Here is a 288,358-nt window from a genome sequence, read left to right on the forward strand (position 1 = left end):
GAAGTCTGAAACTACCTTAGGCAGGAAAGATGGCAAGGGTCTAATAATTACTTGGTTCTCTTGAATCGTAGTATAGGGAGGAAAGGCCGAAAAGGCTTGTATCTCTGAGACCCTTCTCACAGAGGTGACAGCTAGAAGAAAGGCTGTTTTTATGGAGAGAATGTCAAACGGGAGATCAGACAGAGGCTCAAAAGGTTCTTGGGAAAGAGCTGTCAATACCCTATTTAGGTCCCATGGAGGGGATAGGGGTCTTAGGGAAGGATGGAGTCTGGCAGCTGCTGACAGGAAGAACTTGATCCAAGGATGGACCGCTAGTTTGTAGTAAAAAAAAAATAGGTCAATGCTGCTACTTGAACTCTTAAGGTAGATGCCTTGTGTCCCTTATCTAAACCTGCCTGCAGGAAGTCAAGGATCTTTGGGATTTCGGGAGGAATGAAAGGATCTGGACTGGATCCTAAAAAGGAGGAAAAGATTTTCCAGACCCTGTTATACATCCTAGCTGTTGTTACCTTCCTGCTACCTAACAAGGTTGAGACTACTCTATCGGAAAGGCCTCTCCCTAACCAGATTTCCCTGTCAATTTCCAAGCTGCCAGCTGGAGAATCTCTGGATTGGGGTGAAGGACAGGACCCTGGGAGAGAAGATGCTCCCTTGGAGGAATAATCCAAGGAGGACCCGTTGTCAGTCTTATCAGGGTTGAATACCAGCTCCTCTTCGGCCATCTTGGAGCTATTAGTATGATGGAGGCTCCTTCCCTCTGTACTTTCTTCAGGACTTGAGGAATCAGAGCAAATGGAGGGAAGGCGTACCTGAACTCCTGATTCCAGTCCTGTGCCAGACCATCTATTGCTGTAGGATTTTCTGAATAGTTGAGGGAGAAGAATCTTTCCACCTTTTTGTTTTTCCGTGACGCAAACAGATCTATTGTAGGAAGTCCAAATTTTATTACAATCTGAGAAAAGGTTTCTGCGTTCAGACTCCATTCCCCTTGACTGAGCTTGTTTCGGCTTAGGTAATCTGCCAGGAGATTCTCTTTCCCTTTTAGAAAAAGATTCCTCCTTTCTGCTAGTTGAAAAATTTCGTGGCAGAGGGAGAGAAGGGACGCCACTCGCGTCCCCCCCTGGTGGTTTATATAAGCCACTGTTGTTGAGTTGTCTGAATAAAAGACCACCTTCCTGTGCGAGATCTCTGGAATCGCTACTTTTAGGGCCCTTTCCACTGCTTTAAGTTCTTTGAAGTTTGAAGTGGAATTCCTTGTTTTTAAATCCCACCTTCCCTGCCAGCATCTTCCTTCTGAATGTGCGCCCCATCCCCAGGGACTGGCATCCGTTGTTATCGAAATTGGGTTTGGAAAGGACCAGGGTCTTCCTTCTGAAAGCTTTCTTTGGGATGTCCACCACAGAAGGGATGACCTTGCTCTGGAGGATAGATGGAACTTTTTCTCCAGTGTTTGCGGGAGTCCATCCCAGGCCTGTAGGATGTCTGCCTGTAGTAGTCTTGTATGAATTTGGGCGAAGGGCACCGCCGGAATTGTAGCCGTCAAGTGCCCCAAAACCATCATTGCTTGCCTGAAAGAACAGTGGAACGAAACAGAGCCCAGACATGTTCTATGGTCGATGACACCTTTGTTTGTGGAAGGATTGTTTTCTGGGATTTGGAATCCAGACTCATTCCTAGAAAAGTGCAAACTTGAGATGGAGTTAAATAAGATTTTTCCTGATTTATCTTCCACCCGAGGTCGTTTAACAGTGAGCACACCAGGGTCAGATCTTTCTGTAATGCCTCTTTTGCGTGAGAGATGAATAAGAAGTCGTCCAGATATGGTATTAAAACTATTTTGGACAGTCTGAGAAAGGCCACCATCTCTGCCACCACCTTCGTGGAAATTCTCGGGGCCTGAGAGACACCGAAGGGGAGCGCCTTGTACTGTAGATTCAGTAGATGACCTTGTACATGGACTGCAGTTCTTAAAATTTTTTGTGAGGATGCATGAATTTGTATATGATAGTACACATCTTCTAGGTCTATGCTGGCCATCCAGCAGTCCTTGAATAACAGATCCACAGTCATTTTTAATGTTTCCATACAAAAAAATTTGTATTTTAGAAACTTGTTTAGTTTTTTTTAAGTTCAATATCATGCGGAAGGAACCATTGGGTTTTTTGACTAAAAATAGAGGGGAGTAAAACCCTCTACCTTCCTCCCCCTTTGGTACTTGGCATACTACTCCTTTGTTTATCAGTAGTTAGACTTCTGATTCTAGGGCCTTGGACTTTTGCAAATCCCTGGGGAGAGGGGTCAGAACGAAAAAATCTTGAGGATAGGAGAGGAACTCCAAACGGAATCCCTTCCCTATCCCCCCCAGAACCCACTTGTTCTGAGTAATCCTTAACCAAGCCGGAAGAAAGGATGACAGTCTTCGCCCAACCTGGAGTCTGGCATCATTGCTTCTCTTTAGGTCTACTATCTTGGGTCCTAAAAATAAATCCTCCTGATTTCCTCTGAAATCTGTCTTTTTCTTTTTTGTCGTATGGCCTTCCTCTTTGTCTCCTAAATCCATGCTGGGGTTTACGAAAAAAGGAATTCTTTTGAGGAATGAGAAACCCTTTTTTCTTGTCTGACACCTTTTCTAGGATGTCGTCCAGACAGGATCCAAAAAGTCTGTTGCCTTCACATGGAAGGGAGCAGAGTCTAGCTTTTGAGCCGTGATCCCCTTTCCAAGATTTGAGCCATATTGCCCTTCTAGCTGCGTTAGTCATAGCAGAGGACTTTGCAAACCGGATGACGTCTGTAGATGCGTCTGTTAAAAAATCTGCAGCCTTAAAAAAAGTGATAGTGAAGCTAGGATCTCTTCTCTGGATTTATTTTCTTTAAGGTGAATTTCCATTTGGTCTAACAAAAGACGGTGAGACCTAGATACCCAAGTGGCTGCGATAGCCGGTCTAAGGCATGTGGCTGCCCTCTCCCAAGCCCGTTTTAAATAGATATCAGCTTTCTTATTTAACGGATCAGTCATGCAACCCAGGTCGTCAAAAGGAAGAGCCGCTTTTTTAGCGACCGGGGAATCCACGGTCGGAGCCTTATCCCACACTGTGGACAACGATTCGTCATATGGGTATTTCCTCTTAACACAATTGGGGATGAAGAATTTCCTGTCAGGGTTCTTCCATTCTTTTCTAATTAAGGCCTGTAAATTGTAGTGAATTGTAAATACTCGGTGCTTCTTTGGGCCTAGGGCTTGAAAGGCTTGGTCCGCAACTGACTTAGATTGTTTAATATCCTCCAGTTGCATGGTAGATCTTACTGTCTTTAGTAATGGCTGCGTATCCTCAGTAGGAAAAAAGGATCTCCCAGAATATTGCCCTTCTGAAGAATCAGAGTTGCTGGAAAATAATTGCCCTGATTCTTTATCTTCATTGCCGGAAGAGTCATTATCTGAACTGTCATACTCCGGGGATTTATCCGGGGATCTGGGACGACTCTTACTGAACGCTTTAAGAGAGGCTTTGACTTCTGACCTAATTAGCGACTTCATACACCTGGTTAAACTCTGGGACTCTTCCGCCACTAGCTTATCAATACATGCTGGACATAACGGTTTAAGATATGAAGCTGCTAGGGCCGTTTTACATCCTGCACACTCTTTGTGCTTGGTCTTGCTAATAGATTTTTTGGACGGCTTTGAGATCTACAAAGAATAAGAACAACAACCCCCATTAGTAAGGAAAAGATTACTCTCACCAACAGATGTTGGTGACATAACACAATTTATATGTAGACCACCGGGAACAGGTGATGGCAATCAGATACAAGACACACCTCCTGATGACATCCTCCACAAATAAAGTACATAACAATTACAACATGCCAAAAGACATAAAGAAATAAGATAAAATCTACAGATTACAATAATAAAAAGAAGTTAAAATATTAGTAATGTAGAATAGTGTCATGACGCCGGTTCAATCCTGATGGTATCCGTGAACCTAATTTGAAAATCCAGAAGCACTCACGATTGAGCAGCTTTTTCTTGTGGTCACCGCCTCTGCTTGGTCTATTAACCCTTTCTACTCCTTGTACTGACATGCTATCTGTGTTGCCATTGTGAACCGCAGCAAAATGCAGACTTGCGGCAGAAACATTTTTTATTTTAGCATGGGGTACATCTGAAATATGACGGCAAATTCGAACTTTCAAACAGTTTGATGTACACCCCACGTATTGTAAATTGCACAAGGAACATGTTATACAATATACCACATATGTGGTGTTGCAATTAATGTATTGCTGGACAGTGTGAGTCGTATGATTACTTGTGGACAAAATATGCGAGCCCATCTTCATATATGAACAGCATGTACATTTTTTATGCCCACATTTAAAATTGCCTATGTGTCTCAGCCAGGTGGGCTGGGACCCAGGTTTATCTTGGTATAGAGAGGGGCTCACCATATTTGCCAAAGTGACAGCACGTCGGGCAACACATTTAACACCACTTTTCACAACATCACCCCAGACTTGGTCATATTTAAGAAGATGAAAATGTTTTTTGACAATATTGCATATTTGTAAGCTGTAATTTGTAGAGAAAATAACTTGCTTCTTTTTATGACCAAGCTTGGGCATTTTACATAGTAACATAGTAACATAGTAAATAAGGCCGAAAAAAGACATTTGTCCATCCAGTTCGGCCTGTCATCCTACAAGTTGATCCAGAGGAAGGCAAAAAAACCCTGTGAGGTAGAAGCCAATTTTCCTCACTTTAGGGGAATAAAAAATTCCTTCCCGACTCCAATCAGGCATCAGAATAACTCCCTGGATCAACGACCCCTCTCTAGTAGCTATAGCCTGTAATATTATTACACTCCAGAAATACATCCAGGCCCCTCTTGAATTCCTTTATTGTACTCACCATCACCACCTCCTCGGGCAGAGAGTTCCATAGTCTCACTGCTCTTACCGTAAAGAACCCTTTTCTATGTTTGTGTACAAACCTTCTTTCCTCCAAACGCAGAGGATGTCCCCTCGTCACAGTCACAGTCCTGGGGATAAATAGATGATGGGATAGATCTCTGTACTGCCCCCTGATATATTTATACATAGTAATTAGATCTCCCCTCAGTCGTCTTTTTTCTAACGTGAATAACCCTAATTTTGATAATCTTTCAGGGTACTGTAGTTGCCCCATTCCAGTTATTACTTTAGTTGCCCTCCTCTGGACCCTCTCCAGCTCTGCTATGTCTGCCTTGTTTACAGGAGCCCAGAACTGTACACAGTACTCCATGTGTGGTCTGACCAGTGATTTGTAAAGTAGTAGGAATATGTTCTCATCACGGGCATCTATGCCCCTTTTGATGCAACCCATTATCTTATTGGCCTTGGCAGCCGGTGCCTGACACTGTTTTTTGCAGCTTAGTTTGCTGTTTATTAAAATTCCTAGATCCTTTTCCATGTCAGTGTTACCGAGTGTTTTACCATTTAGTATGTATGGGTGACTTGCATTATTCCTTCCCATGTGCATAACTTTACATTTCTCAGTGTTAAACCTCATCTGCCACTTATCTGCCCAAGCCTCCAATCTATCCAGATCCCTCTGTAGTAGTATACTGTCCTCTTCAGTGTTAATTACTTTACACAGTTTAGTGTCATCTGCGAAAATTGATATTTTACTATGCAAGCCTTCTACAAGATCATTAATAAATATATTGAAGAGAATAGGGCCCAATACTGACCCCTGAGGTACTCCACTAGTGACAGTGACCCAATCTGAGTATGTACCGTTAATAACCACCCTCTGTTTTCTATCATTAAGCCAGTTACTTACCCACTTACAGACGTTTTCTCCGAGTCCGAGCATTCTCATTTTATATACTAACCTTTTATGAGGTACAGTGTCAAATGCTTTGGAGAAGTCCAGATACACGACATCCATTGATTCGCCGCTGTCAAGTCTAGTACTTACCTCCTCATAGAAACTGATTAAATTAGTTTGACATGACCGATCCCTCACGAAGCCATGCTGATATGGCGTTATTTGCTTATTTCCCATAAGATGCTCTAACATAGCATCTCTCAGAAAACCTTCAAACAGTTTACCCACAACAGATGTTAAACTTACCGGCCTATAGTTTCCAGGCTCTGTTTTTGGACCCTTTTTGAATATTGGCACCACATTTGCCATGCGCCAATCCTGTGGGACATTCCCTGTCAGTACAGAGTCCGCAAATATCAGAAATAAGGGTCTGGCTATGACATTACTTAATTCCCTTAATTCCCTTAGGATACGGGGATGCATTTTGTTAGGGAAAATTAAGTTGTCCCGAGACATAGTGGAAACCATATTCTTTGATCGGTTTAAAAGTCTGCTGGGATAATTCCTAGCAAGGAGACGAGTGGTGACAGTATTCATTTCTTCAGTACAAGTTTCACTGGAGGAGCAGTTGCGCAAGGCACGGATGTATTCACCCCTAGGGATGTTATGGACAGTGTGTGCAGGATGACAGGATCCTGCGTGCAGGATGGTATTTCCTGCGGTTTCCTTTCTATACGTGCGACTCTGCACACGGCCATCCCCCACCAAACACAAATCCAAAAATGATATTAGGGTCTTATGAGAATTTAGAGAAAAACTTAAATTGCAGTTGTTAGCATTGAGAAAGGAACCGAATGATGGTACGGCCGCCACATCGCCCGACCAAACAAAGAGCAGGTCATCGATGTAGCGACCGTACCACCGGACGGATCCACTCCATGGGTTGGAATCAGAAAATAAAAATGAGAAACGAGCCCCCATAGAGACTCCTCTGCATTGGAGAAAAAACCTCCCATTAAACATGAAATAATTATGCTGCATAAGAAATAATACAACTTTGCAGAGGAAATCTCTAAAAGGTAAAGAAAAATTGGAATAGAGACTCAAAAACCAACCCAGAGAGATGATGGCGAGATCCTGGGGGATGGCCATGTACAGAGAGGCAACATCAGCTGAAATCCAAGAAAAATCAGAGGACCACTGAAAGGAATGAAAGGCCTGTAAGACTGAAGCAGTGTCCTTCAGAAAACCAGGAATACACTGTACCAATGGCTGCAGCATACAGTCGTGGCCAAAAGTTTTAAGAATTAGATAAATATTGGAAATTGGAAAAGTTGCTGCTTAAGTTTTTATAATAGCAATTTGCATATACTCCAGAATGTTATGAAGAGTGATCAGATGAATTGCATAGTCCTTCTTTGCCATGAAAATTAACTTAATCCCAAAAAACCTTTCCACTACATTTCATTGCTGTCATTAAAGGACCTGCTGAGATCATTTCAGTAATCGTCTTGTTAACTCAGGTGAGAATGTTGACAAGCACAAGGCTGGAGATCCTTATGTCAGGCTGATTAGGTTAAAATGGCAGACTTGACATGTTAAAAGGAGGGTGATGCTTGAAATCATTGTTCTTCCATTGTTAACCATGGTGACCTGCAAAGAAACGCGTGCAGCCATCATTGCGTTGCATAAAAATGGCTTCACAGGCAAGGATATTGTGGCTACTAAGATTGCACCTCAATCAACAATTTATAGGATCATCAAGAACTTCAAGGAAAGAGGTTCAATTCTTGTTAAGAAGGCTTCAGGGCGTCCAAGAAAGTCCAGCAAGCGCCAGGATCGTCTCCTAACAAGGATTCGGCTGCGGGATCGGAGTGCCACCAGTGCAGAGCTTGCTCAGGAATGGCAGCAGGCAGGTGTGAGCGCATCTGCACGCACAGTGAGGCGAAGACTTTTGGAAGATGGCCTGGTGTCAAGAAGGCCAGCAAAGAAGCCACCTCTCTCCAAAAAAAACATCAGGGACAGATTGATCTTCTGCAGAAAGTATGGTGAATGGACTGCTGAGGACTGGGGTAAAGTCATATTCTCCGATGAAGCCTCTTTCCAATTGTTTTGGGCATCTGGAAAAAGGCTTGTCCGGAGAAGAAAAGGTGAGCGCTACCATCAGTCCTGTGTCATGCCAACAGTAAAGCATCCTGAGACCATTCATGTGTGGGGTTGCTTCTCATCCAAGGGAGTGGGCTCACTCACAATTTTGCCCCAAAACACAGCCATGAATAAAGAATGGTACCAAAACACCCTCCAACAGCAACTTCTTCCAACAATCCAACAACAATTTGGTGAAGAACAATGCATTTTCCAGCACGATGGAGCACCGTGCCATAAGGCAAAAGTGATAACTAAGTGGCTCGGGGACCAAAACGTTGACATTTTGGGTCCATGGCCTGGAAACTCCCCAGATCTTAATCCCATTGAGAACTTGTGGTCAATCCTCAAGAGGCGGGTGGACAAACAAAAACCCACTAATTCTGACAAACTCCAAGAAGTGATTATGAAAGAATGGGTTGCTATCAGTCAGGAATTGGCCCAGAAGTTGATTGAGAGCATGCCCAGTCGGATTGCAGAGGTCCTGAAAAAGAAGGGCCAACACTGCAAATACTGACTCTTTGCATAAATGTCATGTAATTGTCGATAAAAGCCTTTGAAACGTATGAAGTGCGTGTAATTATATTTCACTACATCACAGAAACAACTGAAACAAAGACCTAAAAGCAGTTTAGCAGCAAACTTTGTGAAAACTAATATTTGTGTCATTCTCAAAACTTTTGGCCACGACTGTACTGTCCACCCAGGATGATACATTCTCTGAAAAAGACCCGATACCCGAGACTATAGGGCGCATAGGGGGGGGAGGGGGAACCCTCTTTATGTATCATGGGGAGGGAATGGAAAATGGGGACCACTGGATAAGAGACAAAAATATAGTCAAATTGTTTTCGGTCCAAGTATCCACTATCCAGTCCCTCCTCCAATATGCTCCTCAAAAGGGTTTGGAAAGGAGCGGTGGGATCCTGTTGCAACCTAGTATAGGTAGCGGAATCAGAGAGCATAAGCTCATTTTGTGCGGCATACACGGGTCTGTCCAAGATAACCACCGCTCCCCCCTTGTCAGCCTTTCTCACAATTATATCAGACAAACTCTTCAGTTCTTTTAACGCTCTGCGTTCACTTGTCGTGAGATTATTTTTACTGTCATTTACATCCCGCACACACTGTCCAGAACATCCCTAGGGGTGAATACATCCGTGCCTTGCGCAACTGCTCCTCCAGTGAAACTTGTACTGAAGAAATGAATACTGTCACCACTCGTCTCCTAGCCAGGAATTATCCCAGCAGACTTTTAAACCGATCAAAGAATATGGTTTCCACTATGTCTCGGGACAACTTAATTTTCCCTAACAAAATGCCCAAGCTTGGTCATAAAGAGAAGCAAGTTATTTTCTCTAAAAGTTCCAGCTTACAAATATGCAATATTGTCAAAAAACATTTTCATCTTCTCAAATATGACCAAGTCTGGGGTGATGTTGTGAAAATTGGTGTTAAATGTGTTGCCCGACGTGCTGTCACTTTGGCAAATATGGTGAGCCCCTCTCTATACCAAGATAAACCTGGGTTCCAGCCTACCTGGCTGAGACACATAGGCAATTTTAAATGTGGGCAAAAAAAAATGTACATGCTGTTCATATATGAAGATGGGCTCGCATATTTTGTCCACAAGTAATCATACGACTCACACTGTCCAGCAATACATTAATTGCAACACCACATATGTGGTATATTGTATAACATGTTCCTTGTGCAATTTACAATACGTGGGGTGTACATCAAACTGTTTGAAAGTTCAAATTTGCCGTCATATTTCAGATGTACCCCATGCTAAAATAAAAAATGTTTCTGCCGCAAGTCTGCATTTTGCTGCGGTTCACAATGGCAACACAGATAGCATGTCAGTACAAGGAGTAGAAAGGGTTAATAGACCAAGCAGAGGCGGTGACCACAAGAAAAAGCTGCTCAATCGTGAGTGCTTCTGGATTTTCAAATTAGGTTCACGGATACCATCAGGATTGAACCGGCGTCATGACACTATTCTACATTACTAATATTTTAACTTCTTTTTATTATTGTAATCTGTAGATTTTATCTTATTTCTTTATGTCTTTTGGAATGTTGTAATTGTTATGTACTCTATTTGTGGAGGATGTCATCAGGAGGTGTGTCTTGTACCTGATTGCGATCACCTGTTGTCACCGCCAGACATCTGTGAAGCTCTGACAGACGTTCTTTAGAACCTCCTGCTTGAGGTTCTTTTGTTTTGCTTTCGTTTTGTCATCTCGTTTCCCTCTCTCAGCTGTTATCTAGTTGCACTGATTGCATCCCTTTAAATCCCCTCCCATACTGCATCACTTTGCGGTTTATACAATTTCCTGGAGGGTGTGCATGCTGGATGCTACAACTGATGCTTCTACAGATAAGTCTGTTCATTTATCTTTGTTTTCCTGTTTGCTTGATCCGAGGGGACCCTGACTCCCTCCGTATTAAGTGTAGGGAGCCGGTGGTCGTGTCCCCTCACTATTATAGGGTGTTCAGGTGTCATACAGTCGAGGAACGAGGGTATGCAGATTTCTACCATTGAGATTTTTGCATAGGCTGAGCAGTTAGGGAGAGAGCTAGCATTGTTACAGGGTTTACCCGTTGGTTCCTTCGTTTTGGATCAAGTCAGTCAGATCTTCATTTGTGTCTTCTAGTTTTCTGTTACACCATCCGTTACACCTGTTCCCGGTGGTCTACTATTTAGTCTCGATCTTACCTCCTACTGATGCACATCATGACTAAGGATCCGCATCTATAGTGATCTGAAACCGGTCGATTTTCTGCATTGCTGTATGTTGGTTTTTATCTGCACGGAATTAAATAAAGCCTCAAGTATTTTCAGTGAAGCTGGACCGTCTTTCTTTCTAATTTTGGGATCCGTTGTGCACCTAAGGTTCAGGGCGAGGTCCGGGCTCCTGGCTTCCTGTCGATGAGCACGACATTCTCCAGTGTTGCTCCACAATATATGTGAACGGTAACCGGGAGAGAAGTGGAAACTTGCCCTTTTACTGGGCAGTGTGGTCGATGGGAAAGTCTGAGATGTCTGACTAGCGCCTTGGTGAATCCAATTCTGTAGCTCCTATTAGTGTACTTATCCTACACCCAGTCAGGTGTATAGGTGATAGAGTTTCAGGGGTCCCTATGTTTGGGCCTGGAGGGTTTAAGCCCCCAGTGATTGCCTAGAAGTCAACCAAGGGCTCAAGAGTGTCCTGTGTTTCTCATGAGTCCTAGTGCCCCAACTAGCTAGTTCTTCTAGCCTATGTAAGCAATCGACCTTGGATACCCAGTGAGAGAATGTTGGAGGCTCTGTGCTAAGCCATCGTTGAGGGATGAGCAGACGAGCTGCTTGTATTAGGTGTGTTGCAAGGTTGCCTTTTGAGGGTGATAGGGCCTTTGTGGGCAGCCATAGAAGCACCAACTCCGGTGATAGTGGTATACTAGTACCCAAAGTCAAGTCGATGGACCTTGAGATTTGGTCCCAGTATGGTCTCATTTTGGGGCAGGTCCAAAATATGTGCAGCAGAGTCCCTCTACCTTCCTTGCACCTCCAACATTTGTCATTGTCACTAAGACCACTGAGAAATAAGTTCTTTGTGCGATACCACTGTGTGAGAACTTTATATGAATGTTCCTGAACTTTCACGCAGCGGGAGAACCCATGTGAGTGGGAATGAATGTGTAGTACATCTGTTTCAGAAAATGTTGTGTTCAAATCCGCGGCCCATGTCTGTATATATTGTGGGGTTGCTCCAGATTGAGGGGTGTTCAGGGCTAGGTACAGTAGAGAGATTAGTTTGCGTTGGGGCGTGGTGGGAGTTAGTAACCTCTTAAACCATGTTGGTGCCGTGCCAGGGTTACCTTTAGACAGAAGTGTCTTGCCCACAGATCCTAGTTCTATAAGGTCTAGAAGATTAGATTCATCCCAAACCTAAGAGGGTGCTGGTTTGGAAGCTCACCTCTAGTACCTTTTAAGAAAATCTGCTATCACGTATTCCCTGAACCGGCTCCAGATCTGAGGTGTTCGTTCTACTTTGGGTCTAGCTGCGAATGGGGCTAAGTCTGCAGGCATCTTAGCTGATGGAGTAGGAAGTAAATCATGTTCCTTATTGAGGTGTTTAATGACTGAGCTAGTGCCTTTAAGCAGCACTTGTGTGTGTAGTGATGTGGAGGTCAAGTCCCACAAAGCCGCCCTTTGACCCTGGGAAAGTTGTAATATTTCTAGTTCGTTGCCCATGGTGCGGTGAATGGGGACGTGCAGTTGTAGCCATCTCTTCAGGTGGATGGCATGGTAGTATGTGTGAATATCAGGTAGGGCAAAACCCCCTTGGTTGCGTCTCAGTATTAACCCATTGTGAGCCAATCTAGCGCCTTTTACTCCCCAAAGATATGTGGAGAATAGTCTCCTGAGGCAAGAAAGGTATGAGTTGGGGAGAAAAATGGGTAACATTTGCATAACATAGAGGATTTTAGGGAGTGTAAAAGCTTTCAGCAGGTTTTTCCTTCCCATCCATGTAGTGTAGGGAATGCGCAGTGATTGAAGTTGTTGCTGAATCTCCGTAAGTAGTGGCGTGTAGCTAAGTTGGAACAACCTGTTTGGGTCAGGGGGGATTTTGATTCCTAGGTAAGTGATGGACTCAGATTGCCAGTGGAAGGGAGTAGAAGCTTTAAGGGCCGCTATAATTTGTTGGGGAGCTGTTATGTTCATTGCTTCTGACTTCGAGTAGTTCATCTTGTAGTTTGACACTTTACCGTACCGCTCGAATAGGGACAGGAGATGCGGGAAGGCCTCGACAGGGTTGGACACCATTATCAGTAAATCGTCTGCATATGCTACGTTGGTGTATTCAATGGAGTCATTGTTGGCTCTAACTCCCCGTATAGCGGGGTGGTCTCCGATAGCCTGGAGAAGAGTCTCCATCACCAGGATGTAGAGAGCTGGAGACAGGGGGCAGCCCTGACGTGTCCCGTTGCGTATGGGGAAGGATGGCGACAAGGTGCCATTAACTCTTATTCTCGGGTTACTATACAGCGTCATGACTGCGTCCTGAAACCGCTCTGGGATGCCAAACCTGTGCAGAGTTTTTGTCATTAAGTCCCAGTTCACCCGGTCGAAGGCCTTTTCCGCATCAACACTGAGGATAGTAAGGGGAAGGTGGTGTTTTATTGACCATTGCATAGCTGTAATTATCCTACAGGAGTAGTGGTTCCCCTCTATACCAGGCACAAAACCTGCTTGGTCTGGGTGGATGATTTTTGGTAGCAGGAGGCTTAAGCGTGTGGCTAAAAATTTTGCACAGATTTTTATGTCCACGTTTAACAGTGATATAGGCCTGTAGCTACCGCAGAGTATGGGGTCTTTCCCAGGCTTGGGGAGAATGGTTACAGTGGCCGCTAGCGACTGTTTGTGTAATCGTGAGCCGGTAAGAAGTGCATTGCACCAGGATGTTAGGTGGGGGACCAGGGAAGTGGCACATTTTTTATAGTATCCTACTGGGAAGCCGCCAGACTTTTGCCCAATGGCATTGAAGTCAGTATTTTTTTTATTTCATTTTTTGTGACTGGGGCCAGAAGGGTCTCCCCTTCTTGTGATGTCATTTGGGGGAGATTGAGATGTTCCAGGAACTGGACTATTGCTGTGTCTGACTGGGGGTTTATGGAGGCGTTGTGATCCGCCAGTCCATATAGCTGCTTATAGAATTTTTGAAATTCATTGGCAATGTCTGGCGTCTTATATAATGTGACCCCTTGTTCCGACTTTATTCTGGGGATGTACATGGAGTCCTTCCGCTGCTTAATGAGAGAGGACATAAGCTTTGTACTTTTATCTCCATGTGAGTAAAATCGGAACTGGGAGTATTGGTAGGCCTTCGCATGGCAAATATTAAGGTGGTCCTTAAGTTGAGTTCTAAGTTTGCATAAATCCGTCTGGGCACTTAGTGCTTTGGAGCGTTTATAGATGGACTCTTTCTCTGCAATTTGTTTAAGGAGAGAGTGCAATGTTTTTTGCCGGTCCCTTTTAACTTTGCAGCCAAGTGCAATAAGTTCTCCCCTCATTACTGTTTTGTGTGTCTCCCACAATGTTGTGTGTGGCATCCCAGGTGTAGCGTTTTCAGAGAAGAACCATGCTAGCTTTTGCTCTAGAGATTTCACATCCGCGGGTCTGTCGATTAGCGTTTCATTTAGCCGCCATTGTTTATATTGTGTGGGTAAGCTGGAAAGTGTATTACTGTTGAAGTCGGGGCATGGTCCGAGACCGGGATAGGATCTATGCTGGAGCTTTCTACCATATCTATGGAGTTGTTGGAGATGAATATATAGTCTAGTCTCTTGTATGAGTTGTGGGGGGTGGAAAAGAAGGTATAGTCACGTCCGTCCGGGTATGTTAGACGGCAGGTATCAAGTAGGTTTACTTCAGAGAGGTAGGTATTTGTACATCCTATTGCTGATTGTGTTAGCTGTGAGGTGCCGTCCGATGTGTCTACATGTGGGTTCAGTGTGACATTCAGATCTCCGCCTAGCAGCCAAACACCTTCTGCAAACATTCTAAGCTTCTGCAAGGTGCTTTTGATCCAATGTTTCTGGCCCCTATTTGGGCTATACAGACTGGCCAGAGTGACCTTTTGTGTGCCTATAACTCCCTTCACAAATATGAACCGTCCATCTGGGTCGGTCTGCGTGGTTAACAACTTAAAGGGGATATATTTGGAGATTGCTATTCCCACCCCTCTTTTGGCCTTGTCAAAGGCGCTAATAAACCAGTGCTGGAAGTAGGATTTCTGAATGTTAGGAACGTTGGACGCCCTTAAGTGTAGCTCCTGGAGGAAGCAAATTCCTGTATGGGATTTCTTAAGGAGGCAAATAACCTTTGGTATTGAAGCCCCTCACATTGAAAGAGGTGCACTTAATTTGGGACATCTGGCATGACGTTTAGGGTACACAATGCATAGGAGCACTCAGGCAAAATCATCGACCAGGGAGGTGAGCAGTAAACAAAAATAACATCCAACTTAACAGAAGGTAAGATAACTGTGAGCATGAGGGGGTGAGTCCCATGCCGGGAGCGCCAAGGCAGTTCAATTAGATGTGGCGGAGCAGGCATGGAAGGCCACCTATGTTGGCGCGCGCACCAGGTCTGCGCTATTGTAATCCTGGTGGGGATTGGGGGGTCGGTGTGCGTCTGGTTCATCGATGTAGTAAACCAGCACGCCCCGTATACCTGGCGCAATAATAACAATGGTGGGAGCCCATCTAGGAATAGGGTCCTATGGGGTCTGCTTGAGTATACAGAAGGGGGAGCAAACTACATTTAGCAGATTGCTAATACTTGCATGTACGGCAGAAGTGAGGTGATCGGGTAAGTCCTCTAGGGGGTTTCTGCTATCGAACGGTGCCTCTGACTGGGCCACTCGGCTGTAGCTCCAAAGTTGTTCAGACAATTAGGTGAGTTAAGTGTCTCGAGGCCTGTGCATATTCCTCTTCTTCGACATTGCCTTTGTCCACCCCTGGGCCTCTGGAAGGTCCGGTAGTGGGACACTAACGTCAGCAGATGGTAGCCACGGGGGGATGTCCAGTGGGGTGGTTTGGAGAAGCTCCCACGCCGCTTGTAGGTACGATTGCAGGTGGATGACGCATCTTTGTCCCCCAACTGCAAAAGTTAAGCCAAATGGGAAGTCATTTGTAGGGGGTTTTGATGTGGCGTAGATAATCCGTAAGAGGCTGCAAGGCCTTCCGCTTGTTCAGCGTGGAGGAAGCCAGGTCCTGATATATAGAGATTTTGGCTCCTTCAAAAACGATCTCCCTCTGGTTTCTTGCGGCCTGCATCAGCACCGCTGTATCCACATACTTTAGCAGACTACAAACAACATAAGGCCTCGTGGGACACGCTCTCAGTAAGGCCCCGTATGCGAAGATTTTTCTGCCTGCTGCGATTCTCCTGATCCTCTATTAGCGCGTAGGCGTTGTCAAGAGAGTTCACATAGGCAGCGGTATTTGCGCTAGTGACTTGAACGTAGTTGAGGATGACCTCTTGGGTATTTTCTAGCGTTTCCACGCAGTGCCCAATGTGTTTGACATCTGCCTTGATTTCTTTAAGGTCATGGAGGACCGGAGACGGTGCTGCTGTCAATGCTTGCTGCAGGAACTGCCTGGAGATCGGTGCAGGACTGGGCTGCGAAAGCTCGCCTACAGGGTCTGCGGTGGAGCCGTCCGCTTCCTCCGAGTCTTGTGTCCTGTCCTCATGTTCAGGCGGCGCCATCTTGGAGGCGGTAGGAGCGATAGTGGAGGACTTCTTGTTAAGGAATTTCTCCATGTCAGAGACACAGCGATCCGGTCTGATGGGGTCAGGCTTGTCTTTAGGCGTGTATCTGCCGATTTTGCCCATTCTGGGCCAAGTTAGACTTCTATTTTAGCCAGTTTGCAGGGTTGCACGGAGAAAAGCTCTCCTACATGCGCCTGACTCGGTCGGCAGTCAGGCTCCGCCCCCCATAGCAGTTAAATTCTTGTACGTAGGAGCAGTATTATAGCAGGTATATTCTTGTAGATAGGAGCAGTATTATAGTAGTTATATTCTTGTACATAGGAGCAGTATTATAGCAGGTATATTCTTGTACATAGGAGCAGTATTATAGTAGTTATATTCATGTACATAGAATGCAGTATTATAGTAGTTATATTCTTGTACACAGGAGCAGTATTATAGTAGCTATATTCTTGTACATAAGAGCAGTATTATAGTAGTTATATTCTTGTACATAGGAGCAGTATTATAGTAGTTATATTATTGTACATAGGAGCAGTATTATAGTAGTTATATTCTTGTACATAGGAGGCAGTATTATAGTAGTTATATTCTTGTACATAGGAGCAGTATTATAGTAGTTATTTTCTTGTACATAGGAGGCAGTATTATAGTAGTTATATTCTTGTACATAGAATGCAGTATTATAGTAGTTATATTCTTGTACATAGGAGGCAGTATTATAGTAGTTATATTCTTGTACATAGGAGCAGTATTATAGTAGTTATATTCTTGTACATAGGAGCAGTATTATAGTAGTTATATTCTTGTACATAGGAGCAGTATTATAGTAGTTATATTCTTATACATAGGAGCAGTATTATAACAGGTATATTCTTGTAGATAGGAGCAGTATTATAGTAGTTATATTTTTGTACATAAGAGCAGTATTGTAGTAGTTATATTTTTGTACATATGAGGCAGTATTATAGTAGTTATATTTTTGTACATAGGAGCAGTATTATAGTAGTTATATTCCTGTACATAGGAGCAGTATTATAGTAGTTATATTCTTGTACATAGGAGCAGTATTATAGTAGTTATATTCTTGTACATAGGAGCAGTATTATAGTAGTTATATTCTTGTACATAGGAGCAGTATTATAGTAGTTATATTCTTGTATATAGGAGCAGTATTATAGTAGTTATATTCTTGTATATAGGAGCAGTAATATAGTAGTTATATTCTTGTACATATGAGCAGTATTATAGTAGTTATATTCTTGTACATAGGAGCAGTATTATAGTAGTTATATTCTTGTATATAGGAGCAGTATTATAGTAGTTATATTCTTGTATATAGGAGCAGTATTATAGTAGTTATATTCTTGTATATAGGAGCAGTATTATAGTAGTTATATTCTTGTATATAGGAGCAGTATGTATATGATTGTACATATAAGGGTAGAATTATGGTAATTACATATTCCATGGGAAACATTGTAGCATTATAGCAGTAAGCGTGTTGACTACAAGTGGGCAGTACTAAAGCCCAGGAAAGCCAGATATCTGTTATAAAAAGAAGTTTAGTTATTTCATTATATCTCCAAAATAAGGTTAACTTTTATTTTAATAAAATACCCTTACAAAGTTAGAAAGTCATGAATCCTATTATCTTCTGCCAATTATGGTAAAATATTAAAATAAAGGAAACTGTGTTTGAATTTTGAAATCTGTCCTTAGAAATTCATGGAGTCTGAAATGTGTCGGGTATCTTTCTCCACTGGATTCTGTATAATAAAGCAATATTTGTAATAAGTTCCTGTGTTGACAGAAAGGTGCTTAATAATTCATATATTCACAATCCGAGGCAGAATGACAAAGATTATGTCATTAACAAAGCAAGTGAGAGAATATTTCCCATATATAATGAGTGGTGTGGTTTATGACTGGAGCCTGCCAGGGTTCTCACTCATATGGACGAGCGGATTATTCTTGCCGGTTTTATTATTTATAAACTTTTCTTTTTGTGTGTTTTCTGTATCAGTCTAAGTTATTGTTCAACTCAAAAGTCTCCCAAAATGACAAGAGAAAGGGTTCTAGAAGATTCAGTGTACTCGAAAATAATGCACTGGTACAATTTACATAAAGTCCACACGGTGCATGATTTAATTTTTTCTTCTCCAGTCACATCCAAAGCTAAATTCAAAATGAGGCTACTTTTTCTGATACCGAAACCAGTCAATCCCTCATCAATGCTTACCCTCTATGCCCCAGTAGGTTCAGTGCCATCTTCTTGAATTCATAACTGCATCTAACTTAAAGACAAAGCAAATAATAAAGAGAAATTCCATTTCTGTGCATGGTTGCCATTTTTTAAGGTAAAGGGGCTCTAAACTAGGGATGCCCAACCTGCGGCCCTCCAGCTGTTGCAAAACTACAACTCCCAGCATGCCCGGACAGCCTACAGCTAGGGGCAGGGGTGCATCTAGACGAAAACTAAAACGGCGGCCCCCACCCCAATTTCTTAACCTAACCCCTTTGCCACAATGAAAGCGCTCATTGCCCATGGCCCTTCCGCTGCCCCCCTCTTGCTGCCTGAGGCGATCGCCTCACCTGGCCTCATTGGTGGTGCACCCCAGGCTATCAGCCCACAGCAGGGCATAGTGGGAGTTGTAGTTTTACAACTGCTAGACATTGTCAACCACATGCATTATCAACACACTAAACATGTATTTGAATGCACACTATTGCTAGCAAAAACATAGATGTAGCAGGTTTGAGTCTGTCATTTGTATCACAAGCTCTTCTCCATAGGACTGCAAGCAAGTCTACTGTATAATCTGACAGTATAACGGAGCTCAGAAGAAAGCATTTAAATTCAGCTCTGCTACATCTGTACTAGTGTTGATAAATGGGCAACAATCTGTGACAACGAGCTCCCATTCATTCATTACGCTGGGAGCTCATCGCTTAAGGGTGAAGTTGTGTAACCATTTCTGTTTGCAAAGCAGTTAATAAGGCATTCGACATTGGCAAGAAATCCATGTGTAATGAGGTTCAAGGATGGAAAACATTTGAGAGAATTGACTCATGACTGTCTGGAGGGCAGATGGAGAACGATGGTGGAGTAGTCTGTGAAGTGCCTTCAGGTGACATATGGAACCAGCATTTCCACCTTAAATCAAAACATCCCCAGTAAATATTAGTCCTTGAATTGTCCCTTTCATTATAAATCCTATTTGACCAAGTGAGATGGCTTCTCAGGGAAGCCTGGTGACAACCAATATGGCGTCCACTACAGCTCACCTTTTACAGGCTCAGGAACGGCAGACATGACTACTTCGAAAATGAAACTTCCACTGCCACCTCAACAGCAATATTTGGGCAGGAGTCATATCATATACAGTATATATCCCCATGGGGAGTCACCTCGCTTTCACGTGCTCCTGAATCACAGACATGTCTAGTTCTGCAATCACTCGGCCCAATGCAAAACTTCTACCAGGACAGGTACCTGTGGATAGATACTTGGCTTGGCCATGTTCCTTTGTCATGTCCCAAGGTGTGTTAAAAATTCTGACTTACACCCTGTACAGAATTATTAGGCAAATGAGTATTTTGACCACATCATCCTCTTTATGCATGTTGTCTTACTCCAAGCTGTATAGGCTCGAAAGCCTACTACCAATTACGCATATTAGGTGATGTGCATCTCTGTAATGAGAAGGGGTGTGGTCTAATGACATCAACACCCTATATTAGGTGTGCATAATTATTAGGCAACTTCCTTTCCTTTGGCAAAATGGGTCAAAAGAAGGACTTGACAGGCTCAGAAAAGTCAAAAATAGTGAGATATCTTGCAGAGGGATGCAGCACTCTTAAAATTGCAAATCTTCTGAAGCGTGATCATCGAACAATCAAGCGTTTCATTCAAAATAGTCAACAGGGTCGCAAGAAGCGGGTGGAAAAACCAAGGCGCAAAATAACTGCCCATGAACTGAGAAAAGTCAAGCGTGCAGCTGCCAAGATGCCACTTGCCACCAGTTTGGCCATATTTCAGAGCTGCAACATCACTGGAGTGCCCAAAAGCACAAGGTGTGCAATACTCAGAGACATGGCCAAGGTAAGAAAGGCTGAAAGACGACCACCACTGAACAAGACACACAAGCTGAAACGTCAAGACTGGGCCAAGAAATATCTCAAGACTGATTTTTCTAAGGTTTTATGGACTGATGAAATGAGAGTGAGTCTTGATGGGCCAGATGGATGGGCCCGTGGCTGGATTGGTAAAGGGTAGAGAGCTCCAGTCCGACTCAGACGCCAGCAAGGTGGAGGTGGAGTACTGGTTTGGGCTGGTATCATCAATGATGAGCTTGTGGGGCTTTTTCGGGTTGAGGATGGAGTCAAGCTCAACTCCCAGTCCTACTGCCAGTTTCTGGAAGACACCTTCTTCAAGCAGTGGTACAGGAAGAAGTCTGCATCCTTCAAGAAAAACATGATTTTCATGCAGGACAATGCTCCATCACACGCGTCCAAGTACTCCACAGCGTGGCTGGCAAGAAAGGGTATAAAAGAAGAAAATCTAATGACATGGCCTCCTTGCTCACCTGATCTGAACCCCATTGAGAACCTGTGGTCCATCATCAAATGTGAGATTTAAAAGGAGGGAAAACAGTACACCTCTCTGAACAGTGTCTGGGAGGCTGTGGTTGCTGCTGCACACAATGTTGATAGTGAACAGATCAAACCACTGACAGAATCCATGGATGGCAGGCTTTTGAGTGTCCTTGCAAAGAAAGGTGGCTATATTGGTCACTGATTTGTATTTGTTTTGTTTTTGAATGTCAGAAATGTCTATTTGTGAATGTTGAGATGTTATATTGGTTTCACTGGTAAAAATAAATAATTTAAATGGGTATATATTTGTTTTTTGTTAAGTTGCCTAATAATTATGCACAGTAATGGTCACCTGCACACACAGATATCCCCCTAAAATAGCTAAAACTAAAAACAAACTAAAAACTACTTCCAAAAATATTCAGCTTTGATATTAATGAGTTTTTTGGGTTCATTGAGAACATGGTTGTTGTTCAATAATAAAATTAATCCTCAAAAATACAACTTGCCTAATAATTCTGCACTCCCTGTAGAATCATAGGGAGGCGCTTCCATAAGGTGGCGCTATAGAGATGGGTCTCATTCCTTGGGAGATACTTTAATTTTTCCATTGAGTATTGCCTATAGGTCTCCGTTCATAGCTGGTCTCTTTAGGAGACCTAACAATCTGCCTAAGCTACCAGGACCCTTAAAAAGGGTTATCAGGGAAGTGAACGGGATCAACACTGCAGTAACCAGCTCCGTCCACGATGAAGATGTATAGTTCCTGCACTGGAGCAATGGGTGCCATGAATGGAACATCTGCCGATCTGATACTGATGATCTATCCTGAGTGTAGACCATCATTATAAAAGTCCTGGAGAACCCCTATAATCATAACGTACCATTTATAATACTGGTAGAGGGGCTGCTAAACTACATCATTAGGTAGCATGCCGCCAAATCATTGCATACCTCTCAATATAGTACACCTGGATTGTATGGAGTCTGCACAATACTGACATGTAAAGGTGTCTTGGTAAAAATCAAGTACAATACGTGCTGGAACTGGGTCCTATTATCCCCCAACTCTGAGGACACTGTCCGTGGTACTGAACCAAGGGCATGCAAATATTGAGGCATTCTTCATAACATAACGCCCATTTCGCTATTTACTTTAATGAGTTTACAGACTATCTGCTAATACTGGCACTAGACAGTTTACACCGAGACTGCATGAATTACATTCTCTTTACCCGGAGCGGAGCTTTTTACCTTGTTACTTGTTGGTGAGTAAAACAAGAGGAAGTGGTACATGTGGTGAAAAAAGGAAAAGTGACCTGCCTCAAAAATGTGGTAGACCCATTTTATACTACCTCTAATGTACAATAATGGACCTACTATAATATGATCCTCTATGTACAAGAATATAATTAACCAAAAGTTTCACTAAAATGTTATCTTGACTGGTAACCTGTTTTTTTTTTCCTTTCCTGTTCTTTCCTTTCCTTCCCTTTTCCCCCTCCCTCCCTCCTTCCCTACTCTTTCCATGTTTGTCTTATTTTATTTGTTCCTGTATCAATGACTTTGTTTCTTTTGATATGGATATATGCATATTATTTTTCAAAAATGTAAAGAAATGTTTTCATTTATTCATTTGGAGTGATGTAACTCCACAGTATATATTTTTGAAATACCTTTAAAATTAAAAAGTTTACATATAATACTGCTCCTATGTACAAGAATATAACTACTATAATACTGCTCCTATGTACAAGAATATAACTACTATAATACTGCTCCTATGTAAAAGAATATAACTACTATAATACTGCATCCTATGTACAAGAATATAACTACTATAATACTGCCTCCTATGTACAAGTATATAACTACTATAATACTGCTCTATGTACAAGAATATAACTACTATAATACTGCCTCCTATGTACAAGAATATAACTACTATAATACTGCTCCTATATACAAGAATATAACTACTATAATACTGCTCCTATGTACAAGAATATAATTACTATAATACTGCTCCTATGTACAAGAATATAACTACTATAATACTGCTCCTATGTACAAGAATATAACTACTATAATACTGCTCCTATGTACAAGAATATAACTACTATAATACTGCTCCTATGTACAAGAATATAACTACTATAATACTGCTCCTATGTACAAGAATATAACTACTATAATACTGCTCCTATGTACAAGAATATAACTACTATAATACTGCTCCTATGTACAAGAATATAACTACTATAATACTGCCTCCTATATACAAGAATATAACTACTATAATACTGCTCCTATGTACAAGAATATAACTACTATAATACTGCTCCAATGTACAAGAATATAACTACTATAACACTGCCTCCTATGTACAAGAATATAACTACTATAATACTGATCCTATATACAAGAATATAACTACTATATTGTATACTACCAGGTGCTATAAATTGAGCCACTTATACTCTTCAGAGCCTGCTCTTGCTGAGGCTTGCTCTACTAAGTGGCTTCTTATTAAGTGGAGTTAAAAAATAAGGAGTTCTAGAGCTGTGTGTGGTTTTGTGGGAGTGATTGCAGGTGGCTGAGTGTTTAAGAAAAGGAGTTTGGAAACTAAGGTTGGATATAATTTCCTTGTGTGTTGTTGGCTTAATCTTACGTGGTCCTTCAACTACAGCAGACAGAGTCTAAATCTAAATCATTTATACTGTTTTACTTTTTTACTGTTGTAATCCCCATTTAGTATGTGTTGCACAATTTACAACGCAGTCCAGTGCACATCTTGCATGATGTATGCAGTCCTGGAACAGCCGTTCGAGGGTGTATATCTTTGTTCTAGATGTGAGCAAATTACCCGTTTGGAATCGCAGATCGAGTCTCTTAATGGGCAAGTTGCAACACTGAGAGGCATTGATAATTTGCAAAAGAGTTTGCTTCTCACCGAGCAAGCACTCTTTGGGGTAGATGAGGGGGAGGGTGACAGAGAGGAGGCTGAGGAAAGTGAGGTAGCTAGCTGGGTAAAAGTTAGAAAGCGGGGTAGAGGGAAGAGTGCCAGGGAGGCTAGCCCTGATCTGACACACCCCAACAAGTTTGCACGTTTGGCAGATGAGGGGGATGTCAGTTCGGGGACGGCACTGCTGCAGCCAGACACTTCCTCTGCCAGTCAGGGGAATGTCAGCTCCAGTAAGCAGGGAACCAGGAGAGCAGGGCAGGCCAGACAGGTGCTGGTAGTGGGAGACTCCATTATTAGGGGAACAGATAGGGAAATCTGTCACAAAGACCGTGATCGCCGAACAGTGTGCTGTCTTCCTGGCGCTAGAGTTCGACACATCGCGGATCGGGTTGACAGATTACTGGGAGGGGCTGGAGACGATCCAGCGGTCATGGTCCATATCGGAACCAATGACAAAGTTAGAGGTAGGTGGAGAGTCCTTAAAAACGATTTCAGGGATTTAGGTCAAAAGCTGAGGGCAAGGACCTCTAAGGTAGTATTTTCCGAAATACTGCCTGTACCACGAGCCACACAAGAAAGGCAATGGGAGATTAGGGAGATTAACAAGTGGCTCAAGAACTGGTGTAGGATGGAGGGGTTTGGGTTCCTGGAGAACTGGGCCGATTTTTCTATCGGCAACAGGCTCTATCGTAGGGACGGGCTGCACCTCAATGGGGAAGGGGCAGCTGTGCTGGGGAGAAAGATGGCTAGAAGGTTGGAGGAGTGTTTAAACTAGGGACTGGGGGGGAGGGTAATTACGTTATAGGAGGGGAAGATAGTGCAGATAGAGACCGGGGGCAAGGTAATAAGAATGGGGGAGGAATGGAAGGAGGGACTATAACAATTCAGAAGGAAAGGTGTAGGGTAAAAAATATACATAAACCTCTCAAATGTATGTATACTAATGCCAGAAGCCTGACTAATAAAACTGGTGAACTGGAATTAGTGATGTGTGAGGAGGACTATGACATAGTGGGAATAACTGAGACATGGCTGGATGATAGCTATGACTGGGCAGTTAATGTACAAGGTTACAGTCTGTTTAGAAAGGATCGTCAAAACCGGAGAGGGGGAGGGGTCTGCCTTTATATAAAGTCCTGTCTAAAGCCCACAGTCCGAGAAGATATAAGTGAGGGACATGAACATGTGGAGTCACTATGGGTAGAGATACATGGAGCTAAAAACAACAATAAATTACTAATAGGAGTTTACTATAAACCACCTAATATACCAGAGTCCACAGAAAATCTACTACTAAACGAGATAGACGAGGCGGCAAATCATAATGAGGTGGTTATTATGGGGGACTTCAACTACCCAGATATAGACTGGGAAACTGAAACTTGTATATCTCATAAGGGAAACAGGTTCGTGGCTATAACCAAAGACAATTACCTCTCCCAACTGGTTCAGGACCCGACTAGAGGGACGGCCATACTGGACTTAGTATTAACCAATAGACCTGACAGAACAACAGACGTGCAGGTCGTGGGACACCTGGGAAATAGTGACCATAAAGTAATAACCTTCCAATTATCATTCAAAAGAGCGTTTCTACAGGGAGGAACAAAAATACCAAACTTCAAAAAAGCTAAATTTAGCCAACTAAGAGAGGCCATAGGGCAAACTAACTGGGACAAAGTCCTCACAAATACAGACACAAAATGGGATATCTTTAAAAACATCCTAAAAACTCATTGTCAGAGGTACATACCGTATGGTAATAAAAGGTTAAGGAACAAAAAGAAACCAATGTGAATAAATAGAACTGTAAAGAAAGCAATAAATGACAAAAAGAAAGCATATAAAACACTAAAACAGGAGGGTTGCACGGAAGCACTGAAAAACTATAAGGAAAAAAATAGAACATGTAAAAAACAAATAAAAGCGGCCAAACTAGAGACCGAGAGATTAATTGCCAAAGAGAGTAAAACCAACCCTAAAATGTTCTTCAATTATATAAATGTTAAAAAGTATAAAGCTGAAGGTGTTGGCCCTTTAAAGAGTAATGCGGGGGGAGTCGCAGAGAGCGACGAGGAGAAAGCAAAGCTGTTAAATATTTTTTTCTCCAATGTATTCACTGAGGAAAATAAATTGTCAGATGACATGCAGAATGCAAAAATAAATTCCCCATTAAAAGTGTCCTGTCTGACCCAGGAAGAAGTACATCAGCGGCTTAAAAAGATTAAAATAGACAAATCGCCAGGACCGGATGGCATACACCCCCGTATCCTAAAGGAATTAAGTAATGTCATAGCCAGACCCTTATTTCTGATATTTGCAGACTCTATACTGACAGGGAATGTCCCACAGGATTGGCGCGTGGCATATGTGGTGCCAATATTCAAAAAGGGGCCAAAAACAGAGCCTGGAAACTATAGGCCGGTAAGTTTAACATCTGTTGTGGGTAAACTGTTTGAAGGTTTTCTGAGAGATGCTATATTAGAGCATCTCAACGGAAATAAGCAAATAACGCCATATCAGCATGGCTTCGTGAGGGATCGGTCATGTCAAACTAATTTAATCAGTTTCTATGAGGAGGTAAGTTCTAGACTTGACAGCGGCGAATCAATGGATGTCGTATATCTGGACTTCTCCAAAGCATTTGACACTGTACCGCATAAAAGGTTAGTATATAAAATGAGAATGCTCGGACTGGGAGAAAACATCTGTATGTGGGTAAGTAACTGGCTGAGTGATAGAAAACAGAGGGTGGTTATTAACGGTACACATTCCGATTGGGTCACTGTCACTAGTGGGGTACCTCAGGGGTCAGTATTGGGCCCTATTCTCTTCAATATATTTATTAATGATCTTGTAGAAGGCTTGCATAGTAAAGTATCAATTTTCGCAGATGACACTAAACTGTGTAAAGTAATTTACACTGAAGAGGACAGTATACTACTACAGAGGGATCTGGATAGATTGGAGGCTTGGGCAGATAAGTGGCAGATGAGGTTTAACACTGATAAATGTAAGGTTATGCACATGGGAAGGAAAAATGCAAGTCACCCGTACATACTAAATGGTAAAACACTGGGTAACACTGACATGGAAAAGGATCTAGGAATTTTAATAAACAGCAAACTAAACAGCAAAAACCAGTGTCAGGCAGCTGCTGCCAAGGCCAACAAGATAATGGGTTGCATCAAAAGGGGCATAGATTCCCGTGATATGAACATAGTCCTACCACTTTACAAATCGCTAGTCAGACCACACATGGAGTACTGTGTACAGTTCTGGGCTCCTGTAAACAAGGCAGACATAGCAGAGCTAGAGAGGGTTCAGAGGAGGGCAACTAAAGTAATAACTGGAATGGGGCAACTACAGTACCCTGAAAGATTATCAAAATTAGGGTTATTCACTTTAGAAAAAAGACGACTGAGGGGAGATCTAATTAATATGTATAAATATATCAGGGGTCAGTACAGAGATCTATCCCATCAGCTATTTATCCCCAGGACTGTGACTGTGACGAGGGGACATCCTCTGCGTCTGGAGGAAAGAAGGTTTGTACACAAACATAGAAAAGGGTTCTTTACGGTAAGAGCAGTGAGACTATGGAACTCTCTGCCTGAGGAGGTGGTGATGGTGAGTACAATAAAGGAATTCAAGAGGGGCCTGGATGTGTTTCTAGAGCGTAATAATATTACAGGCTATAGCTACTAGAGAGGGGTCGTTGATCCAGGGAGTTATTCTGATTGGAGTCGGGAAGAAATTTTTTATTCCCCTAAAGTGGAGAAAATTGGCTTCTACCTCACAGGGTTTTTTGCCTTCCTCTGGATCAACTTGCAGGATAACAGGCCGAACTGGATGGACAAATGTCTTTTTTCGGCCTTATGTACTATGTTACTATGTTACTATGTTACTATAATACTGCACCTATGTACAGGAATATAACTACTATAATACTGCTCCTATGTACAAGAATATAACTACTATAATACTGCCTCCTATGTACAAGAATATAACTACTATGGCATTATATGTCGTGGGCCCTGTCGAGGTTTGGTTTCCCAGACTCGTTCATATCCGCGATCTTCACTTTGTACTCAGCCCCGTCTGCCAAACTCAAAATAAACGGTACGCTTTCTCCCTCCTTTTCCATCTCTAACGGGACGAGGCAGGGTTGCCCCCTCTCTCCATCTTTATTTGTCTTAGTTATGGAGACTTTGCTCTGTAAGATCCGGCAGGATCCTGCTGTTAGTAGCCTTAGCATCAATTCTCAGACCCACTTGACAGCCGCATTTGCTGATGACCTATTAATAATGACGTCTAATCCCGAAACTTCTTTCCCTAGGCTCTTGTTCCTTTTTGAGGAATTTGGTTTTGTTTCAAACTTCAAAATCAACTATAGTAAGTCCATGGCCCTCAATGTCACCTGCCCTGACTCGGTGAAAGAGACCCTTCAGAAAATTACCCCCTTTCAATGGGCTACAAAAGATATAGTATTTTTAGGAGTACATGTCCCGGCTCAAGCAAAGGATTTGTTTGCTCTTAATTATGCCCCCTTACTCTCATCGGTTAGGAAACACTTACAATCTATCAAACTCCCATTTATCTCCTGGTGTGGAAGGAGGAGCTACCTCAAGACATTTATAGCCCCTAAATTTTTGTACCTACTACAAGTTTTGCCTATTTGGCTGCCGCACTCATTTTTTGTCGACACTCAGCGAGTTTTCTCACTCTTTTTGTGGGGCAACAAACCTGCCAGAATTGCTTATTCTGTGCTGACCAGAGAGAAAAGGTTTTGCGGCTTTGGTCTGCCTGACATGCTCTCCTACTATGCGGCTTATCAACTATTCCGAGGTCTGTCTCTTCTTAATAACTCCTATGATGCGCCATATGTGCGTCTAGAGCGCTCTCTGCTTACCACTAAAATGAGACGGATACTCTGGGGTCTATCCCCTTGTTCACCTGGTAGCTCCTCCTTCTTGCCCCTATGGAAGAGCCTATTGGTAGATTGGGCCAGGCAATACAAAGCCAAAGTGCTTACATTTCCTATCCCAGGCACACCACTCTCCTCCTTACAGTTCCACGTTCACCCGGAAGCTAAGACGCCTTCAGGCATCTGGCCTCTCCTGGCTGAGACTCCCATTAGTGAGATCCAGACTCCAGATGGGAACCTAGATTGGACTCCAGTCTTGAATGACCTCAAAATTAAAAATGCCCACTTTCTTCAGGTGTTCGCCCTGCAGAAAGATATTAAATTAATTAAACTTCCACCTTCAACTACCACTAGCTCCCCTTCTTGGTTAGAAAAACGGATTTCAGACACATGTAAGATTCCTAAACCGCTGTCTACCATATATAAAGAATTGCTCTCATCCTCCCCTCCTGAGCTACACTTCCTTAATTCTTGGGAAAGGGAGCTCTCTATTCGGCTCTTAGATCCGGAAAGGGCTTTTATCCTCTCACACTCCCATGGCTTTACTCGCTGTATTAGAATACAAGAGAATTCATATAAGCTACTTACCAGATGGTACAAATCCCCGGAATTTCTACACAAGCTCAACGCAGACATCTCAAGTGAGTGTTGGAGGTGTGGGAAGGATATAGGTTCCCTATCACACATTTGGTGGTATTGTGAGAGGATCAAAGCGTTCTGGTTAAGCATAGAAGCATTGATCAATGAGGTTTGTGCTACGCAGGTCAAACTAGATCCCAAACTGATCTTACTTTGGTGCCCCAATGACTCGCTGTCCCCCTGAAGATCTGATCTTCCCACTATGCTCATCACGGCGGCGAGATTGCTGATACCGCTGCTTTGGAAGAATGCTGATCCTCCTACTTTAATGATGTGGAGAGACAAGGTGGATCAGATTTATAGATTTGAAGAGCTGGCCCATTGGGAATCCTTCACCCGCCTTCGATTTCTTAAAATCTGATCACCATGGAAAAACTTTAGAAAGTTTACTTGACGGAGTTAGATATCTCTTGATTCCCCCCAACCACCCCCCCCCCCTTACCATTCCTTTCCTTTCCCGTTGTTCCTTACTGTTATTATTTTGCCATTAATGGTTTTATTTTAGACACCATGTACAGCTTTGATTTGCTTTATTTGTCACTTCACTTCCATGAAATGCTTGTCATACTGCAGTATGATGGTATGTGATTGTATGGTGTACTTTATTCTTTTAATAAAAAGAAATTTGGTTAAGAATATAACTACTATAATACTGCTCCTATGTACAAGAATATAACTACTATAATACTGCCACTATGTGCAAGAATATATCTACTATAATACTGCTCCTATGTGCAAGAATATATCTACTACAATATTGCTCCTATGTGCAAGAATATAACTACTATAATACTGCCTCCTATGTACAAGAATATAACTACTATAATACTGCTCCTATGTACAAGAATATAACTACTATAATACTGCTCCTATGTACAAGAATATAACTACTATACTACTGCTCCTATGTACAAGAATATAACTACTATAATACTGCTCCTATGTACAAGAATATAACTACTATAATACTGCTCCTATGTACAAGAATATAACTACTATAATACTGCTCATATGTACAAGAATATAACTACTATAATACTGCTCATATGTACAATAATATAACTACTATAATACTGCTTCTATGTACAAGAATATGACTACTATAATACTGCCTCCTATGTACAAGAATATAACTACTATAATACTGCTCCTATGTACAAGAATATAACTACTATAATACTGCTCCTATGTACAAGAATATAACTACTATAATACTGCTCCTATGTACAAGAATATAACTACTATAATACTGCTCCTATGTACAAGAATATAACTACTATAATACTGCCTCCTATGTACAAGAATATAACTGCTATAATACTGCTCCTATGTACAAGAATATAACTACTATAATACTGCCTCCTATGTTCAAGAATATAACTACTATAATACTGCTTCTGTGTACAAGAATATAACTACTATAATACTGCTCCTATGTACAAGAATATAACTACTATAATACTGCATTCCATGTACAGGAATATAACTACTATAATACTGCCCCCTATGTGCAAGAATATAACTACTATAATACTGCTCCTATGTACAAGAATATAACTACTATAATACTGCTCCTATGTACAAGAATATAACTACTATAATACTGCTCCTATGTGCAAGAATATAACTACTATAATACTGCTCCTATGTGCAAGAATATAACTACTATAATACTGCTCCTATGTACAAGAATATAACTACTATAATACTGCCTCCTATGTACAAGAATATAACTACTATAATACTGCTTCCTATGTGCAAGAATATAACTACTATAATACTGCTTCTATGTGCAAGAATATAACTACTATAATACTGCTCCTATGTACAAGAATATAACTACTATAATACTGCTCCTATGTACAAGAATATAACTACTATAATACTGCTCCTATGTACAAGAATATAACTACTATAATACTGCTCCTATGTGCAAGAATATAACTACTATAATACTGCTCCTATGTACAAGAATATAACTACTATAATACTGCTCCTATGTACAAGAATATAACTACTATAATACTGCTCCTATGTACAAGAATATAACTACTATAATACTGCCTCCTATGTACAAGAATATAACTACTATAATACTGCTCCTATATACAAGAATATAACTACTATAATACTGCTCCTATGTACAGGAATATAACTACTATAATACTGCATCCTATGTACAGGAATATAACTACTATAATACTGCTCCTATGTACAAGAATATAATTACTATAATACTGCCTCCTATGTACAAGAATATAACTACTATAATACTGCTCCTATATACAAGAATATAACTACTATAATACTGCTCCTATGTACAGGAATATAACTACTATAATACTGCTCCTATGTACAAGAATATAACTACTATAGTACTGCTCCTATGTACAAGAATATAACTACTATAGGGGGGCGGAGCCTAGCCACGCTGCTGAATGGCCGCACGAGCTTGAGCTCCTCCAGCAGACCGGCTCATTTGCCCTAATTAAGCTTATAAATCCGACTTATTATGGGGAAACCTGGCAAAGACAAGGCTAGAGGAAGCACAGAGACGACCCCGAGACATACCAAGCAACCGGAGATGGAGAAATATCTCCGGAAAACGCCGAGGCTTGTGACACAGAAAGGCCCAAATATGGCGGAATCCACTGCTCATGACTCTGATATAGGAGACCTCTCCGATGCATGCAGCGGCTCTGATATCTCAGACAGGAGACCCAGAGATCCTCCTATGTCAGAGAAAACCCTCCGGCGTGTACTGGAATCAGCCCTCTCTCCTATTAAACAGGATTTATCAGATATAAAGGATGACCTGAGGCATCTGGGTCAGAGAGTGGTAGCGTTAGAGGCAGCACAAGATTCAATCATTGCCTATGAAGGTAAAACATCGGAAGTTCTGGCGGCACATAAGACCTTGCTGAATGAGGCCTTCTTAAAGCTTGAAGACCAGGAGAATCGTAGCCGTAGGCGCAACATCCATATCCGCGGCTTACCTGAATCGATTGCGGCTGAGGCCTTACCGACAGTGGTGCGCAAAATTTTCTCCATGTTGCTGGATCCTGATAGAGCGGCAGGAATTGTGGTGGAACGGATACACAGGGCGCTGCGCCCCAGGCCTAAGCCACAGGAACCTCCACGCGATGTCATCTGTGGCCTGTTAAGTTACGTGGACACTGCGGCCCTCCTGAAGAAACAGAGAGAGATGGAGGTACTTGAATATGAAGGCACACCATTCCAGATGTACCAAGATTTGGCGCCATCTACTTTGGCGAAGCGGCGCTTGCTGAAGCCACTTCTGGATGTCCTGAGGAAAACCTCTACGCCATTTCGGTGGCTATACCCCTTTGGGCTCGCTGTCTCCAGAAACGGTAAATTGCTTACCATAAGATCTCCTGCAGATCTCGCTTCGGTCTGGAACTCACTAGATGTCCCTCCTGTGGATATCCCTTCATGGTTGCCGGCCGACCAAGATGGCCCCCTACCTGTTCCACCACGTGTTTCGGCCTGGCAGAAGGCCTCATCAGGCAGATCGGAGCGCCCGGGAAAAGGCAAGATGGAGAGGGCCCCCACCTGATTTATGGGACGTATGTTATTCTCAGCTAAGTTTATAAGCTCCTGATAGTATTATCCAATATAGGTTGGAGATTTCTGTTTTTCAACCTTCAGTATACAGTTTTGATAGAGGAAGACCTGACCTCGATCCCTGTTCGTTTGGGGCCTGTTTGATCTTTACATGCTCATTACTGAAATATGAAGTAGATACAGAAGTGTAATGCTTCTTTATCCTGTGCTGGACGTTATCTCTGAACTGAGAACTTTGTTCCCCACCTGGAGGGTAATGACCGGTTGGTTACTGGAGCTGGTTGTACTTTTTGTTGTTGGTCTTTTTTGTCAAAGACCATAAGGTGCTTTACTTGCCCCCTCACCAATCCAACCTGTCTTGGATGGTGATAGGTGAAGCATCCAATATTCTTTAGATGATTATTAAGTATGAACTGGGTTGTTACCAGTCTAGAATGTTGTTTCTTCTTTATTTTGTATTTTTTGTGTTTTCCTCCCTGCCTTTCCCACTCTGGTCATGTATACTATATGCTATGTAGCTCTCCCATGGGTTTTTCATGCTATTTCTTCCTTGAATATACACTGAAATGTCATCAATTGTAGTCGCCTCACTAAACGCGCACGGGCTGAACGAGCCATGTAAAAGGTCTCAAACACTATCTCTCCTCCTGAAAGATAAGGTCTCTGTGGCCTTTTTGCAAGAGACCCACTTCAGAACGGGCAAAATTCCTAAACTTCCTCCTAAGAAATTTGTCCAGTGGTTTCATAGTACTCATGACTCCACCAGTAGAGGGGTTAGTATAGCTGTGCATAAATGCCTCCCCTTTAAGCACTCAGCTATCTCAGCAGACCCTGAGCGCAGGTACGTTTTTGTAAGGGGTTTACTGGGCGAGTCTCCAGTGATCTTTGCTAACTTGTACGCTCCCAATAAAGGCCAAGTACCATGGCTCGTTCAGACCCTTGCTGCGTTATCCTCCTTCTCAGAGGGCTTACTAGTTTTGGGGGGCGACTTCAATGTTGCTCTGGAGCCAGCGGTGGACACCTCGGCGGGTAAACCTTCTGTATCTTACAGGCTCTTGAAAAGATTAAAAATTTCCCTGAGGAAACTTAAAGTATTAGATGTCTGGCGGGCCCTGAACCCCAATGGCCGAGATTACACTTTTTACTCACATGCTAAACTATCTTTCCACAGATTGGATTATATTTTCCTGTCTGGTTCGCATATACGTAATGTCTCTGGAGCCCGGATAGGTAATATAACATTATCCGACCATGCCCCTGTCATTGTTAACTTTTCCCTGTCTGGACCACAGAGAAAGGAGCGCTTGTGGCGTCTCAATGATACCCTGATTCTAGACCCTAGACATGCAGATAAACTTAAGGCCTCAATATCTGAATTTTTTGCGCTTGATGATACCCCAGAGTCGCCTCCTTCTCCTTCTATACTATGGGAATCCCATAAGGTGGTTCTAAGGGGGGAACTTATAGCTTTAGGAGCTTTTGTGAAAAAACAAAGAACACTAGCACTAGACGCCTTACTGGCGACCATAACCCGTCTAGAATCTTCCCACAAGGAATCTCGGGCTATAAGCACCCTAGCAGAACTAACTGAAGCCAGAACAAAACTAAAAAATTTATTGAATGTCACCTCAGCAAAGTTGGTCCTTCGTTCCCGATTCAAGGCCTATGCTCATGGGGATAGAGGAAACAGACTGATGTCGGCAATTGCCAAGAAGCAGTTTTCTGACTCCTTTGTTTCCTCTATTAAAGACTCCAAGGGCAAAATACATAAGTCTACCCCAGATGTCGCTAAGGCATTTTGCGCCTTCTATGAGACCTTATATAATTTGCCACCCCCAAATGGGACTACCCCTGGAGATTTATCCGAGGCCACTGATAAATTCTTGCAGTCTCTAGACCTTCCCTCTGTATCCCCATCAAAAACTTCCCTCCTGACTAAGCCTATTTCCGATTCAGAGGTTCGCAAGGTACTTATGTCTATCCCATCAGGTAAAAGCCCCGGTCCTGATGGATTTTCCATTGCATACTATAAATCCTTTCAGGATGTGTTAATCCCACGTTTCAGGAACTTGTGCAACTACCTTCTGACAGGGGGTTCTCTCGCTCCTCATTCCTTATTGGCGCACATTACGGTCCTCCATAAGGAAAACAAAGATCCAACATGCTGCAGTAACTATAGGCCAATATCTTTACTTAATAATGATGTGAAGTGGTGGGCGAAGATTCTGGCTACCAGGCTTCAGGATGTCCTCCCTGACATTGTACATGAGGAACAAGTAGGTTTTGTCCATGGCAGACAGGGGTCGGAGAACACGGTGCGGCTTCTACATCTTGTGAATTGGGCCAAGAGATCCTCTAAGCCTTTAGTCCTGGTGAGCACGGATGCGGAAAAAGCCTTCGACAGGGTCAGCTGGCTCTTTATGTCGCGGACCCTGTCGAAGTTTGGCCTCCCAGACCAGTTTATTAGTGCTGTCAACACCCTTTACTCGGCCCCCTCTGCCATGGTCAAAGTCAATGGAGCATTGTCCCCACCATTTCGCATCACCAACGGAACAAGACAGGGGTGCCCCCTCTACCCGACACAATTTGTGCTGGTCATGGAAACCCTTTTGTGTAAAATTAGATCGGACCCTGTTATCAGAGGCCTTCAGGTTGGCCCACAAACCCATGTTACTGCAGCATTCGCGGATGACCTTTTAGTCATGACCTCCAACCCTGCAGAAGCCTTGCCCAAGTTGTTGAATACTTTTGAGGACTTTGGATTTGTATCCAACTTCAAAATAAATTATGGGAAATCTATGGCACTTAATATCTCTTGCCCCCAATCTGTAGTCAATAGTCTAAAACGCTCCACCCCATTTACCTGGGCCTCCAGAGACATTACGTTTTTGGGAACGCATGTTTCAGCCAATATTCAGGACCTAGCCTCCCTTAACTTTGTTCCACTCCTGCAAGAGGTTCGCACTCACTTACAGAATCTGAAACTCCCTTTTGTTTCATGGATAGGGAGAAAAAACTTTCTGAAAACTTTCATTCTCCCCAAATTTCTTTACTTGCTGCAAGCCATTCCTATATGGTTGCCAAACTCTTACTTTTCAGAGGTCCGCCGAGTGTTCACACGCTTTCTCTGGAATGGCAAGTCACCACGCATTGCATATTCTGTTCTCACAAGAGATAAGAAATTTGGAGGCTTTGGGATGCCTGATGTAAAATCATATTACACTGCTGTCCAGTTATGTAGATGTGTAGCTGCCTTGACCCGCAAATCTAGCTCCCTTTGCTCACGGCTAGAATCTGTACTACTCACCAACCAGGATCAGCTCACTCTATGGGGTGTTAGACCCTTTTCAGCCAATCATTACGCCTCATCCCCGGTTTGGAAAGGAATGCTAGTAGAATGGTCTAAAATGGTCAAATCCCAGCAGTTTGGCTTTCCTAATCCCTGTATGCCTCTTAAATTTTTACAGAGCTATATTCATCCTTCTGTGTCAAACCCCTCTGGGATTTGGTCTAGGCTCGCTGGCTTGTCTATGCGGGATGTCCTTCTCCCAGATGGTAGTTTGCATTGGGATTTAATTATGGACCGCCCTGAAATTAAGACAGCTCCCTTTTTCCATTTGGCGGATTTTAGGAGAGATACCAAGTTATGTGTGGGAACCTTTGCTAGTAGCAGCTCCCCCTCTTGGCTTGAGAAGAAAATCCTGGCCCCTAGGCCTCCTCTTAGGCCATTATCCCAGATGTATAAGGAAATGCTTTCCTCCTTGCCACCAGAGCTTGGGTATTTGACTTCATGGGAGCGAGAGCTTTCTGTGACCCTGACGGAACCGGAGAGGGCCTTTGTTTTGGCTCATTCTCACGGTTTTAGCCGTTGTGTGAGAGTTCAGGAGAATTCTTTTAAGCTGCTAAGTAGATATAGTAGTATAAATATATATAGTATAAAACTCCTGAATTCTTGCACAAACTTAATCCTGAGGTACCCGAGGTGTGTTGGAGGTGTGGCATGGAAACTGGCTCATCTGGTGGCTCTGCCATAGGATTCAGCCGTTTTGGAAATTGATAGAATCAATGATCAATAGCGTTTGCAAAACTAAAGTCGTTTTGGATGCCAAACTTATCTTACTGTGGTGCCCTAATATCACGCTAACTCCCGCCAAAAATAACCTCCCTACAATGCTGATCACAGCAGCTAGATTACTGGTTCCCTTTCTGTGGAAGACTGATTCCCCTCCAAATCTTAATATGTGGACGGACAAGGTAGATCAAATTTACCGCTTTGAGGAATTGGCGCATTGGGAGACAAACTCTCGCCACTGCTTCCTAAAGCTATGGTCCCCATGGAAATAACATAGGAATTTTACATGATAGAGCAGGAACCCTTCCCTTCTCTGTTCCCTTCCCCCTACCTATCCTATTGTCTCCCCCCTTCCCCCCCTTTTCTTTTCTTTTTGTTTCTTGTGATGTATATCTCTGATGATGATGTTAACAGCTGGTATTGTTTACACATGACATGTATGCTGGACAACTATTGTGACTCTTAATGTTATGATACTGATGTCTTGTGTAGGCATGTGGCCTTATTTTCTTACCTCAATAAAAAGAAATATGGTTAAGAATATAACTACTATAATACTGCTCCTATGTACAATAATATAACTACTATAATACTGCTCCTATGTACAAGAATATAACTACTATAATACTGCCTCCTATGTACAAGAATATAACTACTATAATACTGCCTCCTATGTACAAGAATATAACTACTATAATACTGCCACCTATGTACAAGAATATAACTACTATAATACTGCTCCTATGAACAGGAATATAACTACTATAATACTGCTCCTATGTACAAGAATATAACTACTATAATACTGCCTCCTATGTACAAGAATATAACTACTATAATACTGCTCCTATGTACAAGAATATAACTACTATAATACTGCCTCCTATGTACAAGAATATAACTACTATAATACTGCCACCTATGTACAAGAATATAACTACTATAATACTGCTCCTATGAACAGGAATATAACTACTATAATACTGCTCCTATGTACAAGAATATAACTACTATAATACTGCCTCCTATGTACAAGAATATAACTACTATAATACTGCTCCTATGTACAAGAATATAACTACTATAATACTGCTCCTATGTACAAGAATATAACTACTATAATACTGCTCATATGTACAAGAATATAACTACTATAATACTGCCTCCTATGTACAGGAATATAACTACTATAATACTGCTCCAATGTACAAGAATATAACTGCTATAATACTGTCTCCTATGTACAAGAATATAACTGCTATAATATTGCTCCTATGTACAAGAATATAACTACTATAATACTGCTCCTATGTACAAGAATATAACTACTATAACACTGCTCCTATGTACAAGAATATAACTACTATAATACTGCTCCTATGTACAAGAATATAACTACTATAATACTGCCTCCTATGTACAAGAATATAACTACTATAATACTGCTCCTATGTACAAGAATATAACTACTATAATACTGCCTCCTATGTACAAGAATATAACTACTATAATACTGCTCCTAATGTACAAGAATATAACTACTATAATACTGCTCCTAATGTACAAGAATATAACTACTATAATACTGCCTCCTATGTACAAGAATATAACTACTATAATACTGCCTCCTATGTACAAGAATATAACTACTATAATACTGCTCCTATGTACAAGAATATAACTACTATAATACTGCTCCTATGTACAAGAATATAACTACTATAATACTGCTCCTATGTACAAGAATATAACTACTATAATACTGCTCCTATGTACAAGAATATAACTACTATAATACTGCCTCCTATATACAAGAATATAACTACTATAATACTGCTCCTATGTACAAGAATATAACTACTATAATACTGCTCCTATGTACAAGAATATAACTACTATAATACTGCTCCTATTTACAAGAATATAACTACTATAATACTGCTCTTATGTACAGGAATATAACTACTATAATACTGCTCCTATGTACAAGAATATAACTACTATAATACTGCCCCCTATGTACAAGAATATAACTACTATAATACTGCTCCTATGTACAAGAGTATAACTACTATAATACTGCATTCTATGTACAGGAATATAACTATAATAATACTGCTCCTATGTACAAGAATATAACTACTATAATGTACAAGAATATAACTATTATGATACTGTCCCCAATGTACAAAAATATATATTTGTGTGTACAGAAGGAGAACCTTCATACTTAAAGGGATACTTTAATCAAAACATTTTGTATATATATATATATATATTATTTTCTGAAGTCTCTCCAAGTAGTCTACTTCCTGTCTTTACTCTTTAACTTCCTCTGTACTTTTATTACAGCGGACAGTCTCGCTTAACTCTGCAGCCAGAAATAGCCCCCCATGTAGTGACTCAATTAACGCTTCGCACAGTATACTAATTAATGTAACGCTCTTCTTTGATCATCTTTATCCAAGCCTACTAAGAGAACAACTGATCTGTAGGCATACCAATTCTACACCTACTATTATGAGGATTGCCATGCAAATAACATCCCCCCCCCCTATCTGTTGACTGCTACAAAAGGACACAATTTAGTATTTAATTTTCAATTGCATAGTACTAATTAAATGAAAATAAAAAAACTGCCAAAAACTCTTTAAAAATAGTTTTATATGGATATTGCTTAAAAAACAATACCCCTTTGTAATCGATGTTGCCAGATTACCAGGGGTTATCCCATATGAACGTTTATGGCTGATCCATAGCATACGCCATAAACGCCCAATATCTTGAGAACAGGGTTCCACCAGAGTTCTGAAACAAAAAACTAAATAAATCTATGCAGGTTTTTATATTTAATTTACTCTATTTACATATATATATATATATATAAAATAAAAATAAAATCATGACCTCTTAAAACCCCCAAGTGTAAATTTAAACGCGTAGTAAATGACTCTCCTTCGGTGCATGGTAACGTGTCCGTGTGTGAAATGATATTTCAAATGCTTGGCTGATAAACAGGACACATTTTCGGGCTGAGATAAGCGTGCGTTCCTTGAAAATAACACTGCTATTTCCAGCAATAACTGTTTGTCTTCAACCTTGGAACCCGCGCTCCTGGCCAGCGTGTCACTCCGCTTTCCTGCCCCTTTCCTCTCCGACGTGATCAAAACTGTCCCTCTCAGCGGGGCGCTATCCTTTAATTTTAGTGAACTGTAAAAAGATAAATACACCATGAAATTCTGGCTTGGTTCAGCGCGCTGGGAGATTTCCACTGTGTAAAGATCACATTCCAAGCATGGAAACAGGGGATGCTATGGAGGCCGAGTGTGCCGAAAACACAACATAGTGTTGATGGAAAAATAACTCATTTCGGAGCGAGTTCCTCAACTCTACTTGAAGGGAAATGGGATACAAACATTCTGCCCCTTTTTAGTGTTTTTCCCCCCAGCCAGATAACCTCTCCTCTGCCTCCTTATTGCAAAGATTAATTAAAGGGACATAACTGGTCCAAAAAAAACAAAAACAAAAAAAAAACAGACTCACTGTCTCGTTCCACCAGCGTCTGCTGTTCCTTCCATTTACTTTGGCATAATATCAGGTTGTAAAAGGACAGTGGGCAATCGCCGGCTTTCGCAGTGGTAGCAGGATAGGCTACTCTTTCACAACATCATAATGTGGCCAAAAAGGCTCTCAAAGGGGTAATCACGTTGCAAAAAGTGATATCATATCGCTAGCATATGCCACTACTTCATGATCTATGAGGGTCTGACCACTGAGACCCCCCAATCCCAAGACTGTGAAGTTGTCACCCTGCGCAGCAGGTGGATGGTGAAGCTCAACTAACGCGACAGCCCCTTCATGCTGAGGATCGGTGGGATCCCAATATTTATACATCCAAATATCAGGAGGTGATGGCATATTCTAGTGATACAACCTTCAACAACTGCAGTTCTTTACTCCACAGATTCTATGTTTTTGTTTGTAGACACCACTCGTTCCTGAGCAATCATTGCCATTAGTTTAGATGCCCGATATGCTATTGAGGCCATGTATGTTGCTTAAGCGGATATGTATACGCTGTGCCACTGAACAGAAATGGCTTGGGGCTACTCCAAAGGGCGTTATATAACCTTTAACCCCTATACTGGGATCTGGACTCATCTGCAGCGAAGCCACCAGGTGGCTACCTCTTGGAGTAGTCTCTGTTCAGTGGCTGCTGACCCATAGGGTCACGAGATGCTGGTGCAGATCACCGAGGGATCAGGCAAAACTGTAGTCAGGGAACAAACTGAGGTCAGGGCAGGCAGCGTTTGTGGAATCCAGTAAACAGTTCAGAGGTCAGGGTGGGCACCACAGGGTAAATAAGAGGATCAGGCAAAGGTCAGGCAGGAAAAGTGTCAAATCCAGTTAACAGGCAGGGGTCAGTAGACAGGAAAACAAACAGATGAATGCCACACCATCGCAGGAAACTAGCAACTAGAACCTACTTCTCAGGCACAGGGGAGGGTGCCTTTAAAACCCCAAGGAGGCTAGCCATATTAGGACTGCCTATGGGCATACTGAGACAATGCAGGTAAAGGGAAAGCTGCACACCATCATAGAGGGTAGACGCCAACTGGAGCAGACGGGGAATCAGGTAAGTCCTTGACAATATATTGTGACGTCAGGTCCTAAAGCCCCACCTCCACCTTAAAGGGGTTGTGAAAGAATAGTTTTTTTTTTGTCAACCTTCCCCCCTCCCCCACTTGGCCGGACCTGTAAAGGATGTTGACATTGAAGGACCCAAGTGGAGCATCACAAGCTTGGAGGAGAAAGAGCAGGGAGCTGGGAAGCAGGTATGTCTTCTTTCCTTTTCAGGTCCAGCAGTGTGGGGGAGGTTTGCCAAAAAACCTCCCCCATTCTTGCATAACCCTTTTAATGAGTGCAACAAACCACATTTTGCTTTTAGGATCCCTTTAAAACTCCCTATAAGTTGCTAAAAACAAAATAAATCTCCATCCACGCAATTAATCACCTCCTTCTCCTCCTCTTCGTTTGTGCGCTGACAAGTTTCAATAAGGATGGCGGCTGCGCATATGGAGGTTAAGCGTAAATCGCCAAATTTCTTCCTTTATAGCGCCGGCGGTATGATTTACGACCTCGTATTTCCTTTACAAACTTTGAAATGCCAATCTGCTCTGCTGTCTCTATACCTACAGATTCCTAATACAGACCCAAAAAAGAAGTGTCGACAACAAAATAATAATTTAAAAAAAGTAACGAGCAGCCATCTGGTTGTGTGGGGTGCGGAGAAGTAGTTAATTACACCTAGACGACAGTTTTACTTTCTTTGGATATTAACAGCTTTCAGCGCAGATGCATATTTTCCATAATTAAAGTCAGAAACGCTTCCTTCATGCAGATTCATTGGGAATTTTTGTCTGGTGCATCTGCCGAAAGGCGCGTCTCTTTACATTACTTTTGTATATGTTGTTGTATAGCTGTCATATTAATTTTTTTAAGCCAATGTGAAGCAACGTACTAATGAATGATTATAGGTGAAGGACGGTGAGGATCCAGACTGATGCAGATGGGAGCTAACGAAGAGATACCCATTCTGTTACAGATCATGTGATACAAGTTGTAAAAATAATTGTACAGGTCCTGGTCCTAAATTTTTTTATGCTTCCATTGCGCCCACCAGTTGTCCATTTGAGGTTCTGGCCTAATTTTTTGCAAACGGCTGGGACTGAGCATCTCCAAAATGGCAGGTCTTGTTGGTGTTTTTAGTACCTTAAGTGTTTAGTACCTACCATAAGGGGGTCAAGGAACGACAGCCAGAGAACCGGCAACAGAGCATCCGAGGCTTGCTCACGTGTGTGTGGGGGGGTGAAGGCTAGCCCAACTGCTGAAAAAGTTCCTGCTGGCTATAATAGAAAGGTGTCAGTAGACACAAACAATGTAAAGAAAGTTCTAGCACTTGTAAATCGTTTCGTTGCTTCGTCTTTATTGTTGGTAACAAATTACAGCATGTGGACACCACCGCACAATTAACGCACTTATTCCGGATCAGGACTCTAGCTTCAAATATGTTTGCCCTGAAAAACTGCATAGTGTGAATGGGATACAAAGTCAAACATGAAAATTAGGTATAAAAATAAAGACGAAGACATCTAAATTACTAGGACATCTTCATGTAGCTATCGGTGAAACAAAATAATGGCTATTATTCGCTTATGCATGTTGGATTACAACAGTATTAATAACAATACATCAGTTCTTTCCTCAGATTGAGACCCTGAGGATGATATCTGGTATTCAGTTTGAATATCCAATATGCCTCTCGCTGCAAAACCTTCTTCTTCATATCACCACCTCTCAAGGGAACAACTACTTTTTCAATCGCATAGGGGCGGTTATGTACTGTTATGAAATGATTGGCTGCATTTGATGTACCCGTCGCTGAGGGGTTAATAATGTAATTAACATGTTCCAGCAGTCTTGTTTTAGATTTCCTGCTGGAACTCCCTATATACATCAGATCACACATTGTACATTCAATGACATAAATAATGCCCATTGTACGGCAATTAATATAGTTTTTTTTATCGGGAATGTTTCCTTATGTGTAGAACTGTGAACATTTCTTGTTGGTGTAGCATATCTGCACGTTTTGCATGGGTGTCCTCCACCTTTGGTAAAACCTAGATATTTTATCCAGGTACCCAATAATTTGCAGTACATGTGAAAAGCGAAGGGGAGAGAACAGTAGCCAATGTACTGGTCGCCTTGATACTATTCCACCACGCAACAACAACAAAAAAACTTTTCGTCTGCTACTGGTCAAAAAACATTTGTCCTATACTAAATCGAGTGTGCGGATTACAAATCCGAAGACAGAATTGTTGTAACACGTCACAAAATTTTGCTATGCATAAGTATGCCTAAATGAATTACGCACTTGGAAAGCATTGAATAATTTTGAACAGAACGAGTTTTAGTCCAACAATTCCCTGATCTACATCAAAGTTTCTGTAGTAAACAGTGTATGAAAATGTAACGGAATAACAAGATTTTAAAAAGTCTTGTTTTTCAGTTTAAAAGTCTTACTTGAGCGAGGCCCAGTACTGTTAAAAGTGCTTCAGGCATCTGCTTGTGTGTTTGTGAACAGTCATATTTTCCCAGCAGTAGTCCGCCATCGTGTTGGGATTCCAGCGGCCTTGATACCTGTTCTCCATTGTAGAAATATCTTTATGGAACCGCTCTCCATGTTCGTCACTTACGTGTCCCAAATTGGGTGGGAAAAAGTCAAGATGGGAATGTAAGAAATGCACTTTCACTGACATTCGGCAGCCAAGTTGTTCATACGCTGTAAGCAGGTTGTCTACTATTTCAGCAGAGTTTGCAGCTCGTCTGTTCCCAAGGAAGTTCTGCACTACAAGCACAAATGCATCCCAAGCGGCAAGACAGATTTGTCAGATTCCTGCGCTGATCATAAGTAGTGTATTTGTTACATATGTAGCAGAAATTGTCTGGATCGTTAACACATTTGCCTTTATCCATCTTAAGTTTCAAAACTGATAGCACTATAACAGATCACTTTATCAAAATCTGTCCAGCTTGCCTTATATACTTACTGCTGACATCAGCCTGAGTGCGTCCGAACAGGTCTATTGGAATATTTCCAATATAATGCATTAATATTATAAGTGAATAGGCTTTGCATGTATCACATGTTTTTCTCTCAGTAGCAAAATCATTGTTGCGCGGTGTTCTACATCCACTTTTTAAGGTGTCATATAGAATAGTGTCCTCATACAAAATAGGAAGACATTTCCTGTTGGCTTGTTGGATTTGTGTGAACTGGCGGCTGTATGTAAGGACAAGTGTAGGTTATTCTGAATCTGTTGTGTCATTTTTAATTATATTAGTCCTTTTAGATTTGAACAGTAATTCAGTTCTAGATTTGTTTGCCGCCATATTCGAAGGTCTAGATAACATCCAATCTGGATAACCCCTTTGGAACAAGTGCGTCCGAATTAACTGACATTCTCTTATAAATGCGACATTTGTACTGCAATTTCTACAGGCCCGGATAAATTCTCCTGCTGGAATGGCTTTCAAAGTGTGAACAGGGTGATGACTATTGGCTTTTTTTATTAACAGGAAATAAAACAAAGTTACAGTACATTGACATATTCATTCCTAATACACGTTCAAGTACAAACAAGTATACCGTATCTCATAAATTACTGGTATTTTCAACATTCACAATTGTTTCAGTGTTTTCAATTATCCATTGCGCTGTTGCTGTCTCCTTGTTCCTTCAAGTGGCGGCACCATTTCGACATCTTCCCAGTATTCCCATTAAATCGATTGTGCCATGGAACTCCGAGCCAGTGAAATAGCCTGCCGTAGTCTCGAGTGCCATGGAACTCCGAGCCAGTGAAATAGCCTGCCGTAGTCTCGAGTGCCATGGAACTCCGAGCCAGTGAAATACCCTGCCGTAGTCTCGAGTGCCATGGAACTCCGAGCCAGTGAAATAGCCTGCCGTAGTCTCGAGTGCCATGGAACTCCGAGCCAGGGAAATAGCCTGCCGTAGTCTCGAGTGCCATGGAACTCCGAGCCAGTGAAATAGCCTGCCGTAGTCTCGAATGCCATGGGACTCCGAGCCAGTGAAATAGCCTGCCGTAGTCTCGAGTGCCATGGAACTCCGAGCAAGTGAAATAGCCTGCCGTAGTCTCGAGTGCCATGGAACTCCGAGCCAGTGAAATAGCCTGCCGTAGTCTCGAGTGCCATGGAACTCCGAGCCAGTGAAATAGCCTGCCGTAGTCTCGAGCCAGTGAAATAGCCTGCCGTAGTCTCCGAGCCAGTGAAATAGCCTGCCGTAGTCTCGAGTGCCATGGAACTCCGAGCCAGTGAAATAGCCTGCCGTAGTCTCGAGGATGTGTATTGTGTGTTGGGGGGAGTCACACCACAAACCCCAGACCCTGTCAAATTTTTGTGGTTTATTGCAGTGTTTAAACACTAGCACTATGTATGGAAGAATTTGGTTTATTTGTTGTTTCCAGATAGACAGATTTGGCGTATTGGGATCGTACCATCTCAAGGCAATGCATTTACGTGCCATGAATAAGGACTCCTTTAAAAATATAGACATGTAATGATCCTAGTTATCCTCATTCAATATCCCCAGTAGGCAAATCTCAGGTCTACACTCCACCCGAACCGGCAATAAGTCTGCGAGAAATGAAGTCGCCTCTTCCCAGAAGGCAGCAATCGGGCCACACCTCCAAATGCCAAAAGTCCACCTCCATTTCCCCACACCTTGGACATGCAGTAGATGGTGCTCTGCCCATTCTGTACAACCTAGTTGGTGTGAGATATGACTGATGAAGAATGTTTAACTGGACCATTTTATTATTGACTGCTGGCGATACATGTAAATGCGCTTCCAATAAATCTAAAATTGATTCCTCAGTCAGTGTGGGTATTACTTTTTTCCATTTGTCTATTATCTTGAGGGGATTAGCTGTAACGTCTGCCTGTACCAGGTGCGAGTAAATTACTGACACCAGTCCTCTAGGTCTTAAGGGTTCCTATAAGTGGGAATTCAGATATTGTGATATTGATGGACGGGAAACTACTCTGTATAGCTGATCTGAGCTGCAAATATAAAAATAAATGGGTTCGGGGAATATTGTATTTCTGAGCTAGTGCTTCAAATGTCATCAACACTTCCTGTTCAAATTTGTTGACCCCTGCCATCTGTCTGCCCCCATAACTACTTGCATTTGTGGTAATGATTGATTGGCCCACAAAGGTATGTCAGACGTGACCCCCGTGAATTTGGGTTTGTGTTTTGGCCCCCTCCCAGGTTAGTTGCGCCAATCTGTGGAGAGGCAACAGCGATCTCTGAAATTTAGGAGGCATTTCAAGGACTGACCAAAGTGTATGGCAATTTAGGTATTGTTTTAAAAAATATTCTGAGACGGGCAGTTCTTCAGAGGAGTACCATGTGTTAATAAATCTCAGCTGGCCCGCTAAATAATAAGTATGGTAGTCTGGTAATGCCATACCCTCTTCTACTTTAGTGCCCCTGTGAAGCTGAAATTTTTCTGAGAGCTCCCCATTTATTAATAATCTGCTCACTGGGTTGTTATATAGTGATCCATTTGAGAAACTGTGGACCAAAACCGTATCCCTTTAGGCACTGATACAAGAAGGTCCAGAGGCCTTGGCTGCATCCAATGCCCATTCAGCGTTCAATGCATATCCTAATTGTGTGACCACTTGAACTCTTCTAATATTTTTTTGTGGTAGACTTTCCCGGCATGAATCCAGTCTGGTCCTGGTGCACCAGTGACAGGATTACCCGGTTTAGTTGTGTGGCCAGTACCCTATCTACATTCAGCAATGCAATGGGTCTATATGAACTGCATTCTAGGGGGTCTTTATCTGGATTAAGTAATAAAATAATGGTTGCTTCCATGAATGACTCCGGCAATCCTCCTGTTTCCAGAGCTGCATGAAGGGTGGCCAGTAGTTGCGGAGCTAGTTCCTTCGTGTGTTTGGCATAGACTTCCTTAGGAAGCCCATCAGGTGACTTCCCATTATTGAGATCTGATATGGTTTGCGTAATTTCTTCTAGGCTAATCGGTTGGTCTAATTGCATACTTTGTTCTGCTGTGAGCTCGGGGAGGGGTATGCTTTCCAGATAGGCACTTATCTCTATTTCTGAAGTTGTTATGCTGGTTTTATATAGCTCTCGGTAGATTTGTGTAAAAGTTTGAAGGATCGTTTGTTGCGTGTTAATCGTCTGACCTGCAGTGTCCCTTACTGATAGTATCGTTGTAGATGGTGAGTTGTGACGGATCAGTTGGGCCAGAAGTTTAGCTGATTGATTCCCTAATTCAAATGCTGCATGTTTTAGAAAAAAATAATTTCCTATCTGCTTTGTCTTTTAGGATTGTCAGATATTTCCTGCCTGCTTGAAGCCAAGTATTTCTATTAAATTCAGTCGGGTGCTGAATATATTGTTCCGATGTGTTGCACTGTGACTCCAGTTCTGTTTCTAGTCGTTTGGTGTCTTTATTAATGTGAGATATGCTAGAGTGCAGGGACCCGCGAAGAAATGCTTTTAGTGTCCCATGTCATCGCTAAATTGGTCTCTTCTGCGTGGAATTCTAAGAATTCTTGTATCTGGAATGATGTCCCATCTGCTGAACCCAGTAAGTTCAACCAGAACGGGTGTATGCTCATTCTGTACATTACCGAGGTAGTGCCTCGTGTTCGTATTCCCAGCGTTGGCGTGTGATCTGATATACCTCTAGATAAATACCGTATAGACCGAAGGCTTAACATAGTCAGCCCGTTACCTAACATATGATCTATTCGGGTTAAGGAATTGTAACTATTGTTATAGCAGGAGTATGCCCTGTCTCTGGGGTGTTTAGCTCTCCACAGGTCAAACCACCCAAAGTCAGTTAGAAACCTGTTTAATCTGGACGGGTTCCCTGTCCCCGCTGGAATCTGTCCAACGAGGGCTCTACCGTCATATTGAGATCTCCCATGCAAAGTAATCTAGACTGTGGGTGGGTGGCAGCAAATGTGGTTGCCTGGTATAATACTTGCATAGAACCGGGGGGAGGATTGTATATACATAATAAGGTATATTGTACATTGTCAATGAGAGAGTGAACAAAGACATATCTGCCTTCCGAATCAACAGCTAGTTCTTTTACCTACCAGCGTAATTGCTTATGAATTAGTAAGGAAACCCCTCGTGAAGAGGAAGCGTGATAGGAATGTGCAGCCCATTTCTGTAGGCTCTTAGAGGTGGTATTGGTGAGATGTCTCCCTTGAAGACATAGAATTTGTGGGCTAGAATTTCTGATAAAAGGCAAACACCACAGATCTCTTTTCGGGGTTCCTAGGCCCCTGACGTTGCATGACACTACTTTTAGCTCAGCCATGGATTCCAAGGCAGACATGTGTTGTCATAGGTGGGGCGCAGCGCAGTGGGTGTATTGGTGTGTACCATTACTATATAGATAACTGCTTTTAACCAATAGAACATTATTGTTTTCAGTTCAAACAGAAAAAGAAAAACTTTTGCTTTCTATGCAAACAATTAGATTTTGGGTTGGTATCTACCCCAAACTATTGGCCAGTAAATCCGGGATGCCTCCGCCTGTGATGACTATTGGCAGAAGCATGCAGGCTGTAGCCACAACAATGTTAAAACCATTCTACTAGTAGATATTAAGACCCTATAACCTTAGCTAGACAAATACAGAGTGCAATCATACAACGCTATTTGATCATCAGAATTGAGGCAAATAAAGCGAACCCAGTTGTTGTCCTCAGTTGGCGGCCAGACCCTGGAAATAACGAGAGACTCAGTGTCTTGGGGATCTACTTCGAAGGGCCAACCGCTCCAACGCTTCTCCAGGGGAGGAAAAGAGGACTGCCCTGTCTCTGTCCGCCACTCTAAGTCTTGCAGGATAGCCCATGGAATATCGGATGCTTGCTTCCCTCAGTCATCTTTTAACCTCCATGAACGTGGCACGCTATTTTTGCAATTCCATGGAAAAGTCCGGAAATATGGAAACCCTGGCGCCATCAAATTAAATTTTCTGTCTTCTTCTGGCCAGTGCTAGGATCCTGTCCCTATCCTTGCAGTTGAGAAATCTAGCCAGCATGGGGCGAGGTGGGGCCCCTGGAGGTGGCAGTTTTGCTTGTACTCTGTGTGCTTGCTCCACGGCGTAGGCTGATGAGAACTCGGCATCAGGGAAGAGCTCTTTTATCCATTTTTCTATGAAGTCATCAGGTGCACGGCCTTCTGCTCTCTCCGGTAAACCGATGATTCTGATGTTGTTTCTGCAGAGCCTGTTTTCTAGGTCGTCCGCTTTTTGTTTCCAGAGCTCTGCTTTGGTGTTTAGATCAGAAATGGATTGTGGAACAGTGGCGGTAGCATCATCTACACGGGATATGCGTTCCTCCATGTTATTGAACTCTTTCTCGCAGGTTTTGTAGGTCTTGACGTAGTAGCCCCAGATCAATTTTAACTTCATCGAGTTTCCCCGTTACGGATGTCTTACATGCCGTTATGGCGTCCAGGACTTGGGCTGATACTTGTTTTAGTGTGAGTTCTTCCTGGTCTTTCCCAGGGGATGTTGTAAGCGTTGGTGTATCTTATGCCATACTTGCCCTGGTATGGACGTTCTGTTGCGGTAATGGCGACCGCAATCCTTCCTTGATCTGTTGTAACAATATCAGGCTCTGTACCTCTTGGGGCTCAGTATATTCCTGTATAGGTCCCTGTTATTATTTGCTGAGGGATTATTGTTCCCTGGGTTGCTGATTACAGTGATATATAGAGCAATTACAATGTCCAGGCTCAGTATATGGTTGGGAAGCCAAGGGCTCGATGAGTACATATCATAGGCAGACGCAATCCCCCTCCTTCTTTACTGGGTAGTGGAGGGCAGGGAAGCTGGCCGACTGGCGGGAAGACCAGGGAAGGGGCTGATGATATGGCCAGGTTCCTCTAAACTTCAGCAGGTATCTCTGACTGCCTCGCGCTCTTTTCCTTCCTCACTTACTGTATCAGCAAGCCCGTTGTGTCTGGGCTTGCTGAGGCCTCCCGGTCTGGCGTGTCACACGGCACACTCCTCAGGCTCCGAACATGGCTTCTCGAGCTCCCAACTCGGCACCTCCGTACACTGCCGCCGAGCTTACTCCTGCACCGCCCTGGCTCCCGTACCCAGCAGGGCTCTGTCAGCGGTCTTTAGTCCTCAGAAGGTGTTCGGAGAGGCCAGGATTTATCCCAGTATTGCGGTTCCAGCCACGGAGCTCCTCCAACTAGCGTCCGCTCATCTTGGCTCCTGGCCACACTCCCATGACTATTGGCTTTTAATATTGTATTCCCTGACACTTTTTTACGGAACGTTTTTGTACAGATGGTCTGATTCTGATAACCGGTCAATTTTAAATCCCAAATATTTATAGTGTATGAATCAACTAAATGAGTACACCTCAAAATGTACGGGTTATTATTCGCTTAGTCAAATAAAGGCTGATACGCCGCCTCATATTAGAAGCAGATCATCGATGTATCTGCCATACCAGACCAGGGGTTATTTTCAGAAAAAATTTATCGCTCCTCCCAATATGCCATAGTAAATTAGCTAATGAATGGGAGAATTTTGCACCCATAGACACACCCCTTGTTTGAACAAAAAAATTATTGTCAAAGGAAAAATTGTGTGTCATAAGTAAGGATGTCACCTCCAAGATATAGTCAATAAACTCCACTGAATGTTTGCTATACCTATGGAGGGGATACTCCAATGTAAGAATGGCTACATTATGAGGAATAGAAGGGTAGAGCGAAACAACATCAAGAGTCAACCATATATACTCTCTGTGCCATCAGTAGTGTCTCGAATATAACCCGGTACCCTTTTAACAAGTGGTTGCAACAGGCCAGCCAATCTCCCATCCTTTCCATCAGAGAGCCAATGCCCGAAACAATAGGGCACAATTGAGGTAAGTTCTTTTTCAATAACCTCCTGGAAAGTATCCATGCTTTGGGTGCGAGATTTAACTGGGTAGTAATATGGGTTTGTGGTTTTATAAACTTGTCCCCCTACTGCTTCTGGAGAGGCTACATTTTCTGTCTGGAGATTTGCAAGACAGACCAGAGACAGCTGCTCCTGAAATGAACGGTTGGTATAATTATTCACAGCCGGTTCTGTAACTGTCTCCGAATCCCCCAATCTATCAATTGAATTGTGAAAATTTCTCCTAAGGCTTAAATTTCTAACAAACTTGTTAATATCAAAAATAGTAGTAAATAAATCAAAATCTATTGTAGGCACAAAGTTCAGTCCCAAAGACAAGACATTTTTTTGGTCATCGGTAAGGCAGTGTTCAGACAGGTTAATACCAGTAGACACAGTATATTGTGTATGGGGCTGCATAGCCGCAGAGCGGTCCGAGTGTCCATGATGACCCATGCCCACTGGCGAAAGGGTCTACGTCAGAACTGGACCATGGAGCAATGGAAGAGGTGAACTGGTCTGATGAATCACGTTTTACATCAAGTGGGTGGCCAGGTGTGCGTGCGGCACTTACTGTACCTAGTAAAGAGGTAGCAGCACTATGGGTAGAAGCCAGGCAGTATGATGCTCTGGGCAATGTTCTCCTGAAAAACCTTGGGTCCCAGCGTCATGTGGATGTGACATATACCACCTACTTAGGGCTGAAACGATTACTCGATTGAAATGAGTGAAGCGCTTGCAATTACTTACAGCTCCGTGGTCACCCGCTGGTCCGTACCGCGCTGCACTGGATCCTGACACATCGTCGGGTCATTGTGCACGTAAGCGCACACTATGACCCGACGCTGTGTGACGTCAGGATCCAGTGCACGCGGAGAAGAGGATGAAGGAGCTGTGGAGCAGCGCCCCTACAGGAAAGGTAAGTATTTTATTTCACTGGCGCTGGGGACATGGCACTGAAGGGGGACAGCTGGCAATAGATGGGCAGATAGGAGTGGGGGACATGGAGGGGCTGATCTGATGGCACTGGGGGACATATCTGATGGCACTGGGGGACATGGAGGGGCTGATCTGATGGCACTGGGGGACATGGAGGGGCTGATCTGATGGCACTGGGGGAGTAGGGACATGGAGGGGCTGATCTGATGGCACTGGGGAACATGGAGGGGCTGATCAGAGGGCACTGGGGGAGTAGGGACATGGAGGAGCTGATCTGATGGCACTGGGGAACATGGAGGGGCTGATCTGATGGCACTGGGGGACATGGAGGGGTTGATCTGAGGGCACTGGGGGAGTAGGGACATGGAGGGGCTGATCTGATGGCACTGGGGGACATGGATGGGCTGATCTGATGGCACTGGGGGACATGGAGGGGCTGATCTGATGGCACTGGGGGACATGGAGGGGCTGATCTGATGGCACTGGGGGACATGGAGGGGTTGATCTGAGGGCACTGGGGGAGTAGGGACATGGAGGGGCTGATCTGATGGCACTGGGGGACATGGATGGGCTGATCTGATGGCACTGGGGGACACGGAGGGGCTGATCTGATGGCACTGGGGGACACGGAGGGGCTGATCTGATGGCACTGGGGGACATGGAGGGGCTTATCTGATGGCACTGGGGGACACGGAGGGGCTGATCTGATGGCACTGGGGGACATGGAGGGGCTGATCTGATGGCACTGGGGGACATGGAGGGGCTGATGGCAATGGATGGCATGGAGGGGCTGATAGCACTGGGGGAGTGGAGCTGTTGGCACGGGTGGGGGAGCTGATGCACTTGGGCTGATCGCACAGTGGGGAACTAAGGGTGTTAGGGACTGATGGCAGGGGGTCTGATGAGTTTTTAAAAAAGGAAAACTGTTTATTAATTCATTTTTTCTTATTAGATTACTCAATTAATCGTAAAAAATAAATCGATAGAATACTCGATTACTGAAATAATCGTTTACTGCAGCCCTACACCTTCTTAAATATTGTACTCCTCTTCATGGCAGCGGTATCCCTAAAGGCAGGATAATGCCCCCGACCAAATGTTCCAGGATATGGCTTGCTTCTAAATCCTCCAGAGCTTAACCAGACTCTCATCTGTGCTGGAAAAACAAGACCGCTCCATGGAAGCCACACAACTTATCCGCTGATGACGTCTTGGAGTCAGATCCCACAGGCCACCTTCACAGGTCGAGTGGAGTCCATGTCTTGATGGGTTGGAGCTGTTCTGACAGCACAACTGCACAATATAAGACAGGTGGATTTAAAGGGGTTCTCCAGGATTTAATAACCCATTAGCTCTAGCAATGGAACTACACAGCTCCGGCCATTGTGCAGTGTAGCACCGGAGCTACTCCCAGACTGGAGGGGGTGCAGGGTGAGAGAACACTGCAGATTGGATATTGATGGACTAGCCCAACTATGGAGAACCCCTTTAATATTATAGAAGGGACTGAAACCAACAAGAGACCAATAACCCCATCGAAGAATGAGAGAACACTCCTATAAAATATATGTCGTTTATTAGGGCGAAAAATAATAAATATACAATAACACGAAGGCACGAGGTAAAGGGGGATGGGACGCCATGTGTATATACCAGACTAACAAGGAAAAGATGTCATAAAACACTGGGGGTAAAACCGAATATTAATGGGGAAACTGTAAATTCGCCCAGAGTGACATATAAGCACATGTAAAGGATCAATAAAGGTCACACGTAACAGACTTGCCCACCACTGGTAACGATTGTGGCCATCCCGTATAATACAGGCAGCCAGATCACATAATAACTAAAGTACGGGAGAAGCAAGAGAGGTCTGTGTAAGCAATGACACTAAGGGAACACGCTAGACATGTATAAAGCAAAACATAAGTTACCCATGATATGCGGAAACACAGAGGTGTCTGACCGGAGCTGCACCTCGTGCCTTCGTGTTATTGTATATTTATTATTTTTCGCCCTAATAAACGACATATATTTTTATAGGAGTGTTCCCTCATTCTTCGATGGGGTTAATGGTCTCTTTTCTCTTGTTGGTTTCAGTATATCATACTAGACCCCAGTGTATTTTTTACACCTTATAAGGCCCCTTTCACACGGGCGAGTATTCCGCGCGGATGCGATGCGCGAGTTGAACGCATTGCACCCGCACTGAATCCTGACCATTAATTTCTATGGGGCTGTTCACATGAGCGGTGATTTTCACGCTATCACTTGCGCGTTGCGTGAAAATCGCAGCATGCTCCTCTTTGTGCGTTTTTCACGTAACGCAGGCCCCATAGAAATGAATGGGGTTGCGTGAAAATCGCAAGCATCCGCGCGCAAATGCGGATGCGGTGCGATTTTCACGCACGGTTGCTAGGAGACGATCGGGATGGAGACCTGATCATTATTATTTCCCCTTATAACATGGTTATAAGGGAAAATAATAGCATTCTGAATACAGAATGCATAGTACAATAGGGCCGGAGGGGTTAAAAATAAAAAAAAATAAAAAAATAAAAAATATTAAACTCACCTTAATCCACTTGCTCGCGCAGCCGGCATCTCGTCTGTCTCCTTTTCCTGCACACAGCAAAATAGGACCTGTGGTGACGTCACTCCGGTCATCACATGATCTTTTACCATGGTGATGGATCATGTGATGGACCATGTGATGACCGGAGTGACGTCACCACAGGTCCTTTTCCTGCACACAGCAAAAAAGAAAACAGAAGAGATGCCGGGCTGTGCGGGCAAGTAGATTAAGGTAAGTTTAATTATTTTTTATTTATTTTTAACCCCTCCAGCCCTATTGTACTATGTATTCTGTATTCAGAATGCTATTATCTTCCCTTATAACCATGTTATAAGGGAAAATAATACAATCTACCCAACACCTAACCCAAACCCGAACTTCGGGTTTGCCGATTTTTCTCACGCGAGTGCAAAACGCATTACAATGTTTTGCACTCGCGAGGAAAAACCGTGCATGTTCCCGCAACGCACCTGCACCTTTTCCCGCAACGCCCGTGTGAAAGAGGCCTTAGAGTTTTTCTTATAGGTTGGTCCAACATAGAAGGGACTGTCCTAGTGGGAAACACATTATGCTCTATGAAAAAATTGGGCAGGTTTTTCGAATTCCCATTTGCCACAATGGAACATCTGGCCCTTACTACTAATTACCACATTAGCCAAAAAACCACATTTAATCCAAAACAGCAAACATCCCGTGCCTGCTGATCGGATACAGCTAAACCACAATGTACAGAGGTGACTGATCAAAAACAAAATGGTTTTCATTGGTTTTCATTTCTAAATTGCTGAACCGTCTTCATAGACTGATAAGATCTCTGCTTGTAAGGAAACACAAGACTTTCCATGAGACGGGGAGATTCGTAGGGAGGACGAATTGAGAGCAAAGGGCGCAGGGACGACGGGGGCAAAGTCTCTCTTGTATTGAATGTACAGTTAAAAGCGTCTAGTGTTCCCCGTTATCAGCCATTTCGGGGTCACTCAGTCGCACGGAGCCCCCGTATTCTCTACCTTATGTCACATATCTGCAGTGTTATACAGCATGCCCCATCTACCATGGTTTTTTTTAGGGACACAGTTGCTGTAGTTTAATGAAATTTTCCACAAAATGCTGTAAAAAAAATAAAAAAAGCCATGCTCCCATCACGGATCCCCAACAGTTTTCTACTCCTGATCCAGCATCAACCCAGGGGGGATGTCACTGCTGCAGCCAACTACAGCACCTCTTCTCTCCACATGACACAGCTATTCGTTTGAATGGACAGCATGCAATAGTACCTTTCACCTGTAGAGGCCGCTGCAGGAGAAGCCTGAGGTTAGACGCGATGACAGACCTGCCCCTTGTAAGGTTGCCTGGAAAAAACATTTGTGCATGGTTCCAAAAACAGCATCACACCTGACCACAGGTTGTCCGTGGTACTGCAACTCAGTACCTGCAATACCAGACACAAGCCACGGGCAGGTGTGGAGCTGTTTCTGTAAGAAAGCAGCCATGCTTTTCTAATCCAGACACATACAAATCACAGCACATACAGGGACACATACAGGCAGCACTTTAATAAACGGTTCACATATAATCCCATTAGCGTGGACCATGACCCACGTCAGCGAGCCATAAGCCCTGTGGCTACATCATATCTACAAATAGGAAGCACTTGATTTTCTTCTCTCTTCTTCTTTCCTAAACTCTGTCGCCGGCCTCTGAACCGCTGTGTGCATGTTCTCTCGGCACAAACCCGGTCTGGACAGGCTTCAAACTCTGCGGTGGGGAGAAGAAGGAACGAGCGTTACTCGACATCTTCTAAACACTTCTGGGCGACGGGTTCCCTTTAAGAAGGGATTGCGGACTAATGAATACATATTGTGGGAAACACTGCCGTTTCGCCTTTACCAAAGGATTCCTTTAGCGCCATCTATTGTGATAAGATCAATGTGCAGTGATGTCACCGAAATATTGCAGTGCTGGTCTTGTTATGTAGCAGGGGGTCTATAGGCCCACATAAAACCTGGGTTTAAAGGGAAACTCTAGTGTAATATATATATATATATATATATATAGCAGCACAGACTAAATAACGCATGGGTGCACGTCCAATGGGAATAAGTAAGGCTACTTTCACACTGTCGGATCCGTCCTTCCGTTATTTCGCCGTGCCGCCGCTCCGTCCCCATTGACTATAATGGGGACAGGGACGGAGCTCCGGCACAGCACGGCAGTGCACGGCGAAAGGCCGCCGGACTAAAAGTTCTGCATGTCCGACTTTTTAGTCGGGCGGCTCTCGCCGTGCACTGCCGTGCTGTGCCGGAGCTCCGGCCCCGTCCCCCTTATAGTCAAGGGGGACGGAGCGGCGGTCCGGCGAAATAGCGGGAGGACGGATCCGACATGGTGAACAGCCTGTCGGATCCGTCCTGCCGCAAGTGTTAAAGTACCCTAACTTACTCACAATAAAAACGGACGAAAGTAGGACAGCACTCCAGAAATCCCAAAAATTTAATAAAAACTTTATTCCCCCATGTGGTACAGCCGCTGCATATTTTATTTTTTGGATTTCTGGAGTGCTGTCCTACTTTCGTCCGTATATATATATATATATTTTTTTTTTTTAAATAATACGTTTCCCAGGTAAATCCTCACCTGTAATCATGAAGTCTGTTGTCACTGCTGTCTCTTGTACATTTCGGAATAGTAAATTATTAGTCTGTTTCATAGCAACCATGTTGTCGCTGAATCTTCTTCTACATATTTCTAACCATTTCTACCCCATTCTGCAGCGGGCTGTCAGACGGAGCAGAGATGAAACTGCCTGCGACCTGCAAGCTGCTGCACACAGCACAGTCCGATTTCTCTCCTGTGCCTCGGACCCATATCTGTGTATTCTGCTCTTGTCGCCGAATCTTTAAGCCATTTGCCGACTAATCATTTCCATTTCTACCCCCTTCTGCAGCGGGCTGTCAGCCGGAGCAGAGATGAAACTGCCTGCGACATGCAAGCTGCTGCACACAGCACAGGCTGTCGTCTCTCCTGTGCCTCGGACCCATATCTGTAATTTTTCAGCAAAAGCCTCACATTTTACAATGATTAAAAGAATATTAACTTCTTGTGGATGTGATATGTCCACACCTCACTATCGCAGGCTTCATAGGGTATGTAGTTATCGCAGTTCTTACAATTTGGCAGGCTGATGGTGGTATTGGGGGGGGTAGGTTACAGAATACTGTTTGATTGTTCTTATTAGGTCAGGAGGCGGCAGGAATGATTTCACGTGTCTAATGGAGATTCCCCTGCAATCCCTATGGCTCCTGTAAGCGGCCTAGACAGATGGCGTGCGGCGCTCTAACACAATGTATGTCTGTATTTTTTTTTTGCTTTTTTAATCTTGTTACCGTTTATCTTCATTTGAAATTCTACTAAGACAACTTAACCCACAGTATGGAAAAAGATGTCCCTTTAATACAGCCTTCCGTGTGATCAAAGCAGATAGGAGCGCAGCGCCGGTGACAGGCCAGTTTGATGCAGATCTCTCCATGGATTTGCCGGGGCTGCGGGTGGAGGTTCAGGTTATCATAAAGCAGAAGCAGTGATGGGGATTATGGATTGCCTTCTAGAGTCCTTATAAATTAGCAGCACCCGGGCAGCTTCCTTTGACAGCTCTTTGATGTCTCGGTTCAGCAGGATATACATCAAACCACAAAGGGAATTTTTAGCTATTTATCATTAACTGCGGCCCGACCGGTTCTCATCATTGAAATCACCTTCTTCTTTAACCCCTCTAGGATGCTGAAGTCAAACTTACTGCAAAAAAGTTTGGAGCCGGCGATGAAGACGACGTAGGGCTGCAGAATACGTTCTTATACAGGAGGAATCTGATTTGGAGATTTGCCTCGTAAAAACTAATTAAAGGTTATTTCTTATTCTGAACCAATGAGCTGCCTGGGAGCGGTCCGCACCAGTACACGCCTGGGTTATGCTGCCAAAACAGAGATTCAACAGGTTTTTGGTTTGGACTGATCCAGAGGACACGATCAGATCTCATCCTCCACCGATGACATCTAAGAGGCACTAAACAGGTGAAATGTAGAGGATTTGTACCAATATAAGGCCTCATGCAGGCGGCCTCATGTTTCCGTTGTGCGGCCGTTCCGTGCAATTGCGGTCCCCAATGCACAGGCAACATCCGTGCAGCGGGCCGGACCCATTCAAGTTGACATGTCATATTTTTTTGCGGTGCGGAACCACAGAAAGAAACACAACGGAAGCACTCCGTGGCGCTTCCGGTGTTCCGTGACTCCGTTCCGCATCTCCGGAATTGCGGACCCATTCAAGTGAATGGGTCCGCATCCATGGCGGGGGGGGCACATGGCCGGCGGCCGTGGATTGCCGACCTGCCGTTTGCCGTGTGCATTAGGCCTAAAGCTGAATGGATAAAAGGGGTTGTCCCATTATGGCAACCTATCCTCTATGTGCACTGCCACTCCATGCAACCCTATGGTGATGCCAGATATGGCCCGGCACTTGTACTCTGCTACCTCCAGTAGTCCAATATAGTTGAATAATTGGGTGCGTGGCAGCCGCTCCATTCAGATAGGAGAACGCGAGTCCCAGTGGTCAGACCCTGGCTGATCAGACACTCATTCCCTAACGTGTGGATAGGGGGTACGCGAAGTACTATCTGCTGGGAAAAGAGAACCCTCTCACTAGCGTCACCTTCTGGAAGTGACTCTCTAGGAGTCAAAGTCCGACTCTTGAACAAGCCAAATATCCATTTTCCCTCTTCGTGTTAAAAAGTTCGACATGACTCATAGGGAGCTTCTTCCAGAAGGTGGCACTAGCGAGACGGTTCTCTTTTCCCGGGAGATACGACTAGGCAGATTTCCTTCCCATGGAGCATTGCCAATAAGTCTCCTGTCACGGCGGACAGGATACAAGATACACAGAATATCAACAAACAAGTGTCTAGGCAAGAAGCTGGGGATTAAGGTCACCTCCTGACAATCCCTACCAGCTCTCCCTAGACTTCTAAGCCCACGTTCAGACCCTGAAGGTGCGAATAAACGTGTTCCCGTGCCTAGGCTGAGTATTCCCTAAAATCCCTAAGATGGTGAATGGGGGAAAGAGGCAGCCTGCGTCTCTCTAACAGCCTAGACAGACAACCACAAGAAAACAAAACCAACTTATCTTTTTCTGAGCAGGAACTGCAAAGCCTTCCTACCTTCCTCTGAGCCAGACAGAAGCTATAACCCGCACAGGACACTGGGAGTGGGCGTAATTTAAACTCTAACCAACGACCCCACCCAGTGCACCTGAAGGGAGGCGGATATAGCTCAACTCCAAAACAAAAACAAAAGGCTACACACGTGCTGCTAACCTGTCAGACCTCCGCACATAGCCTGAGCAGGGCATGACATCTCCATACACAGCTGCTCTTTTTAAGGAGAGCCAGCACCCTGCCTAAGATATGGATAGGGGATAAGGTGATGTAATGGGACAACGCCTTTAAGGCAGCTAGTAGCAGATGGCAATTGGTCTTGCTGGTGTAAGGTGGTTTTAACAAACCCTAATCAATCACACTGTAAAAAAAAAACAAAAAAAAACTTTCAACTGCGCAGCATGCCCAGTTTCAGACATGCCAGAGATATTCCCTATGGATTTCACTCACTGCAATGGAATGAGGATAATCAGTGGCTTAGAGGGGTTGTCTCACCTGAGACACTGGTGGCATACTGCTAGGATATGCCACCAATGTCAGATAGGTGCAGGTCCCACCTCTGGAGCTTCCAAAGTGAATGGCAGAACACAAGGTATCTGCGGCCTACGCTCTAGTCACTGACCGGCGCTCTTGGCTCTCTTCAGAAGTCCAACGGAAATGGAGAGCGCACTGCTCATGTGCGGCCACCACTCTACTCACTTCTATGGAACTGCCGGAAACCGTCAAGCCTCTGCTCGGCTATTTTCTGCGCTCCCACAGAAATGAATGGAGGGTGGCAGCGCATGCACAGTGCTCTCTTGTTCACTTGGAGGGGGGGGGGGTTGTCTGCTCTAGAGAGAGGTGTGGATCCCAGAGGTGGCACTATATGACATTGATGGCATACCCTAGCAATATGTCACCAATGTCTCAGGTGAGGGGACCCCTTTAATTCTGCAAAAATAAAAAATAAATCAACACAGATCAGCGTCCATGTGCTGACCGGGTTTTTCATGGTCCGACCACAGCATGATAGATCCATATGATACAGATTGCAGATTTTTAGGTCAGGTCCACACAGCAGAATATGGCGTGTATTCGGCCTCCCCTTGGGAACCTGTGCTGCAGTTCATTGCGCAGTGGATTTGAATTTCCTCATTAAAGAAAGGAAAAAAAAAAAAAAAAAAAGATTGTACGGGTCAATTCTTGCCATGGAAACAAAACAGCGGCCGGTGCAAAACACGAATGAGCCCTGTAGGAATTGGATTAAAGATGCAGATCTGCAATCTTTACAACTGCAAATCCGTTGCAAAAATTTGAGGGTCGGCCTCAAATTTCTGCAATGGATTCCCATGCAGAAATGTGCCGTGTGAACATACCCTAAGCGGGCAATTCTCCCCTAGAAGTATTACAGAACTGGAGGGCACTCCTTGGGCTGCCATACAGGCCTTCTATATGACACCTTAGCAAAGCGAAAGGGTTAACAGCAGTTGCCGCCTCTGCTTTCTACAGGCAGCATAGCGTTAAATCAAATAATCAGATGCATTTTACTGTATAAAAAAAAAAAATTTTTTAAAAAAAGAGTATTTTAGTTGATCCTATTCTACAATATTCCCCTAAAGTCCGACCCTTGGTTCTGCTCCACGGGCCTAAATCTCTAGTAGCTTTAATGTCGAATGCCGGCTACCCACATTTATTAATTTCTCCTGCTTTAATCAGCCAGACGAACTCACCAGAGTAACGAGCAATCAGCCAAAAATGTACTTGCATGAATTAAGTCTATCCCATGGCTATAAGTTTCTGCAAATGAACCAAACTGACAGGTGGGATTCAAAGGTCCCCCATCCCCTCCGATGGCTGAAGCCTTTCCTATTAAATCCTCCGCAGCAGACAGGAATTATAGCAATGAGATGCGCATTCCAATAGCGCCCTCTGTAGGCGGTGTCCTCCGGCCAGGTTATAATAGAACCCACCTTGACCTGTTCTATTCATTAACCTTGCTTCTCTCTGGGTACTGTACATCCCCCACCCCTTGTAATTCGGCAGCCAGATGGTCCCGTTTGGACACCCTTGACTATAAATGTGTTTGAGTGTTTTACTGCAGAAGCGGCCATGTTTCCACGGCTATGATGCACAATTAAATTCCCATTTATTTCCTCCAGACAACAGCTCGACATGATGTTCTTTATGGATAAAAATTATTAAAGCCCGATATACTCCAGGCAACTGTTCAGCAAAACATATGTCCTTGACGTATTCTGAATGACTGGCCTCCGATTAATGAACAGGGTTGAGGGCCAGGAAAGAGAACAATCATTTACACAAGAGTAACTAATACGATGGAGCAGAATGTAGTGTAACTGGGCCTGTGCATTCCTTTAAAGGGGCTATCCAGGTGTTTAATACTGAAGACCTATCCTCAGAATATGTCAGCAATATCAGGTCGGTGGGAGTCCGACCCCTGGCACAGATTCAGGCCTTGGAGCAGCATGGAGATATCTAGTATAGGGAACAGGAGAGAGCACAGGGGAGGTGAGAACTGATTATCTATCACCACTAGAACACCCTGCTGATCACTGCTTATACTATAAGGACAGGACAGAACACAGGGGAGGTGAGAACTGATTATCACCACTAGAACACCCTGCTGATCACTGCTTATACTATAAGGACAGGACAGAACACATGAGAGGTGAGAACTGATTATCAATCACCACTAGAACACCCTGCTGATCACTGCTTATACTATAAGGACAGGACAGAACATATGAGAGGTGAGAACTGATTATCTATCACCACTAGAACACCCTGCTGATCACTGCTTATACTATAAGGACAGGACAGTTATTGTCACAGTTATTGCCGTAATCAGCTCAAAAGATTGGACAGGAGAGAGGGGGACTGGAGACCGAGCCATCAGGACTGGCTTAGTAAACCCCATTCTGCATTTGCTATCTGCAATTATATATGCAGATACAAAACGATAATGTTTAACCCAAAATACATGCAATTAGATTGAAAATGCTCTAAAAAGGCGTCCATGCACTGTAAGGCCTCTTTCACACGGGCGAGTATTCCGCGCAGGTGCAATGCGTGACGTGAATGCATTGCACCCGCACTGAATCCGGACCCATTCATTTCTATGGGGCTGTGCACACGAGCGGCGATTTTCACGCATCACTTGTGCGTTGCGTGAAAATCGCAGCATGTTATATATTCTGCGTTTTTTACGCAATGCAGGCCCCATAGAAGTGAATGGGGCTGCGTGAAAATCGCAAGCATCCGCAAGCAAGTGCGGATGCGGTGTGATTTTCACGCACGTTTGCTAGGAGACGATCGGGATGGGGACCCGATCTTTATTATTTTCCCTTATAACATGGTTATAAAGGGAAAATAATAGCATTCTGAATACAGAATGCATAGTACAATAGGGCTGGAGGGGTTAAAAAAAAAAAAAAAATAATTAAACTCACCTTAATCCACTTGTTCGCGCAGCCGGCATCTCTTCTGTCTTCTTCTTTGAGCAGTAGGACCTTTGATGACATCACTACACTCATCACATGGTCCGTCACATGATCCATTACCATGGTGATGGATCATGTGACGGACCATGTGATGAGCGTAGTGACATCATCAAAGGTCCTATTCCTCAAAGAAGAAGACAGAAGAGATGCCGGCTACGCGAACAAGTGGATTAAGGTGAGTTAAATTATTATTTTTTTTTAACCCCTCCAGCCCTATTGTACTATGCATTCTGTATTCATAATGCTATTATTTTCCCTTTATAACCATGTTATAAGGGAAAATAATACAATCTACACTACCTTGAACCCAAACTTCTGTTAAGAAGTTCGGGTCTGGGTACCACATTCAGTTTATCACGCGCGTGCAAAACGCATTGCACCCGCGCGATAAAAACGGAACGCAATCGCAGTCAAAACTGACTGCAATTGCGTACCTACTCGCGCAGGTTTGCCGCAATGCATCTGGACCTTATCCGGACCTAATCCGGGCACCCTCGTGTGAAAGAGGCCTAAATAAGAAAAATGTAATAAAAATAAAATCATCCTTGACTACTTTGTATGTTCTCCCCGTGTTTGCATGGATTTTCCTCCTTGTTGCCCCCACGAGAAAGGCGCACTACAAATGTTTTTCAATAGTTCTTCTCGAGTTTTCAAAAAATTGGTAATTGATACAGACACCCCTACAGCCCCTGAATGGCTTGTCACCCAGCTTTCCCAGAGAAAAGTGCTGCAATGATGTTTTTTTTTTTTTTTTTTTATAGTGGTGGAGAAGTGGTTTTCGCAAGTCCTTCAGTGCAATAACGTACCAGGATTTTGCAATTTCTTTCCTCTGCATTGTCCACAAGGCTTCTTGCTCCTCAGTACATGATGATCAGGAAACATATTTCCATTATGATTGATGTTGATGGCCAATTTCGGAGGTCCTCTATTCCCATTCCACAGGCTGAATGCTCTGTGTTCATACTGCTGTATACATACAGTTGTGTTCAAAATAATAGCAGTCAGACATCACTAACCTGATCAATCACTGTTTTTGGTAGAAAGGATATTTCTACATGGCAAATATTTTACTAGCAGGTGTAGTAGAGTGAAAGAAACCCAACAGTCATGATATGCATGCTGCTGATTCTCTGTAATTCAATCACTTATTGAAAGGGGCATGTTCAAAATAATAGCAGTGAGGTCATTCATTCTTTGAAAAACAGGTGGCAATTATTGTCCTTATTTAAGGAAGGAAGGAAGGCAGTAAATGTTGTACATGCGGGTTATAGTGCATTTCTCTCTGAAATTCTGAGGAAAATGGGTCTTTCCAGACATTGTTCAGAAGAACAGCGTACCTTGATTAAAAAGTTGATTGGCGAGGGGAAAACATATAAAGGAAGTGCAGAAAATGATAGGCTGCTCAGCTAAAATGATCGCAAATGCTTTAAAATGGCAACCAAAACCTTAAAGACCTGGAAGAAAGCGAAAAACTACCATTCGAATGGATAGGAGAATAGCCATAATGGCAAGGACTAGGCCAACAATCAGCTCCAGGAAGATCACAGAAGGTGTAAAGTTACCTGTGAGTACTGTTACAAGTAGAAGACGCCTATGTGAAGCCGAGCTTTCTGCAAGAAGCCCCCGCAATGTCCCACTGTTGGAAAACAGACATGTGCTGAAGAGCTTACAATCTGCCAAAGAGCACATTGACGGCCTGAAGAGACGTTCTGTGGACTGATAAAAGTAAGACTGGTGTGTTTGGGGTCGTTGTCTTGTTGGAACACCCATTACAAGGGCATTCCAGACCAACAAGATTGACGTTACGGAGCGGCCGGCCCAATCCCCGGATCTTAATCCAATAGAAAACTTGTGGGGTGACATCAAAAATGCAGTTTCTGAGGCAAAACCAAGAAATAGAGAAGAACTGTGGACTGTAGTCCAATCATCCTGGGCTGGAATACCTGGGGCAGAAGGTGGTGACTCCGAGTTGGCAGATGCTTTAGTCCAGGTCTGGGAGGAGATCCCTCAGGAGACCGTCCGCCACCTCATCAGGAGCATGCACAGGCGTTGTAGGGAGGTCATACAGGCACGTGGAGGCCACACACACTACTGAGCCTCATTTTGACTTGTTTTAAGGACATTACATCAAAGTTGGATCAGCCTGTAGTGTGTTTTTCCACTTTAATTTTGAGTGTGACTCCAAATCCAGACCTCCATGGGTTGAAAAATTTGATTTCCATTTTTTTTTTTTTGTGTGATTTTGTTGTCAGCACATTCAACTATGTAAAGAACAAAGTATTTCAGAAGAATATTTAATTAATTCAGATCTAGGATGTGTTTTTTTTGTGTTCCCTTTATTTTTTTGAGCAGTGTATATATATATCCTCCATTACAGAGGAAATGATTGATTTTCGCCATGTTACCGGACAGGGCTGCTCATGCCGACTCTTACGTATTTCTTACACTGGCCTTTATTGCTCCGGCTATAAATCTCAGCTTCAGGGTTTCTCCGAGGTCATCAATCTTTTTCCGAGCTGATACAATTTAAAGAGAGCCAGGATGACTATAATAGCAGACTGAAGGTGGCATGATTTACGGTGGCTGCACGGCCTTCGGGGGACCTCCGCTTGCACACCCTTGTTAAGTCGTGGTTATTACAACCCTAATTGATGTGACTGCCGCCATAAAACGGCAGCGAAGGGATGCTCATAGACGTCTAATCAACATGACTGTGTAATTTACTACTGGAAGGACATCCGGAATAACGACTTAAAGAAGTATTCCGGCGTTAATGATTCAATTTGCTTATTTAGAGAATAGGGTTAGGGTTACAATTTTCTAATACACATCTATTTAAAATTTTGCTTGCAGAACTTTATAATATGCATACAACAGACACCCTAAAAAATAAAAAATATAAAAAATACATTCCTAGGAGAGCTGGGGTAGGATTAAACATGGCGACAGGCTAACAGCCCAGTTATCCAACAGGTAAATAACAATGTACAGAGGAGCAGAACATGTACAGTACACACAATACTACCACCTGTAGCAACATCATGTCTGTCAGTGTCTGTGTTGAAACAGTACTGTGTGTGCTTTGTTTTTTTTTTACACTAAACTTTATTTACAACATCACCAAGAGACAGGCAGCCATTGTATAACATCACCTAGAGACATGAGGCCATTTTACAAATCACCTACAGACAGGAAGCCATGTGAATACACACAGTGATGTTCTTAAATACATGTATATTAGAAAGTTGTATTATTTCCCTATTATATAAACAAACTCAGGATAGGTCATCAATATCAGATCGGTGGGGGGTCCGACTCGGCACCCCTGCTGATCAGATGTTTGAAGAGAACACAAAACTGCGTTCTCTTCTCTGTCTACCTGATCGCCATCGAAATTGCTGCAGGGTGTAATTACAGCTCAGCCGTCCCATTCCCTTCTATGGGACGGCTCCTTCCTAATCACTTGAAAATTCCAAAGACAAAATAGGTTAATGAGTCAAAAAAACAAACAAAAAAACACAATCATGACCATAAAAACCTGTTACACCCAAACTCCATCTCCGAAAGCCCCCCCCCCCCCCCCCCCCCCGAGACTGCAGTGGCGGCATGCATTTGTGGGTGACCCTGGCCCCATTGAAAAGGGGGACCTGGGAGATTTCTCAAGATCGGTGGTGGTCCCAGCCCACAAATGCTTATCACCGATTCTGTAAGTAGCTTTTAAAAGGGTTTTCCAACATCAGGATAGGTCATCAGTATCTGATCTGTGGGGGTCCGACACCTGGGGCAACCACCAATCAGCTGTTTGAGAAGGTACCAGTACTCCTGTGAGCGTTGCGGCCTTCTACATGCTAACCAGCACAGCGCCGTACATTTTATGGTGGCCGTGCTTGGTATCACAGCTCAGCCGCATTCACTTCTATGGGGCTGAGCTGCGCCTAGGTCATGTGACAGATGAACGCGGCCTAGGAAAAGCAGAGTCAAGGCCGCACCACTTACAGAAGCACCGCTGCCTTCTCAAACAGCAGATTGGCTGGGATCCCGGGTGTCAGACCCCCACAGATCATAAACTGATGACCTATCCTGAGGTAGGTCATCAGCTGTAAAGTCTCGAAAAACCCCTTTAACTTATTACGGTGGGACAACCCCTTTAATGTGTTTTTTATTTTTCGCCTTTAATTATTTTTTTCATTTTCGCCTCCTTGCATCATTTATTTTTTTATTTTATCGACGTGGCTATACGGGGTGTTGTTTTAGGCGGGAGAAATTGGATTTTATGGTGCACCAAAAAAAGTGCAAAAATTGAGACACCACACGGAGAACTAGGAGATACTTACCGGCAGCTTTTATGCCGTGTTTCGCCACTGAATTCGGAGGCTTGGGCACGGCAAAAAAAAAAAAAAAAAAAACTAAAAACACCTCAACAATGACTAGTAAGACTATTATTTATGCTAAATAATGCATGGCAGATGCGGAAGCCGCTAGATGTGAGAAGCTTCTGCCGCCTTTTACAAGTCAGATAGCGAGAAAATCAAGAGCTGCAATCAGCATTGTCTGCCTCCTTGGCGTCCCCACCTCTCAGATTAACCGCGCGGGACTCGCTTTCTGCCTTCGGCTAAATATTCTACCAAGGTGTCGGCCGCTGATATCTATTGATTCTTGTGCGGCAAACTGACCTGCTTTAGCTTTAGGGGTAGACATAATAAGGAGATAACGCCGCAGCATCTGTCACCGGAGTAATTGTCACACAAGTCACAAATCTTCGGAGGGGAGAAGACGCCTTTATTTTATACTGAAGCAGGAATCCTCATATACACGGAAATCTAATGAATTATGGACGACCACGGCCATAAATGACCACGCGGACGCCATCAGTCTTCGTGACACATGGGGCAACTTTAAAAAAATAAAAATAAAATATTGTGTTTTTCACCTTTCTCTGGATCAACGGGGTTTGCGTGTAATCCACCTAAAGAGATCTTCACCCCCTACAAGCAGCAAGGAGAACGTAGATAGATAGCCGTCTACCTGACAATCTTCTGGCGGGCGTCCATTACCTCCTAATCCCCTATTGCTTAGGCCTCATGCACATGGCTGTTGGTCGCTGTTCCGTGCACAATTTGCGGCCCCCAATGCACGGGCAAGATCCGCACGGATTCCGCACAAGGATCCAGAACCCTTCAACCGGTGCGGAGGCATGGACAGAAACCCCACCGGAGCGCTCCGTGGTGCTTCCTTGCCTCCGCGCCGACATTCCAGATGGTGGACCCATTCAAGTGAATGGGTCCGCATCCGTGACGCGGGGTGCACACAGCCGGTGCCCTTAGGGTATGGCCTGATCTGGGCCTTAGGGACCCTGCATTTTCTAAGGTTTTTTTCAGCCATACATTTTAAAAGGGGGTTATCCAACTCCTACAGTGACCCCCCTAATGCCCGGGCACCTCATATAGGTTATACTTACCACGCTCCCCGGCACTCGTATAGCTTCCGCGATGCTAGGGAAGTTCGTCCCCTTCGTGGCCTGTGGCTGAATCCAGTACCCCCCCCTTCCCCCGCGTATGATGGGGAGATGCAGCGGCAGCTGCGCTGGGATCAGAAGCGTCGCAGGTGCCGATCAGAGGCTGCAGTGCTCCTTGAGCCTTTTCCTAAGCCGGTGATGTCACGTTCGTCGGTCACATGGTCTAAGCGCAGCTCAGTCCCATTCAAGTGAACGGGTCTGGGCTGCAGTACCAAGCACAGCCACTGTACAGTATACGGCGCTGTGTTGGGTAAGCTGCAAGGAGGCCTCTTCAAGCGGCTGATGGGTGCGGTCCATGGGTGTCAGACCCCCACCAATCTATTCTGAGAATAGGTCATCACTATTAAAACCCGGAGAACCCCTTTAAGCCATGGTTCCTTACAAGGGTTTTTCAGGAGTTGAAAATTCCCCCCCAAAAATGAAATTGTTCTGTTGAACGTTCCACGTGTACGCCCCCCCCCCCCCAAAGAAAGGCGCCGCTTCATTCCCTGTATTAATCCCCACCCATTACACCTCCCTCTTAACCACCTCAGCCCCCAGTGCTTAAACACCCTGAAAGACCAGGCCACTTTTTACACTTCTGACCTACACTACTTTCACCGTTTATTGCTCGGTCATGCAACTTACCACCCAAATGAATTTTACCTCCTTTTCTTCTCACTAATAGAGCTTTCATTTGGTGGTATTTCATTGCTGCTGACATTTTTACTTTTTTTGTTATTAATCGAAATTTAACGATTTTTTTGCAAAAAAATGACATTTTTCACTTTCAGTTGTAAAATTTTGCAAAAAAAACGACATCCATATAGAAATTTTGCTCTAAATTTATAGTTCTACATGTCTTTGATAAAAAAAAAATGTTTGGGTAAAAAAAAAATGGTTTGGGTAAAAGTTATAGCGTTTACAAACTATGGTACAAAAATGTGAATTTCCGCTTTTTGAAGCAGCTCTGACTTTCTGAGCACCTGTCATGTTTCCTGAGGTTCTGCAATGCCCAGACAGTACAAACACCCCACAAATGACCCCATTTCGGAAAGTACACACCCTAAGGTATTCGCTGATGGGCATAGTGAGTTCATACAACTTTTTATTTTTTGTCACAAGTTAGCGGAAAATGATGATTTTTTTTTTTTTTTTTTTTTTTTCTTACAAAGTCTCATATTCCACTAACTTGTGACAAAAAATAAAAACTTCTATGAACTCACTATGCCCATAACGAAATACCTTGGGGTCTCTTCTTTCCAAAATGGGGTCACTTGTGGGGTAGTTATACTGCCCTGGCATTCTAGGGGCCCAAATGTGTGGTAAGGAGTTTGAAATCAAATTCTGAAAAAAATGACCTGTCAAATCCGAAAGGTGCTCTTTGGAATATGGGCCCCTTTGCCCACCTAGGCTGCAAAAAAGTGTCACACATCTGGTATCTCCGTACTCAGGAGAAGGTGGGGAATGTGTTTTGGGGTGTCATTTTATATATACCCATGCTGGGTGAGAGAAATATCTTGGCAAAAGACAACTTTTCCCATTTTTTTATACAAAGTTGGCATTTCACCAAGATATTTATCTCACCCAGCATGGGTATATATAAAATGACACCCCAAAACACATTCCCCACCTTCTCCTGAGTACGGAGATACCAGATGTGTGACACTTTTTTGCAGCCTAGGTGGGCAAAGGGGCCCATATTCCAAAGAGCACCTTTCGGATTTGACAGGTCATTTTTTTCAGAATTTGATTTCAAACTCCTTACCACACATTTGGGCCCCTAGAATGACAGGGCAGTATAACTACCCCACAAGTGACCCCATTTTGGAAAGAAGACACCCCAAGGTATTCCGTGAGGGGCATGGCGAGTTCCTAGAATTTTTTATTTTTTGTCACAAGTTAGTGAAAAATTATGATTTTTTTTTTTTTTTTTTTTTTCATACAAAGTCTCATATTCCACTAACTTGTGACAAAAAATAAAAACTTCCATGAACTCACTATGCCCATCAGCAAATACCTTGGGGTCTCTTCTTTCCAAAATGGGGTCACTTGTGGGGTAGTTATACTGCCCTGGCATTCTAGGGGCCCAAATGTGTGGTAAGGAGTTTGAAATCAAATTCAGTAAAAAATGACCTATGAAATCCAAAAGGTGCTCTTTGGAATGTGGGCCCCTTTGCCCACCTAGGCTGCAAAAAAGTGTCACACATCTGGTATCCCCGTACTCAGGAGAAGTTGAGGAATGTGTTTTGGGGTGTCTTTTTACATATACCCATGCTGGGTGAGATAAATATCTTGGTCAAATGCCAACTTTGTATAAAAAAATGGGAAAAGTTGTCTTTTGCCAAGATATTTCTCTCACCCAGCATGGGTATATGTAAAATGACACCCCAAAACACATTCCCCACCTTCTCCTGAGTACGGAGATACCAGATGTGTGACACTTTTTTGCAGCCTAGGTGGGCAAAGGGGCCCATATTCCAAAGAGCACCTTTCGGATTTGACAGGTCATTTTTTTCAGAATTTGATTTCAAACTCCTTACCACACATTTGGGCCCCTAGAATGCCAGGGCAGTATAACTACCCCACAAGTGACCCCATTTTGGAAAGAAGACACCCCAAGGTATTCGCTGATGGGCATAGTGAGTTCATGGAAATTTTTATTTTTTGTCACAAGTTAGTGGAATATGAGACTTTGTATGAAAAAAAAATCAAAAAAAAAAATCATCATTTTCCACTAACTTGTGACAAAAAATAAAAAATTCTAGGAACTTGCCATGCCCCTCACGGAATACCTTGGGGTGTCTTCTTTCCAAAATGGGGTCACTTGTGGGGTAGTTATACTGCCCTGGCATTCTAGGGGCCCAAATGTGTGGTAAGGAGTTTGAAATCAAATTCTGAAAAAAATGACCTGTCAAATCCGAAAGGTGCTCTTTGGAATATGGGCCCCTTTGCCCACCTAGGCTGCAAAAAAGTGTCACACATCTGGTATCTCCGTACTCAGGAGAAGGTGGGGAATGTGTTTTGGGGTGTCATTTTACATATACCCATGCTGGGTGAGAGAAATATCTTGGCAAAAGACAACTTTTCCCATTTTTTTATACAAAGTTGGCATTTGACCAAGATATTTATCTCACCCAGCATGGGTATATGTAAAAAGACACCCCAAAACACATTCCTCAACTTCTCCTGAGTACGGGGATACCAGATGTGTGACACTTTTTTGCAGCCTAGGTGGGCAAAGGGGCCCACATTCCAAAGAGCACCTTTTGGATTTCATAGGTCATTTTTTACTGAATTTGATTTCAAACTCCTTACCACACATTTGGGCCCCTAGAATGCCAGGGCAGTATAACTACCCCACAAGTGACCCCATTTTGGAAAGAAGAGACCCCAAGGTATTCGCTGATAGGCATAGTGAGTTCATGGAAATTTTTATTTTTTGTCACAAGTTAGTGGAATATGAGACTTTGTATGAAAAAAAAAAAAAAAAAAAAAATCATCATTTTCCACTAACTTGTGACAAAAAATAAAAAATTCTAGGAACTTGCCATGCCCCTCACGGAATACCTTGGGGTGTCTTCTTTCCAAAATGGGGTCACTTGTGGGGTAGTTATACTGCCCTGGCATTTTCCAGGGGCCCTAATGTCTGGTAAGTAGGTAAATGACCTGTGAAATCCGAAAGGTGCTCTTTGGAATGTGGGCCCCTTTGCCCACCTAGGCTGCAAAAAAGTGTCACACATCTGGTATCTCCGTACTCAGGAGAAGGTGGGGAATGTGTTTTGGGGTGTCTTTTTACATATACCCATGCTGGGTGAGAGAAATATCTTGGCAAAAGACAACTTTTCCCATTTTTTTTATACAAAGTTGGCATTTGACCAAGATATTTATCTCACCCAGCATGGGTATATGTAAAATGACACCCCAAAACATATTCCCCAACTTCTGCTGAATACGGAGATACCACATGTGTGACACTTTTTTGCAGCCTAGGTGGGCAAAGGTGCCCAAATTCCTTTTAGGAGGGCATTTTTAGACATTTGGATACCAGACTTCTTCTCACGCTTTGGGGCCCCTAAAATGCCAGGGCAGTATAAATACCCCACATGTGACCCCATTTTGGAAAGAAGACACCCCAAGGTATTCAATGAGGGGCATGGCGAGTTCATTGAAAAAAAAAAAATTTGGCACAAGTTAGCGGAAATTGATTTTTTTGATTTTGTTCTCACAAAGTCTCCCTTTCCGCTAACTTGGGACAAAAATTTCAATCTTTCATGGACTCAATATGCCCCTCAGCGAATACCTTGGGGTGTCTTCTTTCCAAAATGGTGTTATTTGTGGGGTGTTTGTACTGCCCTGGCATTTGAGGGTCTCCGCAATCATTACATGTATGCCCAGCATTAGGAGTTTCTGCTATTCTCCTTATATTGAGCATACGGGTAATGAGATTTTTTTTTTCCGTTCAGCCTCTGGGCTGAAAGAAAAAAATGAACGGCACAGATTTCTTCATTCGCATCGATCAATGTGGATGAAAAAATCTCTGCCAAAAAAAGAAAAAGGAGGGGAAAGGCGTCTGCCAGGACATAGGAGCTCCGCCCAACATCCATACCCACTTCAGCTCGTATGCCCTGGCAAACCAGATTTCTCCATTCACATCAATCGATGTGGATGAATAAATCATTGCCGGGATTTTTTTTTTTATATATACAAAGTGTTTGCCAAAGTATATGAACACCGCCACCTCCTCAGCTCATATGCCTCGGCAAACGTATCTTTTACTGCAGAGGAGAAATCTCGTCTTGCAGCGCCGCATACACCGACTTGCGTGTAATCTGACAGCAGCACAATGCTTCTGTCAGAATGCACATCAGTGCTGCAGCTAGTCGATCGGTTGGTCCACCTGAAAGGTAAAAAAAACAAAACAAAAAAGAAAAAACCAGGCCGCAAAGCAATAACTTTATTAACTGTTGAACAGAACATAGAAACTTTTTTTAAACTTTTTTAACTGAACATTTAACTTTTTTACTTACCGGTATTTTTTTTTTTGTTTAGTTTTTTTTACCTTTTATAGAACAAACCTCTCCTTCCCCATGGGACAATGTGCAAAGCGCAAATCGCCCAAAGATGTGGCGAAGTACATTATGCACTTTATCCCAGGTGAAAGGAGAGGTTTGCAGCAGCTGTGAGTGAATGGGCCCTAATAGCCCTGTGTGCCTGTCCTGGTGAGATGTGATCCCTATGCTAAGTGTACCTGTGTGTGGTACTTCCGGAAACACTCTCCATAGCATAGGGCAGGGTGGTCAGCACAGTCAGGACAGAAATAGCGGGTGTCACGCCTTATTCCACTCCTGCTACAGACACGACATCTTTTTCGGGGTGACGGTTGGGTTGAGGTACCAGGAACGACACTGGGGAAATGTCGCTCGTGTAGACGGCTAACTACACTGGTGGATGGGGCCACGGAACCTCCTGGGTAAAGGAGGTTCTCGATGATCTCTTCCTGGAATTTGAGGAAGGATCCTGTTCTCCCAGCCTTACTGTAGAGAACAAAACTATTGTAGAGCGCCAATTGAATTAAATATACAGACACCTTCTTATACCAGCGTCTGGTTCTGCGGGAAACTAAATACGGAGACAACATCTGGTCATTGAAGTCCACCCCTCCCATGAGCGCATTATAGTCGTGGACACAGAGGGGCTTTTCAATGACACGGGTTGCTCGCTCAATTTGGATTGTCGTGTCTGCGTGAATGGAGGAGAGCATGTAAACGTCACGCTTGTCTCTCCATTTCACCGCGAGCAGTTCTTCGTTACACAAGGCAGCCCTCTGCCCCCTTGCAAGACGGGTGGTTACAAGCCGTTGGGGGAAGCCCACGCGACTAGTTCGCATGGTGCCACAGGCGCAAATCCGTTCTAGAAACAAATGCCTAAAGAGGGCCACACTTGTGTAGAAATTGTCCACATAAAGATGGTACCCCTTGCCGAATAAGGGTGACACCAAGTCCCAGACTGTCTTCCCACTGCTCCCCAGGTAGTCAGGGCAACCGACCGGCTCCAGGGTCTGATCTTTTCCCTCATAGATCCGAAATTTGTGGGTATAGCCTGTGGCCCTTTCACAGAGCTTATACAATTTGACCCCATACCGGGCACGCTTGCTTGGGATGTATTGTTTGAAGCCAAGGCGCCCGGTAAAATGTATTAGGGACTCGTCTACGCAGATGTTTTGCTCAGGGGTATACAAATCTGCAAATTTCAGGTTGAAATGGTCTATGAGGGGCCGAATTTTGTGGAGCCGGTCAAAAGCAGGGTGGCCTCTGGGACGGGAGGTGGTATTGTCGCTAAAATGCAGAAAACGTAGGATGGTCTCAAATCGTGTCCTGGACATAGCAGCAGAGAACATGGGCATGTGATGAATTGGGTGCGTTGACCAATATGACCGCAATTCATGCTTTTTTGTCAGGCCCATGTTGAGGAGAAGGCCCAAAAAAATTTTAAGCTCGGAAACTTGGACTGGTTTCCACCGGAAAGGCTGGGCATAATAGCTTCCCGGGTTAGCGGTTATAAATTGTGTGGCATACTGGTTGGTCTCTGCCACGACTAAGTCCAAGAGCTCCGCAGTCAAGAACAGCTCAAAAAATCCCAGGGCCGAACCGATTTGAGCCGTCTCAACCCGAACTCCAGACTGGGCGGTGAAAGGGGGAACTACTGGTGCGGCTGAAGTTGGTGACTGCCAATCAGGATTTGCCAGCACCTCAGGGACTCTAGGGGCTCTACGGGCCCGTCTTTGCGGTGGCTGCGACGGGGTAACTATTGCACGTGCCACCGTACCAGCTTCAACTGCCCTTCTGGTGCTCGCTACTTCACCAGGTTGTACGGCAGTGCTGGTACTAGGTCCAGGAAGGGCTGCGCTGCTGGTGTATGCCTCACCACGTGATCCGGCAGCGACAGCCCCACTCTGCTGCTCTTGAAGCGGATCCTGCGTAACCTGTGGTCTAGCGACATGGGGCCGGGTACGCCTGGTGCTGCCAGGGACCTCCACCTCCTCGTCCGAACTTTGGGTCAGAGAGCCACTGCTTTCCACAGGTTCATATTCTGACCCGCTAGATTCGTCAGATGAGGGTTCCCACTCCTCATCCGACTGGGTCAGAATCCTGTAGGCCTCTTCAGAAGAATACCCCCTGTTTGACATTTTGGACTACTAAATTTAGGGGTATTCCCTGAGACTACCCAAGAAAAAAAGCAAACCTGTCTTACAAAGGGGAGGCTAGCGAAGTACCGGAGGCTGCTGCGGTTGATAAAAAATATCAAAACTGATTTTTTTATCGCCGCAGTGCGTGTAAAATGAATGTGCAGTGATCAAAAAATAATAATTTTTTGTCACTGCGGTGGGGCGGGCGTGGGTGAACGCACGTGTGGGCGACCGATCAGGCCTGATCGGGCAAACACTGCGTTTTGGGTGGAGGGCGAGCTAAGGTGACACTAATACTATTATAGATCTGACCGTGATCAGTTTTGATCACTTACAGATACTATAAAAGTACAAATGCTGATTAGCGATACGCTAAACAGCGAATAAAAGTGACTGCGGTGCGGTGGGGTGGGCGCTAACTGACGCTAACTACCTAACCAAGGGGCCTAAACTATCCCTAAAACCTAACAGCCAATACCAGTGAAAAAAAAAAAGTGACAGTTTACACTGATCACTTTTTTTCCTTTCACTAGTGATTGACAGGGGCGATCAAAGGGGTGATCAAAGGGTTAATTGGGGTGCAGGTGGGTGATCTGGGGCTAAGGTGTAGTGTTTGGTGTACTCACAGTTCAGTCTGCTCCTGTGCTGGATCCAACCGACGAAAAGGACCAGCACAGGAGCAGACAAGCCATATAACAGATCATATTTACTAATATGATCTGTTATATGACTTTGGATTGGATTTTTTGAAAATCGCCAGCCTGCCAGCCAATGATCGTTGCTGGCAGGCTGGTGACGAACTTGTTCTTTGAATTTTGCCGGCCCGCGATGCGCATGCGCGGGCCGGCTTGGAGCGAAATCTCGCGTCTCGCGAGATGACGCGTATATGCGTGACTCTGCGCAGCGCTGCCACCTCCGGAACGCAATCCTGCGTTAGGCGGTCCGGAGGTGGTTAAGGACATCGCGCACCTTCCCCCCTACTACATCTGCATGTGGGCGTAATGGCGCATGCTCGTAGGGCCCGCCAGACCCCTCTACAGCTCGTCACTGAGGACGTTCCTTACGTTAGGGGAGTGTAATGTATGGATTTGCCTAAACGTCCTCCATATTTCACAGGGCAGGGGTTGCAGAGGATTAGAAAAAGCTGGCAGCTTCTTCCCCCCCCCCCCCCACAAACAGCGCCCCACATGTCCACAGGTTGTGTTTGGTATTACAGCTCAGCTGCATTGAAATGAATAAGACAGACAAAGGTGCAATACCACACAAAACCGAGGACAAGTGAAGCGCCGTTTTATGAACGCAGCCGTGTTTTTATATACTGGACACTGGAAGAGAGGAGACAAGTGGCTGCCAGACACATCCAATGCTGCTCGTTAACAGGGAAATCAAAGAATCGGATAAAATCCAACCCCAGTTATTGGGCCACTGCTGAAGGGAAGCATTTGAAAGTCTCTAACAGTCCCATAGAAGTACGTGGAGCGGCAGCGGGCATGCTCCACCACCGGTCCATTCATATGGGGAGGCACAGGACCCCTGTTCTCGTGATCTTCGGGGGTCCCAGAATTCAGACCCCTGTATCAAATCGTTTTTTTTTACACAATGAAAGCACACAGAGCTATGGGGACTGGGTATAGCGGATGTGCTAGCGGCCATCTAGCAACCCATGTCCTCTGCTCTATACACAAAATCCCGGTGACAGGTTCCCTTTAAGCCTTATCTTTATCAGTTTGATAAGAATTGAAGTCAGGAGATCAAAGGGAAGAGCTACACATGAGCCGTCAGGTGACGGGATTCAAAGAAAACAGACTATGACAGCTTGAACGCAGACTGATTTTTTAACCTTTGCATTATAGAAACAGCTAAACGTTTATAATAAAGACTGATAGAAAAAAAAAATTTAAGCCAAAAATTGGTAAAATGCAATAAAAAAAAAATATAAAAATTGCCCTGTAGGTACAAATAGCCTTCAATGGGCGAGTCTGGTCTGCAAAAACGGATACACAATCCACAAGGGAAGGGGGATAAGGGTATGTATGAACTGCCCCACTGGCTTATGGGGGTCTGTGTGCTGTCGGTTGCTAAAACGGGGCGTGAAATACGTTTGTGTGAACCTCATAGGGAGTGATGACATCATCTGCAACACAGGTATCGGCACAGCGGTGAGAGGAGACACTTACATAGCTCAGGTAGGTTTGACACTTCATGGATTTTTCGAGCCGTTTCTGATTCTCTGCAAGCGACTCCAGACAAGAGGCTGCAAAAAAAACACACACAATCCGTCAGAGGGGCGAACACTGGGCGACTGGCCCCTCCCCTCCCCCAAACACTGGGCATGCTGAAACCTGTAGTGCCACTCATACCAGCCCTGAACGCCATTACTGACACTTCTGCCATACAGCTGCATCCGGCCATTTCTGACAACTACTCACAGGATTCGCGCATTTCCATAAGGCTACATCCAGACGACCGCAAGTGTTTTGCGGTCCGCAAATTGCGCAAAACACAGGTATCGCTGCCTGTGTGCGCACACAGGGCCAGCACTCTACAGAAATGCCTATGCTTTTCTGCTACTGCGGACAAGACGACGACATGTTCTAAAACAAAAAAATAAAATAGCCCCCCAAAAAATATTTGCAAAAGAAGGTCAGAATGTCGTGAAAACAAGCTGGGAAAAAAAAAAAAAAAAGAGTGAGGTGTGGCAGCACCCGAAGGTGGCCTTGGAATTCTTACGCAATCGCATTCACTATCTTTAAGTGCGACTGGTGGCGCGGTCCAATCTTCACGGCCACATGTCAGAAGATTGCGTGAGGAGGACTCGTTCTCTGTGACCAGACCGCAGCGGCCACGAGGGCAGGAACAACGCGTCACAAGGGGGGTCTCGTGACTAAGAATAGGGTCCCTGTTACTTCTGATCCAGCGCGGGTACGTAGGGCATTTAAAGGGCGACACTTTTATTAAGTCCTGTGTACAGTCAGAATAAATGGATCCCTTTAAGGGTCCCTATACACATGCTGAAGCCAAAACCAGGTATAGATCATAAAGGGCGGGAAGTATTAAAGAGTAACTAAATAGTTATAACAATTTTTAATATGAAGTCCCTAATAAAAGTTTTTGCAATATACTTTATTCATCAATTTTGTATTTTTCTTAGTCTTTTACATCCCTAAAGTGCACCATTCACTGTGCGCTTAACACTCAGTTCTGTGCACACAGGGAGTACGGGCAGGAGCGCACATGGCTGCTCCTGCCCCCCAGGCTGCTCCTGCCCTAGCACACGGGTAGCCTGTACGGATGTACTATGCCAGGATTAGCTGAGCGGAGCGCCATCCTGCCTGCTCCGCTAAGCGCTGACGTGCCGTTCTCTTAGGCCCCTTTCACACGGGCGAGTATTCCGCGCGGATGCGATGCGGGAGGTGAACGCATTGCACCCGCACTGAATACCGACCCATTCATTTCTATGGGGCTGTTCACATGAGCGGTGATTTTCACGCATCACTTGTGCGTTGCGTGAAAATCGCTGCGTTGCATGAAAATCGCAGCATGCTCCTCTTTGTGCGTTTTTCACATAACGCAGGCCCCATAGAAGTGAATGGGGTTGCATGAAAATCGCAAGCATCCGCAAGCAAGTGCGGATGCGGTGCGATTTTCGCGCACGGTTGCTAGGAGACGATCGGGATGGAGACCCGATCATTATTATTTTCCCTTATAACATGGTTATAAGGGAAAATAATAGCATTCTTAATACAGAATGCATAGTAAACTAGCGCTGGAGGGGTTAAAAAAAATAAAATAAAAATTTAACTCACCTTAGTCCACTTGATCTCCTTCTGTCTCCTTTGTTGAATAGGACCTGTGGTGAGCATTAATTACATGAACAGGACCTTTGATGACGTCACTCCGGTCATCACATGGTACGTCACCATGGTAAAAGATCATGTGACGTACCATGTGATGACCGAAGTGACGTCATCAAAGGTCCTGTAATTAATGCTCACCACAGGTCCTATACAACAAAGGAGACAAGAAGATGCCGGCTACGCGATCAAGTGGATTAAGGTGAGTTAAAAAAAAATTTAACCCCTCCAGCGCTATTGTACTATGCTTTCTGTATTCAGAATGCTATTATTTTCCCTTATAACCATGTTATAAGGGAAAATAATAATGATCGGGTCTTCATCCCGATCGTCTCCTAGCAACCGTGCGTGAAAATCGCACCGCATCCGCACTTGCTTGCGATTTTCATGCAACCCCATTCACTTCTATGCAGGGCTCCAGATGGCGAATTTACAAATGGCGACAAGACTTTTTAGTCTTGTCGCCATTTGCGACTAGACCCGCCGCCGCAGCTCTGCTCAATACAGCGGCAAGCACAGGAGATGATCGTTCTCAGCAGCGCAGGAGGAGTCTCTCCCTCCCCCCTGTGCTGCTGCTGCCGCCGCCTCCACCAATAAGAAGAGACGGGAGGAGGAGGAGGAGGGGCTGTGGCCACTGCGCCACCAATGAAGAAAACTGACCTGTAATACAAATACAGGAGGCGGGTGCCGGAATCAAATAGCACCCGACCTTTGTGACAGGGAGCTGCGATCAGCTGCAGTTGAGTTAACCCTTCAGGTGCGGTACCTGAGGGGTTAATTGTAGCTGATCGCAGCCCCCTGTCACAAAGGTCGGGTGCCGGCTATTTGATTCCGGCACCCGCCTCCTGTATTTGTATAAGAAACGTTGGTGGCACAGTGCGCCCCCCCCCCCCCCCCCCCCCCCCCCCCAGTGTAAGAAACATTGGTGGCACAGTGCGCCCCCCCCCCAGTATAATAAACATTGGTGGTGCAGTGGGCAGTGCCAATGAGGGTTAAAAATAATAAAAGAAAATTTACTCACCTCCTCCAGTTGATCCGTAGCTGCCGGTCACCTGTACTTACTTCTTTCTTCAGGACCTGTGGTGACGTCACTGAGCTCATCACATGACCCATTACCATGGTGATGGATCATGTGATGAGCACAGTGACGTCACCACAGGTCCTGAAGAAAGAAGTAAGTACAGGAGACCGGCAGCTACGGATCAACTGGAGGAGGTGAGTAAATTATTTTTTTATTTTTTAACCCTTATTGGCACTTCCCACTGCGCCACCAATGTTTATTATATTGGGGGGGGGGCACACTGCGCCACCAATGTTTATAATATTGGGGTGATGGGGGGGCGCACTGCGCCACCAATGTTTATTATACTGGAGTGTTGGGGGGGCACACTGCGCCACCAATGTTTATTATATGGGGGGGGCGCACTGCGCCACCAATGTTTATTATATTGGGGTGATGGGGGGGCACACTGCGCCACCAATGTTTATTACATGGGGGGGGCGCACTGCGCCACCAATGTTTATTACATGGGGGGGGCGCACTGCGCCACCAATGTTTATTATACTGGAGTGTTGGGGGGGCACACTGCGCCACCAATGTTTATTATATTGACCTTCTACTTAGCATTCTGTATTCAGAATGCTATTATTTCCCCTTATAACCATGTTATAAGGGAAAATAATAATGATCGGGTCTCCATCCCAATCATCTCCTAGCAACCGTGCGTGAAAATCGCACCGCATCCGCACTTGCTTGCGATTTTTACGCAGCCCCATTCACTTCTATGGGGCCTGCGTTGCGTGAAAAACGCACAATATAGAGCATGCTGCGATTCTCACGCAACACACAAGTGATGTGTGAAAATCACCGCTCATGTGCACAGCCCCATAGAAGTGAATGGGTCCGGATTCAGTGCGGGTGCATTCCGGTATTCTGAATGCCGGATCCGGCACTAATACATTCCTATGGGGAAAAATGCTGGATCCGACATTCAGGCAAGTCTTCAGTTTTTTTCGCCGGAGATAAAACCGTAGCATGCTGTGGTTTTATCTTTTGCCTGATCAGTCAAAATGACTGAACTGAAGACGTCCTGATGCATCCTGAACGGATTACTCTCCATTCAGAATACATGGGGATATGCCCGATCAGTTCTTTTCCGGTATAGAGCCCCTGTGACGGAACTCTATGCCAGAAAAGAAAAACGCTAGTGTGAAAGTACCCTAAAATATTAAGTTTAAATCCCCCCTTTCCCAATTTTACATATAAAATATATAAACATTAAATAAACATATTACATAGCGCTGCGTCCGAAAAGTCCAAACTATTAAAAAGTATCTCCTATGCGGTGAGCATTCGCCATTTTTTAGTCACCTTGTCACCCCAAAAAATAGGATAGGACTGTTCTATTATAGGCCGAACGTTTCATAAAATGCTAAATGCACGCAGCTTTTTTTGGTGTTTTTTATATTTTTTTTTTGCGCGGTATTGAGTATCGCAATACTTTTTTATGGTGACGAAAGCGAATCAAAATTTTGGTTTCAAAACAACCCTACGCCGATCTGATCAGCGTAGCGTTGTCACGATAGCAAAATTTTGATTCAGTTTCGATTTGGCGACTAAAAATTTGATTTGGCTCCTAAATTTTTCAGTTCAGGAGCCAATGGCTACTAGGTATTTTTTTTAGTCTGGAGCACTGCTATGGGGCCTGCGTTACGTAAAAAACGCAGAATATAGAGCATGCTGCGATTTTCACGCAACGCACAAGTGATGCGTGAAAATCACCGCTCATGTGCACAGCCCCATAGAAATGAATGGGTCGGTATTCAGTGCGGGTGCAATGCGTTCACCTCACGCATCGCATCCGTGCAGAATACTCGCCCGTGTGAAAGGGGCCTAAGAGTGATCAGGATCCTGATGATCAGTCTTAAAAATGCATTGAAATGCCGGATCCGTCTTTCCGGTATCATTCGGCAAAACGGATCCGGCATTTATTTTTTTCAGTCTGCGCATGGACGGATCCGGCACTAATACATTCCTATGTGAAGCCCCTGTGACAGAACTCAGCGCCGGAAAAGAAAAACGCTAATGTGAAAGTACCCTTATACTGATGGAATAATAAAGGCTGTTTTTACTTTTGATTAATAAAGTATATTGGAAAAAGTTTTATTAGGGCATTAGGGACAACATATAAAAAATTGTTATAAAGGTTTAGTTACTCTAGAGCAGCGGTTCTCAACCTAGGGGTCGCGACCCCTTTGGGGGTCGATCGGCCCTTTCCGGGGGGTCGTCTGAGGCTTCCTATTGTGGGTCGCCCGCACAACGGCAGCGGCCCCTTATCCTCCCGCACAGGAAGTGATGTCCTATCACTGCCTGTGCTTGAAGGAGCCTGACGTCTGGACGGGTAAGTCGGGCCGCCTGTCTGCTGAGGTCCGAGTTTTTTCATTAATGACACCGCCGCTGAGCACCACTGCCACCAATGATTTAATTGAGCCTGGCTAATTTTATTTTAATTATTTGGCTGAGCAAGGCTTAATTTATTTGGGGGGACATGAAGCACCGCTGATTTATTTATTTGGGGGACCCTGAGCACCATTGATTTATTTATTTGGGGGAAACCTGATGCACCACTGATTTATTTATTTGGGGGTACCCTGAGCACCGCTGATTTATTTATTTGGGGGAGACCTGAAGCCCCGCTGATTTATTTATTTGGGGAACCCTGAGCACTTCTGATTTATTTATTTGGGGGTATTTGTTGTTTATTATTTATTTTAAAGTTATTTATTTGGTTTACAAATATTTTGTATTTATGCTAAAGTTCTGTGGTTATGAATGAATACTTGTGTATTTGAATTAACATTTGGTGTATTGGTGTCTGTGCGTGTTTTTGGTGGGTCATCATAACAGTAGCAAAATTAGTTATGACGTAGCAAGGAAAAAAATTTACTGGTTGGGGGTCACCACAACATGAGGAACTGTATTAGGGGTCACGGCTTTAGAAAGGTTGAGAACCACTGCTCTAGAGGACCTCCCGCCACTCCTGACAGGCCTGTATTAATAGCTTCATACGTTCCTCATGTAATAACGATTCTGGAGCATCTATTCTTATGGCTCTATGTTGTGCCGTTCCTTTATTATTTCTACTAGAAGTTATGAATGAATTGCTAGCAGTCTGCAGTAAGGGTACAGAGGGGGGTAACCAGTTGGGGGTGTGTACCTGCAGAGTCTGACTCTAACCAATCAGTGCTGCTATTCCCCAACTGGTTACCTCTCCTCTGTACCCTTACTGCAGACTGCTAGCAATTCATTCATAACTTCTAGCAGGAATAATAAAGGAACGGCACAACATAGAGCCATAAAACTACAATGAAAACAGAGCCCACTGCAACCAATGAGATCACGCCTTTCATCTTCCAACCTGCCCCAGAAATATGAGAGCTGGAAGCTGATTGGTTGCTATGGGCAACACCTCAGGTTTAACACCCGAGGCCCTGTCCCCCATCATCACACGTTACACCAGTACCGAGGCTCCTGTTGACGTCCGTCAGCGCCTGCAGCACGGAATCCACTTCCCCCGCTTTCAGTTTCCGCGCCATGGTGGTGGGGACAGCGTCGCGGTCACGTGTTCTGACGTCAAGACGTAGGACGCTTCCGTGCGTCGCCCCAGGCAACAGTGACAAGCGCCAGTATGTATGTAGGAGACCTGTCAGTGACCGGGCGACGAGTGGAGAAGGTGCGCGGTGACCGGGGGAAAGGTACGTGCCCTCACCCTACCTACCGTCTCGGTGTTCTGGAGGGAGGTCGGCGTGACGTCACACACCCGGGGGCAGCCGCAGGCGGCGCTCTTCCCTCCACAGGCTGTTGGTCTCCAGGCATGGTTAACCCTTTACAGGACGCTGAACAAAAATGCCCCTCACTGGCCAGAAGAAAGTTTTAGTTTTTTCACCCCTTTTCCTCCACTTGAAAGCCACCATTTTTGATTCCTAAGAAAGCGTTTATATTCTGGGGGAAAAAAAATATTGTCGCGCAAATAAAAATAAAAAAAAATGTTACAGCGATGGCGATAGTGATGGTTATTGACTAAGACCTATCATTATTATTACTACGTTGTGATACCTGACCCCGGACTCATTAAAATCAATGGGTACGTGGAAAATGCGGATAGCGCGCACGTAGGTGAAATGTAAGCAAGGTTTTAGAAGCGGGGCCGGACATACCATTGGTGCGGCTGCACAGGGGCCCTGTAAGCAAGGGGGGCCCATTCTGCTATGGAAAAAAGGGCACTAAGGTTCGCATGGCTCTAAACTACTGATCGATTAGATGAATGATTGACTAGAGAGCCACAATAAGGGACAGGCAGCGCTCCGATGAGACCCCTGAGTTTTGAAATTCATGTTAAAGGGGATGACCGGCTTTAGGAGGAAATCTAGTCCGCCCCTGGCATCCTGCGCCACCTCTCCCGCTTTCCCCGGCTGCAGCTGTGACGTATTGTTGACAACACATGACCACTTCAGCCAATCGCTGGCCTCATGCGCTGCACCTCTGGGGCCGGTGATTGGCCACAGCAGTGAGGTTTTGTCAAAATGATGTCACTGCTGCAGCCGGGAAAACTGGAGCGGTGGCGCAGGATCTGTCAGGTAAGGCTACTTTCACACTAGCGTTTATGCTGGATCCGGCAGGGCTCAGCAAAAACGCTTCCGCTACTGATAATACAACCGTCTACATCCGTTATGAACGGATCCGGTTGTATCATCTGTAACATTGCCAAGACGGATCCGTCATGGGCTCCATTGAAAGTCAATGGGAGACGGATCCGTTTTCTATCGTATCTGAGAAAACAGATCCGTTCCCATTGACTTGCATTGTGGGTCATGACAGATCCGTTTTGCTCCGCATCCCGTGACGGAAAGAAAACCGCAGCTTGCTGCTCTCTGATATGGGAACGCATTTTAGAGCATTCCGTTCAGTTCCGTTTTGTCCCCGTTGACGATGAATGGGGACAAAAGGGAAGAGTTTTTCTCCGGTATTGAGATCCTCTGCCGGATCTCAATACCGGAAAAGAGAAACGCTAGTGTGAAAGTAGCCTAAGTTCCGTATTTCAGGCACTCGTCCCGAAACTAGACAACCCCTTTAACAATGACATTATCAGTAGGGAGAACCTCCAGCTTATTAGGACAGATTGTAAAGCCTCCGCTTAAGGCTTTGTTCACATCACCGCTCAGCCTTTCCGTTCTCGGGGCGGGAAAACGGAAAGGACGGATTCGGCACATAACGGAGCCCACGGGCCCCATAGACTATAATGGGGTTCGTTAGGTTTCCGCTCAGAAGAAGTCCTGCGCGCACAATTTTTGTCTCCGCTCCAAAATCATCTTTTGAGTGGAAGCCTAACGGACCCCATTATAGTCTATGGGGCCCGTGGGCTCCGTTATGTGCCGAATCCGTCCTTTCCGTTTTCCTGCCCCGAGAACGGAAAGGCTGAGCGGTGATGTGAACGAAGCCTTACCGGGGTCCCCCATAGGGTCTAACCCAGGCAACCGCTCAATGCCACTGAAGATCATCCACGGATTAGTTCCTATGGGGCGCGTATTCCTCCAGGATCCTCCATTCACTTGTTCTTCTTGTTTTACAGAGTTATTTTTTTAAGAAAAGATGGCTGCTCCACCGCCTCCCAAGGAAACGGTTGTCATCACCGGAGGTGGCGGTTACTTTGGACACAGGTTGGTGCCGCGGTATAATTAATAACGTTGCATAATTATGGAAAGTCTATTAATAATCTATTTAATTATTCAATTCCAATGGGGATAACGTTGACTAATGAGGGCTAATTGCATCTTCCGGAGAAGCCAAATTCCATTATTAATTAGATTACGTTAATGGGTTTTGCCGTTCGGGGCTTAATAAATATTCTGCCATTGCTGCCGTCCCTTCCTAATATATGGGCTTGTGTTGAAGATTCATTTAAAGGGACGGCATCCGAAAAGTGAGTAGAACTATATCATTGTGGGTGTAGTGTAGATTTAGTATCGCGCAGGGCAGGAGCGCACCGCTCCAGCATACACAGGGCTATCTACTGATCGGAGCCATGAACTCTGCTCTTCGTACAACACAGAAAGGCAAACACATTCCCTACGACATATGAACGCAGGGGGTAGCTTTCTTCATGTAGGCTTTAAACAGCATATACTACCCGGCTTCCAACCCCCCAAAAAAATTTGGGGACACATTTATTAAAACTAGTCTTAATAAACCCCTATGCCTGGTGGTGGATCCGCCGTAGATATAAAGAGGCGCCGGCCCAGCTTCCTTGCTGTCTTTACATCTACACCATTTTCTGCACCTAAAACAGGCGTACAAGATGGTAAATGAGACGGACCTGCCGGCCCTTCCCTGCCTGGTTTTGTTAGACCTGGCGTGAGCGGGGAGAAGCCACAGATTGTGGACCTTTGCGCAACAATCTGCGCCAGAAACAGGCGTATTTCTGTTTGAATAAATGACCCCCCTGGTTTCTAGAAAAGCTCTGTATAGCCGCCCCTGCTGCGATTATCACCCTGCTTTCCCAGGCCCCTTCATTAGATAAAATAAATGTATTAGATTTATCACTTTAAGGGGGTTGTCCCGGCTTTTAACGATAGGATAGGTCATCGATATCAGATCGGCGGGGGTCCGACACCTGGAACCCCTGCCGATCAGCTGATCGAGGATAGGTCCTCAATATGAAAAAGCCGAGACAACCTCTTTAATATTTAGGCCCACGAGGCTAAGGGCTTGTTCACACGACCGTGGTTTTGGTCCGCATCGGAGCCGCATTTTTTGCGGCTTGGGTGCGGACCCATTCGCTTCAACGGGGCCATAAAAAGATGCGGAGAGCACTCTGTGTGCTGTCCGCATCCATTGCTTTGTTCCGTGGCCCCGCAAAAATTATGAGTCGCGTCCTATTCTTGTCCGTTTTGCGGACAAGAATAGGCATTTCTCTAATGGGCCTCCTGTTCCGTTCCGCAAACTGCGGAAGGCACGCGGGGCGGCATCCGTGTTTTGCGGATCCTCAATTTGCGGACTGCAAAAAATGGCGCGGTCGTGTGAACGAGCCCTGAGGATGCCTCTACTTGCAGCAGATTTTGTTGCAGAGATTTCTGCAACTGAAAATCGGTTTCATAATCCTGAATGGGGTCGTTTTGACGGCAAGCAATTGGATTTTTGCGAGCCCCATTGAAATGAGTGGAGTTGAGTTTTTTGTTGCAAAATCTGCCACGTGTGGAGGCCCCCTGACAAGACCTGAGGGAGCTGTAATGGGGGCTCTATAGGCGATTGTCCAGCTTTCCAGGAAACAGATGTAGCCAATTTCACATTTGCATTTAATGGTTCCAGCAGACTGTCCTGCCAGAGTTCACCAGATACCGCCTTTCGCTGCCGATCCCCATTAACTATAATAGCAATAGGCGGGGATCCGGACGCTTTCCAGCATAAGCGCCATTTTTTGGGCCAGACAACAATATTGCACGCTGTTTATTGTCTGGCCAAAAAACAATATTTTGCTGGTGTGTTTGGCGGTGAACAGAAGTATCCAGCTAGGCCGGATCTCCTGAACTCTGGCCGCCTGCCGGATCCATTAAACACAAATGTGAACCTACTTAAATGGAATTATTTTTTAGGAACTTCGCTCGTGCTGCAATTTTTCAAAAGAATACCCTAGACCAGAAAAAAAAACTTGCCGCAGGTAAAAAATAAAAAAAAACTATTTGTCCAGAGTTTCATAGTTCCCAACTAACATCTAGAAGCCTCAGAACTTGGCAAAAACTGCGAGACGAGCCTTAAAGAGTATAACATTACACATTGCCTACAGAATCACGGTTCCTATTTCCGATTTCTAGGTTAGGCTGTACACTGCACCAGATGGGGGTCAGTGTGGTTCTTTTCGACGTACGGAAACCGGCACAAGATCTTCCTGACGGCATCCAGTTCATCCAGGGCGATATTCGCTCCCAGTCTGCCGTGGAGGAAGCTTTAACGAACGCCTCCTGCGTAATCCACACGGCTTCTTACGGAATGTCCGGCCGGGAGCAGCTCCAGACGCAGCTGACCGAAGAAGTCAACGTAAAGGGGACGGAGAACGTCATCCTGGCCTGCGTAAATAAAAGCATTCCCAGGTTAGTCTACACCAGCACCTTTAATGTGGTCTTTGGGGGACAGTCCATTAAAAACGGAGACGAGTCCATGCCGTACCTACCTCTGAACCGCCATGCCGACAACTACTCTCGTACCAAATCCATTGCTGAGAAGAAAGTGCTGAACAGCAATGGGCAGCCGCTGGCAAATAAAAGGGGATGTTTAAGGACCTGTGCCCTCCGATCCGCTGGAATCTACGGTCCCGGGGAGCAAAGACACCTTCCCAGGATCATCAAGAACGTCGCCGCGGGGTTGTTCATATTTTCTTATGGGGATCGTAATAATCTGGTACAGTTTGTCCACATCGATAATCTTGCGTCTGCCCATATTTTAGCCGCCAAAGGTCTTACAGATGAGATGAAGCACATAGCCGCTGGCCAGGCCTACTTCGTGGCAGATGCCGCCCCAATCGATAACTTCCAGTTCTTCCGCCCCTTTATTGAGGGTCTCGGGTACAAGTTCCCTTCATTCCGGGTGCCCCTCTTTTTTGTGTACTTCATGTCCTACCTCACCGAATGGCTACACTTCCTCATCAGGCCCATCTATAACTTCCAGCCCTTGCTGACCCGCGCTGAGGTTTACAAAACGGGGGTCACTCACTACTTCAGCCTTAACAAAGCCAAGAAGGAGCTGGGATACGAGCCCAAACCATATACTATGCAGGAGGTGGTTGAATGGTACCGAACAAGGGGTTATGGGAAGAAAGTCAAAAAGACCAAAAGTCCCAGCGTCCTCTGGGACGTGGTGGTATTTGTAGTGCTGGTTGTAGCGGTGCTTGCGTGGGTTCCTACGGTGGTGGGGTTAGCCCTATAGTCCCCAAAGTAATGATATAAAGTGATTGTAAAGCATGGCTTTACTGTATAAAGCTGCCATACCTTTGCAAACACTTGCTTTACTTATCTTGTACTGGTATTGAGTTAAAGGGGTTCTGCAGTTTTTTTAAACTGATGCTCTATCCTCTGGATAGATCACTATCTGATCAGCGGGGGTCCGACACCCGGGACCCCTGCCGATCAGCTGTTTGAGAAGGCAGCGGCGCTAGCCGTAGCGCCGCGGCCTTCTCGCTGTTTACCGCAGGCCCAGTGACGTCACGACTAGTATCAATGGCCTGGGCGCGGCTAAGCTCCATTCAAGTGAACAGAGCTTAGCCCCGCCCAGGCCATTGAGACTAGTGGTGACGTCACTGGGCCTGCGGTAAACAGCGAGAAGGCCGCGGCGCTACTGCTAGCGCCGCTGCCTTCTCAAACAGCTGATCGGCAGGGGAGCTGGGTGTCGGACCCCCGCCGATCAGATGCTGATGATCTATCCAGAGGATAGATCATCAGTTTAAAAAAACTGCAGAACCCCTTTTAAATATTATACTCCAGTCACATCCAGAGCTGTTCTTCACATCACTCGAATTGTGCCTGCTGCAGTGAGGAAACTGAACTACTTTCCACAGTGACCCACCTCATGGGCTGAACAGTAAGATGAGAGGACCCGAGGTTTGAATGCAGCTTTGGAGGAGACTGGAGCATGGACAAATAGCAGTAAAAGATAAGAATTTGCATAACTACTGAACATTGTAGATATTGTCTTCCCTGACATATCTGTGCAGCGGCCCCATGAAATTACAGCACTGAAGCACCGTTTCTTAGAAGTCATTGTGTTGTGCTGTTCCTCTGTAACTCCTCTTGAAAATATAGGAAGAAATTGACAACTGGTTGTTACTATTCCCCTGGTCAATATTGTATCCCCCCTGTGCAGTCTGACCTTGTCTTGTCAGTATGTCAGCACGGATACAGCCCTATGACATGGGGAATGGTAACTTTATTCATACGTTTCTAGGAGGTATAACAGAAGCACCGCATAATGCAGGGTTCTAAAAAAAAATTTATGGGCAATACAAGTATTTAGTAAAACAAACTTGTTGAGGGGTGGTGGGCTCGCTTCACTGCCGATGAGCTGGAGCTGTGCTGGGATTTCTATGATTTTTAGTTTATTTCTTCCTACAAGCGTTAGGGGCAGCCATTACGTGAGAGGAAGTCGTAGACCAACGTCATAACCGTTATTCGGGGCAGACCTGAAGGGCGGCATTGCTTGTAGGAAGAAAGTTGCCCATCAAAGTGCTTCTCGTGCCAACTGAGATACTTATTAATTGTAGCAGTGATGGGTGGAGGGCTCGTCCTTACGTCAGTGGGCAGATTATCTGGGACGGACTAGGTGCCAGGCGTACGCCAGCCGATGGCCTTACATACAGTACAGGGCAGTGTATCCATACAGACTGTCAGACACAATGCTATTCCTCCTCATAGGGTTCCTCTTCATGTTAGTAAATGACATCCTTCATACCAGTGGCATCACCAGGGCTAATAATTAATTGCATTACAGAGATAGCCATCGATAATCTGTGTTTTCCAGGGTGTACCTTGACCGGGGGCTGTTGGGCTCTATTCACATCACGCTGTAATCCTTCCCTCGGAGGCTATCTCCACCTCCAGCGAAAGGCGGGAAGTTCATATCACCCCATACAGGCATATAGTGGGACACGTCTCCTTTATATCCCGGCATATAGTGGGACACGTCTCCTTTATATCCCGCCGTATAGGCATATAGTGGGACACGTCTCCTTTATATCCCGGCATATAGGCTTATAGTGGGACACGTCTCCTTTATATCCCGCCGTATAGGCATATAGTGGGACACGTCTCCTTTATATCCCGGCATATAGGCTTATAGTGGGACACGTCTCCTTTTATATCCCGCCGTACAGGCATATAGTGGGATACGTCTCCTTTATATCCTGCCATATAGGCATATAGTGGGATACGTCTCCTTTATATCCTGCCATATAGGCATATAGTGGGATACGTCTCCTTTATATCCCGGCATATAGTGGGACACGTCTCCTTTATATCCCTCCGTTCAGGCATATAGTGGGACACGTCTCCTTTATATCCCGGCATATAGTGGGACACGTCTCCTTTATATCCCGGCATATAGTGGGACACGTCTCCTTTATATCCCGGCATATAGTGGGACACGTCTCCTTTATATCCCGGCATATAGTGGGACACGTCTCTTTTATATCCCGGCATATAGTGGGACACGTCTCCTTTATATCCCGCCGATCAGATGCTGATGATCTATCCAGAGGATAGATCTTCAGTTACATGAAACTGAAACTGCAGAACCCCTTTATATTCTCCTGGGTCTAGAGAGGAGGATGAAGCAGCTCTTCGGTGTTGTGAAGTAACTTGTCCTGCTGTGTGATTAGGACGGGTTCTGTGTGCACTGATAGGACGGCGGCCATTTTATTTCCCCTAACGATTGCTCCATAGACAAAACAAGCCAATATAGCTAATGAAAGGTAATTGGGAATATATTTATAATAAAGTAACATTTAAGTATTTTAATTTTCTTAATTCCCGGGGAACCCCTTTAAGGAATCCGGCAGGAATTATTCTGGACCTCCTTGACAGTCATTGCATTAAAGAACGCTACGCGCGGCTTTTCCCCGGCTGATAGATTGCATTTAAGTGCGCTATAGGTTTACTGTGCAGACGGGGATAAAGGCCCAGGTACTTGTCTCTAATGTCTGGGAGATTTCCACACGGGAGTGTTAATAATTCATCTTTTCCCTTCAAATATTCATATATTTTCTGGTGGAGGCCATTACTGCACATGAATCATTCCGGACCTGTTTGGAAAATAACACAATATTATTTTGGGCTGATTTGCTGCTCCACGAGGATTTTTCTGTATAAGCCGCAAGATTTTTGTCCTGTTTAAAAAATATTAATAATAATAATAATAAACTGATGATGCTGTGGCGGTTTATCCTTCTATGTACGTACTATTTATTGTGATGCTAGAGAGTGCAAATGCACACGACCGAATCCCCCCACCCGACTTTCCAATGATGGGGGCAATGACTTGTAGAGGTCTCGTGTTGGCTTCTTCCAACGATGCAACATTTATCACCTCTCCACAGGATACGCGATCTTTTGGGACCCCCCCAATCAAGAGAACAGGGGTCCGTGTGAATGGATCCATACATCAGCACCATGACATTCACTGCTGTGAAGCTGACGGACATGTTCCTCTGGCCACACCTGTGCAGTACTGCTCCATTCACACACAGGACCCCCAGAGATCAGAAATTTACCACCCAAATTTTGGTCTAGATTTATTTTTATGGTACATGGACTGCTAGAAGATGCGCCCAGAGCCCTCACTGAACAAGTTGGGTCCGTTTTACTCAGGCTCGCTGCTTATTAAAGGGGTCCTCTCACTTCAGCAAACAGAATTTATCTGTAGAGAAAGTGAATACAAGCCACTGACTAATGTATTGGGATTCTCCATATTGTCTCCTTGGCTGGCTGGATTCATTTTTCCATCGCATTATACGCTGCTCGTTTCCATGGTTACGACCACCCTGTAATCCAGCAGCGGTGGTCGTGCTTGGACACTGTAGGCAAAGGCGCTTTTTCCTAGACTGTGCAAGCACGACCACCGCTGCTGGATTGCAGGGTGGTCGTAACCATGGAAACGAGCAATGTATAATGCGATGGAAAACACAAGGTGGCAGCAGCAGAGGAGAACAATGGGGAGGTGGATGACTCCATCTTGGTTATTTTATCACATTTACAGCCGCTTCTCGCAGGTTTTATTCAACTCGTCCAACCCCTTTAATAGGTCTTTTATGTTTACATGTCTGTTTTCCGGTTTCTATGTCTCGCCGTTTCTCCGTATTTTCATGTATTGCTGTATGGTTACTGTCTGGTTTTGCGCCTGGATTCCTGGCAGACGCGTTCCTTCTACATTCACTGCAGGATAATTGTCTTACAGGACGGGATGAATAAAATAAGGTTAATATCTTGTTAATGAAAACGTGCGGCGTCTGTTTTTACCACTCTAAATGCACTCGCTAATATTTAGGAATAATATGTCATTTTATGATGGACCGGTGTATCATTATAATTTTTTTTTATACTAAACGTGCTCCATTTTCAAGCAGAATCATTTTGGCTATGGCCACACGTGAAGAGTCCGCTGCGAGTTTTTTACAGTGGAAAATCCCCAGTGGGTCTGGCTGAAATCCACTATTGCAAAAAAGCAACACCTAAAATGTGCATTGCTGTAGGAATTACAGTTGGGGCTCATGCACACCCTCCGAGACATGCAGTCCGTGAGCGGGCCATATGTCCTGGAGCGGCATACATCGTGCGCATCTTAGATTGCAGTGATGCTGTGCACGTCGGGCCGCCATAAGATCTTATGAGTGCGGGACAATAGCCCCGCGGGCGGCCCAACGTGCACAGCATCATTGCAATCTAAGATGCTGTGTACTCCGCTGCGCACGATGTATGCCGCTCCAGGACCGTATGTCTCGTGTGCATGAGACCTAACTGCAATGCCGGATCCGTTTTGCCGGAACACTCATTGCCGGATCCGGCATTAATGCATGTCAATGGGAAAAAATGCCGGATCAGGCATTCAGGCAAGTGTTCAGTTTTTTTGGGCTGGAGATAAAACCGTAGCATGCTGCGGTATCATCTCCGTCCTGAAAAGGCAAAAAAGACTGAACTGAAGACATCCTGATGCATCCAGAACGGATTGCTCTCCATCCAGAATGCATGGGGATAAATCTGATCAGTTCTTTTCTGGCATTGAGCCCCTAGGATGGAACTCAGTGCCGGAAAAGAATAACGCTAGTGTGAAAGTAGCTTTACAGGGTGGTCGTAACCATGGAAACAAGCCGTGTATAATGTGATAGAAAAATGAATCCAGCCAGCAAAGGAAGCAACATGGACAATCCCAATACATTAGTCAGTGCCTTGTATTCACTTGCTCTACATGATAAATGCTATTTGCTGAAGTGACAGGACCGCTTCTAAGCTTAGCAGACCAGAGTAAGGCCTCATGCACGCGACAGTTGTTTTTTGCGTCCGCTAAACAAAACGGATGCAGCATACGTTTTTTTTTGGAGGATCCGTTTTTTTTCCACAGATCCCTTGGAATAAATGGAAAATGCAAATGTGATCGCACTCTACATCCAGCATTCTGCCCTGCCTCCATGCTGGATGAGGCATTGGTGTACATTTTGGCCAAAGCGTAATAAGCCACTCACCACGTCAAGGTCGCCTCATTTGAGTGGTCCCTAACACTAGTTCCTACCTGTTTATGAGCCATGACAGCCACATAAAATCCAGGGAATGCAGGTCAGCATGCACGCCAAGCACACTCTGCTTTTAACCCTGTCCGGTGCCATTACAGCTTTCATCGGATCCAGGGATGCAAGTACCAACATGCACGCTGAGCCCACCATATACTTCTGGAGCCAAATGGCTAATGGTAGGTTCTATATAAGCAGACTCAGTTTTATACTGACTTTAAAACCAGCCTCCAGGACAGATAATAAATGCCTATCCTTGTAATAAATGCCTATCCTTGTAATAAATGCCTATCCTTGTCCGCAAATGTGAAAAAAGTAGGACTATTGCACTATTTATTTATTTTTTTTGCTGAAGGGAAACGTGGACAACGGACGGATGTACTATCAGCATTTTTTTGCTGACCCATTGAAATGAACGGGTCCCCATCCTATCCGCTAAAAAACAGTTGTGTGCATGAGGCCTAATAGCAGGAGGATCAGATCCCCTGCAGCCGCTTGCCTGTTTTGTGAAGAGGATTATATCGCCCCCTTGCTGCTATTTCAGAGAATACATTTAGAAGGATTGTCTGGTTGTTGTTGACCAGTGGGTTTGGAAGGTGACACTTACTAATACGGCCTTTGTTGGAATTCTGCCCCATTTCCTATATTTCATGAGGTATGCCCCCTTGTTTCCCAAGTCTTTTGTGTTGAGAGTCATGTGACCAAGTAAATCACCTCCGTGTGATGTCTCCTCCATTCAAACCCCCTGCAGCTGTCATCTGCACTTATACTGTTTGCAGTTTAGTTCAGTGTATTGACCCTCCATGGGCCATCTTATGGAGGATCTGCCCATCAAGGGGGCATGGCTTCTGAAATACAGCAAATGGCACAGACTATAAACAAACGCTATATTAGTGAGTGCCAAGTAGTCATCTAACATACACATTAGTCATAAGTAGCCAGAAAGTGGACAACCCCTTTAAGCCTCCGTTCACCTCTGCATTGAAGTCACCATTGACGATTATGTCAGATTTGCTGGAAAAAAATAAGGTAGCGTGCGGCACTGTTTCTAGCAAAATTACAGATGCCATGGGGGAACCCTAGGTGGACCTTATTACAGTTGGAGGGTCTGTCCGGTGCTATTAGTGTCCGTCATGTGATGGATCCGGTGTTGCAGAATTGTAGATGTTAACCCGACCTAAGGCTTAATTCACACCACATCTGTGACACTATCAGCATGTGCATCTCTAACCTATACATAAAGGGGTATTCCAGCCACAAGCATTTATCACCTCCACGGAGTAATGCCAAATCGGTGGGGAACCCCAACGTGTCATCAATATGGCCGCCTGTAACCCAGCTGCACAGTTGGAGTGATGGTAGGATACTCCACTCCATTCAGAATCTGTGACCCTGACAGGACAGGGGCAGCGCTCCTCTGTTTGGCGGGCACATCCTTGACGGCTGCTCCATTCAGACTCCACCGAGCTCTGGTCTTAGGCCTCTTTCACACAACCCTTTTTTTTTTTTCTGTTTATGGGCCTTTTTTGCGTTCTGTATACGGACTGTATACGGAACCATTCATTTTAATGGTTCCAGAAAAAAAACGGACTGTACTCCATATGCATTCCATTTTTCCGTTCCGTTGAAAGATAGAACATGTCCTATTATCCATATGGCTCCATTCAAGTCAATGGGTTCGCCCAAAAAACGGAACACATACGGAAATGCATCCGTATGTCTTCCGTATCCGTTCCGTTTTTGCGGAACCATCTATTGAAAATGTTATGCCCAGCCCAATTTGTTCTATGTTATTACTGTATACGCCATACGGAAAAACGGAAACACAACGGATCCGTGAAAAAACGGACTGCAAAATACTGAAAAAGCCATACGGTCGTGTGAAAGAGGCTTTAGGGTGAACTGGGGACGGGGGTGCCTCATTTTGGCGATGGGGGAGATCCCAGTGGTCGGACCTCTACTGATCAAGCATTTATCTAGTGGATGGGGTGATATATACTGTAGTTCTAGTTGGAAAACCCCTTTAATGTCCAGCATATCCCAAAACGGAGCGATTGTAGATACAGTGGCAGGCCAGCCGTTAGCACTATTGATTGGCCCCAATGTGTGTGTCTGAGAGCCCGGCTGTAGACCGGTGACCCATCACCTTTTCTGTACCGCGCTGAACAATATTGTGGAGCTGTATAAGCAACAGAAAATAAACGGTTAATAAAAGACTCTACAAGAATGGGACCCACAAAGCGGGTCAGAACATCCGTGGTGTCAGCGTTTAAGCGATTTTTATTGGAGTGTTTATTGAAGATTTTGAATTCATCCTCCGGAGACGGATTTCTTGCTGCATCCGCGGTGTCAGCACGCCGGACTTGTGCACGCTCAGAATTGCCGCCATGGCCTCCGTACACAAGACGATCGCTTTCTATAATGGATTGTGAGGAGTCGGGGGAGACACTACACGGCGCCTATGTTTATATAGATACGTCCGATCACTGCAAACCTTTATTAAAGACATTAAAAATACACATTCTGCGTTATAAGAGTTGACATAATATTTGACAGTATTAAAGTAAACGTAGTTTCCTAGTTTGCGTCCCCCTCACAGACCACCACAGTATAAGGCACGGGGGTCTTCTGAGGTCACAGCGTACATCCTGAAGAGGAGTTGTGGTAGAAGCCGATAGGGCGGGTGGAAATGATACTGAACCCCGAGACCTTCACGTCTGACTGTATCACTAACCGCCATGTTGTACTGTGGGTCCAGAAAGCTGAGATCGGAGGAGCTGTAGATTGTTGGTGACCTCTTTTATTCAAGCATAAAAATCTTTTGTCGGCAGGTCATCGTCCCATGTCAACGGGATGTGCTGCCCACAGTGAGTAAACTGTATGGGGTACGATCATTCTTCTCCATACAATATGATGATTGTTCCATTTAAAGGGCATCTGTCAGCAGTTTTGTCCCTATGACACTGGCTGACCTGTTACCTGTGCGCTTGGCAGCTGAAGGCATCTGTGTTGGCCCCATGTTCATATGTGCCCGCATTGCTGAGAAAAATGATGTTTTAATATATGCAAATGAGCCTCTAGGAGCAACGGGGGCGTTACCGTTACACCTAGAGGCTTTGCTCCCTCTGCACTTTGATTGACAGAGCCAGGCAGTGGAAGCATCATCTCACCTGCCTAGACTTGTCAATGAAAATGGAGAGGATGCGGCAGTTGCAGAGAGAGCAGAGCCTCTAAGTGTAACGGTAACGCCCCCGTTGCTCCTAGAGGCTCATTTGCATATAACAAAACATCATTTTTCTCAGCAATGCAGGCACATATGAACATGGGGCTAACACAGATGCCTTCAGCTGCCAAGCGCACATGTAACAGGTCAGCCAGTGTCATAGGGACAAAACTGCTTACAGATGCCCTTTAAATGTAGTAAACAAGTGCTGCCTAACATACTATATTGTAGGGCAGGGATCAGCAACCTCCAGCACGCCAGGTGTTGTAAAACTACATCTCCCATCATGCACACTTGCTTGGCTGTTCACTGAACTCCCACAGAAGTGAAAGGAGCATGCTGGGAGTTGTAGTTTCACAACAGCTGGAGTGCTGAAGGTTGCTGATCCCTGTTGTAGGGTTTACCTGTGGAAGTGGACCCTGTATCAGTGAGAGAAAATGAAAGGGGTTTTCCATCATACCGCACACCCCCGCCCATCAGCTGGTAGCTCCGCTGCCAGATGTTGGCGCCAGAACTCCACAGCCCCATCTAGTGTGTAGTGGACGGAGCTGGTTACTGCAGCTCTACTCGTATTGCAGTGAATGGGAGCAGCGCTGCAGTAACCAGATGCCTCCACTATGCAATGGATGGCGCTGTGGAGTGCAAGAGTCACCAGGGTACTCCGCGGGGTGCCCACCAATCTAATGCTGATGATGTGAGAATAGGCCATGGATATAACAACCTTGGAAAACCTCTTTAAGGGTGACCATGATTTTATGTGCAATGAGGACCTCCTATCTCAGCTTCCTGGAGAAGAGGCGAACTACAATATCAGCAAGCAATTCTTTTTGAAATGTAGATGATCTATTACATGTAACATACAATGAAATAAATTATACTCTCAAGTATCGCGTTTATTTTGCTCGGGTTTTATATTGTATAAAAACTATTTAAAAAAAATAAGTCCAACTAATCAGAGTCCATGATAAATCCAGTGTAGAAACTGAAAGCTGAACTCGTATGTGTTGCTATGACAACAAGGCCCGTTGCTCTCGCCCGTGGGGCCCATAGCGCAGAATTGTGTTAGAGAATGAAAGAAGTAATCTGATTGGTTGCAGTGGGCAACTCCCACCAATCAGAATCTATCCTTCCTTTTTTTTGTTTTTCAGTGCAGGTAGAAAAAAACGAAAGCAATTACCTGATTGGTCGCCGCGACCTCTTCACTGTTTGGTCGCGGCTAGTTTTTGCACATGGCTTCCTTCATACTTTCTCAGGTCACTCGCTTCGAGGATCTTATCAGATAAGAGTGATCTGTCACCCATAGCGACGAGTGAGTGACAAGAATTGTTGATTGTGGTTGCTATGGGCAACAGAACACCATATTGATACAGGACAGTTCATCACGTAGGGCACAAAGCTCACACGTCAAGAATAAGAACCCGACAAAACTAAATAAAATAATAATGCTGTTTATGGTATTTCTTTAAAGGGGTCGTCCAAGATTTTGATATTGATGGCCTATTCACAGGATAGGTGATCAATATCAGATCGGCGGGGGGACCGACATTGACCCAACAGTGATGTCCAACTTCCAGCACCCCCGCTCATCAGGGTCGCGGTGTTTTGGCGAGTGCTGCGGCTTCTTAGGCCAGTGATGTCACATTCATCGGTCCCATGGTCTAAGGCTACTTTCACATTTCCATTTTTTGCTGGATCCGGCAGGGATCATCAAAAACTCTTCCGTTACGGACGATACAACCGTCTGCATCCGTTATAAAGGGATCCGGTGTTATGATCTGTAACATAGCCAAGACGGATCCGTCATGAACTCCATTGAAAGTCAACGGGGGGGGACGGATCCGTTTTCCATTGTGTCTGAGAAAAGGGATCCATCCCCATTGACTTGCATTGTGCGTCATGCTTTTTTGCTCCGCATCCCATGACGGAAAGAAAACCGCAGCATGATGCGGTTTGCTCTCCGGTATGGGGACGCAACGGAACGGAATGCATTTTGGAGCGCTCCGTTCTGTTCAGTTCCGTTTTGTCCCCGTTGACGACGAATGGTGACAAAACAGAAGCGTTTTTTTTTTCTCCGGTATTGAGATCCTCTGCCGGATCTCAATAACGGAAAAGTATAGACGCAAGTGTGAAAGTAGCCTTAGGCCTGTGATGTCACGTTGATCGGTCACATGGTCTAAGTGCAGCTCAGCCCCAGTCAGATGGATGGATGGATAGCGCCGAGGCCTCCTCAAACAGCTGATCGGTGGAGGTGTCGGACCCCCGCTGATCTGATATTGATGACCTATCCAGAGGATAGATTACCAATATTAAACACCCAGAGAACCCCTTTAAACTCAATAGAGTAATCGATCAATGGATCCGCTGGGTAATCGAACTCCATTTACACGTACAGCAAAGATTCATTCCCTTCATTAAATACGATAAAGACTATTTCAGAGCCGGCCAGTCCTTTCTTCAGCTTGTGTCCAGGTTGTGTTTCTTGAGCACCCCCAGGCCAGTAGTTAGTACACGCAGAAAATGAGGTCTACACGATGGGTGATGTTGGGGAGCAGTGTCCTGACATGGCTGTAATTCAAAGCAAAGCACGAAGCCCATCGGGGGCAGGACCACATTCATGTCAATCATCTAACGTAACCTGAGACATTTCTTCATGTTCGGCTTAGAACTGTTTTTCACCCTGATATTTAGTAATATGACAACATTCCTGAGGATGGCGCCGGTCGTGCTACAGTAAGTTTGTGGTCATCGTCTTTGGGAACCATAAACATGGTGGCACCAAGTCTAGTTACAGTGCGTTATCCACAGAGGCTTCCTTTGAAGACCTCCCTTCTCGACTTTCTTCAAACTCGGTGGAACTTGTCCACTTATTGTAGACCAATGTAAAATTTGCTGTTACTGATCTGTTTCGTTCCTAACCTAAAAGAGAGGGAGAAGCAAAAGTTTAATTTACAGTATGGTCACCTGAGAAAACGAACCCGATGTCCAGTAAATTCATGTCTACTGCCTCCGAAACCCCAAACACCTGTTCTTGGTCAAGCGTTCCCAATATCGAGAGGGGATAAGCCACTGCCAGACAGCTTCAGTGGCAGCTTATCAACCCTGAGAACAAAAGGATTGGACTTGTTGAAATCCAGCACACCAAATCCTTCTTTCCTCTGGCGGCACATTTATTAAGACCAGTGTTTTAGACGGTAAAACCCGGCGGTGGTTCCCCCGAAGTTATGAAGAGGCGCCGGCCTCTTCATAACTTCTGCGTATCCACCGCCGGTCTAAATGTAAGACAGCAGCTTCCTTGCTGTCTTACATTCAGACCTTTTAGGACCTTTAGAAAATGGCAAATGAGATGGGCCGGCCAGCCTGTCCCCTTGCCCGCCCATGCTACCCGCACAATTTCAGACCTGGCGTGAACAGGGAAGAAAACACAGATTGTGGCGCAACTAGCTGTTGCCCGCAATCTGGTCCTGAAATACACCGAATTCTAGCGTATTTCATTAATAAATGACCCCCCACTGTGTCTGGCATTCAACTGAAAAGGACATTTGGGAGGAACATTGTGACATTTGACTTGCTGTCTGTCCACTAACCAATCGGATCACCAGGAATATTCTCAGCTGCTGTGCTGATTGGCTATTCTGATGTCCTGTTTAGCTGTATGCCAGGCATGTCGTCGTCGCCTCCATAGTATTGATCTGCAAGCTGGGAGCTCTTGGTAGCTCTTTGTCCCTTGAGTCTCATGAAATTTGGAAGGAAACAGATAATTCTTTAATACAGCTCACGATGTGACTGGAGTATAGGAACTGATTGTGTATTTGAAGTATCATTCACAATATGTAGACTGTTGCAGGTGTCGTTGTACGAGCCGCCCCCCCCCCCCCTTGACATTAGGCTGCGCACACGCTTCTTGTTATCTCCGGTATTTGCACTTGGCACTCAGAGCGTGATGGATTTCTTGTATTAATCATACGCATATTTTTTACCTTAGGCACAATTCACGAAGAACAAATGGTTTTATCATAAAAATTGTAGCACGTTGCTGGTCAGCATTAACCTACAGTATATATCAAGGGGAGAAAAACAGAACTGGATCGCACATCCACAATGCTATGCTTAGATCTAATTAAACTCTCTTCTCAGCGCAATATTAAAGTGTACAGCCCCCCATACTGCATGCTGTACAAGACGCATTAGTGTACATTTTGATCAAAAGGCATAAGCCCGCTCACCACGTCAAGTTGCCTCTTAGAGCGGGACCTACTCTGACAAAAAGGCGCAGCTCAAAGCGGCACTGCCCTAGTAGGCGGCAGGACCCAGGAATCAAACAACAACCCTGCTGTCCGACAATACCCACCAGCACAGCCCGACAAAAACAAAGGCCACTGCACCATGTGAACAGTTGTCTAACACAACATGTCCATTGCTATCAGGAACTGCAGGTCAATTACCACTTATATGCAGACTTCTGCGAAATTAAAACCACCTGTGCCGAATGGGAGAAGTGCTGATACCAGTAATAAAGAGGAAAGATTCAACATGCATATATCAAGGGGAGAAAACCAGAACTGGATCGCACATCCACAATGCTAGGCTTAGATCTAATTAAACTCGCTTATCAGCGCAATATTAAAGTGTACAGCCCCCCCATACTGCATGCTGTACAAGAGGCATTAGTGTACAGCAGGGGTGCTGTTTGACTCCTGGGTCCCGCCGCCTACTAGGGCTGCGCCTTTTTGTCAGAGTAGGTCCCACTCAAAGCGGTAACCTTGACGTGGTGAGCGGGCTTATGCCTTTTGATCAAAATGTATACTAATGCCTTTTGTACAGCATGCAGTATGGGGGGGCTGTACACTTTAATATTGCGCTGAGAGTTTAATTGGATCTAAGCATAGCATTGTGGATGTGCGATCCAGTTCTGGTTTTCTCCCCTTGATATATTAACCTACAGTAGTTTGAGAAAAAATACCATGGCACGCTCGTATAGTACTGTTTTTTGTCTTTATTCACAGGTGTTCCAGAATTTGCACAGTAACGGGTGACACTAGTGTCCCATTCCTCGTATATGGACTTTGCACAGAAGGATTGTGCATTTCTTCTGCATTCCTCTCTTTTGATTTTTACTTCTGTATATATTACAGGCTGTGAACCAGGTCCATGTATTGGGACTGAAACACTAGTGTCCGCCATTATTATACATTTTGGAGCGCCTTTGACTAAACAAAAGTAACATTACTTGCATATAGGTGGGTGCCGTGATATTTTTTCATAAAGTATTGACAGAGTATTCCTACCACTGAGCATCCACCAGCCTACCCGGGCTGCCGACCGGTCTCTTCACTAGTATTAAAGGGCTGTCTCAATCCAGCAAATAGCATTTATCATGTAGAGGAAGTTAATACAAGGCACTTACTAATGTATTGTGATTGTCCATATTGCTTCCTTTGCTGGCTTCATTCATTTTTCCATCTCATGATACGCTGGTCGTTTCCATGGTTACGACCACCCTGCAATCCATCAGTGGTGGCCATGCCTGCACACTGTAGGAAAAACCACCAGAGAGGCCGGCAGCTATTCCTATAGTGTACAAGCACAGCCACTGCTGTGGTGGTCGTAACCATGGAAACGAGCAGTGTCTAATGTGATGGAAAAATGAATCCAGCCAGCAAAGGAGACAATATGGACAATCCCAATACATTAGTAAGTGGCTTGTATTAACTTCCTCTACATCAGGGATGCTCAACCTGCCGCCCTCCAGCTGTTGTAAAACTACAACTCCCAGCATGCCTGGACAGCCTACAGCTATTAGGGCATGCTGGGAGTTGTAGTTTTGCAATAGCTGGAGGGCCGCAGGTTGAGCATCCCTGCTCTACATGATAAACGACATTTGCTGAAGTGAGAGGACCCCTTTAACTTATGGACATAAGCGGCTAAGTCACCTAATATTAAATCACAGTCTGGGGAAAAATTAATTTTCGCCTGTGCTCCTGGATCCTTATGTGCAGTAACAATGTGCAGGTATTCACACTAAAAACCCTATGATTACATTATCTGTATACTGACAAAACTGTGACTTCATTATGACATCACTGTTTACAGTAATTGCTCAGTGTACATTTTGTGACATCACTGTGCCTGTATACTAACTGCAGTGTGATGACGTTATGACATCACTGTGTACTCTAATACCACTGTGTACATTACGGCATCATTGTGCCTCTACACTGACAGCACTGTGGCTGCATTATAACATCTACACTGACAGCACTGTGGCCAAATTATGATGACATCATGGTAGCTTTACACTGACATTACAGTAAGTCTATACTCCCAGCAATATGATTACATTATGACTTCACATTACCTCTTCACTGACAGCCCTATGACTACAGTATGACATCACAGTACCTCTATACTCCCAGCACTATGATTACATTATGAAATCACACTACCTCTACACACCTAGCACTGGCTACATTATGACATCACAGTACTATCTACACAACTAGCATTGACTACATTATCAGATCACGGTACCCCTACTTGCCTAGTACTGGCTGCATTATGACATCACAGTACTTCTACACACCTAGCACTGACTACATTATGACATCACAGTACTTCTCCGTCCTAGCAGTGACTTCATTATGACATCACAGTATCTCTACACACCTAGCACTGGCTGCATTATGACATCACAGTACTTCTACACACCTAGCACTGGCTGCATTATGACATCACAGTATTTCTACACACCTAGCAATGACTTCATTATGACATCACAGTACTTCTACACACCTAGCAGTGACTTCATTATGACATCACAGTACTTCTACACACCTAGCACTGACTTCATTATGACATCACAGTAATTCTACACACCTAGCAGTGACTTCATTATGACATCACAGTAATTCTACACACCTAGCAGTGACTTCATTATGACATCACAGTATCTCTACACACCTAGCACTGGCTGCATTATGACATCACAGTATCTCTACACACCTAGCAGTGACTTCATTATGACATCACAGTACTATCTACACACCTAGCACTGACTACATTATGACATCACAGTACTTCTACACACCTAGCACTGGCTTCATTATGACATCACAGTAATTCTACACACCTAGCACTGACTTCATTATGACATCACAGTACTTCTACACACCTAGCAGTGACTTCATTATGACATCACAGTACTTCTACACACCTAGCACTGACTTCATTATGACATCACAGTAATTCTACACACCTAGCACTGACTTCATTATGACATCACAGTACTTCTACACACCTAGCAGTGACTTCATTATGACATCACAGTACTTCTACACACCTAGCACTGACTTCATTATGACATCACAGTATCTCTACACACCTAGCAGTGACTTCATTATGACATCACAGTACTATCTACACACCTAGCACTGACTGCATTATGACATCACAGTACTTCTACGCTGGCAGCACTGACTACATTATGACATCACAGTACTATCTACACACCTAGCATTGACTACATTATCAGATCACGGTTCCCCCTACTTGCCTAGTACTGGCTGCATTATGACATCACAGTACTTCTACACACCTAGCACTGACTACATTATGACATCACAGTAATTCTACACACCTAGCAGTGACTTCATTATGACATCACAGTACTATCTACACACCTAGCACTGACTGCATTATGACATCACAGTACTATCTACACACCTAGCACTGACTGCATTATGACATCACAGTACTATCTACACACCTAGCACTGACTACATTATGACATCACAGTACTATCTACACACCTAGCACTGACTGCATTATCAGATCACGGTACCCCTACTTGCCTAGTACTGGCTGCATTATGACATCACAGTACTTCTACACCCCTAGCACTGACTTCATTATGACATCACAGTAATTCTACACACCTAGCAGTGACTTCATTATGACATCACAGTATCTCTACACACCTAGCAGTGACTTCATTATGACATCACAATATCTCTACACACCTAGCACTGGCTGCATTATGACATCACAGTATCTCTACACACCTAGCAGTGACTTCATTATGACATCACAGTATCTCTACACACCTAGCACTGGCTGCATTATGACATCACAGTATTTCTACACACCTAGCACTGACTTCATTATGACATCACAGTACTTCTACACACCTAGCACTGGCTTCATTATGACATCACAGTAATTCTACACACCTAGCACTGACTTCATTATGACATCACAGTACTTCTACACACCTAGCAGTGACTTCATTATGACATCACAGTACTTCTACACACCTAGCACTGACTTCATTATGACATCACAGTACTATCTACGCACCTAGCACTGACTGCATTATGACATCACAGTACTATCTACACACCTAGCACTGACTACATTATGACATCACAGTACTATCTACACACCTAGCACTGACTGCATTATGACATCACAGTACTATCTACGCACCTAGCACTGACTGCATTATGACATCACAGTACTATCTACACACCTAGCACTGACTACATTATGACATCACAGTACTATCTACACACCTAGCACTGACTGCATTATGACATCACAGTACTATCTACGCACCTAGCACTGACTGCATTATGACATCACAGTACTATCTACACAACTAGCATTGACTACATTATCAGATCACGGTACCCCTACTTGCCTAGTACTGGCTGCATTATGACATCACAGTACTTCTACACACCTAGCACTGACTACATTATGACATCACAGTACTATCTACACACCTAGCACTGACTACATTATGACATCACAGTACTTCTACACACCTAGCACTGACTACATTATGACATCACAGTACTTCTCCGTCCTAGCAGTGACTTCATTATGACATCACAGTATCTCTACACACCTAGCACTGGCTGCATTATGACATCACAGTACTTCTACACACCTAGCACTGGCTGCATTATGACATCACAGTATTTCTACACACCTAGCACTGACTTCATTATGACATCACAGTACTTCTACACACCTAGCAGTGACTTCATTATGACATCACAGTACTTCTACAGACCTAGCACTGACTTCATTATGACATCACAGTAATTCTACACACCTAGCAGTGACTTCATTATGACATCACAGTAATTCTACACACCTAGCAGTGACTTCATTATGACATCACAGTATCTCTACACACCTAGCACTGGCTGCATTATGACATCACAGTATCTCTACACACCTAGCAGTGACTTCATTATGACATCACAGTACTATCTACACACCTAGCACTGACTACATTATGACATCACAGTACTTCTACACACCTAGCACTGACTGCATTATGACATCACAGTACTTCTACACACCTAGCAGTGACTTCATTATGACATCACAGTACTTCTACACACCTAGCACTGACTTCATTATGACATCACAGTAATTCTACACACCTAGCAGTGACTTCATTATGACATCACAGTAATTCTACACACCTAGCACTGACTGCATTATGACATCACAGTATTTCTACACACCTAGCACTGACTGCATTATGACATCACAGTACTTCTACGCTGGCAGCACTGACTGCATTATGACATCACAGTACTATCTACACACCTAGCATTGACTACATTATCAGATCACGGTTCCCCCTACTTGCCTAGTACTGGCTGCATTATGACATCACAGTACTTCTACACACCTAGCACTGACTACATTATGACATCACAGTACTATCTACACACCTAGCACTGACTGCATTATGACATCACAGTACTATCTACACACCTAGCACTGACTGCATTATGACATCACAGTACTATCTACGCACCTAGCACTGACTGCATTATGACATCACAGTACTATCTACACACCTAGCACTGACTACATTATCAGATCACGGTACCCCTACTTGCCTAGTACTGGCTGCATTATGACATCACAGTACTTCTACACACCTAGCACTGACTACATTATGACATCACAGTACTTCTACACACCTAGCACTGACTTCATTATGACATCACAGTAATTCTACACACCTAGCAGTGACTTCATTATGACATCACAGTATCTCTACACACCTAGCAGTGACTTCATTATGACATCACAGTATCTCTACACACCTAGCACTGGCTGCATTATGACATCACAGTATTTCTACACACCTAGCACTGACTTCATTATGACATCACAGTACTATCTACACACCTAGCATTGACTACATTATCAGATCACGGTACCCCTAATTGCCTAGTACTGGCTGCATTATGACATCACAGTACTTCTACACACCTAGCACTGACTTCATTATGACATCACAGTAATTCTACACACCTAGCAGTGACTTCATTATGACATCACAGTATCTCTACACACCTAGCAGTGACTTCATTATGACATCACAGTATCTCTACACACCTAGCACTGGCTGCATTATGACATCACAGTATCTCTACACACCTAGCAGTGACTTCATTATGACATCACAGTATCTCTACACACCTAGCACTGGCTGCATTATGACATCACAGTATTTCTACACACCTAGCACTGACTTCATTATGACATCACAGTACTTCTACACACCTAGCACTGGCTTCATTATGACATCACAGTAATTCTACACACCTAGCACTGACTTCATTATGACATCACAGTACTTCTACACACCTAGCACTGACTTCATTATGACATCACAGTACTATCTACACACCTAGTACTGACTGCATTATGACATGACAGTACTATCTACACACCTAGCACTGACTGCATTATGACATCACAGTACTATCTACACACCTAGCACTGACTACATTATGACATCACAGTACTATCTACACACCTAGCACTGACTGCATTATGACATCACAGTACTATCTACGCTGGCAGCACTGACTACATTATGACATCACAGTACTATCTACACACCTAGCACTGACTACATTATGACATCACAGTACTATCTACACACCTAGCACTGACTGCATTATGACATCACAGTACTATCTACACACCTAGCACTGACTGCATTATGACATCACAGTACTATCTACACACCTAGCACTGACTACATTATGACATCACAGTACTATCTACACACCTAGCACTGACTACATTATGACATCACAGTACTATCTACACACCTAGCACTGACTACATTATGACATCACAGTACTTCTACGCTGGCAGCACTGTGACCACATTATGACATCAGAAAGACAAACTCCGCTCGTGATCTGTGAATCATTGAGCCGTCCTCTTATGTCACATTAAAAGGATTCAACTCCGTTGCTGCTTGTTTATGTCAGAAATCTGGATGACAGCCAATATAGTCACCAGCCCGTGCAGGTCCTGCCACCCAGCTTTCCCAGTCCCCAAATGGCAAATCTGCCTATTTGTGCAGGGGATACATCCAGCAATCTAATGCTGAGGACCTTAGGAGACCAGGATGTGTTGTCTTCATTTTTTTATCCTCACGGTTTTGAAAGAATGAAATCTTTTTGACCGCTCTAGTTGATTTTCCCAGAACACAAACCTTTACCTTAGAAATCAGGATGAACCCGAGGATTGAGCTTTCCGATTCCTGCACTGGAATAAGAGAGAGATAAGGAATAATTCTAACAGTTAGTTAGTTTCCCTGCTCAGAGCAGACATTTAGGGCCAGATTTATCATTGCACTTACATCTTACTCCACTGTTACATATGTCCAAAGTCAGATTTATTAATGGCCCTTTAATACTGTGATAAATGTGGTTTGACGGTAGCAGTTTATCCTTCAGTAAGCGGCTTTACAAAAGTCGCACGTCTTTACGAAAAAGTCGCATGTTCTATTAAAAAGTTGCATTAGATAAGCATGGTCCTCACTGGAATGAAATTGCGCAATTTTTTGGCAACTTTTTTAAATTGTCGCAATAGTAAATCTGAAAACAAGAAAACACGCCCCCACTTTCAGAAAACTTTCGAGCATAGCGCAGAGCCAATAAAAGTCGCAAATGTTTGCTCAGTTTTAGCGATTGTGCAAAGATGTGCGACTTTTGCACTCCATTATTTTGACTTGAGCAAATGATAAATCTGGCCCTTAGTGTCTGTACAATCCGTCACCAGCTGAAAACTCATAAAACTTACCTATGACTGGCTCCTTCCCAAGAATTCACCTGGTTTCTTATATAACCTCGCAATTTTATCACATTCCAACCCATAAATAACAAAACCGAAATAAGTTGACACAGATGGCACTAGACTGACTCATTTGCATACAACCCTTCTCTGAACTGACGAGGAGAACTTGACTTACAGGGAAGCTGCCAACAGATGGCGCCAGAGAAGCAGCTCCTTCTTCTGACGGAGACATCATGTGCATACTTTTTACCCAGGGACTCCGGATGGAGAAACAATTCCTCTCTAGTACTGTATATTGTGAATGTTATGCAGAAACTGAGATGGAGGGGGGAGCGGGAGTAGTAATTGGTGGTGGAGAAAATATAGATCTTTACTGTGAGCATACTTTTTTGGGGTGGTAGAGGTGTTCCCTAATAGACGTCTACAGTGAGAGCATCCCATCAGCCAGGGTAGGGAAGACTAAGGCTAGTTTCACACCAGAGTTGTGAATTTCAGCAGAGAACAGCCTGCCGGAATTCACCGGATGCAGGTTGGATGTCTGCCGGCCCCATTAAGTATAATAGGGTCCAGCGGACACTCTGTCCACATGCGGCTGGCAAGCGGAGAACCTGCCACACACAAAGCACTGCTGTCACGGACGTTCCCGCAACAGGTGGCAGAGATCGGTGAGACTGGCAACACGTGGTTTGATCTGACAGGTTTTCCTTGTGGATCAATAGGCGTCTGTGTTGTGTCTGGTAATGGCCTCACCTCTTGCTTCAGGTGTTGCTAATGTGGTCATTTAACCTTCCTTATTTATAGTTGCTTCTCCCACAATGCTGTGCGGTCTATAGCTTCAGTTTCAGTTGGGGATAGCTGGTGTGCGGATCTCGGCAGAGTTCCTGGTGATTCCATTGCTCCTTTGAAGTTAAGTCTTTCCTTTCCCTTTTGTATTCTGTTTGGGTTCTGTGTGTTGCATTTCCCTGTTGTTTGTATTAGGCCTGAAGGAGACTCCTGTTCGTCCTTCCTTTCGGAGGAACAGGTAGTCTCATCCCTGCCAATACTACCAGGGTCCTATAGGGCTAGATAGGCAGCACAGGAGAGATCAAAGACCGTCATCTTGACCTCCCAAGACTTACCTAGAGTGACATACCACAAGTTATGCCATTTGAGTCGAGTGACTTTACTCCTAGTGACTATATAACCTGTGCTCGATTTCCACTGACCTCTGTCAATGGAAATCACATCAGTATTGGAATGGACACAAACGCACACACAATTTTTTGCCGGCTACTACGTTATGGGCGCATTAAGTTGCTCGCATTGTGGGGGTCAATGCTGGCTCTTAGGCTCCTGGAGAAGTCACAGTCAAATTCTGACTTGAATCATTCCTACACTGGAATAATTTTGGATAATATTCACGAGATAATGTAAGAAACTAGAAGCAGGAAAATATATTGTTGCATACCTGTAGTCCAGTCTTAAAAATAATAGTACACCTGAATTTTTAATTCCTAACATCACCAGTATTAGAAATAATTGCCACCGCCAGTAGAGAGCATGCACAAGTAGTAGTAAAAGTGTAACTATCACCGGACAAGCGAATAATGACATTTCCTACAAACCAGCCCTTGTGAAAACTACTGCAGGAGAGACACAACCCAAGAGTAAGTCATCACATCAAGGACATAGAGCCACTATTTCGGAGTGCCAAGTGCAAAAGGACAGAATGTCAGCTGCCACCACCAGTGTAAAGCTTTTGGACTTGGGGCAACCTACAAGTCCCAGTAGGCGTGTGTGATTCAGATTTGTAGATAATACTGGTCCAGGTTGACCCAAGATACTGAGATGACACCACAAGCTCCATCTTTGCTCCATGCTTACCGTTTACCAGGATCTGGGACTGCAGCTCCACTGCCTTCCAGCACATGTTGCCTATTGGGTTCTCTGCCAGGTATCCCCCTTACGGCCTTGTGCGTGTCGTATAATGCCAGTTCATTATTATGGCCCATCATAGCGGATGTTGAATACAGCTCTTCTCCTAGTCCCTTTAAGAAAGAACGCGTGATTATCCATAATTATCAGTAAAGTTCTTAGTATGCCTAGAAAACGTGCATATACAGTCTTTATGTTGTAAGCTCATTTTTGTCCTCTAGACTCTTCCTCTTAATATATTTTTTGATTCAAGAAGAAGCTAATTTGAGTCCGCCATATTTCCAGTCAGTTGCTCGGTCACAAAAACTGACAAGCATGTATCTTCCCGCTTTCTCTGGCCATCCACCCCATTCTCATTTCTCGATGATTAAATCTGCAGATATTCTTATGTGCATATATATATATATATATATATATATCCCACTAATCCATCATGCACATTATAGGAATGCCCTATAGATTCAATGATACCTGTGCATACTACAGGGTGGCCCGCTAAAAAGTAGCCTACCTCCAGCGATAGTATGACAAGATGAACAAGCAAGTGGATTGTTTTTTTCAATTACCCACAAGCCACAAAAGATACGAAAGTGGTCCCCGTTCAGGTCTCTGCCTCTTTGGGCAGGTCGGATTCTGTCGGCCGATACTGCTGGCGGCTCTTCAGAAGTGATGCCGCAGAAGAACTAATGTCCTGCTTTTTCCAACAAGATGGGGCAGCATGCCTCACCTCGCGGAGCTCACTTGGACGGGTTCATGAACTGTTTACGGAGGAGCGAACTGTGAGCGGGGGGTTATGGGGCCACCACGTTCCCCGGACTTGTCCACATGCCATTTTTATCTGTGGGAAAATTTAAATCAGAAAGTGTCCGCTAACAATCCACATCCCCGGGAGGAACTCGAGGAGAACATCACAAACCCCATCCACAGCATCACTAGCGGTATCAGCCAACAGAATCCGACCTGCCCAAAGATGCAGGAACCTGAATGGCGACCACTTACAGCAACTTTTCTGACTTGTGGAGGCGGGCTACTTTTTTGGGAGCCAGCCTGTATTATGCACTAGTATATAGCAATATCTTGGTACATTTAAATGGGTTGTCCGGTGAACCAGGACATATCCCCTTCTTCTCCCAGGCAGCCCCTCTGAGATGAGCATTGGAGCATTCCATCCGCCGATGCTCTCCCTTGCCCTGCACTGAATCGTACAGGGCAAGGTTTTTTTTCTGCAGATCTAGTGACGTACCCAGTCTCTGCTAGGCGGAGGCTTCCGCCTAGCAGTGTTCTCGGTGATGTCACCGGCACTAATGGGCGGGCTTTAGTGCTGCCCTAACCTGTAAAACAGGCTAGGGCAGCGCTAAAGCCAGCTCATTAGTGACTGTGACGACACCGGGAACACTGCTAGGCGGAAGCCTCCGCCTAGCAGAGACCCGGCACGTCACTGGAATTCACTTACTATTGATTGTCCAATCAGATCTACTGGAAGTTTCAGTAAAACACAATATTTTTGTTACTGCTTCAGATCTGTCCCCAGCAAATTTCACATTGAGCAGTGGAAAGGACTTTTATAGGTCACGTTTAATCAATTTTTATTAAAGTTTCACAAAAGTAGAGAAAAGAAAATAATATAAACATAACAAAGGGCTTGTGCAGCGTCCCACTACGTGTGTGTGGGCACTGCTTAAAAGCACTTTTTATCTTAACAATTGTATTGTGCGGTATTGTATGACTTTGTATTAATGTATCTGCAAAATCCCTGTTACCAGGCCGATTAGGTGTAATTTATACATCCCACCACTAGATGGGGATAAAACTTAGGCCATATATATACTTAGGGCCTAGTTAGAGGTCTCTCTGAGGAGATCAGACCAGAGTGGAGTTCAGGGTTGAGAATGGATGCAGATCAGAGGAGGTCAGATCAGATTAGTGGGAGAGAATGTAGAGTGAAGAATCCATGACACAGATTAGTGAGTGGAGCCAACTCCGCTAGGAGGTGATACTCAGATGTGAGGCGCAGAAGAGCGTTTTCCTTCTGTGGCCGGACTATAGACTTGCATCCCTGACCAGTAGAAGAAGAGTTTGCCTCCCTGGAATAGAAACAAGCTTCCTAAGGAATCATCGGTGATAAGAGCCATTATTGAGGGCCACAGAGACCTTTGCGCATGGTGGAGGACTTATAGCTTCTGGCAGCCACACCATACTTCTGATAGACAGTTGAGTTTACCTGTCCAAATGTTCAGCTTGTAGGGAAAGGACAAGGAATAGGATCCAGCACATCAATAGGAACAAGGTACACCTGACCCACTGCTCCAAACTAAAACCTGAAAAGCCTAGAAACAGTGGATTTTCAGAACCAACTCTGTAACATTAAGAGACTGTATTTTTGTACTGCTGCAACCAAAGTCATCAACAGTAAAAGTTGTGAGTTGCATTTCACCACTGTCTACCTCATTATTACTACTAATGGTTGTACCACCATTAACGGTACTGGCGTCACGATACAAACCATCAAGGGACTCAGCTGCAACAAGCACCCTAAGCACCCCTAACATCAAGGGCACCTCAACCACCATCTTGGCTGATGCTTCCTACCACAGAGCGTGCCCCGGAGGATTTCGTGCTGTCTACCTCAACACTGCGCTGCCAGCCCAGGGAGGCTTTCTGCTAACCGTGAGTAAACTGATGAACTGTGTGTTATATTTTGGCCCCTCATCGGTCCACCGTGCACCTCACGTGTTGCCCCTGCGCTACTGCCCCCTCCCCCCATTTTTTGGTCTCTCCAAGGTATGTATATATGCCGAAGAAATAGTAGAAAGCCTTTGCATTAACCACCATGAAAGTAATTATTAGACCATGAGCAAGAATGGCATTCATACAGTATAAATGGAAACAGATCAAAAGATTGTTAGGTCCATGCAGTACTGAGCTTATACCCTGTCAAGGGGGAGAGAGCAATTTCGGCATAAATAAAATGCCTAGGGGGCTAGGCCAATTGAGTCATAACAAACTGTCCAAGTGTCAATCAAGCTGGAAAGAAACAGAGAGAAATTGTAGTTGGAAGAACAAGGAGAGAAAATGGGAGGGAGAGAGACAAAAAATACATTTGTTTTAATTGCCTGTAGGATGTCACACCCCAATCCACTCCCACAGATGGAAACCAAGTCAAAAACTCAGGGGAATGAAGGTGATCCAAGGCTGCCAAAGTCTCAGAAATTTGTAGAAGTAACCAGAGGTCTCCACAGAAAGTTCCTCCATGTGAACCAAATGGGACATCTCCTCCTGTCATTCGGACAAGAAGGGGGGGGGGAGGGACCTCCAGTGACGTGATATGACTGTTCTAACAGCAATTAGGGAAAATCGAGGTCTTTCTTCTGAGAACCAATAGAAGATATAGCAGTGCTGCCTGTGCTGAGCCCACCAGTCTCTTTCCTGTAATGAGAGTGTACGTGGAGAAAATCCTATCCGGGACTGAAGGGTAAAAGAAAATACCTTCAGTCTGTGTGACTGGGACATAGTTAAAGTTCAGTTCTTTATCCTATGCTGAGAGGAAACCCAGTGGCTCCCCATGTGAACTTGCCAGTTAAAGTCGATATACTAAGAAGATGGCATGTGCAGGTGGGGATCACAAGATGTAGAGTCCCTCAAAGAAAGTAAGGGAGGACAAGAGCAAGGCTCCTACCCTGCCCAAGGACAGAAAAGATCGAAGTTGGTTATATTCTAACCATGAGAGATTAAGGGAAGGAGATGTAACTTGTAGCTCCGAAAGTGGACGAAACTCTGAGCCTACTAGAATCGTGTGGAGCTGGGGTTCGTCTGTTGTCCTCTAACCGAGGAAAGACTCACAGTGGCGTCCTGGGGGAAATAGTGGGTTAGAAAAAAGAATAAGTGATAGAATGTTTTTCCACACTAACCTTCTCCAAAGCCATAAGGTGATGCATTAGGATGTGCAGAGGAGGCACTTTCGGGTCCCTCAAGAGGCTGGAGTCACTGCGTGCCCTGTGAGGGATCTGAGAGGATCGGATAGACTTGCAGCACGTGAGTCTATCTGACAGGTCTTTTAGTGTTTCCTTTCTGTTTGTTGTTGTGGGCTGGATTCCACCTCTCCACAGGTTCTGCTCGTTAGCTGTTCAAGAGGCTCTATTTGAGTCCGCCTCTTACTGCCGACTTTGCGGTTGATATTTTCCTTCTGGAGTTCTATGCTGGTTGTTTTTGGATCCTCTACTTCCCGCTCGTCTCAAGCTAAGTTCTCCTGTTTTCTCCTTTGTGCGTGTGTTGCTTCTAGGTCTCAGGGAGACGCTGGTCCCTTCACGGTGGAAGGTTCCGGCTGTCTCATTCCCCGCTCCCTAAGTTAGGGTTTGCGACAGTGTCAGCAGGGCTTAGGTTCCAGCGTATAATTTCGTTCACCATCAGGACTTGCTTATACTGTCAGCAGTCAGGGAGAGGCTCAGGGATTGTTAGGAGGTTACCATTCCCTCCTCCCTCCTTTGGGGCCTAGTCTGTTTTCCTGTTGCTGTTTGTTTACTTGGTGTCCCTCTTATCCCCATCTATCGTGACAGCTGGATCCATAGGAGAGCCTGAAGAGGTGTGTCCACAAACTCCTGCTCCAGGGTCACCCAGTGTTCAACATCTTATAGGCGGATAAGTATAAAATCCTGGTAGTATGACTTTTACATGAAGTCCCGTTTCCATCTTAGGCCTAATCAAGGTTTGGAGTCTGATCCAAGGTCTGGATGTTCTCCAGCTTTAGTAGGTTAAAATTCAATTCAAGTGTGGATGTTAATAGCAGACAAGTTGTTTAATGTCTATTGCTGTGTTAACCCTTGTTGGTACTTCCCTTCACCAATGCAGTTAGAAAGTAAAATGTCTTAGTAAAAACATTTCCAAGATAGAAGATTTCTGAAAGCTGCACTTTTCCATAAAAAATAAGGTCAATCCTTATAATTCAGCATTTCTTTGTGAATGCTTAGCGAGTCCACATAGAAATACTGAATGTCCATCTAAATGTCCTATATGGTTGAGTATTTTCTTGATGCTACTCATGACATAGTGGATGGAATAGAGCTGGGTTTGGCCGATTCCAGAATGTTGTGAACCAGTGGTGGATAAAAGAAAATCTAGTTGGTAATCTCATAAAACCTTTTTGCTGCCAGGACAATTTTCGCAAATAAAACTTGAATTATACATAACTCAAATACAAAGTGTAATGCTTTGTAAAAAAAAAAAAAATGTATAAAACTCCATGTTTGTGGCTGGAAGTCTCACCCAAGCAGGGTCTAAGACACACAGAAGCTCCTAATAATAAAAGTTTGGGTTATGCAGAGCTCATACATGCTACTGACGGAAATCATCGCAATCCTGATGGCACTAATGACGTAATCAAATGTTTGTGGGCAAGGGATGATTGGATGTGTAAGTGTTCATCTTATCACTACTTTAGTGGAAAACAATGCTTCTCTATCCCTTACTCTAGTCTTCCGAATTGGTAAGAGGGGTGACATCATGAAGAAAAGTTCCTGTATCTTTCCCTCTGGGATCACTGGAGGCTGTACAGGTGAAGAGATGACGGTAACAGGCTGTGATTGGTATGAGAGGTGATAACAGGAAAAAAGTTCCCACCTCTCCTCTCCCTGGGATCAGTGGAGGGTGTGCACGCAGCGATCGTTCTTCCTGATGTTGCTTGCAGGTCCTTCCCTCCCTTAGAACCAGGAAGTCAAAATTTCCATGCTGCTCCCCGACTTCAAAGAAGTGCTGCATCCCGAGTAGTACTCTTGGAATATCCTTTGAAATCTAAGGTTCTGGGTTTTAATGCCATACCAAGAACTAAACTTTAGCTTTGAAGCAATGTCATACATCCTTGGCCATGAAAGGGTTAAATGCCTAAAGACCGGTAAAGACTAAAGTTTTTCTATCTCTGGTAAAACTGCCTACGCCATGAGTTTGGATAACTCTGCTTTGCAGACACCTCACGAGTTACTGAAAGTAAGAAAATGTAAAGAAAAGCTTCCCATTCGCTTTGGAATGCATAAAAAAAATAAAAATTGAGTTGATATTCTTTAAAAATTACCCAATTTTCCTAAATTGACAACGTAATCAGAAGAGTAATTTAGACTTTGTTAGTCTCTTCAACAGATCTGTGCTATCGAGGCGCAGAAATGTCTGTTCCTCGAGCCATCTGTAGGCCTTTATGATCTCCCATTTCCCGTCTAAGTGTCTGCAGATGTGCTTTTTATCAAAGCAGGCCTACTATTAAATTATAACAGTTTATTGAGGAGTTTTCAAGTCACAGAACAGATGGATCGGGCCGCGCCGCTCATGTTTTAATTCCGCATTCAGATTACATTGGCAGAGTGTTTGACTCTGTAACGGTCGTAAAGATTCACGGTTCATCGTAGATTCATCAAAATATTTTCAGACCCTCCTCCTGGTGAATAAAACGTCCTATTTAGGATAGTTCAAAAGCCATTGAGGATGATAGATGGTCCTTCCCAATGGCTGCCCCGAAGAAAAAAAAAGTGATGTATGGAGATTGTACGGGATTCAGCGCGGCAACGATGGAATAAATTGGCTTCATTCTGTTCTCTAGACTGACTGAGGATCTTTCACCAATTAGATGGTATATTCTAAGAGACCCCCGAAAGCAGGCTCACAATAATCTATTTGCCCCTGTTGGCCGCTTCTGTTAATTTTTTCTGACCTCCGCTACCTCTTGTCTGTATGCAAAATACATGAAAGCCATCACCATGTATTTCTTATCTGTGCAACACATAAAAAGTGTAAAGTATAAAAAGATGATTACAAAAAGGACAGTGCTGGGATTAGGAAACAAAGTGGCATGGTGACGCCGCTTCAAACAGTAGTAGAGGAAACCATGTAAGAGTCCATCCTTGTAAAATACTGGAACTGATCAACCTACCAGGTATTTTTGTATATGGCAGTAGACCAGGAGGGAAGCCAGTTCTATATTTTCACCATAGCCATTTTTGAGTGGCACCGATCTGTAACCTGAAAAGTACATGACAGCTACGTTCATAAATTGTGCATATTGGTTGATAGTCTTTCATACTTGTGACTGAAACGTCCCCCATAAAGGGGTTATCTGACCCCTCTAATGCCCCCTCTAATGCCCAGCCGCCGCGTTGCTTCTGAGGGCCGCCGCCACTGCATCTCCCCGTTGCACGGATCAAAACATACAGGGGGCAGCCAACAGCAGGCCAAGGCGGGAACAAGCCGCCGTAGCATCGTGGGTGACGCTAGGGAGGCTTGTCCCCATCGCGGTCTGCTATTGGCTGCTCCCCCCTTATGTTTTGATCCGCGCAACGAGGAGATGCAGTGGCGGCCATGCAGGCATCAGAAGCGACGCTGGTGTCGGGGAGCACGGTAAATACAACCTGGGTGAGGGGCCCAGGCGTTAGAAGGGGCATTATAGGGGTCGGATAACCCCTTTACCATTTCACAATATAAATCTACTGTTCTACTTCTTATGTATCAAAATCAAATACTCTGGGACCTTTTTCAGCTCCACCCACTTCTGCCTCCACTAGGAGGAGCTTACTGATGACAGATTTAAAGGGGTTGTATTAAGATAGGGGATCATTTTCTATCTGATTGGGTCCCAGCAGTCGGACCCACACCAATCATAAAAACAGGGGTCCCATGCCCCTGTACGAATGGTGGCAGGTCAAGTATGTGCCCTGCCACGCCACCAATAAGGAATACATTTTTATCATGGCACAACCTGTTTAACGGGAATGTGTCTTCAGAAAATTGACCTATTGTTTAAATTACATTTGTTACATATTGTTTAACATTGTTTTTGTCCTAAATCCTATCCTAAAATCATGCAGTTTTCTCACTGGTCACTAGGCCTAAAATATGTGAAGCCTTTCTGTCCTTTTGAGAGCAGCCAGCTGGGTCATAGACATAATGGACAGGAGATGACCCAATTGACTTCTATGGGAGATTTCTCTAGGCAAAAAGGATCAAAAATGCAAAAAAAATATATATATGTTTAACAAAATGTGATTTAGACAATAGGTCATTTTCTGATGACACATTCCCTTTAATGGTTGGTATAAAATGTCATATGTAGTGGCTACAGGCAGCTAGAATTTTATCATTTGACTCTATGGCTGTGTAAAGGGAAGCAGAGGATTTGGACACTTGTATATAAGTAAAATCACGCTCATAAGTATGTTTTAGGAAATTTGACTACACATTAGATTTAGGAGCGACTCAGGCTACTTTCACACTTTGGCTTTCCGTTTGTCAGATCCGTTCAGGGCTCAGCGGTCCAAAATGGATCAGTTTTGCCCTAATGCATTCTGAATGGAAAAGGATCCGCTCAGTTTGCATCAGTTCAGTCTCCATTCTGCTCTAGAGGCGGACACCAAAACGCTGCCTGACGAAACTGAGCCAAACGGGTCCGTCCTGGCATACAGCGTAAGTCAATGGGGACGGATCCGTTTTCTCTGACACTATCTGGCACAATAGAAAACGGATCCGTCCCCCATTGACATTCAATGGAGTTCATCACGGATCCGTCTTGGCAATGTTACAGATAATGCAAACGGATCCATTCATGACAGATACATGCGGTTGTATTATTGTAACGGATCTGTTTTTGCAGATCCATGACGGATCCGTCCCAAAACGCGAGTGTGAAAGTAGCCTTTAGCTTCCACTTAATGTAAGTATTCTATATGGTAATTGTATCCTATTACTTGTACCTGTTTTCAGACCCTTTAAAGGAAATGTACTTTGCGCCAAGAAGTTCGGGTCACTGAACATGTCTTCTTCGTATACCACAAACCTCAGAAACGCCAGGTCTGGTTCATGGATCTCAAACAAGGCCTGCTGCTGAATAGCGGTCCACACGGGGTTTAAGCCATTGTCATCTAAAGGAAAACAGTAAAATTCAGAATTCGACACTACTTAAGATTTTTTTTGGCATTTTACAATGTCTAATTCTGTTCAGGAATGTGAATATAGGCTCGAAGGCATGAAGCAATTATTATTCAATCACCATGAGAGCTCGCTAGAGAAAAAGACCAGCGTAAATAAGCAAAGCGAGGACTGATGAAAACCTCATTTATCACTGACAAAATGAATCATTCAAAAATATAAAAAAAAATCTCAGAGCTCTCCAACACAAGCATGGAAATTTAAAGGAACATTACAATACTGTTACGCTTATTGGTAATGGTCCCATACTCACTGACAACACTGGTTCGGAACTTGTTGTTGTCATATTCTCCGCCACATATCTCTATCTCTACAAATGGACAGGCAATACCACGTCCTGGCTTCGGCAGGTGACGAGCTCCGATCACCTAAGAGCATAAACCATCAGTGTCACATAATATACAAATTGTAAAGAGGTTTTCCTGCCAATTACATTTAAAAAGTGAGGCTCAGAATGGTCTAAAATAATAGAATAAATCATACCTTATCAGTCCCCCACTGCTCCAAATCTGGTGTTTCCTAGTCTCTTGCCGGTCTCCTCCAATGGAAGGTCGAGCAGTCATTTTTTGTGTATTAGGAGGGACCAGGAAAAAAGAGACCACCGGAAGACCAAAAAGCGTGGGAACGGGAGCAGTGGTGAAATAGTAAGGTTTTACACCATCAGGAGGCTTAAAAAAAAATCACCTTAATGGTCAAAACCATTTGTCCCCGTCTCGTTGAAGCACTCGGGTCAAAGGAGTCTTGTCTCATACACTCTGGTTGTAAAATATATCCACATCGGCCATTGTGGGAGAACATGGCATCATTTATCTGCATGTAACGATCTGGAAAGAGAGGAAAAGGCAAGAAATTCTATTTTGCAACTGCAAAATCTGAGGAACTTGCTGGGCACAGACGTAAGATAGCTGTAAAATCGAATGTTGGTTTGGACGAGAGCCTTCTTCTCCTATTACCAGAGGCCATTTCACTCAAATGAGCAGGCAGGGCTTGAGTGAGATAAGTGGCTGCCAAGAATTGGACTGTATCCAATATCTAGTATGACCCAAGGGCCTACAAACCATCAGTGATGCCCTAAGAGAAAGAACCTACCAACCCTGGTTGGTTCCATACCCTGTGCTACGGAGTGGCAGGAACCGGTATAGGACTGCATAGTTAGGACGTAACAGGGTGGAGAATTGGCCAAACGGCCATGGAAAGTGCCTAAGATGGAAACCAGGCCCTTAGGGTCTGACCTGACAAAAAGTCAAGGTGCTTATTTTGATCCCTTTTATGCACACCACTGGTTTAACCTCTCTTTTAAGCAACCTCTGTGGACTTATTATTAGATAGAGAGTTGTCTTGCGACCTGATGACCAAAATTTCATGTCATGGCCAGCTTGATCCATCGTTGTAATTATATATTTAAGCCTTAAAAGGTTTATGGCTGGTAAGGTATTCTAAGAACATAGAAGGAAATCAGGCTTTTTTTTTTGGGCTTCTTTACCCAATGTATATCACAAGATGTATGTAAATAAAGACATTTCAAATCCTTGGAGATGTTGGGCATCTACCGCGAAAAGTGGACATCCTTGTAAAAACATCTTCACTAACTATCTAATAAAGTGTGGAGGATTGCAGCATGACAGATAACCTGAAATATATGGTTCATACATTCACATCTGTAAGGTCCATACCTGGTGTCTGGTAGTTCAGAGCAACCATCTGGGATCCACATAACCACAGGTGCAGAGGGTCATAGTTAGAGGAGTCTACTCGCGGTCCTTTTGGGTAGACCCGAGTTAAAGCTCTGCGGTTATATCTCAGAAGCTCGAGGGGTTTCTGTCTTGAGATGCTTTCTGCTTTATTCTCAACAAACGACCGGATTTCTCGGAAATCAGGTCTCTCTGTAAGTAAGAAAATTAAGACATTTATAACTTTATCGACATGAAAAATAAAAGAACTTGGCCACTCGAGGACTGTATCATTTAGTTAATTTCGGCAGGGGCGTAGCTATAGGGGGTGCAGAGGTAGCAGTCGCTACCGGGCCCAGGAGCTTAAGGGGGCCCAAAGACCCTTGTGCCACATAAGAAGACACCAGTATTATAGAAAGTGCATGCTGGTCAAGTTACACCTCTGGCTGGAGGGAAGGGGTTAGGTCAAGAATTTGGCATTTCAATTTTTGCCTCAGGCAGCACAACGGCTATGTGCTTCCCTGGCCACAAAGCACTGAGGGAAGGGGGGCCCAAGCTGAACTCTTGTACCAGGGCCCATGAACATTTAGCTACACCCCTGAATTTAGGAATATAAGTTAAAGGGGTTGTGCAAGAATGGGGGACCCCTCCACTTGGCTGCATCTGTAAAGGGAAGCTTACTTACCTGCTTCCCACTCTTTCTCCTCCCGGCATGTGATTCTCTGCTGTCTCCCTCTCTGAAAACAATCATTTCGACAATCACTGGCCACGGTGGTGACTAGCTCCCGGTACATCATGGCAAACGGTCGCATGGCGCAAAGGGTTCCAGTGACCACCACAGCCAGTGATTGGCTGCAGTTGGCATCAAAACGGATGTTTCCAGTGAGGGAGACAACAGATCATCGCATGCCGAGAGAAGAAGGAGCAGGAAGCAGGTAAGAAAGTTTCCCATTACAGGTCCGGCCAAGTGGGGGCATTGGCCAACCCCACCCCCATTCTTGCACAACCCCTTTAAAGGACATGTTCACTTTTGACATAAAAAATAAAGCAGCTATGCAAATTGAATTAAACAACTTCCGTTTTGTGTATGCAGCATCTGTGCAGACCTATGTATCTCCATATGCTAGGGTTTTGTACTCTTCACTTAAATGCTTAGTATTGTGTGACCTCAGCGCTCACTTACCCCCGGGGGTTCAGAGGTGCCAATACAACAGTTTTCTGTAAGGCTCCTCAGTTACTAATTACCCTCTTATCCGTCTATTGAAGAATACTATACAATAAAAATACAGAGGAATGTAACTGATGACTACGGCTAGACGCTAACACAGAAATATGCAAATATTTTAATTTGAATATTCATTTTGTGGCGTTTGAGGGACACAGCAGAATAATGTCACTCGCGCCTTCTGCTGTCATTGATGGAAAATATATATCTGCAACCTTCACATGCGTTTAGGTGAACTTTCATAATTGTCAGCCCCCAGATTACTCATTAACCAACAGTTAAAATAATTGCATAATTAAATGAGTTATTTTAATTGGACCTGCTCAAGGCGGTAGAATGGAATATATTTATGTCGAGATGGAAACAAGTTATTACGCTTGGGAAACTGTCACTGAGCCATAAATCAGGCAATGCCTTCTCCTGTACAAAGTTACGAATCTCTTCTTAAGAAATTTTTGTCCAACAATGCTCCTAAGAAAGTGCCACTTAAAGGGGCTGTGTCATCTCGGACATTGGTGGCATGTTGCTAGGATATGCCACCAATGTTAGATAGGTGCGGGTCCCACCTCAGGGATACTGTTCCTATCTCCAGAACGGTGCCCCCAAAGCAAAGTAGGGCGCAATGCACATGTGCGCCATACTGTCCATTCACTTGTATGGGCGTTCTGAGATATTTTCGCAATTCCCATAGCTATGAATGGAGAGCGTACCACGCATGCATGGCCACCTCTCCATTCACCTTTATGGGACTGCTGGAAGTAGCCAAGACAGTACTCGGCTATTTTCGGAATTCCCATAAGAGTGAATGGATGGTGGCTGCGCTTGCTCAGCGCACTCTCTCTCTCTCTTCATGGGGCCCCTTTCTGGATACGGTAGGGGTTCCAGAGTTGTAATTACTTGAATGGGACTGGGCCACAATAACAGTCCCAGGCCTTTGATTCAAGAGAACCTGTCATCATTTCATGCTGTCCAAAAAAAATGCTGCAAAAACTAAGCTGCTAGCCCAAAAAAATTATAAAATGTTATAGCTGTTAACCCCTTTAGGACCAAACCATTTTTCACCTTAAAGGGGTTGTCCAAGAGTATAGAAATGTCCCCCATATGCCAGGCCCTTCACAGGGAATATACCGCGCCACTCCTGTTCCCCGAACCGCCGCTGCTGCTTCTTTACGTGCACGGATGAAAACATCTGGTGTCGGGGGGGAGCAGCTAATGGCAGATGAGGACGAGCCTCTCTAGCATCGCAGGTGACACTAGGGAGGCTCGTCCCCGTGCCCACCTGCCATTGGCTGCTCCCCCCGACACCGGATGCTTTCGAGCGGGGTAAGTATATTCATTGTGAGAGGCCCGGCATATGGGGGACATTTTTATACTCTTGGATAACCCCTTTAAAGGCTATGTACACCTTTGGGGACAATTTTTTTATTATTGAATTGTACTTATTTTTGTTTCAGCTTTAGGCCTCATGCACATGACCATTTTTTCTTCCGTGGGTCTTCCTTGATTTTTGGAGGATCCGCAGACATGAAGAAAAAGTCGTTTTGGTGTCCGCCTGGCCGTGCGGAGCCAAACGGATCCGTCCTGACTTACAATGCAAGTCAATGGGGACGGATCCGTTTGACGTTGACACAATATGGTGCAATTGCAAACGGATCCGTCCCCCATTGACTTTCAATGTAAAGTCAGGAGTTAATATACCATAGGATCTGAGTTTTCTCCAATCCGATGGTATATTTTAACTTGAAGCGTCCCCATCACCATGGTAACGCCTCTATGTTAGAATATACCATCGGATTTGAGTTAGATCGTCAAAACTCAGATCAGACAGTATATTCTAACACAGAGGCGTTCCCATAGTGATGGGGACGCTTCAAGTTAGAATATACTAAGAACTGTGTACATGACTGCCCCCTGCTGCCTGGCAGCACCCGATCTCTTACAGGGGGCTGTGATCAGCACAATTAACCCCTCAGGTGCGGCACCTGAGGGGTTAATTGTGCGTATCATAGCCCCCTGTAAGAGATCAGGTGCTGCCAGACAGGAGGGGGCAGACCCCCCTCCCCTGTATTTAACTCATTGGTGGCCAGTGCGGCCCCCCTCCCTCCCCTGTATTTAACTCATTGGTGGCCAGTGCGGCCCCCCTCCCTCCCCTGTATTTAACTCATTGGTGGCCAGTGCGGCCCCCCTCCCTCCCTCCCCAGTATTATATTCATTGGTGGCCAGTGCGGCCTACCCTCTCCCCCCCCCCCCACCTAATTAAAATCACCTTCCCCCATCATTGGTGGCCAGTGCGGCCTCCCCTCTCCCCCCCCTCCCTAATTAAAATCACCTCCCCATTATTGGTGGCAGCGGAGAGTTCCGATCGGAGTCCCAGTTTAATCGCTGGGGCTTCGATCGGTAACCATGGCAACCAGGACGCTACTGCAGTCCTGGTTGCCATGGTTACTTAGCAATTTTAGAAGCATTATACTATAAAGTGTATAGAAGCCATTGAGCTTTAGCATCATCATCATCATCATCCATGACCAGGAACCTAGGTGACCACCAGGCGTTCCACATATATTCATTTCGTGATGCAGTTTTGAATACATTAGCACTTGACTGGCTCTGCCGGAAAAACACTTGAGTTGGCCAGCTTCTTCTCTAGTGCACTCCTGGTCAGTACAGGCATAAAAGGCCATAATCTTGTTGCAGGAATGTTTAGGACGCAGAGATGGACTGTCGCCATCTTTCTTTAGGATAAACTATATCAAAAGGTACATTTTTGAACTATTAGAAATTACATTTGGTGGTTTGTGCAAAAAGAAAAAAAAAACGCAAAAGATAAATGCTCCTCGAAGGCAGAGACTTTATCGTGACTATGATGGGTTTAGATAATGGGCCCTTTTACTGCTCATGGATTCAAGTCTCTTTCAGTCCAGTCCTCAAAATTCAGCCAAAACTAAACCATCAAACTGAAAGGAACAGGGACATGGAGGAAAATCTTCACAACGTCTAAACCCCCAACATTACCTAAGTTGTCCTTGGCCTCACTCCTTGGTTTGCAGTAAATGACCATGTCCGACATCTCTTTTGCAATAGCCTGATTCTTCTCACAGGTCTTGATGAAGTAATCCTGCAGATAGGTTCACGTGAGATAATGAGGTTAGCTTGACGAATGAGGAGCCAAACGGTACAGCAGCATGAAATTTATCATTGCCTCTTTAATTCATTCTTTTGAAGGCAAGTAATACACTATCCTAAAGCTAATGGAAGCTTTGTTTCTATTTTTATGAATGGATATAGGTCCGATTCCCCCAGGTCTTTTGGACAGAGAAGGGTAACCCAACTTCATGAAGCAACTTACACCCAGATGCGTGTGTGACATATTACATGGGACTACCAATGTAAAGGGGTTTTCAAAGATTTTGATACTGATGACCTAGTCTCTGGATAGGCCATCAGTATCTGATTGGTGGGGGCCCGGGACTCCCGACGATCGGCTTTTTGACAAGGCACTGCTGCTCTCGTGAGTGTCCTCCATTGTATAGTGACTGTGCTTGGTATCACGTTCAGCCCCATAGAAGTGAATGGAGCCGAGCTGTGCCGCTACAGAACGTACAACGCTGTGCTTGGAAAGCTGCCTTCTCAAACAGCTGATCAGCGGGGGTCCCGGGTGTTGGAACCCCACCGATCAGATACTGATGACTAGTGATGAGCGGCATAGGCCATAAATTTGCAAATTCGAGAATTCATGATCTCCAGTAATTGTTTACTTGATTTGCAAAAATCGGCAATGTAATAAATTCGCGATAAATTCGCGATTAGAATATTCAACACTATTCTCGAAGTGGCGATATTCGCGATTAAAATTCGCGATTAGAATATTCGTGCTCAACACTACTGATGACCTATCCAAACTCTCTGAAAACACCTTTAAGGTACCTCATGGCTGCCAATTCCAAGAATTTTTATTAATCCCCCTACATTTCGGAGCTAATTTAAGGGTTCTTAGGATCGGTCATCAGTGTTTGGGCACCAGACCAACGGCATCTACACCGATCATCAGAATGCAGAGGCTGTGGTGCCCGCTGGAGTCACACAACCCCTTCATTGTTCATCCAGACATGACGGCTATGCTTGGTACTGCATCTCCATCATATTCATCACTTTAAAAGTCTTTAAAAGCCTCTCTGCTGCCAATCTGACATCAAGGTTGAAGAGACGCAGCGTGTACGCCGGGCGGTACTGTGCACGCCCTGCTTCTCTCCACGTCATTTTGTAGGGAGTGCGGAATTGGACACTCTAGGATGGAACCAACTTGTACCGCTAGCCCAGCCGAATGTAGTGATATCTTCACTTAGCGATCCATTGCTTCATTCTGCAGAAAAAGGGAAGGGGGGTCCATGCAAAGTTTTGCTACGAGGCCCTATTAGATCTCTGTACGCCCCTGTCGGTGGGGGTTCCAGCAGTAGGTCCCCCCCCCTATCTAATAGTTACCCCTATCCTGTGAATAGAGGATAGCTAGAATACCCTTTTAGCCTAAAAAACGAGATCCGCTGGGCAGATAGGATAGATGTTTACCTGATTTTCATTCCACTGGAAAAAATATTAACCAACAAATCGATAAATGAAACTTTAAATAAGGAGATTTTTGTACCAGTGTGGGGCACGGGCATAAATATGTATGGGGGTTGTTAAAGTCAATGGGAGAAGCAATTTAAAATGTATAATATGCCATTTGCGATTAAACATATTCATGTCGCTGGCAATCAAGAAAAGTGGCTGATGTCAGAGTCACTTAACTCCAGATGTTTGCGTTAGAAGCTGATTGAAACCTAATTTTGCTTATTATTATAAAAAAATATAATCTCATAGCCCTTAACCCTTTACCACAAAGGTCCAGCAATGAATTGTGCTATAAATGAGCTGCTAATTTGCTCTGCAAATTCGCATTATGCTGATTAGGTGCTGGCGAAGAAATGATGCACCGACATAATCACGTCAGTGCCTTATGTGAATGTCATATGGACAGTCAGATACACTACATATTAGTGAGCCCCGTCCAATCGCCTGCTGTGTCAGCACCAAGGAGAATTATATGAGCAATAAACAGTGGTAGAAATAAAAGTGAGAGAGGGCCCAATAATAAGACCAGGGCTTGTGTAACGTTAAATGGTAGGGCCTCATTTCTAGACCATTTTACAATTTCTAGACAGATACAGTTGCAAGAAAAAGTATGTGAACCCTTTGGAATGATACGGATTTCTGCACAAATTGGTCATAAAATGTGATCTGATCTTCATCTAAGTCACAACAATAGACAATCACAGTCTGCTTAAACTAATAACACACAAAGAATTAAATGTTACCATGTTTTTATTGAACACCCCATGTAAACATTCACAGTGCAGGTGGAAAAAGTATGTGAACCCCTAGACTAATGACATCTCCAAGAGCTAATTGGAGTGAGGTGTCAGCCAACTGGGGTCCAATCAATGAGATGAGATTGGAGGTGTTGGTTACAGCTGCCCTGCCCTATAAAAAACACACTCCAGTTCTGGGTTTGCTTTTCACAAGAAGCATTGCCTGATGTGAATGATGCCTCGCACAAAAGAGCTCTCAGAAGACCTACTATTAAGAATTGTTGACTTGCATAAAGCTGGAAAGGGCTATAAAAGTATCTCCAAAAGCCTTGCTGTTCATCAGTCCACGGTAAGACAAATTGTCTATAAATGGAGAAAGTTCAGCACTGCTGCTACTCTCCCTAGGAGTGGCCGTCCTGTAAAGATGACTGCAAGAGCACACGGCAGACTGCTCAATGAGGTGAAGAAGAATCCTAGAGTGTCAGCTAAAGACTTACAAAAGTCTCTGGCATATGCTAACATCCCTGTTAGCGAATCTACGATACGTAAAACACTGAACAAGAATGGATTTCATGGGAGGATACCACAGAGGAAGCCACCGCTGTCCAAAAAAAACATTGCTGCACGTTTACAGTTTGCACAAGAGCACCTGGATGTTCCACAGCAGTACTGGCAAAATATTCTGTGGACAGATGAAACCAAAGTTGAGTTGTTTGGAAGAAACACACAGCACTATGTGTGGAGAAAAAGAGGCACAGCACACCAACCTCAAAACCTCATCCCAACTGTGAAGTATGGTGGGGGGGGCATCATGGTTTGGGGCTGCTTTGCTGCGTCAGGGCCTGGACGGATTGCTATCATCGAAGGAAAAATAAATTTCCAAGTTTATCAAGACATTTTGCAGAACTTAAAGGGCTTCTGTCACCCCACTAAAGTGATTTTTTTTTTTTGGGCTAGTTAAATTAGTTATATTGCGATATATGACAATATATTTGTGTTACTTACTTTGATCCAGCAGTTTCTGCAAAAAACCAAGTTTTATAATATGTAAATTCGGTCTCTACCAGCAAGTAGGGCGTCTACTTGCTGGTAGCAGCTGCAGAAAACCGCCCCCTTGTCGTGTTGATTGACAGGGCCAGCCGTGATCTCCTCCTCCGGCCAGCCCTGTCGGCATTTCAAAAATCGCGCGCCTGTGTTCATTCGGCGCAGGCGCTCTGAGATGAGGAGGCTCGTCTCCTCAGAACTCCCTCAGTGCGCCGATGACATCACCGAAATAGAAGACGTCATCGGCGCAGGCGCACTGAGGGAGTTCTGAGGAGACGAGCCTCCTCATCTCAGAGCGCCTGCGCCGAATGAACACAGGCGCGCGATTTTTGAAATGCCGACAGGGCTGGCCGGAGGAGGAGATCCCGGCTGGCCCTGTCAATCATCAAGAGGAGGGGGCGGATTTCTGCAGCAGCTACCAGCAAGTAGCCGCCCTACTTGCTGGTAGAGACTGAATTTACATATTATAAAACTTAGTTTTTTGCAGAAACTGCTGGATCAAAGTAAGTAACACAATTATATTGTCATATATCGCAATATAACTAATTTAACTAGCCCAAAAAAAAAAATCACTTTAAGGCCATCTGTCCACCAGCTGAAGCTCAACAGAAGATGGGTGTTGAAACAGGACAACGACCCAAAGCATAGAAGTAAATCAACAACAGAATGGCTTAAACAGAAGAAAATACGCCTTCTGGAGTGGCCCAGTCAGAGTCCTGACCTCAACCCGATTGAGATGCTGTGGCATGACCTCAAGAAAGCGATTCACACCAGACATCCCAAGAATATTGCTGAACTGAAACAGTTCTGTAAAGAGGAATGGTCAAGAATTACTCCTGACCGTTGTGCACGTCTGATCTGCAACTACAGGAAACGTTTGGTGGAAGTTATTGCTGCCAAAGGGGTTCAACCAGTTATTAAATCCAAGGGTTCACATACTTTTTCCACCTGCACTGTGAATGTTTACATGGTGTGTTCAATAAACACATGGTACCATTTAATTCTTTGTGTGTTATTAGTTTAAGCCGACTGTGATTGTCTATTGTTGTGACTTAGATGAAGATCAGATCACATTTTATGACCAATTTGTGCAGAAATCCGTATCATTCCAAAGGGTTCACATACTTTTTCTTGCAACTGTACATTCAAACAGTTGAGCTACTTTGTACATACATTACTTATCCTGTACTGATCCTGAGTTACATCCTGTATTATACTCCAGAGCTGCACTCACTATTCTGCTGGTGCAGTCACAGTGTACATATATTACATTACTTATCCTGTACTGATCCTGAGTTACATCCTGTATTATACTCCAGAGCTGCACTCACTATTCTGCTGGTGCAGTCACTGTGTACATACATTACTTATCCTGTACTGATCCTGTTACATCCTGTATTATACTCCAGAGCTGCACTCACTATTCTGCTGGTGCAGTCACTGTGTACATACATTACTTATCCTGTACTGACCCTGAGTTACATCCTGTATTATACTCTAGAGAGCTGCACTCACTATTCTGCTGGTGCAGTCACTGTGTACATACATTACTTATCCTGTACTGATCCTGAGTTACATCCTGTATTATACTCCAGAGCTGCACTCACTATTCTGCTGGTGCAGTCACTGTGTACATACATTACTTATCCTGTACTGATCCTGAGTTACATCCTGTATTATACTCCAGAGCTGCACTCACTATTCTGCTGGTGCAGTCACTGTGTACATACATTACTTATCCTGTACTGATCCTGAGTTACATCCTGTATTATACTCCAGAGCTGCACTCACTATTCTGCTGGTGCAGTCACTGTATACATACATTACTTATCCTGTACTGATCCTGAGTTACATCCTGTATTATACTCCAGAGCTGCACTCACTATTCTGCTGGTGCAGTCACTGTGTACATACATTACTTATCCTGTACTGATCCTGAGTTACATCCTGTATTATACTCCAGAGCTGCACTCACTATTCTGCTGGTGCAGTCACTGTCTTCATACATTACATTACTTCTCCTATACTGATCCTCAGTTACATCCTGTATTATACTCCAGAGCTGCACTCACTATTCTGCTGGTGCAGTCACTGTATACATACATTACTTCTCCTGTACTGATCCTCAGTTACATCCTGTATTATACTCCAGAGCTGCACTCACTATTCTGCTGGTGCAGTCACTGTGTACATACATTACTTATCCTGTACTGATCCTGAGTTACATCCTGTATTATACTCCAGAGCTGAACTCACTATTCTACTGGTGCAGTCACTGTGTACATATCTTACATTACTTCTCCTGTACTGATCCTCAGTTACATCCTGTATAATGTAATTCATTATATTATAATCTCACATTCATGTTTCTCTGGCTCACCTCCACCAGTACTGAGTCCCGTCCACGCTCACTTACCTCTGCCCCTTTCCGGTGTATTATAGTATGGATATTTTTGTACCATTCGAACAGCTCTTCCACTTTCTCAGCTGCAAAATCTACTGAGGGATCCTTCTGGTCCTTGGGTTCCAGTGAAAAGACAAACAGTTTGTTGTGTTTGCCTTGCACCAATTTTTCTGAGAAAAAGTAATTTTTAGAGCAATCATTACCCTACATGTAATGTCCTCTTTGTCCACACATTTCTAAAGCAGAGCTACTTACCGGTCACGTCACAGATCTTCTGCAGGCCACATACCTTTGCAGTCCTATCACTGCTGATGGTGTTTTTCCTGCAGCTTCTCCCTTTGCACCGCTATCTGTACCATTAGTTTTGCACCTGACAGCATTGTCTTGTCGGGTAGGTGGTCCCCAGCGCTTAGTGTCAATTATACTTTCCCTCAATGACCACCCACCTGCCGATTCACTACAAATGGCACCATTAGCGGTGGAATGAGGGAGGCTAGGGGTGAAAAAAGCAACTTTGGAGCCATGGCAGATACAGCTGCAAAGAAATGCACATGTACGGCGTTATACACGGGGATCTTGGCCGCCAAACCCGTCCCACGACCGATAGCGGTTCAGGCATTGAACTGAAGGATTTGCAAGTTGCCACAAAAAAAATAATATCCAACTCTGCTGTATTTTACCCAATTCTGAAGTTGCGGCAAGTTGCTCTGCTATCCAGTAAAGTTGAATGGACAGCAATTTGTGTTCGTGTGGCGGTTGTCGTGGCCAAGATCGCCGTGTAGCCCCAGCCTAGCAGTAACACGATATGCAGAAAGGTCCCTTAGTGCTGGTTGCATGGAGCGGCATTTTGGACCTAAATCGACGTGTGCTTAAAGGGTGGAGGTTCACTTTAAGAACTTGTGGCACCTTTCTGCTGCCCTTTTTGACAGACACGTATCAGCATTGTATCCAGCTCCATAGTCTTTAGTATCACTTAGCTGCTGATTGACAGCTTTCTCCCTATGTACAGTATGGGCTCACTCACATGACTGTCCGGCTGTGTCTGCATTTCAATGGGGCCACAAAAGATGCGGACAGCAGACCGTGGCCCTGCAAAAAAGATAGAGCATGTCCTGTTCTAGAGCATGTCCTACAAGAATAGGCATTTTTTATCATACTGCAGAACACAGAGGGTCATCTGAATGAGCCCTAATAGAGAAAACTGCCTTTCGCTGGTGGGAGGGGCAGTGGGCGGGGTGAGTCAATCCAATGAATAGCGATAACGCCCAACTCATAAGGTGTAAGGCCTCATGCACACGACCGTATGTATTTTTTGCGGTCCGCCAAAAATACGGATGACGTCCGTAGGCATTCCGTATATTGCGGAACGGAACAGCCGGCCCCTAATAGAACAGTCCTATCCTTGTCCGTAATGCGGACAATAATAGGACATGTTCTATTTTTTTGCGGAATGGAAATACGGACATACGGAAAACGGAATGCACACGGAGTAACTTCAGTTTTTTTTACTGACCCATTGAAATGAATGGTTCCTCATACGGTCCACAAAAAAAAAACCTGGAAGGGACACGGAAGGAAAATACGTTCGCGTGCATGAGCGCTAAATTAGGGAACTGCATAAATAGCAATTTCCTATGTTGAACCTGACCTGAGTTATTTGAATTTGGAAACAATGAGGTATCACTATAGAAAGAAATCCGTATCAAGAGAAGATTATTTGTTTAAGTTTATTTCACTCTATTTCTTAATGAAATGTAAAACAAGCAATAAACTATGAACGTCGATCACTAAAAATATTGGCAGGCGTTAAAAACTTATGGGGTCATTTAGCAAACTTGTGTAAAGTAGACCTGGCCTAGTCAATCAGATTCCACCTTTCATTTTCCAAAGGAGCTGTCAAAAAGGAAAGGTGGAATCTGATTGGTTGCCACGGGCAACTAAGCCAGTTCTACTTTACACCAGTTTGAGAAAATGACCCCATTAGTTTTTAATGCTGTTTCCGTACAGCTCCGTGGGGCCAAACTTCTTCTCGCCCGAAGTTGCGCGAGACTTTTGGTAAATTACTACTGTATTCATAACTTTGTGTTTAAAAACATTCTAAAATAGGAATCTGAAGTGGGTTTTGGTACTGGCCGGCACCTTGGTATAGGGTTGTCACGATACAAAAATTTGGGTTTGATTTCGATACCATAAAAAAGTATTGCGATACTCAATACCATTCGATACCAGGCGAAAGAAAAATAAAACACCAAAAAAGCCACGTGCATTCTGGCCCATAATAGAATAGTCCTATCCTATTTTTTGGGGGACAAGGTGACAAAAAAATGGCGAATCGCATGTTCTTTTTTTTTTCTGCTACGGCGTTCACCGCGTAGGAGATATTTTTTCATATTTCAATAGTTCTGACTTTTTCGGACGTGACGAAACCTAGTATGTTTTATATGTGAAATTGGGGAAGGGGGTGATTTAAACTTTTAACCTTTTGGTGTTTTTTTATACTTTTTATTTAATAACTATTAGCCCCCTTAGGGGGCTAGAACTCTTATTCTATTCCCCCTAATAGAGATCTATTAGGGTGAATAGGATCTTACACTCTCCCTGCTGCCCTGGGCTTTGTGCACACAGCAGCAGGGAGCTTACCATGGCAGCCATCGAAGGTTTCAGTAGCGTCCTGGCTGCCATGGTAACCGATCAGAGACCCACAATTTCACTGCTGGGGCTGCGATCGGAAGCTGCCACTGCCACCAATGAAAATACTTAGAGTGGGGACCCTGTGTCCGCTGCGGCAACAACTAATATAATATTGAGAAGGGTGGGGGGCCCTGTGGCCACTGCACTACCTATGAGTATAATTAACCCCTTAATAAAAATGTACACGGCAGTTGCCAGCTGTATCACACAGCTGGCACCCAGCCTCAATGACCGAGAACGGCGAACCCGCCGAACTTCGTCAATTAACCTCTCAGGTGCAGCACCTGAGAGGTTAATTGACGGAGTTCGGTGGGATCTAGTATTGGAGAACAGCGAATCCCAGTATTGTATCGATCCGGGTGCAAAAGTATTGATTGGGTATCGAAAGTTCAATACCTGGTGCAACCCTACCTCCCTACCAAAGCCCACTTCGGATTCCTATTTTAAAATGTTGCGGTATGCTGCGGTATTTCTCCGGCCACCTCTTAGCATGTTTGACGTACTGCGGTCACATCACCTGCCCTTTCCCATTATAGTGAATGGGACCGGACCGGACTTCCGGCAGCACACGTGTGTAAGCGTTAGTACTTTTAAACAAAGTCCCTTTTAGAGACCCTCGGGATATTTATATTTATGCGCCAATGGTCTCTTGAGACCTTCAATCCCTATAGGGGTCCCTAACTGATAGTAAAATATTTATCTTTATTAATTATTTTTAAAAAAAAATTTATATTCACAATAACACACAACAAAAAAGAGGAACTTTTAAAATTGTCAGTGTCCAGTGATCTATGGGATGATGTCCCTTGGAGTGGTGTACTTCCTTAGACACTCATCTGGTGAGGGCCCTCTTGTTTTATATAGGGTAATATGCGCGCTATTTATAGGTTGATTAGTTGTTTGCATGTGTATGCATGTAGAGTTCTAATAGAGGTACTGCTCCTGTTGAGATTCGCTACTTATTGGCCCTTAGTCTTAAGGTAACCATACAGCTACAATGTTGCTGTCCTTTCAATGATTGTAGCTCTTTATTCTCTGCTGCAGGGCTGCCTCTATATCCCTATTCAGTCTTTACTGCTGTTTTCCTAACTATCAACCTATACCGCAGCTATACTAGGTCCTCTATTCCTATTCATAGAGGTCTCTGTAACGCTGTGAGTATCTGTAGCCCTCACTGCTGACACTCTCCTATCTGCTGCATCGTGCTATATCACATCAATTTCCCTGCACATGGACACTGTTTAAAATTGTCGCACTATACCACCCCTCCCGACATGTTTCGCCACATACTGTGGCTTCGTCAGGGGATGAGTGTCTAAGGAAGTACACCACTCCAAGGGACATCATCCCATAGATCACTGGACACTGACAATTTTAAAAGTTCCTCTTTTTTGTTGTGTGTTATTGTGAATCTAATTTTTTTTTAAAAAATAATTAATAAAGATAAATATTTTACTATCAGTTAGGGACCCCTATAGGGATTGAAGGTCTCAAGAGACCATTGGCGCATAAATAAGCGTTAGTACGGATCCGGAAGGCTGTTCCCCTGCCGGACAAACCTAACACCAGTGTGAAAGTAGCGTTAACTCAGAAGATAGAGATCCCTGTAAGCTAACTGACCCCCAATTTGTCACACTGGATTTGCCCGGTAATAACCGCATGTTTCTGAGAGGCTGAGTAGTGGTGTACTCTCACTAGAAAATGGGGTGTCCAAACTTGATATTACTTTTATTATTACTATCTAAAAAGTCCTTATTTTCTTCACGCACTTAGTAATAATTACTTACTGATTTCATATGTCCCAAGGTCTAGGATACCTCTACACATTGCCCCCAAGGGACTGTCTTCAATAATCTATGAAATATGAAAACAGTTGATTAGAATGTAAAATTTAATCAGATCGTCATTCACATTTTTTAAATCTTGATTACCCCCTTGTGCAGGAATATAACTACTATAATACTGCCTCCTATGTATAAGAATATAAAGTAACTACTATAATACTGTCTCCTCTGTACAAGAATATAACTACTATAATACTGCCTCCTATGTACAAGAATATAACTACTATAATACTGCTCCTATGTATAAGAATATAAAGTAACTACTATAATACTGTCTCCTCTGTACAAGAATATAACTACTATAATACTGCTCCTATGTACAGGAATATAAAGTAACTACTATAATACTGTCTCCTCTGTACAAGAATATAACTACTATAATACTGCTCCTATGTACAAGAATATAACTACTATAATACTGCTCCTATGTACAAGAATATAACTACTATAATACTGCTCCTATGTATAAGAATATAAAGTAAGGCCTCTTTCACACTTGCGTTGTCCGGATCCGGCGTGTACTCCACTTGCCGGAATTACACGCCGGATCCGGAAAAACGCAAGTGTACTGAAAGCATTTGAAGACGGAACCGTCTTCCAAATGCGTTCAGTGTTACTATGGCACCCAGGACGCTATTAAAGTCCTGGTTGCCATAGTAGGAGCGGGGAGCGAGGGAGCAGTATACTTACAGTCCGTGCGGCTCCCGGGGCGCTCCAGAATGACGTCAGAGCGCCCCATGCGCATGGATGACGTGATCCATGTGATCACATGATCCATGCGCTTGGGGCGCCCTGACGTCACTCTGGAGCGCCCGGGGAGCCGCACGGACGGTAAGTATACTGCTCCCCCGCTCCCCGCTACACTTTACCATGGCTGCCAGGACTTTAGCGTCCCGGCAGCCATGGTAACCACTCTGAAAAAGCTAAATGTCGGCTCCGGCAATGCGCCGAAACGACGTTTAGCTTAAGGCCGGATCCGGATCAATGCCTTTCAATGGGCATTAATTCCGGATCCGGCCTTGCGGCAAGTGTTCCGGATTTTTGGCCGGAGCAAAAAGCGCAGCATGCTGCGGTATTTTCTCCGGCCAAAAAACGTTCCGTTCCGGAACTGAAGACATCCTGATGCATCTTGAACGGATTTCTCTCCATTCAGTATGCATTAGGATAATCCTGATCAGGATTCTTCCGGCATAGAGCCCCGACGACGGAACTCTATGCCGGAAGACAAGAACGCAAGTGTGAAAGAGCCCTAACTACTATAATACTGTCTCCTCTGTACAAGAATATAACTACTATAATACTGCTCCTATGTACAAGAATATCACTACTAGAATACTGCTCCTATGTACAAGAATATAACTACTATAATACTGCCTCCTATGTACAAGAATATAACTACTATAATACTGCTCCTATGTATAAGAATATAACTACTGTAATACTGCCTCCTATGTACAAGAATATAACTACTATAATACTGCTCCTATGTACAAGAATATAACTACTGTAATACTGCCTCCTATGTACAAGAATATAACTACTATAATACTGCTCCTATGTACAAGAGTATAACTACTATAATACTGCCTCCTATGTACAAGAATATAACTACTATAATACTGCTCCTATGTACAAGAATATAACCACTATAATACTGCCTCCTTTGTACAAGAATATAACTATTATAATACTGCTCCTATGTACAAGAATATAACTACTATAATACTGCTCCTATGTACAAGAATATAACTACTATAATACTGCCTACTATGTACAAGAATATAACTACTATAATACTGCTCCTATGTACAGGAATATAACTACTATAATACTGCTCCTATGTACAAGAATATAACTACTATAATACTGCCTCCTATGTACAAGAATATAACTGCTATAATACTGCTCCTATGTACAAGAATATAACTGCTATAATACTGCTCCTATGTACAAGAATATAACTACTATAATACTGCTCCTATGTACAAGAATATAACTGCTATAATACTGCTCCTATGTACAAGAATATAACTACTATAATACTGCCTCCTATGTACAAGAATATAACTACTATAATACTGCTCCTATGTACAAGAATATAACTACTGTAATACTGCCTCCTATGTACAAGAATATAACTACTATAATACTGCTCCTATGTACAAGAGTATAACTACTATAATACTGCCTCCTATGTACAAGAATATAACTACTATAATACTGCTCCTATGTACAAGAATATAACCACTATAATACTGCCTCCTTTGTACAAGAATATAACTATTATAATACTGCTCCTATGTACAAGAATATAACTACTATAATACTGCTCCTATGTGCAAGAATATAACTACTATAATACTGCCTCCTATATACAAGAATATAACTGCTATAATACTGCTCCTATGTACAAGAATATAACTACTATAATACTGCCTACTATGTACAAGAATATAACTACTATAATACTGCTCCTATGTACAGGAATATAACTACTATAATACTGCTCCTATGTACAAGAATATAACTACTATAATACTGCCTCCTATGTACAAGAATATAACTGCTATAATACTGCTCCTATGTACAAGAATATAACTGCTATAATACTGCTCCTATGTACAAGAATATAACTACTATAATACTGCCCCTATGTACAAGAATAGAACTACTATAATACTGTTCCTATGTACAAGAGTATAACTACTATAATACTGCCCCTATGTACAAGGATATAACTACTATAATACTGCCTCCTATGTACAAGAATATAACTACTATAATACTGCCTCCTATGTACAAGAATATAACTGCTATAATACTGCCTCCTATGTACAAGAATATAACTGCTATAATACTGCCTCCTATGTGCAAGAATATAACTACTATAATACTGCCTCCTATGTACAGGAATATAACTACTATAATACTGCTCCTATGTACAAGAATATAACTACTATAATACTGCTCCTATATACAAGAATATAACTACTATAATACTGCTCCTATGTACAAGAATATAACTACTATAATACTGCCTCCTATGTACAAGAATATAACTACTATAATACTGCCTCCTATGTACAAGAATATAACTACTATAATACTGCCTCCTATGTACAAGAATATAACTACTATAATACTGCTCCTATATACAAGAATATAACTACTATAATACTCCCTCCTATGTACAAGAATATAACTACTATAATACTCCCTCCTATGTACAAGAATATAACTACTATAATACTGCCTCCTATGTACAGGAATATAACTACTATAACACTGCCTCCTATGTACAAGAATATAACTACTATAATACTGCCTCCTATGTACAAGAATATAACTACTATAATACTGCCTCCTATGTACAAGAATATAACTACTATAATACTGCTCCTATGTACAAGAATATAACTACTATAATACTGCCTCCTATGTACAAGAATATAACTACTATAATACTGCTCCTATGTACAAGAATATAACTACTATAATACAGACTCCTATGTACAGGAATATAACTACTATAATACTGCTCCTATGTACAAGAATATAACTACTATAATACTGCTCCTATGTACAAGAATATAACTACTATAATACTGCCTCCTATGTACAAGAATATAACTACTATAATACTGCTCCTATGTAGAAGAAAATAATTATTACAATGGTTTATAAGGGAAGTTTTACATTGGAGAAACGCACATTTGAGAAGCAAAATGACTGCTTTTCCCGGTGTTTCTTACCCGGTTGATAACGCTGTCATCATTCATTGATATGTCCTCTACATAGTTTGAGGGGAAGAAGTGCTGCAGCTTATCTCCGTAGTCCCCCGTCCACCTGTAAAATAAGAGGTGGATGTAGTCAGTGTCACAAGAGGTGTATGTGATATTTCGCCATATCCTCTCTATAATATCTCTCGGAGGGGAATATCCCGTCATCTCCATTCTGCTGTGTTAGTTCATTTCTGATTTTGGGAAAGCTGAATGACCACCAAATGGAACATCTTAGCAAATCCCCCAGTACCAGAGGTTGCGGTTTTCTGCAGCCCCCCTCCCCCTCACAAGCCTCCCCCGTCTCCAGCCCTGATAAGCCTCTTGTTAAAACTCCAGTACAATAAAATTAGTGATGAATGAAAAGGTAAGTGATACTTGCCATCCGTCAGAGACTTTAGCCACGTTGTGAATCAGGGCGCCGGTGCAGAAACTCAGCTCGTCAGGTCTCGTGGCCGTATAGTTGTATAGCGCTCGGACCGTCCCTTGTGGCTTGAATAACACACAATATAGGGTAATGCGTGAGCATAAAGTATAAAGGGGGTCATCTGTGTATTCTTCTTAAAGAAGAATTCCACCTTTAGGCAACCTGCGTCTGGGGGCAGGTTTCCAAACAGAATGTCTGCACCAAAATCCACATGTAACTTTTTGGGATTTTGCTGCAGTTTTGCTTTCTCTCCCTGCATTCATTGGAAGCTGTCTGGCACCAGGACAGGTGTAGAGTGGGCTCGGCATGCATGTTGGTACCTGCATTCCCTGGATTTAATGGAGGCCATTATAGCACCAAAAGCGGTAAAAGGCAGAGTGGACCCAGCATGCATGTGGAACCTGCATTCCCTGTATTTTATGGTGGCCAGTATGGCACATAACAGGTAGCAGTTAGTGTTAGGTTCCTTTCCTATAGAGATCGGCTTGTCGTTGGCGGACAGGCACAAATATTTTTGTACAAAATGTATTTGCCAAGAATCTCCAGTTTATAAAATGAGCGCAGCATTAGAACCAAAATATTTACTATAACGATGGCATTATTGTACTGTATTTGTGTTTGCTGTTGCATTGTTTTTTTGTCTTTGTGCTGTCAGCCATGGCGTCGTGCACCTGCGCATTGGGGTGTGCTGACTGACCCTTTGCCATGATCTCACTCGTTGCATTGCAAAAGGTGAAATCCACACTAAAAATCCAAATAAACAATTGACATGATGCAGAAAAAATATGCAAAGTGTACATGAGCTCTGTTACGTCTTGTTCACTTTTCTGGTACTCTACTACACAGTGTTTTTTTCTGCATGAAAAAATGCATGGAAAAAATGCACATAACCTACAATGTGTTCAGGCAGGCTTTGCGTAAAGCCACACAGGGCAGATTTTCAATAGAGGAATTTCAGCTACAGATATTGCTGCATTTCCACAGAGGAAATTTTGCTGTGGATTTCACCCTCTGATTAAGGTCCGTATGGTTGCCGCGTCCATGCTGCAGACCCCAAATAGTGGTCCGCAATGCACGGTCACCGGCCGCGTGAACTGCGGACGCTGACTCATTGACTTGAATAGCTCCGTGATTCGCAAAAGATAGGACATGTTCTATCTTTTACAGTGTGGAGGCACGGACCCAAAAGCCCACAGAAGGGTTTCCGTTGGCTTCCAATCCGTGCCTCCGCTCCGCAAAAGATGGCACGTGTCCTACATATGTTACTCCACTCTGTCTGCCCCTTCATATTTAATAATCTGATGACTTACCATGGCTGGGGAGATTTCATTGGGATCCACGTACACTGTATTAACTCCGTAAATGGAGCTCAAGTCCTTTTCCTAAAACGCAGGAATTGCCAAAGTCATAATGCAGAACTTATATAGAATATATATTTATATACTGTATATACATACACAAGAATATTCCTTTACAGAGGTTTTCCAGGATTAAATATTGATACCTATCTTCATAATAAGTCATGAATATCAGATCAGTGGGGGTTCAACTCCTGGCACCCCCTCCAATCTGCTGCAGGAAGAGCTCTGCCTCGGCCTGTGACGTCTCGTCCATTGGTCACATGACCTTTCTGCAAATCAGATCCAGTCATGTGAATGGGACTGAGCTGCAGTGCAAAGCATAGCCCTTATACAATGTGCGGTGCTCTGCTTAGTATACTACACAGTCGAGTCCCATTATTCTGACCACTTCCTACTTTCGATATCGGCAGAGTGTAGCTCATGAAGGAAGCCCCATGTGGTGAGCTGGCTTGGTGGGTACATATGTTGTGTGATAGACTGTCTGCACACGTATCCATCGGTGGGTATATATGTTGTGTGATAGACTGTCTGCACACGTATCCATCGGTGGGTATATATGTTGTGTGATAGACTGTCTGCACACGTATCCATTGGTGGGTATATATTAGGGATCGACCGATATTGATTTTTTAGGGCCGATACCGATAATTTGTGAACTTTCAGGCCGATAGCCGATAATTTATACCGATATTCTGGGAATTTTCATTTTTGAGAAAAAAAAAAAATCCTACACAAATCTGCTGAAAATTAATATGTTTATTGTTAATGTGTATTTTTTTTGTTTATTGTTAATGTGTATTTTTTTTTTATAAATCTTTTTCATTTATACTTAATATTTTTGTGGTTTTTTTTTACTAACTTTTAACCCCCTTAGGGACTAGAACCTTTGTCCTATCAGGGTGAATAGGATCTCACACTGTCCCTGCTGCTCTGTGCATAGTGCACACAGCAGCATGGAGCTGAACATGGCAGCCAGGGCTTCAATAGCGTCCTGGCTGCCATGGTAACCGATCGGAGCCCCAGGCTTACACAGCTGGGGCTCCGATCAGAGGAGCAGGGGAGAGGGGATCCTGTGGCCACTGCCACCAATGATTAATACTGGGTGGGGGGGGGGGGGCGCACTGCGCCACCAATGTTTTTACTATTGGCCGGGATTGGGATGGGGGTGGGGGGCGCACTGCGCCACCAATGATTAATACTGGGGGGCTTGGGGGGGCGCACTGCGCCACCAATGAAGATAAGTCTATCGATCATTCATATACAGGAGGCGGGAGCTGGCTGCAGAATCACATAGCCGGCTCCCGACCTCTATCAGCGGTAGCTGCGATCCGCGGCACCTGAGGAGTTAACTACCGCGGACCGCAGCTATTGCTCATAGAGGTCGGGAGCCGGCTATGTGATTCTGCAGCCAGCTCCCGCCTCCTGTATATATGAATAAATGAAAGGCTTATCTTCATTGGTGGCGCAGCGGCCACAGCCCCTCCCCTCCTCTTATGTTCTATCCCCTCATTGGCGGCAGCGGCAGCAGCAGCACAGGGGGAGGAGACACTGCTTCCTTCTCCCCTGTGCTGCGGAGGGAACACAGAGAGCGCTGTCAGCAGCGCGTTCTGTGTTCCCCATACGTTATCGGTATATCGGCAAAATTGATGCCGATACCGATAACGTTCAAAATCCTCAATATCGGCCGATAATATCGGCCAAACCGATAATCGGTCGATCCCTAGTATATATGTTGTGTGATAGACTGTCTGCACACGTATCTATCGGTGGGTATATATGTTGTGTGATAGACTGTCTGCACACGTATCCATCGGTGGGTATATATGTTGTGTGATAGACTGTCTGCACACGTATCTATCGGTGGGTATATATGTTGTGTGATAGACTGTCTGCACACGTATCCATCGGTGGGTATATATGTTGTGTGATAGACTGTCTGCACACGTATCCATCGGTGGATATATATGTTGTGTGATAGACTGTCTGCAAACGTATCCATCGGTGGGTATATATGTTGTGTGATAGACTGTCTGCACACATATCCATCGGTGGGTATATATGTTGTGTGATAGACTGTCTGCACACGTATCCATCGGTGGGTATATATGTTGTGTGATAGACTGTCTGCACACGTATCCATCGGTGGGTATATATGTTGTGTGATAGACTGTCTGCACACGTATCCATCGGTGGGTATATATGTTGTGTGATAGACTGTCTGCACACGTATCTATCGGTGGGTATATATGTTGTGTGATAGACTGTCTGCACACGTATCCATCGGTGGGTATATATGTTGTGTGATAGACTGTCTGCACACGTATCCATCGGTGGGTATATATGTTGTGTGATAGACTGTCTGCACACGTATCCCTTGTTGCTGTAATGGGTAAAAAGGGCGATTTATCAGAGTTGCAAAAAGAGAGGATTATTGGTTTTTCAAAGCAGACGGACGGTCACTGCACCTCTGCTAACAAAGTTGCCTCGGGAGAAAAGACTTCAGGTTTTGCTGCAGTATCAGAATGGGACCTCGGCTGATTGGCACAGCGATGGACATTGGCGTGTCAGGCAAGAAACATCAGAGAACAAACACCCTGCAGCCATCGCTGGAAGAACACAAGCTGCTGGGGCAGTGTTAGGGTCTGGGGGATGTTTTCGTGGCATTCTCTGGGTCACTCATCCATGTGGAAGGCGCTCTCCACTGATTTTGGTATGAATCCATCCTTGTAGATCACGTACAGCCGTACATGCTCGTTGTCTTTCTTGGGGCAGATGGGATCTTCCAGCAAGACAATACCACTTGTCACATGGCTAGAAATGTCTAACACTGGTTGGAAGAGCATGACCAAGACTTCCAGGTACTACCCTGGCTCCCCAATTCCCCAGACTTGAACCCAATTGAGCATCTGTGGGACCAGCTCAATCGTCGTGTTTACTCTATGGATTCCCCCCAGTCCCCTCCAGCAGCTGTGGGATGCTCTGCAGTCGACATGGCTCCAGAGACCTGTGACAACCTACCAGGACCTTATGGAGTCACTCCTGGCCCATCTGGCTGCTGTCCGTGCTGCACACGGCAGTTACTCTGGATATTAGCTGGTGGTCAGAATAATGGGACTCGACTGAAGTGCTCATCCAAACAGTGGCAGGGATGGTGGAAGTCAGACCCCCAACGAACAGATAGTGATGACCTATCCTGAGGAGCCTTGGACATCCCCTATAATAATAGTACTAAGGAAATGAAAGTTTCATTTGAAATCCCTAAAATATGTGATGCTGTAGGGGTTACACTGTATAGGATGCTAATTTTTGGGACACCTCTCCCATGGGACCAATGACCCATCCATGATCTGTTTGTCTATTGTGTTCTGACCTATTTTTAACCTTTTAAAAGGTTATTCCCATCACATAATCCTATGGTATAATGGAAACATGTGCCATAACATGGGTGGGCAGCTTCTGGGACCCCTGAAATCCTGACAATGAAGCCCCTTCATTGTTTTCCCTGCACAGACGTTCTCCAAGCCAGGAAATTACAGAAGTCCTGCAGCCAAATGAATGGGTCTGCTCCAAGGAAAAACCTTTAACAAGGCGTGGCGCTAAAGGGTCTATCGGGGTCCCCAGTAGTGGGACGATCAACAACCAAAGGTATATCCTTGCCATATACATTACTTAAAAAGTACAGATGTAGCGGGGTTACCGCTCCAGCTCTTAACTCAAATTTCTTAACTCATCGCATTATCTTGAGACAAAAGCAATTGAAGGTGTTTGCTTAGATTAGATAACACAACTCAGAAATCTCAGAAAACAGGAGTGTTAACTCTACAAAAGGGTTGTCCACACCTTTCCACCACTATGTGATTGCGGTGACATCACCAAGGTAAATCTCAGTATAGGGGTATCACGTCTATTCTTGTACAGGTATCTGTTTTCCAGGCCCCTCTCTATGGTAAGGTTATCTGGGCTAATGCATGATAAGCACAATATACACGGCACATACGGCGTTCAGTCTGCTCAGCAGCTCCTCCGTCACCGGGTAGCGTAGCTTAATTTTTCGGTACAATGCATGCTTCTCATAATAATTAACCAGTTCCACCAAATTCTCAAAATAGGCTGAAGTCCCAAGAACAAACAGGCGGCCATCTTTTGTGATTCTGCAGTGCTTAATTTTTCCCTCTGCCCTAAAAAAAAAAGAAAAGAAAGAGAAAAAAAAAGTGAGGCAAAATGGCAGGAAATTTCTGTGTACCAGTACATGATGTCACAGCCCAGTACATGATGTCACAGCCCAGTACATGATGTCACAGCCCAGTACATGATGTCACAGCCCAGTACATGATGTCACAGCCCAGTACATGATGTCACAGCCCAGTACATGATGTCACAGCCCAGATCTTACATCGTTGTGAATGGATCTTTTTGAAATCCCATAGTCTGGTTGCATAGCAGCGTGTGTTATTTCTGCCGTCAGGGACCGGCGGTGTAACTACCATAGCGGCAGACCATGCGACTGCTATGGGGCCCAGAGCAAGAGGGGGCCCAGAGCAAGAAGGGGCCCAGTCTTAGTTGGGATCATCCCCTCTTCTACTGGGGGTCAAAACTTGGTCAGGACTCAACAACTTTTAGCAAATGAGGCAATGGAAAAATGTCCCAAGGGTAATTGGAAATGGTTTGATCCTTGTTATGGGGCCCTTACTTCTCTATGTACGCCGCTGTCTATGTAAGCGCTGTCAGCTGCCAAGCGCACAGGTCAGCCAGTGTCATGGGGCAAATCTGCTGACAGACGCCCTTTAAATGTAGGATCGCTGGGGTCCGAAGGCCGGGACCTCTAGCTGGACCAAGAACAGGAATTCCCCAGTCCTTTCTCTGAATGAAGGAGTAGTGTCAGTCCAAAACTCAGTTTACTTCTATGGGACTGACGGAGCCATAGAAGTGAATGGAGCAGTGGACTGACATGCTCACTGCTGCTGCATTCAAACAGGGGACCCTGGAACCTCCATTGTCAGGATCATTGGTGGCCAGAATCCCAGCGATCCTACATTTATCACCTTGCCTGTGGACAGGTCATCACTGAAGTTCATGGGATAACCTTTTTAAAAGGGTTACCTGAAAGTAATAGCGTAAGAGGTCAGATTTTCTCTCCTCCGTATCAGAAAAGCACCATCCCGAGGAATTCTCATCAGCATTTCCTCTGCTTCTCCTCGACTAAGGTTATCGTAGTACCAGCTACAAGAGGCAAAAACAAGAGAAATCGGAACCATCCCTTTAAAAACAAAGCGTCCGTATACGTCTAACATCGGCCTTACTTACTCCTCAGATAAGTGTGGATTGGGGTTGGGAACGCCGTCTGTTAACCTCAGCTCGAAGTCGGGACACCGCAGAGAGAACTTCTTGTAGTGTTGTATCAGTTCATAAATGCTATTGAATGTTAGGTTGTCGGTCAGGTAATACTTGACGTACTCTCCGTCCGAGCAGGAGTAGATTCGACAGTGCTGCACTCTGCCCGATCTCCTAAAAAAACACAACACCAAAGGTATGTCTATTGTGGAAGGACGCATGATCTGCCGCGGTTATAGCGGCAGCAAAGTGGGTGAGATTTTACCAAATCAGAATTGGAAATATTTAATGTCAATTTATGGTGCGGATTTTCAATTATTTTCACCCTGTAGAAAATTCAAATCAAATTTGTTGCAGATTTTTTACGCAAAATTTCCCTGCCGTATTGAGGGGATTGTAACATAATTCTGGGGTGTAGCCGGACGCCCCTGAACTCAGGGTGTTAGTTTTCATTATATTGGGGTCCAATACTGACCACTACCTCAGATTATCATAAGAAGAGAGGGCTGTACCAGAAAGAGAGCGTGCACTCATCCGGGAAGGTTCCACTCGCTCTCACTAAGAAGGTTCCGTCTTTGCCCCCCATCTCAGCACAGTACTCCTGCAGAAGGCGCTCCGCCATATTTCGGCCTTCAGTCAACTGGAACCATTTTTCTTGCAAGTGTTGATCTTTCATTGACTAAATAAGAAAAAGAAATACATGATTTGGAATAGATATCAGATAGAGAGATAAATAGATATTAAAAATGACATCTATAGATATTAGATAGATACATAGATATTGGATGGATAAATAGTGTAGGAAGGCGCAAGGGACCGTCGTTGACGGAAGGTATGTGTCACCTCGGTGGAGTAAGAGCCAGTTTTCATGAGTCAGCAGCAGTTGCTGTTTGACACCTTGCTATTTAGTATAGCTGTAATAGCTGATCCGGGACGGCTCTTACTGGGAGTAGTCAAAGTGCTGGGTGGGTGACTACTCCCCACGTTCCAGGCCGGGTCTTGACTGGCCTATATAAAAACCCAGCCAGCAGTGTCAGCTGGTTGTAATTACCTCTCTGTCTGACAGAGGAGCTCTGGCAATCGCTGGATTGGGATCTGAGCCGTGTGCTAGGCTGGAGGGCTGAGTTTGGGAGGTCTGCTCTGTCCTGAGCAATGCCGATCGGGTGTGAACCAACACCTAGGATAACAGGTGACTCTTTTGCTGTATGAACTGTCTAGGTGTGAACGATCACCAAAACTGCAAATGGACTGTCGTACTGTTTTGTTGCCATAAGTGTGAATAAAACACTGAAGTTTTTGAGTTACAAACTGGTCTTTGCCTCTATACTGCGTCCGCTTGTCCTGTCTACCAGAGCGAGTCCCCACAATAGATAGATATTGGATAGATAGATAGATAGATATGAGATAGATAGATAACAGATAGATGATAGATAGATAGCTAGATAGATATGAGATAGATAGATAGATAGATAGATATCAGATAGATAGATAGATAATAGATAGATAGATATTGGGTGGATAGATAGAAATTAGGTAGGTAGATAGATATTAAATAATATAGACAATTGATAGATGGATAATAGGTTGATAGGTGGATGGATAATTTGTAGATATATGGATAGATTGGTGGATGGATGGATAAATCGCCTAGAACATGAGCAGTCTGTGGACATTATCCGTGGCCGTGTACTAGGCCGTGCTCCTTTTGCTGCGGCTATTAGGTCTGCACAATTCACAGGCCGCCACCTGCAGAATAATGCATCTTGCCCACAAATCCCGGAGAGACAGTCGGCGCTGATTACAGAGAATTACAGGTTTGGACGGGAACAGGAGAATCATGACACCAAATACATTTCACGCAGGGTTATCTGCTCCAACACTTTCATACTGGGTAAATATATCTTTTTGCAATCTTCTAAGCACCGGTGTTTATTTGGCTCGTAGCTACATTGTATCTTCAATATCCAACCTATTTTCAGTGTCCTGGTAACTGTGTAAGGCTGGGATGTATTCCGTGGTACAAAGGTGGGAGATACGGGGGGGCGATACCCTCTGCACATAGCATGCATCATCAATAGCACACCTCCCTGGGGGTTCTGCAGGGTATTTCCTCCCTGTGGGTACTGCAGGGTATTTCCTCCCTGTGGGTACTGCAGGGTATTTCCTCCCTGTGGGTACTGCAGGGTATTTCCTCCCTGTGGGTACTGCAGGGTATTTCCTCCCTGTGGGTACTGCAGGGTATTTCCTCCCTGTGGGTACTGCAGGGTATTTCCTCCCTGTGGGTACTGCAGGGTATTTCCTCCCTGTGGGTACTGCAGGGTATTTCCTCCCTGTGGGTACTGCAGGGTATTTCCTCCCTGTGGGTACTGCAGGGTATTTCCTCCCTGTGGGTACTGCAGGGTATTTCCTCCCTGTGGGTACTGCAGGGCACTTCTTCCTACATGTAATATATAGGGCATTTTGTCACTGTGGGTACTAGAGGGCACTTTCGCATTGCGGGTCCTAGAGGACACTGATTGGTCCTTTGGGGCACTATCTCACCAGGAGTACTATAGAGCACTTACTGTACGGTACTTCCTTCCTATGAATACTGTAGGTAACATATGTTGTGCTTTGCTTTTTGTCCCTCTGTGTGATAGTTGCTTTATGGTACACTAGATTCTCCGATCCAGCGTTTTTATTTTCATCATGGGAAGGTAACAAATAATTGTTTCACGCGGAATGAATCATTTTCCATGGACGTCCTCATAGGTGTATAAAAGATCCTCAGTAAACGTACCTTAGGTGTAGGGTCCTCTGAATTCTGCTCAATCTCATCACCATAGGACAGTTTATCACCGGCGATGGCGCAGTAACGCACGGACCATTTCTGCAAAGAAGACACACACAACGCCAATCAATGTCATTTTACGTTTAGATCAATGGGTTCGCCAACCTGTGGCTCTACAGCTGTTGCAGAACTACAACTCCCAGCATGGCTCTGGAAACAAAGACTCATAAAAGGCACTTAAATTGATTAGAAACGGGTCCAAATTCTTGGTGTATAAGAGAAAATGCGTAATGTTAGATTCTCCATTTGTATACATTTGCTGCAATTTTAGCCAACTCATTAATTCATGCATTTTACTACCTTATTGATACAATGTATTATATGTAATGTGTAAACGTGACCTTAACATGTTTTACAATGCCCCGGACACAATACACGCGTGTAGAATAAATAGAATATACAATTATGTAGTCAGCAGTATGGAATGGTATAAATTACCTCATCCGTCCTAATACAGGCAATTGTATCTGTCTCTTGACAGGCTAAATAGAACATGAAAAGCAGGCAGAGTACTTAGCTGTTAATGAACCTCCGCTATTACATTTCTGTATTATATCTGTCATTTTTGGAGCTTTCACTTATAGAAACATACATAATTCAAGGCTTAGATCCTTATAGCCGTGCGCGTGTGTCAGGGGACATTACCCCCTCACGTGTCAGTAAAGACTGCGATCAGGCTTGTGTTGCCTTCACTTTGTTTTGATTTTTATATGTTTTCTCTTTTGTTATTTTTTTTAAAAAGTTTTTATTTATCATTTTGCAAGATAAACATTTAAACAGTTCACTGAACCAGATCCGCACAAATCAGTGAGACGCGTCGACAGCGATTTGGTGCATTAAATAGATTCCACAAAAGTCCATCAGAGTTCTCGCCGTTGCCTCTTAGTAATTGTATTGTGAAGTTTGATATCATTCACTCGCTCATACCCTCCACCGCGGCACCGCAAGATTCCCACCTTTCTTTAGGCTACCGATGTTTTCGCAGCCAACCACAGTCCCTATATTTTCTCAAATTTCTTAAGATTAGGGTACTTTCACACTAGCGTTTTTGTTTTCCGGTATCGAGTTCCGTCCTAGGTGCTCAGTACCGGAAAAAAACTGATCAGTTTTATCCTAATGCTGTCATGCCCTGCTCAGACTATGTGCGGAGGTCTGCCAGATTAGCAGCACGTGTTTAGTAATTTGTTTTGTTTTGGAGTCGTGCTAGATCCGCCTCCCTTCAGGTGCACTGGGTGGGGTCGTGGGTTTAAATTACTCTCACTCCCAGTGTACCGTGCGGGTTATAGCTTCTGTCAGGCTGTGGAAGCAAGCAAGGAGGAATTGGCTGTTCCTGCTCAGATAAGATAAGTTGGTTTCTGATTTCTTTGGTTTGCTGTCTAGGCTGTTTGAGTGTCGTATGTCGCCTCCAGGTTCTGAGGGAGCAGGCTCCCCCTTTTCCCCTTTCACCATCTCAGGGATTCTAGGGTATTTTCAGCCCAGGCACGAGGACACATTATTACCACCTTCAGGGTCTGAATGTGGGCTTAGCAGAATAGGGAGAGCTGTTAGGGATTTGCTAGGAGGTGACCTTATCCCCAGCTTCTCGCCTAGAAACTTGTTTGTTTTGTTATCTGTGTATCTTATATCCTGTCCGCCATGACAAATGCATTCTGAATGGAGAGCATTCCGTTCAGGATGCATCAGTTCAGTCCCTCATACGTTTGTTGGACGGAGAAAATATCGCAGCATGCCGCAGTTTTCTCTCCGGCCAAAAATACTGATCACTTGCCGGAATGCCGGACACGGCATTAATTTACATTGAAGTGTATTAGTGCTGGATACGGCATTAAGTGTGCCGGCAAAACCGATCCGGTTTTCTGGTCTGCACATGCGCAGACCTTTAAAAATGCAAAAAAAATTATAATACTGGATCCGTTTTTTCCAGATGACACCGGAGAGACGGATCCGCTATTTCAATGCATTTGTCAGACGGATCCGTCTGAGAAATGCCCTCAGTTTGCGTCCGGATTGCCGGATTCGGCAGGCAGTTCCGGCGATGGAACTGCCTCCCGGAATCCTCTGCCACAAGTGTGAAAGTAGCCTTACCTCTAGCAAGATATGTCATTTTATAAATTGGCAACGCTTCTTCTATAAGTTGCACCCAATGTTCGACAGGAGACTTTAGGGGGCTTCCAATTCAACAGAATAGGCTTCCTGGCATAGAACATTAGGAGTCGATATAACATCTTAGAGTATTTGGTTTGCAACAAATCCTCTACAAGACCTAACAAGCTTTTTTCAGGGGAGCATACCGCCGGCAACCCTAATTTCAGGTTCAGGAACTCGTGAATTGCTGACCAGAATTCCGCAATTTTCGGGCAATCCCAAATCATGTAGATCAGAGTGCCAACTTCTCCATCACATCTAGTGCATAGTGAGCTGTTAAGTCTACGCATTCGTTCTAGTCTGACCGGTGTTAAATAAACTCTGTGTATCCACTTCACTTGTATCAGCTGATCTCGAGCACATATAACAGTATTCCTCCGGTTTACGTATATATATTCTCCTTCTCACGCCTATCTTCTAATCTCGGAATATCCGTGTGCCACCTTGCCAAAACTCTGGTCAACTGGGAGGTTAACTGGGATATGAGCACTGAATAGAGAGAAGATACTGGTTCTCTTTTATTATTGCGCTAAATTCTTTGTGAGTGGCTTAAAAGCGCAGTTAGGTCCTAAAGGCGCCGTCCAGCCAATCAATTCAGGAAAAATTAGGTTTAGGGGGGAAAAAAGCAAAAGAACAAAATTTCACCGATTTCCTACCACTCCCATTTTAAAGGGGTATTCCAAGTGTTTTTTTACTGATGACCTATTCTCTGGATAGGTCATCGGTATATAATCGGTGGGGGTCCAACACCTGGGACCCCCCCCCCCCCCCCCGCTGATCAGCTGTTTGATAAGGCAGCAGAGCTCGCAGTTGCTCCGCTGCCTTCTCGCTGCTTTTCCTAGGCCAGTCACGTGGCCTAGGAGCAAGTCGACCCCATAAAAGTGCATGGCGCTGAGCTGTGATACCAAACACAGCCACTATACAATGTACGGCGCTGTGCTGAGAGAAGGTCGCGGTGCTCACAGGACCACCAGTGCCTTCTCAAACAGCTGATCAGTAGGGGTCCAAGGTGTCGGACCCCCACCAATCACATACAAATGACCTATCTAGAGGATAGGTTATCAGTAAAAAAAAAACACTTGGAAAACCCCTTTAAAGAGTAACTACACTTTTTTTTTTCTGTTTTTGATATGTCATAGGGAGATATCAGAAGTGTTGATCAGTGGGGGTCCCAGCTCTGAGACCCCCACCAATCACTATAATGAGGGGTCAGAAGCGCTCAGCCAAGTGCTGCTTCCCCCTCGCTGCTGCTGAGCACAAGACTGTGTATGGCTTTCTATTGAAACCATCTACAGTCTCGCGCTCAGCAGCGAGGGGGGAAACAGCGCTTGGCTGAGCGCTTCCGACCCCTCCTTCTAGCGATCGGTTGGGGTCTCAGAGCTAGGACCCCCACTGATCAACACTTCTGATATCTAACCCTATGACATATCAAAAATTGAAAAACAGTGTAGTTACTCTTTAACTCTTTCTGGATCACAGCTGGTCTTTACTTCCTGGTCCCTCTTGACACACAGGAAATGACTGCTCAGCCAATCACTGTCTAAGGCAGGTCACCACTTTGGGCAGTGATTGGCTAAATGTTCATTTCCTGTGTGTCAAGAGAGAGTCCAAAGTAAAGACCAGTGGGGACCCAGGAAAAGTTGTGATGGGAGCAGCAGGGGGTGGGGGATCAGGGATCAGTTACCTTCTGGGGGGGGGGCTTTATACAGACTTGCCTACCAAAGACTTATGTTTTTTATAACCACTAACGATATTGATGACCTGTCCTCAGGTGAGAGTCCAACACCCAGCATCTCTGCCAATCAGCTGGAAGCTCAGCTCCGTGCCAAAGTGTGTCTCCTCTGATATCTGATACAAGCGCTGCAGCGCCACCCTGTGACCAAAAGTTTATTGCCTAAAGGAGATTACAACTAGACATAAAAAGCACATAAAGTCATATATAATATACAACCTATATAGAAAATATTACCTGATCTATTGCGTCCCACATGTACAGTTCTCCCTGGAGCTTTGTTTCCTCCTTATGGTCGTCTGCATTGGTGACGTAATCGCCTTTGGGTCCCAATTTTTTATGCTAAAGGGGTAACAATGTTGAACTGAATAAATGTTTTTGCAGATTTATTACTGATATTGTTATTCTTTAATTATATTCCAACAAAATGAAAACAGCTAAATAAATAGAGATTTTGGAGCTGTTATTTTATTGTGTATTTTATCATTTTTTTTATTTCGTCTTTGTGTCGATTTATATTTTTTTAATTTGTTAAATAAGTTTTGCTTGATCTTTCTTTATTTTAATGCATTGTTAATAAATCTCTAAATTTACTTCATATTTTGATTATTTTTATTCCAATTCTGTTTTTTATCTTTTCATTTTTTATTTTTTAGATATTAATTTTTTGTGTATATTTTCATTAATTTCTTTTATTTTTTTATTATATATTTTTTTACTTGTTTTACATTTTTTTTCCTTTTTACTTATTGCTTCCACAAGTAGTGTTTAGTGTTGATCACGAATATTCGAATTGCGAATTTTAATCGCGAATATATCGGCACTTCGAGAATTCGCGAATATTTAGAATATCGCAAAATATATTCGTAATCACAAATATTCGATTTTTTTTAAATACCAGTTCATGCAAATTTTTATGCAAATTCTTTAGGTGTATTTTATGCGATTTTTCGCAATCAAGAAAATAATGCTTAGAGATCATGAATTCGCGAATTCTCGAATATATGGCGAATATTAGCCCAAATATTCGCGAAATATCGCGAATTCGAATATTGCCCCTGCCGCTCATCACTAGTAGTGTTGCCCACCTTAATCAGATTTCTGAATAGCAAATCTGCCTAGGTATACATGTATAGAAATATGGGAGTGACAGTTGTATAGCTACATATTTATTTATCCAATTTGCCGTTCAGGGGTCTAGAAAAGCTGGATAACAGTCTTTGTGGGGGCTGCACTGGCCGTCACACAGTTTTCCTTGTCATTATCTCCTACTAAACAATCTAGGAGACCTCTGGGCTGCTCCAAGATATAACTATGGGAACCTCCGCCTAGTGGCAGGTGCTGGTACTACAAGGCATGGAAATTCCAGAGAAAGAGACCGGAGCTCCGCAACCTCCAGCACTCCAACCATGGTGAAACTACGACTCCCAGCATGCACACTTGCTTGGCTATTCTCAAAGCTCCCATAAAAGTGAATGCTGGGAGTTATTGTTTCACAACAGCTGGAATGCCGGACCCTCTCGCACAAGATCATTAGCAAAGTAGCAAATAAATAACATTTCTTAAAGTGGTTGTCCAGGATTTTGTGATTAGCGACCTATCCTCAGGAAAGGGCCATCCCGTATCTTATCAGCTGTCACGGAACCATGAACCAGACGTACAACAAGAGATAAGTGAAAATAAGAAGGCTTTATTGAAAATAAAGCTGTAAAGCAAAAGTCCAAACGGATGGTGAAACCGAGCAGAGTCTTTGCGAAGCCAGAGGTCAGGAACCAGAAGGGTAGTCAGACGAAGCCAGGATCAGGAACCAGCAGGGTAGTCAGACGAAGCCAGGATCAGGAACCAGCAGGGTAGTCAGACGAAGCCAGGATCAGGAACCAGCAGGGTAGTCAGACGAAGCCAGGATCAGGAACCAGAAGCAGCAGCAGTCTTAGAAGCATGTGAACACAAGAGGACCAAGCAAGGAACTGAAGCCACAGACCTCCTATATATATGAGCTAGGCATCCAGCTCCTCCCAGGGGAAGGAGGAGCCGCAGGGTGGAAGGCTACAAGAAACCCAGGACCCAAGATGGCCGCCAGCACATGTCAAACGAAGGAGAGCAGCAAGCAGGTAAGACCATGACAGTACCTCCCCCTCAAGGGCCCCTCCTCCGCGGAGCACAAAACGGTTTCTGAGGGAAGCGTGCGTGGAAGGCTCGGAGCAAGGCAGGAGCATGGACATCTGCGGAGGGAACCCAGGAACGCTCCTCTGGACCATAACCACGCCAATGGACCAAAAACTGCAACCGACCGCGGACCAGGCGTGAGTCCAGGATATTGCTCACCTCATATTCCTCACGATTGCCCACTTGGACCGGACGAGGCCGAGGAACCGAGGAAGTGAAACGATTACACACCAGTGGCTTCAACAGGGAGACATGAAACACGTTGGAGATCCGCATGCCAGGAGGAAGCGCAAGGGCATAGGCTACCGGGTTTACCCTGCGAAGCACTCGGAAGGGACCAACAAAGCGAGGCGCCAGCTTGGGAGTGGGCACTCGAAGGTTGAGGTTGCGGGTGGACAACCATACACGGTCTCCGACCTGGTAGGAAGGAGCAGGCGCTCGTCTGCGATCAGCCTGGAATCTCTGGCGCTGCGCAGAGACCTCAAGGGACTTCTGGATCTGTACCCAAGAAGCACGTAGGACGGAAAGGTGATCCTCCACAGCCGGAATATCCTGGGGAGAGAATACCTCCGGTAACACGGCAGGTTGGAACCCATAATTGGCCATGAAGGGAGACGTCCCAGAGGAAGAGTTCACCGCCGTGTTCCTGGCAAACTCAGCCCAAGGCAGGAGGTCAACCCAATTGTCTTGGTGATCGGAGACATAGCAACGAAGGAATTGCTCCAAGGCCTGATTGGATCGTTCTGCGGCCCCATTGGACTGAGGGTGGTAGGCCGAGGAGAAGGAGAGATGAATCCCCAACTGGGAGCAAAAGGCGCGCCAGAACCTGGACACAAACTGACTCCCCCGATCCGACACAATCTCCTTAGGCAAACCGTGCAACCGGAAGACCTCCCTGGCAAAAATCGTGGCCAACTCTTGTGCAGAGGGTAACTTCTTGAGAGGAACACAGTGGCACATTTTGGAAAACCGATCCACAATCATGAGAATGACCGTATGGCCTCGGGATGCAGGAAGGTCCACAATGAAATCCATCCCCAGGTGTGACCATGGGCGCTCCCCGGTGGCTATGGGTTGCAGAAGGCCCAACGGAAGGTGCCGAGGGGACTTACTCTGGGCACAAACGGAGCATGCCGCTACATATGCGGCGATGTCGGAACGTAGGGAAGGCCACCAGAACAGACGTGAAACAGCCCAGGACAGCTGATTCTTTCCAGGATGCCCCGCGGTCTTGGAGTTATGGTAGGTTCGCAACAACCGAGTGCGCAACTCCTCAGGCACAAAACATCTGCCGTTGGGTCTCCCAGAGGGAGCACCAGATTGAGCCGCCAAAATCTGCTCACCCAGGGGAGAGGTCAGGCTGGTGCGAATGGCGGCCAGGATCTGATTCGGAGGTATGACCGAAGTCGGAATCGACTCCTCCCTGGACAGCTCGGAATACTGCCGTGATAAGGCATCCGCCCTGATGTTCTTGGAACCGGGTAGGTAGGAGACCACGTAATTAAAACGTGACAAGAACAGAGCCCATCTGGCCTGACGTGGTGTCAATCTCTTGGCCTCAGAAAGGTAGGTCAGATTCTTGTGGTCCGTCAGGATGAGAACCGGAACCACCGAACCCTCGAGCAAGTGCCTCCATTCTTTAAGGGCCTGCACGATGGCCAATAACTCCCTGTCACCAATCTGATAGTTGCACTCCGCGGAAGACAGTTTCCGGGAGTAAAACCCACAAGGAAGCAGAGGACCCTCTGGTGTTCTACGCTGAGACAGAAGGGCGCCTACTCCCGTCTCAGACGCGTCCACCTCGAGGACAAAGGGCAACCCAGGGTTGGGATGCGACAGAATCGGAGCCGACACAAAGGCGGACTTTAGGGCCTCAAAAGCTCGGATGGCCTCGAGCGGCCAGACCTGGGAATTACTGCCCTTCCTGGTCAGATCCGTGAGAGGCTTGGCCAGCATGGAAAAGTCCCTGATGAACTTCCGATAATAATTGGCGAAGCCCAAAAAGCGCTGCAGGGAACGAAGACCACTGGGCTGGGGCCACTGTAAGACAGCCGAAACCTTCTCAGGATCCATGGAGAACCCCTCAGCGGAAATGATGTAACCTAAGAAGGTTACCTGGGATCGGTGAAATTCGCATTTCTCAAGCTTACCGAACAGCTTGTTCTCTCGTAACCGTTGCAACACTCGTCTGACATCCAGAATGTGGGCCTCCATGGATTCAGAATATACCAAGATGTCATCCAAATAGACTACCACACACTGCTGCAACAGGTCACGGAAAACATCGTTGATGAATTCCTGAAAGACTGCGGGCGCATTGCACAACCCAAAGGGCATAACCAAGGATTCGTAATGACCGGTCCTGGTGTTAAACGCGGTCTTCCACTCATCGCCCGCCTTGATCCTTACCAGGTTATATGCCGCCCTCAGGTCGAGTTTGGTAAAGACCGTGGCCCCTTTAAGGCGATCGAACAGCTCGGAAATCAAGGGTATCGGGTAAGCGTTCTTGATCGTGATGCGATTGAGACCCCTGTAATCGATGCAAGGCCTCAACTCACCGCCCTTCTTTTTCACAAAGAAAAATCCAGCCCCTGCCGGGGACGAAGATTTGCGAATGTGTCCGCGTGAAAGCGCCTCCCTCACGTACTCCTCCATGGCCTCATTCTCCGCTACCGACAGTGGATAGACTTTGCCACGAGGAGGAACGGCACCAGATTGTAACTCTATGGCACAATCGTATGGGCGGTGCGGAGGTAGGGCAACCGCGCACCTTATCGAATACATCCCGGTACTCCTCGTATTCAGGAGGCAACAGAGAGTCCGAGGAAGTACACAGCAACTTGACAGACCCATGGATGCAACTAGCCCCACACTGCGGTGACCACGAGAGGATCTTGACCGATCTCCAATCGAAAGTCGGATTATGCTTCTGGAGCCAGGGGTACCCCAAGACCACCGAGTAGTGTGGAGACGAAATAACCTGGAGGCAGACCGACTCTCTGTGAACGGCACCAATGGCTATCCCCACTGGAAGGGTCTCATGAGTCACGTGTGGCGGCAGAAGGGGTCTGCCGTCTATCGCCTCAAGAGCCAGTGGGGAACCTCGAGCCTGCAGAGGAATGGAATTGGCGGCAGCGAACACACTATCAATGAACAAACCACCAGCACCAGAGTCCACCAACGCCTGGGTCGTCACCGAGCCCCCGACCCAGGAGAGGACAACAGTGATCAGTGGTTTGTCAACACGGGAAACCGGGGACGAGGAGACTCCACCCAAGATCTGCCCCCGACAGGATCTCAGGGTACGAGCGTTTCCCGGACGGTTCGGACATGCCAACCGAAAATGCCCACCGAGACCACAGTACATGCATCGGCCCTCGCGTCTCCGGAGTGCCCTCTCCCCCTCGGACAGGCGAGCAAACCCCAGCTGCATGGGTTCACCCCCAGACAAGTCATCCCCAGGAGGCGTGGGAGGAGAGGGAGGCACGGGTGGGACAGCAAACGTAGGCACCAATCTGTTAGAAGACCTCCGCAGGTTCTCCTTAAAGGAAGGTCTCTCCCTGAGTCTGGTGTCAATCAAAATCAGGAAAGAAATAAGAGACTCGAGCTCAACTGGTAGGTCCTTAGCTGCAACCTCATCCTTCAAGGCATCCGAGAGACCATGAGAGAAAGCAGCGACCAGAGCCTCATTATTCCAGCCCACCTCTGCTGCCAGGGTACGAAACTCAATGGCGTATTCAGCTACGGATCGTGAACCCTGTCTGATGGACATAAGGAGCTTCGCAGCAGAGGCAGCACGAGCCGGCACATCGAATACCTTCCGAAGAGAAGCAACAAAACCGGAAAACTCGGCAACCACCGGATTGTTGTTCTCCCATAAAGGGCTGGCCCAGGCCAAGGCCTTGTCCGAGAGCAGCGAGATCAAGAAGCCCACCTTTGATCTCTCAGTAGGAAAGGCATGTGGCAGCAACTCGAAATAAATGCCCACCTGGTTAAGGAAACCTCGGCACTGAGTTGGCTCTCCCCCAAAGCGCTGTGGAAGAGGGGCAGAACCGGTCATACCCCGAAACACCGCAGGCGCAACAACAGGTGTCGGGGTAGACTCTGGCGCAACAACCGGAGCGGCAGTAGGAGCGAGCCCAGGAGCGACAACCGACCCATCGGCAACGGGAGCGAAATGAGCCGTGCGTTCAAGCAGGGTTTGCAACGCCACAGCGAACCGACCCAACAGGTGATCCTGCTGATCAAGTCTGGCAACCAGCGTGGGTAGCGAGGATGGCCCTGTACCGTCAGAATTCATGGCTTGGTCCTAATGTCACGGAACCATGAACCAGACGTACAACAAGAGATAAGTGAAAATAAGAAGGCTTTATTGAAAATAAAGCTGTAAAGCAAAAGTCCAAACGGATGGTGAAACCGAGCAGAGTCTTTGCGAAGCCAGGATCAGGAACCAGCAGGGTAGTCAGACGAAGCCAGGATCAGGAACCAGCAGGGTAGTCAGACGAAGCCAGGATCAGGAACCAGAAGCAGCAGCAGTCTTAGAAGCATGTGAACACAAGAGGACCAAGCAAGGAACTGAAGCCACAGACCTCCTATATATATGAGCTAGGCATCCAGCTCCTCCCAGGGGAAGGAGGAGCCGCAGGGTGGAAGGCTACAAGAAACCCAGGACCCAAGATGGCCGCCAGCACATGTCAAACGAAGGAGAGCAGCAAGCAGGTAAGACCATGACATCAGCGTGGATTCGACATCCCCCACCCTCGCCAACACGGCTCTGTCCATTGTGTAGTGGTTGGAGCTGGTTACTGCGGCGCTGCTCGCATAGAAGTGAATGGAAGCAGCACCACAGTTACAGGCTCAGTCCACTGCACAACGGACAGAGCTGCGTAGTGCCGCCACCTAATACCGTAGATAAACTGTAGCCTGGAATACCTCTAAAACACCACCTAAAATGAATGGTCCTTTTTACGCAAGCCGATAATTTCTAATAAAGGCGATTATAGCAAGTCAGTTGGCGCTTGTTAAAAGGAGCTTTTACACTGGACAGTTGTCGGCAGCACGAATGATCGTTCATAAGTTACGATTGATTAGGCGACCGTTTATTTCTAATGTCATCAACACATCAGATCAGTTCAGATGGTGAGATGTGCTGCTGACAAACAATCATTCACATGGGCACTTATCGGGAATGAATATTTCGACCAACCTTCGCTTGGCCGGTGCAAAAGGCTCTTAACCTCGCCTGTTTTTAAGATGCTTCTTGGTTTTATGTCACGCTTGGTCTGGGGAGTATAAGCAGGGGTGCACCTAGCCTTTCTGCTGCCCCCCCCAATGCCAATTTCTTAACCTAACCCCTTTGCCACAATGAAAGCGTTTATTGACCATGACCCTTCCGCTGCCCCCCTCTTGCCTAGGCGATCGCCTCACCTGGCCTCATTGATGGTGCACCCCTGGGTATAGGTTTTGCTGTTTTAACATAATTATGTACATGGTGAGTTTGTCCTACTTAGCGCTCTAAGGTCATTGGACTGAAGGAGGAGATTATTAATTTCTTAAATTAACTTTTAACCAAGCAATTAATTCTGCTCTTCGTATCTTTAGGGAAGCCGCGCCGTCCTGTAAACGTGACTTCTTGCTGCCCCTCGAGGGATTGAAAAAGGTGCAGTTACTTTGATTTAAAAATAAAAAAATAAAAATCAGCGCCCACCTTTATGGACTGGTAGTGAAAATTTTAGGATTGGGATGGGAAAGAAAATCTGTGTATCGTGTAAGGCCTCATGCACACGACCGTTGTTATGGTCCGCATCCGAGCCGCAGGTTTTACGGCTCAGATGCGGACCCATTCACTTCAATGGGGCCGCAAAAGATGCGGACAGCACTCCGTGTGCTGTCCGCATCCGTTGCTCCGTTCCGTGGTCCCCCCCCAAAAAAATATAACCTGTCCTATTCTTGTCCGTTAGGCAGTTATATCAATGGCTGTCCGTGCCGTTACGCAAATGGCGGAACGCACACGGACGCCATTCGTGTTTTGCGGACCTGCAATTCGCGGAACGCAAAACACACAACGGTCGTGTGCATGAGGCCAAAGTCAGTAGATATAGAAGAGAAAAACTGAGCCAGGGCATCCCGTACAGAGGATTCACAATTTTGATCTTCTCTTTGTCAGAGATGGAGTCAGTCTTAAAGGGAACCTGTCACCAAACTTCAAGATGCCCTTTAAGGCTGCTTTAAAGCTGTGATCCACTCGAATGGGTGGCTGGCCAAGGACGATATGACCTAAGGGTCATAAGGGGTCTTTAAATTTCTTGCTTGATGTGGCCAGCCATAATCTAATAACAAGGATGAGGAGAATCATCCTCTGTAGTGCATGCCCATGAGGAACACTTTTTAGTAGTTGTCCTATTATAATCTGCTGTGTCGGGAGGAACTGTCTAGAGCAGACATGCACAACCTGCGGCCCTCCAGTTGTTGTAAAACTACAACTCCCACAATGCCCTCCTGTAGGCTGATAGCTGTAAGCTGTTCGGGCATGCCGGGAGTTGTAGTTTTGCAACAGCTGGAGGGCCGCAGGTTGAGCATGCCTGGTCTAGAAGATGATGTCTCTCATAAATGGTGATGCCCATGCTCTAAGGTGGACAGGCAGTGGTATGGCCATCACCAATCCAACATACTGATACGATAATCACCTTGATAATGATTTTCTCCTTTAGCTGAGTAGGAGATGGTAGCTGGTCCGCACTTGCTTCGGTGGGTTTGGTCAACAGCATGTCACCGAACACTTCTTTAAACACTTTGGCCATATACCTCTGCTGCTCCACCGTGCAATGCTCTTCAATGGAGAGAATGACCGGGTATCTACAGAACAATGTTACCTGCAGTCAGACTTATGAAAGGACGTTAATGACTGTGTAAATCAATTACAACATGATAAGTTGGGAACAGGTACCAAAAAGAGGGGGGGGGGGGGGAATGCTAAGTGACCCTTAAAAGGGTGGCCTCAACTGGACAGTCTGTTCTCTAAAACAAATGAATGACGATCAGCAGATCATCACAGGTCTGGCTGCAGAAACCCAGCAGCAGTGCAAGCATGCAAAATGGTAGGCGGACTGTAGTGTTACACCCTGCCCATAGAAATAAAGGCATGTTACGCCAAGTCCTTCAGTGTGGAAGCCGCTCATTGCAGCATCTAGAGGTGTTTTAAAGGAGACTTGAGCAGTGATGACCCGCCCTTAAAAGGGTTCTTCAGGAATTATTTAAAATGGCCGCCAGTGACCTGTCCTACAATGAGAGTAGGACTGGTTGCTAGAGGGTGAGGGGGATGGGGGTCTCACTACACAATATGCTTTGGCACTTGCATATACTACACATATGTAAGTTTTCTTTTCAGGCTGCCCAGCCATGATGGCATATCATAGGCAGGATCACATGGGGATAGCAACCAGTCCTGTTCACATATTCTAGGACAGGTGGCTGCTGGCCATTTGAAATAATTCTAGGATAATCCCTTTTGATATAGGTCATCAGTATCAGATCGGTGAGGCGCTCCCACAATCCGCTAACAGAAGGAGCCATGACATGCCGTAACTAGCACAGGTCCCTACACTGTGAACTGGCCAAAAAATGTACTGCAAGCTGGGTCCCAGTCAGTGTACCAGGATAGCTTCCAGTGCATATGTCGAACATATCCATAGGGCCCCATTTACAAAGCATATGCTTTTGGCATAAGGTCAGTATGACTGAGCATACTGTATAGAATTTGGTAGTGGACTACCCTTTTGCATTCAGAGGCATACCATGCGGTATAAAAATGCCTTTACTGTAGCATATGTCACAGCCTTCTGTTGGAGGTATACATCAGAAACTCCTCCCAACATATACCTCCGAAAGAAGGCAATGATGAAGTGCGAACAGCCATATACAGTACAGACCAAAAGTTTGGACACACCTTCTCATTCAAAGAGTTTTCTTTATTTTCATGACTATGAAGGCATCAAAACTATGAATTAACACATGTGGAATTATATACATAACAAACAAGTGTGAAACAACTGAAAATATGTCATATTCTAGGTTCTTCAAAGTAGCCACCTTTTGCTTTGATTACTGCTTTGCACACTCTTGGCATTCTCTTGATGAGCTTCAAGAGGTAGTCCCCTGAAATGGTCTTCCAACAGTCTTGAAGGAGTTCCCAGAGATGCTTAGCACTTGTTGGCCCTTTTGCCTTCACTCTGCGGTCCAGCTCACCCCAAACCATCTCGATTGGGTTCAGGTCCGGTGACTGTGGAGGCCAGGTCATCTGGCGCAGCACCCCATCACTCTCCTTCATGGTCAAATAGCCCTTACTTTCAACGTTTTCCCAATTTTTCGGCTGACTGACTAACCTTCATTTCTTAAAGTAATGATGGCCACTCGTTTTTCTTTACTTAGCTGCTTTTTTCTTGCCATAATACAAATTCTAACAGTCTATTCAGTAGGACTATCAGCTGTGTATCCACCTGACTTCTCCTCAACGCCACTGATGGTCCCAACCCCATTTATAAGGCAAGAAATCCCACTTATTAAACCTGACAGGGCACACCTGTGAAGTGAAGACCATTTCAGGGGACTACCTCTTGAAGCTCATCAAGAGAATGCCAAGAGTGTGCAAAGCAGTAATCAAAGCAAAAGGTGGCTACTTTGAAGAACCTAGAATATGACATATTTTCAGTTGTTTCACACTTGTTTGTTATGTATATAATTCCAGATGTGTTAATTCATAGTTTTGATGCCTTCATAGTCATGAAAATAAAGAAAACTCTTTGAATGAGAAGGTGTGTCCAAACTTTTGGTCTGTACTGTATATCAGAAACTCCTCCCAACATATACCTCCGAAAGAAGGCAATGATGAAGTGCGAACAGCCATATACATTTTGGTGTATGTGGAGCTCTCGACTCTCCACGGACCGATGGTATCCGAGAAGAGATTAATCTTCTGGGAGATCAGCTGCCGGCTGAGGTGTCTGACAGCGGCTTTCTCCTCTCTCCCCATTGACAACACATGCACACTTGGTTAGGTCGAGTCGAGGGATCTGTTTAAGGTGTATGGCCATCTTTAGATCATCCTGGGGCTCTATGATGATCTAAGTTCAGTTGAACCACAAGAGGTCTGGATTTTGCAGACTACTAACTGAATAGTAAGATATGGCCGCCTAAAACACCAGTAGTAAACGGCAATAGGCGAATAGATGGACATAAATCTCTGTGGCTTGGTAGGAGCTGCTATATTGGTTGTCATCCAGCTTTCCTGTATATTACTAAGAAGCAGCTGAGTCTAATTTATATCCCATTTTCAGCATTGGGTATTATATGTCATTGCTTTTGGCGAGACCATATTACAAGATGCTCAAATAAAGGCGCCACCTGTCCTTTTTTTACCATCATACATCACATGCCCAGTTATTAAAGAGTTACAGCGGGAACTCACTCAGAGGTGACAAATGCATGGTCCTTAATAGCTTGCACCACGTCGTCAAATTTAATTTTCGTTGTTCTTGTCCATCCGTGATAAATAATTGGCTTTCCATCAGGGCCGTCCCAGCAGTCCACTGGATGGAGGTGAGAGACAGGAAACAATCACACTTCAGTGAACCCAGTACACTTCGCAGCACAACGTGAGACCCTTCCTCTAGACTTTTCAGGGGGGAGTACGTCAGCAATTTAATGTTCTAGCCGTGGTAATAAGTGAAATGGACTTTCACTCGCAGCTCTCCGGGGAAGCCGGACTTTGTGAAATCTACTTATATAAGTTTTACACAGATTTTTTTTTTTAAGCCCAAATGAAAAATCTTGCAAACCTTGAGAGACCACAAGAAGGGGAGACGGGGTGCATGGGAAGCCTATGTTATACCCTCACATAAGGTAATAAGCAGATTCTGTGCTTACACTCCACACATCGGCACCCCATCCGCAGACACCGCACATAGGCTTCTGTGGACGACTCGCTGCGCAGCTGGTCTCCTGTTAAATACCTGGGCAGGAAGCAAAACAGAAAATGATGGGTAACAGTGCTATAATGAAAAGTGATTTACAGAAGGGGCATGTAAGGGCGCACTCACATATGTCCAGAGCCACCTGCCATGGGAGCACCAGATGCCAGGAATAGGATGCATCACACCCAGCATCCACATATAAGGCACAGTGCTGGACCTGGTAGCTACCAGGACTGAAAAATGGCTGCAGTCAATGGTTTTTGATCACGCCAATGGAAACATTGCCTATCCTAAGACATCACATCTACGCAGCTCCAAATCCACTGCATGGACAAAGAGTTACATACTAAAATACTAGCTGCCTGCAGTCACCACTAGGGGGAGCTTGCATACTGTTCTACTCAGAAAATAATATAGAGAATTGCCAGCTCACCCTTTTGTACTTCACGTTCCGGATCCCATTGCTTGTTCAAAACTGAAGAAAGAAGGTATTGAATCCAGGGTGCAATCAAATCGTCATAATTTATTTCCACATATTAAATTCCAGGTACAAACACGCCCCTGTTAGTTCTCCAGAGCCGGCAGGTTTCAACCGCGCTGTGCCATGAGAAAGCCCTGGCGGTGCAGTTGAAACATGCCGTGTGTTTGTACCTGGATTTTAATATGTTCTATTCGGTGTATACATGATATACAGTAAATTCCTCAGCTCCCCCTAGTGGCGGCTGCAGACAGGCAGAATTTTATCAGGATTTATTAAAAGCCGTCACCTCTCCTTACATGTACGTTTTAGTAACTACTTGCATTCCTCATGTAATAACAATACTGGTGCTAACTCTACGTTGTGCCATTCCTCTGTTATTCCCACTAGGAGTTTATGAATAAAGGTTCAACTCAGTGTTGCCAAGAATTAAAAAATGCCTACATAGTTGCCAACAGTCCTAAATTCGCTATGGTTGTTCCAAATGTTTAGAGACAATTCCATCAAATTTGACTAGTTCCGTCCAGAAAATATGTGGAGCTTATGTAAACCCTGCCCATAAGTGGGCATTCCTGTCCAGGTTCAGACGTGGCCGTGGCAGAACTTAGATGTCCCAACTTTACCAACAAAAATGCTGGTAAATGTGGGAATACCACTTTAACTGTACTGTACAGTATCATCATCCATATGGTAGAGATGAGCCAATCGATTTGTAAGATTCTGCATCTGTGATGGGGTGCCCCCGGACTGAGGATGCTCTCCCTGCTGCTTGATTGACTGGGCTGGACATCTTGGCTGGCCCTGCCAATCTTGCGTCTGTGCCCCTCTGAGTAGCAGAGCAATGCCAGAGGCTCTGCTTGCACTTCCACCCAGAAGTGCAGCAACGCATGACCAGTCACCGCTACAGAAGCAGAGCCTCTGCACTTGCGCCGCTACTTGGAGCAGTGGCACAGGCGTGAGGTTGTCCAGCCCTGTCAATCAAGCAGCAGGGAGAGCATCATCAGTCCGGGGGCACCCCATCACAAAATCTTACAAATCGATTGGCTCATCTCTACCATATGGATAATGATACTGTACAGTACAATTAAAGTGGTATTCCCACATTTACCAGCATTTTTGTTGGTAAAGTTGGGGCATCTAAGTTCTGCCACGGCCACGTCTGAACCTGGACAGGAATGCCCACTCATGGGCAGGGTTTACATAAGCTCCACATATTTTCTGGACGGAACTAGCCAAATTTGATGGAATTGTCTCTAAACATTTGGAACAACCATAGCGAATTTAGGACTGTTGGCAACTATGGAGGGAGTCCCCAGCTTCGGTTACACCCCGTTGCAGGTGCAGAACGCTGCTTAATGAGATGAGTCGAATCTTACAAATCGATTCGCTTATCTCTGCTCTATAGTATAGTATAGCTTGCAGCTGCTGGAGTAAAAAAATAAATAAATAAGGAAAATGTATACTCCAGATGCCAATATTACTTGCCTGTTATTACCTATCATCACGGCAGATGAAGTTACACTTAAATATATAATAGGAGTTGTTCTCGCAGCGAGTACCACTATTGCTAGTATATTGTACAGGCCGATCTCTGTGGGTACCGCATATATGGATTTATGTTAAATTAGGTTGTTTCTATTGCTGGGTATGCCATCCTGAATGTCGGCTTCATCAGTCACAGCATCCTCTAATGGTCCAGAGGGGATGGTACATCTATGTATGTCCTCGTCCTGCTTCTATACATATTTCAGCCCTCGCTCTGTCGCCGGGCTCTCTCCTCTGTGGGCTTCTAGTAAGGTCATCTCCACCGCACAGCTATAAATGATGCACAGTACCTTCCTCCCTATGGACTGCTAAACTTGAGAAATAAATTGGAAAAGCCAGAATGAATCGGACATCGGACATACAAGGCACGTCGGAGTAAGCTATGTTATATTTTAAGGGTCTTATTCCAGACAGTGCAGTTCCCCCCGGTCGCCATGAAAACTCATCCATTCATGTTTTATGGAAGGCACTATTCAAAGGAAAACTTCAGCCATTAAATGGGACTTTGATGAAAACGCCCTTGTAGGGCATCCGTGATGATCAGGCCTGAAAACTGCAAAATGGACATTTATAATTCCCTTCCTTCAATGTTGGTTACATCGTATGATGCTCCGGCTGCCATTTTTTAAAAGCAAAGCTCCTGCAATTTTTTTTCCTCTAAGGATACTGCAGAGGCTCTTGTACATGACGTGCATGTATAGTACCTACGTTATTGGCATTTATGGGTTGTCTGTCATCTTGATTCATGCTTCTGGCTTTGCATACAAGGCACTTACTCTGCTCTGAGACCTATCTATGGCCAGCAAGTGATAGATCGGTACTGCTGTCCCCTAACAAGTCTCAGCGTATCCCTATGTAAAGCAGCTTCAGCCTGCCTTCCCTGCCTCCTGCTTGTGATTGCTTCAGCCTGCCTTCCCTGCCTCCTGCTTGTGATTGCTTCAGCCTGCCTTCCCTGCCTCCTGCTTGTGATTGCTGCAGCCTGCCTTTCCTGCCTCCTGCTTGTGATTGGTTTTTCCCTGACAGTTCTTACAAGCTGGAGACTGGGAGAGCAGTGTGAAGCTGTAACAGACAGCATAGACAAGAAGTGTGAGTTATGAGTTTTATAACACTGCGGCTAATTATTGCAGGGACTCGTCTATTCTGTAAGGGGTGCAGTTATATTAGGCAGAAATTTTGTCTTCTGCAACACTGTATAGATACAGAGCAACATGGAACTAAGCAGGAAGGAGATGGGAGGTGTCCGATTAGCTACCAGAGGGGGTTTGATAGGTGATTATATAATCTTGTAGTTCACAGGAAGTCAGCCACACAGGAGAGACTGACAACCTGTCTACACAGGAGAGCAAACTCTACACTGGTGGTCAGACTGGGGGTTACACGAAACGGCTGCCTCAATAAAATGGTCCAAAATGTGTGAACGCCACTGGGCTGTGATGAACAGCTAGAACATTGCTTGTGAGGGTCTGCAAAAAAACTGCTGGAGTGTCCCTTTAAGTAGCTGGGTGGAGCTTAACTGTTACATGATTATGTACATCTGGCAAATACGGCCGACACATTCCCTGGCTGACAGCCACAATCCATCCTGTAAGGGGGAGACAAAGCTCATCAAATGTAAAGTTAGGGAATATGTGCTGGCTGGTGATTTTTTCATTTCTTTTTTTAATTTGATCTGAACAAAAAAAAATTTTTTTATGCATTTTGCTATTTTTTAGGTTCCACTAAGGGAGTGAGGAACACTCGGAAATCACGTCAGCCAACAATGCAAATTAGACCTGCAGGAACCCAAGACGGGGAAGCGTCGCCCACTTGTCATTTGACTGGCTGAAAGCTCACGTGTCAAGTGATATGAAAACTGAACAGGTACCAATTCATCCTGGCATTTCATGTTATAGTAGTATGTGGAAAACATAGAGTTAAAGGGGTCCTCCTGCATCGGTGTCTGATTGCTATTAGTCACATAAACAGGAATCCTGAGAGTCACGTTGTGCAGTGAGGTGCGGTCCTGACTTGTCTGTTTGAGGAAAGACTTGTATTCCTCCATTAAATAACAGTTCTAGAGCATCTTCTGTAATAATTCTGGGCTCTACAGTTATGTTATTCCTACTAGAAATGTATAAACAACTGGGTGTTACCATCTGAGGTGTGTCCCTGCACTCTGATACTGTCCAATCAGAACTGACTGTGCATTGTAATGTTTATACATAGTGATTGCACCAGCAGAATAGTGAGTGCAGCTCTGGAGTATAATACAGGATGTAACGCAGGATCAGTACAGGATAAGTAATGTATGTGCACAGCGACTGCACCAGCAGAATAGTGAGTGCAGCTCTGGAGTATAATACAGGATGTAACTCAGGATCAGTACAGGATAAGTAATGTATGTACACAGTGACTCCACCAGCAGAATAGTGAGTGCAGCTCTGGAGTATAATACAGGATGTAACTCAGGATCAGTACAGGATAAGTAATGTATGTACACAGTGACTGCACCAGCAGAATAGTGAGTGCAGCTCTGGAGTATAATACAGGATGTAACTCAAGGTCAGTACAGGATAAGTAATGTATGTACACAGTGACTGCACCAGCAGAATAGTGAGTGCAGCTCTGGAGTATAATACAGGATGTAATTCAGGATCAGTACAGGATAAGTAATGTATGTACACAGTGACTGCACCAGCAGAATAGTGAGTGCAGCTCTGGAGTATAATACAGGATGTAACTCAGGATCAGTACAGGATAAGTAATGTATATACACAGTGACTGCACCAGCAGAATAGTGAGTGCAGCTCTGGAGTATAATACAGGATGTTACTCAGGATCAGTACAGGAGAAGTAATGTATGTACACAGTGACTGCACCAGCAGAATAGTGAGTGCAGCTCTGGAGTATAATACAGGATGTTACTCAGGATCAGTACAGGAGAAGTAATGTATGTACACAGTGACTGCACCAGCAGAATAGTGAGTGCAGCTCTGGAGTATAATACAGGATGTAACTCAAGGTCAGTACAGGATAAGTAATGTATGTACACAGTGACTGCACCAGCAGAATAGTGAGTGCAGCTCTGGAGTATAATACAGGATGTAGCTCAGGATCAGTACAGGATAAGTAATGTATGTACACAATGACTGAACCAGCAGAATAGTGAGTGCAGCTCTGGAGTATAATACAGGATGTAGCTCAGGATCAGTACAGGATAAGTAATGTATGTACACAGTGACTGCACCAGCAGAATAGTGAGTGCAGCTCTGGAGTATAATACAGGATGTAGCTCAGGATCAGTACAGGATAAGTAATGTATGTACACAGTGACTGCACCAGCAGAATAGTGAGTGCGGCTCTGGAGTATAATACAGGATGTAACTCAGGATCAGTATAGGATAAGTAATGTATGTACACAGTGACTGCACCAGCAGAATAGTGATTGATGTGTAATGGTGCACATCTGCTGGATCTCTGAACACCCTATTTACCTGGATTCTTAGATTCTGCAGTGTAAATGTCTGACATTCCCTTGTAACGGCAGTGAAGGATGAGAACAATATACAATAAAATATAGACCCTTCCTGGCACCCAGAGCCCCGGGCCTTCATCAGTACTCACGTGTTATGTGAGGAAGCAATCCAGTAATGTGACAGCGGATTATTCATGTTCTGCACAGTAATCTCATCATACTTCTCATCCCAGATGCTGTTTTCTTTGGAAAATAAGTAGGTCAGAAACTGAAAGAGATAGAAGCCGATAGGAATAAGGATAGGATCTGTTCTGAAGGAAAGTAGTTAAGAATGTCACGGATCTAGGTCTGGGCCACATTGGGAATCTGCCGTAATGAGGGGTCGGGGGGGCATGAATGTGAGTCAAATACCATATCCCTTCTTTAGGTAAGTCACATGGGAAATACGGACAGACCTGTAGAAGCCTAAGATGACCAAGGAGCCATTTGGGTGGAGAACCCCTTTAAATATGTATACAATGCTCTTTATAGGCTGAACAACCGGAAAGGAAAGAGTTAAAACATGAGTCTGTTTCTAAGCTGCAGGCAGAATTTAAGGATTTTTCCTCCTTTACCTCGTCCACGAACAGAAAGGGCTCCGCCGTCTCCCTCATAGTGTCGTCAATAAACTTCGTCATGCGTTCACGAACCTTATTAATATCCTGGGCCGAGGATTCCTGGCGGGATTGTAAAGATTAATGAGATACCGGAAACCTTTCAGCAGAATCCCCCTTTATCACAGTAAAGATAGTAAAGGACTGTGTTAACCCCTTAAGACCTGGCCTGTCTCGCACCTTTGGGACAAAGCGTTTCTTTAGTTTTGCATTTTTCCTCACCTAGTTCCAAGAAGGGCCGGGCGGACAGACAGAGGAAGCCCGCTCCCTTTTCTTCAAGCTCCTTAGATGGCACGGTCACTGCTGACTGTGTCGTCTAAGGGGTTAAACAGCCAGGATAAGAGGTTTCTCTGATCTCAGGTGTTACAGCAGGAGCACTGTGCCCATATAATAATCATGACATGCCTATAGATCATGGTGCCTTCAATGTATGGCAGTCCATGACAGCTAAGGGGTTAAACTGGCTTCGGTGAGGCTATACTTGTGGTATGCTATTCCTAAAGAGGACCCGTCCCTTCTACTGACGTGTCTGTTTTAGTAACTACTTGCATTCCCCATGTAATAAAAATTCTGGAGCATCTATTCTCATGGCTCTATGTTGTGCCGTTCCTTTATTATTCCTGCTAGACGTTTAATTGAATTTCCAGCAGTCTGCAGTAAGGGTATCGGTGGGTGTTATGAGTTGTGTCCCTGCACGGTCTGACATTATTCAATCAGTGCTGCCAGTATCAGACCCCCCCCCCCCCCCCCAAACTGGTAACACCCAGCTGTACCCTTACTGCAGACTGCTAGCAATTCATGTATAAACTTCTAGCAGGAATAATACAGGAATGGAACAACATAGAACCATAAAAACAGATACTTCAGAGTTATTATTACATGGGGAATGCAAGTAGTTACTAAAACAGACATGTCAGGAGCGGTGACGGGTCTCTGACTCCCACCGATCTGATATTGATGGCCTTTCCTAATTACTGGCCAGCAATATTGTGATGCCTGGTATTGCAGCTCAGTCCTATTCCAGTAAACGGGACTGAGTTGCAATACCAGGCAAAGCCACTACCAAATGTATGGCGCAGTACCTGGTTACCAAAAAAAAGAAAAGAAGGGGTCGCAGGTTATTACGGATTCATTCTGAACACAACCTTATTGCGTTACTTACATGCTTGTAATTCTATGAATGCTCCTCAGGGGTGGAGCTTTTCAGGGCATGGGTGTGACTAAACTTTACATTTCAAATTCTAACAAATGATATAATCTGGTCATGTTATCTGGTAATGTAATGCAGTAGGTGATGATGTGAGTGGTGCCCAGAGTCAGTATTTTTATTTGTCACATACTCCTTAACCTGCTTGATCATGGTGGGGTCCCTCCATGGCATCGCACATTGTATTGCTCAGGTTGTAGGTAAATATATTTAGCGGAGGACACAAAAAAGGGCTTTGCAAGTGTTACCCTTGCAGGTAGGTAGGGCACCCCATTCAGGACCTTGACAATTATCAAGAGTAAAGAGTGCCCTTTTCTCTGGAGGACCTGTCATGTCCATGCATTAAACAGACATCCCACTGGACACATTGTAATACTTCATTTCCCCTGTGGTGGCGCTGCAGAAAAATGAGACACTTGTTGCTGAGTTCCTCCACAGACTGCAACTGATTGCTAAAGGGCTGTTTCACAGGAGCGGATCCCACGCGTGTCATCCGCAGCGTGAAAGAGAGCCAAGCCCCGCTCCGGACAGCAGAGACCCGGAGCATTAACATGACTGATGATGCTCCGTGCCTCTCTGTGATCTTTTTACTACAAAATCACAGTGAGATAAAGTTGTCACCATGATTTTATAGTAAAATGATCAGAGAGAGGCCCGGAGCGTCATCAGTCATGTTACTGCTCCGTGTCTCTGCTGTCCGGAGCGGGGCTTGGCTCTCTTTCACGCAGCGGATTACCCGCACGGCATCCGCTTATGTGAAAGAGCCCTAAGGATCCCATCCAGTGATCAGCTTATTTTAAAGAACTCTTCCAACAAAAAGGGATTGTTAAAAGCAGACATCCCCTTTAAAGCTCTTCGAATAAGGCAAAAATCTTATTATGGATTTGAGTGGCACGCGTAGTCCTAGTCCAAATCTGTTATTTTTTTGTTGTACTTTCTGATTAAAGGGACTGTCCAGTAATAAAAAATAAAAAAAAAGATGGATTGCTCACCTCCACCGATCCCCTGCTGCTACCGTGCCAGCGCTTCTCCGGTTCCCACTGCTCTCCACTTCCTGTTCAGCCAATCAGTGGCTTTATCAGTGACACGCCTCTGCCAGTGATTGGCTGAGCAGACCTTTCGTGCGTGGTGTGTCAACCTGGGACAGGAATTGGAAAGCAGCGGTGACCAGACCAGGTGCTCCCTGGAGGACCCCTTTAAGTGATTAGGAAACGGTTACAGCTAAGTAGACGGTTTGTCAGGTTATTGAGAGTAGCTGAGAACAAGCCCACACAGCAGCAGGCCCTGGCACTCCCTATCTGCGGCATCAGCCAGCACACCGGGGTCGGTAATGAAAGAACCGACATTGGATATAATTACTTCATGCAAATACGGAGACAAAGAAAGGCGCTGTTCGCTTTCAGCGCCTCCTCCTACTGGGAGGCCAGGACATTTCCATATGCAAAAAGCTAATCTCGCTAATAATGGATGGTCTTTGGGTGGCATTGTAGGTGCAGAGAACAAATCATTTTCTCAGCAGCAGCTTCTCCTTTATTTGCATAGAAAATGTTGAATATCTGCAAATATTGAATGGCGCACCCCTGCTGTGCCATAAACGGAGGCAGAATATTCAAAACCCCGCGCCACAATGCACATAATGGGCCCTACTGTTCCTCCATTTACATTCTCCTTTCTATTTTATTTTTTCACTTACAAATAAATAATGAAATGAGCGAGAGATTTCTATTGTGAATGGGCACACAATGCGCCCCCTGCAGGGCCGCCACAGAACTTACCCACGAAACCCGGTATCAGAGGGGGTTTGTTACAATGCGGAGAAACAAAAATCTAATGTCACGGCCCGGATACAGAGACTGATATCGGGGGGCCGATCGGACTGTCTTGTATCGGGGGACCGGCCTCATCAGAAAACATTATTATGTCACTGATATTATTCAGATTCCAGAGTCATGACATAAATTATAGGAGAGGAAGGTAATGATGAAGAATGTGTCATTTATTTACAGGCATCTAGATGCGGAAACATCTGTATGTCTGGAGAAAGAAATCCATCTCATATCTTTACCATTTTTATCTCTCTATCTCTATCTATCTAATATCTATCCATTATCTATCTATCTCATATCTATCTATCTATCTATCTATCTATCTATCTATCTATTATCTATCTATCTATCTATCTATCTCATATCTATCTATCTATTATCTATCTCATATCTATCTATCTCTCATATCTATTATCTATCTATCTATCTATTATCTATCTCATATCTATCTATCTATTATCTATTATCTATCTATCTATCTATCTATCTTCTATCTATCTCTATCTATCTATCTATCTCTATCTATCTATCTATCTATCTATCTATCTATCTAATATCTATCCATTATCTATCTATCTCATATCTATCTATCTCTCATATCTATTATCTATCTCATATCTATCTATCTATCTCATATCTATCTATCTCTCATATCTATTATCTATCTCATATCTATCTATCTATTATCTATCTATCACATATCTATCTATTATCTATCTATCTATCTATTATCTATCTATCTATCTATCTATTATCTATCTATCTATCTATCTCATATCTATCTATCTACCTACAGTACCTATGACATATTGCCTTCCTCTGGGACCTCCACGGATCATTACTATGGTGGTCCTGAGTTCCCTCCTCATGACCCCAGTAAAGAGGAGCTTATAGATAGTGATGGTATACTGTAGCATGTCCATTAAAGGGGTTTTCCCATGTAATGAAGTATGAATTGTTGTGTTGTTTGTGCCACTACATGCAACTTACCAAATACATGTTCTTATCGATTCCTCCTCCTTTCCTCTATATCTGACCTTCTTTCTCAGCTTTATGTACTTGTTGTTGTCAATGGTTATGGCCACCCCAGCAATACTGCCGCGTGCGCGCCATCCTCCTGTGTATTTATTGTAGGCAGTCTGACCTGCCTCACGGGCTTGCGCATATCCGCGCATGCGCGATCAATGTCTGTGCATGCGCGGTCGTTCTTTATCCTCCGCTTGTCACTCCCGTCTATGAGGCGGCTAATGAAAAGAATCACGGCTCACACAGGAGCGCGCACGCACATACAGGAGGCAGAGTTAGTAGGTCAGCAGAGCACTAATACGGCTGTCAATCAATAGGACAACGCCCCTGACTGAGCAGTTTATTGAAGAGGACAGCCACGGCATGGAAAGCAGAAGGTGAGATAACCCCTTTAAGGAAAATTGTTATTTTGGGGAAATCTCTTAAGTTAAAGGATAACCGTCATATTTTTTTTGTTTGCTAGTTATTAGAGCTAGGCATGTATACCTGAGTTAGTCTGTCAATGATTGCCAAAAGATCTGTAATTGCCTTATAATAACAGCTTCCATTAATGTCCTCTGTCTCTTTCCACTGCTCCCTTAAAAGACCGTTGCTAGGGCTTGTCTGTCTCCGGCTAGGAAGACAGAGGGGCGGTCCTTCACACTGCATGCCTGCATTAGGCTTCAGAGTGAGGAGGCGTGTCTCTCAGTAATCCAATCTGATTGGCTGGCAGGAAGCTGCTGGCTACAGCATGTTTGTATGTGACCTGAGGAAATGCAGTTTTGGCCTCAGAGAACTGGCAGAGGAGCCATCTTGAGAAGATCCTCATAATGTAGGATTCAAAACATCCGTAACTAAGGGGAAAACTCAAGGAAAACAGTGGTATGTGAAGAAACTAAAGATTGCTTTATGCATAATGCTGCTGCAGCAGTAACATATGCTAAAATAGTTTTTTTTTTAATGAAAATATGACAGTTATCCTTTAAATTACAGTTAACGATTTCTTGCCGCGTTTTACACCCAAAACTTTTCAGATTAATATGTCTCCAGAGTTGCATCTGGTATAAACCTGAATTATAACAGGTAGAGGACACGTATAATTTAAAAGGGTTTTTCGAGATTTTTATACTGATGCCCCGTCCTCGGGATAGGTCATCAGTATCTGATTGGTGGAGGCCCAACACCCAGGACCCCCTCTGATCAGCTGTTCTCCTATGAGCACCGCTGCTTTCTCCATTCTTACCAAGCACAACGCCGTACATTGTATAGTGGCTGTGCTTGGTATCGTGCTCAGCTCCATTTCACTTCTATGGGGCTGAGCTGCTCCTAGGCCTCGTGACTGTGTCGTCACTAGCCTACTGCAAGTGGCGGTGTCTTCTCAGCCGAATGAACGCAGTATTATCCTGGCCGCGGTTCGCTCCGCTTGTGGAGCGCATTGATTACATTGAAAACATAAGGGCCTTCTGATTGGTCCGCAGCATTTCTCTGCCCATGGTGCGTTCCACCGGTTTTCAGCACCACGTGACCGGAACCTGGGCAGATCTAGCAGCACCTTGTCCGCGGTGCGTTCCACCGGTGGAACGCACTTCCCTCTTCCGGTATCACGTGACCAAAAGTACATCTATAAAGCGCTCCTCCAAGCCCCGACACCATAAATGATCTATTTATACTATTAATTGAATTTGAGTATATGAGCTTTCCCCGGGTGGAACGCACTTCCGGTTCCGTGTCATGTGACCAGAAGTTATTCTCCCACCATGTGGACCTAACGGGTTTTCATGTGTTGGTTGTGTATAAAACACTGTGAATGTACAGTGGATATAAAAAGTCTACACACCCCTGTTAAAAGGTCAGGTTTCTGTGCTGTAAAGAAATGAGACAAAGGTAAATCATTTCAGAACCTTTTCCACCTTTAATGTGACCTATAAACTGTACAACTCAATTGAAAAACAAACTGAAATCTTTTAGGTGGAGGGAAGAAAACAAAAAAAAAAAAAAAATAATGTGGTTGCATACTTATAACTGGGGATGTAGCGGTGTTTGGAATTAAGCAATCACATTCAGAATCCTGTTACATAGCAGTCAGCATACACCGGCCATCATGTAAAGTGCCTCTGATTAACCCCAAATAAAGTTCAGCTGCTCTAGTTGGTCTTTCCTGAAATGTTCTTAGTCTCATCCCACATCAGAAGCCATGGTCCACAGAGAGCTTCCAAAGCATCAGAGGGATCTCATTGTTAGAAGGTATCAGTCAGGAGAAGGGTGCAAAAGAATTTCCAAGGCATTAGATATACCATGGAACACAGTGAAGACCGTCCTCATCAAGTGGAGAAAATATGGCCCAACAGTGACATTACCAAGAACTGGACGTCCCTCCAAAATCAATGAAAAGACAAGAAGGAAACTGGTCTGGGAGGAGACCAAGAGGCCTACAGCAACATGAAAGGAGCTGCAGGAATATCTGGCCAGTCCTGGCTGTGTGGTACATGTGACAACAATCTCCCGTATTCTTCATATGTCTGGGCTATGGGGTAGAGTGGCAAGACGAAAGCCTTTTCTTACCAAGAAAAACATCCAAGCCAGGCTACATTTTGCAAAAACACATCTGAAGTCTCCCAAAAGCATGTGGGAAAAGGTGTTCTGGTCTGATGAAACCAAGGTGGAACTTTTTGGCCATAATTCCAAAAGATATGTTTGGTGCAAAAACAACACTGCTCATCACCAGAAGAACCCCATCCCCACAGTGAAGCATGGTGGTGGCAGCATCATGCCAAGGGGCTGTTCTTCTTCAGCTGGAACTGGGGCCTTAGTTAAGCTAGAGGGAATTATGAACAGTTCCAAATACCAGTCAATATTGGCACAAAACCTTCAGGCTTCTGCTAGAAAGCTGAACATGAAGAGGAACTTCATCTTTCAGCATGACAACAACCCAAAGCATACATCCAAATCAACAAAGGACTGGCTTCACTAGAAGAAGATTAAAGTTTTGGAATGGCCCAGCCAGAGCCCAGACCTGAAACTGATTAAAGATCTGTGGGGTGATCTGAAGAGGGCTGTGCCCAGGAGATGCCCTCGCAATCTGACAGATTTGGAGTGTTTTTGCAAAGAAGAGTGGGCAAATCTTGCCAAGTCAAAATATGCCATGCTGATAGACTCATACCCAAAAAGACTGAGTGCTGTAATAAAATCAAAAGGTGCTTCAACAAAGTATTAGTTTAAGGGTGTGCACACTTAAGCAACCATATTATTTTTATATTTTTTCTTCCCTCCACCTAAAAGATTTCAGTTTGTTTTTCAATTGAGTTGTACAGTTTATAGGTCACATTAAAGGTGGAAAAAGTTCTGAAATGATTTATCTTAGTCTCATTTTTTTACATCGCAGAAACCTGACATTTTAACAGGGGTGTGTAGACTTTTTATATCCACTGTATGTGCACTATGTTTTGCTCCTGAGGAAGGGGTTTATGACAGCTCCGAAACGCGCCAAGCTATTTTCAATAAAAAGTCACCTCGTATTACTTGAGAAGTCCTTTGGGTCATCTATCAATAGGACGACGAAGGGACTACCACTCTACAGGCGATCTGTCACGGCTGAGGATGGGGGAAATCCTCAGCCGTGCAATGCCAGATGCTGTAGGCCTACTCGGCCAGGAGAACAGGATAGGGAGCAGGTCACCTCCTAACAGCGTCCCTACCCTGACCCTAACTCCTAACTGCATGGGCCGACCTTAAAGGTAGGAGGACCCATGCGCAGGAACCTCGGATCCCTAACTCACCCTCCGTCCGGTCCCTGCGCTAGGAGTCAGGGTAAGACGACCTACTCCTCCTAGACGCGGAGGAGCAGGAGTCTCACTGGCCAAGCTGTTGGGAAAAAGGGGAACACAAACAGTTTTACGGGTATGGCAGGCGAACTAGAAGTTCCTCCAACCTGCCACAGCCTTGCTGACTGGATCCCTGAGCAAAAGGAATCCAGAACCGTAAACTGCACAAAAGTGACAAGGAAGGTCCCAACAGAACATCACATACAACATGACATACAAGAAGGCATAAACATAAACTTAAATCTCAAACTATAAACTATGACCACAGTGGTGGCTCTCACTGGCGGATGACAAACACAGGAGGCTGCTATCAGCAAGCATGCTGAAGCAACCTACTGAGCTCTGCAAGAGAGAGGGTCTTTATAGGCCCAAGTGGCCACACCCAAGGATTGGACACACCCAGTGACATCACACACACACTGGGAAGGAAGTTAACCCTTCCAGTAACACAGAAGGGAAAACAAACATACATAAAGGGAAAGTGCACACAATAACTAACAACAAGTGCACACATACAACATCACACAAAACCGCATGCACAACGTAGCAAGCTGCAATGGCACAGCTCCGACTGCTACGCTGCCCATACACACTGTTGCCAGCGGCAACCACAGGTGAGGCAAATACCACAGCCCTCACCTGTGATTGAACACCAAAGAGAACCGCTGACAACCGCATGCGGTTCAGAAGTCACGGTCATAGCCATGGCCGTGACACGATCTCGGCGAGGGGGGGGGTTCGGTGTCAAGTGTTTTGAGCTTATCTTGCACCACCCTCCTTGGTGACCTGAGTAACACACAGGTTTGTGTGTATTTTACCTTATTGAAGACCATAATAGTTGTTCTAGATTGATTTTATCACCACAAAGTGTGTGCTAATTCTTTTTATATATATATTCTCTATTCATGTGGCTTTGTAGCACATATATATATCTTTTAATCTTTGACGCCTCTGCACGCGTACTTTCCGTCTGGATGATTTGTGGGGTGGCACTTTAAGCCCTTTAAAACCTGAAGTAGTGACGACTTTTGTTGATGTCATCTCCTGCCACTCCTTTATTTACCGACCCCCTACACTTTGGCGCTCCTTCTTCTTGTATATCCACTGCGAGTCAGGCCGACTTGGACTACCAGTTCCACTTAGTGTGAGCTATCTCAGTTTCTTTTTTGGTCTTTATTTTTTGTGGGTAGACCTTGGCGCCCTATTCCCCCACCCCCCACCCACCTTCCTTCCCCACAATCACACTGTCTTCTTCCCACCTCTCCACTTTCCCCCCACCACCACCACCAGTGGCCAAGCCGGCCACCTTCCCTCTGAGCACAACTCTGACACTTACCTGTTGCTCATGTTGTAAAAACCTCTGAAAGTCGTGCAAATAAACAGCGGAGGCATCAGCTCGATCCACGTTTCTGAAAAATACAACCAGACCGGCACATTATAGTCAAGTCAAGTACAAACGGCTGACACAACCTAAAGGCTCATTTACATGGGACTGAAAGATCTTTATTATGAATGACGATTCCGCAGTGCAGACATGTCCGGCGATCAAATAGCGAACGATTGCTTGTTTCTCATTGATCGTATCTTTTAAGCTGGTGTTAAAATCATTGTTTGCTGGCAGCACAAATCTCCTTGAGTAAGGCTACTTTCACATCTTTTTTCACTTCCGTCATGATAATACAACCGTCTGCATCCATTACGAACGGATCCGGTTGCATTATCTCTAGAATAGCCATGACATTTTTGCGTCAGCGAAAACGGATCCGTCACTGTTGACTTCCATCGTGAGTCATGACGGATCTGCCTTGCTCCGCATCCCAGGACGCACTCAAAGACTCTGCTTGCTGCTCTTTTGCGAGCGTCATGGGAATGCAATGAAACAGAACGGAAGGCATTTTGGAGCACTCCGTTCCCTTCAGTTCAGTTTTGTCCCCATTGACAATGAATGGGGATAAAACTGAAGCGTTTTCCCCCGCTATTGAGATACTATGATGGATCTCGAAAGGGAAAGCGCAGATGTAAAACTAGCCTAAACGGGATGAGCTGCCAACAATAATCCAAAGTGAAAGGCAACAGGTTAATTAGGTACACTGTCTCTTTAAGTTGCAACAGCCAAACATGCCAGCCGCTTTAAGAGGCAGCAAATCACTCTCCCTCTGACTTCCATTGCACCCTGCTCCCTGGACTCTAGCACTGGTTGCAATGAAGACTGTTGTATCTGCAGTTATCACTGTGGCTTACTCTACCCCTGGAACAGGATTGCACTGGTACGTTCAGAGGTTGCGATATCTCTCTCCTTGCACCCTCTGCACACACACACTCATGGCCTTCCTTGCAATGCACAGTACTGCGTACAGTCTCTCACACAGGGTTGCTAACTGGCAACAGGCTGGCTAGTCTTAGTGACAAGGCTGACTATTATAAAGGCCTTGGTTGCTATGGGATAGCACGGGCTGAGTGGCTCCTCTCTATCCCTCAGCCCCAGCCTCAACTCTGCAATGTTCAGCTTCAGATGCCCTAGCTAATCCCTGAGATGCTACACCATTATGACTAATACCAATCACCTCCACTACCTAGCTAGTTACTACGCAGGAATATTGCTGGCTTTGATTCTAAAGCTTTCGGCGAGTTTCACTGAACGCATCCGGAGCCAATCCGTATCGCTCATGTAGAAGAGGTCTTAGGCTCTCAGAGCCTGCTAGGGGTTGTAGTTTTCCAATAGCTGAAGAGAGGCAGGTTGGAGATCACCGGTTTAATGTAACAAGTGCTGAGTTTTTTTATTGTTGTCAAATAGTCTTAATAATGAATTCTTACCCCAAAATAAATACTGAAGTATCTTTCCTGAATTCATCCAGAATCTGAAGAAAAGAACATTTTAACTTTTTTTTTTTTTTGCAAAACAAGGACAAGGGAAATCTTTAAAATCATCTCCTGGAAATCTTGGAGGCCCTGGGTCTCCTGCCTAAACTGTAAATTAAAATAAAAGCAGCAACCATACATAAATCTATATATGACCAATTACTACAAGGCAGGGGTCAGCATCCTCCGGCACTCCAGCTGCTGTGAAACTACAACTCCTAGCATGCACACTTGGCCGACTGTTCTCCTAACTCTCATAGAAATGAATGGAGCATGCTGGGATTTGTAGTGTGGAGTGGCTGAGATTCATGACCACTGTAATACAGTATATGTAAAAGGGTAATCTATTTGGGACAACCCCTTTAAATGTAAGCAGAAGGGGATTAAGGTGCTCATACACATTAGATAAATGTCTGCAGGGCCTCGTGACCATCTGTTGTGTACGGGGCTGCCCCCTCTGTGCCCCACTAGTAGACATTGGAGAAGGAAGCATTGAACATTTTGCCCTATCCTTTGTTCTGAAGGGAGATACGTTGCTGCTAGAGGTGTCTGGCACCTGCTTATTTGTCAATCCCTATTGGGAACACATGCATGCTCAGCTGAGCCCAGTGTGCGTGTGTATGGGGGCAGGAGGAATGGCCACCTTACAACTTGGTTGAAGTTTCTGGGTTTTATGCACTTACAGATCGCTGATGGTCGAACATCAGTCTTTTGTAGAACATATGGACATGCTCAAAACTGAGGTCATCTCTAGGGATCCCAATGTCCTGCAAGATAGTAAAGTATTCATCAGAACACCATCAATGTTGGGTGGACACAAGCACAGCAACATAGAAGACAAAAAGAAGGCGGTCGCGGCCCGGTCATGTGTGGTGCTAACTATAGGCAAGGTATGTAAAGCTTGGCCGTACACATTAGAGACATGTGGTGTGAACTTGCCGAAGTGACTGACCATCCAATATGTGTGGCAGATGTCAAGGGAGATAAGGATCAGGCAGCTGAGTTTCGACATGTCCCATCCTTTTGCTCTCAGGAAGATGAGCCACTGACAAAGGTGTCTGCAGCTTTCTCCCCATTCACAGCACCATGCATTGTGGGCCGAACAGAGTTGGCATATCTACGGTGGTGGATGAGGAGAGAGCTGCCAAGGGTGGGCAACCTGCAGGACTCCAGCTGTTGTGAAACTACAACTCCCAGCATGCATACTTGCTCTGCTTTTCTCAAAACTCTCATAGAAATAAACGGAGCATGCTGGGAATTGTAGTTTCGCAACAGCTGGAGTGCCGAAGGTTGCCAACCCCTGGATAGGTGAACAGGTGGATGGGCCATCTCTTCAGCGCTTTACATAACCCAGCCGGTTCAGCTCTTGTCCAGTTTCTTGACCATTGTAGCCCAAAAGCTATAACCCCCTATTGATCCAACGTGTGGCCGCAGATTGGTCAGGTTTTTCACAGATCAGACGTGTGGAATACAAACTGCCCCACCTGACGGGCATATGCTCACGGTGTGTACTAGCCACCACGGATTGTCCACCACGAAAGAAAGTCAGCAGAGTAGTCCACGACCAGCTGAGTAGATGAGATTTTCTAAATCTTATGTCCATAGCTCAGCTCCATTGAAGTGAAAGAGGCTGTGGACAACCTGTTGGGCAGGCGCGGCACCGTTTTTGGAAGAAAGCAGACGTTTTTCTAATCATGGATGATCCCCTTTGAAGGGTGTTGTTTCATCTCAGACATTGGTGGCATATCACTAGGATATGACCTCGATGTCCGATATGCGGGCGCATGGGACCTGCACTGACTTAGAAGTGAATGGAGAACACGCTGTGCAGGTGCGGTGCACTCTTGTCCACTTTGGAGGCGCCGTTGTAGAGATAGGTGCGGGTCCCAGATACTGACGTGGATACCGAACAGAACACCACTAATGAGTATTATTTACCACCAGCTTGTCTTTCAGGAATTTTGCACTTCCGACTTTGTAGTTTATCTGAGGGAGTATGGTCTTCAGCTCTCGAACGCTAATACTAGAAAAATGAAGAAGGAAGATTTCATGTGAATAAACTTGAATTTCCACCTTGTCCTTTTATCGGGTAACAACAACCCTGATCAGATATGGAAGAAGATGTCCAGTGTCATTGAAAATGACATCCTTTGTGTACGTGACCTTAAAGTTTTATTCTAGCCCTTTCTGGGGTCAGGTCTGGATGATCGTCTGATCTCCAGGCGTCAGGATTATCTCTGTACGGCCACTTATTTCCCCTTTATATCATATTACATACATGACGCTCATGGAATTGAATGGCTGACCATGTAATACGAAGGCGCTCTTAGCAGTGACTATCTGCTCTGGGTCATGGATAGAGATCCCAAACATTGCCCATGCTCCCATGAGATTCATACGTCTTAAAGGGGTTGTTCACTCCCAACATGGTCCCCCAACATGGCCCGACTTGTGGAGGGATTCATACTTGCCTGATCCCTGGTGCTGCAATCCAGCTCCTTTGCTCCCCCGCCGCCACTGCAGCTCTCTACATCAGTATCTGGCTTGACGCGTGCCACGTGGCCGCTGCAGCCAGTGATGTGTCCCTGGGTCATGTGTCACACGTGGAAGACACATCATCTCTGTCACCAGTCATTGGCTGCCGCATCAATCCGGGTGTTGATGCAGGGAGACTGAAGAGTTCCAGCGGCGGTGGGGGAGCGAAGGACCCCGAATCCAGTGGATGGAACAAGTAAGTCTGATTCTGTGTGCAGGTAAGTGTACCCGTAAAGCTTAACTTCCCCTCTCTCTTACACACGACCGTATGTATTTTGCGGTCCGCAAAAACGGATCTGCAAAAAATATGGATGACGTCCGTGTGCATTCTGTATTTTGCGGAACAGAACAGCCGGCCCCTAATATAATAATGCAGACAATAATAGGACATTGTCTGCATTACACTGAGATATTTCCTACACGTCTTATTCTCGGAAGAAGAAACAAGCCAGTTTTTCTGGTTTCTTTTGTGGAACGGACATACTAAAACGGAATGCACACGTAACTTCCGTTAATTTTTTTGGCGGACTCATTGAAATTAACGGACACGGAAAAGAACATATGAACGCGTGCATGAGCCCTTATAGTAGCCCTAAAATATAGGTAGAGAACCCCTTTACGATAAATATAAATGAGTTTATATAGAGTTAAAGTCCATTTACCCACCTGATTATAGACAAACCCCCTCTTCCCCCCAACATAGTAAAAACATTTGGTCAAGATGGTCAAACCATTTCAGCAGAATTAAGCTGCCCTCACATGTGGCGGAATTTTACGCCAGAAATTCTGCAACAAAATGATTTGTTGCGGGTTTTCTGATGCTGCATGTCTACATTCATTTCACCGCACAGAAATCCGCAACATAATTCACAAAAGAAAATTCCAATTCTATTCCGCACGGAAAAATCTGGAAAAAAATTCGCAACTTTGCAAAAATCCTCAACTGCAGTTTTTCTGGCGGAAAATTCCGGCACCCTTACACTCAAAGCAGCTTTTCAGTTTTCCTTCGGTCATGGTTGAGCGTGCAGGTGGTGCGATTATTTTGGCTGCTAACAATCATTCAGCCTAAAGAGAAGTCTCTGGCCGGCATTTTATATGTCAGTAGAGCAGGCATGCTCAACCTGCGGCCCTCCAGCTGTTGCAAAACTACAACTCCCAGCATGCCCAAACCACCCTACAGCAGGGCATTGTGGGAGTTGTAGTTTTACAACAGCTGGAGAGTCACAGGTTGAGCATGCCTGCAGTAGAGTTTACTATCTAATCAGTGGCCGTCACTGCTGCAGATTAATACGGAATATCATTCGTGTTTCTGTAAAGCGCAAAAACTCTGATTTGTGGGTAACATAATGAACCTGTTACAGTTCGCGCTCTGTCCGCAGACACCGCGCTCTGCTTGGTCACGAGTTGATGCTTAACCTTTGTTCACCTCTGCTTGTGACACTGAGATATTTCCTACACGTCTTATTCTCGGAAGAAGAAACAAGCCAGTTTTTCTGGTTTCTACTAAATGCAAAAAAATGAAGGAAACTGAGAAAACAAATTTTTAGAATTTTCAGTGAATAGTAAAGTTTACAAAACCAAAAAATGGGTTATCTATGAACAATGTCGAATCTGCTGAAATTACCGAGGCTTACGACAAAGTTATAGCTCAAGTGATGTGACCCCCCCCCCCCCCCCCTGCATTTTGTGGAAATAATTTTGGCTTCTTTTTATGTCATTTTCTTAATTTCTTTTCAGAATTTTTAGACATAGAAATTGAAAAAAAAGTTGGAACTTAATTAGCTTTTTTTGCATTTGCTATTTTTTACTCTGGTGATAACAGCATATTGCCCTTAAAATAGACGTTTTATTTGCAGTCGTCATTTTCTTTCCACTTTTGGGTAGTCGGGTCTTGGCTAGCGGTACAAGAACAATTTACACAGGGGGGGTTTTTTGTGGTGGGTTATTTTTGTGTATTTTTTACTTATTTTTTTTAGTTAAAAAAGACCATTGGGAGACTTTTTTTTTTCTTTTTACAGTCTACTTTTCCCAGTTACATTGACAGTTGTCACTGCTGGGACCCAGCAGAAGCAACCTCCTAGAACCAGAAACCCAGCCATCGTATGACCAGTCACATAACCACTGGGATGAATAGAGGCACCGCTCATTGAACGTTGTGTCCTAGAGAATAGAGAAGACAGGATCGGGAAAATGCTTCTGTCTTCCCTTTAGGGTCCCTGGCAGACAGCAGGGGTCCTACATTCAGCTGCCTGATCACTGAGATAGCAGCCTAAAACCTGCTCCCTATAAGGCCTCATGCACACGACCGTGGTGTGTTTTGCGGTCCGCAAATCACGGATTCGCAAAACACGGATGGCGTCCATGTGTGTTCTGCAATTTGCGGAACGGCACACGGACAGCCTTCAACATAAATGCCTATTCTTGTCCGCAAAGCGGGGCCACGGAACGGAGCCACGGATGCGGACAGCACACGGAGTGCTGTCCGCATCCTTTGTGGCCCCATTGAAGTGAATGGGTCCGCATCCAAGCCGCCAAAACGGCGGCTCGGATGCGGACCAAAACAACGGCCGTGTGCGTGAGGCCTAAATATGATGCACAGGTTCACGGACCTGGTCAAGCAGGGAAACTATAACAAACAAGGGAAAGAGTTGAGACAGATGGGAAAAGGAAAAAAGAAGTTAGGCGATCTAAAAACCTGGTATCCGCGTAAGCGTAGGCCAGGACAAAGAGGGAGGCTTGGCGGGGTCTCATCGGTGAAGCCCATGAGAAACCATACTAAATGAAGCCCATGAAGACCATACTAAATGAAGCCCATGAAGACCATACTAAATGAAGCCCATGAAGACCATACTAAATGAAGCCCATGAAGACCATACTAAATGAAGCCCATGAAGACGATACTAAATGAAGCCCATGAAGACCATACTAAATCAAAGACTTAGCGGTAAGAAATTCATGAATCTAATCTCTGTAATGCTTTAGTCTAGGTCCTGTTGAGATTGGGCAATTGTCCATTTCCAAAACAAAGTAAGACATTCGGGCGATGCCGGGATGTGTAGGAGCAAACTGTTGGCATCTTTAGGTAGAGATTTTGGTGGGACATTGGCAAGATGGGCGAATGGTAATTGATATGGAGAATCTGGTCAATCAGCTGCTGGACTGTGGTCCAATAGGACGAAGTTGAGGGACCATCCCATAAGGAACCACCCGGGGAGCCACAACACTAAGAGATACCGGCGATAGAGGGATCCAGATGAAAATTTTACATATTTTTCCCCCTGATAGATACACACAGGAAGGCCAGGGCACATTTTTAGCACTTGATGTCTTGTTTCATGAGGTGTACTAACGATTGCTCAAAACGTCCATTACATTTTATCCTACTGTGTTTATATCATCCAAGGTAAAGCGGTTATCCCAGGGGATAATATCATTTTAGATAAGGGGCCGGAAGACAGAGTTGCCGGCCAATAACCACTGAAGGTGTATGGGCATCCTTTCCATGACTACAACAAGCACTGTGGTCCCTTATACAGCTGATGAGCGGGATATGGAGACTCTGACCCCATCACTATACTGAACCTGGAAGACCCCTTTAATGGACACGCCTGCCCTTCCTTATTACATAGGTTGCTTCAACTACAACTCATCAGTGCACAGATCTGTTTGGGTCTTTTTTTTGTCTCGGGGCCCATAATGTCCTATTGAATTGGATGAACATGTCGTTGGTTGGTTTTGTAATTGTAGCAAAAACAATTGTGTTCCCTGTAATGGAATAGCTTGGCATGAAATGTATTTCCTGAAAAAAACACAACCATTAAACAATTTCATTCTCTGAGAATCGAGTGCCAGGCGTTGAAGAAAACCACATCCTGCACTTCCTGAATGAACCTCCCTGGTCCTGAGACCCCGGGACAATGGAAGAAAAGCCGAAATCACACAAGAATGAGTACAGTGGCCTAATATATCTGTCACTCTGGTTAAGAGTTGTAGCTCTGCAGGCTTTTGGAACATGCTGGGAGTTGTAGTTTTGCAGCAGCATCTGTAGAGGTTGGAGACCACTGTGCTATGCTATTTTATAAAAAAAAATATATATATATAAGAAACTCCCCTTTAGCTGGTGGGGAATGCGCCAAATTCATGTAGAGGCGCCGGCCTCTACATAACCTCAGTATATACATGGCCTGTCTAAATCTACGCCTTTTCTAGACCTGCCACGAGCGGGGGGAAAGGTCGCAGATTGCGGCGCAAATAACCTTACTCCAAAAAGTGGCGTATATCTGTCTGTAAATGACTCCCTCGGTGCTTGTCTTTAGGACTGGGACTGTGTCATGATTTCAGGAGGGGGTGGAGAAAAGTGTGGAGTCACATTATGGGAGACAGTAAATAGAGTGGTGACTGCAGCAGCACATAGTATTTCAGGAGAGGAGTGTGTTGATCTTGTGGGAGGCAGTGACCTGTTCATTCATGCCGTTATGTTATTGAGGGCCGGTACCCGGCCTGGTTTCAGGAGGGATATAGAGATAAGTTTGAGGTCACATTCTAAGGAGCAGTGCATAAAGCAGTGACTGTAGCAGCACATAATACTTCTTGAGAGGAGTGTGTTGATTCTGTGGGAGGCAGTGACCTGTCCATTCATGGGATTATGTTACCAAGGACTGGGACTCTATCATGATTTCAAGAAGGGTGTAGAGACATGTGAGGTCACATTCTAGGAGACATTGAATGGATTAGTGACTGCAGCAGCACATGGTATTACAGGAGAGGAGTGTGTTGATCTTGTGGCAGACAGTGACCTGTCCATTCATGGGATCATGTTACCGAGGACCAGGACTGTGTTATGGTTTCAGGAGGGGTATAGAGATAAGTGTGAGGTCACATTCTAGGAGGCATTGAATGGATTAGTGACTGCAGCAGCACATGGTATTACAGGAGAGGAGTGTGTTGATCTTGTGGCAGACAGTGACCTGTCCATTCATGGGATCATGTTACCGAGGACCAGGACTGTGTTATGGTTTCAGGAGGGGTATAGAGATAAGTGTGAGGTCACATTCTAGGAGGCATTGAATGGATTAGTGACTGCAGCAGCACATGGTATTACAGGAGAGGAGTGTGTTGATCTTGTGGCAGGCAGTGACCTGTCCATTCATGGGATCATGTTACCGAGGACCAGGACTGTGTCATGGTTTCAGGAGGGGTATAGAGATAAGTGTGAGGTCACATTCTAGGAGGCATTGAATGGATTAGTGACTGCAGCAGCACATGGTATTACAGGAGAGGAGTGTGTTGATCTTGTGGCAGGCAGTGACCTGTCCATTCATGGTGAGGAACCCTCACAATGGGATTATGTTATTGAGGACTATGTGCTGATTACAGGATGGGTGGAGAGAGTTTTGAGGTCACATTCTGAAGGACAGTGAATGGAGTGGTGACTAGTGTTGATCACGAATATTCGAATAGAGAATTCTTATCGCGAATATCGCCACTTCGAGAATTCGCGAATATTTATAATATAGTTCTATATATTCATTATATCGAATATTCAGGATTTTTTTTCGATCTGAACACATGATTCCTCTCTGCTTCTTGCTTGTGGGCCAATGAGAAGGAAGCAATGTCAGGTTCACAACAATACTTAGTGCACCAATCAGTAATCTGTAGTCAGACCTGCTAAAATGTGAAGTTGCACGTAGTGCGAAAAAATATTCTAAAATCACTGCCGATTAGCGCAATCGCAAATATATTGGAGCACTTGACTCTATCTGCATATAAAGCTATTCTAATGTTCTGCCGTGCCGACCATTTTCTCCAGTCTCAGGAAACTTATACCAGCTTGAAAAATGTAGCATAAGTGACCCATGCCTGTATTTCGCTTTACGAATTCACATTACGCGACTTTTACATTGCCGATTTATCTCATTCAATGAAATAATCTCGAATTCTCGAAATTCGCGAATATATTCTACAAAATATTCGAATATAGCCCCTGCCGCTCATCACTAGTGGTGACTGCAGCAGCACATTGTACTTCAGGAGAGGAGCGAGTTGATCTTGCGGGAGGCAGTGACCTGCTCCTTCATGAGTTTAAGGAAGGGCTATGACAGCTGAGCTGCCTAATATACCGACTGGTCATTTACAAAGTGGAACACCTGAAGAATGTCACCTTACCTGTTCCTTCTGGTCTGATCCATGGAGTAGATCTGCTTCCTCAGCCAGCTAGGAACACAAAACAAAAACATTGGACATCATCTCATCTCAACTGCATCTTATCTGGTTGCCTCATCCCAATGTCAGGTCATCTCCCTCTGTCTCCGGGGCTGCATCGGTGGTAAATCTTTATGTTTTGGAGCACTACCTATGTCCCCTCCATTCCCCGCCGGTGCTTCAACAACGTGTGGCTTGCAGAGAGAGACAGCACCCTGTATTCAAGGCATGGCACCCAGCCAGCCAGAATCCTACTCCTTTTACTATAGGTGCCCAGCTAAGCTGGTACCGGAGGTTCCAGTAATGTTAATGGAGCTGCACCACCAATGAGGCGAGGTGAGGCGATTGCCCCAGGCAGCACCAGGTAGGGGCAAGAGGGGGGCAGCAGAAGGGGGATTATCTGTTTCTGCTGTATAGTATTGGGTAGCACAGGGGGCACAATATGTGGCACTGTATTAGCCCGTGTGTTTTGTAGCTCTGAATGTATGTCTTTAACAGTAGGGCTGGAGGGAAGGGGTTTAGTTTGGAAATTGGCATTGGGGAGGTTGGGACACTGTGTTAGTTTTTGCCTCCTGCAGCAGAATGTCACAGCCAGACAGCTGAGAAGCGCTCACAGGAGCTTCCCTGATCCTCCTCCTTGAATTTCTTTGTTTTGGTTTAGTTTCTCATCTCGTTAGTCTATCTCAGCTGTCATGCAGTTTGGACTGATTGCTACCCTTTAAGTTCCTCCCCATAATGCAGTAGTGTGCGGCTGATACAACTTCCTGGAGTGTGTGTGCATGCTGTTCCCAGTTCCCAGTCCTCAGTCGTCTGCAAGATAAGTGCTGTTTATGTATTTATGATTTTGTCTTTTCTGGATCCAGGAGACCCTGACTCCCTCCGTGTCAGTGTAGGGAGCCGGTGGTCGTGTCCCTTCACTATTGTAGGGTCTTCAGGTAATAGATAGCCGAGGAACGTGGATATGCGCCCATCCACCTTTGGGGTGTTCGCATAGGCTGAGCAGTGAGGGAGAGCGGCAGGTCTATTGCAGGGGTCTCCCTTTGTTCCATAGTTGTGGATCCAGAGAGACATTGTTTATTTGGTATTGTCTTGTCTCCTGTACACCATCTGTGACACAGAAAGGCTAGGTGCACCCTTGGCTGAATGTAAAGCAAGCAATAACTCATAATTAATCACATCACCATGTATATAGATCTTATCTATATATAGGCTGTTCAAAGGTGAACCTATAAACCTCTGTACCCCGATGGTGCCCCAGAACGAGTGTCCATCGACGGTACAAGTCGATCAGACCTTTCTGATGGGCAGATCCAAAACTAAAAAGGGGAACGAATGATCGTTAGTGCGATTGTTAATCCCCACTAACTTTGCATATGTCCCGAGCACATCCTTCTTCTACACAGGGTGTTGTGCTGCCGACCAGCAAGTATAGTTCTGCTCGCATAAAAGATCTGATCACAGGAGCTCGATTGACGGCTGATCGCTGCACTGTTTACCCTACGAGCGCTCACTCAGCCAAACACCGGGTCATGTAAAAGGGCACGTAGAAAAATATTAAGACTTCACACACACCTTTCTATGATGGTTGGGGTGGATGCCTGGTTCACTTCTTCAAGTAAAATGTTCAACCCACGTTGCCACCTCTCAGCATCATCCACAGAGTCCGCTGCAAGATGAAATCAGAGCAGACATGTCACTACGGAGTAAGGATAGGACTCTGATCGACCCATGGCGGCTGTTTTATGACGGCCCGTGTCTGCCGCTTCACAGGCAGCATTTTGGTGACGTACTTACACAATAACATCCGTTTTATGGCCACTAGGCCCAGATCGTCAGCGCTTCTACTGAAGTGAACTCAGATCACCATGGAACAGATGGTCACCTCAGCAGAACCATCAGGTCCAGATATTATGTCCGTAGCACAGACGATAAATGCAGCCATATTATGAAACCCAATAGGCTTATTAATAGGGTTTTAAGTCACCGCTGTGTCATAGCTCACCTTCCAGACTTAACGTGTTAAGGACAAACTGGCTTCCATAGAAGATAGTGAAGCAGCAATCTTCCTTCAGTCGGGAGGCTTTTCCACGCTCGAAATCCTTGCAGTTTTTTCCCAGACGGATTTCCTTAATTTCACAAAGGTCCACTGCAAAAAAAAACAAAAAAACATATTCCAAATCAATAAAGAAGGGGGTTTCTGTATTTCTTCCCACAAATACTAAGCGTACCCCCTTTATACACAGACATTATAAGCCCCTCTTTCTTGAGGTTCTTGAGTTGTCACCATCTCAAGTTGTTCCAGGACCACAAGTTTCAGTATGTCATTGCTCCAGGACCTCAAGTGTCAGTATGTCATTGCTCCAGGACCTCAACTGTTAGAATGTCATTGCTCCAGAACCTCAAGCGTCAGTATGTCACTGCTCCAGGACCCCAAGTGTCAGTATGTCATTGCTCTAGGACCTCAAATGTTAGTAGATCATTGCTTGAGGGTCATTGCTCCTGGACCCAAAGTGTCAGTATATTATTGATCCAGAACCTCTATTGTCAGTATGTCATGGTTTCAGGGCCTGAAGTTTCAGTATGTCATTACGCCAGGACCTCAAGCGTCAGTATGTCATTGTTATAGGACCTCAAGTGTTAGTAGATTACTGCTTTGAGGGTCACTGTGTCATTGCTCCCGGACCCCAAGTGTTAGTATATTATTGCTCCCGGACCTCAAGTGTCAGTATGTCATGGATTCAGGACCTCAAGTTTCAGTATGTCATTACTCCAGGACCTCAACTGTTAGAATGTCACTGCTCCAGAACCTCAAACGTCAGTATGTCACTGCTCCAGAACCTCAAACGTTAGTATGTCACTGCTCCAGAACCTCAAACGTCAGTATGTCACTGCTCCAGAACCTCAAGTCTCAGTATGTCACTGCTCCAGAACCTCAAGAGTCAGTATGTCACTGTTCCAGGACCCCAAGTGTTAGTAGATCACTGCTTTGAGGGTCATTGCTCCTGGACCTAAAGTGTCAGTATATTATTGATCCAAAACCTCTATTGTCAGTATGTCATGGCTTCAGGACCTCAAATTTCAGTATGTCATTACGCCAGGACCTCAAGCGTCAGTATGTCATTGTTCTAGGACCTCAAGTGTTAGTAGATCACTGCTTTGAAGGTCACTGTGTCATTGCTCCCGGACCCCAAGTGTTAGTATATTATTGCTCCCAGACCTCAAGTGTCAGTATGTCATGGCTTCAGGACCTTAAGTGTCAGTATCTCATGGCTTCAAGCCCCCAATTGTCAGTATGTCATTGTGCCCGGTCCTCACGTGTCAGTGGCACACTCACACTTGAGTTTCTAAAATACATAAGCTTCTATATTTAGAGTAATGACATACTGAAAGTGAAGGTCCTGGAGCCATGCCATTGTGACACTTGAGGTCCTGGCACCATAGCATACTGACACTTAAGGCCTTGTAGCACTGAAATACTGACACTCAAGGCCCTTGAGCACTGATATTTGAGGCCCTGGAGCAATGATACACGGACACTTGAGGTTCTGGAACAATGATACATAGAAACTTGAGGTCCTGGACCTGGAGAGGTGTTGGCGAACCTATGGCACAGGTGTCACTGTCCTAGAGCAATGACACACTGACACTTTAGGTCCTGAAATGATGACAAACTGACCTGGAAGAGAATGGTGAAAGCAGGACCAAATGTCCTGAGAGTAGATGGATGCAACAGTCTGTCCCAAGGGGTCTGAAGCCTTTCTCAGGCAGTCACTCATTTGTCCTATAGGTATCTGTCCCTATTCCCTCATTTATGCTAGACTCGGCCAAGTATGCATGTGTTGTGAGGGGAGAAAGAAGCTGCCAAAGTGCCCTGGTTTTGGCTCATCTCCTCAGTGTATTGATTTCCAACACGTACGAGCCCGACAGGGGGGTCCCCTATACAGTAGCTGATCGGCGAGTTCTGATGGAACCCCAATAACTGCTGCTAGGACCTCCCTGATCCACCAGTCGAGTTCATCTCAACTCTTAAACGCTCTTTAGTGCAATTTGTAGGAACATCTCAGGCGGTCAGGCATTTAATAGCCCTGTCCCCTGCACTTTACACTGCATGCTTCTTCTTGATAAGACGTTTATAAAGAAAGGTGCGGGAAGTGGTTTTACACCACATATAATGGACAGGCACAAAGCTCTTCCTGTTTCTGTCAGGACATGGTGTCTCCCGCCAGCGCTGAGGAAGTACATGAACACTTCACAAGCCGCTCAGCCCCAAGGCCACCAAGCATGCAGCCGACATTTTCTCACAGGGAGACAAAGGGTTAAAAATGACCTTATTTTTTTTGCAAAGTTAGGTTTGAGGGTGTGAGAACTGGTAACCTACAGACGGTAAAAAGAGTACGAATAAATGCAAAACTCTTCATATCCTATACATTTTTGGCAACTTTGAGGGTCCAATACAAAATGACCTTTATGGGTTAATATATTAAAAGGGTTAGGGTGGGCCATCAATATCTGATCTGCGAGGGTCCGACACCCTGCACCCCGGACGATCAGCTGTTCTACACTCAGATGGGAGCAGCGCTGCAGTAACCAGATCCGTCCACAACAGAAATGGACGGCGCCATTGCTCCAGCGCCGGAGCTGCTGCAGAACAGCTGATTGGCTGGGGGTACGGGGCGCCGGATCCCCGCCGATCAGATATTGACGGCCCATTCTGAGGATAGGCTGTCAGTATAAATAGACTGGAAAATAAGTTGTCTTTTAAAGCTGGCCAAAACGCTTAGCCCTAGAGCGCTGTTCTCCAGTCTGTGGCTCTCCTCCTGCGGCAAAACTAGGAGTTCTAGTTTTGCAACAGCAGGAGAGCTACAGGTTGGAAATCACTGCCCTAAAGCCTCAGGCACGGAGCCTGTTCAGAGGTTTACATGGCCATGGGCACTCTGTGTGCCGCCATATGGTGCTCCTTATGGTCAGATTTTACAGGTATATGGCATACCGTACATAGACAGTACAACCCGAGAGAACGGGGCACACCTATTGTGGTACCGCACACCACCTGTTCAGAGTGGACAGCCAGGGGTGCAGCAGTAATGAGGCCAGGTGAGGCGATCGCCTCAGGCAGCACCAGGTATGGGCAAGAGGGGGGCAGCCGAATTGCTATGGGCTGAAGGGAAGGGTTTAGGTTAAGAAATTTGCATTGGGAGTGGGGGGGGGGAGGGGCGCCGTTGCAGTTTTCGCCTCAGGCAGCAGAAAGGCTAGGTGCACCTGGTAATGAGAGCCGCAGATCGGCGGGGTACCAGGAGTCAGACCCCCACCGATCTAAGGATAGGCCATCAGTATTAAAGTCCTGGACAACCCCTTTAAGGCCTCATGCACACGACCGTTGTGTGCATCCGCGGCCGTTGTTCCGTTTTCCGTTTTTTTTTCGCGGACCCATTGACTTTCAATGGGTCCGTGGAAAAATCGGAAAATGCACCGTTTGGCTTCCGCGTCCGTGATCCGTTTTTCCAGTCCGTGAAAAAAATATAACCTGTCCTGTTTTTTTCACGGACAACGGTTCACGGACCTATTCAAGTCAATGGGTCCATAAAAAATCACGGATGCACACAAGATAGTCATCCGCGTCCATGATCCATGTCCGTGATCCGTGTCTGTTTTTCCTATGATTTTCAATGCAAACTTGACTTAGTTTTTTTTTCACTTTTCATGTCCGTGGATCCTCCAAAAATCAAGGAAGACCCACGGAAGAAAAAACGGTCACGGATCACGCAACATCAGAAATCCGTTTTGCGAACCGCAAAAAAAAACGGTCATGTGCATGAGGCCTAACTCTCATAGAGGAGGAGGAGGATTGATGCCGCAGGTGCACGCAGCCCCCTCCGTATTGAGGAGTAAATAATTTATTTCGACAACACTTGATAAAGCGTACGACCAGGCCGGAAGAAACGAAACATGACAGGTGGGAGAATGGAAATAAAGCGCTGCACGCAGCAATCCGAGCAGCGGAGCCTTCCTTTATGTTCTCATAACAAAGCGCAGTGACAGGCGCGTTAACCACCGAGCGGAGAGGGGGAAAAGAAATAGCTCAATTTCATAGCGGCATCTTCTGACATCAGCCTGATTAATGTAAAGTGAACGCCGCCATCATTAACATTACCGCGTGTATCGTACAGATCTTCAGAAATGCACATGATTTCCATGAATGGCGTCTATGAGACTATATTAGGAGGGAAGTATGGCCGGGACGCAGGCCTAACCCTTTCCTGCCTGCTTTACATAATATAGATTATAATAAACATTATATTGGGGCAGGGTTAGAAGAGAGGATCTAGTTTTTTTTTTTTTTCTTTCCAGAAGCAGCGCCCCCTCTGGCGTTTGAATAGATTACCGGACAATTACTATTCTTAGGGCTGTGACCTACAACCTGTGACTCTCCAGCTACTGTACAACTATAACGCTCTTCATGTCATGACAGTTGCAGCCTGTAAAGGCAGCATGCCTTTACAGGCTGCAACTGTCATGACATGAAGAGCGTTATAGTTGTAGTTTTGCAGCAACTAGTGGATGGCAGAATGGTGAGTGCAGCTCTGCAGTATAATACAGGTTGTAACTCAGGATCAGTACAGGATAAGTAATGTAATGTATGTACACATTGACTGCACCAGCAGAATAGTGAGTGCAGCTCTGGGGTATAATACAGAATATTACTCAGGATCAGTCCAGGATAAGTAATGTATGTACACAGTGACTGCACCAGCAGAATAGTGAGTGCAGCTCTGGAGTATAATACAGGATGTAACTCAGGATCAGTACAGGAAGATAAGTAATGTATGTACACAGTGACTCCACCAGCAGAATAGTGAGTGCAGCTCTGGGGTATAATACAGAATATTACTCAGGATCAGTCCAGGATAAGTAATGTATGTACACAGTGACTGCACCAGCAGAATAGTGAGTGCAGCTCTGGAGTATAATACAGAATATTACTCAGGATCAGTACAGGATAAGTAATGTAATGTATGTACACAGTGACTGCACCGGCAGAATAGTGAGTGCAGCTCTGGGGTATATGTCACGAGGGTGTCAAGAGCCACGTCTGACTCCGTTATACCCGGGGTCAGGAAGTCGCAGCGGGTAGCTGCGCGCTCTATGTATAAAGATAGCGCTGTTACTTAATGGTAGCTTTCTGGGTTTGCCTTGCAACCCTTTTTGGCTCACTCAGGGACCCGTAGCTTCTTCTCCTCAGCTGTTTCTTGTCCAGCACTCCCAACCTCCTTATATTCCCCTCTCCCACTTCTCTGGTTGCCAGATATAGAGCTTCCTGCCTGGACTTCTATACTGACCCACTGGAGCTGTGTAGCTGTGATTCCTGGTTGTCGTTCCAGAGCGTTACCCTCCGGATCCCTGTTGGTTGTTTGTTGTCGCCCACCTGGGATTATATGTTTTGTCTGTATTGTCTGTCTTCTCCCTGGTGTTTCCCTTTAGTGTCAGTGGTGCGGACCAGTGTTCCCACCGCCCTATTCACTACGTAGGGCTCATCTTAGGGAAAGCCAGGGTTTAGGCACGTGGTCGGCGTACGGGTGAGAAACCCGTCTAGGGACGTCAGGGCAGTCAGGTGCCAGCCGCAAGGTGAGTCAGGGGTCACCATCTTCCCTCTCCCTTGGACAGGGCCTTCCTTTTCCCTCCCTTTGCGTCACGTATGTGATCGGCACGCCGGTCGTGATAGTATAATACAGGATGTAACTCAGGATCAGTACAGAATAAGTAATGTATGTACACAGTGACTGCGCCAGCAGAATAGTGAGTGCAGCTCTGGAGTATAATACAGGATGTAACTCAGGATCAGTACAGAATAAGTAATGTATGTACACAGTGACTGCGCCAGCAGAATAGTGAGTGCAGCTCTGGAGTATAATACAGGATGTAACTCAGGATCATTACAGGATAAGTAATGTATGTACACAGTGACTCCACCAGCAGAATAGTGAGTGCAGCTCTGGAGTATAATACAGGATGTAACTCAGGATCATTACAGGATAAGTAATGTATGTACACAGTGACTCCACCAGCAGAATAGTGAGTGCAGCTCTGGAGTATAATACAGGATGTAACTCAGGATCATTACAGGATAAGTAATGTATTTCTAAAGTTACTCATCTGTTCTGTAATTCATTTAGATCTGTGAATACTTTCTAGTACAACATGTCGAGAAAGAGGGTATACAGCACATAGAGACCGCAGACATAAATTTGCCGTCAGGCGTATCAGGGGGCCCGGTGCGGCATGTGTGCTCGGTGCCAGGGTGTTTAGATACAGGGCTATGGTGACAAACTGAATCTTTGACCCTGGTGAAGATAAGCCAAGCTACAACTCTGTCGTCATTATTTGTCCGGGTTTTTTAATATAATGAATAATGATCCTATAAAAAGGGAAAAAAACCTCTTCCTCCACCTACTACTAAACTAAACTCAGACGTCTCCGTCCCAGAGTTACTTTGTAGGACAGAACTAGAGGTCAAATAGTTTCAGTAAAATCCGTGAAGTTATCATTGCTTTACTTTATTGTTGTTTTTGAGTTGATTTTATGCTTTTAGACGTTGAATTTCTAATTCATAGTGGCAGAGTTTCCTGAGACAGTCAGTCCCTCCCCAGGAATATAAACGGAACTGGAAAGGTCATAATTTCTGTGCACAGAACACTGTCTGCAGCATTATATATTCCTGGGCTCTTTGTGTTGCCTGTAAAAAGAAGAATCGGCAATTTTATGAGGTTGTGTTGGTGCCGGGAAGGCTATTTGCATATGGAAACCTTGAGTTCCTTGTCACACAGTGTCACCGGGATGATAACCCACAGAACTACTGAACACTACTCCGCAGAAGCAATGTTCCCTCTCCTCGCCGGGAAGACGTCCGTGGTCGGAATCAATATTCATTTAGTTCGCCATTCCGTACGTTTTTTGTTGCTTTTTTTTATATCTAAAATCTTATCACCCGATCACTACTTGTTATTCACATTCAGGGTTTCGCCCGAGCCGTCAGAGGCGATGGCGGACCAAGATCCACCGCTGACGTCCTTTGTGGATAGAGGGGGATTAAAGGGCGAAACCTTCCTGAAGACATCGAAAGAATAGGTTTCACTTAATCCACATACTTAATTATTTACTATGGGGGGCATTTATTAAGACCGCCGCTCTTAATAAAGGGCCTGGGCTGGCGGTGAATCCACGGACGTTATGAAGAGGCACCAGCCTCTCCATAACTTCGGCACATCCAACGGCTTCCTAGCTTCCTTGCTGTCTTACATGTAGACCAGGCGTAGAAGATGATGGATGGGACAGCCTTCCCCGCCCACAATTTTAGATCTGGCGTGAGCGAGGCGAAGTCGCAAATAGCGGTGCAACTAACTGTTGTGCCGCCATCTGCGCCTGACATACGCCTAATTTAGACGTATTTCAGTATAGTAAATGACCCCCATTATGCCTCAGGGTGGTGTGTTAGGGGGCAGTTCCATCTGGACATTTACGACATATTTATAGGAAATGACATAAATGTCCGATAGACGCAGGGCTCACAAGATCGGGCTCCCCCGTGAATGAAGAGCACGACGAGCCTGTGCGGCGTCTTCTCCATTCACTGCTATGGGACTTCCAAAAATAGTGACTGCTTGCTCTCCATTCACATAGGGGCCCTGTTTTGGAGATCGACGCGGGTCCCAGTTCCTATTAGACATTTATGGATTGGCTTATGAATATGCAATAAATGTCCAGATGCAACAACCCCTTTAAAGGATGAATCCGGACATATCCCTGTTTTCACCCAGGCAGCCCCCTAATAGATTGCTCGGTGACATACCGGGCTCTCCATGGGTAAAGCTAGGCGGAGGTTTCCGCCCAGAAGTGACCCTTTTGACATCACCGACACTAATGGGCGGGCTTTAGCGCTGCCCTAGCCTGTAAAATGGCTGGGGCAGCGCTAAAGCCCACCCATCAGAGCCGGTGATGTCACCGGGAACACTGCTAGGCAGAAGCCTCTGTCTAGCGGTGTAAAAATATAAACAAAAAGCTTGTGATCCAGCGCAGGGCATGGGAGGGCATCGGAGCCTCCAACTCTAACATCAGGGGGGCTGCCTGGATGAAAATGTGGGATATGTCCGGGTTCAGCTCTGAACCTGGACAACCCCTTTAACGCAGTATCCTTAGGCACAAGCTTCCAAAATTGACCCTGGAAGTCTCATGGCAGATAATAGAGAAAACCTTGTATGCGCACAGGGGCGTAATTACCATAGCGGCAGACCATGCGGCTGCAAGAGGGGGCCCACTCTTAGTTGGGATCATCCCCTCTTCTACTGGGGGTCAAAACTTGGTCAGGACTCTACCCTCTAAAGCAGGGATGCTCAACCTGCGGCCCTCCACCTGTTGTAAAACTACAACTCCCACCATGCCTTGCTGTAGGCTGTCTGGGCATGCTGGGAGTTGTAGTTTTTCAACAGCTGGAGAGCCCCAGGTTGGGCATCCCTGCTCTAAAGGAACAACTTTTAGCGAATGAGGCAGTGGAAAAAGGGCCCAAGGGTCATTGAAAAGGGTCTAGGAAGTAACCCTTCTGTCCTGTGCGGGGGCCTGGTTTGATCCTTGCTATGGGGCCCTTCTCTATGTACGCCGCTGTATGCGTGGTTTGCTCTCCATTCACATTAGGGCCCGTTTTTTAGAAAGTAGTGGCTCCTAGAGGTGAGACCTGCGTATTTTGGACATTTATGGCATACTCTATCAATAGGCCATCAAATGTCCAGATGGGAATGCCTCTTTAATTTCATATTCTTTACCCTGGGGGGACCTTCCTCCTGTGCTCCTTGTCACCTATCTTGGGGGGAAAAGGAAGTGACAACTGCTCTAAGCATGTATCTGGCTCAGAAATATGGTTGTCACATTTCAAGTCGGCAATTCCACTGCATATCAAATGGCATCAGTGTGATGTCACCTCAAGACATGTGACTGGGCAATCACTGGTCTCAGAGAACGAGACCGCTGAGGCCATTGATTGGCTGCTTGAGTCATGTGTGTTTAGGTGACATCACAGTACAGTAAACTATGGCTGGCGGGGGATACCGGAGCGGCAGCGCTATGGATTTAACAGATAAATTCAATACCTAACAATTAAGGAGCATACAGTATTCTCTTATAACTTCCAGTAATAACAGAGGAACGGCACAAGGTATGAGAATAGATGCTTCAGAATTCTTATTTCATGTGGATTTACTAGAAGAGACATGTCAGGGGTAAGAACTGTTACCTGCAAATAACATTTAAGAATATTTTTTTATAATGGATTTCCCCTTTAAGAAAAAGCTGGCAATCGGATCAATTGTGAAGCTGACCTCTGCACTTAAGACCTTTGCACATTGCACATGTAATGACCTAATCATTTAAAAATAGGACATAGATCGGCCAAACAAAGCCGTTTATACACGGAGACACATATGAGACCACATGGGAAGGGGCGTGGAGCGGAGGGAAGGTTCTGACAATAAGCTGATCCCTCTGCTGGGATTGCCAGTGATCAGCTGTTCTCTGTGGTGAAGTAACTGTTCAGTTTCCCTGCAGCGCCACCACAGGAGAAAAGGAGGAATTACCTAGAATCAGTGGGTTGTTTGTGTAACACATGACAGGAGAGGTCCTCCAGAGACAGGGGCTCTCCACTTTAGCCAAGAGATGATGATCCTGAACAGAGGACCGCCCTATATTAACGCAGAATTCCCAAATATTGTGTATGAAAATGGGTTTTCTAAACTGGACGGCCGTTTTTAGACATACATGCAAGGTACATAATTATTGTACCCATATGCGTACATTAGGGTGTTTACTTAGCGACATATAAAGTCGGTGAGGTAGACACAGGGGTGGACTAAGAACTAAAAGTGCCCCTGGAAAAAAAACTACTAAAAGTGGCCCCATGTTGTAAGCAGGTCCAACTTAACAGAAGGTGGGGCAACACAAGAAGTCGGGGCCAACAATACCATGGTGTAAAATACCATCCCAGCAGAACCAAATATGAAAGTGCACACAGTATATTGCCCCAAAAGTTGTTTCTCTGTGGTGGCCATCAATAGCTACCATCTTCTGTCCTCCTCCTCCAGTTGTCTATGGAGCAGGGGGCTTAGGAGGTGAGAAGAGGGCCACAGCAGTTGGTCACTGGCCAGATCCATGAGTACCTGATTCTCACAGCGTTAATTACTGCTGAGAGCTCATTATGTACCCAACGACTGGCAGATAGGAGGACTTGGGTGGGCCACTGGGCATTGGCCCACCGGGAAATTTCCCTGTAGGGTCTATGGCCGGTCCACCTCTGAGTGGACAGTTAACTGTTACCCACCATATAAAAGAGGCGGTTCACTTAACAATCTGCCAGAATCCCAGTGGCACTGCAGATCGTTGCGACCTCGCAGTTACTAGACAGCTGCGGTCACAGTGAAGACCCCGGAGACCAATCAAAGTGGTTTCTGGGCTTCTGATTACTGTGACAGCCTGTCATAGTGATCCAAAGTGGAAAAAAAAGTCTAAATAAAAGAAGTTTAGAAAAAGCCAGGGGGAGGGAGTCTCTCTCTCTGCTAAAATCATGTCTAAAGGCGATCTTTTGTGTGTAAAATATACAAACGCGCACACATTTTTTCATAAACAAAAAAAGTAATAATAAAAAAATAGTTATAGTTCTTAGTTTCTATAGTTACTATTGTGTGTGCAATATTCACACTTATATGTCTGAAAAGAAGAAAAGAAGAGTAATATTCTTTAGTATTATTAGTGTATAGCGGTCTTTTGCTTACCTCATGTAACCGCATAGACATCTTTATGTTTGTGTGCACAGACCTTTACTTTTTTTCAGAAAAAGGGTTACTTTTAGTAACAGTAAAGTCTTTTGTGTGCGACACAGGTATTTTCTTTCATAAAATACCGTTCAGTATCGTTACCGTATAGCGGTCTTTTGCGTACATTATATAACCCGTCTATATGTCTTTTGTGTCTGTGTACATAAAAAAAAAATTATACAGTACATAGAGGTCTTTTGAGAGCCTAATAGTATCTGCATGGATTTCTTCTTTCATAGAAAAAAGTTTTGTTCCTGTTACTTAGGCCTCGTGTACACGACTGTATCTTCCATCTGTGTGATATCCACATTTTTTGAACCGTGCTCATGGTCCACAACAAAAACGGACAGCAGACGGATGTCATCTGCTTTCTGTCCGCATCTGCATGTCCATTCCGCAAATTATACAAAAGGTCCTATTCTTGATCGTCCATAGTAATTTCTCGAATTAGGAGTGAGAAAAATGCGGATTGCACACAGAAGGTGTAAGTATTTAGCGGATCTGTGGTTTTGTGTGCATGAGGCCCTATAGTTAGGATCTTTTGTGTGTATTGCCCCATCAAATAACACACCAAACATTCCACCATTTACAGCACAAGCTGGCATTAAAGGGGTTGTCTCAGCTGAGACAATGGGGGCATATCGATATCGGGAACGGAGCCCCGCAAGGTGGTGGCTGCAGGACTCCGGTCCGGCCACCACCAAGCACTCTTCCAATAGAAGTGAATGGGAGCAAACCGCTCATGACCGGCCACGCTCCCATTCACTTCTATGGGCCCAACGGAAATGGCCCAATAGAAAATGTGCAGTGCGCTCACCACCACTTTCGAGGCTCTATTCTCAATATGGGTGTGGGTCCCAGCAGTGGGGACCCACAGCTATCAGACAATGGGGGCATATCCTTGCAATATACCCCCATTGTCTCAGATGGGAATACCCCCATTAATGTGGCAACTGAACATTTTTCCCCTTGATTTTTCTTATTACCAAGCAAATTGTACAACAGACATATTTACATGCGCAATAATATTTGGAAGATAATCCTAATTCATCGTAGGGAAAAGCCACAATTTGGAAGTCAACTAATGTGCCACAAATAAAAATGAAAAATATTCTTGCCCTAATGTTCAACATTGTAACCACCAGAAAAGCTGATCTGGTATCCTACTAGTCTATACATCCCATACATCATATATACATTTTTACTAGTGTTGGGCGAGCATGCTCGGCTGAACACTAGTTCGGCTCGAGCATTGCTATGCTTGAGCGCGATGCTTGAGTCAGTGTATTTAAATGTAATTTAGTATCTATTTCTGAAAAGTTTCTGCTGGGATTTGAACTCCCAACCCCTTGTACATTAGAGGCAAGGACCTTATCCACGCAGCTATAAAGTTGAATGCTAAACTGTGTCAGAAAAACCTCATAGTAAGTTCTGATGTAGTGAGTATTCCTATTCAGCAGAAGACTTCTTTTATATTTTTGTGCAGGTTAAGGGTATATCTGCATATAAATAAAAGTACATTTTTAGGCGTTTTTGCTCAGTGATAGGTTAAGGGTGGGTTCACACTAGCGTTAGGGATTCCGTTATGGCTTTCCGACCGGGTACCTCCGTTGATGGATGCTCCTAGTGCTTCCCGAGGACTCCAAGCACTCCACTCTACACCAAAACCACCACAGGAACCAGGAACAGGAACCGCTTGGTTGGGGTCTCACCGTCCTCCACCCACGCTGGACCCAAGACTGGGCTTCCGCTTCCAGTGGGTGAACCTCTCCTAAATCCAGAGAGCAGGAACAGCTCTTACAAGAGCTAGTAGTTATAGCCAGGGGAGTATAGCAAATCTTCAGCGTATAGCAATCCCCAGTGTCGATCAGTTACCCAAACACCAGCCTCAACATTATGAAGGGTAAAATAGGAACTCTCTTTATTGAAGATCAACTCAGTATATATACAGTTCAAGAAGTCTAACAACATAACGCAATCAACCATGAACAACATGTTCAATGTTCAATGAATAGGGAGAGAGGAGACACATGTGATGGGATTATCTCCTGAGTGTATCATATGGTGATCTACTCATCTAGGAGTCGGCTGCTCCTATAATCAGCTACTTATTCCCATCACTAACACACTCAGTGGGAGTCTCAGTGCAGAGTTAACCCTTTTTGTGTTGATGGAGCCACACCATGCACCTTTAATGGGCAATAGGAAATATGTGGCATATAAATTCCACACATAAATCAGGGTTCATAGTTCCTTGTAACCCCAAAAGGTCTGAGGGGGTCTCCATAGTTCTGGGTCCATAGTCCGTAGGAAGGAGGCTGGCCCTCAGGCTTCTCCAGCAGCCCCAGTGACGGTTCAGTCCGTCACACATGGTTATAACGGAAAATAACAGAATCCGTAAAAAGGAAGGACAGATCCATTCTTCTGCCTATAGACTTGTATTATGACGGAATGCAAAACGGAAGCCTTTAAAAGGCATTCCATTTGCTTTCCGTCCTAATAGAAGTCTGTGGGAAAGCATAACAGATCCGTCTGGGTCCCGTTATGCAAGACAGAAAACAAAGTCCTGTAGAACCAGCGTTCATATTCCTGATAAGGGGTCCGCAATCGTAATAGGGCCTAGGATATGCCCCCATCTTCTTATAGGTGCGGGTCCCACATCTATATCTTGAACGGAACCTCGCACAGCTATTGAAGAGGAGTGGACCAACATTCCACAGGCCACAATCAACAACCTGATCAACTCTATGCGACGGAGATGTGTTGCACTGCGTGAGGCAAATGGTGGCCACACCAGATACTGACTGGTTTTCTGACCCCCCCCCCCCCCCATCTCCCAGTAAGGAAAAACTGTGCACATTTCAGAGTGGCCTTTTATTGTGGGCAGTCTAAGGCACACCTGTGCAATATTCATGCTGTCTAATCAGCACCTTGAAATGCCACACCTGTGAGGTGGGACGGATTATCTCGGCAAAGGAGAAGCGCTCACTAACACCGATCTAGACAGATTTGTGAACAATATTTGAGAGTAATGGGTCTTTTGTGTCTGTAGAAGATGTTTCAGATCTTTGAGTTCAGCTCATACAAAATGGGAGCAAAGTGTTGCGTTTATATTTTGGTTCAGTGTACATACTTGTTGATAAAGGCTATAGCTCCGAAACGCGTCCAAGTTTACTTTGGATATATCCTATGATAAAGCAAACAATACTGATTAAGTGGATACACGGCTGCTGGGATTTTTTTGGAAACCTATTTATTTTGCAGTCCGCAAAACGTGAATTCGCAAAATATAGGTGACGTCTGTGTTTTTAAAACTTTTTATTTATTTTTTTGCAGACCCATTAACATCAATGGGTCCATGAACCGCATTTTTTGGCCAAGTATAGGACATGTTCCGTCTTTTGCAGAACAGACATGCTGATTCGGAAAGCACGCGGATCATCCATGTGTCCATTCCACAAAAGATAGAACATGTCCTATACTTGACCGCAAAATGTTATTATATGATTGTTTGTATGGACTCTTAGTATTGCACTCCTTTATACCATTAGTGTGCCCCGCTTCCCTTTGTGTTACTACACGCAACATTTTTTGTTGCATATATGCCAAAAAAGTGGCTGTATTACTGCTGGATCCTATTACAGTAAATGAGCATCCGTCGGTGCTATGCCAGATACAGTGAACTCTGTTCCTCCATCAGAACAGACTATCAGAGTTCACAGTACTGATGTGAACCCAGTCTTACTTGCCTCAGGAAAGCACAAAGTTTGTCACCAGACCTTCTGGGAGTTTCCAAACCACTTGTATCTTTGATTGTGGAGAGGGGAACCAGCATGCAGGTTCACTTAGCCCATAGGAAAGGGGTCTAGGGCCTTTGTAAGCTGAATCTATTGGTCAACTTTTCCCGACAAGCGTCTCAAGCTAATGGCCAGCTAGGCAACTGGATGCTTTTTTCTGCTCTTGTCTTCTGCCATAGTCCAACTAGATCTGGACAGCTCTTCTCTTCTCCATCGGTTGCCATCAGCAGTGGTCAGCAGAGGCCCACCACTGGCATCAGAACTGGCAGCCTATTTAAAGTGGAATCTATCTGTCCTGTCTTGCCTGCTAACTGCTAACACATTCCCTCTCCTGGCTGTCGTTCCTTGTGATGCCGATCCCGACTCCTGATTGACCCTGACCTAAGCCTTGTTCCTGGATACCAGTCTTGCCTCTCCCTTCCAGTCGTTTGCCTGGTACCTGTTTTTCTACTCCCTGCACTGGCCCTTGGTTCCTATCTCATCCCCAGACCTGACACATCCTCATTGCTGTACTGATGATGACCCTTGGCTCAGATCCTGACTATGCTACGGCTACACTACCACCAACTGGTAACTAATCTGGGGAGCAGGACCTTGAAAAAGTCCATGACCCCTTGCAAGGATTAAAGGGCTTCTGTCACCTTGATTCTAAACTATTATCTGCAGTAATACATGCTGCACCTGCAGAGTCCAGACGGCCATCTTTTATTTAAATACTTCCCACCGCCTGCACTCAAATATGTGCTGAGATACATTGTCAGGACTGCTGTGCTAACGTAATGGAGAGGACTCCTGGGCGTGTGCACAGCAGTCCTGACAATGCATTTCAGTGCAGCTTAAAATGCTGACAGCAGGGGAACAGGAGGCAGTAGAAATTTACAAAATAGTGATCTGGACTTGTAATCTGCAGTACTAAATAAGTCCAAGATTGTGAATTTTAAGAGTGAAGAACTGGGACGTTTCTTAGACTCCACACTCCAGCCCAGGAAGCTTTGAGATCCACATCTCCGTTAAGAGACGTTACAGCGCCCCTTATGGGGACGCCTCTATGGTGGGCCTGACCTTGTCATCAATAAAGGCATTTTTGTAGCTGCTAAGTGCAACTGCCGCTTTAAGAGACAGTTTATCATTAAGGAAAAAAACAAGCAACCAGGGTTTTGTCCTTATTGAATGTAGACGACTGGATCTTTTCGAACTGGGAGTCAGGGGTCATTGGATTTAAGTAACTTGTCTCAGCTCAGCCATCATCTCATCAATAAATGAAAATGCTTAGTTCTTTCATGTGAGATAGGGAAAAGCAATTTAAAGCCCTGACCTCTTGCACAGCGGTGAAATTGTATTCTTGCTGCAAATTCAAGAGATTGGGCAGCTCGTGATTTGTGGTCGGCATCAAGAGGAGGTTTCTTTTTTTTTTTTTTTTTTGGATTACAATGAAAACCTTCTCTGTGTTTGAAATCAAATAGAATATTTATCTTCCAGATACAATGGACCAGGTTCTCCTTCTTACAATCCTCCAAGCAGTTAAACTATCAACGTACATCCTGAGTGATCGGCAGCCCGGCAAAGAGCAAAGCCTGATGGGCTTCAGATAAGAATGAAGTGTCAGTCGTGGTCTTCAAGTGTAGCACAAATGGACAACGCTGACGTATTAACAAAGTGATCAAATAAGTCAACAAGACAGTAACACAGTCGAGGGAATCATTGATGCTTTCACAAACCACAAGTCTATCTAGCATCTGCCTCTCTATACATCTCTATGTAGCATTTAAAGGCTATGGACACCTTTTGGGGCATTTTTTTTTTTTTTTATGGTTGCATTATACTCATTTTGGGCTAAAATTCATTTTTTCAATTGGTCTTTATTAAGAATATTGAGCCATTCTGTCACAAAGGGTTAACTGTTTTTCTAGCTGTGTGAATCGTCCTTTTTACTTTCACTTTGTGCCGGTCATGTAATAAAGAGGTCATAAACACCTAATAAAGAGGTCATAAACACCTAGGTTTATGCAGACAAAATTGCATTTTGGGAGTACATATAAATCACTTTTTAATTTGTATAAATTTTTTTGCACCGCGAATATAGAAAAAGCTATTTTTGACATGTCTGTGACCAGGTGGCTGGGGGGGCCGCACAGAAGAGCAGCGCAGGCCATAGGTTGTGCATCCCTGGAATAGACCATGGTACCAATTCCCAGTAATGCTATGACCAGGGGCGGACTGAGAACTTAAAGGTCTATAATGCCCCCCATATGCCTGGGCCCCTCACAGAGGTTGTACTTACCTTGCTTCCCGGCACCCGCGTCGCTTCTCATACCGGCACGGCCGTCGATGCATCTCCCCGTCACTCGGATGAAAACATTCGGGGGGGGGGGGTAACCAATCGCAGGGTGTGATGGGAACAAGCCTCCCTTGCATCACCCTAGGGCAGCTTGTTCCTGTCGTGGCCTGCTATTGGCTGCACCCCCCCCCCCTCCTTTCCTCACGGTTGATGTTTTCAGCTGCGCGATGGGGAGATGCAGCGGCGGCCACACTGGTATGAGAAGCGGTGCAGTTGCCGGGGAGCGAGGTAAGTACAAACTCTGTGAGAGGCCCGGGCATATGGGGGGCATTATAGATCTTGTGGCCCCATGTTGTAGGAGAGTCCAAATTGACAGAAGTCAGGGGCCAGCAATACCTTAGTGCAGCGTAAAATATCACCCCAGTAGAACCAAATACCACAGTGCAGCACTAAATACTGTCACCCCTGCTGCAGTATTCAACTGTATCACTGTCCTGAGGATGGCGAAACAGTAAAATTCAGGAGGGCGCCTTTCCGCCACATGCCAGGTGCATAAGTACCTGGTGCTCCAAGCATTAATTAAAGCTGAGAGCATCATATCCTGCTGTACCCAGCCGGCAACCATCAAGAGGGCTCCGGCCACCCTATGGACATCTGCCCACTGGGAAATTCCACTGTAGGGTCTATGGCCGGTCCGCCCCAGGCTATGACCTCCCTGATGCCACAAGTGCAAAATAGTATGTACAACTTCCAATCTCTGAGGATCCACGTGCAGGGAGGACAGAGAACCACATGTTGCTCCCAGTCTACAGGTTGGGAACCACTGCTATAGACAATGTCTACAAATAGGATCATTAATTGGGTGTATGGGAAGAGGAAGACCAAGGAGAATCATGACCATGTTTTAACCCTACTGGAAAGACATTGGGGACCCTGCAGACATGACTTGGACACCCAAGTCTCCTCCATCTTGGTTGAATACATATACGACTAAGTTGTGATCTTACCCCTTAGTGAATGACATCTCATGGTGTTATTTGAACAGATCTATGTTAATGACGTACAGTATGTGAGCCTCTTCTGATGGCTTCTCCACCCTCACATCTACAAGAAAGTCAATAATACTCACAGAATCCTTCAAGTTTATCAGCAGTCTTGCTCCAGGCCACCTGGAAGGTTTCCATTATGACCTGGATGGTCCTTCGCTCAGGCTGAGACTTCTTGTAGTTAAATACAGTCATTACCGTGCCCAGTTCAAGAGTCCTCTTTATCTGGCTCTTCTCATACTCCGGGAGAACCCAGTAATCGGAGCTTTTCTGCCGCGCCATATTAATCACACACTCCACGTTCACCTCAGGCCTCTCAGATATACTGCGGAAGGGATAGAAAACAAGAGAAATTAGATTCTCCTGTAGAAATGTATGGATACAGTATAAAGGGGGCCACGTCTGATAATATGTGAAATTAGTAACCTTAGTGTCATCGTGTGGACATGGTGCTGCTTATCGGCCATGGTGTTTGCTGTGACGGCTTGTGAACTATGACAGCATGATGACGTGAAGCCCGCACAGAATACACATTCATTTGGGGGTTTACTGGAAATCTACATGTATGACCTGCTTAGGATAGACCATCAATGTGGGTCCAGCTGTGTCTGGTACTGCAGCTCAGCCCTGTTCACCTCAATGGACCAAACTGTAGTGCCAGACATAAGTACACCACTCCTAATGAAGATAGATAGATAGTGTGGTGATGTGTACAGTATAAGTGCTGGGAGGAGTGCACATCCCATCCAGATACCTCAGCTGGGTGAGATAACTGAAATCTAGAAAGCTGCAGTGGTTTCAGCAAGGTGTAGTTTGCTGAGACAGTTTTGTCTAGATGTTGTTCTGGGCTGGATTCCATGTGGACTGGGGAATAGGTTTGGTAGTGGGATCTGCCAGTCCACACCCTTCCACTACATGTATTGTCTTTTGCAGGAGGTGATCGCAGGTGAGGCCTGCTGCTGTAATCAAGGAGGGATAAAACAACCCTCTGTGTATGACTTGGAGGGAGAAAGGCTGAGGAAGCCTGAGAGGCTCTGTGTGGTCTCAGCCAGGAGGGCTGAGGGGCCACGAGGCTTTGTAAAGCCTGAATTTTGGGGGGCCCAGTGACGCCTATGGAAAGATTGTCGCGCGGTCAGAGTCTGGAGGACTTCTGGACCATCTTCCCCCAAGGGTGCTGGTGTGGTCACAGCCTGGAGGCTGCTGGACCGTATATGGCTGAGGAAGCCGGACCTAATCCCATGTCTGAACGGCACTCTATAGGTGAGGTAGAGACAACCCGTGTATTAGGTAGAGCCCAGACGGGCAGGTGTTTATTTTCGATGTTTATGTGTGAGCTGGTGCTGAAGTGCCAAAATAAAGCACCTTATGGACTTGAACCGCGTTGTCAGAGGAGAAGTCTGTGATTGCGACCCCCTGAGAGAGAGCGAACCCTAAATAGATAGATATTAGATAGACATATATACTATAGATCAGGGATCAGCAACCTTCAGCACTCCACCTGTTCTAAAACTATAACTCCTAGAATCCTCCTTTCACTTACTTCTGAGGGAGTTACAAGAACAGCCGAGTAAGTTTGCATGCTGGGAGTTGTAGTTTCACAGCAGCTGGAGTGCTGAAGGTTGCTGATCCCTGATATAGATAGATAGATAGATAGATACCGTAGATAGATAGATACCATAGATCAGGGATGCCGAACCTGCGGCCCTCCAGCTGTTGCAAAACTACAACTCCCAGCATGCATGGACAGCCTACAGCTATTAGGGCATGCTGGGAGTTGTCGTTTTGCAATAGTTGGAGAGCCGCTGGTTGAGCATCCCTGCACTAGATAGATAGATATGTAGGATGAAAGAGAAACAGAAATGTCAGTCCTGAGTCCCAGAACACGGACAATTACTTGCGCTGCTGGTTCCAATGTAGTGTGGTGGGTATTCACACTCGAAAGTCATGCAGTAAAAGGATTTGAAACCGCGCTGCTTGGGATCCAGTCGAACGCTACACAGGTGTAAGAATCAGGGTATTAGCCTCCGTCCTCCTATCTCAAGGGGTTCAATCCTCCTCTGACACCTGCTCTGTAGGATTAAATGACCGGCATATAGTGAAGTACCCTCTTAGTAGGTTTTATTCTACTCACAAACAATGGTAGATAACAGGCATAATAAAATCAATTCGAACTCCTGCCCAACCCGGGTTTCGCTCTCTGGCTTCCTCAGGGGCGACAACTCGGTGTCAGAGGAGGATTGAACCCCTTGAGATAGGAGGACGGAGGCTAATACCCTGATTCTTACACCTGTGTAGCGTTCGACTGGATCCCCAGATATGTAGGATGGCAGATAGATAAATATTAGAGATGTAGATACAGATATTGGATAGATAATTAGATAGATGATAACTTGATAGACAGTAGATAGATAGGTAGTAGACAGATGGATAAATAGACATATCATTTGATGTTTTGATGAAGATGCAGCGTGAAATCCCATGTGTTTCTCTAGGTATCACTATGGTCTAATAACAGGGAGTGGGTTCTCCCCGGGCGGAGGATAACACAGCGTGATTATTAGGTTATCTGTAAGAAATGACAATGATCATAACTAATATTTCAGTTGTGTCACATCCGTGACTGACGTCTCTCTACACATTCCTGATATAATATTACGCTCCGCTGCACAGTAAAGAAGATGATGCTAAAAACCAGGACCCTGTTCACACTTTGCCTCAGCACAGGAGATGTGTGAGCTAAAGTCGTGCCCACGGGGGCAAAGGTTGGGTCAGTCAGGCTTGGCACCGTCTGGTGTACATACCCTGTAGGACATGATGGCACAAGTAGAAAGCTTGTAATAACCAGAACACTTCTCCTTTAGGCCTCAGACATAAGATTTATGTGATATATTTTTTTTTATCCAAGTGAAATAGTTCAGTCTACCTGCACTGACACATTGTTGCAAACCATAGTGGTGCCCATGGTGACTACACTGGATACAACTGTAACTGACCTTCATAATGGTAACTTTTACCTCCTCCAGATATAAACAATTTTCCATTTGCTGACAGTAAGCAGAGATCTGGAAGTGGTGAAAATTGATACACCAGTACTGTTAGAAAGTTGCAGTGAATTATCCTGTACATGATTGTTAGTTACATAAAAACTGATAAAGCCTTTTGGGGGGGGGGGGGGAAGGGTCCATATTAACAGATTTACGTCATAGACGGCCATGGTGTGGACCCCCACTTTGCTGAGATATGTAGTTCTACAACAGCAGAATAGCTAGGAGTAGTGCAGACAGAGCTGGTACAGTGGTTAAAAAAGCTGCAGACAGAGCAGGTACAGTGGTTAAACAACCTGCAGACAGAGCTGGCACAGTGGTTAAACAACCTGCAGACAGAGCTGGTACAGTGGTTAAACAACCTGCAGACAGAGCAGGTACAGTGGTTAAACAACCTGCAGACAGAGCAGGTACAGTGGTTAAACAACCTGCAGACAAAGCTGGCACAGTGGTTAAACAACCTGCAGACAAAGCTGGCACAGTGGTTAAACAACCTGCAGACAGAGCAGGTACAGTGGTTAAACAACCTGCAGACAAAGCTGGCACAGTGGTTAAACAACCTGCAGACAGAGCAGGTACAGTGGTTAAACAACCTGCAGACAGAGCTAGTACAGTGGTTAAACAACCTGCAGACAGAGCTGGTACAGTGGTTAAACAACCTGCAGACAGAGCAGGTACAGTGGTTAAACAACCTGCAGACAGAGCTAGTACAGTGGTTAAAGAATCTGCAGACAGAGCAGGTACAGTGGTTAAAAAACCTGCATACAGAGCAGGTACAGTGGTTAAAAAACCTGCAGACAGAGCTAGTACAGTGGTTAAAAAACCTGCATACAGAGCAGGTACAGTGGTTAAAGAATCTGCAGACAAAGCTGGCGCAGTGGTTAAACAATCTGTAGACAGAGCTGGTACAGTGGTTAAAAAACCTGCAGACAGAGCTGGCGCATTGGTTAAACAATCTGTAGACAGAGCTGGTACAGTGGTTAAAAAACCTGCAGACAGAGCTGGCGCATTGGTTAAACAATCTGCAGACAGAGCTGGCGCATTGGTTAAAAAAGCTACAAGTTACATACGTGTTACATTTACTTACCCACCATTCCTCAGCTGTTTGACAGATGAGCTCTGGCTCCTATGTTACATGACACATGATGATGGAGAAAGCTCTGAACTACTTCCTCGTCGTTGCTTCTGCTTTTTTTTGCCCGTGCGATTTTACTTGATTCCCCCCCCCCCCAGGCCCTGGCGTTCTGCACTACTGCATCCACTTCCTTCCTGGTGCAGCAAGCTTCACACAACCTCCCTTCCCCATGATCAAATGGACTTTACATGACACAAGTAGAAATGGGAACTACATAGCTACTAATGTAAAGGGTAATCCTCGATGGATTGTAAGCTCCTAGGGTCAGGAACTCGCGCATTTAATGTACAGGGGGCAAGAATCCTGCAGCATTTCTGGGTCGCATGCTATTATATAGCAGAGTGCTACATCATATCCCTTGCCATTGTAGGGCTATAAGTCTCCATGGGGTCATTTCTTAAGGGACTTGCGACAATTTTTTTCATAAAAATAGTCAAAGCCCTTTTTTCAATCAGATGAAGAATAGAGCAAGCCGAGAGAAGCGAGTCCATTTTTTTTTTAACCAGCTGTGCCACAGTATTTAGTCGCACGACCGGTTTTACACTGTGTTTGGCAGTTGGGAGGGACGGCGGCGTGTTGGGGGACAGGACTTTGGCCACGGCCAATTTACTAACATTTACGCCTGGAAACAAGAGTAAGGCCTGGTTCACATGGTCAGTATTTGGTCAGTAGTGGAACCTACAGAAAAAAAGGTATAATAGAAATATTTGTGTCTCTTCTGTGTTTTGGACCCACTCCTGTTTTTGGCTTACAAATACTGATGCAAAAATACTGACCAAATACTGACCGTGTGAAAGAGGTGCTGGTGCTTGTTTTTGAATCTTTAAACCGTATCCGTTTTGCCGGAACACTTGGTGCCTGATCCGGCATTAAAGCATTTTAATGGAAAATAATGCCGGATCCGGCAAGTGTTCCGGAATTTTGGACGGAGAAAATACCGCCAAATACCGTTAGAGGGACTGAACTGAAGACATCCTGATGCATACTGAACGGATTGCTCTCCATTCAGAATGCATTAGGATAAAACTGATCCATTTTCCCCGATATTGAGCCCCTAGGACGGAACTCAATACCGGAAAACTTTAACGCAAGTGTGAAAGTGTCCTTAGACTAGCATAAAATGCCAATATTAGTAAATGAACCCCATACTGACTAGTAGTAATAAATCTTGATGCCCTGTTCTTGAACCTGATGCCCTGTTTGTGAACTGTGCTCTACAGGTAGAGACGGTATATGTATTAGGTAGTGCCCAGATGGGCAGGTGTTTATTTTGATGTTTGATGTTTATGTGTGCTGGTGCTGACATGCCAAAATAATGCACCATTTGGACTTGAACCCCGTTGTCAGAGGAGAAGTCTGTGATTGCGACCCCCTGAGAGAGAGCCTTCCCTTACATGGTATATCACATGGATACAACCTGCCTGTATTCATCTTCTGGTATATCGCTTGGATACGACCTGTCTGTATTCATCTTCCGGTATATCACATGGATACGACCTGTCTGTATTCATCTTCTGGTATATTACATGGATACGACCTGTCTGTATTCATCTTCTGGTATATTACATGGATACGACCTGTCTGTATTCATCTTCTGGTATATCGCTTGGATACGACCTGTCTGTATTCATCTTCTGGTATATCACATGGATACAACCTGCCTGTATTCATCTTCCGGTATATCACATGGATACGACCTGTCTGTATTCATCTTCTGGTATATTACATGGATACGACCTGTCTGTATTCATCTTCTGGTATATCGCTTGGATACGACCTGTCTGTATTCATCTTCTGGTATATCACATGGATACAACCTGCCTGTATTCATCTTCCGGTATATCACATGGATACAACCTGCCTGTATTCATCTTCCGGTATATCACATGGATACAACCTGCCTGTATTCATCTTCCGGTATATCACATGGATACAACCTGCCTGTATTCATCTTCCGGTATATCTCATGGATACAACCTGCCTGTATTCATCTTCTGTTGTATCACATGTATACAACCTGCCTGTATTCATCTTCCGGTATATCACATGGATACAACCTGCCTGTATTCATCTTCTGGTATATCTCATGGATACAACCTGCCTGTATTCATCTTCTGGTATATCACATGGATACAACCTGCCTGTATTCATCTTCCGGTATATCACATGGATACAACCTGCCTGCATTCATCTTCTGGTATATCTCATGGATACAACCTGCCTGTATTCATCTTCCGGTATATTACATGGATACGACCTGTCTGTATTCATCTTCTGGTATATCTCATGGATACAACCTGCCTGTATTCATCTTCTGTTGTATCACATGTATACAACCTGCCTGTATTCATCTTCTGGTATATCGCTTGGATACAACCTGTCTGTATTCATCTTCTGGTATATTACATGTATACAACCTGCCTGTATTCATCTTCTGGTATATCACATGGATACAACCTGCCTGTATTCATCTTCCGGTATATCACATGGATACAACCTGCCTGTATTCACCTTCTGGTATATCACATGGATACAACCTGCCTGTATTCATCTTCCGGTATATCGCTTGGATACGACCTGTCTGTATTCATCTTCTGGTATATCACATGTATACAACCTGCCTGTATTCATCTTCCGGTATATCACATGGATACAACCTGTCTGTATTCATCTTCTGGTATATTACATGTATACAACCTGCCTGTATTCATCTTCCGGTATATCACATGGATACAACCTGCCTGTATTCATCTTCCGGTATATCACATGGATACAACCTGCCTGTATTCATCTTCTGGTATATTACATGGATACAACCTGCCTGTATTCATCTTCTGGTATATCACATGGATACAACCTGCCTGTATTCATCTTCTGGTATATTACATGGATACAACCTGCCTGTATTCATCTTCTGGTATATCACATGGATACAACCTGCCTGTATTCATCTTCTGGTATATTACATGGATACAACCTGCCTGTATTCATCTTCTGGTATATCACATGGATACAACCTGCCTGTATTCATCTTCCGGTATATCACATGGATACAACCTGCCTGTATTCATCTTCCGGTATATCTCATGGATACAACCTGCCTGTATTCATCTTCTGGTATATCTCATGGATACAACCTGCCTGTATTCATCTTCTGGTATATCACATGGATACAACCTGCCTGTATTCATCTTCTGGTATATTACATGGATACAACCTGCCTGTATTCATCTTCTGGTATATTACATGGATACAACCTGCCTGTATTCATCTTCCGGTATATCTCATGGATACAACCTGCCTGTATTCATCTTCCGGTATATCACATGGATACAACCTGCCTGTATTCATCTTCCGGTATATCTCATGGATACAACCTGCCTGTATTCATCTTCTGGTATATTACATGGATACAGTTTGCGCTGCGCTGCGCACACATTGCACCGGCAGCGTCATTCATGCAGAGGATTTCCTTCTCACTGTTCTCATACATTTAATGTGTAAATCGGCATCTAGAAACCTCAGGGTTCGCCTTTTAATGTCAGTATAACAAGTGCACACACATTATAACAAAAAGAGGAAGCTGAGTAATGACCGTATTGTCAGGTCCATTGCTGTGCAGCTGCAGCTGGCGCCTGTTTCTACCGGCTGCCAATCTCAGGGGGAAGAATGAACTCCTTCGGATCTTGACTGATTATTAACCCTGATACCGAAGCTTCGTTCACGTGTTCTGGTCTTTTGGCCAAAATTCTCACAAACTCATAGCAAAAAAACGGGCTATAACTGCAATATTTGAACACACCATAATACACAACAGCGTAAAAACACATGGAGACATGGCCCTTTTGAGTAGATTTGGGGTAGAAAATGATATATGTGGTCTATATATCTACATAACTTCTGCATGCACACTGGCTCATGAGCAAGACTAGTGTGGGGGGGGGGGGGACTCCTGCGACCTCTTAACCAAATTTGGATCTCCAAAGTCCTGTATCCGTGTTACTTCGTACACTAAGTCAAACGGACATACAAGTCATTACACTGGGACAACGTAGGGTTCTTCGATTTGGACAATTCCTACTTGTAAAGGCCTGTTCACACAGCAGTATTTTGGCGCGGGCACCACACCACAGCTTCACCAGCGGGGGCGCGTGGGGTCTGCCTACCATTCTTTTCAATAGGAGGCAGCACTACAGTTCGCGGGCCGGTGGTTTAAAGTCGCGACCAGGCCAAGAAAGGTCATGTCCCTTCTTGGCGGGGTGTCCATACGAAGCCGAGGCAGGTGTCCTCCAGTGGCTTAGCTCCATTTAATGGAACTGGAAGGTTGTGCCGACAATTATCTAAGATATATGAGGACCCTCAGAAGGGGTTATCCAGTTTGCAATATTGATGACCTCAGGATAGATCAGTGGGGGCCCGACTCCCGACACCCCTGCCCGTCACTGCTCACTGGCGACAATGCAGCGGCGAGCAGATGTAATTACAGCTCCTCCGTGGTGGAGGGCATGCGCAACCGCCCTCCATTCATTTCTATGGGGCCACCGAAAATAGCCGAGCGCTAGCTGTCGGGCCCATAGATGTGAATGAGAGCGGTGGCCGGTCATGCGCTGTGCGCTCCCATTCACTTCTATAGGGAGAGCGCTCGGTGGTGGCCGGACCGGAGTCCTCCAGTCACCACATTGCGGGGCTCCGTTTATGAGATAGGTGCGGGTCCCAGCGGTGGGACGCGCACCTATAAGAGAATGGGGGCATATCCTAGCAATATGCCCCCATTGTCTGAGATGAGACAACCCTTTTTACGGTTACCTGCACACATCGCGGATTACGAGCGGATCTATGCGCAGCGCAGCACATTGCCAGCAAATGGAATGAGATTAGACAAATCTCATGTAGACGTTTTTTTTCTTTCCATGCAGAAATTGCCGTGCGGATTCTGAAATCTGCAGCATGTCAATGCTGAGGGTGAGATCGGGGCAAAACTGCATCAAATCACTAAAAAAAATCCACAAGTAACACGTGCAGATTTAGATTTGGTGCGGAAACTCAAAATTCTGTTTGTGAACCCGCACCCTTATGGGAGCATGTCGGCAGTTTTGACCATGCTGGAAGTGCCGGGTAGGGTTCGGGTAGAACAGGACAATCATACCCTTTTTGTGGAGTTTCTATCAGGAGTAGTGTAAACGTGAAGTTTTATTCTGCTAGATTCTGCTCCTGCACATGCCCCAACGGGCGGAGCTTCGCTGTGGATTGAGCTCCTTCAAAGCTTCTCCTCCTCACTCTGATTGACAGCTGTAGCATCCAACCAGGAGACCATTACAGCTGTCACTCAGAGAAGGGGGGTGGGCGCCCTTCACAGTAAAGCTCCGCCTCCATGTAAAAATAAAAAAAGTACTGAAAAAGCTATGTGTGAATCCACCCTGATACTGTTATCACGCTCTTAAAGGGGTTTACCCAGGAGTTTTATACTGATGACGAGTCCTCCTGGATAGGCCATCAGCATCTGATCGGTGGGGGTCCGACACCCAGGACCCCCGCCCATCAGCTGTTTGGGAAAGCTGAGTGACGCCATATTGACTGATAGCTAAAAAGACAGAGTGACGCTGACTCATCGCCCTATTTTAACTGGTGGTTTTGTGACTGTGGTTGGAGATCCTCGCTGAGCGTCGCCTTCCTGATACGTGAATATATTCTGTGCGAAGTTTCACGGACCTTTATCTTCCATTGAGATATATTTGGTCTCACGCCAGAGAAAGCTTTCCTTTCTTCTTCAGCCTGCTTGCACTGACATGTTAGTGTACAGAGTGCCAGAACCTCCTAGAGTCTCACCGTTCCTCCATTGCTGGGCCTCCTAAGAGGTTCTGCAGCAGCCGTGCCATCCAGCAACCTCCTGTCCTCCAGCCAGTGACACGCTCTCTAGTCTGTACCCTGAGGCAGAGCATTTTGATGCAATGCACGCTTTTTCTTCCTCCCTGATAAGCATTAATACACGGCATCATGTGTCATGGCTCACCACAAAACCATGACGCTCACGATAACGGGGTCAGCATTGCACACTAGCAGCACTAAAGAGTTAAGGCTCATTCACACCACGCTGTATGGTCGCCGTGCTCGTGCTGTGGCCCTGTGAATCCCGTATCGCGGTGCGGACCCATTTGACTTGAATGGGTCCACGATCGGCAAACGATTAACCGTATATTGAGGACCTGCCTTTTTGCGGTACACAATACGGGCACTGAGACCTTACGTTTGTCTGAATAAGCCCTTAGTGTGTTTTAAAGGGGATGTACGGGATTAGAAAAACATGGCCGCCTTCAACCACACTTGGGCATGGATTGTGGCTGGTGTTGAAGCTCCGCTTCACTGAAGTGAATAGAGCTGAGCTGCAATACCGGACACAACCTGAGGACAAGTGTGGCGCACTTTACTTTCTGAACCGCAGCCTCTCTGCAATGCTTACTGCTTATTAGCTGTAGAACATAGGAACCCAGCTGGTGCCAATGACTCCAGCTTAGAGGAGTTTTCTGGCCTTCGAGCCGACAACTCCTGGGGTCCACTTCTGTCCTCCTGAACATAAAAAGCCCCACTCACTTGTCTGCGGTCTTGCTCCTCCGTTCCTGTCTGCAGTACCCTGCGGTACCAGGAAGGGGCTTGGTCCTGTCACTGCTGCAGCCAATCATGGACCTCAGCGCTAGAACGCTATGCCACAGCAATGCTGCACAGTTAAAGCCACTGTGACCGCAGAGGGCTGTGATTGGCTGCAGCAGTCATGGGACAAGCCGCTACCTGGTTCTGCTTTGATCAGAGAAGTGGGGTTGTCTTATTCTCAGGGGGACAGGGGAGGACTCCAGGAGTTGTCAGCTTTAAAAGGGTTAATCAAGTTCTATAAAGCCCCCCAATATGCCCAGGCCCCTCACAGAGGTTGTACTTGCCTCGCTCCCCGGCACCCGCGTCGATCCTGATCCCTGCACAGTTGCCGCTGCATCTCCCTGTTGCGCGGATAAAAATATCCGGCGTCTGGGGGAGTGGGGGGGCAGCCAATAGGAGGCCGCGACGGGGATGAGCCTCCCTAACGTCACCTTCTTCTCCTTCTATCAGCAGCTACATATGTGGCAAGCTACAATGCAGTGAGAAACCTTCCTAAGATATCCACCAATAGCCAGTAGGCATTCGCTCCACACCAGCTTCATGAGCCTCGGGCCCCTATAACCGTGTTGCCATTTCACCAGATCTTTCTTGGACCGCTTTTGGCAGGTACCAACCACTGCTTACCGGTAACCCCCCCCCTTCCCAGAAGACCTTCCACTTGGGAGACGCTCTGACCTAGTTGTCTAGCCGTCACAATTTGGCCCTTTTCAAAGTCTTTGCCATCTTTCCCGAACGGGCTGTTGACGTGCCGCCTAATGTATCAGACCCCATGACAGGTGTCACTATCACGAGATCATGTTGGAGCCGATCGGGGCATCTTACAAGAAGCAGAAGATGGCTTTACTATTTAAGAGAAACAGAAATTGTGTAAGACCAGAAGATTGTGAAGTACCCAGGGCCGGATTTCCCATTCGGCACAGGGGGCCTACGTCTTGAGGCAGACCTGCAAAAAGAGAACCTGCTCTTCATAGTCAGGAGCGGTAAAAGTTTTTGCATTGGGCGATGATACGGTGTTTGCAGAATACCTGCTTCCTGTGTTAGTTTGGTGCATTTTTTTTTGCCTATAGTAATTTTTGGACTTTTTTTTCCCTATAGGCTTCTAAGATACCAATCCAGGACTGCAAGTACCAGAAACTGTTTTAACCACCTATATAACTTTTGGTATAAAGAGCAATGCATGGCAATTTTTGTTTAGTACCCGGAGAAGTAATCACTCCCCATACTTCCCACTCCGGCCACGAAATATGTGGCTGCCCACGGCTTCTCACCATCTGCATTAAAAATGTGGCTGGACCTCAACCTAAAACCTATAAATTCAGGGCTGACGTATATCCAGTATGTGGACACAGTCGTAGAATGTATTTTTGGATGCACGCAACCGTGATCGGCCCGGGAAACACGGTCCATGTGTTGTCCGGATCTCCCGGGCTGACCTTGGCTCCCCTGGACTGACTGTATCATGGTCACTTATGGTGCAGTCAGTTCATATCTGGTCACGGATCTCCTGCACCGAATCCCTCAGATAGGATGAACTGACTCTATCGTAAAACGGTCGGGGCAGGGAAGCTACGGTCAGCCCGGGAGATCCGGACCGCGTTTCCCAGGCCGATCATGGTCGCGTTCATGAGCCCCTAGTCGTATGTGCTTGACATTGTGATGTGATGACACATTGAACAGGATAGTCTGGGATAACCTGAAGAAGAAAGCGTAAAAGCTGGCAGCACCGCTCAAAAACAACCTATACCTGAAAGGTCGAGAAATGGTGGCATGCAAAAAGATGCATAACCTTTAAAGGGGTTGTCTCATCACAGACAAAGGGGGCATAACGCTAGCATTTGCCTCCATTGTCTTATAGGTGCCGGTCCCACCGCTGGGACCCCCACCTATATCGAGAACGGAGCCCTGAAAGTGTTGGAGGGCGCACTGCGCATGCGCAGCCGCCCTGCGTTCATTTTCTATGGGGCCACCAACAATAGACGAGCGGTGGCTGGTCATGCGCGGTGGGCTCCCATTGACTTCTATGGGGAGCGCGCTTTGTGGTGACCGGAGCCTTCCAGCCACCACCTTGCGGGGCTCCGTTCCCAATGTAGGTGTGGGACCCGCACCTATAAGACAATGGGGGCACATCCTAGCGATATGTCCCCATTGTCTGCGATGAGACAACCCCTTTTAATCGGTGCCTGCAGCCTGACTCCACTATTGAAAGATACATACTTACCTCCAAGCGCGCCGTACCGGAGTGGCGGAAAGCGGGCAAGTATGAACCGGACTCGGGCTGCGGGCGTCTGTTAAAAGATAGGTATTCCCCCAACTTTTTTAAGGGGGTATTTCCCTGTAAGGATGTCTCCACCGACCTCCTCCCACCTGGATGTGGGGGTCAAGACCAAAATGTGAGATGCGTAAAAACCATAGCGCGCCATGCCGCACCTTAATTCCTATTCACTTGTATGGGAGCTACGGAAACAATGTAGCACAGCCCGCCACATCCGGGCGAGAGGGGGTCAGAGATGGCGTATGTCCCGTGTATCCTTGGCGCTGATGGACACCATCGCTGCCATTTTTCCCATCGAACATGGCAGAATCTGCAACAGACGCAGATGTGAACAGAGCCTTAAAATAATAATGTAACAGTAAAAAAAAAACGCAGGGAAACCCTTTAGACGCCGTGTTTTATCTTCGGGCCGCGACACGACGATAACCTTTGCTCAAATGTAATAACCCGTTCTGTAAAACTACACGATTAGCATTTACCTCAGAAATACAAAAATACAATCCAGTTGGGTCCGATCAAAAACGCTGCGCTGTTTTTTTGTTTTTTATAGTCAATATGGCTGATGTTACAACTTTCCTAGAGAGAGGGATCTATCCCCTCATAATTAGGGCTCGTTCACACGAACGTTTTTTTGCGTTCCGTCTACGGAACCAATCATTTCAATGGTTCCGCAAAAAAACTGAATATACTCCGCATGCATTCCATTTCCGTATTTCCATTTTCCGTTCCGTTAAAATAAAGAACATGTCCTATTATTGCCCGCAAACCACGTTCCGTGGCTCCATTCAAGTCAATGGGTCCGCAAAAAAAATAAAAGGAACACATCCGTATGTCTTCCGTATATGTTCAGTTTTTGTGGAACTATCTATTGAAAATGTTATGCCCATTTTTTTCTATGTAATCACTGTATATGCCATATGGAAAAACGGAATGGAAACAGAAACACAACGGATCCATGAAAAACGGACCGCAAAACACTGAAATTAAAGCCATACGGTCGTGTGCATGAGCCCTTAGGCAGCGTTACCTTTCAGATTTCTAGCAGAGGTGGCTGACAACTTTGCACTTGTACATAACAGCCTATATGGGTGCATTGGGGTTGTCAGCGAGCCCGGTTCGTGCAGTTATACGCCCCTGCTGTCATTTCGCTCCGCAGATTTGACGAATATATGGAAGCTGTAACGGCGGTGACATTGGTTAAACATGTTTTGCTCCCATAGTGTATGGTGCAGGACCACTTGCCGCATGTAGATTGTCCTAGCTGCAGTTTGCTTTGGGGGTGACCGGAGTGGTTACTTACTTGGGTGCTGTCGGTGCAGGTGTCCGTCCTGACAACTGTCATCTCTGTCGCCTCCTCCTCGGTTGTCGGATCTCTCCTTTCTTCCGTCACATTGCCCGCAGCGCAGAGAGAGAATCAAAAGGCAGAGAAACTTAAATGGAAAAGTTCAAGACAGAAAAGTTCCTCTCTGCCGGCAGAGTTGTGTGCAGTACAAGGAAGTTTCAGAGCGGCGCTCCTCCAGCCTGACAGAACAGAGTCCTTCCTGTTTTATCTATATACACATGTGGGCCGTGACACAACGACTGAATACGGAATGAGCTCTTAAAGGGACAGTGTCGCAAGGTGTCCGAGCGAGCCCTCTCTATTAAGCATGGTGTGAGTGAGCCAAGTGTGTCATCCTCCACTTGTCACGGCATCGTAATCTGTTTACATAGGACTGCAGGTAAATCTGCTGCCTTCTCCAACTTCATTGGGGCAGAATCATGAAACTGTCCGCAAGAAAACCTGGCAACCAATCACAGCGCAGATTTCATTTTTGTATTCTGTTCTTGGAAAACGAAAGCTGCGCTGTGATTGTTTTTCATAAATCTGCCTCCATTACCAGGGGCTCATGCACACGGCCGCAGACACAGGCACGTGAAAGGGTCCGCAAACCGGATGGTGCGGTGCGGGAGCTCTACAGAGCGCTTCCGTGGGCTTTCTGTCCGTGCCTCCGCACCGCAAAAAAGCAGTGCATGCACCGTCGGATGCGGATTGTGGACCCCATTCAAGTGAGTGGGTCCGTGTCCGCAGAAGGTGGGCACGCGGTCGGGGCCCGTGCATTGCGGACAGACTCAGTTCTCCATCATTCTACTGATGGCAGTTGTCCTATGGCGCCACATCCCCACCGCTCACACTTTGATGGCCTACCAACTGTCTCTAATTTACAGGAGTTGTTCCTAAATTTCCGAGGCAATCCTGACAAAATCAGGTTGTCCTGTGCCAAAAATGTAAGTGTGTAAAATGTAACCCAGAAGTGGGTGGTTCCAGTGGGTTTGGACCATTCCCTAGAGCAAGGCTTAAAGTACTCGGCCCATCCACATGAATTCCTGGATATACCCTTTAGGGTCCATTCACACGTCCGTTTTTTCTTTCCTGATCTGTTCCGTTTTTTGCGGAACAGATCTGGACCAGATCTGGACCCATTCATTTTCAATGGGTCCTGGAAAAAATCGGACAGCACAATGTGTGCTGTCCGTTTCCGTTGTTCCGTTCCGCATGTCCGTTTAAATATAAAACATGTCCTATTCTTTTCCGCAAAATTCGGATCCTGGTACAATACAAAGTCAATGGATCCGCAAAAAACGGAAGACATTCGGATGTCATTACGTATGTCATCCGTTTTATGCGGATTCCGTTCCTGGAAATTACATTTTTTTTTTTTCAAAGAAATCCAAACAACTTTATTTGCTTATTGAAATTTATACATGTTTCCGTTTTTTGCGGATCTGCAAAAAACGTATGACATACGGAAACATTTTCAGGAACAACGGATCCGCAAAAAACGGACCGAAAATTGGGATATAGAAAAATACTGACGTGTGAATGTAGCCTTAGGTGCTCATACTGTTTATGTGCTGAAGAGAAGTACCAGAGTATAGGAGTATGAGAGAGATGGATAGATAGATATCAGATAGATAGATAGATAGATAGATAGATAGATAGATAGATAGATAGATAGGAGATAGATAGATGGATAGATAGGAGATAGATAGATAGATACTGTAGATAATAGATAGATAATAGATAGATATGAGATAGATAATAGATATATAGATAGATAGATAGATAGATAGATAGATAATAGATAGATAGATAATAGATATATAGATAGATAATAGATAGATAGATAATAGATAGATAGATAGATAGATATTAGATAGATAGATACTGTAGATAATAGATAGATAGATAATAGATAGATAGATAGATAATAGATAGATAGATAATAGATAGATAGATATTAGATAGATACTGTAGATAATAGATAATAGATAGATAGATACTGTAGATAATAGATAGATAGATAGATAATAGATAGATAATAGATAGATAGATACTGTAGATAATAGATAGATAGATAGATAGATAATAGATAGATAGATAGATACTGTAGATAATAGATAGATAGATAATAGATAGATAATAGATAGATAGATACTGTATATATCGCCATGGCTTATAATGAGGGGTAAGTACCACACAACCACATGTGTTTCTTAGTGAAGTCTCGGGGGTTTCACCGCTGTCGGAGTATTTGCACAGTAATATTTGTAGCAGATCATTGTCTCCGATGATATAAACTCCTGAGGGGTGCAGGGCTCCATGATGATCGGGCGGATTATCTGCTGGGTTTAGGGATGTGATGAAGCCTTATCAGTGACCGGTCTGTGATTTCCCCCAGAGGAACCTGGACAACGAGTGGGGAACAACCTACATATCTGTTCTATGACCCGGGAGGAGATAAGCGGCAGTCAGACACATCTGCAGAAAGAAGGGGTCTGATGACTGTAGGATCAGACGACGCAGGGTTTGTTTGTAGTCTGTTACCATGGAGACACATAGGTCTGCACAGGAGCTAAGGCTACAAGACCTTAGGACATTCTATTCATGGCTGTTTGCAGAGTTCTGTCCTTTCCCAGTTTAGATGTATTGGAGCAGTAAATATTGAAAACATGAACATTGTATTTAAAGGGGTTCATGCGTGTAGTATCCTATTTTATGTTCCTAGGTCCCCTGACACAAAAGTGTAGACATACAGGGTCCTCCAGAGCAAGGGACCCCCTTAATAATGCATTTTAATAGGGCCTTTAAGGCTGTACCCCCATCATTTTTCTGTGTGTAGAGACTGCCCCCCTGAACTCCCCCCCACCCATTCAGAGATACGCTGTACAGCAGCAACATAGACCATAGGAACCTGTAGTCCGGTTATGACTCATGGATATCTAGGACAGGGTGTCGTGGGCGTGCGCTGTGCCCGGTAGAGAAGCAGAAGAGCTTTGGCACCACCTATTGTAAATGGTAGATTCTGTGTTATCTATGTATAGGCAATACCTGTCATTGTAATCCTGCCTGTGGTGATAATGAGATGACTGCTGAAAGATGATCTCTACAGAACAGGAAGTGTCAGGCTCAGTGAGCTCAAAATTGCAAGATTTCCGGATGTTTTTCATATAGGCAATGACATATGAGATAAAATAAACATCTTTAAAAAATATGGCTAAAATTTGTTAAAATAATAAAAGCAAAAACAAATAAAACAAAATAAATTATAGTTCACCACTGCGTTGTTTAGATCTTCCATCGGCGTCGCAGACCTCCGTGTGAAGTGGGCTCGTTTTTACATCAAACAGTAGTTTACGCAAAACCGAACAACCGAGTTCCAACAGAGGATAATCTTTGCCAAAAACAACCCTTCTGTGCATTTTAGAATTTGGAGCACATAGTGAAGGTCCATCAGGGGCTGATGAGGCTTTTTTGGCGAAACCTGGGTCGGGCAGTCTTGTGAATACGGACGACTTGCTGATTGTTCAATGCCTGGTGATTTTATACCTTTGTGAGTATAATAAAACCTTTTTGATATATGGAAAGTTGATGGACCTTCGCTATGTGCTCCAAATTCTAAAGTCCACAGAAGGGTCGTTCTTGCCAAAGATTATCCTCTGTTGGAACTCGTTTGTTCAGTTGCACTAGAAGAGACTGTCCTATCCTCCTTTACACTCAGAAGCCACGGCCGATACGTGGCAGCGCGACCACCGCTTTTGTTTAAAAAATATGTGTAGCATGAAAACTTGGTTTAAACAATAGGTCATTTCCTGATTCTCTCTGATTGTTTGCTTCTCCCACAGATAAGCAGCGCAACAGGTCCAAGACGTACCTGGCACCTAGTGAATTATATGCTGGCGCTCACCTGCGATTTACAACACTGCTGACATCTCTTGTAGGGGCCCCTCTGGCACCAGGGCCTGGGTGTATCAGCAATGCCCTTACCCCCTATAGCTGCGCTGTGTATGAACACATACGATGAACATTGCTGCGCTGTGTATGAACGCGTACGATGAACATTGCTGCGCTGTGTATGAGCAGATACGATAAACATTGCTGCTCTGCGTATGAACGCGTACGATGAACATTGCTGCGCTGTGTATGAGCAGATACGATAAACATTGCTGCTCTGCGTATGAACGCGTACGATGAACATTGCTGCGCTGTGTATGAGAGCGTACGATAAACATTGCTGCGCTGTGTATGAGCGCATACGATGAACATTGCTGCGCTGTGTATGAGCATGTACGATAAACATTGCTGCGCTGCGTATGAACGCGTACGATAAACATTGCTGCGCTGCGTATGAGCACGTACGATAAACATTGCTGCGCTGTGTATGAGCGGATACGATGAACATTGCTGCGCTGTGTATGAGCGCGTACGATAAACATTGCTGCGCTGTGTATGAGCGCGTACGATAAACATTGCTGCGCTGTGTATGAGCATGTACGATAAACATTGCTGCGCTGCGTATGAACGCGTACGATAAACATTGCTGCGCTGCGTATGAGCACGTACGATGAACATTGCTGCGCTGTGTATGAGCGGATACGATGAACATTGCTGCGCTGTGTATGAGCGCGTACGATAAACATTGCTGCGCTGTGTATGAGCGCGTACGATAAACATTGCTGCGCTGTGTATGAGCATGTACGATGAACATTGCTGCGCTGTGTATGAGCGCGTACGATAGACATTTCTGCGCTATGTTTGAGCATGTACGATAAACATTGCTGCACTGCGTATGAGCATGTACGATAAACATTGCTGCGCAGCGTATGACCGTGTACGATAAACCTTGCTGCTCTGTGTATGAGCACGTACAATGAACATTGCTGTGCTGTGTATGAGCGCGTACGATAAACATTGCTGCGCTGTGTATGAACACGTACGATAAACCTTGCTGCGCTGTGTATGAGCACGTATGATGAACATTGCTGCGCTGTGTATGAGTGCGTACGATATACATTGCTGTGCTGCGTATGAGCACGTACGATGAACAAGAGAAAACCCCATGTACAAGCGCAACATGAGACCCCTGTTTCTGTGAGGGTCCTGGCAGTTGGACCCCAATGATCAGACACTTGACAGCAATCCTGTGGACAGGTGATAAGCATTCATTATGGGACAACCCATGTAAAGAGGATTCTGGAGCCTCTATTGTCATTACTCTGTTAGAGGAGCAGCACAATAGAGAATTATAACAAAAGATGCTCCAGAATTGTCAGGAGTGGTGACAGGTCCTCTTTAAAGGGGTTGTCAAAGCTTTTTTGCCCTCCAGCCAGCAGTACCTGTGGGGAAATCTGGACTCACCTGCTTCCCACTGCTCTGTTCCTGCTCCGTGGCTTCAGTGGACGTCCAGTCCCTGTCCTTTCACTTCCACACAGATGGGTCACGTGCATGCTGCAGACATTGACTGGCCTCAGCAGTATACTGTTTTATGTTGGACAGTATGCAGTAAGCAGCTCATAAGCTCCCCCTAGTGGTGGCTGCAGGCAGTCAGTATGTCATCTTCTAGCTGCCTAGGCAGGGGATTTGGAGCTCTGTGTAAGAAAATATAGTATGAAACTGAATTGGGAGCCAGGAGCCCCACAATGTGCTTTGCCACTGGTGTCGGTCTTCACACCAGTCGGGTGAGGTATGGGAGGGAACACCACACCGACAACAGGAGGGAAGGGAAAAGCCACTAGACCTCAATGCTAGGGAAAAGGGGAAGAGTCACCTCCTAAATGACCCTGCTCCTTGCCCTGTCTTCTATCCGTATGGGCACACTCTGAAGGTAGGAATGCCCATACACCGTAACCTGAGACCCTGGAGACCCTAAGGATCCCTATAGATAAAGGCTGGGCTTGAGGCGACCCGCTCCTTCTTAGTTGAAGGAACCAGCGTCTCCCTGAGGCCTAGTAGCAACAGACACGGGGAGGGACAACAAGACACAAAGGGGCAAGACACTTAACTTCAGAAGAGATGGACGAGCACGGACTCCAGAGAGGACAACACACCAGTTCTTCCCAAATCCAAATGAAGCTATCCACCGCATAGCCAGAAGGGTGAGGTCAGACTACATAGGGGAGGTGTGATGACCACTGAGCTACACCTGAAACAAGGGCAATAACAACAACTGACGCAAGTAACCAAAGAAGCTGTTAGGTTCCTTCACGTGTAGCCAGTCTCTTTGATCTCCTGACATCTGTCACAGGAGGGACCGTGACAAGTTTATTATAATTCTACTCATGCACCAAGAATGAAAACATAGATGTTATTGTCAGTAATTCTGCGTCTCTGCTTTCAATGAAGATCCAACTAATATCTAAGCTACGCCTGGAAAATCATTCTGACCCTACTACTGCACCATCGTTCCCCACGTCGGAGGTTGTGGGTCAGATCGCCATTTACACGCTGTCAGTCCTATTGGTCGGGGGATCTATGTGGTCAACCGTATACAAAGCCCCTGTGTAGACTTACTGTAGATTTCTCAGAATACGTACAGCAGGAGAAATGCCTCCTTCTCTAATTGTGATACACGGGGCCGCGCTGCAAGGCGTCTTTTATTGTGACTCATTGCATTTGGTTTGGGCTTTTTTTTTTTTGTTTTGCATTTTTAATGCCTTTGTGGAATGTGGGATTTTTTTTTTATTATTTCATATAAATCATGGGTATACACAGTTGGATCTTCTCTCTGCCCACATGCGTGCCATCTATTCTTATAAATGTGATGTTCGCGTTAGCAGGGAATACGCTGAGACAGTTAGGGACATCGGGTAGACATTCGTCTAGAGGTTCATCATTTCGGAAGAAGCCGAACTGAGTCTTGGAGGAGACACGGTTAAAGGGGTTATCTTATAAATAATATGTATGTGTAAAGGGGCTGTCCCATAAAAAATATTCAGCAATTTTCGTAGAGCGCCAAAGGCTGTTTATTTATTTTCTTGCTGAGGTGTATGCACATGCTCCGCTCCATCCTTCAGCTGCCTCTGCTGTGAGCAGCAGAAAGGACACGCCCCCCGAGCTGTGCTAGGAAGAGAGCTGCAGCAGAAAGGACGCGCCCCCCGAGCTGTGCTAGGAAGAGAGCTGCAGCAGAATGGACACGCCCCCTGAGCTGTGCTAGGTAGAGAGCTGCAGCTGAAAGGACACGCCCCCTGGGCTGTGCTAGGTAGAGAGCTGCAGCAGAAAGGACACGCCCCCTGAGCTGTGCTAGGTAGAGAGTTTTTTTTAACTATACCGCCATGCTACTGCAGAGCCTCTGCTCCTTCCACGACTAGCCCGGCAGAAAGATATTGCCTAGATATTGCCGGCTCCACCACTATGCCACAAATAGGCAAGGGTGAAAGGGCGCGCAACCACTCACTCACTCTCTAGGAGACTCCAATAAACGGAGTTCCCGCCAAAGAGCGGAGGCTCTAGTTCGCAGCGCCATCAAGCCGTCGCCTGGGAGGGAGCAGCGCACGTTACGTCACGCGTCCGCTCCCATGCTCCTCAAGAGAGAAAATATAATGAAAAGAAAAGAGAAGATGAAAGGAGACAGTGACGGGATAATTTCTTTATTTTTTGTGCATTTTCTATGTTTAGTTTTCCTGTAATATATGTTAACTGTTAGCATTGTTTATGTCTGTATTTCGCCATGTAATATAACCATGAAGGTGGTGCTGCCACCTAGTGACCAAACTGCTTACACTACAGAGCAGTCACTATGACAAACGCCTTACAAAGCAGAGGGTTAGTAAAATCACAGGGGAGGGGCAGATTATATCACAGATATGGGGGTCCGCGGAGGGCGGGTGATATCACAGTTGAGTTGGGGGAGTGAGATTATCTATGGAGGGAAGATATCACAGGTATTGGGGGTCTGCGGAGGGCTGTGATCATCTAGGGAGGGCAGATGATATTACAGGTATGGGGTCTGCGGAGGGCTGGTGATATCACAATTAGGGGGTATGAATATCTGTGGAGGGCCGATGATGTCACCGATATGGGGGTCTTCAGAGGGCTGGTGATTAATTATCACAGTTAAAGGCCGCAGTTATCTGGGGGGGCAGGAGGTATCACAGTTATGGGGTGGTCTGCGGAGGGCTGTGATTACCTGGGGGGGGGGGGGGGGGCAGATGTTATCACAGTTCTGGGGGCCTGTAGATGGCTGGTGATTTCACAGTTTGGGGTGTGGTTATCCAGGGAGGGCCCAATGATATCACAGGTATGGGGTCTGCGGAGGGCTGTGATTGTCTAGGGGGGGGGGCAGATGATGTTACAGATATGGGGGTCTGCGGAGGGCTGGTGATATCACAGTTATGGAGGGTCTGCAGAGGGCTGGTGATATCACAGTTATGGAGGGTCTGCGGAGGGCTGTGATTGTCTAGGGGGGAAGATGATATCACAGTTATGGGGTCTGCGGAGGGCTGTGATTGTCTAGGGGGGGGGGGCAGATGATATCACAGTTATGGAGGGTCTGCGGAGGGCTGTGATTGTCTGGGGGGGGCAGATGATGTTACAGATATGGGGGTCTGCGGAGGGCTGGTGATATCACAGTTATGGAGGGTCTGCGGAGGGCTGTGATTGTCTAGGGGGGCCGATGATATCACAATTATGGGGTCTGCGGAGGGCTGTGATTGTCTAGGGGGGCCGATGATATCACAATTATGGGGTCTGCGGAGGGCTGTGATTGTCTAGGGCGGGCTGATGATATCACAGTTATGGGGTCTGCAGAGGGCTGGTGATATCACAGTTATGGGGTCTGCGGAGGGCCTTGATTGTCTAGGGCGGGCTGATGATATCACTGTTAAAGTCTGCAGTTATATAGGGGGGAGGGCAGATGGTATCACAGTTATGGAGGGTTAGGGGCAGGGTTATGATGTCACAGAGGGGGTGGAGTTACTTGAGGAGGACTGGTGATGTCACTGCCTATCTCGGCTGTAAAGCATCTCTTACTGCTGTAAAGATGATGGACATCAGCGTAAGCTGAGCTCGGCTGACAGGAGACGTGGTGGTGGCTTTCTTGCGCAGTTGTCATTTCTTTCAGGCCCACACAGATCGCACCCCCTTGTGCTGTACTACCATGCTGCTTTTCCCAAAACTCATTCAGGCTCTTTCACCCGTGGATAAGGTGCTGGAATATAGAAGTCTTACTTGTAATGAGGTCTCATGAACTGATGTCCAGCAATTACCCTTCTGATACCTTATTCTTGGGGAAAAGGGCATGGAAGCACCATGGCAGAAAAATGGGCACGTCATGGGCGCATAGTTTTGTACAATCAGTGCATAAGTGTCCCCAAAGTCACCTCATTACCTGTAAATACAAGGTTTTGCAAACTTCACTGATTTCATTTAAAAGACCATCCTTTCCCTCCGAGCTTAAACTTCACGGAGAATTTGACTCTTGCTGTAATCATAGAGAAGAAAGATTTTTTACTTTGCAAATCTCAGTAGCAAAAGAGTACAAAAAAAAAACATTACAGCAGAAATTGCGCTGCTGTGCTGGGTTCATGTAACATTTAAGCTGCCAAGCTTCATTAAAAGATATTATAAGACTCTGACAGACAAGATAATTGAAACACTTACCCAAAGCCACTGGGAAGACGAGAGCTTCTGCGTAACCTGCACATGTAGTTGACTTTTCTTATCTAATCTTGTATCTGCAGGAAAGTCTGTTTGTGATGTATATTGCACACAACAGAATACAATCGTTACCTCTTGCAAGTTAATTGAGAAACACTCCATCCTCGGATATCTGCAGAAAGTCCTTACCATATCTGCCCTATAGCACACCCCGACAATATCGCCCATATACAATGTATTCAGACCTTTTCACGTTTTTATATTCCGGCTTGTGCTATAACAAAAAAATCAAGTCGTCGCCCCCCCCATCATTCTGCCCTCAACCCCTTAATAATGAGAAAGTGAGAACAGAATGTTTGAAATCTTTGCAAACCGGAGGAAACCCACACAAGCACAGGGAAAACATACAAATTCCATGCAGATGTTGTGCCTGGTCTGATTCGAACCTAGGACCCCAGCGCTGCAAGATCCCAGTACAAACCACTGAGCCACCGTGCTGCCCCCGTTACATTACATTGCATTGCATTGACATAAGTGTTCAGACCCTTTGGTGGCGATCACGGCCTCCAGTCTTCTTGAGGATGATGCCTTAAGGTTTACACACCTGGATTTGGGAATTTTCTGCCATTTATCTCTGCAGATCTTCTCCAGCTCTGTCAGGTTGGATGGTGACCATCAGTGGAAGACCATTTTGAGGTCTCTCCAGAGATCTTCCTTTGGTTTCAGGTCAGGGATCTGGCTGGGCCACTCAAGGACATTCACAGAGTTGACTCTAAGCAGTTCCTGTGTTGTGTTGTGTTGTGTTGTGTTGTCTTGGCTGTCTGCTTAGGGTCATTGTCTTGTTGGAAGATGAACTTTCGGTCTAGTCTGAGATCAAGTTTTCATTAAGAATATCTCAGTATTTTGCTCCATTCAGCTTTCCCTCAACCCTGACAAGTCTCCCTGTCCCCCAGCATGAGGCTTCACTGTAGTGATAGTATTGGGTAGGTGATAATCAGTGCCTGGTTTCTTCCAAATATGACGCTTAGAATTGGGCTAGAAACTTCAATCTTGGTTTCATCAGACCAGGGTATCTTGTTTCTTACAGTCTGGAAGTCCTTTAGTTGCTTTCTTTGCAAACTTTCATGTGTCTCTTTTGTGGAGAGGCTTCTTTCTGGCCACTCTCCCATAAAGCCCAGATTGGTGGAGGCTGCAGTGATGGCTGGCCTTCTGGAAGTTTCTCCCAGCTGCACACACAATCTTTGGAGCTCAGCCAGATTGACCATTGGGTTCTTGGTCAACTCTCTTACCAAGGCCATTCTCTCATGATTACTTAGTTTGGTGGGGCAGCCAGTTCTAGAAAGAGTCCTAGTTGTTCCAAACTTCTTCTGTTTAATAATTATGGAGGCCACTGTGCTCTTGGGAACTTTCAATGCAGCAGAAATGTTTTGTCTCCTTCTCCAGATCTGTGTCTCCACACAATCCTGTCTCTGAGCTCTACAGGCAGTTCTTTCCTCCCCATTGCTTGTTTTTAGCTCTAATGTGCATTGTCAGCTGTGAGACCTTGTATAGACCGGACTGGGCCTTTCCAAATCATGTCCAATCAACTCAATTTACCATAGGTGACTCCAATCACGGTGTAGAAACACCTCAAAGATGATCAAGAGAAATTCACATTCTCATTATTGGGTATTGAGTGCAGATTGATGGGGAAAACGTAATTTTTTTTTTTTATTATTGTTTTAGCACAAGGCCTCAACATAACAAAATGTGAAAAAAGTGAAATAGTCTGAAGACTTCCCCAATACATTGTACGACCACATGGCCATGGACTTTTACATATGTTGGTTACATTTAGTAAAACAAAGTTTTTTATTCTTTCATTCATTTTAGACCCCCAGATATTCAGATTACAACCTGCTTTTAGCTTCATATTTTTCTCATGTAGATGTTTTTTTCCTAGTAATATATTCAGTATGTTAGGTATTTGGGTGTTCCCCTTCCTATCTACTCTCTCATATAGTCCAGTGTTGTTGCTTGCCTTTCCTGATAACTTGAATTCTCTCCTCCCTCTCCACACTCCAATCTGCTATGTAGACCCTCTTCCCCCTTTTCTCCTGCTATCTCAAACACTGAGAGAAAGGTGGGAAAGAGCAGAGAGAGAGAGCCAACACCAGAGTGCGCTGTTCTTTCTACGTCAGACTATGTGAAGGAACTATATAGACTCTACAACAAAATGGAAGGACATTGTTAATAAAGACCATTTAGAGAGCTGCTTATTTCTGCTTTTGGGAAGCAACTGGATAATAAAGAAATATCAGTGCAAATGTGTCCATAGCCAAGCATTCAGCTCTCAAAAAAATGGCTCACATAAGGCCAATTCCGACCCGCTTCTCCCCTAATTTCCAAAAGTCCCATTGCAATGGCGTGGTCTGCAATTTTCACGACTCTCACGAATAACAGAGTGAGCCTCTCTGAAAAAGCAGCCCTGCCCAAAATTATACTTACCTGCTCCCTGGCCTCCCAGAGCTCTACAAGCAGCTCCTTATAAAGCTCCGCAATGGTTATACAGTATACAGACTACAAAAAAGCCCTGTGATTAGGTGGATCCTGTAGTCACTTGTTCTTTCCATCTGCACCATTCCTTACTAACCTGGAGACAGAAGAAGAGGAAGTAACAGGATCAGACTACATAGTATTTCCTTGTTGTCTGTAACCATGGAGATGTAGTGCCCTGGAGCAGGGGTCCTGTGAAGTCTGGACATTTGTCCCTGTTTCCCCTATGCAAAGTTATAAACTTCTTACTTTATTTCTTATGAAAGGGTTAACTTGGACTGTTTAATATTGTTTAACTGCATTTCTATGTACCGTATGTTGTGATATATACCTTGTTCATTTGCACTGTATTTGTGAGGTTCTGTGGAAAGGGTTAATGAATACAGAGAGACATTTGGGACTTTCTAGCTAATAATGAGAAGCTGGTAATTTTCCACAGCTGCCATATCATTTAAAGAAGAGCATGTTTTGGAGGGAAAAAGCCAGACGTTGTTTAACACCAAAACCAGACAAACTGACCTTTTGAATGTCTGGTTTTAGCTCTGTTGTTATGTCTGGAAAAACTGCTGGGTCATTGCCATCTGGTATCATTGAAGCTCTAATGTAAGTCAATGCCAGACGGGAGTGGTAACTTTGTAATTGTTTGTGCTGAGTTTCTCCACTCCACCCCTCCCACTAGAAGATTCCAGCCTAGCTCAAACTGTATATAAGGAGAGCAGTCAGAGCCCCTAGTGTTCTGCATTTAGGGACCAGTGCTTGGAGAGGACGACTAATGCAGTCTGCATGACTGCTTAGAAGAAGACGCCGAGATGAGGATGCTGAGCCACGGACCATGGGTCACCAGCCCTGTGACCAAGGAGCCACCCAGACTACTGAGCCACAGACGGTGGGCCTCAAGCCTGTGGCCAGGGTACCAACCTTCTGAGAGAGAGAGGGGGACAGCTAGCTCAGGGCTTTCCTCGGCATCAAACCCTTCTTCTGCCAGGGAGGAGACTGGACCTGTATTGTTTTGCCGTGAATTCCTCCAGTGAAGTAGCACACTGGTTTACTGCAGACCCTGACTCTCTGGACTCATTTCGCATTGGGGTGCACCACGCCTTACCATTCCTTCCGGAGTTCAACAACACTTGACGGTGTCTGGGGCCCCTCCAAAACCAGCCACAGCAGAGACACATAGGTCTGCATAGGGTGCCTCCCCCCCCATAAGCAGCATGATGTTTCTTGCAGGAAAATGCGGACCTCCTTCTGCCGTCTTCACTGTACTTTTCCTACTTCTTTTAGCAGATGACACCTAATCTAGGACTCACCAGGGAGCGACAGAGCGCAGGATAAAGCTCCAACCAGTATATAAACATTATGGCTTCAACCCAAAGCATAATAGGAGTCATATGCAGAAAAAATAATTAGCGAAAAGCTACGTCTTACTGCACTATTGATGTGAAAATTAAGGGTAACTAAGATTGCCCTTGAAGGGTGCGCATATTTAGCCATAGAGAACATAAATAAAGGGAAGTAACGATATATACAATGTCAGACTCCACATATAAACATGGAGAGGCGCTCCCAGCTGTTCTGTCACTTGTCACCGCGCTGCGATCTGTTACTGTCTCCGTACTGAACCTGATTGAGTAACCTGCCATCATGTCTCACCCTTTAGTGAATCTCCGGTAGATCATGACAAATCTCAATCAATAGCAGTGAAGGTTAGCAGACTGCTTATGGTCTGTGTTCAGAAATAACCTACGGCTACGACAGAAGGCAAATTCGAGACAATCCGGGCCAGATAATGGATGACGATAGAAGAAAAACAGGAGACGCTCCCACCATTAATCTGCTCTGACACGGAAATCATTTAAAGGGTTGTTTTTTTGTTTTTTTTATATACTGATTTCGCAGTGTATTTAGTGTATGGTAAATGCTCGGAGGAGATTACCGCAACTTGGAACCGTCAATAATATCAGAAGTTGTCAGACCAACCTGATATGTTTTTATGAGGAGGGGAGTAGAAGTGTGGACAGAGGGAAGGTTGTCTATACGGTGTATTTGGATTTTGTAAAGGCGTTTGATTCTGTCCGACACGGACGACTAATGGGTAAATTGAGGTCTATTGGTTTAGAAAATATGATTTGTAATTGGATTGAAAATTGGCTTCACGATTGTATCTTAAGAGTTGTGGTCAATGATTCCTACTTTGAATGGCCTATAAGTGCTGGACCCGCTATTATTTCACTTATTTATTAATGACATAGAGGATGAGAGTAGTAGTGCTGTTTCTATTTTTGCCGACGACACCAAACTTTGTAATATGGGAGACGTTAATAAGTTACAAGCTGACTTGGACAAACTTACTGTTGGGGCCTCCACTTGGCAAATGAGGTTCAATATAGATACAAGTCAGTTTTGTCTGCAATTGTGTTCAGTGTTTTTGTTTTTTCCGCGCGGGTGCAATCCGTTGTGATGCGTTTTTCACGCGCATGAGAAAAAACTGAAGACTTACAAACAACATCTCCGAGCAACCATCAGCGAAAAACGCATTGCACCCCGTTCACTTCTATGGGGCCAGGGCCGAGTGAAAAAACGCAGAATGTAGAACGTGCTGCGATTCTCACGCAACGCAGAACTGATGCAGGAAAAACAACGCTCGTGTACACAGACCCGTTGAAATGAATGGGTCAGGATTCACTGCGGGTGCTGTGTTTCACTTCACGCCATCGCACACGCGCGGGAAAACTTGCTTGCGAAAGGGGCCTTAAGGCCCCTTTCACACGGGCGAGTATTCCGCGCGGATGCGATGCGTGAGGTGAACGCATTGCACCCGCACTGAATCCCGACCCATTCATTTCTATGGGGCTGTGCACACGAGCGGTGATTTTCACGCATCACTTGTGCGTTGCGTGAAAATCGCAGCATGCTCTATATTCAGCGTTTTTCACGTAACGCGGGCCCCATAGAAATGAATGGGGTTGCATGAAAATCACAAGCAAGTGCGGATGCGGTGCGATTTTCACGCACGGTTGCTAGGAGACGATCGGGATGGAGACCCGATCATTATTATTTTCCCTTATAACATGGTTATAAGGGAAAATAATAGCATTCTGAATACAGAATGGATAGTAAAACATCGCTGGAGGGGTTAAAAAAAATAAAAAATAATTTAACTCCCCTTAATCCACTTGATCGCGGAGCCGGCATCTCTTCTGTCTTCATCTTAGCTGTGTGCAGTAACAGTGACGTCACTCCGGTCATCACATGGTCCATCACATAATCCATCACCATGGTAAAAGATCATGTGATGACCGGAGTGACGTCACCACAGGTCCTGTTACTGCACACAGCTAAGATGAAGACATAGAAAGCCGCTGCTCTCCAAAAAGAACATTGCTGCCCATCTGCAGCCAAAGATCACCTGGAGAAGCCAGAAGGTTATTGGAACAATATTGATGGATGAAACAGGATTTAGGACAGGTGAGTAACTGTACTCAACTATTTTGACTCAGAATTTCCTAATGGGATATATGAAAATAGGTTCTCCACCTGGACCCCCTTTTAAGGCTTTATCAGACATTTAAATACTGGGTTACTAAGTAACCTTTCTTCCTGTTATTTCCACATATGGAGGCACTTGTTACATTGTAGCCGTGTGCGCTCTCCACACCTTCCAGGCATTATTTACCCTGCAGATCATTGATTTATAATTTACCCCTTGTGTACTCAAGGGGGTCTATCGATTCCCCACAGCGGGGAAGGAAATCACTTATAGATCTTTTCTGTATTGTTTGCCTCTCGGTTATAATTAGGATTTATTTGCTTCCATGTTAATACACAAACATGTTGACAAAGGATGGATGAGCGTGTCAAAGATATGAGGGAATGTTCTGAAATCGACCCCGGTCCTGCAGAGAAAAGGTCATTGTGGCGTTTGTAGTCAATACTCTGCGGCTGAATTTTCCTTCAATGATATAATATCTGGAGAATGGAAAGACACATTGACAGTATGGAGTAACAGGACACTAATTCAGCAGCGCCTGGACTGGTGAGTGGTGGATTCTAATGTCTGCTAGACTATGAAACTGGTCTTAATCAGGCCTGATGTACGAATCTACAAGTCACCAATAATAACCACAGAAAGTCCAGCACAACTTTATTAGGTACAATCTTTAACATTTCTATCGAAAAAACTTCTAGGTTTTATCAGGAATTCATCTCAGGGCTGAGACTTCAGTAATCCGGAAATTTTTGTCGTCATCTTTTCAGTTAGCCATTAAAAGGTATCAGGGACTACCTCTTGAAGCTCATCAAGAGAATGCCAAGAGTGTGCAAAGCAGTAATCAAAGCAAAAGGTGGCTACTTTGAAGAACCTAGAATATGACATAGTTTCAGTTGTTTCACACTTGTTTGTTATGTATATAATTCCACATGTGTTAATTCATAGTTTTGATGCCTTCATAGTCATGAAAATAAAGAAAACTCTTTGAATGAGAAGGTGTGTCCAAACTTTTGGTCTGTACTGTATATCAGTATGTATGTATACATGTGTACAGTATGTGTGAGTATATATCAGTATGTGTGTGTACATGTGTACAGTATGTGTGAGTATATATCAGTATGTGTGTACATGTGTACAGTATGTGTGAGTATATATCAGTATGTGTGTACATGTGTACAGTATGTGTGAGTATATATCAGTATGTATGTATACATGTGTACAGTATGTGTGAGTATATATCAGTATGTGTGTGTACATGTGTACAGTATGTGTGAGTATATATCAGTATGTGTGTACATGTGTACAGTATGTGTGAGTATATATCAGTATGTGTGTACATGTGTACAGTATGTGTGAGTATATATCAGTATGTGTGTGTACATGTGTACAGTATGTGTGAGTATATATCAGTATGTGTGTACATGTGTACAGTATGTGTGAGTATATATCAGTATGTGTGTATACATGTGTACAGTATGTGTGAGTATATATCGTTATGTATGTATACATGTGTACAGTATGTGTAGGTATATATCAGTATGTGTGTATACATGTGTACAGTATGTGTGAGTATATATCAGTATGTGTGTGTACATGTGTACAGTATGTGTCAGTATATATCACTATGTGTGTATACATGTGTACAGTATGTGTGAGTATATATCACTATGTGTGAGTATATATCAGTATGTGTGAGTATATATCAGTATGTGTGTGTACATGTGTACAGTATGTGTCAGTATATATCAGTATGTGTGAGTATATATCAGTATGTGTATACATGTGTACAGTATGTGTGAGTATATATTAGTATGTGTGTATACATGTGTACAGTATGTGTGAGTATATATCAGTATGTGTGAGTATATATCAGTATGTGTATACATGTGTACAGTATGTGTGAGTATATATTAGTATGTGTGTATACATGTGTACAGTATGTGTGAGTTTATATCAGTATGTGTGAGTATATATCAGTATGTGTGTGTACATGTGTACAGTATGTGTGAGTATATATCAGTATGTGTGTATACATGTGTACAGTATGTGTGAGTATATATCAGTATGTGTGTATACATGTGTACAGTATGTGTGAGTATATATCAGTATGTGTGTATACATGTGTACAGTATGTGTGAGTATATATCACTATGTGTGTATACATGTGTACAGTATGTGTGAGTATATATCACTATGTGTGAGTATATATCAGTATGTGTGAGTATATATCAGTATGTGTGTGTACAGTATGTGTGAGTATATATCAGTATGTGTGTGTACATGTGTACAGTATGTGTGAGTATTTATCAGTATGTGTATACATGTGTACAGTATGCGTGAGTATATATTAGTATGTGTGTATACATGTGTACAGTATGTGTGAGTTTATATCAGTATGTGTGAGTATATATCAGTATGTGTGTGTACATGTGTACAGTATGTGTGAGTATATATAACTATGTGTGTATACATGTGTACAGTATGTGTGAGTATATATCAGTATGTGTGTATACATGTGTACAGTATGTGTGAGTATATATCAGTATGTGTGTGTACATGTGTACAGTATGTGTGAGTATATATCAGTATGTGTGAGTATATATCAGTATGTGTGAGTATATATCAGTATGTGTGTGTACATGTGTACAGTATGTGTAAGTATATATCACTATGTGTGTACAGTATGTGTGAGTATATATCAGTATGTGTGAGTATATATCAGTATGTATGTATACATGTGTACAGTATGTGTAGGTATATATCAGTATGTGTGTATACATGTGTACAGTATGTGTAGGTATATATCAGTATGTGTGTATACATGTGTACAGTATGTGTGAGTATATATCACTATGTGTGTATACATGTGTACAGTATGTGTGAGTATATATCACTATGTGTGAGTATATATCAGTATGTGTGAGTATATATCAGTATGTGTGTGTACAGTATGTGTGAGTATATATCAGTATGTGTGTGTACATGTGTACAGTATGTGTGAGTATTTATCAGTATGTGTATACATGTGTACAGTATGCGTGAGTATATATTAGTATGTGTGTATACATGTGTACAGTATGTGTGAGTATATATCAGTATGTGTGTATACATGTGTACAGTATGTGTGAGTATATATCAGTATGTGTGTGTACATGTGTACAGTATGTGTGAGTATATATCAGTATGTGTGTATACATGTGTACAGTATGTGTGAGTTTATATCAGTATGTGTGAGTATATATTAGTATGTGTGTATACATGTGTACAGTATGTGTGAGTATATATCACTATGTGTGTGTACATGTGTACAGTATGTGTGAGTTTATATCAGTATGTGTGAGTATATATTAGTATGTGTGTATACATGTGTACAGTATGTGTGAGTATATATTAGTATGTGTGCATACATGTGTACAGTATGTGTGAGTATATATTAGTATGTGTGAGTATATATCAGTATGTTTGTAGACGTGTGTACTGTATGTGTCAGTATATATCAGTATGTGTCAGTATATATCAGTATGTGTATACATGTGTACTGTATGTGTCAGTATATATCAGTATGTGTCAGTATATATCAGTATGTGTGAGTATATATCAGTATGTGTCAGTATATATCAGTATGTGTGAGTATATATCAGTATGTGTGAGTATATATCAGTATGTGTCAGTATATATCAGTATGTGTGAGTATATATCAGTATGTGTCAGTATATATCAGTATGTATACATGTGTACAGTATGTGTCAGTGTATCTCTGTATGTGTGTACATGTGTACAGTATGTGTCAGTATATCTCTGTATGTGTGTATACATGTGTACAGTATGTGTCAGTATATGTCAGTATATATCACTATGTGTGTATACATGTGTACAGTATGTGTCAGTATATATCTCTGTATGTGTGTGTACATGTGTACAGTATGTGTCAGTATATATCAGTATGTGAGTATACATGTGTACAGTATGTGTGAGTATATATCAGTATGTGTGTATACATGTGTACAGTATGTGTGAGTATATATCACTATGTGTGAGTATATATCAGTATGTGTCAGTATATATCAGTATGTATACATGTGTACAGTATGTGTCAGTATATATCAGTATGTGTGTGTACATGTGTACAGTATGTGTCAGTATATATCAGTATGTGAGTATACATGTGTACAGTATGTGTGAGTATATATCACTGTGTGTACAGTATGTGTCAGTATATATCAGTATGTGAGTATACATGTGTACAGTATGTGTGAGTATATATCACTGTGTGTACAGTATGTGTCAGTATATCTCTGTATGTGTGTATACATGTGTACAGTATGTGTGAGTATATATCACTATGTGTGTGTACATGTGTACAGTATGTGTCAGTATATATCACTGTGTGTACAGTATGTGTCAGTATATCTCTGTATGTTTGTAGACGTGTGTTTGGCACAATACAATAAGCCACCTCAGTCCGCAGATGAAGCCTGTTTAAGGCAGCGTACAGTAGGATGAAGTGCGCAGGGCAGCGGGGGGTGATGTGAAATCTACCGCTTTGTATCAATGCTAAGGAAAGAAAAAACATTTCCAGGGAAACGTGAGCTGTCCTATCCCGCACAGATAAAAGGCGGCTTTCAAATCTCTATTTCTAAGCAAATTGCCGCTCTGATTCCACTCACTGGTAATCTGAGATGGAAGACGAGATTCGGGATCATTTCACAGAGAAGGAGTAGATGTAGTCAGGAGGCGCTCAGCGATACCAAGCTGGTCAGGGGCACGCCCCCAACAGGACCTTGACTGTGTGAGGTATTAAAGGGGTTCTCCAGGCTTTTAATATTGAGGACCTATCCTCAGTCCAACACCCGTCACCCCCGCCGATCAGCGGTGCGCGCATTGTGCACGTGCCGTCTCTTTTCCTGTTCACCTCTGCGTAGATAAGTAGATAGTTAGAAAGTTTGTAAACCATTCAGAATTTTCTATATTTTTGAATCAATTTGACCTAAACTACATCAGTCAAATATATGTCAATGTGCAGCATACTCAAGTTAGGTTTAGAAATGTTCCTGGGTGTTGTAGTGCAATAGACACTAACCTGAGACGGCTGACTCTCTGCAAGGGCAGGTGATGATGAGAAATGTTCGTGACGCCAGTGCCAATTAAACGGTGGCACGCCGTTTGCTGATAGCAGGAATAACTGAGGAACCACGTGATGTTAAAACAGAATTCAAACTTTAGTAGTCATCATTTAGGGACATTGACGGAAGCGCAGTTCCTTTGAAGACAGTTGATTTTCAATACAGTTGATGCAGGCAATATATATATATATAGCAAGGTGACTTTAGAGTGTTAAACACAGGACTTGCAGTACAGGCGGCTTGCACTCTATTCCTGACTGATCCTGGAACATAGAAACTCTTCTCCAAGGTCCAATGCCCTAGCTCTGGCGTATATCCTTGGTTTTATCTCTATCAAGTACCTCCTCTATTGTCTTGAGTACCTCTTGCTTTTCTTGACTTGCCTCTGTCTCTCTCAGCACAGACTCTGGAAACTGTAGTCTTCCTGCTTCTGCGTATATGAATTCAGGAGGGGAACCTTCTCCTTGGATCTGGAACCCGGTTACAGGGACTACATTACCCTCTCCTAGTCTACAGGCTTCAGGCCTGGACTTGACTCTGACATTGTCTAATCTCTGGTTAGACTAGACTATCAACCTTAGACTCTAGACTCCAGACTGACTCTCCTTACCCTGACTGGGCCTTATATAGACTAGGGCTCCCTAGCTCCCTCTAGTGACTAAGAGCTGGAATGACACCCCTAGCAGGCCTGCACATGCAAATTTCACAGTAACAGGGAAATACATAGCATTACATTACATGACATTTTATAAAGACGACTTATACCAACTTCCCCATAAATAAGGGGGACGACAGCACACAAGTGACCCTTCCGTAGTGACGGGCATTACAGTGCCCGTACACTACATACCCCACTGCTTTAAGCTGAGTACGACCTCGTACTCCATCAGGGCTCGCCCAACTGGAATTTTCACCTGAAATAGAAAAAGAGACATGCAGGCATACATACATGTCATTCATCTGCATTTACATTTACATCAGGTCCAATTGGCAAAGGTGAAGGGTGGTGACAAGGGGCGTCGTTCTCTTCTCTCAGGATAGTGAATGGAACTGGGGCGCTGACCTGGCACAGCGTGACATTAATACCAGGATAGTCCATATGTGCAAATTGTCCTTAATAGAACAGCAAGAAACGGTAAAACAGTATAAAAGTTCTTGGAGGCTCAAAGAACAAATATGAGTCCGTACCCAGGTTACTTTCCTATAAATCACAGAGGCTCTCATGCGGTGGAGTCCATCTCTGGGCACATTTCCTTTTAAAAAAGAGTAAGAATCTCAGAGGCTCAGGTTCTTTTGAGTCTATCTCCGGGCACAGTTCCTTGGTATCAAGTTGCACAATATAAAACAAGTGCTGTAATACCCCTGATCAACCTGAAAAGGGGGTTAAGGGTAAAAGGTGCAACAAAGGAACAGGCACAACTTGGCGTGGGATAGCAAAAGCAGGCAGGAGGTCCTGGAAACAAACTTGGCTTCGTTGACTTTAATACTTCAGTGGTTAACACCTACCACTGAGCCGTGGATAAACTGGCAGCAGCAACAAACGACCAAGAAACATAGGACTCCTGTCCTGGAAGGGTTAAGCTTTCAACATCATTCTTTAGCAAAAATAAATCAGAGGCCTAGCAGGCTGATTCACAGTGTCATGTCATAATCACCTGGCTCTGCTGGCAAATACGGCCTGTAGTAGTCCTCTACAGGAGGATGTGCCCACATCACGGTGTCAGGGGGCAGCTGCAAGGTGAAGGGGCCCCTGATAGGTATTGGCCCCATAGGCCCAGGGGTAAACACTCTTGTGGACCGTACCGGTCCCGGCATAACTACTGTAGGCTGTAGTGGACTTGGTACCGCCGCCGCAAGCGGTCCGGTGGGCTCTGGGCAGCAATTCACAGCAATAGGGGGTCTTCTTTGGGACCTTGCCGGAGCAACATTAGTAGAAGGTGGTTTACGGGTGGTGACAGGCACCCTTACCTCGTCTCCTTTAGGCGGCGTCTGGATCCTGGCGGTGGCAATCTTGCGCAGCTCCCGCAACTTTTCCTCCAGCCGGACAATCTGGTCACCGATGCTTTCCGTGTCGGAATCGCTGTCCTCTGCTGGCGCCGCCGGCGCAGGTACAGTACACGATGCGTCGGACGCGGCCGCTGCAGGCTCCGGTGGCGCATCTGGTCTCCGACCTTTACGGATATTTTCCAGGGTAACGCTGAGTCCTTTTAAATTTTCTAAGTCCTGGATTGTCTTCTCCCGTCGAGGCAGCTCGGGGGAAGGATAGGGGCTCACCCATTTTTCCAACACGGTTGGCTGCCAGAAGACATTAGGCCCAATGAAGGAGCCCCGCTCCTGGAAGGCGTGGTGGGCCTGTTCTGGAGAGCGTTCAGGTTCCCGCTCGCAGCCAGAGTAGTCTTCTTCTGCCTCCCAGTCCTCAGGTTCTCGCTTGGGACGGGTCACAGCAGTCGCATATGGGCCTCTCAGGCTCTCGGCAGGGGTGAACTCCACCTCCTCTCCCTCGCGGAGGCTATGCTGATACGAAGGGAGGTAGTCTCTCTTAACAGATCTCCTGTTGACGTATAAGTCTCTGCCAGTTAGGTAGTCTTGTATGAACCCGTAGCCACGGGTTTTGTCAAAGGACACCACCAACCCCTTTCTCCTTTCCAGGCGGGGTTGGGTGTTGGTGTGTCGTTCATGGATAGTCTTGGTCAGTTCCTCATAATATATTTTAGTCTTTGTATTCCGCTTTATAGCGGCCTCCCGGATCTCTGCCATTAATGAGGACCACTTGAAAGAGGGCTGAAAGAAGTCTCTCCAAGAGCCATAGCAGGGCTCTGGTCCTTTCTCCCGTGGCGGGCAGGCGGGTTTCTCCGGTCCCGGAGAGTAGGCCGGTGGAGCGTCCTCAGGCTCTACACCAACATTATCCATTTTCGGTATGTCAGGCGCGGACGTGGCAGCAAAGCACTGCTCACTCTCCAACATGCTCGATCCTTCTCCGGAGAGCGACACGGTGGCGCCAATTAGATCAGCCAGATCCTCCCATTGCACTGGGAGGCCGCCCCCCAGGTATTCCAGTATGGGGAAGGCGGAGTCCATGCTGGCAGACATGCAAATGTCCAGATAAGCAGTGACGCCTGACCTTGAACCTTTTCCCGCTTTTTCATCAAAAAGGCGCCAACTTTTCCCGCACTTTCGGGATGAAGATGACGCAGCAGCAATTTCAGCAAGCTCAGCGGCCATCTTTAGCAAGAAACGCTGTCTATTCACTGACAGCAAGCAGGATGGTAAAAAGTCCATAAAACCACACTCCGATGTGGCGATTTCCTTCCTCTTGATAGCGCAACACTGCACAGCGCTTTTTGGAGGTTTTAGGGACACTTTGGGTATGTTTTTCAGTCCACAAAGTCCACTTTAATAAAACAGGCAATTTGTCACTTTGGTCACAGGGCAACTGTATAAGGCACAAAGTTCACGCTTCTTGCACTAGAAAGCGTGCGTATCCTGTTCGTGACGCCAAAAGAGAGGTGCAGCATACTCAAGTTAGGTTTAGAAATGTTCCTGGGTGTTGTAGTGCAATAGACACTAACCTGAGACGGCTGACTCTCTGCAAGGGAAGGTGATGATGAGAAATGTTCGTGACGCCAGTGCCAATTAAACGGTGGCACGCCGTTTGCTGATAGCAGGAATAACTGAGGAACCACGTGATGTTAAAACAGAATTCAAACTTTAGTAGTCATCATTTAGGGACATTGACGGAAGCGCAGTTCCTTTGAAGACAGTTGATTTTCAATACAGTTGATGCAGGCAATATATATATATATAGCAAGGTGACTTTAGAGTGTTAAACACAGGACTTGCAGTACAGGCAGCTTGCACTCTATTCCTGACTGATCCTGGAACATAGAAACTCTTCTCCAAGGTCCAATGCCCTAGTTCTGGCGTATATCCTTGGTTTTATCTCTATCAAGTACCTCCTCTATTGTCTTGAGTACCTCTTGCTTTTCTTGACTTGCCTCTGTCTCTCTCAGCACAGACTCTGGAAACTGTAGTGTTCCTGCTTCTGCGTATATGAATTCAGGAGGGGAACCTTCTCCTTGGATCTGGAACCCGGTTACAGGGACTGCATTACCCTCTCCTAGTCTACAGGCTTCAGGCCTGGACTTGACTCTGACATTGTCTAATCTCTGGTTAGACTAGACTATCAACCTTAGACTCTAGACTCCAGACTGACTCTCCTTACCCTGACTGGGCCTTATATAGACTAGGGCTCCCTAGCTCCCTCTAGTGACTAAGAGCTGGAATGACACCCCTAGCAGGCCTGCACATGCAAATTTCACAGTAACAGGGAAGTACATAGCATTACATTACATTACATTACATTTTATAAAGACGACTTATACCAACTTCCCCATAAATAAGGGGGACGACAACACACAAGTGACCCTTCCGTAGTGACGGGCATTACAGTCCCCGTACACTACAAATGAGTCAACATCACATGTCTGTGAGTGGGACAGTATGTGAACCCCTAGGATTAACAGGTCATTTGAAGGTGAAATTACAATCGAAGAGATGACAATCCGGTGTAAGCGGGCAACCTGTTTTAGTGAGAGAACCTGGATCTATCAAATTCTGATCTTCACAACACATGTTCGTGGAAGTGCATCATGGCACAGAGAAAGGAGATTTCTAAGGACCTCAGAAGAGGAGTTGTTGATACTCATCAGGCTGCAAAAAGTTACAAAACCATCTCTAAAGAGTTTGGACTCCACCAATCCACAGTTAGACAGATTGTGTACATATGGAGGAGATTCCAGACATGTATCACCCTCCCCAAGAGTGGTCAAACAACAAAGATCATGCCTAGAGCAAGGCATGTAATAGCCAGCACCAGCGGTGGGACCCGCACCTTCAAGACAATGGGGGCATAGCCTAGCGATATGCCCCCATGGTCTGAGATGAGAAAACCCCTTTAATACAAGGCACTTCCTAATGTATTGTGATTGTCTATATTGCCTCCTTTGCTGGCTTCATTCCTTTTTCCATCACATGATACATGGCTCATCTCCATGGTTACCCTACAATCCAGCAGCGGTGGTCGTGCTTGGACACTATAGGAAAAAGTGCTACGGCGGTCTCAGCCACCAGAGAGGCCAGCGCCTTTTCCTGTAGTGTGCAAGCACGACCACCGCTGCTGGATTGTAGGGTAACCATGGATACGAGCAGTGTATAATGTGATGGAAAAATGAATCCAGCCAGCAAAGGAGGCAATATGGAGAATCACAATACATTAGTAAGAGCCTTGTATTAACTTTCTCTACATGGTAAATGCCATGGTCTGAAGTGAGAGGACCCCTTTATCACCGGTATCTCAGCAGTCGTATCATGTAGCCGGTGATCAGGGCAGAAATCCCTCAGCAGGGAGGAGGATGAAACCATTCTACAAGGACAGGAACATATTTTTTCCTTTAAAAGTCCCATCCTCACAAAATATTTTTGCCGAGCCCGACCAGCATTCCAATAACCCATTATCGGGAGAAGGACATCAATGGGAGCTGATAACGGTCTCATTTGGAGGCATATGCTTCTCATAAGTGAAGTGCAAGCCTGCTCTCTGTATGATGTGTTGGCGTCTATTGCCCTCTAGTGGTGACTGTAAAGTATTACACCCAGGAGCATGTTGGTACCGTTTCTGGGAACATCTTACCTTGGGTGGAGTGATAACCAGGACTGTGTCTTCAAAGGTAGACTCTGACATCACATAGGACATGACAATCTTTTTCTATCAAAGCTAGATGCAGCCCTGTACCTCACGTGGATCCAGTGATCTCTCTATTCATCATTGCTCCATTTGCTCGGCTAGATTCTCTTGGGAGCTGGCAGCTGAGGGGGGTGTCCTTCCTGCTACAGCTTAGGAGCGTATAATTTCCGCTGCAGCTCTTTCCCTATGGCCACGGTGTGGAGGTCACTGCTCTTCAGAATGATGGAGATGATTATTATAATGCACATCAGTGGAATCTGCTATCGACATGGCTGTAAATAGTATCGTAGTCAAATGTCAGAACAATTCTAGAAAGATGAGTGGCGCTATATAGGCGCTGCTTATCTGTTTCTGCAGAACCTCATAATACACACCTCAGCTGCTGCAGAACCTCATAATACACACCTCAGCTGCTGCAGAACCTCATAATACACACCTCAGCTGCAGCAGAACCTCATAATACACACCTCAGCTGCTGCAGAACCTCATAATACACACCTCAGCTGCTGCAGAACCTCATAATACACACCTCAGCTGCTGCAGAACCTCATAATACACACCTCAGCTGCTGCAGAATATCATAATACACACCTCAGCTTCTGCAGAATATCATTATACACACCTCAGCTGCTGCAGAACATCATACTACACACCTCAGCTGCTGCAGAATATCATAATACAAACCTCAGCTGCTGCAGAACCTCATAATACACACCTCAGCTGCTGCAGAACCTCATAATACACACCTCAGCTGCTGCTGCAGAACCTCATAATACACACCTCAGCTGCTGCAGAACCTCATAATACACACCTCAGCTGCTGCAGAACCTCATAATACACACCTCAGCTGTTGCTGCAGAACCTCATAATACGCACCTCAGCTGCTGCAGAACATCATAATACACACCTCAGCTGCTGCAGAACCTCATAATACACACCTCAGCTGCTGCAGAACCTCATAATACACACCTCAGCTGCAGCAGAACCTCATAATACACACCTCAGCTGCTGCAGAACCTCATAATACACACCTCAGCTGCTGCAGAACCTCATAATACACACCTCAGCTGCTGCAGAACCTCATAATACACACCTCAGCTGCTGCAGAATATCATAATACACACCTCAGCTTCTGCAGAATATCATTATACACACCTCAGCTGCTGCAGAATATCATTATACACACCTCAGCTGCTGCAGAACATCATACTACACACCTCAGCTGCTGCAGAATATCATAATACACACCTCAGCTGCTGCAGAACCTCATAATACACACCTCAGCTGCTGCAGAATATCATAATACAAACCTCAGCTGCTGCAGAACCTCATAATACACACCTCAGCTGCTGCAGAACCTCATAATACACACCTCAGCTGCTGCTGCAGAACCTCATAATACACACCTCAGCTGCTGCAGAACCTCATAATACACACCTCAGCTGCTGCAGAATATCATAATACACACCTCAGCTGCTGCTGCAGAACCTCATAATACACACCTCAGCTGCTGCAGAACCTCATAATACACACCTCAGCTGCTGCAGAATATCATAATACAAACCTCAGCTGCTGCAGAACCTCATAATACACACCTCAGCTGCTGCTGCAGAACCTCATAATACGCACCTCAGCTGCTGCAGAACATCATAATACACACCTCAGCTGCTGCAGAACCTCATAATACACACCTCAGCTGCTGCAGAACCTCATAATACACACCTCAGCTGCAGCAGAACCTCATAATACACACCTCAGCTGCTGCAGAACCTCATAATACACACCTCAGCTGCTGCAGAACCTCATAATACACACCTCAGCTGCTGCAGAACCTCATAATACACACCTCAGCTGCTGCAGAATATCATTATATACACCTCAGCTGCTGCAGAACATCATACTACACACCTCAGCTGCTGCAGAATATCATAATACAAACCTCAGCTGCTGCAGAACCTCATAATACACACCTCAGCTGCTGCAGAACCTCATAATACACACCTCAGCTGCTGCTGCAGAACCTCATAATACACACCTCAGCTGCTGCAGAACCTCATAATACACACCTCAGCTGCTGCAGAATATCATAATACAAACCTCAGCTGCTGCAGAACCTCATAATACACACCTCAGCTGCTGCTGCAGAACCTCATAATACGCACCTCAGCTGCTGCAGAACATCATAATACACACCTCAGCTGCTGCAGAACCTCATAATACACACCTCGGCTGCTGCAGAACCTCATAATACAAACCTCAGCTGCTGCAGAACCTCATAACACACACCTCAGCTGCTGCAGAACCTCATAATACACACCTCAGCTGCTGCAGAACCTCATAATACACACCTCAGCTGCTGCAGAACCTCATAACACACACCTCAGCTGCTGCAGAACCTCATAATACACACCTCAGCTGCTGCAGAATATCATAATACAAACCTCAGCTGTTGCAGAACCTCATAATACACACCTCAGCTGCTGCAGAACATCATAATACACACCTCAGCTGCTGCAGAATATCATAATACACACCTCAGCTGCTGCAGAACCTCATAATTCACACCTCAGCTGCTGCAGAACCTCATAATACAAACCTCAGCTGCTGCAGAACTTCATGATATACGTCCCAGCTACTGCAGAACATCATAACACACCTCAGCTTCTGCAGAACCTCATAATATACGTCCCAGCTACTGCAGAACATTATAATACAAACCTCAGCTGCTGCAGAACCTCATAATACACACCTCAGCTGCTGCAGAGATTCAGAAAACCAGTCAGTATCTGGTGTGGTCACCATTTGCCTCACGCAGTGCAACACATCTCCGTCGCATAGAGTTGATCAGGTTGTTGATTGTGGCCTGTGGAATGTTGGTCCACTCCTCCTCAATAGTTGCAGAATATTGGCAGGAACTGGAACACGCTGTCGTATACGCCGATCCAGAGTATCCCAAACATGCTCAATGGGTGACATGTCCGGTGAGTATGCTGGCCATGCAAGAACTGGGATGTTTTCAGCTTCCAGGAATTGTGTACAGATCCTTGCAATATGGGGCCAGGCATTATCATGCTGCAACATGAGGTGATGGTCGTGGATGAATGGCACAACAATGGCCTCAGGATCTCGTCACGGTATCTCTGTGCATTCAAAATGCCATCAATAAAATGCACCTGTGTCCGTTGTCCATACCCCTGCCCATACCATAACCCCACAGCCACCATGGGCCACTCCATCCACAACGTTGACGTCAGCAAACCACAACGTGCGCTCTACGCGGTGGCGTACCTTGCTTATGGGTGGCGCGGGCCTGCCTGCAGTCAGCATGCCAATTGCACGCTCCCTCAAACGTTGCGACATCTGTGGCATTGTGCTGTGTGATCAAACGGCACATTTCAGAGTGGTCTTTTATTGTGGGCAGTCTAAGGCACACCTGTGCAATATTCATGCTGTCTAATCAGCACCTTGATAATGTCACACCTGTGAGGTGGGATGGATTATCTCGGCAAAGGAGAAGTGCTCACTAACACAGATTTAGACAGATTTGTGAACAATATTTGGGAGTAATGGGTCTTTTGTGTCTGTAGAAAATGTTTCAGATCTTTGAGTTCAGCTCCTGCAAAATGGGAGAAAAACCAAAAGTGTTGGGTTTATATTTTTGTTCAGTGTATATATATAAACCAACAGTGGACTGGTGCACACAGAGACCATGGCAGGAGGTATCTATTGGTCACACTGGGACAAGACATCTGCAGATTTTACAGAAAAAAAAACATGAGAGGATTATTTTCTCTGCATTTTGAAATTGTATTAGTCAGAAAGCTAAATATTTTATTTCGTATCTCAGCGCTGATGTGGGGGGAACGTGTAGCCAGAAGAGGGAAGGATGAGCATTTAATAGGCACTGCAGTCTTCTCTCCTAACATGTGCTGCTGCTGACATCTCCTCTAACTGTAGTCAATCACTTTGCCGTTTCTCCATCTGGCCCGGACCGCCATGAAGACTTCTTTCAGCTACAACACAGGGATCAGCAACCTCCGGCTCTCCAAGTGTTCTGAAAGTACAACTCACAGTGCTCCATTCACCTCTATGGGAGTTAGAAGAACAGCCAAGCATGTTGGCATGCTGAGAGTTGCAGTTTTACAGCAGCTAGTGTGCAGAAGGTTGCCGATCCCTGCAATATAAACTTTTTTTTCCTGTGTTTGACAAACAAATGTAGGTAGAAGTATATATGTATCCATACCTTTCTTTACATGTTTTGGTTTTCCACGCTGTTATTGTTACTTCTTACAATGTTACAACTACTATAATACTGCTCCTATGTACAAGAATATAACTACTATAATACTGCTCCTATGTACAAGAATATAACTACTATAATACTGCTCCTATGTACTGGAATATAACTGCTATAATACTGCTCCTATGTACAAGAATATAACTACTATAATACTGCTCCTATGTACTGGAATATAACTACTATAATACTGCTCCTATGTACAAGAATATAACTACTATAATACTGCTCCTATGTACAGGAATATAACTACTATAATACTGCCTCCTATGTACAAGAATATAACTACTATAATACTGCTCCTATGTACAAGAATATAACTACTATAATACTGCCTCCTATATACAAGAATATAACTACTATAATACTAACCCCTATGTACAAGAATATAACTACTATAATACTGCTCCTATGTACAAGAATATAACTACTATAATACTGCCTCCTATGTACAAGAATATAACTACTATAATACTGCTTCTATGTACAAGAATATAACTACTATAATACTATCTCCTATGTACAAGAATATAACTACTATAATACTGCTTCTATGTACAAGAATATAACTACTATAATACTGCCTCCTATGTACAAGAATATAACTACTGTAATACTGCTTCTATGTACAAGAATATAACTACTATAATACTGCTCCTATGTACAAGAATATAACTACTATAATACTGCTCCTATGTACAAGAATATAACTACTATAATACTGCTCCTATGTACAAGAATATAACTACTATAATACTGCTCCTATGTACAAGAATATAACTACTATAATACTGCCTCTATGTACAAGAATATAACTACTATAATACTGCTCCTATGTACAAGAATATAACTACTATAATACTGCCTCCTATGTACAAGAATATAACTACTATAATACTGCCTCCTATGTACAAGAATATACCTACTATAATACTGCTCCTATGTACAAGAATATAACTACTATAATACTGCTCCTATGTACAAGAATATAACTACTATAATACTGCCTCCTATGTACAAGAATATAATTACTATAATACTGCCTCCTATATACAAGAATATAAATACTATAATACTGCCTCCTATGTACAAGAATATAACTACTATAATACTGCTCCTATGTACAAGAATATAACTACTATAATACTGCTCCTATGTACAAGAATATAGCTACTATAACACTGCCTCCTATGTACAAGGATATAACTACTATAATACTGCTCCTATGTACAAGAATATAACTACTATAATACTGCTCCTATGTACAAGAATATAACTACTATAATACTGCTCCTATGTACAAGAATATAACTACTATAATACTGCTCCTATGTACAAGAATATAACTACTATAATACTGCTTCCTATGTACAAGAATATAACTACTATAATACTGCTCCTATGTACAAGAATATAACTACTATAATACTGCTCCTATGTACAGGAATATAACTACTATAATACTGCTCCTATGTACAAGAATATAACTACTATAATACTGCTCCTATGTACAAGAATATAACTACTATAATACTGCCTCCTATGTACAAGAATATAACTACTATAATACTGCTCCTATGTACAGGAATATAACTACTATAATACTGCTCCTATGTACAGGAATATAACTACTATAATACTGCCCCCTATGTACAGGAATATAACTACTATAATACTGCTCCTATGTACAGGAATATAACTACTATAACACTGCTCCTATGTACAGGAATATAACTACTATAATACTGCTCCTATGTACAAGAATATAACTACTATAATACTGCCCCCTATGTACAGGAATATAACTACTATAATACTGCTCCTATGTACAAGAATATAACTACTATAATACTGCTCCTATGTACAGGAATATAACTACTATAATACTGCTCCTATGTACAAGAATATAACTACTATAATACTGCTCCTATGTACAAGAATATAACTACTATAATACTGCTCCTATGTACAAGAATATAACTACTATAATACTGCTCCTATGTACAAGAATATAACTACTATAATACTGCTCCTATGTACAAGAATATACCTACTATAATACTGCTCCTATGTACAAGAATATAACTACTATAATACTGCTCCTATGTACAAGAATATAACTACTATAATACTGCCTCCTATGTACAAGAATATAATTACTATAATACTGCCTCCTATATACAAGAATATAAATACTATAATACTGCCTCCTATGTACAAGAATATAACTACTATAATACTGCTCCTATGTACAAGAATATAACTACTATAATACTGCTCCTATGTACAAGAATATAGCTACTATAACACTGCCTCCTATGTACAAGGATATAACTACTATAATACTGTTCCTATGTACAAGAATATAACTACTATAATACTGCTCCTATGTACAAGAATATAACTACTATAATACTGCCTCCTATGTACAAGAATATAACTACTATAATACTGCTCCTAAGTACAAGAATATAACTACTATAATACTGCCTCCTATGTACAAGAATATAACTACTATAATACTGCTCCTATGTACAGGAATATAACTACTATAATACTGCCCCCTATGTACAGGAATATAACTACTATAATACTGCTCCTATGTACAGGAATATAACTACTATAACACTGCCTCCTATGTACAAGAATATAACTACTATAATACTGCTCCTATGTACAGGAATATAACTACTATAATACTGCCCTTTATGTACAAGAATATAACTACTATAATACTGCTCCTATGTACAAGAATATAGCTACTATAACACTGCCTCCTATGTACAAGGATATAACTACTATAATACTGCTCCTATGTACAAGAATATAACTACTATAATACTGCTCCTATGTACAAGAATATAACTACTATAATACTGCCTCCTATGTACAAGAATATAACTACTATAATACTGCCTCCTATGTACAAGAATATAACTACTATAATACTGCTCCTATGTACAGGAATATAACTACTATAATACTGCCCCCTATGTACAGGAATATAACTACTATAATACTGCTCCTATGTACAGGAATATAACTACTATAATACTGCTCCTATGTACAAGAATATAACTACTATAATACTGCCTCCTATGTACAAGAATATAACTACTATAATACTGCCTCCTATGTACAAGAATATAACTACTATAATACTGCCTCTATGTACAAGAATATAACTACTATAATACTGCTCCTATGTACAAGAATATAACTACTATAATACTGCACCTATGTACAGGAATATAACTACTATAATACTGCCTCCTATGTGCAATATCTTATATCAGTGGACTAGAAACTATCAACTTCATAGAGGAACGACCATAGACTAACAGTTTATTTTATTTAAAGTTTTTTCACCTGTTACATATATACATATATAATAAACATATAAAACTAAAACCATCTCTGAGTTTCATACATTAGGAAAACGAGAATTATTTAAATTAAAGATTTAACGTCTTCACATAGGTTTCATTGTATTTAGTTAGTACAAGCAGTCTCCTCTGTTTTCATCCTCTCCATCTCAAAAACCGCAAACAAAAATGTTTTTCACAGTGCATAAAGATAACATTAATAAATACTCAAAAAAAAAAAAAGGTAATCCTGCAAAAGTCATTTTACGTGGGGAAACTATGACCAGCTGAACTGATACTGTCTCCTCGGCAACACAACTTCATGGTTTAAGTCTTTCTGTTCCTCCTCAGAGTCTACAGCTTGGTACCCGAGCATATTCATAGCCCCTTTGCATACGTCCTGTATCATTTTCACCTTCTCGAAGGAGAGAACGTTCCTCCAAGCCTGAGAAACGTTGACTGCATTGCGAGATGTGATTGTGAAGGCTTCTTTCTGATTTCCTGAGCTTCGACCATTCGTGATGTTGTAGATCCACTTCTCAAGCTTGCTCGTAGGTTTCAGTTCAGCAAATTTATACATCTTGGAGATCTCTCGTAAGGGATCTCGAACCACGTCCTCGTACCTTACCAGCATATATCGGTCCTTGAGGAAGCTGGGAGCCTTGTATGCCGCCGTTTCATATATCTGGACATGACTTCGGCAGATTTCCTGGATCACCTGATACTTGCTGTCGTCCACCTTGGTCCCATTGGTGTTGAGGACAATCCCATTGTCTCTTGTTAACGCTTTTTTCGACTGCTCCCGAGATTTTGCCATCGCTCTAGGATCCCGGACCAAATGGAGGATCTTCAGATTCAAGGAAGGGTCAGTAAGAAGCGGATACAGCACTTTCAAGTCAAAAAAGCGGACCTCTTTTATCACCACGTGACTATACATGTTGCAGGCCCGTTCAACGTTGTGAAAGGGATATTTTCCACAGAGGATCTTGCAGGCCCTTTCATTGGTGATCTCATCACGGGGAAAGTACTTGCAGGCCGGGAGCGAACATAAGGCTCTGCTGGTGGCCCACTGGAAGAGTTGAGAAATGTTCCTCTCTTTTGGCATATAGGAGTCAAAAACAGACATGTCGCACAGGAACACTGATCTTATAAGATCCCTCACTGCCATGTGGAGAACCGTGGCACTGTTCTGATACATGGTCACCCACACGTGCCAGGCAGGCTCCATCAAGTAGAAGACATCTGGATGCTGACTGAAGATTTGTCCAACAAAAGAAGACCCTGACCTCCAGGAGGACAGGATGAGGAGGTGGACTCTCTCCTTGCCATCTGTATCCGATAAGTGAATGCTCTGCCTTGAGTACAAGACGAGCAGGAATACGGTTTGAATCACCAGAAGTCCCGTGGCCACAGAACTATTAATCCTTAGCTTGACCATGACGTCCACGTTATGAACCCCTGGAGAAAGAAAAAAGACAGATACATATCAGTCCAAGTAATTTGCATATCTAGTCCTTTGGATGGACATGTCCATCGTGGACCAATCCACTATGAGGACAGCATGACTGCAACGTAATATTTTACCATGTGCACTTCATTGTCAGTGGGTAATGTCCAAAATAGACAATGCAGCTCACAGGGGACTTCTTTAGTGACCTTCATAGACATCAACACAAAAAGCAAAAAGTTGTCAGTAGCAAATACCAAGACAGGCTGGTTCTTATAATATAAACCATGTTAAAGGGCATCTGTCAGCAGTTTTGTCCCTATGACACTGGCTGACCTGTTCCATGTGCACTTGGCAGCTGAAGGCATCTGTGTTGGCCCCATGTTCATATGTGCCCGCATTGCTGAGAAAAATGATGGTTTAATATATGCAAATTAACCTCTAGGAGCAACGGGGGCGTTGCCGTTACACCTAAAGGCTCAGCTCTCTCTGCAGCCGCCCCACCTCTTGGCACCTTGATTGACAGGGCCAGGCAGTATAAACGTGATCACTGCCTGATCCTGTCAAAGTGCAGAGAGCGCGGAGCCTCTAGGTGTAATGGCAACGCCCCCGTTGCTCCTAGAGGCTCATTTGCATATATTAAAACATCATTGTTCTCAGCGATGCGGACACATATGAACATGGGACCAACACAGATGCCTTCAGCTGCCAAGCGCTCATGGAACAGGTCAGCCAGTGTCAGGGACAAATCTGCTGACAGATGCCCTTTAAGGATTATTTCTTTGTACGTCCGGTATTTTTAGTTCCCCATTGCGGATACACGATGACATGTTAGGACACACAGACGGGTCTTTGTATGTGTGATCCTAGAGTCCACACGCACCAGTAGGTATGTCGCACTCAACAGCTAAATTCTTGCCATGCTTTTCAATCAGGCGGTTGCAGTTCTTCACCTCTACCACATGGGGGCAGCATCGGCCTGTGAACCAGGCCAGAGACGCGCAGTAAACACTTCATGACTGTATGGCGTACATTTGTGAACATTATTACTAATACTGGCAGATGGCGGCACAGTTCAGATGACTCCCTAATAGAAGGATGGACGTAATCATAGCTAGAAATCAGATGGGGCCCGATTGTCTTTTCAATCAGGACCATTTGCGAACTTGATTCGTTTTTTGTTTTTTTTAGGTTGACATACCCTATGAAGATGGGAACCAAATCACTGATGAGTCTTAACCACTTAAGGACCACAGGTTTATACCCCCCTAAAGACCAGGCCCTTTTTTACAAATCGGCACTACACTACTTTCACCGTTTATTGCTCGGTCATGCAACTTACCACCCAAATGAATTTTACCTCCTTTTCTTCTCACTAATAGAGCTTTCATTTGGTGGTATTTCATTGCTGCTGACATTTTTACTTTTTTTGTTATTAATCGAAATTTAACGATTTTTTTGCAAAAAAATGACATTTTTCACTTTCAGTTGTAAAATTTTGCAAAAAAAAACGAGATCCATATAGAAATTTTGCTCTAAATTTATAGTTCTACATGTCTTTGATAAAAAAAAAATGTTTGGGTAAAAAAAAAATGGTTTGGGTAAAAGTTATAGCGTTTACAAACTATGGTACAAAATGTGAATTTCCGCTTTTTGAAGCAGCTCTGACTTTCTGAGCACCTGTCATGTTTCCTGAGGTTCTACAATGCCCAGACAGTACAAACACCCCACAAATGACCCCATTTCTGAAAGTACACACCCTAAGGTATTCGCTGATGGGCATAGTGAGTTCATAGAACTTTTTATTTTTTGTCACAAGTTAGCGGAAAATGATGATTTTTTTTTATTTTATTTTTTTTCCTACAAAGTCTCATATTCCACTAACTTGTGACAAAAAATAAAAACTTCTATGAACTCACTATGCCCATCACGAAATACCTTGGGTCTCTTCTTTCCAAAATGGGGTCACTTGTGGGGTAGTTATACTGCCCTGGCATTCTAGGGGCCCAAATGTGTGGTAAGGAGTTTGAAATCAAATTCTGTAAAAAATGACCTGTGAAATCCGAAAGGTGCTCTTTGGAATATGGGCCCCTTTGCCCACCTAGGCTGCAAAAAAGTGTCACACATCTGGTATCTACGTACTCAGGAGAAGTTGAGGAATGTGTTTTGGGGTGTCATTTTACATATACCCATGCTGGGTGAGATAAATATCTTGGTCAAATGCCAACTTTGTATAAAAAAAATGGGAAAAGTTGTCTTTTGCCAAGATATTTCTCTCACCCAGCATGGGTATATGTAAAATGACACCCCAAAACACATTCCCCACCTTCTCCTGAGTACGGCAATACCAGATGTGTGACACTTTTTTGCAGCCTAGGTGGGCAAAGGGGCCCATATTCCAAAGAGCACCTTTCGGATTTCACAGGTCATTTTTTACAGAATTTGATTTCAAACTCCTTACCACACATTCGGGCCCCTAGAATGCCAGGGCAGTATAACTACCCCACAAGTGACCCCATTTTGGAAAGAAGAGACCCCAAGGTATTCCGTGAGGGGCATGGCAAGTTCCTAGAATTTTTTATTTTTTGTCACAAGTTAGTGGAAAATGAGACTTTGTATGAAAAAAAAAAAAAAATCAGCATTTTCCACTAACTTGTGACAAAAAATAAAAAATTCTAGGAACTTGCCATGCCCCTCACGGAATACCTTGGGGTGTCTTCTTTCCAAAATGGGGTCACTTGTGGGGTAGTTATACTGCCCTGGCATTTTCCAGGGGCCCTAATGTGTGGTAAGTAGGTAAATGACCTGTGAAATCCTAAAGGTGCTCTTTGGAATATGGGCCCCTTTGCCCACCTAGGCTGCAAAAAAGTGTCACACATGTGGTATCGCCGTATTCAGGAGAAGTTGGGGAATGTGTTTTGGGGTGTCATTTTACATATACCCTTGCTGGGTGAGAGAAATATCTTGGCAAAAGACAACTTTTACCATTTTTTTATACAAAGTTGGCATTTGACCAAGATATTTCTCTCACCCAGCATGGGTATATGTAAAATGACACCCCAAAACACATTCCCCAACTTCTCCTGAGTACGGCGATACCAGATGTGTGACACTTTATTGCAGCCTAGATGCGCAAAGGTGCCCAAATTCCTTTTAGGAGGGCATTTTTAGACATTTGGATACCAGACTTCTTCTCACGCTTTGGGGCCCCTAGAATGCCAGGGCAGTATAAATACCCCACATGTGACCCCATTTTGGAAAGAAGACACCCCAAGGTATTCAATGAGGGGCATGGCGAGTTCATAGAAATTTTTTTTTTTTGGCACAAGTTAGCGGAAATTGATATTTTTAATTTTTTTTCTCACAAAGTCTCCCGTTCCGCTAACTTGGGACAAAAATTTCAATCTTTCATGGACTCAATATGCCCCTCACGGAATACCTTGGGGTGTCTTCTTTCCGAAATGGGGTCACATGTGGGGTATTTATACTGCCCTGGCATTCTAGGGGCCCTAAAGCGTGAGAAGAAGTCTGGAATATAAATGTCTAAAAAATTTTACGCATTTGGTTTCCGTGAGGGGTATGGTGAGTTCATGTGAGATTTTATTTTTTGACACAAGTTAGTGGAATATGAGACTTTGTAAGAAAAAAAAAATAATAATTCCGCTAACTTGGGCCAAAAAAAAGACTGAATGCAGCCTTACAGAGGGGGGGTGATCAATGACAGGGGGGGTGATCAGGGAGTCTATATGGGGTGATCACCACAGTCATTGATCATGCCCCTGTAAGGCTTCATTCAGACGTCCGGATGCGTTTGCGGATCCGATCCATCTATCAGTGCATCCGTAAAAATCATGCGGACATCTGAATGGAGCTTTACAGGGGGGTAATCAATGACAGGGGGGTGATCAGGGAGTCTATATGGGGTGATCACCACAGTCATTGATCATGCCCCTGTAAGGCTTCATTCAGACGTCCGGATGCGTTTTGCGGATCCGATCCATCTATCAGTGGATCCGTAAAAATCATGCGGACGTCTGAATGGAGCTTTACAGGGGGGTAATCAATGACAGGGGTGTAATCAATGACAGGGGGGTGATCAGGGAGTCTATATGGGGTGATAACCACAGTCATTGATCACGCCCCTGTAAGGCTTCATTCAGACGTCCGGATGCGTTTTGCGGATCCGATCCATCTATCAGTGCATCCGTAAAAATCATGCGGACATCTGAATGGAGCTTTACAGGGGGGTGATCAATGACAGGGGGGTAATCAATGACAGGGGGGTGATCAGGGAGTCTATATGGGGTGATCACCACAATCATTGATCATGCCCCTGTAAGGCTTCATTCAGACGTCCGGATGCGTTTTGCGGATCCGATCCATCTATCAGTGCATCCGTAAAAATCATGCGGACATCTGAATGGAGCTTTACAGGGGGGTGATCAGGGAGTCTATATGGGGTGATCACCACAGTCATTGATCATGCCCCTGTAAGGCTTCATTCAGACGTCCGGATGCGTTTTGCGGATCCGATCCATCTATCAGTGGATCCGTAAAAATCATGCGGACGTCTGAATGGAGCTTTACAGGGGGGTAATCAATGACAGGGGGGTAATCAATGACAGGGGGGTGATCAGGGAGTCTATATGGGGTGATCACCACAGTCATTGATCACGCCCCTGTAAGGCTTCATTCAGACGTCCGGATGCGTTTTGCGGATCCGATCCATCTATCAGTGGATCCGTAAAAATCATGCGGACGTCTGAATGGAGCTTTACAGGGGGGTGATCAATGACAGGGGGGTGATCAATGACAGGGGGGTGATCATGGAGTCTATATGGGGTGATCAGGGGCTAATAAGGGGTTAATAAGTGACGGGGGGGGGGGGTGTAGTGTAGTGTAGTGGTGCTTGGTGCTACTTTACTGAGCTACCTGTGTCCTCTGGTGGTCGATCCAAACAAAGGGGACCACCAGAGGACCAGGTAGCAGGTATATTAGACGCTGTTATCAAAACAGCGTCTAATATACCTGTTAGGGGTTAAAAAAAACACATCTCCAGCCTGCCAGCGAACGATCGCCGCTGGCAGGCTGGAGATCAACTCTCTTACCTTCCGTTCCTGTGAGCGCGCGCGCCTGTGTGCGCGCGTTCACAGGAAATCTCGGCTCACGCGAGATGACGCCTATTGGCGTTAGCGTAGCCTGGGGGAGCCGCCGCAATGACGCCTTTCGGCGTTACAGTTGCGGGAAGTGGTTAAAGGGGTATTCCAATCATTAATGTATAAAATGAAAATCAGACATCATCTAGTCCATGGCAGTCTCTTTCTAACAAAGCTAGGACCAGCCCTGGACCTCACATGGATCCAGAGATCTCCTCATTTATTGCTCTATTTGCTCTGCTAGATTTATTTCAAGCTGGAAGCTCAGGTGGCATTTCCATTCTCAGAGGGCGTGTCCTTTCTGCTGCAGCTGGTGGCAGTTGAAGGATGGAACTGAGCATGTGCGACCATCTCAGTGAGCAGGACAGAGAAATTAGAAAAAGAGCAAACAGCAGGTGGCGCTATATAGACAAATCTGATTGAATAACTCAGTGGCTATAATACATTTTTAATTACATGCAATTACAAAATTATTCAGATCCAGGGGCCGGTATGAAAACTGTAAATACTAGAATATTTTTCATGAGACAACCCCTTTAAGCTGGCCGGGCACATTAGATGAATGTCGGATGGCCATGTAATATGTATGGGGGTCTCGACTCTCCCACGGCATCAGTTGTCGGGGGAGCGAAGGGTTGGGCATGTTGGATTTTAACATCCCCAATCATTTTCTTCTTAGAGAAAACAGGACACATGCATCCCCAGCCGAGCCGTACGTGCATGGCAGGGTTAGGAGAGAGAGCTGTCAGCCAAATGAAGGTGTGTATGACCAGCATTAGAATGAATGTGTAGCAGGTATCTAATAATCTGTAATAGAATTGAATCATCTTCCTCCTTTATGCTTTACACTGCAGCACTGCATTTACACATTGGCTGCTGTGTGCAAGATCAAACCTTATGTCGTCAGTCAATGTCAAAAGCTGAATTCCCTTAAAGGGGTTTTCAAAGGATAAACACTTATCACCTAACCACAGGACAGTGTCTGATCGGTAGGGGCCCAAATACTGTGGCCCCTACAGTGCTTGGCCTTCTGTAGGGGCGGCAATGAGAACAGCTACTGAAAAGTTACCTTTGCACAACAGGAAATCACAACCTATTATTCTGGCCAGAGCGAAAATTGCAAAAGTCTATAATTTTTTTTTAAATATAGATTTTGACACTGTAAATTAAAAAAAAATATATAAATCTAAAAATATATGTTTAAACCTGATTATTATATGATTACACATTCCCTTTAAGTGTTTTTCCTGGGAAAACTCCTTTAACGGGAATCGGCTTTTGACTTACTGCTGAGCTTGGATTTGACCTTGTGCTTATACACAACATCTAGTGTGGACAAGCAGTGCTGCACTGTAAAGCATAGGGGAGCAAAATGAGTCAGGAGGTAAATTCCGACTACTTTCGATAGTCCTTAGAACGTCACTGATCGTAGCACACATTGAATACTTGTATGCAGAAAATCTGCATGAAAACCATGTAAAAAAAAAAACACATACATCTGTACTATTTACTACGAAGGCGCAAATACTGGCCTTTTGGAACACCTCGCTGGAGAGCCACTTTACAGGCAGATCCTGATATTGGGCATCTGGTGGGTGACACTACCTATCGGCGAGGATGCAATATAAAGGATCGTCTGGTCCATAGTTTCCAGGAACCCATTCCTCATACTCCTGATTGGATAACCAGCTCGATGCGCGGTACTTACCGGTGTAGCCGTTGAATTGCATGTGGGGCTATCAAAAAAGGTAGCACCTTTCAAAGTCCATGCACTGGTCTGACGTAGGACATCAGGACCTTTATCAGTCGGTGTATTTGGTCACTTGGAGTTGTGGAGTCCAGTATGTGGGAAAGACCCTAAGAGAGTTTAGGAGAAGAATTGGGGAGCACCTCAATGATGTCAGGAATGAAGCGGACTCATCTGTGGCCCGCCATCTGGTTGAACGCCACAATGGAGACCCAGGTGCAATTAGGTTGGTTCCAGGGCATTGAGGTTGTCAGGCCATCCCCAAGAGGAGGTGACTTTGACCGAAGTCTTCTTAAAAAGGAAGCTTGATGGATTTTTCGTTGGAAAACTAAACGTCCCGATGGCCTTAATGAGCACATATCCTATGAATCGGGCTGGTGCTGGTATGGACCCAATAATATGCTGATACCCTATATAGCAAGGGGGCCATTATGGTTTTCCCTCTACATTTCTTTGCATAATGATTTCCTCATAGTCCTGGGCTTTAGATCTTTATAGTAACACACTCCACAGGTGCACCCCCTGAACCTGATGCCCTTGGACAATAGAAGTATGGGAGATGATGTTCTTCTATGCTTTGGTCCACCTAGTCAACATCTGGTGTGACAGCAAAGCTTGTTAGATGCACATTGGATAATTGTGCAACCAGATATTATGTACGCCATCTATTATTCCTCTTAATACTTCTCTGATTGATTCTCTGCATGTTAACATCATTTTGCACTAGTGCCAGGCCGCTGCCTCCATGCACGTCCCCAATTTACAGTAATTACACGATTAAAGGGGACGCAAACCTAATTTTACCAAGCAAGCCTTCCGTGAGCTTTTGACATAAAGACAAGAATGCGCAGCAGAAACTAAACCTCCTGCGGGGTTGGTCTTTTTGAGGGTTGCATGGCAGCCTAAACACCCTCCATGGAGATGAGGGGATAGCATTTCTAAGGTCCATGGAAGCGGGCCCTTGTGTAGTGTGGGTTACCTATGGGAGGCTGGAAGTCTAAGGCAAACCCGACTGTTGCCGACACAAGAGCTGACGAGTGACTCACTGCAGCCATAAAAAGAGTCTATTGTCTAGAAGTATGTGGTCAGGTGGAGAACATTTCCACCTCCCGTTAAGATGCCCCTGCACCTTAGATTAACGTCAGACCAACTTAGAAATCTCGTCGGAAGGGGCGACTGTCTTATGCGCATGAGGGCGTGCCATCTCTCCCATGACCTGTGATATTGGAGGAACGAAGGACAATGCCATAAATAGGACGGCCAAACCAGCCAATCTCCGTGGGATCGGTTGACCATCTAATGTGTATGGGGTCCTCCCAATGCCAGGGGGGAGAAAGGACAAACGCGTTCAATTTCAACATGCCCGATCCTATTGTTCGTTGAGAGATAAGCCGCCACCAGAGGTGTCCGACAGCCTTTTCCCCTCTCCCAATTATTAATTATTTTATTTGATACACTTATATAGCGGTGACATATTCCACAGCGCTTTAGCGTCACTGTCCCCAATGGGGCTCATAATCTAAGGTCTTGGGAGGAAACCAGTGAACCCAATGGAAACCCACCCAAACATGGGGAGAACATACAAACTTCAGGCAGATGTAGTCCATGGTCGGACCCCTGCGATGCAAGGCACCAGTGCTAACCACTGAGCCACCGTGCTGCCCAATTACAACACATGCATGCTCGGCCAAGTTCTGTAGGCCTCCTCGCTCTGTAACATCATGAGAAATGCCGTACATGATGGGTTCAAAGTGTTAGACAGAAGGGCCGCAATCTGGATTGGTGAGGGTTATAGTCTGGGCTGCGATTTGGTCACATCATTAATACACACCAATAGATGGCACAGGGGAATGTCCGTAAGCTGATCCCCCCCCCCCCCCCCAACCAACGATGCCGGGGACAACATGGATTTATGTCATCTACAGCACTGACTCTAGATTTCATTTCTATTCCTATGTATATAGCACCTCCATATTCACAGATTATCACTTTGATCAGTCCCTGTCCCTAATGGGTACAATCCCTATGTCACCCATTAGGCCAATGATGGGGCGCCCATTAAGGCTGGCCACACACATTAGATAGCAGCCAACCAAATGCTCCTCTGGCTGACCGCCATCTCTCCCCACCCTCATACACATATGTGCTCTGCTCAGCCGAGCGTGCGTGTGTCCTCAGTAGGGAGAGGTAAGTAAGTCCTCTGGCAACGTCTTATCTCCAAGAACAAAAGGATCAGACACGTTGAAGTCCAACAGCCTGATCCTTATTTCCGCCAATAGTCTTCATATCCATCAGATGGTTGGCCCATTCCTATGAAATCATCAGGTGCAGAGGATATCCATCTATTGTCTAAGTCCAACTTAATATTTTAGGTCTTGTGGTATCAGAGGAGAATATAGTCGATACAGATTTGGCCAAACTATTTAAGATCTCGGTAAAAATGAAATCTTGCACATTCATAATAAAAAGCCACCGATTTCATTGGCAAAGAGTGTCTTTCGCACTGGAAGACCCAAGTCTTCTAAGCATTACATGGACAACCCATTGAGATCAATAACCAGCGTGTAATGCTTTGTTTCCCCTGTGGTGGCGCTGCAGGGAAATAGAACCACTGCTGACATATCCCCCCTGTCGACTGCAGCCGATCGCTGGAGGTCCCATCAGCAGGACATCATGCAATCAGCCAGTAAACCCTTCTCACAATGGAAAAGCGGCCATATTAGACCAATTCAACTAACGATCATCAGTAAATATCTCAGGCCCTCACAATGGGGATTCCATGCTGAGACACGCTGAAAGTAGACACGCCAATAGAATGTATTTTTCTTACATGGCTATAAGGATTCTGTCAATCATTAGGCAGTATGACGATCATTAGGCATTATGTCGATCATTAGGCATTATGACGATCATTAGGCAGTATGTCGATCATTAGGCAGTATGACGATCATTAGGCATAGGCAGTATGTCGATCATTAGTCAGCATGACGATCATTAGGCAGTATGTCGATCATTAGGCAGCATGACGATCATTAGGCAGTATGTCCATCATTAGGCAGCATGTCCATCATTAGGCAGCATGACGATCATTAGGCAGCATGTGGATCATTAGGCAGTATGTCGATCATTAGGCAGCATGGCGATCATTAGGCAGCATGTCGATCATTAGGCAGCATGTCGATCATTAGGCAGCATGACGATCATTAGGCAGCATGACGATCATTAGGCAGCATGTCCATCATTAGGCAGCATGTCCATCATTAGGCAGCATGTCCATCATTAGGCAGCATGTCCATCATTAGGCAGCATGTCGATCATTAGGCAGCATGTGGATCATTAGGCAGTATGTCGATCATTAGGCAGCATGGCGATCATTAGGCAGCATGTCGATCATTAGGCAGCATGTCGATCATTAGGCAGCATGACGATCATTAGGCAGCATGTGGATCATTAGGCAGTATGTCCATCATTAGGCAGTATGTCCATCATTAGGCAGCATGTGGATCATTAGGCAGTATGTCGATCATTAGGCAGCATGTGGATCATTAGGCAGCATGTCGATCATTAGGCAGTATGTCGATCATTAGACAGCATGACGATCATTAGGCAGCATGACGATCATTAGGCAGTATGTCGATCATTAGGCAGCATGACGATCATTAGGCAGTATGTCCATCATTAGGCAGCATGTCCATCATTAGGCAGCATGTCCATCATTAGGCACCATGTCCATTATTAGGCAGTATGTCGATCATTAGGCAGCATGTCGATCATTAGGCAGTATGTCGATCATTAGGCAGCATGTCGATCATTAGGCAGCATGTCGATCATTAGGCAGCATGACGATCATTAGGCAGCATGTGGATCATTAGGCAGTATGTCCATCATTAGGCAGTATGTCCATCATTAGGCAGCATGTGGATCATTAGGCAGTATGTCGATCATTAGGCAGCATGTGGATCATTAGGCAGTATGTCGATCATTAGGCAGCATGTCGATCATTAGGCAGCATGTCGATCATTAGGCAGCATGTCGATCATTAGGCAGTATGTCGATCATTAGACAGCATGACGATCATTAGGCAGCATGACGATCATTAGGCAGTATGTCGATCATTAGGCAGCATGACGATCATTAGGCAGTATGTCCATCATTAGGCAGCATGTCCATCATTAGGCAGCATGTCCATCATTAGGCACCATGTCCATTATTAGGCAGTATGTCGATCATTAGGCAGCATGTCGATCATTAGGCAGTATGTCGATCATTAGGCAGCATGTCGATCATTAGGCAGCATGTCCATCATTAGGCAGTATGTCCATCATTAGGCAGTATGTCGATCATTAGGCAGTATGTCCATCATTAGGCAGTATGTCGATCATTAGGCAGCATGTGGATCATTAGGCAGTATGTCGATCATTAGGCAGCATGGCGATCATTAGGCAGCATGTCCATCATTAGGCAGCATGTCGATCATTAGGCAGCATGTCGATCATTAGGCAGTATGTCGATCATTAGGCAGTATGTCGATCATTAGGCAGCATGACGATCATTAGGCAGCATGTGGATCATTAGGCAGCATGTCGATCATTAGGCAGCATGTCGATCATTAGGCAGCATGACGATCATTAGGCAGCATGTCCATCATTAGGCAGTATGTCGATCATTAGGCAGTATGTCCATCATTAGGCAGTATGTCGATCATTAGGCAGCATGACGATCATTAGGCAGTATGTCGATCATTAGGCAGCATGTCCATCATTAGGCAGTATGTCCATCATTAGGCAGTATGTCGATCATTAGGCAGTATGTCCATCATTAGGCAGTATGTCGATCATTAGGCAGCATGTGGATCATTAGGCAGCATGTCGATCATTAGGCAGCATGGCGATCATTAGGCAGCATGGCGATCATTAGGCAGCATGTCGATCATTAGGCAGCATGTCGATCATTAGGCAGTATGTCGATCATTAGGCAGTATGTCGATCATTAGGCAGCATGACGATCATTAGGCAGCATGTGGATCATTAGGCAGCATGTCGATCATTAGGCAGCATGTCCATCATTAGGCAGCATGACGATCATTAGGCAGCATGTCCATCATTAGGCAGTATGTCGATCATTAGGCAGTATGTCGATCATTAGGCAGCATGACGATCATTAGGCAGCATGTCGATCATTAGGCAGCATGACGATCATTAGGCAGCATGTCGATCATTAGGCAGTATGTCGATCATTAGGCAGCATGACGATCATTAGGCAGCATGACGATCATTAGGCAGCATGTCGATCATTAGGCAGCATGTCGATCATTAGGCAGCATGACGATCATTAGGCAGCATGACGATCATTGGGCAGTATGTCGATCATTAGGCAGTATGTCGATCATTAGGCAGCATGTCGATCATTAGGCAGCATGACGATCATTAGGCAGGATGACGATCATTAGGCAGCATGTCGATCATTAGGCAGCATGTCGATCATTAGGCAGCATGTCGATCATTAGGCAGCATGACGATCATTAGGCAGCATGTCGATCATTAGGCAGTATGTCGATCATTAGGCAGTATGTCGATCATTAGGCAGTATGTCGATCATTAGGCAGCATGACGATCATTAGGCAGCATGTCGATCATTAGGCAGCATGACGATCATTAGGCAGCATGTCCATCATTAGGCAGTATGTCGATCATTAGGCAGTATGTCGATCATTAGGCAGCATGACGATCATTAGGCAGTATGTCGATCATTAGGCAGCATGACGATCATTAGGCAGTATGTCGATCATTAGGCAGTATGTCGATCATTAGGCAGCATGACGATCATTAGGCAGCATGACGATCATTAGGCAGCATGTCGATCATTAGGCAGCATGTCGATCATTAGGCAGCATGACGATCATTAGGCAGCATGACGATCATTAGGCAGTATGTCGATCATTAGGCAGTATGTCGATCATTAGGCAGCATGACGATCATTAGGCAGGATGACGATCATTAGGCAGCATGTCGATCATTAGGCAGCATGTCGATCATTAGGCAGCATGTCGATCATTAGGCAGCATGACGATCATTAGGCAGCATGTCGATCATTAGGCAGCATGTCGATCATTAGGCAGTATGTCGATCATTAGGCAGTATGTCGATCATTAGGCAGCATGACGATCATTAGGCAGCATGACGATCATTAGGCAGCATGTCGATCATTAGGCAGCATGTCGATCATTAGGCAGCATGTCGATCATTAGGCAGCATGACGATCATTAGGCAGCATGTCGATCATTAGGCAGCATGTCGATCATTAGGCAGTATGTCGATCATTAGGCAGCATGACGATCATTAGGCAGCATGACGATCATTAGGCAGCATGTCGATCATTAGGCAGCATGTCGATCATTAGGCAGCATGACGATCATTAGGCAGCATGTCGATCATTAGGCAGCATGTCGATCATTAGGCAGCATGTCGATCATTAGGCAGCATGTCGATCATTAGGCAGCATGTCCATCATTAGGCAGCATGTCGATCATTAGGCAGCATGACGATCATTAGGCAGCATGACGATCATTAGGCAGTATGTCGATCATTAGGCAGCATGACGATCATTAGGCAGCATGACGATCATTAGGCAGTATGACGATCATTAGGCAGTAAGTGTTCAGTTTCTCTGCAGCACCTCCGGAGGGGAAATGAGGCATTACACAGTGACCGTTCATATTAGGGTTGCACCGGGTATTGAACTTTCAATACCCAATCAATACTTTTGCACCTGGATCGATATGATAGCAAGATTTGCTGTTATCCGATACGAGGCTGCACTACTGCGCACTGCTCTTGGTGCGCACCATGTTCTCATCAGTCCCTCCCTCCCCATTGTGATGCGGCCGCCACTGCAACCAATGAAAAGAGAGGGGAGGGGCTGCCACTGGCCACCGATGAATATAATTAACCTCTAAATACAAATGTACACAGATCCCGCCGAACCCTGTCAATTAACCCCTCAGGTGCCGTGATCAATGTTGACCGGCCTCATGCACCCGCCACGTACATTTGTATTTAGGAGTTAATTATATTCATTGGTGGCAGTGGCCACAGGGCCCCCCCCCTCAGTGTTTTCATTGGTGGCAGTGGCCACAGGCCCCCCCTCAGTGTTTTCATTGGTGGCAGTGGCAGCTTCCGATCGGAGCCCCAGCAGTGAAATTGCGGGGCTCCGATCGGTTACCAAGGCAGCCAGAAAATGATGAGTGAGACGGCCCGCTGTCCCCTTCCATGCCACATCAACTTTTTTATATGTGAGCGGGGAAAAGTCGCAGATTGCAGCACAACTAACCGTTGCGCCACAATCTGCGCTGAAAATGTGCCTAATATAGGCGTGGTTCTGGATAATAGATGACCCCCTATGTGCTTCAAGCTTCGCACATGGATTTCTCAAGAAGACAAGACAGAACTTATTGAAGGGAGGTTAATGTGATGAAAAGAGTCACAACGACGTACAGAAGAAGAAGGTAACGAAAGACGCACAGAACACAACGACAACAGCTTCTTAAAATAGAAGGAAATGAGGCAGACACCTCGCACTCACGTGGACGCCGCGAGATCCGGGACCAAACCAGGACAAGTCTTCAGTGCAAGGAAGGACGCTCAGCTCCGGTGTTTTATACCTCTCCACCTTTCTCTTGCTATCCCCCCCCCCCCCATCCTCTGATGTCACTGACTATATTGTAGGCCATTCATTGCTCTGTTTTTATGACAGCGGTCCTGTCTTATCTCAGTCACTGAGGTGTTTCTAGATACAGGACAACTTCAAGAACAACTTCTGCACAGGGGCGGACTGGGAGCTCAAAGTGGCCCTTGAAAAAAGGTACAAGTGGCCCCATATTGTAGGCGGCTCCAAACTAATAGAAGGTGGGGCAACACGAGTAGGCAGAGGTGGCCGTAAGGAGGGCTCAGGCGGCCCCATGGGCATCAGCCCACCGGGAAAATATCCCTGTAAGGTCTATGGCCAGTCCGCCCCTGCACTGACATATATACAGGACTCAGCAGAGGGGGGAGCGCTGGACCCACATTAATATCAATATTTGCAACAGATAGAAATGAGATAGATAATAGATAGATAGATAGATATTAGATAGATAGATAGATAGATAGATAAATAGATAATAGATAATAGATAGATAGATAACAGATAGAAATGAGATAGATAATAGATAGATAACAGATAGATATGAGATAGAGAGATAATAGATAGGAGATAGATAGATAGATAATAGATAGATAATAGATAGATAGATATGAGATAGATAGATAGATAGATAATAGATAGATATGAGATAGATAGATAGATAATAGATAGATAGATAGATAGATATGAGATAGATAGATAATAGATAGATAGATAGATAGATAGATAGATAATAGATAGATAGATAGATAGATATGAGATAGATAGATAATAGATAGATAGATAGATAGATAGATAGATAGATAGATAGATAGATAGATAGATAGATAGATAATAGATAGATAGATAACAGATAGAAATGAGATAGAGAGATAATAGATAGGAGATAGATAGATAGGAGATAGATAGATATGAGATAGATAGATAGATAGATAATAGATAGATAGATAGATAATAGATAGATAATAGATAGATAGATAGATAGATAGATAATAGATAGATAATAGATAGATAGATATGAGATAGATAGATAATAGATAGATAGATAGATAGATAGATAATAGATAGATAATAGATAGATAGATAGATAGATAGATTTGCTCCACAAGCGGCCCATCCGTGGTGTGCTACATGAGACGAATGCAGCGACCAGGCCAAGAATCAGGTTCTGTGACCTCGCTGCAGTCATGCAGAACCCTGAACGGGGGGCACGTCACCTATCATTAGGTCTGGAGGACATGTCTCTGTGTACCCAGCATTCACCGCATGCTGCGCTAGCAACTGGTACTGCAACGGTGACCAGGAGACGCGGCAGGCGGCAACTGCGAGCATCGGATCAGCGGCCCCCTATAGGGAACCAAAACTATATATGTCAGCAGAGCTGAAGAGAGATGACATCAGCGCTGCACTTTGCCAACAACTGACAGGATTTCTCTTTTGACAATCGTTGAATTTTTTCTCCAAAAGAAGGGGCCAAATATTCGCACATTACATGGTACGGCAGATACTGATCATCTGCCATTTATTTGGCATGCCATCGTTTGTGTCATACTTAACCCCTTCAGTGCCGAGCCATTTAAGGACCAGGACAAATTTTGGAAATCTGGCATATGTCCCTTTGTGGTAATGGCTTTGTAACACTTTTACTTATCCAAGTCATTCTGAGATCGTTTTCTCGTGACACATTGTACTTCACGACGGTGGTAAATTTGAGTCAATATATTTCACCTTTATTTGTAAAATAAAAATAATCCAAAATTTACCAAAAATGTAAAAAATTCGCCCTTTTCAAAATTTCAATATTCCCAGCTTTTAAGACAGATAGTGATACCTCATAAAATGGTTATTACTTCACATTTCCCATATGTCTACTTTATGTTGGCATCGTTTTGTAAATGTAATTTTATTTTTTGGGGTGTAAGAGGATAGTTTTAGATGCAACTTTGAAAATTTTTAATTAAAGGACCAATCTCGTCTAGCTTGGAAGAAAGACGAGACAGAGGGGAGAGAGTAGTGGATGCATGGAATAGCCTTCCTGCAGAAGTGGTAGCTGCAAATACAGTGAAGGGGTTTAAGCATGCATGGGATAGGCATAAGGCCATCCTTCATATAAGATAGGGCCGGGGGCTATCCATAGTATTCAGTATATTGGGCAGACTGGATGGGCCAAATGGTTCTTATCTGCCGACACATTCTATGTTTCTATAATTCAGTTATGAAGTCACTTTGAGGGGCTTATTTCATAGAAAACACTCATAAATGGCCCCATTTTGGAAACTACACCCCTCAAACTATTCAAAACTGATTTTACAAACTTTGTTAATTCTTTAGGTGTTCCACAAAAATTAAAGGGGTTATCCAATCCTAAAAAAAAGGCTCCCCATATACCGGGCGCCCCCACGCTGAATCTACTTACCTGCGTCCTCGCTCCCTGCACCGCTCCTGGTCCCCGCACCGCCACTGCTGCTTCTCCCCGTGCACGGATAAAAACATCTGATGTCGGGGGGGGCAGCCAATGGCAGACGGGAACTAGCCTCCTCGTCCCCGCCTGCCATTGGCTGCCCCCCCCCCCCCCCCACCCCCAACACCGGATGTTTTCATCCAGGCACGGGGAGAAGCAGCAGTGGCGGTAAGTATATTGGTAAGTTGGGGGGCCTGGCATATGGGGGCCTTTTTTTGAAAGATTAGATAACCCCTTTAAGGGAAAATAGAGGAGAAGTTTCAAAATTTCACTTGTTTTTGCAGATTTTTCATTTTAATTCATTTTTTTCCCTGTAAGGCAGCAAGGGTTAACAGCCTAACAAAACTCAATAATTATTACCCTGATTCTGCAGTTTACAGAAACACCCCATATGTGGTCGTAAACTGTTGTACGGGCACACGGCAGGGCGCAGAAGGAAAGGAACAACATATGGATTTTGCAAGGCAGATTTCACTGGGATAATTTCAAGTTGCCATATCGCATTTGAAGCCCCCTGATGCACCCCTGCAGTAGAAACTACCAAAAAGTGACCTCATTTTGGAAACTAGGCGATAATATGACAGTTTTATTGGTACTATTTTGCGGTACATATGATTTTTGATCGCTCAACATTATACTTTTTTGTGAGACAAGGTAGCCAAAAAATGGTTGTTCTGGCACAATGTTTGTTTCCTGTTTTTTATGGCACTGACCTGACACGACAGATCATGTGATATTTTTAAAGAGCAGGTTGTTACGGATACGACAATACTAAATATTTACAGTGTATATTTAAAAAATTTTCAGTTTTACATAATAATGCATTTAAAAAATAGAAATCATGTTTTTATGTCTCCATAATGTCGCCATATTTTTCTTATGTATCTGCTGATCATCTTGCCGAAGGAGAGGCAGAGGGAGCCCCGTATATGCAGTGGTCAGCGTTGCGCTCGGCATATACGGGCTGACTTCAGCGTTTACAGCGATGCCGGCAGATACAGCAGGTGTATTTACAAGCCGTCCCACTGACTACAGGCCACGCCCTCTCCACTTTGATTGACAGGTCCACACAGTGTAAACATCATCACACCTGGTTCTGTCAATCAAAGTGCAGGGGGCGCGGCAGTTGCAGAGAGAGCAGAGCCTCTGGGTGTAACGGCGACGCCCCCCGATGCTCCTAGAGGCTCATTTACATATATTAGAACATCCTTTTTCTCAGTAATGCGGGCAAGTATGAACATGGGAGCAACACAGGTTATTGGGGATGAACTGGGGGGGATGGATGGAGGGTTGTGTTTAAAGGACATAGGGGAACATTTACCCAAAGTGGTTGCAATTAAAATGCTATGAGCTTAATTGCCCATAGCAACCAATCAGATTCCACCTTTCATTTTTTTTAGAGCTCTTTTTGAAAATGAAAGGTGGAATCTGATTGGTTGCTATGCAGGGGGCTTAGCTATAGGGATTGCGGCTGCTTTATGGCCCGAACTCAGAAGAGGCCCACCCAGGAGGAGGACTAAAAAATGTGCCTCATAGGTTATGTCGCACATACTGTGGGGGAAGGGGCCAGCACTGACGGGATTGCACGTATGCACTTTGGTATTTACGTGTGATATATGGAATGTGAACATTGTACATAGCTGTTAATCATGTCATAATCAGCAAATTTAGTCGTAAATAATTACAGTGACAATGAAGTCTTATCTTATCTCAGACGCCTGAAAGTGCGTATTATAGACCATGTATAGAGGGCCTGTCTCCACCCCTGACATTTAGGCTTATGAATGTATTCTGCGTCGACTCCATGTTGGGCCGTTCTTCTCATATTACTGCCAGAAGTTTACAGATAAAGGTATAGTGGTGGGGGATGGGGGGTCCCTGCGCAGTCTTAAGCCTCATGCAGACGTCCATGGAATTACCGGACTGGCATTGCAGGAGCGTACAGCCGCATAGCCATCAATGACGCCGTGCGCTCCTGCAATGCCAGTCCAGTATCTCACGGACAGTGTTCCTCAGACGTCTGCATGAGGCTTTACATTGTCCAATGAGGGTTGCCAGTGGCAGATTATGCAGGGACACCCCCCAGCTGGTAACACCCTTCTGTACCTTTATCCTTAAACTTTTAGGAAAAATAAAAAAAAGAACGGCACAGCATAGATTCATAAGAATAGATGCTCCAGAATTATTACGCGGGGAATGCAAGTAGTTAATAAAACTGTCCTGAGAGGGGACGGGTCCTCTTTATATGATATACAGTTGCAAGAAAAAATATGTGAACCCTTTGGAATGATATGGATTTCTGCACAAATTGGTCATAAAATGTGATCTGATCTTCATCTAAGTCCCAACAATAGACAATCACAGTCTGCTTAAACCAATAACACACAAAGAATTAAATGTTACCATGTTTTTATTGAACACACCATGTAAACATTCACAGTGCAGGTGGAAAAAGTATGTGAACCCCTAGACTAATGACATCTCCAAGAGCTAATTGGAGTGAGGTGTCAGCCAACTGGAGTCCAATCAATGAGATGAGATTGGAGGTGTTGGTTACAGCTGCCCTATAAAAAACACACACCAGTTCTGTGTTTGCTTTTCACAAGAAGCATTGCCTGATGTGAATGATGCCTCGCACAAAAGAGCTCTCAGAAGACCTACGATTAAGAATTGTTGACTTGTATAAAGCTGGAAAGGATTATTAAAGTATCTCCAAAAGCCTTGCTGTTCATCAGTCCACGGTAAGACAAATTGTCTATAAATGGAGAAAGTTCAGCACTGCTGCTACTCTCCCTAGGAGTGGCCGTCCTGTAAAGATGACTGCAAGAGCACAGCGCAGACTGCTCAATGAGGTGAAGAAGAATCCTAGAGTGTCAGCTAAAGACTTACAAAAGTCTCTGGCATATGCTAACATCCCTGTTAGCGAATCTACGATACGTAAAACACTAAACAAGAATGGATTTCATGGGAGAATACCACAGAGGAAGCCACTGCTGTCCAAAAAAAACATTGCTGCACAAGAGCACCTGGATGTTCCACAGCAGTACTGGCAAAATATTCTGTGGACAGATGAAACCAAAGTTGAGTTGTTTGGAAGAAACACACAACACTATGTGTGGAGAAAAAGAGGCACAGCACACCAACCTCAAAACCTCATCCCAACTGTGAAGTATGGTGGTGGGGGCATCATGGTTTGGGGCTGCTTTGCTGCGTCAGGGCCTGGACGGATTGCTATCATCGAAGGAAAAATGAATTCCCAAGTTTATCAAGACATTTTGCAGGAGAACTTAAGGCCATCTGTCCACCAGCTGAAGCTCAACAGAAGATGGGTGTTGCAACAGGACAACGACCCAAAGCATAGAAGTAAATCAACAACAGAATGGCTTAAACAGAAGACAATCCGCCTTCTGGAGCGGCCCAGTCAGAGTCCTGACCTCAACCCGATTGAGATGCTGTGGCATGACCTCAAGAAAGCGATTCACACCCGACATCCCAAGAATATTGCTGAACTGAAACAGTTCTGTAAAGAGGAATGGTCAAGAATTACTCCTGACCGCTGTGCACGTCTGATCTGCAACTACAGGAAACGTTTGGTTGAAGTTATTGCTGCCAAAGGAGGTTCAACCAGTTATTAAATCCAAGGGTTCACATACTTTTTCCACCTGCACTGTGAATGTTTACATGGTGTGTTCAATAAAAACATGAACGTTTCAAAGTGTGCCATGGTGGAAAACGTGCGTCTTTTGGGGTATGTGGTATTGAAAGAGTCAGATCCTCCCCCAGAAGCGCTGACATCAAACACCGCCCCTTGGATCTCGAGTCTTTCTGGATTTCGACCCCGAACACACGTGAGCGAGCCCGTGGGTCTAAATTATCACAATTGTCATCTCATACACAATGTCTGATAGGTGCGGGTCCTGGAGCCCAGAAAATGAAGGAGAGCGCACGAGCAGCCGCCCTCCATTCATTTCTATGGGAGAGCCAAAAGTAGCCGAGCACAGCCCTTATGTTATTTAGTTCTACATATTATTTCCTGTCAATGTTTTCCTACAATTTATCGATTTAATTTATATTGATAACATTTGACACTTCTGAATATATGGCGGTCTGTCCATCGCCTACGCTATTGTGCCAATCTTAATGGTTTTACTTGTTTTTCTACCCTTTACCTATAAGAGGTGTTTATTTATGGCCATTATCACATGGGCAGCTAATCGCACACTTGAATTAATCAATGTACACTTCATTGGGGCTCATTCACATGACCGTATATGTTTTTTGCGGTCCATGAATTGCGGATCCCCATAACACAGATACCGGCCGTGTCTGTTCCATAGCGCTGTCCAATCCTAAAATGGACAAGAATAGGACATGCTGTGTTTTATGTGAAGCCACGGACTGGACATACGGATGTCGAGAGCACCGGTCTGCCGCCCGCATCTTCTTTCAGCATCCGACCCGAAAAAAAATGTGGATTGGATGTGGACAAAAAAATCTGTTCATCTATTCTACCGCTAAGACCTCTAAAGTCGGATGGAACAAGTCTTTTTTCAGAAGATTTTTTATTTTTGTAATAAAGCACGCCGCTTCCTTTCAGTTGTGGACTTTTCTGGGCGAGAACACGCCGCGAATCTCTCGATTGTCACGTGGGGGGCGTGCTGGACTGTTTCTCTTTATCACCGCCACGCTTTTTTGCTCCACAAGCGGCCCATCCGTGGTGTGCTACATGAGACGAATGCAACGACCAGGCCAAGAATCAGGTTCTGTGACCTCGCTGCAGTCATGCAGAACCCTGAACGGGGGGCACGTCACCCATCATTAGGTCTGAAGGACATGTCTCTGTGTACCCGGCATTCACCGCATGCTGCGCTAGCAACTGGTACTGCAACGGTGACCAGGAGACGCGGCAGGCGGCAACTGCGAGCATCGGATCAGCGGCCCCCTATAGGGAACCAAAACTATATACAGTATGCTCATAGAAACTGGTGAGGAGACATCAGCGCTGCACCTTGCCAGCACACAGCCGCCAGTGTGAATGAAGACATATATGACCCGCAGCCGGCACATACTGCCGAGTGTGAGTGGCAGAAAACCAAGTAATATCCCGAGAGAAAGCAGGGAATAAACGGATTAACCGTACGATACATAGACATACTGTCCGCATTATGTGGACGGCAGGTGGCTCTGTCTATGTCATTCATTTTCTATTTGCATTGCTCCACATGGACAGCTGCTCTTACAGTAGAGATGAGGCAAAACGGAAGAAACGTTTCTAACAGACAATATTCGCCGCACAGATCTCTGCCCAAAGAAGTCATTTTGTCCCCAGTACTAATTATTAAGGACGTTGGCCGGTATGTCCGTCGTCAGCTTAAAGGTGCGGCCACGTGAGGTTTTGTTGCAGAAGATCTGCCGTGGATTTAGACACAGGTCATTGGCAAAATCTGCATGAGTTCCCTGATACCGACTGTCATGTTATGTACAGATTCCGAATCCGAATTTTTGAAATTCTCGTTCTCTTTGCAGCTACTTTGCTGCTTGTCAACAGACAATTCAAAGGCGGAAACTCCACAGAGTATTCAGCAAGTGTGCCCATACCTTTAAAGGGGTCCTCTCACTTCAGCAAATGGCATTTATCATGTAGACCAGTGTTTCCCAACCAGTGTGCCTCCAGCTGTTGCAAAACTACAACTCCCAGCATGCCCGGACAGCCTTTGGCTGTGCGGGCATGCTGGGAGTTGTAGTTTTGCAACAGCTGGAGGCACACTGGTTGGGAAACACTGATGTAGACAACATTAACACAAGGCACTTACTAATGTATTGTAATTGTCCATATTGCTTCCTTTACTGACCGGAGTCATTTTTCCATCACATTATACACAGTTAGTTTCCAGGGGTTACGACCACCCTGCAATCCATCAGTGGTGGCCGTGCCTGCACACTATAGGAAAAGATGCCGGCCTCTGTGGTGGGTGGGAATGTGGGAGCGCACTTAGGTATGCATGCACACCAGCTTCCTTCTTGACCACCTTGTATCTGTGGTCGTAACCCTTTGCATGTGAGCGATGTATAATGTGATGGAAAAATGAATTGAGCCAGCAAAGGCAGCAACATGGAGAATCCCAATACATTAGTAAGTGCCTTGTATTAAAAGGGGATTCCGGTTATAACAAGTTATCCCCTATCCTGTAACTATCAGATCGGTAGGAATCCTACCACAGGGACCACCACCAATCACAAGAATGTGGGCCCGATACCCTATAGAGCCCCCCAGAAATGGACGGAGCAGCTAGTCAGCCTGCCTATCTCCCATAAGAAAGAAATGAGCGGCGGCTTGCGTTTCCAACCAGCTGCTCTGTCCATTTTAGAGGGGCTACACAGGGTACGGAACCCCTGTTCTCCTCGTAGGGGTCCCAGCGGTAGTTCCCCCACCAATCTGACAGTCACCCTTATCCTGTGGATAACTTGTTATAACCAGAATACCCCTTTAACTTTGTCTACATGATAAACGCCATGTGCTGAAGTAAGACAACCCCTTTAAGGGATCTCCACTGATCAGCAGACCGGGGGCCCATGTGTCCCCCGAGTGTGACTGACCACCGCCCCATTCACTTCCATGGAGCTGCCGAGTACAGCACCCAACCACCTACTGTGATGCAGAATCGCACGCGTTACCACACCTGACGATCAACGCATACACGGACAGATTCATGCCCTTAGGAGCTTGCAATCTAATCTACTTGTAAATCCTGTAAATTAGTGCAGTGGCCAAATAGCAACCGACATAAACTCTTCACACACAGGTGAGAACAGACACAAATCCAAGGACTGTACACAGAGGGGGGGATTCACAAACAGGACATCAAAGGGCAGCAGTCCCCGCAGCAACCAGAGCAAGGTCCTAAATCTGATTAAAAACTATATATATATTTATTATACTCCCTTATATAGCGTTGACATATTCCGCAGCGCTGTACAGACATTAGCATCATTCGAGGCAAATATTTATATTTTATATATAATATATATATTACTTTTTAAATATATATTTTGCCTAATTGGGCAGCACCGGTGTCTTAGGTTCCAATCTGACCAAGGACAAGATCTGCCTGGAGTTTGTATGTTCTCCCCGTGTTTGCCGGTTTCATCTGGGTCTCCAAAGACAGACTGAAGGAATTTGGATCCTGGGCTCCAGTGGGGACAGCACGTAAAAGCGGTGCGGAATATGTCAAAGCTATATAGGTGCGTAAAGTAATTGTAGGGCGTGCTGGGAGTTGTAGTTCCACAACAGTTGAAGGCGTCCATAAGACACGAACGGTCAGCTCACATGTCAAACCATAAACCTGAAGCGCCCACACATTTCTGCATGTAGGTTTCCTATTAGGACGGCATGGTCGTTCCAAGTAAAATATTTCAACATAGAAAAAAATGACTGATGGCAAAAAATAATAACTGCAGGAGAGCAAAACATAGGAAGATCATGGGCGCATTCAGTACCTGTAGAATGTATGTCTGTATGCAGTGGTGGTGCCCCTCATACCAGGATCACAGCCCTGCCCCCGCATGTCACACTCACCTCTCCTCCTCTCCTCCTCGCAGGACAATGAGCCTCTTTCAGACGTGGCTGTGGTCTTCTAGGCTGGGCGGGGAGTGCCAGTGTCCACCTCCTTCAGGGGTCCTGGGCAGGAGGGAGGGCAGGAAAGACAGGTCCCAGCCGCCCCCTGTCACCTGGAGCCGTGCAGGCGGTGACACAGGGACACCCTGAATAGAGAGAAGGAGAGGATGGGGACAGAGACAGGAGGGGCAGCTGCAGAGTGCATTGTAAGACATAGACATTGGGGACCAGGGGACATGGAGGGGGCAAGAGAAGAAGGGGCAGAGGGGACACAGAGGAAGATAGAAACCGAGGCACAAGAAGGGAGATGAAGAAGATCTGC

At 44.7% G+C, this 288,358-nt stretch overlaps 3 protein-coding genes and 1 long non-coding RNA gene across 5 annotated transcripts; 2 read left to right on the top strand and 2 right to left on the bottom strand.

The window, feature by feature from the left end:
* The first annotated feature begins 81,034 nt into the window (after window positions 1-81,034).
* LOC120981061 lies at window positions 81,035-100,594 on the top strand. The gene is made up of 3 exons (XR_005774618.1): window positions 81,035-81,046; window positions 91,617-91,622; window positions 100,441-100,594. It is a non-coding gene; the product is annotated as an uncharacterized LOC120981061 (long non-coding RNA).
* On the top strand, window positions 84,964-90,403 carry SDR42E1 (short chain dehydrogenase/reductase family 42E, member 1). Its single transcript, XM_040410532.1, has 3 exons — window positions 84,964-85,062; window positions 86,937-87,024; window positions 89,176-90,403. Exons 2-3 carry the CDS (start codon window positions 86,957-86,959, stop codon window positions 90,281-90,283), a joined length of 1,176 nt encoding a protein of 391 aa, XP_040266466.1. The 5' UTR covers window positions 84,964-85,062; window positions 86,937-86,956; the 3' UTR covers window positions 90,284-90,403.
* Window positions 100,595-101,068: 474 nt separating the features above from the next.
* PLCG2 (phospholipase C gamma 2) lies at window positions 101,069-228,014 on the bottom strand. 2 transcript variants are annotated; one of them, XM_040410531.1, is made up of 34 exons: window positions 227,766-228,014; window positions 213,453-213,694; window positions 195,400-195,543; window positions 194,970-195,063; window positions 193,362-193,409; window positions 186,597-186,681; window positions 185,342-185,425; window positions 184,614-184,657; window positions 183,136-183,208; window positions 173,902-174,003; window positions 173,437-173,555; window positions 167,764-167,849; window positions 167,306-167,426; window positions 164,529-164,697; window positions 155,914-156,018; window positions 151,749-151,838; window positions 149,482-149,648; window positions 148,943-149,143; window positions 148,739-148,858; window positions 147,636-147,816; window positions 143,588-143,659; window positions 142,233-142,342; window positions 141,824-141,917; window positions 138,015-138,081; window positions 133,549-133,706; window positions 127,756-127,858; window positions 123,522-123,731; window positions 122,533-122,672; window positions 122,102-122,216; window positions 121,614-121,781; window positions 119,801-119,889; window positions 112,840-113,003; window positions 110,399-110,445; window positions 101,631-101,766 (listed from the first exon to the last, which is right to left on the bottom strand). In XM_040410531.1, the coding sequence occupies exons 2-33, from the start codon at window positions 213,649-213,651 to the stop codon at window positions 110,400-110,402; spliced, it is 3,768 nt and encodes a 1,255-aa protein (XP_040266465.1). In that variant the 5' UTR covers window positions 213,652-213,694; window positions 227,766-228,014; the 3' UTR covers window positions 101,631-101,766; window position 110,399. The 2 variants fall into 2 exon arrangements, with proteins under 2 accessions (XP_040266464.1, XP_040266465.1); XM_040410530.1 differs by lacking the exon at window positions 110,399-110,445 and having other exon boundaries at window positions 101,069-101,766; window positions 227,766-228,013.
* A 33,962-nt stretch (window positions 228,015-261,976) lies between these two features.
* On the bottom strand, window positions 261,977-263,383 carry LOC120980558 (carbohydrate sulfotransferase 5-like). The gene has a single exon (XM_040409717.1). The coding sequence runs from the start codon at window positions 263,366-263,368 to the stop codon at window positions 262,208-262,210; it is 1,161 nt and encodes a 386-aa protein (XP_040265651.1). The 5' UTR covers window positions 263,369-263,383; the 3' UTR covers window positions 261,977-262,207.
* Window positions 263,384-288,358: the final 24,975 nt, after the last annotated feature.

The sequence above is a fragment of the Bufo bufo genome, chromosome 10 (genome assembly GCF_905171765.1).
Source record: "Bufo bufo chromosome 10, aBufBuf1.1, whole genome shotgun sequence".
NCBI classification, from domain to species: Eukaryota; Metazoa; Chordata; class Amphibia; order Anura; family Bufonidae; genus Bufo; species Bufo bufo.

Bases quoted from the DNA above. Each gene is read 5' to 3' on its own strand.
- SDR42E1 (XM_040410532.1), top strand. From the start codon at position 86,957: ATGGCTGCTCCACCGCCTCCCAAGGAAACGGTTGTCATCACCGGAGGT. The intron at 87,025-89,175 runs GTTGGTGCCGCG...TCCGATTTCTAG, and splicing joins GGCGGTTACTTTGGACACAG to GTTAGGCTGTACACTGCACC.
- PLCG2 (XM_040410530.1), bottom strand. From the start codon at position 213,651: ATGGCGCGGCAGAAAAGCTCCGATTACTGGGTTCTCCCGGAGTATGAG. The intron at 195,544-213,452 runs GTGAGTATTATT...TTTTTTTTGCAG, and splicing joins TGATAAACTTGAAGGATTCT to TGGACCTTTGTGAAATTAAG. The intron at 127,859-133,548 runs GTAAGTGAGCGT...ACCTATCTGCAG, and splicing joins TACACCGGAAAGGGGCAGAG to GATTACTTCATCAAGACCTG.
- LOC120980558 (XM_040409717.1), bottom strand. From the start codon at position 263,368: ATGGTCAAGCTAAGGATTAATAGTTCTGTGGCCACGGGACTTCTGGTG.